A 256,209-nucleotide genomic window follows, 5' to 3' on the forward strand; every position below is an offset into this window, starting at 1 on the left:
AGAACCCTCCATGCAAGTAAAAATCTAGCACATCAGGAAGAATGATTCTGGCCAAGCTTGCTCTCTATTGTACTAGGTTTCTATGTGCAGGGCCTTTTTTCAACATAAAGGAACGTTTTAAAAAACGGATTTTTCTTGCTGCAGTCTGAAGTGGTAAAGTGCACTATGTGCCTAGGCTAAAGTTTCCAAGGTCAGACCCTATGAAAATAGATTTCCCTCTTCTGCATTCCTTTCGGTGAGCATCCAAAAACAAAAAACCCACACTAGGAATTACATCCTAGGGATGCTCTCCTTTCTAGAAAGGTTCATGAAGCAGTGTGTTGAGTGAAGAAAGAAAAACACTATGATTATTTTGTTTTATTTTTTAAGAAATAGCAAAGCCTTGGAGGCTGGAACAGGGCAGGCATCTCAACAAAAGCCATGGTGCCCCCCTCCCACGAACGTAGCTGCTTTTCATTTCAGGGTTGCTACTTGGGTTCAAGGCTTCCACATTTCTAAATTATGCACTAGGAAGATGTGGGCTTTTTCTTTGGGGTGATGTGAGAAATTTGAAAAAAGTACCTCAGTGATAAGGGCAAGTGCTCAATAATTTGTTGTTATCATTAAATAATGTGTGAGTATTTATTGGGGGGGGGGAAACCAACTAAATAAGTTCTCATTAGGTTTTCCATTCATACATACAGTGGGGAAAGAAAGGTCGTTTCTTTGTTCAGGTATCTCACTTTGGTTAGAGAGGGGAGAGAGGTCTGTGGCTCTTGAGATGATGTTGGATTTCAACTCCTATCATCCCCAACTTCAACTGGGCCTCTTCAGGAGATCCTGAGGTGGGTTTTATTTCCCCACAGATAAAAGAAAGGGAGGAGGGTTTCTCCGGAAAAAGAGCCTCCTACAAATGTGTAGAGTTCAGCTCCTGAGGCAGCATCAAAAAAAGACACACGTTCCCCTTCATAGTCCAGAGTTACCCGGATCCTCCTGGGCTCCTCACTCAGGGAGAGATGGGAAACAGGGGAGGTGCAGGCCAGGTACTCATCTCCCCTCTTCCCCACAGCCCAGATCCCTCCCTCAGGACAAAAGGCAAAGTTGTCCTTTCTCCTCACAGACTCCCTAGCGATCCCCACAACCCATTCTCCCTCACTTCCCACAGTGACTTCCCAGAAATGTCTGCCTGCTGTGAATCCCTCACGTCCCAGCACACAAGGCCCGTTGCTGAACCTCTCAGGATTGTTAGGCAGGCGTGGCTTTTTGCCTCCCCTTCTCACGCTTTTTTGATCCTCGGACAGGATGAGCCTGGCATGGGCTGTGTCTGGATCCAGAGTGACATTTGCTGTTGAGGGAAGATAAGGAAAAGAGAAGAGATGCAGAATAGCCGAGAGTCAGAGATGGACATCCTGATCTAATAAACCCCTCTCAAAGAAATGGGACCTCTTTGCATCACATGCAGGATTGAGACTCTCCCCCCTTCTTTCAGACTCTTATCAGAATAAATATACAGTGGCACCTCAGGTTAAGTACTTAATTCGTTTCAGAGGTCCGTTCTTAACCTGAAACTGTTCTTAACCTGAAGCACCACTTTAGCTAATGGGGCCTCCTGCTGCCGCAGCACCGCCAGAGCACAATTTCTGTTCTCATCCTGAAGTAAAGTTCTTAACCCGAGGTGCTATTTCTGGGTTAGCAGAGTCTGTAACCTGAAGCGTATGTAACCCAAGTTGGCTTTTAAATCAGGATTGGGCCCCTGCTGTCAATTCAGGCATCTTCCGAGAAGCAAAACCACCCAGTAAACCTTTATTCAGCTCTAAGTGAAGAAGAAGGAGAAAGGGATTGGAAGGAGCAGGGGAGGAAGGAATTTGCCCTCATCTGACACTCTCTGTGAGAAATGGTCATTTGGGGTTTCAGGGATGTGAGGAATGAGAGCACCCCAGTTGAGGTAAGGAGAGAACAACCACAAAATCTTTAATGCCCTCACTAAGGTTTACCTTTAAGGTTACTGTTGTGTATTGAGTCAAAGGATTTTATATCTGTATTATTATTGTCTGTATTTGCATTAGGGTAAAGTAACTGCCTTTTGGTTCCAGAGGGTACAGCTACTATTGGTTCATTTAAGCTGCTGTATTTGGATCCTCTGTCTTATTGGTTGCCTCCAAAAGGCAGGACTGTGATTGCCTGGTATTGTTCCCTCCAAAATGTATCCTTTCTAGCTAGTTCCCTGTCCCTATAAATGTAGCTCTCCCCTCCTCAAGTTTCAGTCTTGTTGCTTAAATAAAGAAGTGTCACTAGAGAACTGTCTCCAGCATGTTATGTCAAGAGAGCTGAAATCACAAACCCCACGTCACAACAGTTACCATTACAGTGGTACTTTGGTTCTCGAACTTAATCCATTCTGGGAGTCCATTCAACTCCCGAAACCTGCAGTCAAGCAGAAGCTGCATTGGATGTCCAGCTTCCAAAAAATGTTTGCAAACTGGAACACTTACTTCCGAGTTTGTAGTTTTCAGGAGCCAATTTGTTCAGCAGCTAAGCCGTTCAAAGAACCAAGGTACCACTGTACCTATTTCTGCTTCAGTTGGAGGTAGGACTAATTCTGGCTCAAGGGTCACATTTCAATCTGGGAAAGAAGCAAAATTAAGCAACCAAGAAGATTTTCTTGTCTTGTGAACTTCTGAACTTTCCTTCCATGTTTTTTTCTTACAAACATGATACCACTTCGTGCACATTTGCTATCTTGAAGCCTGCCAAAGTCTCCCTGGGTTTGACAGTTGTTGTTTTAAAGCTCAGATATTGTACTGAAAGCACACCTGCATTTGTATTTCCGCATGCCTTGAAACAAGCTGTGCCTAAACTGGATCTGCCAGTTTGTAGCTTATCTATTGAAACTTGGCTGTGGTGGGTGCCTATTGGCTAGTGCCAATATCATCACACACATATCCTCCTCCTCCTCCCACCCCCAGAGCAGTTTGGAAACTATTCTTCAATATTTGTATAAATAATAATAATAATTGGTAAACTATGAACATATATGTATAAAAGCAAATGCATGATTTTGCTCTCAGTACTTAGCATATTTGCATACAGGTGGAGCACCCAGCAAAATGTCATCCTGAATGAAACTGTGCACAGGGACAGAATGCAAAGTTGTGACTGCAAAGAGATTACAAAAAGGAGCTGAAGACATTTTATTGTGATGACTGTAATTTTAGATGCTGCTGCTCCCTGATTTTAGTTATGATGACTGCATTGAACCAAAAAAGAGACACTGAAGAGCTCCAGAAACTGAGTGAATGGGTGGTAAAATGGCAAATGCAATTCAACGAAAGTGATGCATGAAACCTTGGGCTCATAGTAGACAGATTGATGAAGATGTTGACCCAGTGTGCAGAAAAAAGCAATTTCCACGCTAGGTTTCAGATGGTTTTTTGTTTTACAATCAAGCAGTGTATAAACTTTATGAAGTGAAATGAAATGAAATAAATAAAACAAAATAAAATAAACCCATCCTCTGGTCATTCAATGTACATATGAAGAACTCAAATGCTGCTATAAGGCTATTAACCTATTGATGGTTCCAAAGTCTAAAGAAAAGATTATCTAACCCCCAAAGAAATACCAGTGCCCCTCCCTCCTGTGCATTTGGTCTCCACTGGAAATTTACCTTTGTGAAACTGTAGTTTGAATAACACAGCATCTGAAGAAGAAGAAATATATCAAGTTTAAACACTGCACTGCTATACCTCAATAAACTATTGATAGAAAAGCAACACATAATCTGTTGTATCCTTATTTCAAGTGGTAGAACAAAGGATTAACAATTTAAGAAGAAAACTGTAAAACTCAGCAATGTTAAACGAGACTTCAAAACAGCAGAATAAAAATATCCCACATTAAATCTGATTGTCTTTGAATGTTCTCCCTGAAATTGGGGTCCATAACAGAGGGTAGCCCAAGCAATAGCAATCCTGTAACAGGATGCAGGGGGGAGATGGAGGCAGCCTTAGTGGTAGGGGGAATTATTAAAGCCAGAATTGTTAAACACCATGAGAAACTAAGCTTGCTGAGGAAAGACTGGCAGAGCTCTCATTCCAAAGGAATTGTAAACAGATGCACAATAGAAGGGGGAAATCCTGCCTTAATATACAGCCTAGTGTGGGTTTTCTTTATTTGTGGTAGTCACAATTTCTTATACCCCATAATTTTTTTCTCAGGAAAATCCAATGATGGCTGGACCACCAAGAGCAGGCACCCCCAAACTTGGCCCTTCAGATGTTTTGGGACTACAACTCCCATCATCCCTAACTAGCAGGACCAGTGGTCAGGGATGATGGGAATTGTAGTCCCAGAACATCTGGAGGGCCGAGTTTGGGGATGCCTGACCACGAGTATGATGGTCCTACCCCTGTCTACAGCAAGAGCAAAATACAATACAGTAAGCGCCTGGCAAGCTCTATGTTGGTCTAATACAATGCTGAGCATAAACTCCTTGCAGCCATTCTTCAATACCTTTGAACTGCTTTATCACGTCCTGCAGATGGAGATTCACATCACAAAATCTGGAGGTCTTCCATTTTAGCTTTAGAGGGAAAGCCAGTAGATTCTGCAGTCTCTCTCTTCTCTCATACCTGATGAAGAAGAATGTTAAACTTTCAAAGCCATAATTCCTAGTAAAGGAAAAGAAAAAAGAGGAGGAAGAAAATGGTAAAAAGCCTAGAGGGACAGGAAGGTGCAGAGGAAGAGATTTCCCCTTACTACAGACTTCACAGCCAGACACTGGAGGGCCAGAATAGCTACCCCAGGCCTCCCCCCACGTACATCTATTCAACACCATCAGGTAATATTGTAATTCTCAGTTTCTCTGCCCCAACTTCACTTCATTGATTTCCACAAGAAAGCGGCACGAATTATCCTGAGTGCGATGACATTACAACACACATTTCCTTTCTCTAGGTGTCACCAGTGAAGGTGTGGAGAAGAAAAAGATGGCTGCTGTGACCTTTAATCTGAACTTGAGTGGTACATGGGGGTTTGCTGGAGTGTGACTGAACTGGTATATCTTGAGAGGAACAACTTAAACACTGGTTGCTCCAAAGAATGTAACTTTCTCCTGTTGTGTGGCAGTATAGAGTAGCCACTTTCTTAGCAAGACTTGAGCAAGGTTAAAATATTTGTTTCTTGAGGCTGTGGTATCATGGTTGGACAACTTAGATTACTTTTGCTCTAGCACCAGATGGTCTCAGAGGCTGAGGTAGTTCTTCCACAGATGTACAACAAAATCAAATTTTCCAGTAGGGAAGGAATTCCAAAGAGCTCTATGCAAGGGGTAACAAGGAGAAACTGAGGGGCATCCTCCAGGACCCTCGCCCACAGAGACCCTGGTGTGTCTCCAAGCCTTGTTCTATCTCTCGTACAAGAGTATTCAGTGAAAGAGTTTTAAGTATAGCAGGTGAAAAAGCCCTCATGAGAAACGGCTTCCTGCCCTCTCTGGCAAATGCTGCCATGCCGAGGCAGTGGTAGTCAAGGTCTGTCATGGAAGCAGAGCAGTTCATGGGCCCTCTCCATGCCTGGTGTGGTCAAGGGTATGCCTCTGAGGTGCCGTTCCCCGTGTCCTTGGCTGTGACACATTGCAGGTGGGGAGAAGGTGACGACGTGAGACAGGCAGGGAGCCAAGGCCAACCAGAATTAAGCCTTCCTACTGCTGAGGTGCTAGCTCAGGAAGATGGGAACCACTCACTCCAGCACCTGCTGCCTGAGGCCTTTGTTCCATTGCTCAAAACAAAATCCAACTTTGCCTTCCTTATGGCTTTTGAAGAGCAAGTCAGTGAATACAACATCCAACAGGAGCCTCCAGCAATGTGTGGTTGGGGGAGGGAGGATGCAGTGTTTTGGTCCTTATTCTTGGGTTGAGAAAAGGAGTGCTACAAGTTCGAAAGAGAGGCCCCTATGTGCGCCAGTGAAATGATACAGAGGGTGGAGTCCTACTGTCTCTTTGTTGGGCGCTGGAGGGCCATGTTTTTCGTCCTTCTAGACTTTCCCTAGCCTTACTGTTATGCCTACTGGTGTGGTTGCTTGAGAGCGAACAGGCAGGATCCCCACTGGCCTTTTCAAAGGCTTTATTATTGGTGCAAAAACATTTACAGTGCAGAATGTCTCAATTCCATGTCTTGCTCAGTCACTAGCAGAATCTGAGAGTGGGTGGTCCTTAAACATTCCCCAGCAGAGTAGTCTCTTGACCCCCATCCGACGCCTCCCCTCTCTGCGCGTAAACCTACTGCGCAGAGAGGATGTGGGTAAAGGGGGACCTGCCTCCCCCCCCCTGCTTTGCTCATGCACGGTGTCTTGGCTCCCTCTTGCATCCTCCGAGCCCTGCATCTCTTCCCCACAGAGGAACTGCTGCTTCCCACGATCTTTGGAGGCTCCCTGTAACCCAGCTGCCCTTCCACCTCTCGCCTCTGAGCTGATGGCAGTTCCCTGACACTTACAGAGTGATGCTAACGGAAATGAGCAGGATCCACTCACCTCTGCAAGGTGCTTCTCACATCCTAGAGGGGGAAAGAGAAAGGAATTCACTGCACACCACAGGCCACATTATGAAACCCCTTCAGCCCTGGGATGGATGGACTCTGTCCCTCTGGTGTCAGTCTGCCTATCACACAAAAATGTTCATGGTTGGGGAGGGGGGAGTGAGCCCCCTTGACCCTTACAATGTAACGGAGGTACAGAAGCCCTTTCATGCCCAAGCTGGTGGCTGACAGGGGTGGAAATCGTTGTTTGGTGGCTGATGAGGCAGGGCTCCGGGCTCACAGACTCCATCATGAGACATCCTCGATCTACAACTGCTTAACGCTGCAGATTCCCCTTAAATCAGATCAATCTGGACAATCGGATCAAAGTGAAGGGGCACCCTTGTTGGCAAAATGTCAGCAAAGCTGCAGGAGATTGATTGAACGTGGCGTGAAGGTCAAAAAGATGGATTAACTTTGTTGCATGCACTTGCAAAGTTGTTTGATTAAAGGGAAAGGACAGAGCTGTGTTATTGCAAAGGTTCCCCGGGGACCACTCTGTTCTCACCCCCAGACCTGTGGATAAGACTCTAGAATGGAGAATATGGGTTACAACTGGATATGAGAAAGCATCTGCGTGGAATAAGAATGTTACTTTTGTTAATTAAAGCTGTTGATGTACTTTGCAAAGGAAAATGAGCCTGAACCTGGCAACACGAAGGACAGAATGTGATGTGTATGATTCTGGCTGAATAGGGGGGCGGGGCGAGGAATGTATTACAAAATGTTAAAGCTTCATGGGTATAAGTTTCATTTTCCCCTCAGTACTTGGCATGCTCCGTTGGCGCTGCCCTGTGACAGGGTCTTTTTAGTGCTGGTTCCCTAGTTGTGGAAGGCCCTCCCTAGGGAGGTGCATCTGCCTTCATCAGCTGAGTCCCTTTACTACTTGTATAGATGCAAGAGGGACATAAAGGTTTGGAGAAAGCCTTTTCCCCAAGTTGAACCTTGTGCTGTTCATGCCGCCGTTTTACCTGCAGGAGTTCACTTGCTGCCTGCTGACTCTTGTCTTCCATCTCCTGGATAAGCTTTTTAAGAGAGGAGAGTTCCCTGGAGAGTCTGGCCAGCTGCTCATCTCTTCTCCCTTCAATCTCCTTCTCCACTTCTTCGATCTGATTCAGCAGGTGTACTTCTTGTTCTTCAAGAAACCGGTACAGTTTTCTGAACTTCTCCACTATCTTCTGCCTCTCGATTTCTGTTAATTTCTGAAAGAAGCAGGAAGGAAGAGAATAAGAGTCTCGAATATGGTCTCAGTCTTTACAACGTCAGGAGGAGAGTTATGAAAATTCCACTGGGAGGACACTTCCTTTTTTCAAAGACATGAAACCAGTGCTCAGGGCTTATCCACATTTCCTATTAAATTTGGGTTTTCTCTGGACATTTGCTTCAATTTAGCAGCAAGCGGCAGTTTTCACTGGGAAGGTGTGGGGAAAGGGGAAACCTGCTTGGACTCATGCTTTCTAGGCTCAGGACAAGTGGAAGTGTGGACAAGCCCTCAGTTGATAAGGAAGTCCTCTTCTTCAGGTTTTAAAGTAAACACAGTAGGGAGGCAGCAGGGTTGAACACACTAGCTCTGCCGTATCCCTTGCCATTTCTGTTGCCATCCACCTTGTGGAAGCAATGGGTTTTTTTTCTATCTATGGACGTTCCTGGTACAATTCTGAACTTGGCATAATTTGCTTTCTACGTTGTTCAGAGAGTTTCCATGGACATAAAACAGTCCTCACTTCACACTGGCTACTAAGCCTCTTGGGATTGCCAATCAGAAGTTCCGTGCAACAGGGTGAGCTCCCATTGCTCTGTCCCAGCTCCTGCCAACCTAGCAGTTCAAAAGCACACCAGTGCAAGTAGATAAATAGGTACCACTGTGGCAGGAAGTTAAATGACATTTTTGTATGCTCTGGTTTCTGTCACGGTGTCCCATTCCACCAGAAGCGGTTTACTCATGCTGGCCACATGACCCGGAAAACTGTCTGTGGGCAAACGCCGGCTCCCACGGCCTGAAAGTGAGATGAGTGCCCAAACCCCATAGTCGCCTTTGACTGGACTTAACTGTCCAGGGGTCCTTTACCTTTACCTTTCTTTCATGACTAGTAAATGACTAGAAACAGAGGAGAAGTGGGGCGGATCTAGCCTGTACATCCCCAGCACTGCTCTGTTTACTTTAAAGTCTTGAGTCGACTTGAGCTTCCTAAAGATTAAAGATAGTGCACATTTAGAAAGACATTTCTTTTAGAATCTGTAAGGCAAATCAGAAGGTTGCAACTAATTTATGTTCTGTGTATCTGAGCTGCCTCATGGGGAAGAGTTTCAGTTCAGCTTGGCTTCAAATGCAAAATTACCTCATTAGCAGTTTCTGGGGAAAAACATGCAGAGAGAAACTCAGCAATTTTTTGAAATTCACATTTCTTTGAATTTCGAAATGCAGTTCTTCAGCCAAGTAATAACTACAGAAATGCATATACTAAGGTAGGATATTACAAGTTGTTGACATGGAATTTGAATAGAACTTTCTATCTCCTGGGAAACTGCAGAAATGGAACACTATTTTGACTACAGAAGCTGACATACTAAAGAAGACAATAGACTTATCTATTGAAAAATGGAAGGGACTTGGCATTATGTTTCCTTCCTGAATAACAGAGCCTCTGCAGCTGAATTTGAAGCTTTTGGAATTAGAACATTTGTGCAGGAAAACAGGAAAAGAAAAAAAAAGGAAAGGAAAGAGATCAACAAGAACAACAAGAATAACAAGAATTGGATAAAGTTGGAAGAGGGAACATTTGGGACATCCAGATTTGAAAGGTTTAAAGAAATAAAATTGGAGTTTTTACTCCTAATGTATAAAAATCTGGATGGAAAAAATGGGCCTTTTTGAGACAGACTCCTTCCAAGATTGGACATTCGAAATTAAAGATGACTGGTAAAGGACTATGGCTTAAATAATTGTGGGAGCTCCAGGAAGACATCAGATGTTGATAAATTTTGGGAACGCAACCGGGAAAAGGGGGAGGGAAATTTGGAATCCAAAGGGTGTTAAACTACATTTTATTTCATTATATTTTAATTTGTAATGTATGTTAAAGGGGGGAACGCGTGGAAGGGAACAGGTCGATTTTAGGATATGGAAAATATTTTTAAATTGGGTCAATGACAATAAGTTCAAAATTTGGGATAAGAAATTGCTGAATTTATAAGTAAGAATTGGAATACAAGAGGGGGAGGGGAGGGGAAGTCCTGGAAAGATGTTATGGAAAACAAGATTTTAAATTTGGATGTTTTTTTTTTTTATTTTGTTGTAATTGGAAACTTTTAATAAATATTATTTTAAAAAAAAAAGAAATGCATATACTAAGGTAAAGTGTGCCTTAAAATGCATTTATTAAGGCATAGAAAAAGTAATAATATTAGGGGAAATTGCTTTGAAAAAAATGTGTATACTAGGCAAAATTGCATGCAACTACTACTACTATTATTTTCTTATACCCCACCCATCTGACTGAGTTGCCCCGGCCACTCTGTGTGGCTTCCAGCAAAAATATGGGGCAGGGGGGGGAGGAGACCACATCAAACATGAAAAGCTGCCTTCAGATGTCTACAAAAAGTTATATAATTATATAACTCTTTATAAAGCTATATATAGTTGTTTAAAACATGTTAGCAAAAATTGCACTAAGATGCTGATTGATTTTCATGAGGACTTTAAAAAAAATAATAACTACTCCTAGTGACACTTACAAGGAGATCTTGGCTTTCTTTTTCTGTGTCAGCTTGACAGGCCAGAATTGTTTCTCTCTCTTTCCTCAGAATCTCCAGATGGCTGCAGATCAGTCCCTAAAGAGGAAACGAAAGCTCAGATTGTGATTGCGACTGAGAGTAGCATCTGCAAAGGCTCTTGTTGTTGTTTAGTCATTTAGTCATGTCCGACTCTTCATGACCCCATGGACTAGAGCACGCCAGGCACGCCTGTCTTCCACTGCCTCCCGCAGTTTGGTCAAACTCATGCTGGTAGCTTCAAGAACACTGTCCAACCATCTCGTCCTCTGTTGTCCCCTTCTCTTTGTGCCCTCCATCTTTCCCAACATCAGGGTCTTTTCTAGGGAGTCTTCTCTTCTCACGAGGTGGCCAAAGTATTGGAGCCTCAGCTTCATGATCTGTCCTTCCTGTGAGCACTCAGGGCTGATTTCCTTAAGAATGGAGAGGTTTGATCTTCTTGCAGTCCATGGGACTCTCAAGAGTCTCCTCCAGCACCATAAAAGCACACTTTTTAATGAGAACTAAGAACTGTGTCTCCTCACCCTGATCTAACCCCTGATCCCCAGTTGCTGCTATGTTGTGGAGAAAAGGTTTTCATTTGAAGGGTCAGAAGTAAATACAGCAGTGACTCTCCAGTGTGGTAGAGTATTTGCTTTTGAATACTGGAAACCTCAGGAGGGGGCAGTGCTGTTGTGCTCCGGTTCCACCTAATGGCTTCCCAGAAGGGTTACCTAGCTGTCTGACCATGATAAGAGGATGCTGGTCTAGATGGGCCTTTGACTTGACCCAGCCTGGCTCTCCTTTTATTATGGTGCTTGATCTGGAAGGATATGAAACTTGAGGTTTTGGAGGTTTCATCCAGTATGTGTTAGCTTTTGGAAAGTCCTGGATTAAATGCCAATGGCCTCACTGCTAATCTTAAATGAGATTATTTACTAACACATCTGCATCCAGCATAGTTTTGTATTTTTAAGAAATTTGAGTGCTGTCTTCTCTCCGCGCCAGCTGGTGGCTGGTATCTGACTGTTTAGTAGCATATTTTTCTTTCTTTTTTTTTTAAAAACATTGTCACCTAGTGTAGGGATGATCGCGGAGTGGGGAGCATAGGCGCCGACTCCATGGGGCCTGAGGGGGCCCGAGCCCCCTCAAAAATTCATTTGGGGGGGCTCCGCCCCCCCCAATAATTTAAGAAAATTATTACCGTAAATTTCGCTCTATAACACGCAGATTTTTTCTCCTAAAAAGTAAGGGGAAATGTCTGTGCGTGTTATTGAGCGAATGTGTGGTCCCTGGAGCTGACTCGCCGGAGCGCAGGGGCAAAAATAGGCAAAAATCAGGCAAAAATAAGATCGGGTGGGCGGAGGGAAGGCGGAAGCTGCTGCTTTCCTGCATTCTGCCTCAGGGTCTTACTGCCCACCCGCTTCTGTTGCTGCGTTTGCTCAAACTCAACAAAGAGCAGGGAATCCCCTGCCCTCCTGGCAAGCAGAGGGTTAAGGAAAGGATCGAGTCCTTCCTTCTAATTCTTTCCTAGTCACACTGCGTGCAGGCTCCAGCCCACCACCTCCTCCTCTCCGTGCTCTAGGGACTCGCAGGTGGGAGAGAGAGGGGGGGCTAGCTTGGGGGGGACTTTTGCCTTCCTTTCCTCCCCCCCACCCCGTTAAACTCCTCCCCTGCATTCTTAGCCAGCTGCTTCTCCGCACACCCCTCTTGTGCTTCTTGTCCCTTCTGTGTTTTTCGTTCCCTCCCCATTTAAAACGTGGTGACAAAGCACGGATCCACATGGATCCACAGGATCTTTGCACTGGGTCACCCCAAATTCACCATCAGATAACATAGCATGTCCATGGCTACAGCCTGCACCAAAAAAATCACGCACCCACTGTGGCCTGGGGCCACAATGGTGCAAAAACGTGGTTACAAAGCACGGATCCACATGGATCCTCAGGATTTTTGCACTGGGTCACCCCAAATTCACCATCAGATCACATAGCATGTTCATGGCTACATCTTGCACCAAAAAAATCACGCACCCACTGTTGCCTAGGGTCACAGTGGTGCAAAAACTTGGTTACAAAGCACGGATCCACATGGATCCTCAGGATTTTTGCATTGGACTACTCCAAACTCACTGTCAGATATTAAAAATCTTTATAAAATAGAGAATTAAATACATACAGAATGTTAAATTTTCAGTCTCGAAATATTAGTACTAGTTTAGTACTGTATTTCTATATTACTATAGTACTGTATTAGTTATTTTCAAATACTTAAATATTTTTAGGGTGTAAGACCCAATTAAAGCCCGTTATTTACATACAGTATTACAGTATTTACATACAGTATTAGGCATACTGTATTAACTTTATTAACTGTATTAAAGCATTAACTTTGAGATATTATTTTTATTTAATGAACCCTCAGCCTTATTCAAAGTAAGCTTAAATTAGCTATTTCACTTATTAATCAAAGTGCTATTACTGTGCGACAGCAATATTTTATGTTTTATTCTTTTAATGATAGTTTAGGATTTATTTAAATATCATTTCAGTCTTTTCAGAGCTATATATTCACTGCTCTGTAATAGTCTATAAGCATAATTGTTACTGTAAATTAAATTAGCTTTTTACGAAAAAGCCAAAAAGTGTTTCAGGCTTGTCGAGTTTCCCGGAGTGTGGAGTTATAGAGAGTCGAGTTTTCGGGGTTCTAATGTTAATCATATGACTCTAAAATACTTTTAAAAAACTTTAAAACTCACTAATTTTCATCTAAAATTTAGAAAACTTCCCGGGGCAGGACCCCGGTATGGGCCCCCCCAATATTTTTTATAAGTCGGCGCCCCTGGTGGGGAGTGGGGTCCGGAGGGAGCACACTCCCTGCCCGCAGGCAGCCTCAGCCTGCCTACACCCGTGACCTTGGGGTGCGGAACACACACACCCCTCACAGACAAAGCCACGGCTGTCTGAACATCGTTGCCTCTGTTTAACCTTTTGTGGTCTCAGTAGTCTGCAGTGTCCTGTCTGTAACCTTTGTCTCTGAGACCTTTTGTCTCCTTTGTCATACACTGTGCAAGGGGAAAATGATGCGGTGGAAACAGGTCCCAAAATAACTTTGTACCACCCCACGATCTCGGGACCGGAAGATGTATAAAAGTCACAGCCCAAAATGTATCTGCCTGGTTTGCATATTTGTCTCAATAAAAGGAGGCTCCATAGGGCTGGCCAGCAGCTTGCATGCAGCTCACCTGTGCGCAGCTCACCTGCTTTATCAACTCCTGCCTCATGTCCATCACTTCAACCTAGCTCAGGATTAAGGTTTTTAATATTTTACAGCATTTTATATTTTATTGGTGGTGGGGTTCTCCTTAAAACTTACAGTTGTTCTGTGTGTTTCCAAGCTGTTTAACTGTACACAATAACATATCTAATTGCCACGGGAATTGCTTTCCAGCCACATTGCAATATTTCACAAAAAATTGAAAGGACTGCATTACTAAGGGTCAAGATAATTTCCTACCTTGTATTCCTGGGCAGCCTCTTCCTCAAGCACCACAGTGTGTGATTTGTGTTCTGGGGATCGTTCACAAGACACACAAACCAATTTTTCATCTTCTTTGCAGAACAGTTCAAGGTACTTCTTGTGTTTCACACACATATCCTTTCCCCCTTTATTTAACTTCAGGAGTTTAATTTTTTCTACTATACTTGCCAGCTGCCAATTGGGGCGGAAACTCCCTCTCTGCATTTGGGCTCTGCAGATGGGACACTCCAAATGCCCCATAGCCTGTTCTTCCCGTATCCTGCAATAATTGGTGACGCAGCCCTGACAATAGTTGTGTCCACAGTCCAAAGTCACTGGATCTGTGAGGTAGTCCTTGCAGATGGGGCACAAGGCGTCCTGGTCCATGTCCACAGATGGTGATGCTGAGGCCATAGTGGGTGAAGAGTTTGCGGCTTTGTTGATAGAAAGGGAAGCTGTAATATGACAAAGTAAAGAGAAGCAGCTTGAGCAGGGCAGAAACCTGCAAAAACCACTGGGCAATAAAGATTTCCAAATCTCTCTTGTGGGAGTGAGTGTGGCTCACTGTGGCTGAAATAAGAATATTGAGAGGTCCCTTCAAGGGGTTCACCTTCTTAAGGAAGACTGGACCTTCGGAGAGAGCGCACCTTTTAAGGCTCAAACCGGCCAGGAAATGAACAGAGACCAGACCAGGATATATGAAAGCAAAGCGGCTATAAGCCTGATCTTTATTAAAGCTGTTGCAACAGGGTGCTCCCCCACACGCAGGAGAGAGGAGGAGGACCCAGGACAAAGGTGTGCAAGCCCTTATATGGACTTTGAAATTGCCTACCCTGTAGCTCAAGACCACCCCCAGAAAGATCATACATACATCACAGAAGGGGTGTAGCCCAAGACCACCCCTCAATACATCATACGTACATCAGAGAAGGGGTGTAGCCCAAGACCACCCTTTGCTTGACACTAAAATGGCGCAAATATATGTCGGATTTGTTTGTTTTCTGAAAATGTCCCTATATGGTCTCAAGCAAAGTGCACGATGCTGGCACTCTAAACTCACTGTGAAAGCAGAGAGCAACTGAAAAACAAAGAACAGGAAACCAGTAAAGTCACATCTGTCCCCTGTCTTCCGTGAGACTTCCAACAGCCTGGGATCTCTGGAATACAAAACAAGTCTTGTGACTCCAAAGCACTGCACAGTGGCACAAACAGAAACTAACAATATAGGCACCAGTCAAGCCTCTCAGAAAACTGCCAGGGGGCTGGGAGCATCTGTGGAGGAAGTGATTTTCATCAAGACTGCTGGAGAAGGAAAGGAAACGGTTGGTCCCAGCGAACATTTTACCAACCCTGACCAGTATTTCCTAGCATGAGACATTTTTAGCATCCTGTCTAGCCTGGCCTTTTGCTTCAAACAGAGACTGGGGTCCAATTGTAAAACACTCACCCCTCAACTAGCCGTCTCTTGTGAACAGGGATCTGGGTTGATGAACAAGAGGTTCTGAAGTTTTTGCTTCCTCCTGGTCACTTCCTGTTCCCACGCACTTTATTTCTGAGGGGACACAGGTTATTTTATGTTACAGATGTAACCACAACTAGAGTTTACACTCTGCTCCTGGATGAGCTTGATTCCCGTCACTGTTGGGGCCATTCATTTTCAGAAAACTGTCTTCCTGAGTTTCTTCATGCAAGATGAAACTCTCGCTGTGAAGCTGGATTGTTCACACAGGTGCAAAGATCAGACAGCAAAGTCATGGACGTTCGCAGCACTTTATGTGAGTGCGAGTAAGAGAGAGTTTTGGTTTTGATCTGCTGAGAAGATGCAAGCGGATCTTCCGCTGTGGGGATCCACAGCAGTCTCTGTAAATAGCAACCATTAAGCAAAACGACAGGCAATAAAGCAATCTGCTTAGACAACTGTGTGTTGCTCATCGATCCAGACTCAGGTCCGATTGCCTCACTCTTAGCTGCAAACTGTATTTCACCTCTGCTCAAAATCTGGTCGGAAGTGTGCCAGGCAAATCTGTTTATGGCAGCCTTCACACCATAAACACCAACAGTCACCCTGCAGGATGGTGTGTCCTGCAAGTGTAACACCCATTTCCTCTCTGCCCTTTCAGCTGCATGTCTGACAGGGTGGGCGAGAATGCAAATACACCTCATGCTTCCCTTTTTCTCTTTTTCAAAGCACATCGTCAAATTTTACAAAGCCCAGCTTTGGTGAAAGCTTCTCTTTGTCAGTAAGAAGAAATGAGACAGAAAGTCTCTGTTAATAGATCTATATTAGGTGAGGTGACTGCCTTTGGTGGCAGGATCCACAGGGGCAGCAAATCTGGCCTCCAAGGAATGCATGATTGTGGTACATCCTTGGAGGTCGGATCTGGTACCTCCTCGGCAGCCCCCCATCCCAGGGCCTCCTCTGCAGCGGCCTCTCAGTGAACAGGAGAGGCTGGTGATCTCCTCCCAAACCAAGGCAGGAAATGAGGAGGGGCTTCCTGGGGTTTGGTCCTGGCTGGTGTGATTCAGAGCGGGCCCCTTCCCAACATGTTAAATTGGATGCAGCCATTTCCCACAATTTAATCTAGAAATGTACTGACCTTGGACTGCAGAGCAACGGCATCCACCATGAATTCATTGCAAATGAGAGGAAGTGATGCTTCCCCTTTTCTGGTTTTTTTTTGCAAAATAGTTTCAATTTTGGACGCTGTTTCTCTCCTCCCCCATTTCCTTTCCATTGCTCCGAAGGTTGCCTTTGGTGCTTGAGTTGCGCTGGCTCTCCTTGTGTCACTCACTATGAGATCCGAGGGAAAGCAACATGGATCTCTGCCTGGTCTATAAGAGAAAACCTGTGGGCTTCAGAGAGATGCCCTGCTGGCTACTGTGAGAGAGGTTCCTGGACTGTGGAAATGTAAAGAGAAAGAAGTTCCTTTTTATCATATGTGGTGGTCTTGTAGCAAGTAAGGTTAAAGCTTACTGGGAAATGATATATAATGAATTGAAAAAGATGATTAAAATAACTTTGGGGGGAAACCAGAAGCTTTTCTCTTGGGAATTATAGGGTAAAAACAACCTAAACAGTACATAAACTTATTAATGTATGCTACCACAGCAGCAAGAATGTTACTTGCCCCAAAATGGAAAGAAGTAATCCCAGCGAAAGAAGAATGGATACAAAAACTTATGGAATATGCAGAAATGGCAAAACTTACCAGGAGAATAAAAAAATAAAGGCAACAAGCTTTTTATAAAAGAATGGAAATGGTTTGTGGAGTATGTACAGATAAATTGTTGACAGATAAAAACATTGGCAGGTTGATTGTAATGGCCTGCAGTTTTATAAGAGTATATATTTAAAGTAGTTTGTTTTTGAAGGAGGAAATTAAGTGAATTTGGATATGCAGAAGATATTAAAAATAAAGTTATGGAGCTGCAGAAAGAGGGGGAAAGAAGTCAAATTGGGAAATGTTAATTAAAATGACTGTAAAATTAATGAAATGTATAAAGTTGAAAAGCATAAATAAAAAATAAAAAGAGAGAGAGATTCCTGGACTGGTTGGACTGACTGCTACACAGCTCTGCCCTCGGGGAAGTGGATTGCCTTGAAGCAGAGGCTGTTTCTCCACAATGACAAGAATTTAGTTTAAGTTACAGATAGGTAGCCTTGTTGGTCTGCCATAGTCAAAACAAAATAAAAAAATTCCTTCCAGTAGCACCTTAAAGACCAACTAAGTTAGTTCTTGGTATGAGTTCTTGGAAGGAAGAATTTAGTTTAGTTTAGTTATTTGTAAAAGCATTTATTATTTCAGGACAATGCACAACGATATGTTTAAATCTATGTGTCTATATAGTTCTAATGAAGGGGGGGAGGAGAGAGAGAGAAGCAATCACGGCAATGATGAAGCAATCAAGGCTATTTGAGAAAACATTAAGCAGCTGCAGAGGCGGGTCTGCTTCTTCTTTTTAAAAGAGTCCCATCAGCACCGAGATCCTGCAGGAAGGGAAACGCCCATTGGCTGAAAACGGAGAAAGTGGAAGTTTGCTTTGTTTTTGGCGCGAGGGAGCCATGGCTGCTGCTGGGGGTCCCGTGCAGAGTCTTTGCGATGAAGCCACTTGCTCCATCTGCCTGGACTATTTCAAGGATCCGGTGATGATCCCAGAATGCGGGCACAACTTCTGCCGGTCCTGCGTGATCCAGTGCTGGGGGGAATCGGAGGCAGAGGCTTTCTGCCCTCACTGCAGAGAAACGGTTCAGGAAAGGCGCCTCATGCCAAACTGGCCGTTGCAAAACGTGGTAGAAATAGCCAAGAAGCTCAGTCTTCAAGAGGGGAAGGAGGAAGGAGGAAAAGGAAAGGTTTGTGAGAAGCACCAGGAGCCCCTGAAACTCTTCTGCAAGGAGGACGGAGCCCCCATTTGTCTTGTGTGCGACAGATCCAAAGAGCACGTATGTCACGAGACGATTCCTCTGAAAGAGGCTTCCAAGGAGTACAAGGTAGGAAATCATTCTGGATTTTGGGTTTTTGGGATTCTTCTTGGCAGCTTTTCTGTAACTCTTAGGTTACACGGGATGGAGGGACTTCAATTTTGTGTCAAATTCAGATATACAAAACTCTTCCCCCTCCCCGCCACCAAATTGCAAAATTTGGCTTTCAATATGTGTTTTGCTGCTTTTATTTTTCTACATCACCTTCTCTCTGCTTAGTTGGAAAATACATCTTGCGCACTGCTCCTGTGCTTTGTTTTTGTTTATAAAAACATAGGTGGACATGATACACATCCCCCCAATAAATACTGATTTTATCCAAGTTTCTACACCATTCCTATAATAATATATCAATTTTTTTAAAAAAATCATTAACCATTGCTTATTTATTCTCAATAAAATGAATGAAATTGGAAAAAAATACTAGAATGTTCCAGAGCACTTTGTGATAAAGAGCTAATAGCAAGGCCACCAAGAAGTCAGCTTAACTGTGTGGCATAATGGTTAGTGTTGGACCAGAGTCTGGGACAGGCACAGGCAAATTTGGTCCTCCAGATGTTTTGGGACTACAACTCCCATGATCCCTAGCTAACAGGACCAGTGGTCAGGGATGATGGGAATTGTAGTCCCCAAACATGTGGAGGACCGAGTTTTCCTATGCCTGGCCTGGGAGGACAGGGTTCAAATCCCCACTCAGCCACTCAGTCTCTAGGTGACCTTGGGCCAGTCACCATCTCTTAGCCACAACAGGGTTGTTGTGCGGATAAAATGGGGAGGAAAAGAACTATGGATACCACCTTGAGATTCTTGGAAGATAATGGTGGTGTATCAGTGTGATAAATAAAATAAATAAACAATGAACACTTCTGCTTCTCTGATTCAAACCTGAGCTTTTGGGTTCGTTTCTTTTTAGGGACTGATGTGTAGACGCCTGGAGATTCTGAGGAAAGAGAGAGAAAGAATTCTGGCCTTTCAAGAAGATGTGAAAAAAGAATGTGAGGACCTCCTTGTAAGTGTCACTGTTGTTACTAGTGATGTAAAAATTGGGGTTTGGCTTTTGATCGGTCAGAGAATGGATGGAGGCAGGATCCAATGGAAAACAAGGCAGATATTTTATTTATTTTTTGCAAGAGAGTCCCCCTCCCCTCCTTCCAAGGACGGAGAGACCCTGAACAAAAGTGTGAAGGAACCTTTAAAGACTTTTAACGTTGCCCAACCCCCTTTGCCAAAGACCACCCCAAAATCATATATACATCATAGGAGGCAATCTACAGCAGAAATCCTGTCTGTCAGGATACCTGATAATGGTCGCAGTTTGCATTACCTGGGCAGACTGGCCATTATTTTGTGATGGTTAATACTTTAGCTCCTGAATCCAGGTCACGGACTCACCCTATTCATATACAAATATGCTCTTAAGACAAGATTTATAAGCGAAAAGACAATGGGAAGGCTTTCACCATTTGCCTCCCTTAGGGCAGAGGAATATTTGAGGTCATTGGGAGAGTCAAAATGGCTTCAGGATTGCTCTCCTGTACTATTTCAGACACATGGTTTATATAATTAGATATATATGCATTTATGAATATTCTATATTTGAGACATTAGAATTCTTATAACTTTTGTTTCGAACTTAATGCTTTTTTATTTTAGAATATACAGAATATAAAGTATGAAATATTACAATCAATTATAAGTTTCCATTTTTAACAGTACGTTCTATGTTACATCTATTTCATATCTACTTTCCTTGTTTCTACTATTGGGACTTCCCTCCCCTACAGCTCAACATCCTTTGTTCTTTTTTTATAACTTAACACTGTGTTATATATATTAGTTACTTTAACCCCATGAACAATCTTACGATGTTTATTCTTAACGTTACAAACTTAATCAATGCATATCAATAAATTTATTTTGGAACGATAAATTCATCGGTATTCATACTTCACCCTTATTCTTATAAATGTTACCTGGCTGGGGTTTGTTGTTGTTGTTGTTTAGTCGTTTAGTCATGTCCGACTCTTCGTGACCCCATGGACCAGAGCACGCCAGGCACTTCTGTCTTCCACTGCCTCCGGCAGTTTGGTCAAACTCATGCTGGTAGCTTCGAGAACACCATCCAACCATCTCGTCCTCTGTCGTCCCCTTCTCCTTGTGCCCTCCATCTTTCCCAACATCAGGGTCTTTTCATGGATCTTTTCATCCCTTCATGGTCTTTTCATCCCTTCATGGATCCCTGCCTTGCCATGGCGAAGGGGCTTGAATAACTCAGAGAAGCTATGAACTATGCTGAGCAGGGCACCCAAGATGAACAGGTCATAGTGGAGAGTTTTGACCAAACGTGATCCACCTGGAGGAGGAACCGGCAAGCCACTCCAGTACAGTGGTGCCCCGCAAGACAAATGCCTCGCAAGACGGAAAACCCGCTAGACGAAAGGGTTTTCCGTTTTGGAGGCGCTTCGCAAAACGAATTTCCCTATGGGCTTGCTTCGCAAGACGAAATGTCTTGCGAGTTCCTGCGGGTTTTTTTCCCTTTCCCCCCCTTTTCCTAAGCCCTAAGCCGCTTATCAGCTGATCCGCTAAAAGCCGCTAATAGCGCTAATCCGCTAAGCTGTCAATGGGCTTGCTTCGCAAGATGAAAAAACCGCTATACGAAGAGCCTCACGGAACGGATTAATTTCGTCCTGCGAGGCACCACTGTATCCCTGCCAAGAAAACTCCATGGACAAAGACAACTGGCTGGGGTAACCTGGCTAAATTTGGAGATGTGTGAATTTCAGAATATTACTGTATTTCACTGCATATTTTTTTCAGGAAGAGCTATTTGGCAAATTCACCAGGCTTGACATGAGCGTGAGCTCTCATTCACTGGCGCAGGAGAAGGTGGGCACTTTCCAGGCCTGTACTGGCATTTTCTGCCTCCCGAAGTTATCTCTCTACCATTTGTCCTGCTAGTTCTGAGCTGACAGCTGACTTAACCCTCTGACAGCTGACCTAACCCTCTGACCCTCTACAAAAATGGATACATTACTAATTTTTAGGAAACTCAAGCCATCTTGGAGCTTTAAAGTACAGTGGTACCTCGGGTTAAGTACTTAATTCGTTCAGGAGATCCGTTCTTAACCTGAAACTATTCTTAACCTGAAGCACCACTTTAGCTAATGAGGCCTCCTGCTGCTGCCATGCCATCGGAGCACAATTTCTGTTCTCATCCTGAAGCAAAGTTCTTAACCTGAAGCACTATTTCTGGGTTAGCAGAGTCTGTAACCTGAAGCATATGTAACCTGAGGTACCACTGTAAATGGGGAGTGCTGGGGATGAACATGCCACCTTTGACCTCCTCCTGTTCCTACTTGTTTAAGGTGCCAGTCTAAAGCACCATGTTTCCTTTAATGCCTGAAGGGAACTTCTTCACCAGCAGGAAGTTGATTTTGTGTCCATGAAAAGTCAGGAGTGCCCTCCCTGTGGAAGACATCTTTATCAACGACTTGGATGATGGACTCAAGGGCATCCTGATCAAATTTGCAGATGACACCAAACTGGGAGGGGTGGCTAACACCCCAGAGGACAGGACCACACTTCAAAACGACCTTGACAGCTTAGAGAACTGGGCCAAAACAAACAAGATGAATTTTAACAGGGAGAAATGTAAAGTATTGCACTTGGGCAAAAAAAATGAGAGGCACAAATACAAGATGGGTGACACCTGGCTTGAGAGCAGTACATGTGAAAAGGATCTAGGAGTCTTGGTTGACCACAAACTTGATATGAGCCAACAGTGTGACGCGGCAGCTAAAAAAGCCAATGCACTTCTGGGCTGCATCAATAGGAGTATAGCATCTAGATCAAGGGAAGTAATAGTGCCACTGTATTCTGCTCTGGTCAGACCTCACCTGGAGTACTGTGTCCAGTTCTGGGCACCACAGTTCAAGAAGGACACTGACAAACTGGAACGTGTCCAGAGGAGGGCAACCAAAATGGTCAAAGGCCTGGAAACGATGCCTTAGGAGGAACGGCTAAGGGAGCTGGGCATGTTTAGCCTGGAGAAGAGGAGGTTAAGGGGAGATATGATAGCCATGTTCAAATATATAAAAGGATGTCACATAGAGGAGGGAGAAAGGTTGTTTTCTGCTGCTCCGGAGAAGCGGACACGGAGCAATGGATCCAAACTACAAGAAAGAAGATTCCACCTAAACATTAGGAAGAACTTCCTGACAGTAAGAGCTGTTTGACAGTGGGATTTGCTGCCAAGGAGTGTGGTGGAGTCTTCTTCTTTGGAGGTCTTTAAGCAGAGGCTTGACAACCATATGTCAGGAGTGCTCTGATGGTGTTTCCTGCTTGGCAGGGGGTTGGACTCGATGGCCCTTGTGGTCTCTTCCAACTCTATGATTCTATGACTCACGTCATGTTTTCGTGAGTTCCCATATTCCGGACTCAGGGCTCCGCTTTTCTTCTCTCTTCCCGCACTTTGCAGAAATTAACAGAAACTGAGAGGCAGAAGACAGCGGAGAAGTTCAGACAACTGCATCAGTTTATCGAAGAACAAGAAAAATGTCTGCTGAACGAGATAGAAAAGGTGGAGAAGGAGATTGCAAGGAAAAGGGAAGAGCACCTGGCCAGACTCTCCAAGGAGCTGTCCTATGTGAAAAGGCTCATTCAGGAGATGCAGGAGAAGCGCCAGCAGCCAGAGAGCGAATTCCTGCAGGTAAGACAGTGGCAGGAAGAGCACAAGGCTCCCCGTCAGGAGAAAGATGGCTGCAGACCTTTGCTGCTTGTATAGATGGAGGTCAGGGGTCAGCAAACTTTTTCAGCAGGGGGCCGGTCCACTGTCCCTCAGACCTTGTGGGGGGCCAGACTATATTTTGAAAGAAAAAAATGAACGAATTCCTATGCCCCACAAATATCCCAGAGATACATTTTAAATAAAAGCACACATTCTACTCATGTGAAAACACGCTGATTCCCAGACCGTCCACGGGCCATATTTAGAAAGCGATTGGGCTGGATCCAGCCCCCGGGCCTTAGTTTGCCTACCCATGAAGTAGGCACATAAAGGGGCTCAATTGGTGGAGCCTCAAGCCAGGTCTCCTGTGCATCCAATAGACGTGGGATGGATCATTCCTCATTTGCACTTTATAAATCGATATGCAAACTGAATTACAAACATTCGTCAGCATTTGCAGTTTTCTGGACTTTCTAAGGCAGTTCTCCAGCCAAGTAAAGTGTACGATTTACCCAGCTGCTGAAAATTGGACGATTCAGCTATCCCTACCCAAAACTTTGGTGTGTGTGCTATGAGACTGACATCAAAGGGCTGGAGTCTTCCTTCATTCCAAGGTCTGAGGGGTCTTCCTAGTGTGGCCTGTGGTGTGTAGTGATTTCCCTTCTCTTTTCCTCTCTAGGATGTGAGGAGCACCTTGCAGAGGTAAGTGGATCCTGCTCATTTCTGTTAGCATGCCAGGAGGGATTAAAGATGAGAGTACGTAAGATCTGCCTCCTGTGGGAGAGACTGTAGACCTACAGCATTTCACAAGTAAAACCAGGGCCCTCTTTTTTGACCTTGTTGTGCCCCAATTCTCCCTCCAAGAATCAGGCTTAGAGTAGCACCTAATCCCCTGCTATCAAACAGGTCTGGGGGCTCTTCTCTGCCTCCTGCACATCCTACTCACTGACTCTGCAATAGTTTCAAACGTCTGAAAGAGAATTTCTATGGGGGACATATTTCAGGGCCATGGGAGCATTCCAGGGTTGTCCCACAGGGTTCCATCTTGTCCCCATTGCTTTTTAACTTCCACATGGAGCCACTGAGCACTTCCCTTAATAATAACAATAACGTTTTGATGGCAGGCCGAAAGGTTTTCATATTTCCAGGCTTTGAAATTACCTTTTCAATACTTTCATATATACCTTTACGACAGAGGTAGTTAGATATTGGAAAGCGTAATGCTGGTGGTCAACAAAAGTGTGTGTGTGCGTGTGTGTGTGTGTGTGTGTGTGTGTGCGCGCACACACACACACACACACAAAAGGCAAATATGGATTTTGCACTAAGCTATGGAACAAAGAGGGTGTTGGTTGCCTCAGGCAGCAGGGGCCAGAATAGGTGGCTACCATCTTCCTGAACAAACACCTCAGCAGTGGCAAGGCTTCTTCCTTCTTGAGTTAGGCTACCTCTCTGTCTGGCCTGGTCACCTTCTGGAGGCTTGGGGTTTGGCTGTTTTGGACCCCATAGCGAGGAAGAATCTCTCCTCTCTGTGTCTGCCTCTCCCTCTAGGCTCTCTACCATTCTCTTCCTCCTCTCAGCTTTTTTTCCTTTACCAGGAATTGTGGAGTTGGCCGGACTAATATTTTGTTTCCTTTCACCAGGTATGACAAAAGACAGAAATTGGAGAATCCGCCAACTTTCCCTCCAAAGCTGAAGAGAAAGACCTCCAGATTCTGTGATATAGACCAACTTCTGGATTCTGCCATGAAGAAATTCCAAGGTAATAAAATAATGACTACAATGATTTTATTCTGGGCATTATGTAAGTCAAAAAGTGAGCACACCAGGCTCATATTATATTGTACACACAGGTCCCGTTATCTGTCTGCTTGTTACATGAACACTCAGTTAGACAAACACACAGAATTATAGTCAAATCTCGCTGCACACACACCTGATGTCTGAACAGCTGAAGTTTGCCCACTTCTTTACTCGTTTGTGCTTTGGTGTCATTTTCGGGCAGAGACCATGGAGGGAGGGTGAGGGGAGAGAGATCAGGACAATCTGTCTCTTTTAGCTGGTTGGCTGCACCCGTTTTAGGAAGAAACCATGGCGGAGAAAAGATCACGGGTTAGATAGATGCTGCAGTATAAAGTGTTATTTGGTAAGAACACATATTTGAAATAAAAGAATGTAGTACTTATACTTCTTATCTTTTTTTCTTCCCTAGACTCCCTTTCATTCAGAGAACAGCTTCAGCAAGGTAATTTCCAATGAGGAACCCCAATTCACAGGAGGGGTGGGGTTCGGGTATTTCTTTGTGGTTAAACAGTCAGTTCTGCAGACTTTGGAAGCACATTCAATAGCTTAGTTCTGGGTCTATAGTGGCATTTAGTTTCTTTATATGTGCAATGAATGACCAGAGGATGGGTTTGAAGGTACAGGTGTGGGGTAGATTTTTGTGGGGGTGCTGGCATCCCTGCGAAGAACCTGCATGCCATTCTGGGACCAATGACTTAGGAGTTTGGTTCCTACCTATAAACTGTTTCATTGACTTTTCCCCTTACGAAATCCCGCTGGGTCAGCCTAACATCCAGTTTTCATTTACATGGAACCTTCCTTACGTTTTGTTTCCCATCTACACAATCTGGAGGTCCTTTTGGAGGTTCCCAGTCTTTCCTTGGGTTTCAATGTCCTGAAGGTCATTAAAAAGGGCATCAGCAAGCACCCAGTGTCTGTTGATTCGCCTCATATGGGGGAGGATGTTGGGATATGAGTGAGAACCAGCTGCGAACCAGCAACTCATTGTTTACATCATGTGAATCTTATGATGTGACTGAGTGTGAGACAGGATATTCAATGCTATTCTCAGGGCTGTGTACCAAGTGTAACTTGAGACCTTCCTGTTGTTGCTGCAAAGGAGGAGTGAGTGAGTTGTACGGAGGTTTCTGAGAGAGCAGACATGTTTTGTACTAGCTCGTCTACAGTGTACAGTCCGGGAATAAAGTAGAATGAGTCAGACTACTTTCAGACTGTCGTCTTTCTTCTGCTGAGATGCAAGGGGAAAGGGAGTGTGCATCTCTCGAGAGGGAGGTGTCGCTTATTATTGATCTCCCTGGGGCAGATCACCGGCAGCAGGCCCCAGTGCTTGGGAAGAGGAGTCAGCCTTTCCGAAGTGGGCCAATAGCCAACAGTGTCTTGCCCAGGCTGGTCCAGCAGTGGAACAAAGGCCTGAGCCGTCTCCTCCTCAGACATCCACCCACAGCTGCCGTGCATAGTGCTTCAACCATCACACAATCCTGCAATTCTTATTAGATCAGCCCCACATGGGAAGCTAAGGACACTTTTCCAGAAAGCCTCTACCAAAAATTTTGTTAACATTCTGTAAGAATTTTAGAAGTTTAATGAGGCAGGACTTCCTGTTGCACGAGACCCTTGGAATTAGATTTCAAATCTCTGCCAATTTTTCCTCTGCAAGTTTGCTCTGTCAGTATTTTTAACAATTCTGGTTTCAGTAGCTTTCCCCCACCTGTTTACTTGGGGCAGCTTTGAACCTGCCTCCAGCTCTCCTCTGGATCCTTTAAAAATACTGTTACCGCAGTGCCGCCCCTCCCATCCTCTGCTATGGATCCCCATTTCATTGATGGATTTGGAATGACTTTATTCTGTTGTTGTCTAGTATGGTTTACAATGTCTGATTTTTACCTGTTACTTTAATTTCATCTGACTACAACTTTCTTGTTCCCAGTAACTTGTTCTTTGATGTGAAATGAGGAAACAACATATGCTTTTTTATGAAGCGATTATTTGTAACTACAATTTTGTGAGATATAGCCCTTAAACTTTATATCTTTTTCTTCCTCAGATAATTGGTCATTCGGAAAGAAAGGTAAATTTCCATTGGAGGCCCACCTTCACGGGAGGGGTCTGGTGTTTCATTGGAGTTAAGGAGTCTGTTCTGCAGAGTTCGGAACCATCAATAGCTTTGGTCTTGCTGTTTGGGTTCCTCATATGTAAAACAGAGGGTGGTGGGCTTGAGAGTGCAGAACTGGGTGTTTGGAGAGTGCCTCCACTTACAAAGGAACTACCCACAAGTGAGACTAATGATGGAGGAATTCTGTTCCTGCCTAGAGATTGTCTGATGCCTCCAGGGATCCCACATTCATGGCAGGAAAGCAATGGCTCCCGCCACTTTCAGGCTCCCTTTACCTGAGATTCAGGGACAGTCTTGCGAGTAGCCATACTTTTTTGTTATACAGTGATACCTCTGGTTGCGAATGGGATCTGTTCCGGAGGCCCGTTCACAACATGAAAAGAGTTCAACCCGCAGCGACGCGTCAGCACATGCACGGGTTGTGATTCGCCGCTTCTGCGCATGCACATGACGTCAATTTGTGCATATGCGCGAGCGGCGAAACCCGGAAGTAACCCTTTCCAGCACTTCCGGGTCACCGCGGGACATAACCTGAAAGAATGTAACATGAAGCGGACGTAACATGAGATATGACTGTAACTTCCATTAACAATCTCCTCCAGATATCAGGACTCAAAAACCTTAGAATGGTTAATTCAGTTTTCTTTTAGAAAACAAATCACGGAGGGAGATATGCTGGCTACTAAATACAACCTTTACAGACTTCTGGTCTTACTTTGAGAGATACTCCCTCTGAACACAGAGGCTTCAGTTACAGTGGTACCTCGGGTTACAGATGCTTCAGGTTACAGACTCCGCTAACCCAGAAATAGTACCTCAGGTTAAGAACTTTGCTTCAGGATGAGAACAGAAATCGTGTGCTGGCGGCAGGAGGCCCCATTAGCTAAAGTGGTACCTCAGGTTAAGAACAGTTTCAGGTTAAGAACGGACCTCCAGAACGAATTAAGTTCTTAACCCTGAGGTACCACTGTAGTAATCTTGACACTCTTGGCCTGTAACTGGCTACATTTTTATTGTCTCCTGTTTTTCCCAGGCAATTAGCCTTATTCAGTAGATTAAATCCAAGAGAGAAACATTAAACAAAGACCCCATTCTAAAATTACATGAATATGTAGGCCTTATCTTAGCTTTGCAAATGCTGCCAATTAGCTGGTCATCAGAGTTTGTCAATTAGCTGGTCAGGGAGAAATCTGCAATCTGAAATAGGACAGCAAAGGGAGGAGGAGGAGGAGCCATTAATTATCTTTTAAAAAAATAAATATTCCTGTTGTGGAAGAGCACAATTGCAATAAGGAGAAACAATTGAGGGAGAGAACTCGTTTATGTTGCTGTAAAGTATAGACAGAGTGAAAATGAGTAACTTGGGTTTATTAATTTAAACATGTCTACTCTGTGTAGGACTAGCATCAGAAACGAGCTAAACAATTTCAGTGGCTGTTCTTTAGAAATACACGTGTGCAATTCAATAACATGATGGAGGCCTGAATATGGCCCCCAAGTGATGTTGTTTGAGGGTAATATCACCTGGACCACGCAAATGAAATGGGGTCAGAAGCAGCCACAAACACAGCATAAACTGTGGTGTGAAGAAGCCCTTTGTCTGCATGCAAAAGTGGGGCCCAGCAGCATAAGAAAATTTTAGGATCCCAAGCAGGCAAAAGCAAAAATGCATGAAAAGAGACATTCTTTCACCCTCTCTATCTGGCTCACAGAGTTAGGGATTTCCTAACTCAACCCTAACCCCCAGCTCAGCTGACACCCTCCATATGCCCAAATATACTGGAAATCACACTTTTCATGATTTTTAAAAGAATAATAATGATTAATAATTCATAATAATAATTTATATGCCTGTGTAATAAACAAAAATCTGTCCTTACTCCCTTATGGGGGACATAAGAGTCCTTTGTAGGTTCTCCATCAGTCAGAGAAAATAACAGAGGCCAACCAGAGAATATTGAGAAGCAAAGCAGCTAGTAAGCCTGATCTTTATTGAACTGTTGCAACAGGTTGCTCCCCTCACACGTAGGATAAAGGAGGGGGGGCCCAGAACCAAGGTGTGCCTGCCCTTATATAGATATTTTTAAATGCCTGCCCTACAGTCCAAGACCACCCCCAGAAACATCATACTTACATCACAGAAGGGGTGTAGCCCAAGACCACCACCCCAGATACATCATAACTACATCACAGAAAAGGTGGTCTACAACAGAAATCTGAGTGTGTTGTTTATCTCCTGTCTGGCAGGTTACCTATTGATGGCCACTTGATTGGATTACCTGGTGAGCCTGGCCAGTCTTTTGTAGTGATAAATACTTAGTTACTGAGCCAAGTCACAGGCTCACCCTATTCATACACAGACATACCCTTCAGACAGGATTTGTGAAGGAGAAGACCATGGGGAGGCTTTTCCATTTTCCTTCGACCTTGCAGAGAAATGTTTGAGGTCAATTTGGGAGGAACAAAATGATTTCAGGACTTTTTCTTTGGAATTTCAGACATGTGGTTTATATATCTATGTACATGCTTGGTTGCTACATTTATGAACATTTTATATAGACACACACATACATACAGTGGTACCTTGGGTTACATATGCTTCAGGTTACAGACTCCACTAACCCAGAAATAGTACCTCGGGTTAAGAACTTAGCTTCAGGACGGGAACAGAAATCGTGTGCTGGCGGCAGGAGGCCCCATTAGCTAAAGTGGTGCTTCAGGTTAAGAACAGTTTCAGGTTAAGTATGGACCTCCAGAACGAATTAAGTACTTAACTCAAGGTACCCCTGTATAACCTTTTTTTTCCCACCTGGAATGACTGGAGGGGCACAATATATTATATATATTTACATTGAATATGAAAACAACAGAAACCTGGTTCAGTGGGGCAAGTCTGGAAGGAGGGGAGGAGGGTCCCAATCCTGAATGCAATGCAAAGAACTCCCAATTATTTGAGAGGGGATCTAGTCTGGGCATTTGTTGGATCAGGATATTCATCTCCAACTCTCAGCTGACTCTGCATCTCTTCTCTTTCCCTCATCATCTCCCCAACAGCAAATGTCACTCTGGATCCAGACACAGCCGATACCAGCTACATGCTGTCTGAGGATCGGAAAAGTGTGAGAATGGGAGAAAAACCTCGTAACACATACGGCGGCTGCTATCTTCCAGTGTTAGGTTGTGAGGGATTCACAGCAGGCAGACATTTCTGGGAAGTCAATGTGGAAAATGGAGAAGGATGGGTTGTAGGGGTTGCTGTGAAGTCTGTGAGCAAGTATGGATTTCCCCTAAGTCCCGAGGGAGGGATCTGGGCTGTACAAAGGACAGGTGGTCAGCACAAGATCTGCATTTCCCCTACTCCCCTTCATCTGTCCCTGAATGGGAAGCTCAAGAGGATCTGGGTGACTCTGGACTATGAAGGCGGATGTGTGTCTTTTTATAATGCTGACTTGGGAACCAAACTCCACACATTCTCAGGAGCCTGGTTCTATGGAGAGACCCTCCTCCCTTTCTTTCGAGTGGATACAGTGTCTACCCACCTTGAAATCTGCTGAGGAGACTAAAGCTGCCTCACCAGAATGACACACACAGCACACATGTGTAATGGAATTTATATATCACCCTATGCTTGGGGATCTCAGGGTGGTTCTCACACACACACACACACACACACACACACACACACACACACACATATATATATATGCTTCTCAGGAGCCCTTTTGGCAGCTTTTGAGGGGTCCTTTGGGAGAATTCATTCCAGTCACAATCAGCATAAATAATAAAACAAACAAAAATAAGACCTTGTATTGTTTTTCTTCCCTTTCCCAGAATCGCCCCTGCAGCTTATTTTTTAAAGAGACAGCAACACTTTTAACTTTCCCAATAAATAACATATTCCTCAAAAGGGTTCAGCTTCCATCACCTTCAATCCTAGTTTCATTCTTCCACCTTCCCATACCCTTCTTTTTTTTTCTGCCACCACCCTACCCCCCTGCTGCGCCCTCACTGATCGCTCTCCCCAGCCACTTGCACACTCCCTCTCTTGTCCACTTGCTCACCAGCTGCCTCCCCACCCCCCATACTTTTGGCTGCCACCTCCTCTGTGGCCACCGCCTTTTCTTCCGCCACCAGCATGGCCTCAAGCAGAGCGGCCCCAGCCGCCTTGGGCAGAGCTGCTGCAGGCAGCACAGCCGCCTCCACTTCCGCCGTGGCCTTAGTCTCCGTTTCCTCCTGGAGGAAGGAGGAAGAGGAGTGGTAACTTGGAGGGGGGTTTCACTTCCTTTTTTTTTTATTCCGTGCTCTGGTGTGAGCCAATTCACTCATGCCACAGGGTGGGATGAAAAATGCATGGCCAGAGCAAAACTGGAGCCAGCACTGGACATCCAGGATTGGGATCTGAACCCAGGAAGTCTGTCAATCTGGAATAATGTCCTGCTTAAAATGAGACAGCTGTGTGGTATGCCTTCATGTCCCTACAAGACCTCCGATAGTTGTTCAGATATGCACATTGTATTTGCATTGGTGGATTACTAGAAATCAACCCCTTCGTGCATATCAAAAGAGGGCGCTCTTGGTTTAATAGACCTCAAGACAGGAAGAAGATACAAACTGTGTGAGAGAGGCACAAACTACAGATTCCCTGTGTAAGTGCAGCCTCACCATATCCATAAAAGGTAAAGGGACTCCTGACCATTAGGTCCAGTCGTGACCGATTCTGGGGTTGCGGCGCTCATCTCGCTTTACTGGCTGAGGGAGCCAGTGTACAGCTTCCGGGTCATGTGGCCAGCATGACTAAGCCGCTTCTGGCGAAGCAGAGCAGCGCACGGAAACGCCGTTTACCTTCCCGCCAGAGTGGTACCTATTTATCTACTTGCACTCTGACGTGCTTTCAAACTGCTAGGTTGGCAGGAGCAGGGACTGAGCAATGGGAGCTCACCCCGTTGCGGGGATTCGAACCACCGACCTTCTGATTGGCAAGTCCTAGGCTCTGACAGCGCCACCTGTGTCCCCACCATATCCATACTTAGTAATAAATTTCACTCAATTCATAAGGAGAACCTGCTTGATCAGCCCAGTGGCCCATCTTAGTCCAGCATCTGGACCAACCAGATGCCTGTGGGAAACCTGGGAGCAGAACACAGCACAAGAGCACTCCCCTCTCCTCCCCTCCCATGATTTCCAGTGACAGGTATTGGGAAGATTTACTGTCTCCAGATGTGTGGGGGCAGAGCATAGCCGTCATGGTGAGGAGCCCACAATAGCCCTCCATGAATTTTGTCTTACCTTCTTTTAGAGCCATCCAAGTTGGTGGCCATCACTGCCTCCTGGGGGAGCATGCTCCATAGTTTCACTCTATCTATCTATCTATCTATCTATCTATCTATCTATCATTTTTAATTGACTTGTAGAAGTCAGTTGGCCCATGACCTGTAAGACCGCCCTCTGTTCTTGATACACCACACTTTGACCAGTGTGAACTGCAGAGTCTTCCAGCAGAACATCCGAGTTTTCCTGCTTTCCAGTAGCATTTTCCAGAGTTCCTTGGTAAGGAAACAACTTTCCCACTCAGTTCAGTTCAAAGTATAAAGTGTTGATTGCCTCATGGTACAAGACAAACTTAAACACACTAGCTACATAAACTTTAAGAGATGTTAGTATACGATTAGCTCAACCCACTATAATACAGTTCTGGTTTTAGAGGTAAACCTTATATAGATACAAGTATACAGTGGTAGGGACATGGGTGGCGCTGTGGGTTAAACCACAGAGCCTAGGACTTGCTGATCAGAAGGTCGGTGGTTCGAATCCCCGCAACAAGGTGAGCTCCCGTTGCTCGGTCCCTGCTCCTGCCAACCTAGCAGTTCGAAAGCACGTCAAAGTGCAAGTAGATAAATAGGTACCTCTCTGGTGGGAAGGTAAATGGCGTTTCCGTGCGCTGCTCTGGTTCGCCAGAAGCGGCTTAGTCATGCTGGCCACATGACCTGGAAGCTGTACGCCGGCTCCCTCGGCCAAAAAAGCGAGATGAGCCCCGCAACCCCAGAGTCGGCCACGACTGGACCTAATGGTCAGGGGTCCCTTTACCCTTTACCTATACAGTGGCACTTCGGGTTACATACGCTTCAAGTTAGACTCCGCTAACCCAGAAATAGTACCTCGGGTTAAGAACTTTGCTTCAGGATTGGAACAGAAATCGTGCTCTGGCAGCGCGGCAGCAGCAGGAGGCCCCATTAGCTAAGGTGGTGCTTCAGGTTAAGAACAGTTTCAGGTTAAGAACGGATCTCTGGAACGAATTAAGTACTTAACCCAAGGTACCACTGTATATAGAGAGATGCGCTACCACTTTCCCATGCTTGCTCACCATGCTATCCTGAAGCACGTTTGTTTGGCACACTCTCACTGTGATCAGCTCCCGCCCAGAAACCTATGTTCCCACTGTGGAAGGATGTGTGAATCCAGAATTGGCCTCCAACAGTCATTTACAGACACACCGCTAAGACTGCGTACATGGAAGACAATCTTATTTGGCCATGAAGGATTGCCAATGATGATTGTGACTGAACCATGCAGCATGTAATTTTCAGCTCCTCCACTGATTCCTTGCACTGAGCAAAGCCTCTTCTCAGTGAATACCTCACACCTGCTGATACTTCGCAGTCCTGTGAATAATTCTGAAAGCAGCTTGGCCTCATACCTGTCTCTGCGCATACATGTATTGCTTAGAGAAAGGGACAGTGGATGAAGAAGAGTTTGGATTTGATATCCCGCTTTATCACCACCCGAAGGAGTCTCAAAGCGGCTAACATTCTCCTTTCCCTTCCTTCCCCACAACAAACACTCTGTGAGGTGAGTGGGGCTGAGAGACTTCAGAGAAGTGTGACTGGCCCAACGTCACCCAGCAGCTGCATGTGGAGGAGCGAGGAAGCGAACCCGGTTCCCCAGATTACTAGTCTACCACTCTTAACCACTGCACCACACTGGCTCCAGGCATTTACCGTATTTTTCGCTCTATTGGACGCAGTTTTTCCCCTCCAAAAATTGAGGGGAAATGTTTGTGCGTCCTATGGAGCGAATGCTCACACATTCCACTTTTCTCCTCCAGCACAATCTTGTAGTTTTCCATCGTGAAATTAATAACTTTATCAATAAAAAGTAGACCCTTCTCTCGATCTTAGTTGTCAGGTCTTTGCTTTAAATTCTCTACAACAGGGGGGAGACGGACTTCCTTTTTGCACCTCCCCCGCTCGTTCCGAATTTAAAAATTTTTTTCCTTTTAAATCCGATTTCCCAATTACTCACGGGTTATTCTTTTTAGTCCAAATTTTCAATGGAAGTAGTCAGCGCTCTCCGTCAAATGGCATGCGGCTTCGCTCGGCAGGGGAAGCGGAGGACTCATAGCACCACACCACCCCCCGTCCCCCGCTCCGTAGCCTTTAAAAAGGCTCCTTCGCGGGTCGGGGGGCGCAAACGGTGCCCGCCGAGTCACCATGTCCATGGGTTTCAGTGCCCATGGTTTTTGAGGGTCCCCGCGTCGCCGGCGCGGTGGGACCCAGCCCCTGCCGAGCAGGCTCCCTCCGGAGCTCGGAGGGAGTCCGCCATTTGGTGATGGCGCCAACCCGGAAGCCCACGGATGCCCAATAAACCACCCCCAAGTTCGTAAGGAAGAAGGGGGTGGGGGCACAGGATGGAAAGCCCCCAAGGGAGTTCGGATCTCCTGGACGCTGTCCCCGCGAGCGCACCAAGTTCCATTACTTAAGATGAAAAATTGGATTTAAGTTTTGGCCATGCTTCAAGTGAGGAGGGGGAAATTAATCTGCCAATTAAGCCAGCCACTGAGGGCCAAAAGAGACAGAGTGGAAGAAGGATAACATCTAAGTTGGTATGTTGGAACAGAACAGAAAAGGAGGGGGGGTAAAGTCTTTTTTACTATTGTACTCTGATTTATTATAATACTTGGCAACACCCCCCCCAGAAGAACCTTTTACATTATTTATTGCAAGCGAGATGGGAAAATATAAACTTTGTGGAAATAACAATATTATATAATTAAAGCTTCTGTTTTTTGAATTGCCTGGAAGAAGATAAAAGACCCTCCAAATGCTGATTTTAGAAAGAAGCAGGATCTCGTTAGCCGCTGGAGAAACTTCACAAAAATTCTTATAATGTTGAGATGTGATGCATTTTTTAATTGGGAATCCGCCATTATGGAATAAGACCAAGCTGCAGAGTTATAAATAGTCATAGGGGGAGGTGAGCTCTTAATATGTCATTATATCTGTATTTCAAGTCCGATTTGGTAAATCTCCCCTGCAAAGGCTAATGTTTGATGCAACCAGTCTGGGAAAATTAATGAGCAAACACCTAGATTTGATTTCATTGGAACTGAGAGAAGATGACGTTTGCCAGCAGCGAAATGACTTTTGGATTGATTTGGCATAAACACCAGTGTGTGAGGAGATACTGCAACAACAGCGGAGAGTCATATACATAAAATTCACACAGAAACACATCATTGCTTATTTCAACTTGCTTGTGGAAACATCTCAGAGGCCATGAAAGAAGGGAGGTTAACAACAGGAAGATTTAAAGGAACTATGGGAAAGACTATTCACGGCAGCAGAGATATGAGATGATCAGAGCCCCCCCCCCCCCAAACTTGAAGCATGGGAAGTCCCAACAATTTAGGCAGAATATTTGGACTATTTGATATGTATTTGTATAATTCGGAACATTCAATGTGATTTGATTGGATTGTTAAAATGGGAAACTTAATAAAAAAGATTTTTTAAAAAGATTATTGATTGATTAAAAGATTTTCATGTCTATACAAACATTATGTACTATCTCGTAACAGGGGGGGGGGGAATAAAAAAATTATAAAGAAAAAAAGAAATAAAGAAGTAACAAAGATAAGAAACAAAGAAATCAAATAAAAAAAGGATTTATCTGAAATTTTAAAAGACATTCCTGCATGATGTGGGCTGGAGTAGAGGAGGCTGCTGAGAGAAGGGGCAATTACCTATAACTGGAATTGGCCCCTAAGTGAGGGAAGTCCATTCAAGGAAAGGTTTCCATCTCTTCCTCACCCCACATCACACCCCATAATGTCCTCAAGGCAGAGGGGAGGCTGCTCTCTGGACTCCCTCAAGGGCAGGGCACTTTGCAGCAGCTGAGGATTCGGCCTGCCAAAGGAAAGCCTGCAAGACAGATGCGCCTCCCCATCCCTGGGGGGGGGGGGGGTTGGTTCTCTCTGTGGGGAGAAGAGGTGCTGAAGTCCACTAGCTTATGCTAGTGAGTCTCATGGCACTGCCTCTCTTCCACTACCAAGGGTTGCCATATGTCTGGGTTTTCCAGGACATGTCCTCTGTTGGGGGGCCAGCATGCCCCTCTGGGCAGATTTTTGCAGTTTACATGAAGTGTCCGGGTTTGGGTTTATTTTACTTTTAGTATTATTATTGGCCACACTAGGTCTGGTGGCATTTCCACTGGCCACCAGGCCTTGCCCGGGCTTCTGGCCTCCCACTGTCCAGAGACGCAGCATCTCGTGAGTAGGAAGCCAAGGACAGCAAAGGTAAGGGAGGGGAGGGAAGGAGGGGGCGAACAGGAAGGGGGTGAACGATAGAGATGGGGGATGGGGGAGGTGCCCCAAATGTGTCCCGGATTTTGCGCTTCGGAATATGGCAACCCTACCAGTATCCTACTTAGTGGAATCCAGCCCCAATAAAACATATACAGTAAAGCGAAACACACACACAGGAAAAGGAATTGTCTATATGATTCATTTGATTTTACAAGCTTTATGTACTGCTTGATTGATTATAACAAAAGTAATCCGTTTACATGCACCCACACCCCAAATATAAACATTAAAATACTAAAGAAAATATTTATGAAAACAGGAATTCAAAAGCATTCAAATGATAATTAAATCCAGCAGTAGCCTAATTTCAATTTCTACATGTCAGGATAGAATTACCTAAACAAAAACAATGTTAAGCAGCCACCCAAAAGAGGGCACTACCTGATATCAACAGGAAGGGAGGTCCAAATTTTAGATGTTCATTTCTTCCAAGTGCAGAAGTTCTATTTTTGGCACTCGTAATAGTGACGAGTTTCACGAATCAAAGCATTTTATAAAGCACTTTATTTCCCCAAACAATTATGATCTTTACACTTAAAAGTCCCAATGAGTGAAAAACACATGGAAGAGAATGAACTCAATGGCAAACTATAAATCATTCAAGACAAAATTAATTCACCCTCAGTTATGGGGGCTACTTTCAGGTGCAGTTCAGAGATCAAGGCCTTACCCACACTGCCTGTTATCCTGCTGGTTTCTCCTGGGGAAAACTGCTCTTTAGCTCTCAATCGGAGCAAATGGCAATGTGGGTTTTCTCCAGATTGACATTTGCTCCTATTTAAAAATAAAGAGCAGGTTTTCCTGAAACTATTCGGATGTGTGGATAGAAAGCAGAAAACCAACTAGACAAGCAGAAGTGTGGACGAGCCCAGGATTTGAACAAATTCATTAAAACTTATTCAAACTAGTTGATGCCAAGCGCTGGATAAAATGCAGCCCTCACCTGAAGGGCCCAACACCACCAGACCATTCCCTGGAATTGAGCAGCTGACAAAGATGACCAAGCAGGGAGCCCAGGGCAGCTCCAACTGCTACAAAGCTCTACCCTTGGATTTTTTTGAAGCAAAGACTGCACCACCACAATGCCAAGAATTTAGCTGAGTTCACGCAGCCTTCTCAGTGCAATGTACAGTGGTACCTCGGGTTAAGTACTTAATTCGTTCTGGAGGTCCGTACTTAACCTGAAACTGTTCTTAACCTGACGCACCACTTTGGCTAATGGGGCCTCCTGCTGCTGCCGCACCGCTGGAGAACGATTTCTGTTCTCATCCTGAAGCAAAGTTCTTAACCTGAAGCACTATTTCTGGGTTAGCGGAGTCTGTAACCTGAAGCGTATGTAACCGAGGTACCACTGTACAACAACAAACACACCATTAAAAAGCAATCCAAAGCAATGAAAGGACAACCAAGGCTTCTCAACAAAATGTTAAGCAACTGCAGAGGTCTGTCTGTCTTTTTAAAAAGAAGGCCCCAACAGCCTTGAGTTCATGAATCATTTACAGCAAGGGGAACAGCCAGTGACTGAAAACTGAGAAAGTAAAACTTAACTGGGACTTTGGAAGGTATGGCTGTTTCTGGTGGTCCCGTCCAGAGTCTGTGCGATGAAGCTACTTGCTCCATCTGCCTGGAATATTTCAAGGATCCAGTGACCATCCCAGAGTGTGGACACAACTTCTGCCGATCTTGCTTGGTCCAGTGCTGGGGGAAACTGGAAGGAGAGGCTTCCTGTCCACAGTGCAGAATAACTGTCCAGCGGAGGAACCTCATCTCCAACCGGCAACTGGCCAACGTGGTAGAAATAGCCAAGAAGCTCAGCCTTCCCCTTCAGGAACGGGAGGTCTGTGAGAAGCACCAGGAGACCCTGAAGCTCTTCTGCAAAGTCCACGCGACCCTCATCTGTGTGGTTTGTGACAGATCCAAGGAACATGAAAACCACAAGGTGATTCCTCTGGAAGAGGCTGCCGAAGAGTACAAGGTAGGAAATCACTGTGGATCTTGATGAGGGGGAAGAGCAGTGGATTCTTCCTGGGCCGTTTTCTGTAGCACTTAAGTCCAAACTGCATTAAATCAATTGCCCAAACATCAATTGTTTATTATGTAAAAGGCAGCAAAGAAGAAACCTGAGCAGTGTAGGGGTAGGTTCCAAAGGGAGCTGCATACCCTCCAACATTTCTATGACGAAAATAGGGTCATCCTATTCCATCATAATAATAATGATATTTATACCCCACCCAGCTTTCAATACATATAAAAACATAATAAAACATTTAACATAATCCCCCCACAATACAGGGCTGCTTTCAGATGCCTTCTAAAGTGGACTCCTCTCTCTAACTCTCTCTCTCCCTCTCTCCCTCCCTCCCACTTTTTCTTGGTCTTAATCAAACCTGGGATTTTGTTTCCTCTTTAGAGACTGTTCGGCAGCCGCCTGGAGACACTGAGGAGAGAGAGAGAGAAAATGCTAGCCTATCGAGCAGACCTGGAAAGGCAAAGTCAAGACCTCCTTGTAGGTGTCCCTGTTGTTACTAGGATGGGAACAAGCATTTGAATACACTAGTACCTCGAGTTAAGTACTTAATTCATTCTGGAGGTCCGTTCTTAACCTGAAACTGTTCTTAACCTGAAGCACCACTTTAGCTAATGGGGCCTCCCACTGCTGCTGCACTGCTAGAGCATGATTTCTGTTCTCATCCTGAAGCAAAGTTCTTAACCCGAGTTGCTATTTCTGAGTTAGTAGAGTCTGTAACCTGTAGCATCTGTAACCTGAAGCATATGTAACCCGAGGTACCACTGTAATCAAGTCAGGACTGAAGAAGCACGGGCAAATCTGTCCCATACCAGCTTCTCCCCGTTTTTCCACATCAGCGTGCAATTTTGAAAAAGTCCTTTCTGTGTTATTTGCATTCATAAACAATTTTAATGCCTACTTTACCTTCGAATGTGCATTTTTGTGCACATTACCTGAGTAACATTCAGAGGAGTGTTAATTTGAAATGAATGCTGTTTTTCCGTCTGCATATTTTTTTGGAGAGTGACTATCACCTTTGAATGCAAACTGGATTGAATTTCTTCCCCCTGAGGCAGCCCAGCTCTATTGAATATAAAGTACTTGGGATATCCTGAAGGACCATACAAGTGGTTAATGAAAGGTCTTTTGAAATGTGCACTCTGCTGTTAATCTTTAGCAAAGTCAGGCCATCCTGAAGCCTTAAAGTAAACAGGGGTGCTCTAGGGATGAGCAGGCTAGCTATGCCCTCTTCCTCTGTTTCTGTTGCCTTCCTATTTATGGAAGTGTTCAGTCTAAAGTGAGCAGCATTTAATGTCCGTGGAGGCTCCCTGAATATTTTAGAACTGTGATTATGCCAGGTCCAAATATGTGCAAGGAACCTCCATGGCTAGGGGGAAAAGCTCATTGCTTTAGGCAAACTGGAAGGCAGCAAGCAGGAATAGCCGTGTTCCTGAGTCAGGGCTCCATGTTTCTTACTTCTACCTGCTTCTTGCAGAAATTAACAAAAACTGAGAAGCAGGGGACAGAGGAGAAGTTTAGACAACTGCGCCAGTTTCTGGAAGAGAAAGAAAAACATCTGCTGCACGAGATAGAAGAGGTGGAGCTGGAGGTTGCAAGAAGAAGGGATGAGCAGCTGGCCAGACTCTCCAGGGAACTCTCCTCTCTTGAGAGGATCATTCAGGAGATGGAAGAGAAACGACAGAAGCCAGCAAGTGAACTCCTGCAGGTAAGATGGCAGGAGGAACAGCCCAAGGCTCCACTCCAGGAGAAGGGCTTCTTCCAAATCTTTTTGTGCCTCTATACAAGCAGTAAAAGAACTCAGCTTTTTCACAGGAGCTGCCAAGAAAACTGGTGTGGTTTATTATTCCCCTTAATGCAGACTGGAGATGCTTACTCAGTGTTAATAGAATGTGGTGTTCTGTGCTTAGCCAAAGATTTTCTCCTAATGCCTTCTATTTTTGCAGTGCTGCCTTCATGTCCTGTTGTGGGCTGATCTGGCTCCCTTAGAGCTAAGCAAAATTAAAATTAAGCAAAGGAGAAGTGAGCCTTAACATTGAGCACAATCACATTTTTTTAATCCAAATTGACACTCCCACCTTTCTGCATTCAGATTTTCAATTTCTGCCCTCCAGACAGACATTGAGGCCAACTTCAATCATGATAAATGTTATGAAAGTGTCATAAAAAAATGCAATAGCTATTAGAACTCGGCACAAATGTAAATGGTCTGTGGTGGTTGGGGTGTTTATGTAACCCTCTGAGAAACCTGCCATTGGGTTGAGAAATATCCCCCATCATTATATGGTCTCTACCAACCACCTCACAATTCCTTGACCTTTTCCTGAACATTTTTCTGTGAAAGAAACAATGAGGGGTTGTAATGACCGAATCCACCGACATTTGGTGGGGTAAGAAACTCAGCTGAACACAAAAATTTATTGCATCTTATACTGCAGGTGGGTTTTTTTGTTTCCAGAAGGAAAATGGTACGTGCTGGCTGGCTGAAATTTGGCGATGTTCTAAAAATGGATTTGGGGGGAAATGTTCTAGAAGGACTAAACTGTAGGCCTCCTGATGTCTAAATTGCACAATGAGAAGTGTGTTGGGAGGGATTTTTTTGCACACAAAATTAAATGCAGGTTGATAAGTTAAAACTGCCTCAGACCTGCTTTGTTTGCCGTTTATGATCAATATGCAAACTGAATCATAGCCATCCACCAGCAATTCTCTAGATTTTCTAGTGAAATTCTCAAGCCAAGTAATCGGAACTTGCATACGAAATTGGCTACAAAGGTGTATTTGGGGAGAAATTCGCACTAAAATGCTGATATGGAATTGTGGAGAACTGAACTTCAGATTGTAAAATTAAAAACTGACTGAAACCAATATTGGCTGATTTAGCCATTCTTGCTCAAATCTTTGATGTGTGCCAGGCAGACTGAGATTAGAGGACCAGGCTGCATCCATTCCAGGGTCTGAAGTGCCTTCAAAGTGTGGCCTTTTATAGGCAGTGATTGCTGTTATCTTTTCCCCTCTAGGATGTGAGAAGCACCTTGGAGAAGTAAGTGGATCCTGCTCATTTCCATTAGCATCTCTCTGAGGTCAGGAAGGGTCCAGGACCCCAACACATAAAACCTGGTACAGAAGGGGCTCCTGGGGGAGAGACTGTAGGACTCCACACCCTACAGCAGGGTCAGCAAACTTTTTCAGCAGGGGGCCAGTCCACAGTCTCTCAGACCTTGTGGGGGGCCAGACTATATTTTGGAAGGGGAAAAAAGAATGAATTCCTATGCCCCACAAATAACCCAGAGATGCATTTTAAATAAAAGGACATATTCTACTCATGTAAAAACATGCTGATTCCCGGACCGTCTGTGGGCCAGATTTAGAAGGCGATTGGGCTCGATCCGGCCCCCGGGCCTTAGTTTGCCTATCCATGCCCTACAGCTATTGTAGCAATCTAATTCTTCCTCCAAGGATCAAGGCCAGAGCACTGCCTCCTCCTTCCCCGTCACATAGGGCTGGAGGCTCTTCTCTGCCTCTTGCATGTTGCATTCACTGACTCTGCAATACATAGTGTCAAACATATAAAAGAAAGTGGCTCAAAGATGCTTGTGAATAGCTCAGTACCTACGAACGTGTTTCAATGTCCAGCTAGTTTTTCCTCAAACTATAGTGAGCAACAGAAAGACACCCACCTCTGTTAACTCTCTCTTAGGTATTTTTGGAGGGGAGGTTAGTGAATCTGGAATAAGTTGATTGTTTTTGTTCCTCAGAGGTGGGATTGTTGTGATTTTCCCTAAGGAGTTTCCGAGGTAAGAAGCAGCTTCGTTTGGGTAGAAAGCCTGATCCCTTGAGAGTTTTTACACTTGCTATGCTTCAAGCTCTTTCACTGAATACTGTTGAGGGGTGAGATCGCAGGACTACCTTTGAGACACACCAGGGTCTTAGGTGGGTGAGGGTCCTGGAGGATGCCCCTCAATTTCTTCTACATTGGCCCGCGCATAGAGCCCCTTGGAATTCCTCCTCCCAACCTCTCCCGGGTAAGATTGTAGATATCATGTTGAGCAGGTCATGAGTTACATGTTGGGAGATAACCGCTTAATGTGAAGGCTGTTTCTTTTATTGACCCTGCCTGGGAAATTAGGAAGACTCTATGCTAGGACTGGCCTTTCCAGACAAAGTGACTTCCTTTGGAGTGCCTACGTTGCTGCTTAGGTGGAATCTACACACACATAAAAACATTCTCAAAATGCTTTTTTAAAATAAAAAAAATATGAAAAAATACATTGAATTTTACATAAGGCTCACCATCACCATTGCCAAAGTGTCACATTGTATATTGCACTAAAACACACTTAAAACATTTTATTTGCAACTGCATAGTCACTCTGGAACTCTACAGCAGACTTGGCCCTCTAGCTGCTTTTGGACTACAACTCCCATCATCCCTAACTAACAGGACCAGTGGTCAGGGATGATGGGAATTGTAGTCCCAAAACAGCTGGAGGGCCAAATTTGGCCATCACTGCTCTACAGCAACCACTCTATTGACCACCCCACCCTTTCTCATGGAGCCCCTGTGGAGGTGACTTCTCATAAGGGAGGGGCGTGTGCTGGGTTATTGACTATATCTCTGCTGCAATATGTAACTTCAAGGTGTCATTCAGGTTCAGAATAGAGGTTATAAGGAACATTTTGCATTTGCCAACAGCGGCAAACATCTTTTTTCTGCTTCGCACCTTCTCTGGAGACATCTAGGGCAGGCATGTCCAACTCCAAGTAGGCTACTATCCAGTATCAAAAACTGGCAGTGATCTACTACACTCTCCCAATGTCATTTTTCAACTTAAACATATTATATTTGGCTGGGGAAACCCAGCAAGCTGGGCATGGTATAAATAATAAATTATTATGATGATGATGATAAAAAGAATAACAAATAATTACCCCCACATCAGCCCCCTCCAATTCCCCCTTTACCGGACAGTGAGCTCCGCAGCGGCTTACTTTCGAGTAAATGTAGCCAGGCTGGAGCTGGAAAGGAGAAGAAAGTTCAGCATCCACCCAGAACTAGGAGCGAGAGGGGAGGGGTGTCACCGTTTCTCTCTGCCTGCCATCCTTTCTGTGGTTCCCTCCGCAGAGCTGGGCCTGTGCTCCTCATTGTTGCCCCTGCGCCTCCCTGCCCTGGGGCTGTGGCTTGCAGGGGGCAGATGGGCGTCGGGCAAAGCCAACGGCCGCCAGCACCAGCCAGAGCACTTGCTGCGGTGGCAGTGATCAAGCCTGGCTAAGCGGAGCCTCGACTGCCACCTGCGGAGTCACTCCGGCTGCAGCTGAGCTTATGCTGAAGGCGCTTGGCGGCCATGGCAGAGGGCGGAAGGTGGAGGCAACGAGTCCGCGATTGACCAGTTGATTGCGATCGACATATTGGACATGTCTGATCTAGAGTAAGGTTACCAGATTTTTTTCAATGAATCTGGGGACACTTTTCAACATCAATGGGGACCGTCCCTGGGAAACGGGGAAACGGGGACGTCTGGTAACCTTAATCTAGAGAAAGGCAATATCTGCTGTGTTGTCATCACACTCAGATAGTTCCTGCCCTTGGCTCGTGAAAGGCAGCGAAGTGAGGTTGGTAGAGAAACTCTTGAGCATTACATTACATAATTCAGTTGCTTTGAATAGGCATCAGCGGGCAGACTCAGAGGCCTGGGGTTGCTGCTTTGGCCCTCAGATATCTGCCTGTGGAGCGTGTAGTGAGGAAGAATTGAGCCTCTCTGTGCCTGCCTGAGCCTATAGGTTCTTTTCAACTCTCTTTCTCATTTCCTTTCTTTTACTGTGCTAGGAATTGTGGTTTTGAATGGGCTAACATTATTTTTCTTCTCAACAGGTATGAGAAAAGAGAGAGATTGGAGACTCCATGTGCTTTCCCTCCACAGCTGAATGAGAGGCTCTCCAAACTCTGTGATATAAATAGTATGCTCGAGGATGTGATGAAGCAATTCAAAAGTAATGAGAAATGGCTGCGAGGATTTTATTCTGGGCATTTTATTAGTCCAAAACTGGGTATGCCAGTCTCTTAATGTATTGCATTGTCTTGTATTTTGTTTTTGCTGCAGACAGGGATGTTCCCATAATAACTTCCTTCTTGGTGGTCCAGCCATCATCTTATTTTCCTCAGAATGCCCTATATAATTTGTCACTCTGGTGCATGGGGACTTAGAGGAAAGAAATGGTGGCTGCCACAAAGAGAAAGAGCCTGAACCAGAGTGCAGAGCAAAGTCAAGATTTCCCCCCTCAATGTACATCTGGGCTGGCTCTTTTGGAGGTTCTCAAACTCTGAAGGGCAGTGTGAAAGGGCATTTTGAACCACCCTGTTCCCCTCTTTGCCTCCTCCTCAGGCTTGTCTCCCAGCAGTGAAGCAAAGCCCTGATCTGTGTCCTCAGACATCCACCCACAGCTGCCCTATCTAGGGCTGCCACAAACACAATCTCCTGAGGGTTCACAAATTAATTATGAAATCAAGTGCACATGAGCCCCAAAGGGCACAATTATGTTTCTTAATAGCATGGAAGATTTTTAAAAGGTTTGAGGGGAGGGATTCCTTTTGCACGAGAGCTCCGCCATTCCTTCCTCTACAAGCTGAGTTTCTCATAAGATTTCATGATTCTGGCTTAAACAAAATCCCTCATCACTTTACTTGGGCGAGTTATCAAGGCTGCCTCTATCTCCCCTGTGCATCCTTTTACAGGATTGCTGTTATGCTGCCTCCCCTCCAGTCCTCCACTAAAGACCCCAAATTCAGTGACAACATTCATAGACCAAAAATTTAAAAAATTGTCCAGTAGCACTTTAGAAACCAACTAAGTTTGTTCTGGGTATAAGTTTTGTGTGCATGCACACTTCTTCAGATACACGCACATGAAAGCTTATACCCAGAACAAACTTAGTTGGTCTCTAATGTGCTACTGGACAATTTTTTATTTATTTTATTTATTTCAACTGCGTCAGACCAACAGGGCTACCTACCTGAATCTACATTCATAGACCATCGGTTTTTTGCTGAATATTTTTATTCTGCTGCTTTTAAGTCTAGTTTATCAATGCTGAGTTTTAAAGTTCTAGTTATTTTCGTTGGTTCTTTCTATTATTTCCTTGTTTTAAAGTATTTGTTTTACTACTTAATATTTTACTTGATTTAAGGAAACTATAGCTACATTATGAAGTGTATTTTTTGTACAAATATTTATTGTAATGTTTTATGTTTTTATATATGTTGGAAGTCACCCGGAATGGGTGGGGCAACCCAGTCAGATGGGCAGGGTACAAATATAATTACTATTATTGTTGTTGTTGTTGTTGTTGGAGGTACAAAAGTATAACGCTTAAACTTCATATCTTTTTGCTTCCTCAGACTCTCTTTTATTCAGACAACAGCTTCAGAAAGGTAAATTTCTGACTGAGGCCCAAATTCATCTGAGGGATGGGGACTGGATGATGCTCTGCCCGCCTGGCAGGGGTGAAACTAGGCTTTCTGTCACCCAGGTCAAAGACCAAGTTGGTTACCCTGCCACACACATTTATGTACAAACACAGTAAATGGCCAACAGGCTGTGACCCTCACTGGTGCCCTCTGGGAGCTTCACCCGGGGCAAAAGTACTGGCTACACACACCCCAGCTATGGCTCTGCCTCCTGGCCTGGACATCTTGGTTGGCTGCTTAGCTCCGGAGTCCTATCTAGCCGAGGTGGGTGTAGGCCCCCAATCACTGACAGTGAATTAATTTTGTCTTGAATTGTAGCCTTATGAGGCTTTGCCCTCGGGTGGGAAATGTATTGCGTCCGGGAAAGGGAGATGGGAGTCAACAGACACTCAAGGAATAGTTTCGGAGAAAAAGCTTTATTTCTACCATCCATGAACTGGTAGAAGGAGCAAGTGTGATAGTTCACAAAAAGCATGCACGGGTTCACAGTCATGTGCACAGAGTATATATTCCCCTTCCAGTTCCCTCCCCTTTCTCCTCCCTCAGGAGTCCTGCCCATGAGTTCCTCTGAGCATGAACAGAAAGCTCCCCTGTCTTGGGACTCTTGGACTCTTGGCACCCTTCCCAGGAAAGGGGAGTGAGAGCCAAGGGGTCGAGGAGCCCTGGTGATTCAGCATGTCCAAGATGTTGCAACCGAATGAGATAAGATTCAGTTCTCAGGCCTGCTCTGACAGAGTCTATTCATTAGCTTTTTGAAGCCTTCTCGTGCTGATAAAAGTAACCGTTTTTCCTATGTACCAGCATCTTGTGAGAATCCACAGAAAAGCTGTAGCTGTGGAATTTTAGAAGACAAAAGGAATTTTGGACAGTTTTGAGGCCTGGTGTGATTATTGAGTGGGGGGGTGACTTCGGGCCTCGGTAGGGTCACCTGTCCTCACCTTCCTTCAGAATGATTTCTAGTTCATCTTCAAATTCATTCTCTGCCATGTGTTTTTCACTCTTTGAGTCTTTAACCGCATGGGCGTAGCCAGGAATTTTTTTGGGGGGGCGGGCAGGCTTTCAGTAGGGGGTTTGTCAGTATTGGCACTGTCTATAACAAATCCAGTTGCAGCAGACTTAACTTAAACTTACAATAACTTATAATAAGTCTAAACCGTAACACTATATACAGAACACCACACCAGAAGGAAGGAGATAGGAAGCGAAACCCAGGCTCCTTCTGGCCTGATTATTGATTATAAACAGCATGACCTTGACAGAAAGAGAGAACAGAACCAGTTTAACCAGCTTGTTTTCAAGCTGATTTGTTGAGCAACTGCAGGTTTAAAAAAGCACGTCAGCACTGAGTTTCTTCCTGAATCAGCTACAGGAAGGGAAACACCCAGTTACTGAAAACTGAGAAAGTGAAACTTAACTCCGTCTCTGGAGTGAGGAAGTCACTCTCTGCGATGAATCCACTTGCTCCATCTGCCTGGAGTATTCCAAGGATCCAGTGATCATCCCAGAGTGTGGGCACAACTTCTGCAATCCTGCTTGATCTAGGGTTGCCATATTTCAAAAAGTAAAATTCAACCTGACAACCACCAAGGTCTGAGTAACCACTGTTATATTCTTCAGTGGGGTCGTTCCATGACAGATCACCACAATTTTTCAAATTATTATTAGCTACTACATCTCAGATTTTGCTTAAAATTGCTGTACTGGATTATCTCAGGTCAGTGTCACTCATGTGAATAAATATTTCCTATGTCTTATAGTTTTCAAGTTGGGGGGGGGATGAAAATTAGAGAAACGTTATATACATGCATGAATCAAGTCACTTCTGGGGACTTTATGGGGTTTGGGGCCCTGAAGCTTAAGCTTCATTAGTTTATAGCAGATCCACTCCTGGGCAGAATAGGTTGATGGGTCTCTGCACTGACACTTTCCCCAACTCTAAGCATAATGAGGGCATCTAAGAGTGAATGCCTGTTCTCTGCATATCTGAACTGGGGGGCCCACCCACCCACTGAGAGCCCCAAATGGCCATATCATACAGAGATGCCTAAGGAGGGCAAGTCCCCTTCTCTCCTACTCCCCCCTCCCATTCACAAACACAGAAGAGCTGAGTAAAGGTTCACTAGGTGGTTTTTTTTCATTGTAAATACCGTATTTTTCACTCTATAGGACGCACCCGACCATAGGATGCACCTTGTTTTAGAGGGGGAGAACAAGAAAAAAAAAACTCCCCCTCTCTGCTCAGCGCCCCTTCAGCGAAGCGGCAGGAGAAACGAAACCCCTTCCATTTCTCCTCCCGCTTGGCTGAAGGGGCACTGCGCAGCTCTCCCTCTCTGCTGAAGCCAGGAGAGTCTTGCTCTCCCGGCTTCAGCAAAGGGAACCCGAAGCCTTTGGAGTGCAGCATGAGGTCCCCCTGCGCTCCAAAGGCTTCAGGGATAGCCACCTGAAGCCTTTGGGGCGCAGCGCGAGTTGCCGGAGCGCTCCCTCTGCGCTTCGGAGGCTTCGCATTGCTATCGCTGAAGCCAAGGAGCCTGCATTTGCTCCATAGCACGTACACACATTTCCCCTTAATTTTTGGAGGGGGAAAAGTGCATCCTATAGAGCATAAAATACGGTACATTGAATATAGAAAGAAGAAAACAACTGATTTAAAACCAACAAGGGCTGCCATCTGAAAACGGTAACAGCCTTTGAGTAATTTCTGTAGATAACCAATATTAAAAGGAAGATAGATAGAAATAATAGTACCTCAAAGAAAAAGAAAATCGATAAATACAGGCAACAAATTTATTATAATAAAATGGAAGGGACGGGAAGTAATTTATTTATGAAGAATATTATTTGAATCACATCTCTTTTCTTTTTTGTGTACAAGTAATGTTTGATGATCTAAAATGGACAACAACAATAATCAAAAACATTTTTTGGATATATATTTTTATGATGTAAAGTTATGATGTAAAGATATCATTATGAGCAATAAAAAAAAAGAGATTTAAAACCAACAAGGGAAGTATTTATTGTGGGGAAAGTATGGAAGAAAGAAAGAAGTATCCCAGTTCTGTATGCAATACAAAGAAATAACATTTCTTTGAGAGGGAATCTGGTTCCTGGGGTGTTTCTTGGATCAGGATGTCCATCTCTGACTCTCAGCTGATTCTGCCTCTCTTCTTTTTCCAACAGAAAATGTCATTCTGGATCCAGACACAGCCCATCCCAGGCTCATCCTGTCTGAGGATCGGAAAAGCGTGAGATGGGGAGACAAAAAGCAAGCCCTGCCTGACAATCCTGATTCAGCAACTGGCCTTGTGTGCTGGGACGTGAGGGATTCACAGCAGGCAGACATTTCTGGGAAGTTACTGTGGGAAGTGAGGGAGAATGGGCTGTAGGGGTTGCCAGGAAGTCTCTGAGGAGAAAGGATTACTTTCTCATGAGAATAATTAATACCTTCTGTGAGTTAAGTTATGAGGAAGGGATCTGGGCTGTGGGGAAATTGAGAGGTAAGTACAGGGCCTGCACCCCCCCTGTTTCCATTCTTCTGTCCCTGAGGGAGGAGCCCAGGAGGATCCGGGTGACTCTGGACTGTGAAGCAGGGGAGATGTCTTTTTCTGATGCTGACTCAGGAGCCGAACTCTACACGTTCTCAGGAGCCTCGTTCTCTGGAGAGACCTTCCTCCCTTTCTTTTATCTGAGGGGAGATAAAATCCACCTCAAGATCTCCTAAGGAGGCTAAATCTGTCTCACAGGAACAGCTGGGAGTTTCTCTCCAAATGAAAATAACAGATATAAAACCAAACATCTCAAGAGCTCTTTTGACAGCTTTGCACAGGCCTTTTGAGATGACTCACTCTAGTCACAATTAGCAGAAGCAAGAAAAAAACAGACAAAAAATGGGGCTGGTTTTTTAAATTTTGTTTTATTTGCTTTTTCCTTCCCTTTCCTGGAATTCCCTCTGCAGGTTATTTCTTAAAGAGACAATATCACTTTAACAGTCCCAGTAAATATTATGTTCGTGAATAGGAATGCACTGACTTCAGTGGGGCTTTCGGCTGTTTAGATGTGTTTAGGATTACAGCCAATGTGGTGTCCTTTGGATGAGGCTGGACTCCAAATCCCATCTGCCTTGTCCAGCATCTGGTCAGAGATGATGGGATTGTAGTCCAGCAACTTCTTTTTTAAAAAAATAATATTTATTCAAATTTTAAAGGTTACAAAGAGAAAAAAGAAAAAAAGAAAAATACAGAAAAAACAAACAATTAAAAAAAACACAAATCAAACCTTTACATAACTTTCTTTCCTTTACTTATTTCCTTGACCTCCTCACACCTCCCTTTTTTGTATTCTAGTTCAATTTGATATTTCAGCAAATCCTTTCCAGCTTTGTTTTTATCCTAATAATTTATCTTAATATACTGTAATTTTACATTCTCATCTTTCACCAATTAACAATCCATTTTTACTTAATCCTTTATATCATTTCTGCTAAAACCACATTACTTCATTCCAACATCCTTCTAACATTCCTTAATTTTACAATGTTTCTGTAGATAAACTTTCTTCCAATCTTCTTCCACCAACTCTTCACCTTGGTCTCGGATTCTGCCAGTCATTTCCACCAGTTCCATATAGTCCATCACCTTTGTTATGTACTGAGTTGAATAGGATCCAAACTGCAGCAGTCTGATTGGTCCTAGAACAATAGGATCCAAAAGGCAGCAGTCTGATTGGTCCTAGAACAATAGGATTCAGAATGCAGCAGTCTGATTGGTCCTAGAACAATGCAGCAGTATGATTGGTTGGCAGGGACCACCCAATCATGCTCCAGATTGAAGTGAATCCACAACCTGATTGGCTTACAATAGAATTCCAGAGTTAGCCAATCATGTGCAGCCCATTGTGTAAATAATGTATATAAAGCAGATACTTCGAGGGGACTTTCATTCATTCCTCCTCACCACTATGAGCTGAATAAAGAGCATGAAATCACTTTGCGACTCTGAGTATATTTCAACCTTCATCTGCCATTCTTCCCGGGTGGGTAGATCTTGTGTCTTCCAGTACTTTGCAATAAGTATTCTTGCTGCTGTTGTGGCATACATAAAGAAAGTTCTATCCTTCTTTAACACCAACTGGCCGACCATGCCCGGGAGAAAGGCCTCTGGTTTCTTCAGAAAGGTATATTTAAATACCTTTTTCATTTCATTAAAGATCATCTCCCAGAAAGCCTTAATCCTTGGGCACGTCCACCAAAGGTGAAAAAAAGTACCTTCAGTCTCTTTACATTTCCAACATTTATTATCGGGCAAATGATAAATTTTTGCAAGCTTGACATGTACCATGTCATGTACCACCTGTAAATTATTTTCATTATATTCTCTCTTAAGGCATTACATGCCATAAACCTAATACCTGTGGTCCATAACTGTTCCCAGTCAGCCATCATAATGTTATGTCCAACATCTTGTGCCCATTTTATCATGACAGATTTCACCATTTCATCCTGAGTATTCCATTTCAACAGCAAGTTATACATTCTTGACAAATTCTTAATTTTAGGATCTAACAGTTCTGTTTCCAATTTTGATTTATCCACCTGAAAGCCAATTTTCTTATCCGAATTGTAAGCCTTGTAGCCTTCCAGAGGGCATCACATTAGCTGGCTGCTTCAGACCTTTTGCGTGTGAGGTGATCGCAGTAACCACCAGAGTAGAGAAACTGTGCCTTGGCCTCTGGTCTTGTTTCCATCCCTCAGATGAAAATGCGCCTCTCCACCTGTGTGTGAGGAGAAGAGCATACACCTGGAAGACCTTCAGCTCCTGGAAGGGGGAGAGGGAGCAAAAAAGAAAGAAAACCCAGCTAGGAATCTGACCTCAGCACCAATTGTGGCACAGAATCCTGGCCACTAAACCATGGTTGAGAAAAGCCTGGTTGAACTCTCTAGTCCAGCGAAAGGATTCCCTGACAGGAAATAAATTGAGAAGACTGGTAAAAAATGTGAGAATGTTCAGGGATGCAGGAGAGGATATATTGTTTGATGATATCCTTCCTAACTTGCGTTAGCTAGTGCTATATCTTATCAGAGTAGCATTCCCCTTTAAACGCACAGTGGTTTGCTTGTTACAGGCTCGTCTGAGCCTCTCAAAATAAGATTCCTGGTAACATCCCTTGTCCCGCTTAAAAAGAATAGACACAACAGTCTTATTAAAATCAATATAAAAGTAGTTTACTCACAATCATTCAGTTCACAGTGTGAAAGAAAGAGCATTTTTGGCAAAACATTCATTTTTACCGCTGCTGTTTTTCCTAGTAGGGAGGGGTTCATTCTGTTCCATATTTCTAAATTTCTTTTATCTCAAGCCACACTTTTTCATAATTTATATATATTCATATTTTTTGCAGTTAGCCATATCCGTATTTTACTTTTTTATGGACTTTTATCTCAATACTTTGCTCCAGCTCTTTTTTTTCTTTCTTCAAATTTTTTACTCATAACTTAGTTTTGTTTCTATTTAATTTAGATCCTGCCACTTCCCCAAATTTTTGAATTTTTTCTATAACTCTAGGGAGATAATTTTTTGGATCTTCCACTGTAATTACTAAATCATCAGCATATGCTTTCAATTTAAACTCACTTTTCCCAGTTTTTATCCCAGTGATCTCTTTGTCTGCTCTTATGTTTCTAGCAAATACTTCCAGGACCAGAATGAACAACAGTGCGAAAATGGGCATCCTTGTCTAGTTCCTTTTTGTATCTTACAGTTGTCCGTTATCACCTGATTTACAATTAATTTAGCTTTTTGTTCTGAATATATTGCTTGTATTCCCTTTAAAAATTTGAATCCACAATAATTTCTTCAAGTACTTTTGTCATGAAATTCCAAGAAACATTGTCAAAGGCTTTTTCAGCGTCTATAAACATCATTGCTGCTTTCTTTTCATTTTTGACCTCCAGCTATTCTATCACATTCAAACTATATCTTATATTCTCTTTCGTCTACCTGGAAGAAATCCTGCCTGATCTTGATGTATATACTCATTTAATATATTTTTTATTCTATTAGCTAAGATGCTTGCAAATAATTTATAATCATTATTTAACAATGAGATAGGCCTATAATTTTTAATTTGCAGCAAATCTGACTCTTGTTTTGGAATTACTGTAATATAAGCCTCTTTCCATGTTTCTGGGATTTCACCTGCATTTAATTTCTCATTCATGACATCTTTCAATGGGTTTACCAATTGTTTAATTATTTTTTTTATAATACTTTGCCATTAATCCATCTGGACCTGGGGACTTGCCATTTTTTTGTCCACTTTATTGCCTCTAACACTTCTTGAGCTCTTATTTGTGTGTTTAAGATCACCATTTGTTCCTCTTTTATTTTTGGCAGATTACTACTTTTAATATATTCCTCTATTTTAAAAGCTTTTTCCTTCCCTTTCCTATACAATTCTGAGAAATATTTTATAAATGCTGCTCTTATTTCCTTCATCTTATCTGTGATCTTTCCATTTATATTACCGTATTTTTCGCTCTATAACACACACCTGACCATAACACGCACATAGTTTTTAGAGGAGGAAAATCCGTAGGCATGCCACCCGTAGGCATTCCCTCCATAACACGCACAGACATTTCCCCTTACTTCCTAGGAGGAAAAAAGTGAGTGTTATGGTGCAAAAAATACGGTAATTTTGTTTATGGAGTTTCTTTGTTCACTTTTCTTCAACTGCCATGCTAGCAGTTTTCCTGATTTGTTAAAAAATCTGGCTCTGCCTCTTGTGAACAGAACTTCCATGAGCTGCCATACTCACATCCTCAACAGGGAGGAGATGTCACTCTGCGCTCTTCTTAGTGTATGAAGAAGCAGATCAGTCTCATAATCTGAAGGTCCTGAGTTGGAGCCTCTGAGAAGGCAACTTCCTCCTCTCTCTTCCTTTTTGCCAAGGGGTGTGTTCAGCTGTGCTCTCCAAGAAGGGAAAAGGGAAGACTGTGGGCATCATGGGTGGTGACTTGGGAGTTTTGATTGCTGTTATCTATATTAAGCATTTGCAAGTAATAAGTAAATAAAGAGAAAAACATATTCCTTGACCAGGAATTGAATGCAGACTGCATCAATGAGAGAAACAAATTTTTAGAACCACAAGTAGATTTTAATCGGTGATATTTTTCTGTGTTAAACTAAGAAGAATGTTTAAATTAAAAAAGAATGACTCCTCTGTTCAGAAATAATGTGGGCTTCAGGGTGAAAATGTGGTGACCAAGTTTGCTCAGACATTAAATTGTTCGGCCTCTCGAACCATCAGTCTGTTTGTCATCTATTCAGCTCCAGCAACAAAACCTCAGCCCAAAGGAAGCTGAGGGGGGAAACCATTCAGCTCTCTGTGGCTCCGCTGGTTAGTGTGTCTGGTTGTTAACCAGAAGGATGGTGGTTTGAGTCCACCCAGGTACAGGTTTGGGTCCCCCGCCCTCATGATCACAAGGTGAAGGTGATGACTGGCTAATCCATTGCTTCTCGTGCATGTGGGTTTGAATCTCACCTTCATCAACACTTTACCCCAAATTGAATTATGGAAGCTGGGCATAAGAACTCAAGGAGAGCCTGCTGGATTAGGCCAATGGCCCATGAAGTTCTCACCGTGGCCAACCAGAGGCCTGTGGGAAGACGCCCACAAGCAGTAGAAATTTATTTGGCCCTAACATACTTCCCCCTGACTTGCTAGATTTCTATATGCAAGGACTGCTTTTATACAGTGGAGGTTTCAGTCAGTCACATATAAAAACGGGTGGGAAGGGGAGGGCATGAAGGAGAAAAAGGAAACACTTTTATTTAAAAACAAAAACAAAAAAAGGCAATCACATGGCTACTGGGTTCTTCAAGCGCTGGTCCAAAGGTGGCCAAAATGGCAACATCCATGCACAAAGTATCAGCAGGCATAGAGGAACCCCAGCAACTTTAAAAAACCTTCCAAAAACAGGCCAAAGAAGAACACACATTTCTAGTGGCCTTGAAAAGCTGATTCTCTGATGAGACGGGAAAAGTGTGTGTGTGAGAGAGAGAGAGAGATGAGCACCCTACAGACTGATGCGTTTCATTACAAATCTAACTTGTAGTAGAATTATCTTTTTAGCGTTCACAGTGTTTTGCGTAAATTTTCCCAACAGTCCTTGACAACACTGCTGTAGGCAGGCGAAAGTGATCAATTCCCAAGTGCAGATACGGGATAACTATGAAGAAGGAGCAGCTGACCCACTCCGTTATGAAACTGAGGCGGTAGGACTCTTGTTAAATGAACTACCAGGAAGAGGTGGTTATGAACCTGCCCTTCTCTTAAACCATTTCCTACCTTTTGAGCCTCTCTGCAGAGCAAATTCCAACACCAGGGCTAAAATATACACATACAACATATCATTTTAAGAACCCCCAAGAGCTGCAAACACAGAGTATTTTAAGTAATCCCCCCCAAATGCCTTTTCTTTTTAAAACTAATGACAGATGTATTAAAGCTTGAGTGCTACTGAGTAATGTTACTACTTCTAACTGTTCCTAGCTGATTTCACTGTCCTGTATTTCTCCAGCCACAATAACTAGGGTTTCATCTTTTTAAGAGCAGGGTTTGTGGTGCATAAGAACACAAGACAAGCCTGGTAGATCAATAGCTATGTGCTGAGGACGATCAATAGTAGTGGGCAATCCATCTTTCAGGGAAGCATGTTTGCCCCTATTGATCTTTGCACTGAGAGAGCCCTTAGTAAGGTTTTGAGGAACTACCAGGGCTCTCCCAAGCCAAAAAACTAAATCAGGTACTTCCACCTGAGGCTGAAAAATATCAAGTCCTCACTTCCTGCATGCAAGTTAAGCTTTCAGACGTCCTTTTCTCTCTTGCATGGGTTTTCTCATGTGATGTGAGGCTGCCCTTCTGACTGAATCTCCTCCCACAATCCAGACACTGGTACGGCTTCTCCCCTGTGTGGATCCGCATGTGCGTCATGAGGTTCCCCTTCTGACGGAAGCGTTTCCCACAGTGCAGACACGGATATGGATTCTCATCTGTATGGATCCTCTCATGTATGACAAGGTTGGACTTCTGAGAGAAGCTTTTCCCGCAGTGCGGACACTTGTATGGGTCCTCTTCTGTGTGGATTCTTTCGTGTGCGATGAGGTCACATTTTCGACTGAAGTTTCTCCCGCAGTCGGAGCACTTAAAGGGTCTCTCTCCTGTGTGGGTCTTCCCGTGGATAATAAGATTGCACCTCTGAGAGAAACTTTTCCCACAGTCTGAGCACTTGAATGGTTTCTCACCTGTATGGATTCTCATGTGTTTCCTAAAAACTGAGCCACGAGTGAAAACCTTCTCACAGTGTGGGCACCTGTGTACATTTTCCCCTGTGTGGATTCTCTCATGTGCTGTAAGGCTCGAGCTGTGATAGAAGGTCTGGCCACAGTCTGTGCATGCATACGGCTTTTCTCTTGTGTGGATTTTTTCATGTGCCCTAAGATTTGAACTGTGGGTGAAGCTTCTCCCACAGTTGGAGCACTCATATGGTTTCTCTCCAGTGTGGGTTCTTTCATGTACAAGAAGGTTGGTGCTCCGGCTGAAGGTTTTCCCACATTCTGAACACTTATATTTATCCTCTCCTGTATGCATTATTTGGTGTTTATGATTTCAGCTCTGTTGGTAGCTGCCTTTGACATCAGCACATGGTTTTAGGGCACCATAATCATGATCTTTCACTTTCTTCACATCCAAACAATCCTCTGGGAGCAGCTTCACTCAAATCTTTCCCAGATCTACTTGCTCCTGAAGCTTATTCTGTCATATTCTCACGTACCCATCTATAACCTGCCCAGGACGAAAGGGAGAATCATAATATGAGTCACATTCTGTTCTGGGTGCTTATTTCTTACAAATAAATATTACCCCACATGTCAGGCTGAAGTCTTTTAAAATGGCTCGCCACAGTATGAGAACAGCCAAAAGGCAGTAGTGACACAGAAGATGAAAGGCTAGGATCTAAAAAACCTAAACATCTTGGGCAAAGAAAAAGACTTGTCTGGCTGCAGAAAGACAAGCAGCTCAGCACCAGGTGAGCAACAAGACAATGCCCTAAGGCTGGGGTAAGGAACCTCAGGCTCAGGAACAAAAGTGACCCTTCAAACCTCTCTGTTTGGCCCTCAGGGCCACTAAGTCACGACCCCTCGCAGAGGCCTTTCCTTCCTTGAGTGCTTTTGCCTGACTTGAATTGTTATAAAGCCTTTCGTTGCATGAAAGGAAGAGAGAGATGTTTCTGTACTGATGGATGCATTTTTTCTCCTTTCCTCTTTTGCAGCATTTGAAAACAGCACTTTTGCCTAGAGGCACAAAGAGCACAACTACAATGGTACCTCGCAAGATGAATGCCTCGCAAGACGAAAAACGCGCAAGACGAAAGAGTTTTCCATTTTTTGAGTCGTTCCGCAAGACGAATTTTCCTATGGGCTTGCTTCGCAAGACGAAACGTCTTGCGAGTTTGTTTCCTTTTTCTTAAAGCCACTAAGCCGTTAATAGCCGCTAAGCCGCTAATAGCCACTAAGCCGCTAATAGCCATGCTTCGCAAGACGAAAAAACTGCAAGACGAAGAGACTCGCGGAACGGATTAATTTCATCTTGCGAGGCACCACTGTATTCTGAGATCTGGAACCTCTCTTCAGGGCTATTTGCATGATATTCATATCATGTGGGCCAGAGGGAAGACTGCTTCATTTTGTTCTAAGACAGTAATGTGAACACAGCACAAGTCAGATTTGGGTGAAGATATATAGCATCCCAGCTTTTTTAAAATAAAGTTTCAAAGTCTTTAAGGGATTTCAGGATTTGGAACTCTAAGGGTTTTGAGTACTTCTTGAGAATCCTTTAGTTTTCAACGTGTTTTTTCCACGTTGCTTAATGCTATGCTGCATTTGTATGCTTAAGGTTAGGGCTGCCTTTGAACCTCTTTATCGTAGGCTGCCAGAGAACTCCCTGGGAACGGCATATAAATGGTGCCATAAATAAATATTAAAATTGTCACCTGGGATTCTGCTCTAGGACACCTGCCCTAGGAAATGAGGCGGATGGTGACTGGACAGAGGGATGTCTCAATGGCAGCATCCCCTACAGCAGAGATGGGGCACTTTTTTTAGCCTGAGGGCTACAACAACAACCAAAAAGAGCCCTGCTATTTCAGGCCAGTGTCCCATCGAGTTCAGCATTCTGTTCTCTGTGTGGCCAACCAGGAAGCAGCTGGTACCACAAGCTGTTAGGAAGCTGGGATAGTAAATAATGATATGAGTAATAACTATATTGCATACTGCTGGATTGCACCCAGAACCTCTAAAGAGTTTGCAAATAATGGTGATGATAACTGTCAACAACAACAAAAACAGATTAAAAAAATTCAAGCTGTTTATTAAAATATATGTAGTTAAAGGCCGACTAAAGCATTCTAGGCATCTTGGATAGGCTTGCATGAGAAGAATGCTTTGCCCAAAAATGTATTACTATTTTACAGTCAAAATGATAAAGGCACTCCTTCCCAAAACACACACACACACGGATTTACCAGGGTGAAATGCCAGATAATCGACGAAACCAGAGTATCTGAACACACAACGGATCTTTTTTCCCTTCTTGCACAACCAGCTCTTGGGGTGCTGCTGTCCATTCTCTGGAACTTACTAGGCTCCCCTTTTAAATCCCTTCCTTTCCCTCCACGCTCACCTCTCTTTGCAGCCTTTTGCAATGCAAACCCTGCTAACTGCAGCTGGGAGTGGGGTGGGGAGATCTGTTAAAAGGCTCCAACGCGAACCCCCTTTTCTGCAAAGGTCGTAGAACAAGCCAACCCCGCCACCCACCTCCAGGGGGCGTGATGGGAAAAGGTCTGGTAAGGAAGTGGCTTTCCTATTCAATCGTCATCTTTCTTCCTCCTCCATTCTCTCTCTCAAAATCTCTCTGGCCTTTCTAGGAACAGGAGCTAAACTCGGTGGATTTAACCATTTGAGTAATGAATAACCTTGCAGACACTCTTCTCTGGTCGATAATCCGACCGGTTTCCTGGCGCTTTTCTTATTGCAATGAAGTCTGATGCCGAGCAATTTGGTTGTGCAAGATAAATTGTGACTGGGGAACCTGAATGTGTTGATGTGCTTATATGTATACACACACACATAAAAGAGCCTGCATAGTAAAGTGCTTAAAAGTTGGACTAGGGCTTGGGAGCCCAGGGTTCAAGTTCCGCACTCTGCCACTTACAGAGTGAGATTGGAATAGTCAGTTTGAGCCTAATATATCTCACAGGGTTGTTGTGAAGATAAAATGGAGAGGTGGGGGGGGGGGGCATGCATGCCAGCTTGAGCTCCTTAGGGCAGCTCAAGGTGGGGTAGAAATGTAAAAATAAACTTTTCCAGCTCTGCAATATCCTTCCGTGAACCGAGATGATCAGAGCTGTACATATACGGTATTCCAAATGCAGTCTCAGCATAGTGTTATAGGAATTCTAAGGTCATATATATAGAATAAGTGTTCATAAATGTACAGGGCAAATACACATGCATAAGTATGGTGTCTGAAACAGTACAGGAGAGCAATTCTGAAGCCATTTTGACTCTCCCAAATTGACCTCAAATATTTGTCTTTGGACTGTAGGGGCTTACACCTCCCTGTAAATACAGTCTGGCAAGTATCTGTTAAGCTGAGCACACTATCAATATGCATAAGAGATTCAGGAACTAAGTATTTACTATCTCAAAGGAATGGCCGGGCTACGGAGAAAAGGCAATCTGATAAGGCATTATCAGGTAGAAGCAACACACTCAAATTTCTGCTGGGGACCACCTCTTTCTGTGATGTATGTATGATGTTTTGTGGGGTGGTCTTGAGCTACAGGGTAGGCAATTTCAAATGTCTATATAACAGCTTGCACACCAATGTTCTGGGTTCCTCTCCTCCCCTGCATGGGAGAGTGGGGGACCCTGTTGCAACAGTTTAATAAAGATCATGCTTACTAGCTGCTTTGCTTCTCAATATTCTCTGGTTGGTCTGTTATTTTCTCCTACTGATAGAGAACCTACATAAGGATTCTATACGGGCTCTTAGATACCCCATAAGGGAAAGGAAGCAGTATTTTTCTTACCACAATAGATTTGTAGAACAGCATGATGATATCAGCAGTTTTATTTTCAATTCCTTTCTTAACAATTTCCAGGGTGGAATTTGCCTTTATCACAGCTGTGGCACACACTGGGTAGATAGATGGCTTCATCAAAGCTATCCACCACAACCTCAAGGTTTTGTCCCTGGCTATTTACTGGCATTGCTAACTTAGTTAGTGTTGGGGTTTGTTTGGCCCAAAGTACAAAGACCTTGCTTTTAAAATATGAAAAATAAAATGATCAGTTTGTATAATACAAATTGGGACAGCAACTCACAGGGATGAGCTTCCACTAAAAATAAATACATATAAAATTTTATCTACGACAGCAATTAAAAGGCTGAGTGCTCTGTCTGTACATTGATATTTGCTGACGGGGTTGGAGTTCTTGTGCACAATTTCTTCAGGGGCAAATAAATAAAAGGCAACCATACAATGTGAAAAATTGTCAAAAGAGATACAATTCCAGCTATGGTCTGGTTCATCTAAAGGGGGTAAATCTGCCTCTGGCAAGTACCACTTCAGATAGCAGGGGGAGGATTCATGTTCCTGAATGCATAAAAACAACAACCTTGCATATAGAAAACTAGTGTGCTTGGGCTAAAATGATTCTCATTGGCACACTAGCTTTCTAGATGCAGGGTGTTTGCATATTTTTAATAGTGAAGTATTTGAACATATTGAGCTCCTTACTACCGTCAGAAATGGTACAGCTCAAGACACCAGTTTACTGCTGAAATAAGAACTACGAGGTTTTATTTGGGAGAATCAGGGGGGTAAATCCGGCTCAACAAAGTTTTTGTGTTCTCCACAACTGCCAGATCTCAGACCTCACCCATCACATATTGATATCTGAAAGACTCCTTTGTCTTAACAACACAAATGTGTAGCTCCAGAGAGACACCGCATTAGCACATTTAACGCTCAGCCGTGGTTTGCTTTAACCATGGTTTGTCTGTCCATTTGTTCCACCGCAGTCAGAGCTTCTCCGTGGTTCTCCCTCCCAAGTGGATTCTCCGATGCACACGAAGGCCTGAGCTGTGCCCAAAGTTCTTCCCGCAATCGGAGCAGCTGTACGACTTCTCTCCTTTGTGGCTTATCTCGTGGGCCAGAAGGCAGGACTTCTGGATAAAGCTCCTCCCGCAGTCCGAACACTTATAGGGCCTCTCCCCTGTGTGGATTCTCTCATGGGTCAGGAGGCCTGACCTGGTCGTGAACCTTTTCCCGCAGGTGGAGCACATGTACGGCTTCTCCCCGGTGTGAGTCCTCACGTGAGCCCGGAGCGTGGAACCCTTGCCAAAGCTCCTCCCACAGTCCAAACACTTGTGGGGCCTTTCTCCCGTGTGGGTCCGCTCGTGGGCTTTCAGGTTGCAGCGGTGCTTGAAGCTCCTTCCGCAATGGCAGTGGTGGAGCCTCTGGTGACCGTTGCCCTCTTCCCACCCCAAGTCGCCTCCTTTACTGGGAAGAGCTCCAGCCATGTTCCTCTCTGGCCTGATCCCCTGCTGACCCGCAGGCCTCACTCCCTCTTTGCCATGACGCAAAACCCTGCATCTTCTCAACTCTCTTAGCTCCAGTTGTTCTGAGCTTTCCTGCTGAAGGCGATGTCCCGCGGTTTCAAGTGCTCCTGGATGTGTATATATAAAAAAAGAACCTTGATGTGAAATCCTTCCTCTGGCTAAGAGTTCCCAACAGCAGCAAATCTCTGTCCTGTTCCTCAAATTTAAACATGGAATTGTAGAACTGGAAGGAACCCCACGGGTCATCTAGTCCAACCCCCTGCAATGCAGGAATCTCAACTAAAGCAAAAAAGTTCTCCACTCCAAAGAAGGAAGAATCTGTATCTTCACTAGTTTGTATCTAATTCTAGTCCTATCCGGAGGTAGCCATCAAGACAAGAAGACATCGTGTTGCATCTAATACTAGTCCCACCGAGAGGAGACCCATTAAATTTGCATGCTGTTTTTCCACAGAAATGTGCCCAAAGGGTCTCACAAGATAAGAAAAGCAACAACACAGCAAGAAAAAGAATCACAGTGACCTTTGTGTGCTGCCTCCTCAGGAGGTCTGGAGGGTTGGCAACATGAGAATGGGCCTTTTCAGTGGTGGCTCCCCACTTGTGGAATGCTCTCCCCCAGGAGGCTTGCCTGGCACCATCATTACATAGCTTTAGGCACCAGGCAAAACCACGTCTTTTTTGCCAGGCCTTTGGTTCTTAATTATCTGTGGCCAACTTGAGCGGGTGGAATGTTTTAATCCTGTCTTTTGAAAACAGGGTTGTCTTTTAGATTGTCTTTGTTTTGTTTTTTTCTTTTATGCTCATTTCAATGTATGTGTTTGCCTTTTTATATATTGTAATTCACTTTGAGTTACCTAGGTTAACAAAGCAACCAATAAATTTAAATAATAATTAAAAAATAGCAGCCATGGATGTATACCAAGATTGCAATCACCTGTTCCACCTGCATCCTGAGGAGGAGCATGAATTACTCTGGAATGAGAAAGATTACATTTTTGCGTTGCAAATGGATCAGTGTGAACCCAGCCATTGATTTACATCTGCTAAGCCACTTTATATCAAGTGAGACGACTATTATTATTATTATTATTATTAATTAAATTTATATACTGCCCTATACCCACAGGTCTCACGGTGGTTCACAAGGTAAAATTACAATATAAAAACACAAAATAGTCTACCTTAGCCCTGTATATTCCTGTGGCCGTGCAGTTAAGGATGGGTTTCAGGGACAGGAAAAAACTCCAGATCCTTTTAACTGGATCTGCCAGGGATGGCAGTGGGGACTTCCTTCAATTCAGCCCCCAATCTGCTCAGACACCCATGGAGTTCTCCTGCCCAGCGAATGCAGCTTACAGCCTGACACGGACCCGTTTTCTCACCTGTGTGGATTCTCTCGTGTGCTGCGAGACTTGCCCTATGACAGAAGCTCCTCCCACAGTAGGTGCACTTATGCGTCTTCTCTCCCTGGGGGCTTCTCTCGCTTGCCACAAGGGTTGAGCTTTCACCAAATGTTTCCACTTGGTACTGCAACTGCCGTGGTTTCTCAACCAGGTGGATTATGCGAATGTCTGAGCTCCACCTGGAGTCTCCTCTGAGGTCACTCTGGGCCTTTTCTCCCTTGCCATGCAGGGTGTTTTTCTGGGCTATGGCCACTTGCCTCAGAGAGCCCGCTTCCGAACAAGAAAGGGTTTCGGCAAAACTTTTTGTCGCATCCTTTCCCTGCTCCTTTTCCGACTTTCGCAGAATCTGAAGACCTGCGGCCTCGTCGTGATACTGGAATATGTCGCCTCTTCCCAAGAAGCTCTTTTCTGGTGCCACCTGCACAGAACATCCATGATGAGGCTCCTTCATCTTGTCTTCGTGCATTTGACCATTAACTACAAGAATAAGCAGAATGTGGTGCCTGTCACATTTAAAATTAAAGCAAAACTGGGTCCCCCCATTTTTCTATCCCTCCCCCAGGCCTTCTCATCTCTAGCGAGCAGATGAAGTCCCATGGCACAGGTGGAAGCCCTTGCGCCAACAGGGTGACTTCCTTAGATACAACAACCCAATCAATTTTCCATCATTCTGATGCAACCTGAGTTTTACTCCTTGTGTCCTTACCTCCTTTTCTCGCCTGTTCAGTGGCCTGGCAAACCTGCCTCTGCCAGGCATCCAAGGGCAAGACCTGGCTGGCCTCAGAGGAATCCACAGCCGTTATGATCCCCTCAGGTCGAGATATCTGAAGCTGCAATTAAAGAAAAATCAAGGCATTAGTGCTCCAAGAGAGGCAAATATTTGGTTTCTCCTCAAAAAATCCACTCAATACGGGGTTCCCTTGCACTTGGTCGAGAAACTACAGGTAATGCAGAATGTTGTTAGGAGACGCCCTATTCCCTTCACAGAATTAATCCATTCCCAGAGGGTTTAATTACCAGTCCCTCTTCCCAGGGAACTCTTGGAAATAGCTCTGTGAGGGGAATAGGGTCTCCTAACAACTTTCAGCATCCTTAACAAACTACACTTCCCGTGATTCTTGGGGGGGGGGGGAGCCATGGCTGTTTAAAGTGGTATATAAAGTGCAGGAGAGTCCTTTCTACAGCTGCTCCCAGTCACTTGTCAGCAGTCCTGAGCCTGACTTGGTATATTCCTGTATTCCTAAAACAAAAAATTCCTTCCAGTAGCACCTTAAAGACCAACTAAGTTAGTTCTAGGTATGAGCTTTCGTGTGCATGCACACTTCTTCAGATACACTGTCCTGTATTCCTGTTTTCATAGAGGAACTTTATCCCGGCTGACTCCACCATAACCCCAGAAAGCTAGCTGCAAAAATCTGATCTAAAATGCTAGTGGCAACAGTATCTCTTCAGTTCCAATGCCATTTATCTAACCATCCGAGCTGTAACTGGATTGGCACCAATCAAGTAATGCAAAAATCGGGGCAGCCACTCTCTTCTGAATCCACCTTCTAGGATCCCCAGAATGACCAGCATTGAACACCCCTCACCTCTCCTTCCTGTTTCACCGTGTTCTGCTGCTGCAACAGGAAATTCTCTGCCAGAACCACTGCCTGGGCGCAGGTTTCAGGCCTGCCTTCCCTGACCCAGCTCTGCATTTCCTGGGGCAGGACGGTCAGGAACTGCTCCAGGATCAGCAGCTCCAAGATCTCCTCCTTGGTGTGTCTCTCCGCTCTCAGCCACTGGCGGCAAAGTTCCCTCAGCCGGCCGTAAACGCCTCTGGGCCCCTCCACTTCCTGGTAGCAGAACTGCCTGAAGTGCTGGCGCTGCTTCTCCCTCAAGGTGGACTCCCCTTGCAAGATGGCCGCCTTCACCTTCCCGTAGTCTCCCCTGTCCTGGGCACTGAGGCTGTTGAAGGCCTGCTGGGCCTCTCCGCTGAGGGCCGGCAAGAGCAGGGTCACCCACTTGTCCAGAGGCCACCGACAGGCTGAGGCTACTTGCTCAAAGGAGGCCAGGAAGGCCTTAGCATCCTCCCATGGGGAGGGCCCCTCTGATACCTGATGATTCCCCCATCCTGAGTGAGGGGCCTGCAACGTCTGAAGGAACTCCTGCCACTGGGCTTCCCAGCGTTCCTGAAGCTCCTCTTCTGGTTCACGTTTCACCTGCTGTGGATAGACCGTAGCTTGTGATTCTCCAATCCCCTTGATGCATACAAGCTGTGGGGCTTTTGTTTCCCCCAGATCTGTCCACAATTTGACGTTGGGGGTGTTTTGCTCTCCCTTCTGCAATCCTGGGGCCTTTGCTGTCCTTTCATCCACAGACATGTTCACCTCTACTCTCAAGGTCTCCATTGAACTGTTCAAATGTAAGGAGGAGTTCCCAGCCTCTGGTTGGCTTTCTTTAAATCACTCCTCACAGTCAGTCCATGAATCTCTTGCTATATTACAGTCTTCTAGGAAACTATAAGTTGCAGGGTGTTGTGGTCTCTCCGATGAAGTGCTGCAGGCTTCACCTGAAAGGGAACAATATTTATGTAAATATTTAGTTGGGAACCACAGGCAAAGCAACTGATATTCCTGCCCTCACAAAGTGTCTGGACCTTCCTGATAAACTAGCTCTCTGGGTGCAAGGAGCTTAGAACAGACTAAACACTACTGTCCTAAGAAACAGCTTCTTTCTTATAATGTTATTTACCCATCATTTTCAAATGCAATATTACTGTTGCAAGGTGCGTCGAGCTCAACACTATTGTTGGAAAAGTGTGTTCCACAAATCTGAAATAAAAGAGAGAGAGCCAGTGTGGTGTAGTGGTTAAGAGCGGTGGACTCATAATCTGGTGAACCGGGTTTGAATCCCCACTCCTCCACATGCAGCTGCTGGGTGACCTTCGGCCAGTCACACTTCTCTGAAGTCTCTCAGCCTCACTCACCTCTCAGAGTGTTTGTTGTGGGGGAGGAAGGGAAAGGAGAGTGTTAGCTGCTTTGAAACTCCTTCGGGTAGTGATAAAGCGGGATATCAAATCCAAACTCTAAAACTGAGATTGACAGAATTTCAAAATGATTCTTATCCATTATTTCAGGAATCCCTACAACTGTCTGGAAAGACAGGCCAATATAAACAACCCCAGAATTGATGGAGAAGGATGAAGGATGGGCAAATAAATCAATGGAACTGTGGCACACTTTCCATTTTATGTTATGGTATGAGCAACTTGCAGAGGTTAAATATAAATTTGAGGTATGGCTCTGTTTCAGAGGAAATAAACTCTAACATGGATTATTTATTTTTAAACAATGCAAAATAAACACATCACTGGTAACGGTATTAACTGCAGATAACACAATTCAATTCCCTGACAGAGTTACAACTCTCAGAGTTTCCCAAGAAGAGGGGCTGTTTATACTAATATGGAACTGTAGCTCTGTGAGAGGAATAGGGGGCAACTCTCAGCACCCTTTAGAAACTACAGTTCCCAGGATTCTTTGGCAGAAAAAAATGATAGTTTAAAGTGATATAATCCTATTCTAAAATGTATGATGTGAATGGAGACACAGAGAAGGAAGGGTTCCTCCTCTCATCTAGACTAACTCCCTGATTAGTGAAAGACATAAAATGCAACTACAGCACAGTTTCCCCAACAGGCGGTTGCTATTAAATACCTCCCATTAAGGGGAACACACCACCTCTCAAGGAAGAAACAGGCATTCCCTCAAATAATAGATTTCTCTTTCAGTGCAAAACTTCACTCTAATGTCTCTAAGGTTGGCGGCAAGCAGAGGAGACCAATCAGGAAAGCTGAAGAAAAGATGGCAACTCAGGCTTGCCAACTCACCAGTGGGAGAAAAAACAACCACCTGCTCCTGTGTAGTTTAACATTGCGAGTGGTGTGGTACAGTTGAGGCTGAAGCTGCTGTTCCTTGGCACAGCGACAGAATCTGTGCAACGCCTGGCAACCTTATGCTAGCTTCCAGAAAGATGCTGGTTTGAGCCCATCCAGGGACAACTGTGCATAGAATTACTGTATTGAGGGAGTTGGACTATATGACCCTCGGGATCCCTTCCAGCCCAAGAATTCTGTGATTCTATGATTTAGTGTGTACACTTGTGACATCTTTCCACTTCTGCACTAGCATGCACTTTGCAGCAGGGATTTGGGGGCGGGGAACCTCTGGGGCCCTCCAAATGCTTATTAGGACTCCAACTCCCATCAGCCCCAGCCAGCACAACCAATAGTCAGGAATGATGGGAGTTGCAGTCCAACAAACATCTGGAGGACCACAGGTTCCCCACATCGCTCTTTAGCAGGCTGTTTGGAATTGGTTTGATTTGGGAAGCTTTTAATGTTTAACAGAGCACTGTATTTTAATACTTTGTTGGAAACTGCCCAGAGTAGCTGGGGAAACACAGCCAGATGGGCAGGGTATAAATAATAAATAATAATAATTATTATTATTATTATTATTATTATTATTAGGAGAGAGGTTGAATCTTGTTGCTGCTGCCCTATTGTTCTCCCAGGATCTGGGATTGCAGCAGTAGTTTCATTGTTTTTCCAGCAATTTTGCATTCTCCATCCAACTGCAGCTTCCTCCTGCCCCCTCCCCTTTTAAGGTGCCCCCCCCCCCATTTTCACTCACCTCTCCCTCGCAGCCTTGGCACTGCTGCACACTTCTCTCCTGGCTTGGCAGCCTGTTCTCTGCAAGAAAGAAGATATTCAAAAGCCAGTTTCCCTCCAGAGGGGAGAAAGAGGGGAGGGGGCAGGAAGTGAATGCCCTTTGTTTACCACAAAGAGATAGGTGCTTGAAAGGAAACAAGCCTTAAAAAAAACAAAACCCAAAGCAAGAGCCTTCATTTCCGGTTCTCCTTGGACTTCTTTATCTGAGGAAAAGTGCAGGGCATCCTTGGCTGCAGTTCTTGTTCTTTTTTCAAAATAAATCAGGCTGGAAGGGTGAAAAAGTCTCTTTCGGAACAGGCTAAAGAAACATCCTCATTGCACAGCACAGTGGCATTCGCACCCACGCCATGTGGTCACAGCCACCAACTTGGACAGCTCCAAAAGGGATGATAGAAACACGGAGTTGGAAGGGGTTCCCCTGGGGTCATCTAGTCCAACCCCCCCACAATGCAGGGATCTCCACTAAAGCATATAGAATCACAGAGCGCTGAGACAACTTCAAAAGTTTCAGCTTTTAAATGCATTGCTGAAAATTTTTCTTCTCCGCCAGGCCTGTGCAGGCAAATAAGAATGCATCTTTCCACAATGATTACAGTGGTACCTCGATTTACAGACGCTTCAGGTTACATACGCTTCAGGTTACAGACTCTGCTAACCCAGAAATATTACCTCGGGTTAAGAACTTTGCTTCAGGATGAGAACAGAAATCATGCTCCAGCAGCATGAGGCACCATTAGCTAAAGTGGTACCTCAGGTTAAGAACAGTTTCAGGTTAAGAACAGACCTCCAGAACGAATTAAGCACTTAACCCGAGGTACCACTGTAATTGATTATTGCTTTCATTTTTTCATGGTTTTCACTGTATGGTTTTGTGCGTCTTTGTTGCAAACCACCTCATTATGTTTTTGAAATATGAAATAGCGATATCAGAGAGCCAGTGTTCGCGTAGTGGTTAGAGCGTCAAACTAGGACCTTCGGAGACCTGGGTTCAAATCCCCACTGAACCATGAAGCTGACTGAGAGACCTTTGGCCAGCCACAGCCTTCTCTCAGCCGATCGTACCTCACAGGGTTGTTGTGGGGATAAAATGAGGAGGGGGAGAACCGTGTGGTGCCCCCTCTCCTTGAGCTCCTTGGAGAAAAAGGTGGGATATCATCAATGCAGTAAATATAAAAAAATAAAATCCATTGGGGAGAATGGTCTCGGTCTGCCAGTCCTCATCTGCCTGCCTTCTTAATTCATAACCAGTCCAGGGGTTGGTCCTGCCGTTCAGTGTCAGTGTCGCACTTGTGCAACTTACCAGAGGGCCAGGGACAAAGCTAGAACTAGTTGCCTCAGCCTGTCAGTGGCTTTGGCTGCTGTTTTGGCTCCCTGCCTTCTTCCCCAGGGAGCACCAGCCACTATTGCAATGGCTACTAGCTTGGGAGGGCTCTGTTCTGCCTCTGAATATCAGTTGCTGGAAATCACAAGGAGGGAGAGTTTGGTTGTTGGGCTCACATTCAGGCTTCCCAGTGCAACATCTATCTCTTTTTTTTAAAAAAAAATATTTATTAAAGTTTTAAATATTACAAAAGGAAAAAGAGATAATTCCAAGTTAAACAAAAACTTAACAACACATCACAATAAAGAAAAAGGAGAATAGAAAAAAAAAATTATAAAAACCAGAAAAACAGAGAAATAGAAACAATTAAAAAACACAACGGACCTTCCCATAACTTATCTTTCATTTACTTGTTTCCTTGACCTCCTCGCGCCTCCCTTTTTTTGTATTCTAGTTCGGTTAGCTATTTCAGCAAATCCTTTCCAACTTTCCCAATTTTTATCCTATAATTTATCTTAATATAATGTAACTTTACCTTTCCTCCTTTCATCCATTAACAATCTATTTTTACTTAATCCTTTATAATATTTCCGCTAAAGCCATATAACTTCATTCCAGCCTCCTTCTAACATTCCTTAATCCCAGTGCAACATCTATCTGGCCACTGTAAGAACAGGGTGCTGGACTATGGTGGCCTATGTCCTGCTGATTTTTCTTATGCACATACCAAATTATTTTACCCCCCTGATTCCTGTTGAGCGTGGGGAGAACGAGCAGAAAAGGTCAAATCTGACAGAGCATTTCCCTACAGGAGTTTCTTGCATAACTCATCGCTCCAAATATGCCAGAAATAAGAGAAGTTTGGAGGGTAGAATGAGCCTTGCCAAGTCTGTGTTGTACTTTTTTCTTTCCTCTGCATGAGGCTGTGCTCATTTGAAACTGTCTGCTCTATTAGTCCTTTATAGAAAAGAACACCTTAATTCCTAGGTAATTTCCTCCTGCTTTTCTACCAACTGCAACTGTGAGTCAGAAATGTTGCTGGAGAACCATAAAAACTGCAGCCCTTTGGGGTTTTCAGTGCATCAGATTTCTCAGGTTTCCAGGCCTTGCTAGGAATCCGAGTGGAATTCTGTAGATTTAACCCTTCAGCTGCTTTCTGGGTGGAGGGGCTGGGCTGAATGTATCTTGTTTTTTGGAAGCCTCCCCCATCCCTATCGGTTGTTTCAAAAAGCACATGTTGCAGCTGCATCTTAGCTATGTGAACTTGGAACAACTGGTTTGTTTTTTGTTTTGTGAATTGCTGCTGTGAATGGCCTAACAACCTGTGCACTTTTCTGTATTTCATTTCCTTTGGATCTCTGCCTACTCACACACAAACTCATGAAACTGTGTTTGTGTGTGTGTGTTTTCTCAGTTGAATATGAATATGTGTGTGTGTGTTGATAAGAATTTAGCCAGGCAACAGGCACATTTCGCACCTGGCTATTTGCCTGACATCTGCATCATCTAGAGATCATTGGATCTTCGCTGTTTTCACACACTAATACCACATCCTGTAGAATTCTATCAGATACCGTATTTTTCACTCTATAAGACGCACCAGACCACAAGACGCACCTAGTTTTTGGAGGAGGAAAACAAGAAAAAAAATATTCTGAATCTCAGAAGCCAGAACAGCAAGAGGGATCGCTGCGCAGTGATCCCTCTTACTCTTCTGGCTTCTGGGATAGCTGCACAGCCTGCATTCACTCCATAAGATGCACACACATTTCCCCTTACTTTTTAGGAGGGAAAAAGTGAGTCTTATAGAGCAAAAAATACGGTATATTCTATCTGAACAATAAGAATGATTTTCATTTTTTCTCCCTGTGCAGCCTGCACAGGAGGAGTAAACAATATTATAGTTAATTGTTGTAGCTTGTCTTCATTTACCCCACCCCACTGCCCTGCCCACAGTTGTGAAGAATATTCTCATGTTATGAATGGTCCGTGTCACTGTTAAGAAAAAGAGGTAGGAATAGGCCAATATATATGTGGACTGTCCCTGGATCAAGTGACTTTTCTTCTTTAAATTCTCAATGTTCTTAACCTAGCTCAAGGTTGTCATCTGAACTAGTCAGATGTCTATCTGAGAATCAACCAGTGTTGGTCCATCATTTGAAAAAATGGCAACCAGACATTCTGTTCTGGCGACTGTAACCTTGGTTTAAGGAGCCTTTTGGCACCTAGCTTATATTTCTGCGTTTCTGACAATGGTTGTCATATATATGGCATATATGCTCCCTTTTGCCCCGCTGTGGGAATCGCTTGCAGAAGACTGCAGTGCCTGGAGACAGGCAGTCAAGTTGTGTATCCATAGTAGTGATCAGAGAACTGATCGCTGGGAGGAGTGCAAAGAAACACTATGGGTGCATCTGCAACAGCACAACTGGATGTCTTCATCTTCCCCAGCTGCAACAAAACATGTCTCTCCCATATCATCTCTAGAGCCACAACAGGAGCTGCAACCTTCCAACAGCTTGACCTCACCCTCAAAGGAGCACTCCATCGTCTCCCAAGATGGATGGATGCCTCTACTGAGCCTTCAGTGTGGCAGGCCTTGCCCTGTGGAATTCCTTGCTAAGTAGAGGTTCAGCAGGAATCATTTTGTCTTCTTTTAGACATCTCCTAGAAGCAGTGTTATTGAGACAAAGAATTGCAATTTTCACCAACCACTATTTATTGATGTTTTTATAGCTCTTATTGTAATTTCATATGATTTACAAATAATTTTAGGAATGTGTGGTGTGCGGGTGTAAACCCAAAACACTATCCAATGGTCTTTTGATGAAGGGTAGTATAGAAATTTCAAAAATAAACAAACTGACACAGGTTTGCCCGGTAAGAACTAGCCCTGAGGGACACTTTGTTTGCCTCTGTCAGGTTGTCCTTAAAAATCAGAGGCAACAAGAGCGCTTCAGTAAATTTTCTAGAAAAGAAAATTCAGCTTGAGAATGGGCCATATTTATTTTTTAAAGTTTTAAACACAAGGAAATAACACACATCATTTCCATATACAGCATACGGAATGCACCATTGTTGCCAGAAATTCAGGACTGGGTAAGGGTTCAATGGGTTAAGAACATAAGAAGAGCCTTTGCTAGCTCAATATAGCCCAACATTCTACAGTGGTACCTCGGGTTAAGTACTTAATTCGTTCCGGAGGTCCGTACTTAACCTGTTCTTAACCTGAAGCACCACTTTAGCTAATGGGGCTTCTTGCTGCCGCCGCACCGCTGGAACCCGATTTCTGTTCTTATCCTGAAGCAAAGTTCTTAACCTGAAGCACTATTTCTGGCTTAGTGGAGTGTGTAACCTGAAGCATATGTAACCTGAAGCATATGTAACCTGAGATACCACTGTATTTCCCACAGTGGCCAATCAGGCGCCTCTCACTCTTGTTCCCTTGGCAACAGATATTCACTGACATGTACTGCCTCAGATTCTATAGAGGTACCAAATAGCCATCATGACTGGTTAAGCCACTGACAGGCTTATCCTCCATGAATTCAACCCACCTTTTAAAGCAGTCCAAGTTGGTAGAGAACTTAACCCTTTTGCCACTCCTGAATCTTCCAACATTCAGCTTCTTTGGATGACTACGAGTTCTCATATTATGAGAGAGGGAGATAACTTCTCTCTATCCACAATGTGCATAATTTTATATACCTCTATTGCGCTCCTACCAGGGCCATTTTTTCTAAACAAAAAAGACCCAAACATCATAACCTATCCTCCACGCCCTTGATCACTTTGATTTCGCTTTCCTGAACCTTTTCAATCATAGATTTGTATAACAACATTGGCAGTTTTATTTTCAATTTCTTTCCTAATAATTCCTAGCATAGAATTTACCTTTTTTTCACTCTAGGTTGGCATTTTCGTTGAACTTTCCACCACGACCTCAAGGTCCCATTCCTTGCCAGTCACAGACAGCTCAGATTCCATCAGTGTATATTGATCCCAGTTTGGATCAATAATTTTCAAGCTCTTCACAGTCCCTTTCTGTTTTTAATCACCCTAAACAATTTGGTTTTATAAGCGAAATTTGCCACCTCAGTGCTCACCATAGCTGTCAACTTATTCCCTTATTCCCTTATTCAGAATAGGATTCCTCGCAAGAAAAGAGAAAAGTTGACAGCTATGGTGCTCACCCCTAAATCCTAATAGGTTATGAAAAAATACTGGTTGGTAGTGGCTGGCATTCATTGGGACTGGTGGGGCAGGAAGCAGGGAGCCCAACACTAGGTGGCACCAGAGACAATGACTGGCCCAGCCAATTAATTCTAGCTTTGCTTTGTCCTCCTCCTTGCTGAGTTCAATATTCACAACAATGAAACTAAGGAGGAGGGAGCTGACAGCCAGGGCTATCCACTGGGCCGGCTGTAATAAGGAAGGTGGGTTGGTGACAGCTGGTTGAGGGCAAACTGAGACTAGTGGGCCCCATTTGCCTTAACTGGCCAGCCTCCATGGGTACCGTTCCCAATTCAGGTCTAGTCTGTGACTGGGTGGATGTAAGTGTTCTATGGCTCCTACCACTTGCACAGGCTCCTAGTGGAAGGGATCTTCGCCCCCCGCCCCAAGCCAAGACAGGCAGAAGGAAGTTCATTGCACACAATTCCCTATTAAGACGATAATAAATGTTAGTTACAGTCAACACTTCTTCCCAGTCCTACCAAAAGTATCGTACGTTGTCCTATTACTAGCATGCAAGCCTCTCACTGAACTTTAGTCACTTTCTTTAATATAAAAGTTCCTCTCTTTATGTGTAAACATTCAGCAAATTCTGTAGTCTGACTAAAGCAGACCCACTCTGTGTGGGTTTAAGGGCTCCAAATCTTTGGGGATTCACATTGAGTTTTATGAAGATCAGATGCTCATCTTCAGGCTTCCTCAGCATCAGCTGTCCATTGGGAGCTTCTTCCAAAGTCAGAGCACTGATGCAACTTATCTCATAGCCGAGCTCCAAATACTTGTGGCAGGAAGGCTCTCCAGGCCACCTCTGACTATTGGCTGGGGCAGAGGGAAGTCTGTAGTCTAGCACCATCTAAATGGCCACAGATTTCCCAACCCTGCCTTACTGGCCAGGCCTCCACAGCCTGGTGCCCTCTATAAGTTCTTGGATCACAACTCCCATCATCCCCAACTCTTGCCCATGGTTGCTGGGGCTGAATGGAGTTTAATCTACAGAGTGCTGGGTTGGGAAGGCTGACCTAACCCTTTAACAAAGCCTTAACATAGTAGTGAGGAACCTGTGGTCCTTTGGATGTTGCAGGACTCCAACTCCCACCACACCCAGTTGGCATGGATGATGGGATTTGTAGTTCAGCAGTATCTGCAGGGCCACAGGTTCCCCACCCCTGTCAACACAAATGACTTCCCTGCGTTCTGGATTCTCTCTAGTGTCAGAAGGATGGTGCTCCATCCGCACTCTTTTCCAATAGCCCCTACGGCTGTTCTCTGATATTTGGCTCTTCTCTTCTCACATGCCCTATGTCACTGAAGCCCTCCCCACAATCAGCACTCATATGCAATTTGTCTCCGGGATTCGTTTCCTGACACGAACTTCCACTTGCGCCACCAGCGAAACCCTTCTGACAAGCCGGGCGCTTGTAAGGGAGGACCCCGGTGTGAACTCGTTCGTGTGTTATAAGGCCTGACTTCTGACAGAAGCTCTTCCCACAGCACCCACACCGATATGGTTTCACTCCCGTGTGGATTCGCTCATGGGTAATGAGGTTTGAGCCGTCGGTGAAACTTTTTTGGCACACGGCACACTGATATGGTTTCACTCCAGTGTGAATCCTTTCATGGACCCTCAGGTCCGCAGAGGTCCGGAAGTTCTTCCCACACTCGGAGCACTTATATGGCTTCTGTCCCAGGTGGATCTTTTCGTGCGTCGTCAACGTGCCCTTCTGACGGAAATTCTTCCCGCAGATCGAGCATTTGAAAGGTTTCTCTCCGATGTGGATTTTCTCGTGTGTCGTGAGGGTGCCTTTCTGGCGGAAACTTTTCCCACAGTGCGTACACCTGTACGGTTTCTCTCCAGTGTGAATCCTCTCGTGGGCAACGAGGTTTGAGCCACTTGTAAAACTCTTCTGGCACATGGAACACCGGAAGGGCACCTCCCCAGTGTGGATTCCCTCGTGGGCCTTGAGCTGTGCAGATTTACGGAAACTCATCCCACATTCGGCACATTTATATGGCTTCTCTCCAGTGTGGATTCTCTCATGGACCCTGAAATTCGAGCTCCAACGGAAACTTTTTCCACAATGACAGCGGTGGATTTTGGGGTGGGCTCCAGTTTCCTCCTGATCTATGTTACCTTCATGGACAGGAACGGCTTCCTCTGAGCACTTCTCAGGTTTGGTTCTCCACTTGCTCTCCAGTCCCTCCTGACTCCCAAGGCTTTTTCCCTCTTTGCAATAACGGAAGATGTCATCTCCTTGCAGTGATGCATCTGCTGGTTCCTCAGAATCACCCTGCTGAAGATTATCAAGTTGGTTCTCATATACCTGCCCGTCACCTACAGGAATAAGCAGAGTCACATGTCTTGTATAAGTAATTGTTTATTGCATTTTAATAATGACTCCCTGACTGTGGAATGCTCTCTCCAGAAAGGCTCACCTGGCAACATCATTATTTGTCTTTAGGCACCAGAAAAACCATTCATCTTTACCCAGGGATCTGGCCTTTAAATAATCTGTGGCCTGTTAAACCAGGGAGAGGGGGGCCTACTATTATGTTTCTTTTAGTATTATGCTGTCTGTTGTTATGCTTTTTATTGAGTTTTAATAATGCTTTTATTATTGATGTTCTGTAAAATGTGTTCTTAATGTTGTACATCGCCCTAGGGTCTTTTGATAATGGGGAGTATATAAATTGAAGTAATAATCACAACAACAGGTTACAGGGGAATAAATGGAATAAAAATTGATTTAAAAATTGTAAGTTGTCACAATTGCCAGTAAAGAAGTATGTGATTTACTGAGTCAATAACACAACATACTAAGAAGGGAAGGATGTATGGACTATTATTACAAAGGGTTCTACAGTGGACGCTCGAGTTGTGAACGTGATCCATGCAGGAGGCACGTTCGCAACCCGCAGTGTTTGCATAGTGCCGCGTCTGCGCACGCATGCGTCGCACGCACGCATGCGTCGCAATTCGGCACTTCTGCGCATGCGCAAAGCGCGATTTAGCACTTTTGCGCATGTGCGAGCGCCAAAACCCAGAAGTAACCCGTTCCGGTACTTCCGGGTTTGGCACGGTGCGTAACCTGAAAACGCACAACCTGAAGCGTCTGTAACCCGAGGTATGACTGTATAATCTAAACTGAAGCCATTTTTATTTCAGAAAAGAAGACCTTAATATGAACAAAATCCAAACACTTGCATAGCTAGCTTGTGTTACGTAGCGATGCTGGGAACTGAACCGGAGAACTTCTGATGTAAAGCAGAAATTCTGCCACTGAGTCATGGCCCAGATTAACAAAGGCATCAAATTCTGGTCACTCATTTAAAAGCTCCCCTTTTATGCTCATCAGGCAGCTCTAGAATGCTGGAGACAGGGACTCTGCTACAGAAATAGGAATGAGTCTTCACCCCCAGCGTTTTAACATTCAGCAATTAGATTGCAATGAGTCCTTACCAAACAAGCTTGCCTCTTTATCTTGCTCCTGCTTGAGCTCCTTGAAAGGCTGCCTTTCCCAGGCCTCTGGTGGTGGAGCCAAGCCTGCCTCGGAGGGATTCACAGCCAGTCCCACACTCAAGGGCCACAGTCCCTGAAAGAGCAGTGAGAAAAACCATTCAGGACAGGAGAAGATGCTCCCAGATCTGCTAGTACTTCCCATCTTCTCAGCTCTAGATTTCTGGACCCCAGGCACGAGACATGGAGACACCTGCAGGGCCACAGCCAGGTGGGCTGGCCTGGGATGCATTCCTCTCCTAGGTGGGATACTGTGGCACAAAGCAGAAGAAGCTAGTGCTGCTCTTATCTCGTCACAATAATCTATCTCCTGCCCTCTCTTGCTAAGCCATTAAAATCAGAGAGGATGGGTGTCTTTTCTGGGACAGTGACACACTAAGACAACAGGGGACCACAGAATTGTTGGTCAAAAAGGACAAATGTTAAAGCATCAGCTCTCTCCTGAATCCACATTCCAGGACCACCAGAATGACCAGCATTGAACACCCCTCACCTCTCCTTCCTGTTTCACCGTGTTCTGCTGTAGCAGGAAATTCTCTGCCAGAACCACCGCCTGGGCACAGGTCTCTGGGCCCTTTTCCCTCACCCAGCTCTGCATTTCCTGGGGCAGGACGGTCAGGAACTGCTCCAGGATCAGCAGCTCCAAGATCTCCTCCTTGGTGTGTCTCTCCGCTCTCAGCCACTGGCGGCAAAGTTCCCTCAGCCGGCCGTAAACGCCTCTGGGCCCCTCCACTTCCTGGTAGCAGAACTGCCTGAAGTGCTGGCGCTGCTTCTCCCTCAAGGTGGACTCCCCTTGCAAGATGGCCGCCTTCACCTTCCCGTAGTCTCCCCTGTCCTGGGCACTGAGGCTGTTGAAGGCCTGCTGGGCCTCTCCGCTGAGGGCCGGCAAGAGCAGGGTCACCCACTTGTCCAGAGGCCACCGACAGGCTGAGGCTACTTGCTCAAAGGAGGCCAGGAAGGCCTTAGCATCCTCCCATGGGGAGGGCCCCTCTGATACCTGATGATTCCCCCATCCTGAGTGAGGGGCCTGCAACGTCTTAAGGAACTCCTGCCACTGGGCTTCCCAGCGTTCCTGAAGCTCCTCTTCTGGTTCACGTTTCACCTGCCGTGGATAGACCGTAGCTTGTGATTCTCCAATCCCCTTGATGCATACAAGCTGTGGGGCTTTTGTTCCCCCCAGATCTGTCCACAATTTGATGGTAGGAGTGTTTTGCTCTCCCTTCTGCAATCCTGGGGCCTTTGCTGCCCCTTCATCCACAGACATGTTCACCTCCACTCTCAAGGTCTCCATTGAACTGTTCAAATGTCACGAAGATCATCCAGCCTCTGAAGAGCTTTCTTCATCTAAAGTCACTCCTCAAGGTCCATGAATCTCTCTGTAAATGAGTCCTCCAAGAAAGCATAGAAGACCAATGGTGTTGCAGACTGGTATTTCTGCTAAAAGGAATTTTGAGGGAGGTGGGAGGAAGAGAGAAATAGATGCACAAGAGAATATCCTTTTTGCAAGTTGCCTTGCAGTCACCCTTCTGAGAACAGCGACTAATTGTTAATTATCATAATGTTCAGAAATGAGCTTTCCACCTCACTCAGAACAATCAATTTTAATGCAGCCACAGTCCAGACATTCCTGGTCTCTAGAATTGCAAATTCCAGGGAATTGCCGGCAGCGAGTCTTTTCGTGTGGTGATGGATAGGCTCAGAATTCTTTTTCACACTTGGCTCCAGTGAGTGGGTCTTGGGGAATCTAGTGGGGGGAAACAAAGTAGGTCACATAAGCCTCAAGCTAATCCACCTCTGCTCTATAGCAACCTCCCAAAGTATATAACTGTGTCACCTCTCAACTTTTCCGCAATCACTCCTATGGGTATGTTTGCTTTATTATTTGTTTTAAGATTTGGAAGAGAGGATAAACTGGGAAGTGCAGGGCAGCTCAGTGGTATATGCAGAAGGTCCCAGGTTCCGTCCCCAGGTACTGCTGGGAGATGTCTCTTGTCCGAAACCCTGGAGAGCTGCTGCCAGTCAGTGTGGACAATACTGTGATAGAAGGGGTAATTTTCTGACTCTGTAAAAGGCAGAGCCCTGTGTTCTTCAGCTCGGTGGTGTGGGGCTCAGCTTACATGCATAAGGTCCCAAGTACAACCTCTGACATCCCCAGGTAGGGCTGCCTGAGGGCCTGGAGAGCTGCTGCCAGTCAGTGTGGACAACAAAAGGTAGATGGACCAATGTTTCTAAGAAGCAGGCTGTAGCTCAACGGTAGAGCATCTGCTTTTCATGCAATCCCAGGTTCAGTCCCGGGAGTCTCCAGACAGGGTAGGGAAAGCTGCTGTCTGAACCTCTGGAGACCCGCTGGAGAGTAGACAATATTGGGTTTCCTCAGCCCTGCTTCGGTCCACCCGGCCCCTCCTGCAGTTTTATTCCCTCCCTGATCTTGCTGCCACTGCCTCGCTCCTTCTTACCAACAATTTCCCCCTTTAAATTCACCTTTCCCTGCAGACTTGACAGCTGCACTTATCCTCCTGGCAGAAGAAATCTGCTCCTTGCAGCTCTCCTGTGTCTTCCTCCAAGCTTTAAAAAGAGAGGTAATTCAAAAGGCAGTTTGCCACCAGAGGTGAAGCGGGGGGGGGGGTGTCAAGTGGGGGGTTAGTGATGTGGGTGTTTGGGCAGGAAGTGAATTTTCAGATACTGTAATCTATTCACTGCAAAAAAAATGCATTGGGGAAAAGCCAAGAGTTCCACCCAACCTTCATTTCAGGTTCCCAAGCAGAGCCCTCAATTTGAAGGTGGCTAAAAAGGGTTGAATTTCTGCCTGTCATTCGCCGTCGGGTCAACGCGTTATCCCCACACATCCCAGTATGTTTTGCACTCAATTTCCTTATTGTAAAAATATCTGCCGGGGGGTGAGTAGGATTGTTGCTGAACAGCGCCAAATCCAAATTTAATTGTGCACCCTGAATTTGCAGGTGTGTAATTGAATTTCCCCTTCCACACACTGCAAAATATTCGCAGTCTGGAAACAGCTTCGGGTGAAGAAGCAGTGAGTGCTCAAGGGGCATCTGCAGTGATTTTGGAGGGTGGAGGCAGTACTGAAAAGGGGAAGCCGGCCAATTTCTCATCCCACAAAATGAGAACAGTGCCCGTACATTTTGCCTCGTATCTCAGGTTCCACAATTGCTAGAAACTTGATTTTATTTTGCGTGTGTTTAGGGAGCGAGATGATTTCAAAGCCAAAGTGCCACAGAGACACGCTCTCCGCACGGGTTCCCATGCATTCGGAATTGCCATTTGAACAACATGAAAACTGTAGCCCTTGGTGTTTTAAACTACATTCCCGTGACTCTGTATCGTGGTCTCTCCAGGAATCGGAAAGGAACTCGGTGGTTTTAACCTTTACGTACGCGTGTCTGTGTGTATCCCTAAAATGGAAGGGTGGTGGGATCTCAACTCAATAAAATAAGCCAATACTTTGAGTTGGGGGCTCTTCCACCATCTTCAATCCCTCCTGGGGTTGATGTGATTCCTCTCCCACTTTCTGGGATATCCTTCTTCACAGCCCATAGGGACTCTTTGCAGAAGGCGCCCCCTAGTGGAACCTAGGCGAATGACAGCCCAATACACGCACGCACGCGCACCGGCACCTGCCGTGGAGACGCGCTTTCCCCTTGAATCGTGGGCACCGTCTAGTCGGAGGGGGAGCTCTGTCGCTTTAACCCTTTAGGCTCTCGATAGCTTTTAGCTAGACATTGGCAACGGGGGAGAAGAAGGGGAAGCACGCCCAGAGAGAGAAGCGGGAGGGAGGCTCCCGGGAAGGGGGGGGGGGGAGCGAAGAGGACGAGCTTCGCTGCAGCCTCGCGATCTTCTGATTTTAAACAAATGCTTGGATTGCACCCCGCTTTATTTTTATTCTTTTTTTTTCCTTGAAGGAAAATCAGTTTGCAACGTTGGTTTCCACGATCTGCTGCGAGGGCTGACGTCGCGCTGCAGCCGAAACCTCCGGCCTTTCCCTTGCTGCGTTTCCGCCTTGGAAGTTTGACTTTGCGAATTGCAAAATGCCAAAAATTCCAGAATTCGGCATGGATTGACTTCGCCGCGGCATTTTACGACCCTTTTCTTCTTCTTCCGAGTTCTCTCTCTCTTTTTTTAGTCGTCTTTTTAAATCTACTCGTAGGCCGCTTTCAGCCATTCCGGCAGGGTGCAAAACAACCCGCTTCTTCTTCTTATATCAACATTTCTGCAGGCTTTTCTGCCCGCGATGCTTGCTTTGAAGTGCTTTGGGCCATTTTGAGCCGTTTTGGAGAAGCTTGTGCAAGTCGTCGCAAAAAACTGGAAGGGGAATCATTGAATTGCAATTTTGGAAGGGACCCCCTAGGGTCATCCAGTCCAACCCCTGACAATGCAGGCATCTTTTGCCCACTGTGGGGCTTGAACCCGCAACCCTGAGATCAAGCGCTTCCTGCTCTACTGACCGAGCTACCCAGCGCAGCTGCCCTCGATTCTGTCATCACCATCCAAATAAACGATTGCGCGAATTCTCGTGAGAATGGAGAACCTGGAGGCCATCGTGCTGGTGATCCTGGCCACGCACAACCTGGTGCGCCTGCACTTGCAGCGGGGCGGCGTGGCTGCCCGCGCCCGGCGGACGATGCGCCGCGTGATGGCCAACCACGTCTCGCTGCTGCACCAGCTGCTGCCCGACGCGTGTCCGGACAGCGAGGCGCGCCTGGTGGCCGAGGAGCTCCACGCCGGGCCGCACCGCTTCTGGTCGCGCCAGGTCAGCCAGGACTGGTGGGAGCGCGTGGTGCTGGAGACGTGGCAGCCCAGCCAGTGGCTGCAGGGCTTCCGCATGACCAAGGACACCTTCCTGGCGCTGTGCGAGGAGCTGCGGCCGGAGCTGCAGCGCCAGACCACCACCATGCGGGCGCCGCTGAGCGTGGAGAAGCGCGTGGGCATCGCCCTCTGGAAGCTGGCCACCACCGAGTGCTACCGCTCCGTGGCCGCGCACTTCGGCGTGGGGCGCTCCACCGTCGGGGAGGTCTTCATCGAGGTGTGCCTGGCCATCGAGAAGCTGCTCTTCAGGAAGGTGGTGGCCCTCGAGGACCCCAAAGAGGTGATGGTAGTTTTATCTTCATTTATGTACTTGAATTTCCCCCTCCCTTTGTTACTACTACTACTACTACTACTACTACTACTACTTTGTTTGTTTATTGTGTGTGTGTGTGTGTGTGTGTGTGTGTGTGTGTGTGAATTATTAAATTTTCTGTTTTACAATTTAAAATACTCATGTTACACCCTTAAGATACTCAATGACTTCCTTTCTTCTCTTTCCATGGTTCACTTTAGATATCATAAACCCCTGCATGTTTTACAAAAACTATACCATTCAGTATTCCATTATTGCACCTATCAAAACTTATTTACTGTTGAATATATCTTAATGCTGCCAGCCTTTTTAGCTGCACACAATTATTTCCCATCTATTCAATAAACGCTTTCCAGTCTTCTTTAAACATAGGTTCTTCTTGTTCTATTTGTTTATTTATTGTTGTGTTGACATTTCTCTCTCTCTCTTTCTACTATTCCTTTTCTTTTCTGTTTTATAAAGATTTTTATTAGTTTTACATAAAGTTATACACAACAACGATAACCATTCCAAAACAAAAAGATTTGAAGGTTCTTTCGAATCTTCCAACCTCCTTCCCTCCTTCCTTGGGTTCCATTCTAAAGATTTTTTTTCTTTTTCTTTTTTCCCTGCATCTTTTACCATTATCTATCTATTATATAATCACAGTAACCAAAGTTCATTTCACTTTACAACTGTCATTGTATTCCTGCCAATGATTTCAACTGTCTACAGTTGTCTTTCAAGTATATGGTCCGCACTCTTCTCTGGTCGGTACTTCTTTCTTTCCATCTCTGGGCTAGAAGCATTCTTGCTGCCGTCGTTGCATACATAAATAGTCTTTTATTTTATTTTGGTAGTTCCTCACCTACCATACATAATTCTTCCATCTTTTTGTTTTGAAAGGTCATGGCAGGATTTGAGGAAATGGGGTTTCCCAGCTGTGTGGGGGTCATGGACAGGACCCACATCCCCATCATCTGCACTGTCCGAAAGGGGACCAACATCAGCCAAAAGGGGTTCTTCCCTATGTCAATGCAAGGCACGGTGGACCACAAGGGCCGTTTCATTGACATCGAACTCAGCTGGTGCGGTAAAGATAAGGACGCCTCCTTCTTCCGAAACCTAGCCCTGTGTGAGGCGATGGACCAAGGGTCGTTTGTACCTGGGACTCATTCAATGACCATTGGCAACGTGGAGATCCCCCCGCTCATCTTGGGCGACGCATCCTATCCCTTGAAGAAGTGGCTCATGAAGCCCTTCACTGGTAACCTCAGCCCCCGCCAAGAACATTTCAACTCCCGCCTAAGTGACTGCAAGAAGGTGGCCGAAGAGGCCTTTGGGCGGCTGAAGGGACGGTGGAGGTGCCTGGCCACCCGCTTGGAGGTGGCCGAAGAGAACATTATCCCCGTGGTGGTGGGGTCCGTCGTGCTCCACAATATTTGCGAGAATCGGGGACATGCTTTGGTGGACGGGCCTTGGGCCCAAGATGGCGTGTGGGACCAGGCCCCTGAGGGACACCTGAGGCTCCCAACGTCCCCAGAGGATGCACGGGATGGGAGCCTGGTGAGGGAAGCTCTGGCAAGCTACTTCATGAGCAATTCCTAACTCCTCATGGAGCCCTTGGATGAAAGAAAAACACAAAAGTTTCGAAATGCACACTTCAGTTCAGTTCAAAGCAATCTTTGCTCCGAGAAGCTGGGGATCTACCACAGACAGCTCCAGTAAACCATCTTCCGAAACCTTGTTGTGAGGTGACTTTTGCCCCTACACCGTGTGATGTTTCTGATCATGTCCTGAGGTAAAATTACCTCATAACACAGCCTATATATATGGTGAAGTGGAACTCCATGTCTGTGGTCACCACAACAAACAGTTTTGCGAATTCACTTTATGTGTCTCAGTTGGCAAAGCTATGAATTTTATGCAAGTCACTACTCTTGCCCTGTTTCTGTTTTTATTGCAGTCATTTTTATGGTCGTTCCCTGCTGTGAAACTTTGGGGAATGGCAGTTTGTAAGTATTTTTAAAAAATAAACAGTAAGAACATTTTTTTAAGGATTCCCAGCTCCATTATCTGCCAGTGTGTAATGAAGCAGTGGGGAGAAGGCTCTTTGTACGGGAGAAGTAGCAGTTAAAAAGCAGGGGTGCTTAATCCCTTTCCCTACCACCACCACCACTTTTCTAAGGGACCATTTCCTGTTTCCCCCCACTTTACCAGCAAGCCCACCTAGCAACACCCTGGGTGAGGTGGTGTTTGAGCAGGTGTGGGGAACCCTTTGCCCTCCAGATGTTGCTGAACTACAGTTGCCATTGTCCTTGGCCCCTGGCCGCACTTGCCGGGGCTGATGGGAGTTGTAGTTCAACAACACCTGGAAGGCCAAAGGTTCCCCACACCTGATTGGACAGTGTTGTGGAGGGAAAGAGGCAGATGGGGTTGGCAGCCCTGCTTTTGCTGCTGAACATGTAGTTCCTGAATTTGGAGATGGGGCAGAAAGGAGGTTGCTAAATCTGAGAACTGGATTTGCTCAGATGTTCCTCATACCTAGGTTATGTTACCAAGGGAGAACACACCCTGAGGTAATAGAATGTGTACATACCACTCCCCCACAAAAGGTACATACTTAAAATATACATAGAAGCCTGAAGCAATCTTAACAACATTACAAAATTTCATCATAAAACACACACAAACACAAATATATTGCAACCACATTTATTTATTTTTGTGTTCACATTAACAGCATGATTCTCTGCAGGTTTACTCAGAAGTCCCAGTGTTCCCTACATGGGATCGCAACCTAAGTTTCTCCTAAGGATTTTCCCCAGGAGTGAATACAAGATGTGGAGCAGCTCACTTCCATTTCTTGCCCTCCCAGCTGGAGCCAGGGCTCTGATTCCTTGGTCAGCTCCAGAGAAAAGGTGGGAAATTTATTAGCGTGCTGTAATGCTAACCACTTTGAATAGATGGTTATCTGAGGGCAAAGCAGGAGGGAAAGCTGTGCAGAAGGAAAGGAAACCAAAGCTTTGGGCAAAGAGCTGTGTCGACCAGTCAAAAATCATGCCGTGATGGTGGTGTAGCTCCCCTGTAATAAAACATCAGAAACACTTTACCCCCCTCATTTTCTTGCTGTCTCTCCTATAAAGCATATGATTTTTTGTGTTTTTATTTTCTTTTATTTACTTCCATATCTCAGGCTACGGACTCGTGGAAATAATAGCAAGCTGGTTACCTGAAAATGCAAAATCTGTAGAAAATACAGAAAAATCTTAAGGTTGCTTCCACACCGTATATTTAAAGCACATTTTACAAACATGGTTCTCCCCCCTCCCTCCAGAAAATCCTAGTAGCTGTAGATTACTCATCACAGAGCTACAATTCCCAGCACCCTTAGCAAACTACAGACCCCAGGATTCTTCAGGGCACTGAAACCTCAGGGGCATCAGGTCCTGCCATGTGAGGAACAGAGAAGCTGCTGTGTTGCCTTCTAGCTGTGGTTGGTCTGCATTTCCCATCAGCCTCAGCCAGCCCAATGGACATGGATGTTGGGAAGTGAAGTCCTGCAACCTTGAGGGCACCAGGTCCCCAGCCTTCAAGTCAGGGTGTTTGTGTCTCAGCAAGAGACACAGCTTGCCTGTATTGCATTGCGGTGGATGCAACTTGAACCCAGTGCGGTGTAATAGTTAGAGCCCTAACATGGAGTCCTCACACACACCTGGTTCCTACCAAAGCCTCCTGCCCCTCTGCGCTTTTGTATTTTGATTTAAAAAATAATCAGTAATACACAGGGTTGGCAGGGGGAGGTTGCTTGGTTTGGGAGGGAGTTGCCTGTTATTTCAGGGGGTGTATAGTACCTGTTGTTTTTTTTCTTCACAAACAATACAACACTGATTAACACCCTGGAAACTTTTGAAAATGTACAAAAATGTGCCAGGTAATTGCTGGAGATACGGAGATAATTCAGGAACTTTCTACCACATGTAGTGGTTATGTAAGAAAATACAGGTATTCTGGGGGGAGTATTCACTCAGAACTGCAAAAAATGCTAAAGATCTCTTTTAACAAAAAAAACAGGCCTATCTCCTGGGAGTTACAGATTTGGCTATTCCACAAAAAATGAAGGGTATATTTTTATACGCCACAGCAGCAGCAAGAGTTCTTATCGCAGCAATTAGACTATCAGAAAATTAGACTATCAGAAAAAATAAAGAATAAATCAAAACAGGAATTTGTCTCAAAATGGGAGGTTTTCAAATAAGACTTTGGAAGAAGAGTTTTCTCAAAGCGGCTCACATTCTCCTTTCCCTTCCTCCCCCACAACAAACACTCTGTGAGGTGAGTGGGGCTGAGAGACTTCAAAGAAGTGTGACTGGCCCAAGGTCACCCAGCAGCTGCATGTGGAGGAGCGGAGACGTGAACCCGGTTCCCCAGATTACGAGACTACCGCTATTAACCACTACACCACACTGGCTCTCCAAAGAATATAGTAGTTTAAACTCTGTTGCAGCATTCGAGGAACTTCAGTAATAGCTGCAAGTTAGATATAAGAGTTAAGATATATTAAGAAAAAGTTAAATGATGATAAAAGCGTGTATTGGCAATAACTAATATGAAATTGAAATAAGGAATAGACGGGAGGTCGTGCCTGTTGTTTTTTTAATGTGTTTTATTTATGTCAAGTGTGCTGGTGTTCTGCCTGTTGTATTATTTGTTTACAGCATTTATTTTGGCAACACAAAGGCTCTTCAAGAGCAGCTTGCAAAAATCAGTACTTGCCATCTGAAAAGTCACGGCACACGAGGAAGAAGAACTGGGAGGGAGAAGGGAGGAAACAAGCTCAAAGTGGGTTTGGCTGTATTGCCTTTGCACCTGCATTGCAGAGGGGAGATCCTTGCAAAGACCAGGTGCCAGTCTTGAAGAAGGCCTGTTTCCACGTTGCCGCAAGATGGAATTCCACAGGTCGCCACACATCTATAGGGGCCACCTCCAAATACGGTAGCTTACTTGACTAATGAGTTCTGTTTGGGGCTGCCCCTTAGTCTTCTTCAAAAGCGGCAGTTAGGTGGCAAAGGGGGATGTTCTGGCAGGCACATACAATGCCTGATCTGAAATAACTGCACGGGCTGCCAGTTTGTGACTAAGCCAGGTTAAATGTTATGTTATTTGTGTATATGGAGCCCTAAACAACTTGGGACCAAGTGGAGATGGTCTGCAGCTCAGTAGCTTTGCATGCAGAATATCCCAGGTTCAGCCCCCACACCTCCAGCAAGGACTGAGGGAGATCCCAAAACTTGAGGAGCTGCTGCCAGTCAGTGTAGACAATACTAAGTTAGATGGACCAATGGACAGACTTGGAATAATATAGCAGATTCCTATGTATGTGAGAAACCTGCCTGCATGAATCTGGCAAGCAGAAAGTGGATAGGGAAAAGTTTTCCTCCCTCCCTCCTAATACTAGAACTTGAAGGTTATCCAGGGAAGAAAATACTTCAAGCAGCACCTGTGGAACTCCCTGCCACAGGAGGCCATGACAACCACCAACTGGGATGGCTTGAAAAGAGGATTAGACAAATTCACAGAGGGCAAGACTGGCTATTAGTCATGATGGCTATGCACAGTCCGAGGCAGTAAATGTTTCTGAATATCAGTTACTAAGAACCATAGGAGAGGAGAAGGCTCTTGTGCTGCGATCCTGCTTTGGGGGGGGGGGGGGTTCCACAGAGATCTGGATCATGAGTGTAGCCAAGCCTTTTGTTAGGGGGCATAACCTCAGTTTGCTATGTATTTTCATTGATTTTTATTGATTTAGGGGGGCAGCTGCCCCTCCCTGCCATCCCTGGGCTACGCCAATGTTCTGGATAAGACCTTCTGAGAACAGGATGCTGGCCTAGATGGACCGTTGGCCTGATCCAGCAGGCTCCCCTGATGTCCTCCTCCTTTTAATCTGTCCACTTTTATATATAAGAGGCAAGTTGCCTTTTCCAAAAACCAATAACAAAATGAAATACAAGGAAAGGGTTAAATGAACCGAGTTCTCCTTGGCAGAGAGGCGCATGAATTTGAGAAGGGCAGATGTGAAGAAGGCAGCCGCTTTGTGCCCCTTCTCCTCCTTGCTTGGGAGACTGGCTTTTGGGGTGCACACGCGCACACCCCGCTTTATGAAGATCTGGGAAGCCCCCAAGACATCAGCAGCAGCAGCAGCAGCTGTGATGCAAAGACCCCCAGGAGAGGGTGAGTTTCAGGCAAGGCCCGGATCCAGAGGAAGAGCAGGAGAACCAGAAATAGCTGGAGAGAGGGAAGCAGCAGTGTTGCAAGCAGGGAAACCGAGAGTCTGCGCTGGGGTTGACAACTTACAGCCTCTCGCCTGTGCCTTTTTGACCGCAGCCTTTGAGTGGTAGACCTGAGCTGCTGATAGCACTGTGCTATGGCTTGCATCACTTGCATCCCTGCTTAGGAATCATTTTTGGATTCTGTTCCATTGAATCTATGTCCAGCGTCTGAAGCAATGGGTCTCTGAATACCACTTTATGGGGAATCAGAAGTGGGGACAGCATTGTTGTGCTCGGATCCTGCTTGTAGGTTTTGCCTTGGGGGATCCAGTTCACCACTGCAAGAGATGCTGGACCAGAGGACCAGACCCAAGAGGGCTTTTCTGATGTTCCTAAAAAACTGCAAATACAGTCGTACCTCTGGTTACTTCCGGGTTTTGGTGGCCATGCATGCGCAGAAGTGCTAAATCGCACTTTGCACATGCACAGAAGTGCATGCACAGAGGTGCAGATGCGGGTTGCATACACTGCGGGTTGCGAACGTGCATCCCGCACGGATCATGTTCGCAACCCGAGTGTCCACTGTACTAATAACTGGTGTCATTTTTAAAGCAAATCAGTCCTGCAAATCTCGAGCAGCTGCTCAGAAGGATAGTGTGTTTATCAATCTTATAACAGCAAGGGGTGTATATTGTCCATTTGGTGATGGTCCCTAAAGACTGAACAGTAAAAGCAACTGATCTTCTTTTGGTCTCACATTTCTCTGCCTATTTGTATTCAAATGACCATTTGGAAGAAAGAAGCCAGTGTGTTTCCTGGTTATTTGGAAAAGCAGAATATTCCTGTGGGTTATTTGGAATAAACCAATGATTTTATACCCCCAAACAGTTTTGCCCTTGTAGCTAGCTATATATAAGAAATGTTTATTTGAACTATTTATAAGCCAGGGATGATGGGAGTTGTAGTCCAGCAGCATCTGAAGGCCACAGATTTCTCAGATCTAGGGGTGGGGTGGGGAATCAGTTCTGTTCACATTTAAATGGGAACCTACTTAATTAGCGAAAGAAAGAACTGAAAAACATCCCCACCCCACCCCCAAAAAATCACATTTATCCTAAGTTTTCAGTGCTGTTCTCCAGCCAGATAATGTGTACAAAATTGCATGTACTGGGGTAAACTGTGCAGAGTAATGCATATTTTTTGTGATTGCTTTGCAAAAATGTTGGGGAAATTGCGGTGGTGGGGATATGCATAGAAAGAGGAATTTGCAGAAATTGAAGAACAAATCATGTGGAGAAATGAATTTAAAATTGGGGAAATTAGAATCTCAAATCGAGATAGACCTGGTTTGCGTTCGTTTTTTAATAAATTGCACAGTTACTGACATTGCGCTGGATGTTTTCCAGTTTCGTGTGCAAAGCAAGGAAGCATGCCTGGAGTAAAAACAGAAAAGGAGGATCCAGCAGAGTTCGGACCAGGGGAGTCCCTGCAGAAGGACATTCACATCATCCAGGTGGAGCCCAATGGAGAGCTTTCTGGGGAAGCAGCTGCACACAGAATTAAGCAGGAGCCAGATGGAGGGCTGCAACAGTGCTGGGAAGCTCTGCGGGGTAGGTTCCCAAAGGATGTGGCTGCCGCTTGGCCAGGATGGGAAAATCCTCCGCCACCACGGCCTCACTTGGGGAAGATCCCAAAGGATTTTAAATATTCCGTAAAGGGATTTGCAGACACCAAATGGTGGACTCATGAAGAGTGGAGGGTCCAAACGTTGCCGGGTGTTAATGGAGAATCCCATGAGGATCTTTCTGGGCACCTAGCAGAGGGGGGCATTCCTCCTGGCTTGGAGGCCCAGCGCTTGCGTTTCCGGCGGTTCTCCTATTGGGAGGCTGAGGGGCCCCAAGAGGCCCTTGGACATCTCCGGGAACTTTGCTGTCAGTGGCTGGAGCCGGAGAGACACACCAAGGAGCAGATCCTGGAGATGGTGGTCCTGGAGCAGTTCCTGATGATCCTCCCGGAGGAAATGCGGAGCTGGGTCAAGGAACGCGGGCCAGAGACCGGCAAGCAGGCGGCGGCTCTTGCAGAGGATTTCCTCCTGAGGCTGAAGTGGTCTGAGAACCACAAAGAGCAGGTGAGAAAACTGTTTCATCCTGAGGGTCACAACTTTCTCAAAAATTAGCCCTTAACAAAAAAGTGATACAATCTGCATTTGTGTGTGTGTGTGTGTGTGTGTGTGTGTGTAAAAATCAGTCTTTTAGTGTGGTGGCACCTACACATTGGAACTATGGCTATCCAGCAGACACCTTCGTTTTATAATTTTCTGCACCTGCTAGAAACATTTTTGTTTAGACAAGCCTTCCCAGTTATCTAGGGAAGCGTATGTGTTTCAAGTTTACTGCTGGTTTTTCATTTTTTGAACTTTTTAATTGTTTTTACTAATAATTTTATTGTTCCTTTTTGTTTTTGGTAAACTGCTTTGAGGTTTTTTTGCTTAAAGAGAGAGACAAAATCAAGCAGCATATGAAATAAGTAAATAAAAAAAAAATGAAAATATATTATTCACTGGCCTTCATTTCAGACACCATGTGGGCAGCATCTGTCAGAGACTGTCACGTTGAAGCTTTCCATGGAGGCTGTAGAAGAAGGCGATGGAGAGACCATTGTCCCAGGCAAGTATTTACTGAGCATCTGATGTGCTTGCGGTGTAGCAGGGGCTCCACATTCCTCCTATGTGAAACTCAGAGAGCACCTAAAGCCCACACTCCCGATTTGGAAACTGACATAAGGTATGAGGTCAAGATTCCCGCCTCCCCCTTTAAAAAATTTGTTTTCCTCGGTTGTACCTGAATGAGGCAGTAGAAAGGCTATACAGTACTGTACCACTTCAGAGTTGTTGATGAGGAATCCTGTTTTTAAACACTTTTCTTCCTAACAAAGTCTTAAAACAACTACACTGCTTGCCAGTTATTTTCCAGGCCCACTTCAAGGTGTCAGCTTGGGCATTTAAAGCCCTAAATCAGGCTTCCTCAACTTCGGCCCTCTAGATGTTTTTGACCTACAACTCCCATGATCCCTAGCTAGCAGGACCAGTGGTCAGGGATGATGGGAATTGTATTCTCAAAACATCTGAAGGGCCGAGGTTGAGGAAGCCTGCCCTAAATGTTTTGGGATCCAAATATTTGCAAGAAGGCTTTCTTCCATATTTACCTCCCTATATGTATTATAGTTAGGGCTTTTTTTCAGTTGGAACTCAGTTCTGACACCTCTTCAGTTGGGTGCCATTGCCATTATAAGAGAACAAGGAAACAGTAATGATGAGTTCTGGCACCTCTTTTTCTAGAAAAATAGCACTGATCATAGTGAATACCACTCATATTTGTCTGCACAATTTTTGTCCCTGGCCCTGAATGAATATCCAGATTATAGGAACTTCCACTCCCTTTTCCATTTTAGATGGAATTATCTGACACCACACCCCTGATAAAATGTATAGGATTGTTTGTGATTTTTGTTGACATCTATGTTCTTGTTTGCCTGTTGTCTTTGTCCATGGAGTTTTCTTGGCAGGGATACTGGAGTGGCTTGCCGGGTCCTGCTCAAGGTGGATCACGTTTGGTCAAAACTCTCCACTACGACCTGTCCATCTTGGGTGGCCCTGCACAGCATAGCTCATAGCTTCTCTGAGTTATTCAAGCCCCTTTGCCACGGCAAGGCAGTGATCCATGAAGGGTTTTTTTCTACCAAACTCTGGGAGGCAGTGGAAGACAGGAGTGCCTGGTGTGCTCTGGTCCATGGGGTCACAAAGAGTTGGACACGACTAAATGACTAAACAACAACAACATATTCTTATTTAAATGAGTGGTCAGCTTGTCCTCTTAATTATGATGGATAGATCAGTTCATACTCCACTTTGTGTCCTTCATGTGACCGATTTAACAGGTGTCTTGTTTTCTTCCAGCTGTTGACTGGCAAGTGAAGGTGAAAGAGGAGCCCAAGGATGAAGAGACTCTTCTGCCAGAAGGACCCAAGAAAGGAGATGTCCCCACAGGATCATGGGAAAACACCAAAGAGAAAAGTCCTCTGGATCCTGAAATGGAACTGATGCCCAGAGTTTTGCAGGTTCAAGAAAATCACATAGAAAACCATCCATGGAAGACAGCAGAGCTATCCTTTCTCCATGAGGGTGCTCACACAGGCTCACACAAGAGGGCCTTCCAGGACGGACTGCTCCGGCGTAAAAGAAAGAAGGCGGGTGTGGATGGCGGGAAGAACTTGTTCCCGAGCTCTGATCTCCTCAAGAAGCAGAGACTGCCAACGGCAGAAAAGGCATACAAATCCTCGGAATGGGGCAAGAGCCTCAAGTTGAGGCTGCACCTCAATATGCCTGAGAGGAAACGCATGGGAGGGAAACCCTCCATCTGGTCGGACTTTGGGAAAAGGTTCCCTCAGCCTTACGATGCTCCTCAGCCCCGGGAAATCCAGACAAGAGCGAACCAACACGTATGTTCGGAGTGCGGGAGGACCTTCAGTAGGCAATCGCACCTCCTCATACACCAGCGCATGCACACAGGAGAGAAACCGTATACGTGTTCGGAGTGTGGGAAGAGCTTCAGCTACAGCTCGGTCCTTACAGAACACGAGAGAATCCACACAGGGGAGAAGCCCTACGAGTGCTCGGACTGTGGGCAGACCTTCAGCCGCAGGTCGTACCTCATTCAGCACGAGAGAACCCACACGGGGGTGAAGCCCTACGAATGCTCCGAGTGCCAGAAATGTTTTACGCGGCGCAGCGGTCTTCTTCGACATCAGAAGCTGCACGTGGAAAGGAAGCCAAGCTGAAGCCGTGTCTTTTTAAGAATCTTTCATTTCCTTTAACTATGCATTAAAGATAATATTGTTGAGTGTTCTAGATGGCCACAGGAGAATTGGATGAATAAATATTAACTGTAGGTTGTACAGGGTTGTTGTTTTTCTTGTTGGGGGAAAAGATGTCTTCTGTAAGAAGGTAAGAATCATCTTGCTAGATCAGACCAAGATTTTGTTTATTTATTTCCAGTGCTTCCCACACAAAGTGCAGAGCAACTACAGTCCGTTTCAGGGGCCTAATCCGGCCCGCCTGTCAGTTGAATCCGGCCCCTGTGGCAGTTTATTTCCTGGAGTAAACTTTGGTTGGCCCTTTGGTCGGCACTCACAGCCCTTCACTTCATCAAATCCGGCCCTCTTTGAAAAATGTTTGGACACCACTGCCCTAAATAGATACTTTTTGTAGAACACGACTAGCAGAGTATTCCAGCAATTCAACAGAGGAAGAAAACAATTGAATATGTGCACATGTAAGATAAAGAGACAAAAGATATAAAGAAAAATATTGAAAGAAACTTGTGCAAAAGAGGCAATACAACAATATTCCAAGATCAGACATTAGCAGATCAAAAACTCATATACAATGGTACCTCAGGTTAAGTACGTAATTCGTACCAGAGGTCCCTACTTAACCTGAAACTGTTTTTAACCCAAAGAACCACTTTAGCTAATGGGGCCTCCTGCTGCTGCCACGCCGTCGGAGCCCCATTTCTGTTCTCATCCTGAAGCAAAGTTCTTAACCTGAAGCACTATTTCTGGGTTAGCGGAGTCTGTAACCTGAAGCGTATGTAACCTGAAGCGTATGTAACCTGAGGTACCACTGTACTGTAATCAAAAACATTTCATCCTCACAACAGTCCTGTGAGGAATGTTAGACAGCGACTGGCCGAGGGTCACCCAGTCAATTTCATGACTTGAGTGGGAATTTGAATCCTGATCATCCTGGTCCTAGCCCACACACTCACCACTATTCCACACCATCTTTGAAAGTAGATATTTCCCCCAAACACAGCCTATTCCCAGGCCTTCCCTCACAATTTTCTGAAAAAAATATATTGTACATTGAGCCAGCCCTTCCCTTGGGGATGATACTGATCAGTTGCCCATAGAAGAAAACGGATAAATTCAGGATTTTAGCAGAAGTGTGCAATGGGTAAAAACACATGAAAGGTGTGGACAGGACAAGAGTTCGTGCTCCTAATTCTTAATTTTGTGTAACATTTTAATGCTATCATTGTTGAATTTTTAATTTTTAAAAGCACAGCTGGTCTGCATGATAGCCACTGGAGCCCACGGCCAACTGGGCATGGCTAAGGCTGTGTAATTCATGCATTCTCAACCAAGTATGTGGCATGTCGCCCCTTTGAGAGAGGCACTGATGATCCAGGAGGCCATTTCTTGGTGAGATAACACAGGGGATGTGTGATCCATCAACCTCTGTGGTATGACTCATTAGCCTGTTTTTCACCCAACAAGATCTGTTCTTCAAAACCTGAACTCTACGTCCATACAAAGGTGGTATCTAACACCAGAACGAATTAAGTTCTTAACCTGAGGTACCACTCAGCAATCAGGATCTCGAACTCATCACCCACGACACTCAGAGTCTTCCCTTTTCTTAGAGAGCGCAGCTGAACACACCCCTTGGCAAAAGGAGAAAACAGGAAGTCGCCTTCTCAGAGCCTTAAACTCGGGACCTTCAGATTATGAAACTGACCGGCTGCTTCATGTGCTAAGAAGGGGGCAGATAGTGGCATCTCCTCCCCCATTGGGGATAGTGGGTAGGGCAGCTCATGACAGGTCTGGTCACAAGAGGCAGAGCCAGGTGGTTATAGGAGGAGGAGACAATGTTGTTTTTCTCTCACTCCGTCCACCTTCCTTGCAAAGATGCACAACTCACAATTCATTGATATTGACACATAGTGACAATGCATCACACCTGGTGAAAACCTTCAGAAATCCAACCTTCAGGAACAGTTAATACCGGTAGCCCAATCCAAAGCAAGTTTAATAAGGAATGTTAATGCAGGAACCGGAAACAATTAATGTCTCTTGAAGAACTAAATTGTAGAGGGAATTCTGGGGAAGGGGAGGAAAAGGCAAGGAAAACCTGTATCTTGTCTGTTTTGTTATTTCTGCTGATTGTGAATGGAATGAATCTTCTCAAAGAGCTACTGAAAAACTGTCCAAATGGCTCTTGGTGGGGCTTGTTTTTCTCTCAGTCACTCTGGTCTGGAGAGAAACTCCTGCTGGGCCAGAGAAGCAGATTTAGTCTCCTCAGGAGATCCTGAGGTGGATTTGATTTCCCTTCAGACAAAAGAAAGGGAGGAGGGTCTCTCCAGAGAATGAGGCTCCTGAGAACGTGTAGAGTTCGGCTCCTGAGTCAGCATCAGAAAAAGACACACGTCCCCCTTCATAGTCCAGAGTCACCCGGATCCTCCTGGGTTCCTCACTCAGGGGCAGAGGAGAGGAATCAGGCGAGGGGAAGCCCCAGTACTTTCTTCTCCATTTCTCCACAGCCCAGATCCCTTCCTCTGGGCTTAAGGGGAAGAAGCTCTTTCTCCTCACAGATTTCCTGGCAACCCCCATAGCCCACCATTCCCCACTTTCCACGTTGACTTCCCAGAAATGTCTGCCTGCTGTGAATCCCTCACATCCCAAAATACAAATTCGGTCGCTGAATCTCTCAGGATTGTTGGGCAGGTCTTGATGTTTGTCTCCCCTTCTCACACTCTTCCGATCCTTGGACAGGATGAGTTCAGGATGGGCTGTGTCTGGATCCAGAGTGACATTTGCTGTTGGGGAGAAGATGAGGGAAAGAGAAGATTAGGCAGAGTCAGCTGAGAGTCAGAAATGGACATCCTGATCCAAAAAACACCCAGAAGAACCAGATTCTCTCTAAAATAAAGGGGATTTCTTTGCATGATTAGTACCCTCCTCTCCTTCTTCCAGACTTCCTCCACAGTAAGTATCTACCTTGTTATTTTTTAAATAAGTTATTTTCTTCTTTTTATGGTGTTTTGTTGATTGTGTTTTGTTTTGTCCCTCTCAAAGAGTTTTCTACATGTTTTTATTTTACTTTTAGCATCTAATATATAGATATTATTGTCACCACCTCACCATCTCCAGATTTCTCTTTCCTTTTTTATCTCTTTTCCTTTTCTGATTTGTCTGTTTCTTGCTCCCTCTCTCCTTCTTAACTCTTAAATCTACATACATACGCCTCCCCACCCACTTCCATTAGCAACTCCCCCTCCCTTACCCCACACTACAGCTAAAACTACCACTGCAATTTATTATCATTGTTATCACTTTCCTTTCTCCCTCTCTCTCTCCCTCCCTCTCCTTTTTATTTTTACTCTTAATTTCCCTTCCTCCCTCCCTTCTCCTATTTCCCTTTCTTCCTCTTCTTTTCCATCTTTTGCCTCTATATTGTTTTGTTTGGTTCTGTCTCTGAGCACACCCTTGCCAGTCTTAAATTTTTAACTTTCCTACAAATCCCTAACTCCTCCCTCCACCCCTAACTGGACCCCAATACCCCTTTTGTGTGTATGAGTGTGCAGACATGTACACACGGGCGCACTCACGAATAACCCCCCCTCAAACACACACCCTCCCTCTGGCCCCACCCCATCAATCTCTCGTACATCTGCCTGCTAACCCCTTTATGTTAACTGTCTGTCTGTTGATCTACTCGCCTGTCTGCTTGTCTGTCACCCGCTCCGGCAACGGGAACCCCAGAGAAGTCCTTAAAACATAGCCCAGACAGGACACAAATGACCACCTAATCCAGACGCTCAGTAAAAGCCACCAGTCAACAACGCCTGTTCAGCAAAACAGCTCAGCAACACCCAGGAACCACCACCGCCACAACTCCTAACCACAACACGCCCTTCTCCAAGAGGACACCAAGCAGATCCCAAACCAAAATAATCAGGGAGACTGGGATGACACCAACCAGGGAGATGGTGAACAGCACTGAGAACACAACACGCCCCCCCCCCAATATGACAACAACCCAGCAACAAAACGAGAACTGAAGGAAATGAAAACGAGACTAACAGAACTACTGAAAGTGTTCAATGACCTGACCTCCATGTTAGCATTTCAATCCTCCATTGCTGGATGTGTGATTGTTACATCACATGTCTGTGTTTACTTTCTAGGCTTGGAAAGTCTGAGAACAGAAGTCAGTCTTATCTCTTCTGCTGTACTGTACTTTTGTACTGTTTCTCTCTCTCTCTCTCCCTGTCTTCGAGGAGAAGTGAGAAGATGCCATAGTTGCTTTGTCCTGTATATATTGCTCAATAAATCACTGAGACTGTCCTCTGGTAAATGCAACTTTCTCTGGACTCAGGACAGCAGCACACTCTGGACTCAGAACTGATACGATGCTCCACTCTGGGCTTCGGTACCAATGTCACAGCTCCACTCTAGGCCCATAACCATTGTTGGAACACACCTGGGGGGCACACGCAGCCCCTGGAATGAGACAGACCTCTCCAGGTATCTTCCTGATGAAGCGCAGCCTGGGACGTTCACAAATCAGTCTCAGTGCACACCAGTGGCACATATCTAAAGACATGTGCACACTCTATCAGCAGAGTATAGCAGAAATGATCGTGGAGCATGAGTGTAGCATTCTAACCCCCTAGACATAATCAAAAAACAGTGGGAGGACGACATAGGCTATGAGATTAACCCCACTCAGTGGACCAGAATGTGGTCTAAACCCCCCTTTAAATCCATATAATCGAAAAGGAAAGAACTCACTCTAAAACTCACCTACAGGTGGTACCTAACACCAAGGAAATTAGCGCTAATACACCCAGGAACTTCACCAAAATGCTGGAGAGGGTGCACCTCCACAGGCACATAGTTACACATGTGGTGGGAATTCCCCCAATCCAACTATTCTGGACAACAGCCATAAAAGAAATATGCAAAATAAATATGCATGTATTCGAAATAACCCCAGAACTATCCTTACTAAACATCTTCCAATACAATAATGTCCACTCACATCACAAAGAACTCATAACCCATCTTCTCTCAGCAGCCAGAAACATCATAACCAGACACTGGAGAGACCTGTCAGGAGTAAGCATGGACCAGTGGTACCAAATAGTATGGGAAACAGCCTTACTAGAAAAATGAACCAATAAACTGAAACTGACACGGGGACAAATAGAAGAAGACGCCTTCACCCCGGTATGGCTCCCCTTTATCGCATACACAGCCCAACAGGACAACGACAAGAATCCACCAACAGCATACAAATCAATATGGCTAACCTGACCCAAAACAGCCACCCACCCCACTCACACATGAAAAGGTTAACCACAGCCAATCACAAACGAACAACTTACACCCTAGGCCAACCCCAACTTCTCTCACCACTAAAGGAACACAAGCGAATAGCAAAGAGAACCCGCACAAGCAACGCTGACACAAAACCCCCACATAAACATTAAGTAAAATAGAAACATCGGTACCCGACCCCACCCCCACTCACCATTCCCCCTTCCACTTCTTTCCCCGTTTTCTTCCTAATGTAACACTAATGTCTCAACAAATGAAACTGAAAATGTAACTTGAAAAAAAATAAAAAATCAATGAAAGTTTGGTTGTGGTAGGGGCCTATTGGTTAGTGCCAACACCATCTCCTACATACCTCCTCCCAATCCCCTGAGAAGTTTTTTTATATATGTATAAAAAGTAATACATAATTTCACCCTAATGTGTAAGAACCATGGAATCATAGAATTGTAGAGTGGTAAGGGACCCTGAGGGTCATCTAGTCCAACCCCCTGCAATGCATAAATCTCAACTAAAGCATCCATGACAAAAGTTGGATTGGTATCTATCATAGATGCTTTAGTTGAGATTCCTGCCTTGCAGGAGGTTGGCCTAGATGATTCCCTTCCAACTCTAATAACTCAATTATATATCCGTCCACATCCCTCCTGCGAATTTGGGCTCAGTCAAAAATTTACCTTCTTGAAGCAGTTGTCTGAATAAAAGAGAGTCTGAGGAAGCAAAAAGATATGAAGCTTAATTACTACTCATTTTCAATTCTGATTCTGTCTTCTGTGGCTTTAGCTACCCCTCCCAGTTTGGTGTCATCTGCAAATTTGATGAGCACCCCCTCAATTCCTCATTCAAGTCATTTATAAAGACGATGAACAACAACAGGCCCACAACAGAACCCTGCAGCACCCCACTTATTTTCCAGGATGACAAGGAAGCATTAGTGAGCACTCTTTGGGTTCGGTCAGTCAACCAGCTACAAATCCACCTAACAGTTACCTCATTCACCCCACATTTTACCAGCTTCCTTGTAAGAATATCATGGGGGATTTGGGGGGGCAGAACTGACATGATTGGTTAGTTAGTTAAATATTCCTATTGTTTTAGAATGGGGGGGGGGCTTGGCTATGCCCATGTTCCAGGCTATTAAGAAACGTGTCCTTTGGGGCTCACGTGTGGTTGATTTCATGGCTAGCTTGGGAACTCTCAGGAGATTGTGTTTGTGGCAGCCCTAGAAAGGGCAGCTGTGGATGGACGTCTGAGGAGACAGATCAGGCCTTTGATCCACTGCTGGGAGACAAGCCTGAGGAGGAGGCACAGAGAGGAGCAGGGTATTTCAAAATGCCCTTTTACACTGTCCTTCAGAGTTTGAGAGCCTCCAAAAGGGCCAGTCCAGAGTAGGGAGATGGGTAACAAATGAAAAAGTAAGTTCAGCATAATTGTGAACAGATACACATTAGGGAGAAAATCCTGGCTTTGCTATGCACTTTGGTTCATGCTTTCTCTCTTTGCGGCAGCCACCATTCTCTTCCTGACCCCCCATGCACCAGAGTGGCAATATTTATGGGGCATTCTGGGGGAAATGAAATGATGGCTGCGGCACCAAGAAGGAAGGCACTGTGAGGATACCCCTTTCTGCAGCAGGAACAAAATACAATACATTAATGCAAAACATTAAGAGACTGGAATGCCCAGTTTTGGACTAATATAATGCCCAGGATAAAATCCTTGCAGTAATTTCCATTACTTTTGAATTGCTTCATCGCATTCCCAATTATACGATTTATGTCACAGAATCTGGAGGCCTTCCCCTTCAGCTGTGGAGGGAAAGCCCATGGAGTCTCTAAATGCTCTCTTTTCTCATACCTGGTGAAAAGAAAAACAATGTTAGCCCATTCAAACCCATAATTCCTAGTACATGAAGACAAAGGAACTGAGAGGAGGAAGAGAGTGGCAAAAAGCCTTGAGGAACAGGCAGGCACAGAGGGGCTCGATTCCTCTTCGCTACAGACTCCACAGCCAGACATCTGAGAGCCAAAGCAGTAACCCCAAGCCTCTGAGTCTCCCCACTGATGTCTATTCAAAGGAGAAACACCATTATGTAATATCGTCATGTTCAGAGTTTCTCTGCTACAATTTCACTTAATCGCCTTTCCTGACAAGAGCAGGAACTATCTGAGGGTGCTGACAGCACAGCTGACATTTCCTTACTCTAGAATTTCCAGAGAAGGTGCAGAAAAGATAAGAATGGTTGCTGATATCAGCAAATGTGAAACGTTCCTTATAATCTCTATTCTGAGTGACACCTTGATGCACTCCCCAAGCTCCTGCCGACTTGTGAGAACTTCTACGCGCCCCCCCTCACAAGGACTCCATGGGAATGGGGTGTTCAAGGACCTGGGCGGGGGGTCAACAGTGGATGCTGTAGAGAAGCAAATCTTGAGGGAAGCAACTTAGGCACTTGTTCCTCCCAAAGAAGTCACTTTCTCTTGTTGTGCGAGTACAACAGCTTTGTCACAGTGACACTTGAGTAAGCTAAAAAAATATTTGTTTCTTGAACTTGGGAGTGTCCTGCTTTTAGTAAGTAAGATAAGCTCTGCTCTAGAAGGAGGTGCTCTCAGAGGATGAAGCAGACTACCTTTGTCTGGGAGGGTCTGTCCTGGCACAGAGTCTGGACTTTTCTCAACCTTACAGACTGTTGCCAAAAGAAATGAGTAGAGTTCACTTACCTCTGCAAGGTGCTTCTCACATCCTAGAGGGAAAAGAGAACAGAAATCATTGCACACCACAGGCCACTGTAGGAAGACCCCTTAGACCCTGAAATGGATGCGCTCTGGCCCTCTGATGATAGTCTGTCTGCCACATGACAAAGATTTGAGCAGGAATACCTGAAGCATTCAATTTTGGTTTGAGTCAGCTTTTGATTTTCCAATTGTCAGTTCTCTACATTTCCACATCAGTTTGCAATTTTTAAAATAGAAATTCATCAGGATTTTATTGTGAATTTATCCCAAAATACATTTTTGTATGCAATTTTGTATGTAAGTACAGATTACTTAGTTGGAGAACTGCAGAGGAAAATCCAGATGTGCATATGTCAGTGGCCAGCTGTAATTCAGTTTGCATATTGATCATAAAGGCAAATGAGGCAGTTTCATCTTTAAATGTAGTTTCAGAGGAATCCTTCCAACCCTAGTTTTCAGGTTTAACTTCTCAGCCTGCATCCAGTTTTGTGTGAAAAAAACTCCCTCTCAGTGCACTTTTCATCATGCAATTCAGACATCAGGAGGCCTACAGGAGAGTCCTTCTCTAGGACATTGTCCCAAATAGTGATCTATAGGACGGCCCCAGATTTCAGCCTGTTACCACTTACCATTTCCCTTCTGGAAACAAAAAAACACCTACAGTATAAAATGCCTCCAAAAAGCAAAAGAAATCGGTGTTCAGGCAAGTTTCCTACCCCAGCAATGTTAGCGGATCAGGGAAGTAAAACACCTCATTGCTTCTTTCACATAGAAATGGTCACGGAAAGGTCAAGGAAGTATCAGGTGGTTGGTAGAAACCATATAATGTTGTTGGGAGACATTTCACTAACCAAGGACAGGTTTCTTACTGGGCTTAGAAGAACACCCACTAACCCTGGCATAGGCAACCTTCAGCCCTCCAGATGTTTTGGAATACAATTCCCATCATCCCTGACCATTGGTCCTGTTAGCTAGGGATCATGGGAGTAGTAGGCCAAAACATCTGGAGGACCGAAGGTGGCCTATTCCTGCACTAACCAGTAACAATTGTTCTGAGTTGTAATAAAGCTCTTGCATTATTGGATGACAGAGCACCATTTTGGACAAATCTCCAAGGCTGCTGAAGGTGATCAGCCCAGAAGCTGAGGGGTGGAATGGAAGAGACATTTGGAGGGCAGCAGTGGAAAGGACAGTCTGAATGCAGAGGTGTTGGGGATGTCAGTTTGGAGCAAAAAAGGTGACTGTGCTCAGTACTAGAGATCACTTTTCCTTTCTTTCACTTTTCCTTAGCTGTAAGGTGGAGCTAAAAGTGTCTGGGAAGCCCACCACAGGGCACCAAGTGTTCTTTTAACACTGAATAAGCATCCACAAACTGCATTAAGGGGAATAAACCATCTCAGTTCTATTTGTTGCTCCTGTACATGAGACCTGGCTAGAGGTGCCATTAACCTTTTGAACCTTGAATTGATGGAGAAGGCACATAAAGGCTTGGAGTCAACACTGTCTTCGAGAACAACCTTGTGCTGTTCCTGCCACCGTCTTACCTGCAAGAGTTCACTCACTGTCTGCTGACTCTTCTCCTCCATCTCCTGAATGATCCTCTCAAGAGAGGAGAGTTTCCTGGAGAGTCTGGCCAGCTGCTCATCCCTTCTTCTTGCAATCTCCTTCTCTACCTCTTCCATTTCATGCAGCAGACATTTTTCTTGTTCTTCCAGAAATTGGTGCAGTTGTCTGAACTTCTCCACTGTCCTCTGCTTCTCAGATTCTGTTAAATTCTGCAAGAGGAAGGAAGAAAGAAGGAAAGCAGAGCCTTGAGTCAGGAACACACTTCCTCTTCCCTCTCCACTGCCAGGCCTGCTGATTTGCAATTTGGCTAAAGCAAGGAGCCTTTTTTTTTTTTGCCATGGAGGTTCCGTGCACATTTTTGAACCTGGCATAATCAAAATTCTAAAATATTCAGAGAGCCTCCATGGGCATTAAAAACTCATCATCAGTGTTCAGGATGGCTTGAGTTTCCTAAGGGTTAACAAGAGTGCACATTTAGAAAGACCCTTAATTAACAATATTTATGGTAAATCTGTTCAGGGAAGTTTTTAACATGTGATATTTTATTGTATTTTTGCTTTCTATGGAAGCCGCCCAGAGTGGCTGGGGAGGCCCAGCCAGATGGGCGGGGTATAAATAATAAATTTATTATTATTATTATTATTATTATTATTATTATTATTATTAATCAGGATGTCCCTACTAATTCATATTCAAAAGAGCTGGGCTGCCTCAGGTCAAAGAAATTCAATTCAGTTTGCATTGAAAGGTGAAATTACTTCATAACTACTTTCAGAAAAAAATATGCAGACCAAAACACAACAATCCTTTGAAATACACAGTTCTATGAACTTTCCAGGGTTAGCATAGTCAGGTGATGTGTGCAAAAACACGCACCATCTAGGGTAAAGTATGCATAAAATATGTTTATGAGTGCAAATAACGGTGAAAAATGAATGGAAAAGGTACAGAAGAGTGTTTTGCAAAAATACGCATATTGGTGAAAATAATATTAAAAATCTTGATAGAAGGGGAAATTTGTACTAAAATGCTGGTGAATTTTCAGAAGTACTTTTTAAAAATTAAAATCACATGCTGATATAAAAGAAAGAGAAATGGAAAGAAGGTGATAGATTTCCCCATTCTTCCTCAGTCCTGACTTGATTCTTCAAATATTTTCTCCCTCCCTAGTAACAACTGTGACACTTACAATGAGATTGTGGCTCTTCTTTTCCAGGTCTGCTTGAGATGCCAGAATGGTTTCTCGTTCTTTCCTCAGAATCTGCAGGCGGCTGCAGATCTCTCCCTAAAGAGGAAATAAAATCCCAGGTTTGATTGAGATTGATGAAGAGAAAGAGCTGATCCAAAACACCCACCCACCCCACTCACACACGAAAACAAAGTTCAACACAGCCAACCACAAACGAACAACCACCCCCTGGGCCAACCCCAACCTCTCTCACCACCAAAGGAACACAAGTGAACAGCAAAGAACCTGCACAAGCGACGCTGACACCAAACCCCACATATAGTAAGTAAAATAGTAAAATAGAAACATCGCCACCCGACCTCACCCCGACTCATCTTTCCCCCCTCCCTCCCCCTTTTCTTCCCAATGTCTCAACAAATGAAACTGACTTGTAAAAATGTTACATGGGGGGAAAATATACAAGAGAGAGACATTGCACACACTTTTGTAAATCCAGTAGCATGATGCCAGCCCTATTGATGGTCTTATCATGTGAATTCCACGTAGGAAACCACTCCTCTTCAATGAATAATTGTGACTTACGGGTGAATGAGCTTATATCTGCTCCAATTCTGGCATTAAAGTCCCCCATTATAAGGATCTCTAACTTTGGAAATTCAGCCACAGATTTATCGAGGATAAATCTTAAATCCTCCCAAAGCTGATTTGAATGAGAATGGGAGGAGGTAGATGGATTGTACAAGTTTATACATATGAAGTCCCCAACCGGGCTGTTAGTGATGTGTAAAGTTTGAATGGAATTACTCTCTAACCAGGAGAGAGGAGAGATATTAAGTTGAAGCTCAAGAAAATCTTTAATAATAAAAAGAGGGGGGGGGGGTTTAACTTCCAGTGCCCTGATATTAGTGGTCTGGTACTATTTAATTTGCTTTCTTTTTTTCAATTTCATTTGTTCATTTTATTTGAGATTAGTTGAAACTTGTGGGAAAAAGTATTTTGTATATCTCAATTTGGCACAAAGGAAATTACCAAACAACACCAAAATATTCCTGATCTTTCTCGCTCTCAGAAATTCATAATTTAAGAGTGATTATATATATATAAACTTAATCCATTCTGGAAGTCTGTTCCAAAACCAAAGTGTTCCAAAACCAAGGTGCACTTTCCACAGAAAGTAATGCAAAATGGATTAATCCATTCAAGACGAACCCTAAAACAGCAATTTAACATGATTTTACTATCTAACGAGGCCATTGATCCATAAAATGAAAGTAACAATCAGTGTACTATACTGTACTATAAAATAAATAAGACAGTATTGCAGATGATAAAAATTAAAATTCTTACCTGCACTGACGATAGTCATTGTTTGGATGGGGGGCTTTTATTCATTTCCGCAGTCACACAATCAATCAATCAATCAATCAATCAATCAGTATCTGAACTGGGTTCAACAGAGCCACAAAAACAAATTACAGTGGTACCTCAGGTTACAGACGCTTCACGTTACAGACTCCACTAACCCAGAAATAGAACCTCGGGTTAAGAACTTTGCTTCAGGATGAGAACAGAAATCGTGCAGCGGCGGCACAGCGGCAGCAGGAGGCCCCATTAGCTAAAGTGGTGCCTCAGGTTAAGAACAGTTTCAGGTTAAGAACAGACCTCCAGAACGAATTAAGTTCTTAACCCGAGGTACCACTGTAACTGAAAAAGCCTCAAAAACGCAAAATAAATAACAAAAACAAAAGCACCAAATACAGTGGTACCTTGGTTTTCGAACTTAATCTGTTCCATAATAATAATAATAATAATAATAATAATAATAATAATAATAATTTATTATTTATACCCCGCCCATCTGGCTGGTTTTCCCCAGCCACTCTGGGTGGCTTCCAAAAAAAATATTAAAATACTATAATACATCAAACATTAAAAGCTTCCCTAACCAGAGTTGCCGTTTGATTTCTGAAATGTTTGAAAACCAAGGCGTGGTTACCAGAACACTACTGGTTTTTGGGAACCAATGTGTTTGAGAACCAAGGTACCACACTGTGTGTGTGTGTGTGTAATTTTCACATAATCTATTTTAAAAAATCACAAATTACCATATTTATTTTTCTTCGGCTTCCCATATCACTCAATAAAACGTCGTATCTCAAATCTCATTACTGCCCATTTGTTTCTAACAATGCATAAAATATGAACATAAAAATAACAAGTCCTTGTTTTTATGTTGCTCATAGTATATATCTCTATCTCATATTGTAATGGAATTAAAATATTTACTTAAGTAATCTGAAAAAGGTTTCCACTCTTCTATGAGAGATTTTTCATTGCAGTGGCCAGAGTCCACCTATTCATGTGCCAAAATTAACTCTTCAATGTTTTCCATTTCTGGAGAAAAGACGTTCTTGCTGCAGTCAGAATCCACCTAAAAAACTCCTCAATAGGAATATTGCTCTCTGGTCTTCCCACAAGTTCAAAGAGGCAAGCTGTGGGGAGGCTTGGATGGGACCTTTATTTTTTCTATTTATTCAAAAATAGTAAAAGTAATAAAATAAGAGCCCAGAGGAAAGGAGACCCAATTCTGAGTTCTCATGGAGAAGTTTGCTTCCCCTGTACATTTTGCAGGTGCTACTTTCATTCAGGAAGTCATTTGCAATTTCAGATGGGGGAGATCGCCAGGGCTTCAACCCTGCCTAAGACCCCACTGCACTCCTTCCCACAGCAGCAACCAAAACAAGTGTACTGCCTCCTACGTAGCTGCTGCTCCATTGCTGAATAAGACATTGCCAGCTGCCATTTAAGGGGTCAGATCCTGGCTGCCAGTAAGTCCCTCCAGCTGACTTTTATGTTTATATTTTATGTGTTGTTAGTCACAAAGAGGCAGTAAAGAGTATTGAGTCACAAGGTCTTATCAGGCGACACGGGAAGTCAAAGAAAAACAAAGATGGCAATTTGTGCTGTTTTTAAGATGGACTGTGTGAAAACTTAATAGATAATTTTTTTAAAAAAAACTCCAAACAATTGACCTCTATCCACTCTCTCATCCCACCAACTCCCTTTACATAATAAGCAACCAGCATTTAGATTGCTGTTCAGGCAATTAATGTCATGTGTAGTTCAGACTTAAGAGTTATGGGAAATGGCCCAAGAAAAATCCACAGCTCCCCTTCATGAAGATCCACTTTTATTTCCTACCTTGTACTCTTCGGCAGCCTCCTCCAGAGGAATCACCTTGTGATTTTCATGTTCCTTGGATCTGTCACATACCACACAGATAGGGGTTTCGTGGACTTTGCAGAAGAGCTTCAGGGTTTCCTGGTGCTTCTCACAGACCTTCCCTTTCCCAAGGTGAAGACACAGCTTCTTGGCTATTTCTACCACGTTGGCCAGGTGATGGTTGGAGATGAGGCTCCTCCTCTGGACTCTTTCTCTGCACTGAGGGCAGGAAGCCTCTGCCTCCGATTCCCCCCAGCACTGGATCAGGCAGGATCGGCAGAAGTTGTGCCCACACTCTGGGATGGTCACTGGATCCTTGAAATACTCCAGGCAGATGGAGCAAGTAGCTTCATCACAAAGATCCTTTACGGGTCTCTCAGCAGCAGCCATGGCTCCCTCGTGTCAATGAAACAGTTAAATTTTCATCAACTTTGTGGTTGTCAGGAATTTTACTTTTTGAAATATGGCAACCCTAGATCAAGCAGGATTGCAGAGGTTGTGCCCACACTCTGGGATGATCACTGGATCCTCGAGAGAGATGGAGCAAGTGGCTTCAGCACAAATACTTCACCACAAAGAGTGGCTGCCTCGTGCCACAGTCCTAGTTGACTGGTTTTGCTTTTCTTCTGGCTGCTGGAAAAAAGGCATGTTTCTGCCCTGTTTCGATCCAGGGGCCTTTTGTTTGTTAGGCAACATGATAACTGCTACGCTACAGAAACCCAAGGGCAAAGGCTCCCCATGCCAGCTTGCCCATATCCCTTGCCAGGTATCAGAGTCCAGGGGGAAGAGGCAGCCATAGATTCCACACACACCCAAAAAAGCTCAAAGGTCTCAGTGCCCTATGATAGCTCAGCTGGTAGAACAGAGAACCGGAATCTACCATTCAAGGCAACCTTAGGTCAACTCTAGAGAGCTCCTGCTTTGCCAAGGCTTCTGGTGGCAAAAGTTCTGCACAGCAAGGGGAGCATTCTTTTGGGCAGTGCCCATCAAAGGGAATGTACAGACTTTGCAAAGGGAACATGGCATTTTACCTTTGCCAAAGCCTGGGATTGAACCAGCGACCTTTAGATCTTCAGTCTAACGTTCTCCCAGCTGAGCTACTTTGGCTGCCCAGGGCAGAAGCAAGCAGCATTCTAGTCCCCCCCCCCCAAAAAAAAAAAAAACAAGACACCAGTGCATGAGAAAGAACCCATTTATTCTGGTTTTCGATGAGGGACCTTTGAATCTTTAGTCTCCCAAGTGAGCAGCTTTGCCTACACACAAACTAGGATTCCCTGACACAAGATTCAGAAGGGTCCATAGTTCCACACAGCAAGGGGAGTTTTATTTTGGGGGCAGGCTATACAGTATTGGCAGTCTTCTATGGACTGTCTGTATTGATTTATACATTTTAAGTGAGGATTAATGGAATACTTTTATTGTTGTTGTCAGCTGATAATGTTTCTCTTCTTCTCCCCCATTTGCAAAGACAATAGATTTTAAAAAGAAAAATTGAAACGTCCTGCAGTTGCTTTGGCAAGATGTGTTCCCCTTTTCAATCTACACTGGGCCCACCCCCTCCCTCTCCAGAAACTGAACGGCTGAGGACTGGAGGACAAAGGACAGAGCAGAAGGTTGCTGCTTCAAGTCTCTTGCTGGAGAACAGGAGGCTGGGCCATCACAATTTTTTGGGCAAAAATTTTGGACAGAGGCCTCTTTTGTTTCACATGACATCTAATGAAGCACAATAAGTGTCTGAAGGGTATCTCTGCCCGGGTCTCTGTGGTGCAATGGGTTGGTGCGTCTGGCTGTTAACCAGAAGGATGGTGGTTTGAGCCCACCCAGGGACAGTTGTGTGCACTCTGCCCATGAGGAGGTGGCCGAGTGGTGGAATGTTAATTTGTGGTTCTCTTTGTGCACATGACTTTCCACCGTCCTCGGCTCTTTCTCCTGCTGACTGGAGGCTCTGTAAACTTTTGGCTGGCTGTGCTGTCCTTTCCTCTCAAAAAGGGGAAAAGGCAGAGGAAGGAATGTACCCGCTTGGACTTGATCATAAGATTGGGAGCTTGGGGCACTGTTATACAGTGGTTCCGCTCCTTCCTCCTGGGCCGTGTCCAGAAAGTGGTAGGGGGGATGAGTGTTCAGACCCCTGGGCTCTCATGTGTGGGGTGCCTCAGGGTCCGTCCTCTCCCCCATGCTTTTTAATATCTATATGAAGCCGCTGGGAGAGATCATCAGGGGGTTTGGACTGGGTGTGCATCAGTATGCAGATGACACCCAGCTCTACCTCTCCTTTAAATCAGAACCAGTGAAGGCGGTGAAGCTCCTGTCTGAGTGCCTGGAGGCGGTTGGAGGATGGATGGCGGCTAATGGATTGAGGTTGAATCCTGACAAGACGGAAGTACTGTTTTGGGGGGACAGGGGGTGGGCAGGGGTGGGGGACTCCCTGGTCCTGAATGGGGTAACTGTGCCCCTGAAGGACCAGGTGCGCAGCCTGGGAGTCATTTTGGACTCACAGCTGTCCATGGAAGCGCAGGTCAATTCTGTGTCCAGGGCGGCTGTCTACCAGCTCCACCTGGTACGCAGGCTGAGACCCTATCTGCCCATGGACTGTCTTGCCAGAGTGGTGCATGCTCTAGTTATCGCCCGCTTGGACTACTGCAATGTGCTCTACATGGGGCTACCTTTGAAGGTGACCCGGAAACTGCAATTAATCCAGAATGCGGCAGCTAGACTGGTGACTGACAGTGGCCACCAGGACCACATAACACTGGTCCTGAGAGATCTGCATTGGCTCCCAGTACGTTTCTGAGCACAATTCAGTGTTGGTGCTGACCTTTAAAGCCCTAAGTGGCCTCGGTCCTATATACCTGAAGGAGCGTCTCCACCCCCATTGTTCAATCCAGACACTGAGATCCAGCGCCGAGGGCCTTCTGGCGGTTCCCTCATTGTGAGGTGAGGTTACAGGGAACCAGACAGAGGGCCTTTTTGGTAGTGGCACCCGCCCTGTGGAACGCTCTCCCTTCAGATGTGAAGGAAATAAGTAGCTATCTTATCTTTAAAAGACATTTGAAGGCAGCCCTGTTTAGGGAAGTTTTTAATATTTAATGCTGTATTGTTTTTAACATTTGATTGGAATCCGCTCAGAGTGGCTGGGAAAACTCAGCCAGATGGGCGGGGTATAAATAATAATAATAATAATAATAATAATAATAATAATAATAATAATTGCTACACCATGGATGGGTGCAGCTAATTGGAGCCTTTTCCTTTCAGAGAAGAGATCCTGGCCCAGAGCAAGTGAGTTGTGGAGCAGTCTTCTAGCTTTAGGACTCTTGCAAAGGAAAAATATGTATTTGCACATTTACAAGTTCTATCTGATGCAACAGCAAATGGGAGCAGCTGCCTAGTACAGGTTCGATCCATCAACCTCTGGGTTATGGTGTGACTCATTAGCCTGATTTTCACTCAGCAAGATCTGTTCTTCAAAACCTGAACTCTACGTCCATACAGAGATGGTATCTAACACCAGCGAGATTAAATCAAATAAACAAGAAATATTCAGTGTTACGTTGGAGGGGATGCCAGGAAACTGAGACATATGTTCACATGGGGGGGGGGGGAGAATACATACAATTTTTTGGCCAAAGGTGTTTAAGGAGATAACAGAAATCACAGGACTGAAGCTGATTGAAAGTCCAGAGGTAGCATTGTTATCAATTTATGACAGGGTGGAAGGCATGCAGGCTATGAAGTGGAAAGCTGCATGAGTTATTATAGCTAAGAAGTGGAAGGGGCAAGGTGAATATCAGATGGAAAAATGATACAGTGGTACCTCAGCTTATATATGCTTCAGGTTACAGACTCCGCTAACCCAGAAATAATACCTCGGGTTAAGAACTTTGATTCAACATGAGAACAGAAATCGTGCTCCGGCGGTGTGGCGGCAGCAAGCTACCAAGCAGGCGGAAAGCAGGATGCTGCCTCAAGCCTTCCCTTCGCTCTCCCAGACAGAGGCTGTTGCTTCAAAGTGAAGGGTGGGGTGTGGGGAATTGTCTTGCCTCTTTTGCTCCATTCTGCATGTTTGTGAGCTACAACTGGACTGCCTTCCCTCCCTCCCTCCTCTCTGTGTTATTGTCTGCCTCTCCATTTTTTCCTCCTTACCCATAAACTCTTCCCAGTTCTCCCTTTGTCTTTTCACACATTTGGTTCCCCAACCTTATAGTACATCATTATGTGCTGCTGCTTCATTTTTCTTCCTTTGCACCCACCCCCACTAGCAAAAAATAAAAGGCGAGAAATGTTTTATGTTTGTTTTGGGGGTGTTTATGTTGGTTCCCCCAAAACAGCTTTCCTGTTTCCTTAATTTTTTTTTAATGAAACTTACTTTTCCCCCCAAGAGGCTACCTCTGCTTGCTTGCCTCCCTCCCCTCCCCTTTGATAAAAGGGAGAAACTGATGGGATGGGGCTTGGGGGGTACCTTCTGTGTCACAATAGGTGCAAATGGAGCAGGGAAGCCTTATGTTCTTTTAAGTTGTGGCTGCTATTGTTGAGGTACCTCCATTGCAGGAGATTGGCCTAGATGCCCCTCAGAAGTCCTTTCCAAATCTGTGATTCTGTGATCATCCCACAGTCATATTCTCAAACTCCGCTAATGCCTGCACAGGAGACACCCACAGGTGGGCAGCAGGAGGAAGGGGTTTCTGCTAATGCTTACTCCTGAGTAAGCCTGTAGGGGATCGCAGTGCAAGGAGGGAGAGGGAGGGAGTGGAAGCATGGCTAGCGCTCCAAGAAAGCAGACCGGGACCCAGAGGAAGGCCACGCAACAGAGACCACAGAAGAGAAGATATTACTTCCCAATTTTTTAAAATAACTTTATACACACACACACACACACACACACACACACACACACACACACAAATTTATTTATTTATTTAAAGTGTTCCCAGATTCATTGAAAAACTCTGGTAACCTTAGTATAAAGAGGTGTGTGATATAGCTATTAATGATAAATTAATCATGAATGCTATCAAGATAAGACAGGGAATATGGAGGAGGAATGATTTTGAGGAGATATGGAAGGTATTAGTTGAATTTGTACTGTTAAAAGGGGAAGGAGTCAAACCATCACAAGAGTTGTTGAAATTTTGAGAGGTTAGATAGTTCCGATGGAGTGGTCTCGGAGGTGGGTGCACATTTGCATTTATACTTTAACTTGTGAAATATACTTGGAGCCGAGTGTGAATTTCATGCTCTTTATTCAGCTCATAGTAGCAATGAATGAAACAGTTAAATTTCCCCAAAACGTTTCCCCAAAACGTCTAGCCAAATATACATTATTTACACAATGGGCCCCGCCTGATTGGCTAATTCCGGGCTGCTCCTGCAGGCCAATCAGGTTGCTGATTCACTTCATCCAGGAGCCTGATTGGCTGCTCCTGCAGGCCAATCAGGTCGCTGATTCACTTCCACCTGGAGCTGGATTGGGTGGCTCCTGAGGACCAATCAGACTGCTGCATTCTGGGTGCTATTGTTCTAGGATTCAGCTCAGTACAGTACATAACAACTTGTATAATGAATATTTTGTTTAAAATAAAAGACTGAAGCTCACAATTCCCAGGACACTGCGGCACAATGGAACCACATGTCTGGCTGGGAACAGGAAGAATCATGGTTTGAGTCCACCAAGGGACCCCTGTGTGCACCCCTATCAAGAGGGCCAAGCAGCCATGGTGTTTGACTGCTAATCCATTGTGCTCTGAAGATGTGGGTTCAAATACTTTCGACTCGAGAGGCTGAACAATTTAATGTCTGTGCAAACTTGGTCACCACATTTTCACACATATTAATACACATTAAGACACATATTAATCCAAACCACACCCTTCTCGGGTGTGTTCAGAGGCAGCCCTACATATAATGCATTGCAGTAATCCTTAGTATTTTAATGTTTATATTTATTTTTTTGGGTAAACTGCTTGGAGGTTATGTTAAGCAGTATATAAATCTTGTTAAATCAAATAAACATATAAAAAATTCCCCTTCCCCTGTATGTGATTTGGTTTCTGAGTTTTATTAGAGCAGGATTCTACAAAATTAGGTGCTGAGGAAGAGGCAGTGCCATGAGTCCCACTAGCATAACAGGACTTCAGCTCCACCTCAGGGACACTGGGATGTTCATCTGTTGCGTAGGCCAAATCCTCAGCTGCTGTGAGTGCCCTGACTTTTCAGGGATGCCAGAAATAAGCCTCCCCTCTGCCTATTCCCCGAAGGGCGTTTGCCATTCTCACAAGCAGTGCAGAGGCATCACGCAAAGTCCCAAATCTGATGACCCAAGGTCAGCTTCTCCTTTTCTCCTTATTAAGGTAAAGGTAAAGGGACCCCTGACCATTAGGTCCAGTCGTGGCCGACTCTGGGGTTGCGGCACTCATCTCGCTTTATTGGCCGTGGGAGCTGGCGTACAGCTTCCGGGTCATGTGGCCAGCATGACTAAGCCACTTCTGGCGAACCAGAGCAGCGCACCGAAACGCCATTTACCTTCCCGCCGGAGCAGTACCTATTTATCTGCTTGCACTTTGACATGCTTTAGAACTGCTAGGTTGGCAGGATTTCTCCTTATTACCCACCATTTAAAACACGGGTACCAGGGCAGTTTACAACAATATAAAGTAAAAACTTTAAAACAGTTAAAACGGATTACAACCACAGCATGTAGACCCTGAGGAGTCAAATGCCAGGGTACAGAGGGGTCACGAATTCCACTCATATTGATCCAGAGCAGATTCCAACTTATAGTTAACAGAGTAGAAACTTAAACATGTTGCAGGATTCCCCCAAAATAGACCAGAGGCAATTAATATTTCATCCAGCAGAGCTTTACGGCTACTGAAGGCAAATGAGCATAATGGTCACAAATCCAATACATTCAGCATTGGCACCATAGCTGTCAACTTTTCCCTTTTCTTGTGAGGAAACCTATTTGGAATAAGGGAATTTCCCTTCAAAAAAGGGAAACATTGACAGCTATGATTGGCACTGTCCATAAGAAATCCAGTTGCAGCAGACTTAACTTCAATTTACAATAACTTATAATAAGGCTAAAAGCACACCAGAAGGAAAGAGAGAGAGGAAGTGAAACCCAGGCTCTTTCTGGTGTTATTATTTATTATAGGCAGCATGACCTTGACATGAGAGAACAGAACCAGTTTAACCAGCTTCTCTGAAGAAATAACCCCAACACCATAAACCTTCTACTTGTTTCTAGGCAGAAAAGAATATTACATGTCATAGAACTTCCAGCTAGCATCAGTTTCTTTCATACAGAGAAGCTTCCAGAACCCTCTTGAATTAATTAGAATAGGAAAGATCTCTACACATCAGATCAATACTTTCTGTATCAAGAAATGCAAACTGACAAGAGGTGCATCCTCAGCACCTCTGTTTACACAAAGGGAAAGTCAAGGGGGTCAAAACCCTCCAGAATCCTTGTGGGGTTTTGGGTTTGATTTTTTTGCAAAATCACATTAATAGCTCAGCTGCACTCTGTACCACAGATGGGGAAAGTGCCACCGAGTCATAGAGGATGCCAGCGTGGTTGATGAGCAGAATTATGAAAGCTCTGAGAACCAGGGAGATTTCTTTTATACAATGGAAGCCTTGACCAACTATGGGGAACAAAAAGGGGAGCAAAACTTGGCAAAGCAAAGCAAACAGGCAATAAGGGATGCACAGCAAGAACCTGGGAGAAAATCACCACAGCTGCAAAATGCCCCAGCTTGTGAGGTGATCTGGGGATTGACTGACCCTTTCTTCCTGCAAGGCCGCTCCTCTGGGTGGGTAAACTCCCCCATCTGCTGCACCAGTGGCAAAACCCTGCAGTAGAAAAGGGAAACTTTCTTGATTCTGGGGAATCTTTTTCTGCCCCACCCCCAGGTCAACATTGACAGATGGTTGGGACAGCCCACCTGCCAATCACATGATGTTGGGGGTGGAAAGGGGAGGAGTGAGGAAGCTTGTAAAGACCCTCCTTGATCCCCCTTTCTATCTGTAGTGTCAGAGATGGGGAGATGAGGTGCAAAAGGCTCCGTGGGTCTCCCCTCGCTTCTCCTTTTTACCTGTGACTTTGCAGGTGGGATGGAGAAGAGCGGAGAGGGTTTAAGGAACAGAGCAGGGTGGGTAGGCAAGGCTCCCCACAAACAGACTTCGGGTCAGATGAGGAGCCTGGCAAGTTCCCCACACCTGAGCCTGCAGCCAGTGTGGGGAAGGCCACTGATGGCAGGATTCGAAACATAAAAGCTTTCCAATCGAACCAGGAAAGATATTCCACCAAAGGCCTTTTAAAGTAGCAAGTGGTTTTTTTAAACCAGTCTTCTCAATCCATTTCCTGTCAGGGAATCCTTTTGCTGTGTCATCGGGGCAGGCCCTGGCCAGAGAGCCAAGTTGCTGCTCTGTGGAGAGAAGTAAAGATTATTTAATCACTGGCTCAGTTTATTGTAAATATACACGTGAGCAGCAGAAGACAATACAGGCGGGGACCTGAGGGAGCTATTTATGTAGAACAGGGCGATTAGGCCAACTTTTCTGAGCTGGTTCTCCTATTTGGAATTTGGAGAAAGTATTGTGGGCACCAGTTGCAATATGGTTGCTGCGGCAACAGGGCACAACACAAAATGGCTGCCCCATCTAAAAGAGCAGAAAAAGAGACAGAACCACAAAATGGTGGCAAGGTGACCAGCCCCACTCACACCAGCAAGTGATGTAGAAGCGTTATGGCCAGCCCAATACATTTCAGCCCAATACATTTGTTGACAGAACCACAAAATGGTGCCTCCGTTGCCAGAAAAGTAGGCAGGGAGGTGAGTGAAGTTCTGTATATCAGAAACAAGCGGGGAATAAAGATCTACATCAGGAACAAAGTGGGAATCTTTACCCAACAGCTGAAGAGGGAATCAAAGGCTGTCACTGGGGGTGGGGTGTTACTGTCAATCGTGCTGGGAAGGTGCAGAGCCCAGGAGACCCCATAGGACAGCCCCTGCAATTTCCTCCCTAGGGTGAGGGGAGACCAGCAGCACCAAGAAGTGGGCTGAAGCCATCACTGCCACTGTGGTGGCAGCAGCAGCAGCAGCAGCAGCAGCAGCAGCAGGCAGGGGTGTTTTGAGGCAGGGGCAGAGGGGCAGTCCACCCCTGGTGCCATTCCAAAGGAGGCGTGACAAAATGCTGACCCCCGATTGGCGGCACCTCCCAGGGCGTGCACCGCTCGCCACGCACCCCCCGAGACGCTCACCACACTCCCTGGGATGCATGCCATGCCCCCCGGGAGTGGTGTGCCACACCCCCTTGGACGCGCACCGCTCCGGGTACCGGAGCAGGTTGCTTCACCTCTGGCAGCAGGCAATGCATTCCTTGGAGGATGGATTTGGTTTGAGTCCAGGCTGGCAGATGCCTTCCTCTGCCTTTTACCTCCCAAGTAGCAAAGACAGCATAGCTAGCCAAAAGTCGATGCTTCAGATCCTCCATCCAGTGGGGGAAGTGTTGATGAAGGCGGGATTCAAATTCACATGTGCAAGGAACCATGGATTAGCCGCTCATCGCCTTCACCATGCAAACCCCTGACCTGGGTAGGCTCAGACCACCTTATTTCTGGTTAAGAACCAGACATGCTAACTGATTGTGCCGCAGAGAGCTGAGTGGTTCTCCACCACCATCATCAGCCTCCTTTGACCTGAAGTTTATCTGCCGGAGCTGAATAGATGAAAAGCACCAGGCCACTTTCCTGCCATCCAGCAGAGTGGCGCAGCAGGAGCGTACTGGGCCCATAACCTAGAGGTCGATGGATTGAAACCATCCTCTGCTAGGTGCCAATGGCATTTTGCTTTTCCGTTAGACCAGGGGTAGGCAACCTAAAGCCCGTGGGCCAAATGCGGCCCAATCGCCTTCTCAATCTGGCCCACGGATGGCCTGGGAATCAGCGTGTTTTTATATAAGTAGAATGTGTTTGTTTAAAATGCATCTCTGGGTTATTTGTGATGCCTGCCTGGTGTTTTTACATGAGTAGAATGTGTGCTTTTATTTAAAAATGCATTTCTGGGTTATTTGTGGGGCATAGGAATTCGTTCATCCCCCCACCCGAAATATAGTCCAGCCCACCACATGGTCTGAGGGACAGTGAACCAGCCCACAGCTGAAAAAGGTTGCTGATCCCAGCATTAGACAGCACACAAAAGAAAACAGTGAGAGGCATTTGCTTCCTGCTACTGGCTGGAATGCTTTGTGTTAAACAGTTCCAGATTCTGCAGTCCTCTGTTCTCTTCCAGCAACAGACTTAGAGCTAACTACCTTCTCTCCAGACAGTGATGGTTCTGTGGAAGGCGGCCAGCAGAGAAGTCTTTTCCTTCAAGAGGCCAAGTCCTCAGTCTCTGCCATGCCTCACTGGAGCAACTCCATGCAGTATATTTGCGACAGAATGAAAAGACCCCCCATTTAGTGTGCCAATGGTACAGAGGCATTTTGTGAGGTTGCCAATCTTGTAGAACCTGTCTTCAAGTTCTGCACTTTATTCTGACTCTTACCTTTTCCAGGGGTCAAGGCAGCAGAACTAAGTAAAAGTTTCCATCCTAAAATCCTGCATCCCATGGGGGAAAAGGGCCGACGAGGGTGGGATTCGAACCCACGTGTGCAGAGCACAATGGATTAGCAGTCCATCGCCTTCACCACTCGGCCACCTCGTCTATGAATCCTGCCCACAGCCGTCCCTGGGTGGGCTCGAACCACCATCCTTCTGGTTAACAGCCAGATGCGCTAACCCATTGCGCCACAGAGACCTGGGCAGCTTTCCTCCTTTCATCTGAGGTTTTGTGGATGAAGGTGTTCATAAGACAGGTGAGCAGAGCTGGGAAATGACACTGAGCCATCTGAAATAGCCTCCCACCACCAGCAGGTGCTTTTAACTTGTCAGTGAGAAATGATGAGCCAGTACTGCTTCAGAACATCCATCTCTTCCCTATTTTCCAGGGGTGTCCCTGATTTAGAGAATGTCCTGGTTTTCCTTAGGATGTTCCTATTTTCACTGGAGAAATGTTGGAGGGTATGGAGTTATCCAACCCCCGAACCATCTAAAGGCAATCCTGTATAGAGAAGTTAAAAAGTTTTATGTTTTATTATGTTTTATTATGTTGGAAGCTGCCCAGACTGGCTGGGGCAACTCAATCACATCTGTGGGGTTCAAATAGTAAAATAGTCCTCTGCCGTCCCCTTCTCCTTGTGCCCTCCATCTTTCCCAACATCAGGGTCTTTTCCAGGGAGTCTTCTCTTCTCATGAGCTGGCCAAAGTATTGGAGCCTCAGCTTCAGGATCTGTCCTTCCAGTGGGCACTCAGGGCTGATTTCCTTCAGAATGGATCGGTTTGATCTTCTTGCAGTCCATGGGACTCTCAAGAGTCTCCTCCAGCACCATATTTCAAAAGCATCAATTCTTTGGTGATCAGCCTTCTTTATGGTCCAGCTCTCACTTCCATACATCACTACTGGGAAAACCATGGCTTTAACTATACAGACCTTTGTTGGCAAGGTGATGTCTCTGCTTTTTAAGATGCTGTCTAGGTTTGTCACTGCTTTTCTCCCAAGAAGCAGGTGTCTTTTAATTTTGTGGCTGCTGTCACCATCTGCAGTGATCATGGAGCCCAAGAAAGTAAAATCTCTCACTGCCTCCATTTCTTCCCCTTCTATTTGCCAGGAGGTGATGGGACCAGTGGCCATGATCTTGGTTTTTTTGATGTTGCGCTTCAGACCATATTTTGCGTTCTCCTCTTTCACCCTAATTAAAAGGTTATTTAATTCCTCCTCGCTTTCTGCCATCAAGGTTGTGTCATCTGCCTATCTGAGGTTGTTGATATTTCTTCCGCAATCTTAATTCCGGCTTGGGATTCATCCAGCCCAGCCTTTTGCATGATGAATTCTGCATATAAGTTAAATAAGGAGGGAGACAATATATAGCCTTGTCGTACTCCTTTCCCAATTTTGAACCAATCAGTTGTTCTATATCCAGTTCTAACTGTGGCTTCTTGTCTCACATCGAGATTTCTCAGGAGACAGATGAGGTGATCAGGCACTCCCATTTCTTTAAGAACTTGCCATAGTTTGCTGTGGTCAACACAGTCAAATGCTTTTGCGTAGCCAATGAAGCAGAAGCAGATGTTTTTCTCCAACTCTCTAGCTTTCTCCATAATCCAGCGCATGTTTGCAATTTTGTCTCTGGTTCCTTTGCCTGCACCCAAACTTGGATTCCCCGGTACAAGGTTTCAAAATGATTCAGAATGCTGATAAACAGGTAAGGTGATTTGTGGAAAGTGAGCATGGGTTGGGGATTTTAGTTAGTGCTATTTCTCTGTTTTTAATAACTGAAAAAGTATTTAAACAAACAAACAAACAAACAAACAAAAAAAGGGGCTTCCGGCTGCTGCGATCTCAGTGCAAGCAGGGTTCTCACCGGGAGGGAGAACTCGAGCTATTTTGAAGGATTGGGGGCAACTCTAGGGCGCGGAGACCCCCCAAAACTCTCTTGAAGGGTGTTCAGAGAGTCTAGTCCCCGGCACGGCCAGAGAAAGACCAAAACCGGCTGCCAGGTAACCTCGGAAGAGGCGAAGAGCGTGGGCGGAGAGGTCTAGCGGTCGAGGGGGAGCCATTACTCACCTTCAGATAGCGAAGCCCTGAGCTTGCAGGGAGAGCAGTACGCTCTCAGAACAAAGAACTCCGACACTTGCAACTTTGTAATTAAGATAAAAAGAACAAGGAAGCCTCGGAGGGAGTAAAGAGAAACAAACGGAGTTCAGCTGATAGCCGAAATCAATTTAGACGCGGAAAGACGCCAGTGCGGGGAAAAGAGAAAGGGAGTCGCCTCAGCGGTTACGCTGTTTCCCTTTCTGTATTCCTCCCTCCAAACAAGCCGAATAGAAGGAAAAGTACGCTGGAGAGGAAGAGGGAAGAAAGGGGGCCAGAGACAAAGCATTAGGACTTGGCGTTTTTGGTGAACTGGAGGTTGTGAAGAGGAGAACGGGTGTTTCTCTATCTTAGCGTCAGAATTTAGGAGAATGAAGCCGGAAGAGAAACCCCCGCCGCCATTTGAGACTTTTTGTGCGTGAGTTTGTGAAAAGCAGAAAGAGGACAGTGATAATATCTATATTGGAGCTAATACGCATATTGTTCTCCATCTCTTTTCCCTTGGTTGGAGACTAGGGTTTTTGAACTTCTGGGAGCTCCTGGGAACACTTTGGGAACACGTTGAGAACTGGCGTCAGTGTATATTGGTTTGACGGCCTCTTGTGTTAAAATGAGGTTGGTGTGATCTGAGACTGGCCTCCGCTCCCCCTGCCCTTTTCTCCCCTCCTTTTTCTATTCACCACCCCCTATTTTAAGACCCCCCCCCCCGTATATCTACTATGGAACATGGACTAGCCTGATTGGAGGCGGGACAAACCCCTGACATTGGAGCATTCCGCCTTGAAGGAAGAGGACTGTACAGTAAGAACTTTATATCGATTTTATATATACGGACTTCGATACTGACTTTTGGGAAAATACATATATAAAGAATTGGGAATTCTGAACAGTAACACTAAAGAAAGAAAGAGGGTATTACAAAAACGGACAAAGCGGGCGGTATAAAGGAAATCATCTGAAACAAACTCAGGGGGCGAAAAATTATCGGGGACAAGGGAGATACATCGAAAGAGCTATGAAATTGAGGGCCACCATCTGAGTGACAGACTTGTTCATCTGACGGACCTCCTTTTGCTTGTTCTTTTCTCCTTTTTATCCTTATTTCTATTTTTAATTCTTGTATAGCTGTGGCCTGTTGGCTTTGCTAATAAAGTTTTGATTGATTGATCGGGGACAAGGGGAGATAAAAGTGTATAAGTATTTAAGATGTCACATACAGGGGAAAAAGGAACGAATGGCGGGACCCCTGGGGATAGGAGGGGCTCTAAGCAAGAAGTAGACTTTAAGTCGGATATCTTGAAGATGTTTACAGAGATCAAACAAAGCCAAGCCAACTTAGAATATAAATTAGAGCAAGTGGATAACAGGATCGGGAAAATGGATAAAAAAATGGATGAGACTGTTAACGAACTTAAGGGCCAAATAAAAGAAATATTTAGGAGAACGCAGCTTACAGAGGAAGGGTTAAAGAAGACAAGGATAGAATTAAAGGATATTAAGAGGGATAAAGAAAGGATTAAAACTGAAATGATTGACTTAAATAAGGCTCAGGAAGAGATGAAGGACATTATTGCGATGAATGAACTGAGGCAGAGGGAGGTTAATCTGAAATTTAGAGCTGTGCCAGAGACCCAAAATGAAAATATTAAAGAGAGATTGACAATGGAGTTAGCAGAATGGATGGGTTTACCAGCGGAGGAAATGGCCAATAATATACAAAATGCATTCAGAATGCGCGTTAACACAACAAGAGGAAGGAAACTTATAGGTGATTGTCTGATTACATTCAAGGATAAAGAAATGAGAAATAGGATCCTTCAAAGGAATAGAGAAAAGAGGTTGAATATAGATGGGAATTATATAATTATTTTTAAAGATGTCCCGATCAGACTACTCAAACGAAGAGATCACTATAAATCCTTGGCGCAGGTACTGAGAAGAAATAAGATCGAATTTAGATGGGAATTCCCGGAAGGGATATCATTTGTATATAGAGGTAAGAGGCACAAGTTGTCAAGTCAAGAAGAAACCGGGAAGTTCCTGAGGAAGTACAAGGAACTTAAAGTGGAGGTAAATGGAACGGGGGCTGGAGGAGATGAGGGGGCCCCATCAGGAGAGTCAGGAGAAGGGGATGAGGAGGAGGAAGGAGGAAGTAGATCGGGCGAAGAGGCAGAGGAGGAAGCGGAGGACTCAGGGAATCCTTAAAGGAAAAGAGAATTTGAATAAAACTCAGGCGAAAACTTAACTTCCGAAGTGAAGGTTAAGCATCATGGGATTAAAAATTTGGAACTGGAATATTAATGGGATGAACGATAAAAATAAGAGGAATAAAATTGAGCAATATCTGAAAAAGAAAAATTTGGACATTATCTGTCTACAGGAAACGCACGTTGCTAGAAGGCATAGGAAAGTGTTAATTAACAAAAGGTTGGGAAAGGAATTTGAATCCTCAGACAAGGTAAAGAAAAGAGGTGTGGTACTGTATGTTAAAAATAATATAGAAGCTAAAACAATATTCAAGGATGAAGAGGGGAGGATGATAGGGGTCAGCATTAACTGGCAAGGTGAAAAGCTGATGTTAGTGGGGCTATACGCCCCAAATGGTAGTAAAACGGAATTCTTTAAAAGATTGGAAGAGAAGTTGACGGAATTTGTGGACCAAAAAATAATTTTAATGGGGGATATGAACGGGGTTGTTTCACTAGAAATGGATAGACAAAGAAAAGGAACAAACAAAGAAGGAAAGTTACCAAAAACCTTCTTCTCCATGGTAGAAAATTGTAATCTGGTGGACATCTGGCATCTCAGACACCCGCTTGACAAACAATTCACCTTTCATTCTGAGCCTAACCAATCGCTGTCACGCATAGACCAGATATGGATCTCAAAGGAACTGTGTCCAAGAGTTAAATTAATAGAAATAAGACCAAAAGTAATTTCAGATCATAGCCCAACAGAGCTGGAACTGGAAAGCCTAGAGACAAGAACCTTCAGATGGAGATTAAAAGACCACCTTTTAGATGATCAGAAAGTTGTGGAAAAGGCACAGAAAAAATTGATAGACTATTTTAAAGATAATGGTGATAAAGGAACAAAGGATAGCGTTGTCTGGGATGCGAGTAAGGCTGTAATAAGAGGGTTTTTTATCCAACAGAATGCAATCAAAAATAGGAATAGAGAGAAAAACAAAGAGGAAATTCTAAAACAGATAATGGTTAACGAACAAAAACTATCACAAAAACCAAATTGTCAAAAAGCGAAGGAAAGAATTAAAATTCTACAAGCCCAGTTTGCTATAATAATAAATAGAGAGGTGGAGTGGAACATTAAAAAACTAAGGCAAAAAAATTTTGAATTTGCGAATAAATCAGGCAAATGGCTTGCCTGGCAAATCAAAAAAAGGAAGGAGCAAGGTGTAATTAATAAAATAACAGTGGAGGGAGTAGAAAGAACCGACCCCAAAGGAATTAAGAGCGAATTCCTCAGCTATTACAGGAATTTGTATAAAGATCAAGAGAAAGTTGGTTTAAGGAGGATAGAGAGATTCTTGAAGGATAAAAGGGTGCAAAAAATCTCAATAGAGGAAAAGCAACGTTTGAATACACCAATTGGAAATGAGGAAATAGAGGAGGCAATTAAAGATTTAAAGAGGGGTAAGGCACCAGGCCCTGACGGATTCACAGCCGGCTACTACAAGGAAATGAAATCTATTTTGGTGGGACCTCTAAAAACGATTATGAACAATATCTTAAAGAAAGGAGAAACCCCAGAGACCTGGAAAGAGGCATATATTACGTTTATCCCCAAACAGGATGCAGATCCAACCCAGGTTAAAAATTACAGACCAATTTCACTCCTAAACACAGATTATAAGATATTTGCAGGAATTCTGGCAAGAAGGCTGAAGATTTTGCTATCAGAAATTATTCACAGGGACCAGGCGGGATTCCTGCCAGGTCCGCAGATGAGAGACAACACAAGAAATATAATTAATATGCTAGAATACCTGTCTGTTAGGATTGACAAACAAGCTATAATGGTGTTTGTAGATGCCGAGAAGGCATTCGATAACGTGATATGGAACTTTATGTTGAAGAACTTAGAACACATGGATGTGGGTAACGATTTCTTTAATGGGGTAAAAGCAATATACACAGAACAGAAGGCCAAATTGATCATAAACAATATGGTGACGGAGGAGATAAGGATACAGAAGGGAACAAGACAAGGATGTCCGCTTTCTCCGTTACTATTTATAACTGTGTTAGAAGTCCTTATGAACTCAATAAGACAAAACGATAATATAAAAGGAGTATCAGTAGGACAGAATGTTTATAAGACCAAAGCCTTCGCCGACGACTTAGTAATAATGACAGAAAAACCAGCAACGGCAATAGGGGAAATATTAAAGGAAATAGAACAATTTGGAGAAGTGGCAGGCTTTAAATTAAACAAGACAAAAACGAAAATGATAGGAAAAAACGTGGACCCAAAGATAATTGAAACAATCCAACAACAATCGCAGATAGAGATGGTCAAAAAAGTCAAATATCTCGGCATCTGGTTAACACCTAAAAACATAGACTTATTTAAAAATAATTATGAGTCGATGTGGAAGGAAATAAAGAAAGATTTAGAGAAATGGGGAGGGCTAAAATTGTCACTCTGGGGAAGGATTAATGTAATCAAGATGAATGTCTTATCAAGGTTGATGTTTCTATTCCAGACCATCCCTATAATCAAAGGGAGTCGAATCTTTAAGGAATGGCAAAGGATAGTCTCAAGATTCATATGGCAGGGCAAAAAACCCAGAATTCAGTTTAAATTACTGACAGACGTAAAGGAAAGAGGGGGCTTTGCCCTGCCGGATCTGAAACTGTACTATGAGGCATCATGCCTATGTTGGATAAAAGAATGGGTAAAATTGGTGAATACGGAGCTGCTCGACTTAGAGGGCTTCGATAATAGATTCGGCTGGCACGCGTACTTATGGAAGAACAAAAGGAAAGAACACAAGGGGTTTGCGAATCACATTTTTAGAGGGCCGCTAATCGAAGTTTGGGAAAGATATCAAAATCTGTTAGAGCCGAAAACACCACATTGGCTTTCACCTCTCGAAGTAATGAGTACAAAAACCATTAATATGAGAAGCAATTGGGCAACTTATGATCAGCTACTAACTAAGGTTGAAGGGAAATGGAAGTTAAAACCGTATGAGCAAACAAAGGAACATGTTTACGATTGGTTACATCACCATCAGGTGAATCAGATGTTTAGTAGAGATATCAAAGAAAGAGGCTATGCAGATAAAGACTCAAAATTCCAGACAGAAATAATAAACAATAAAGTGAAAATTATATCTAAGATATATAGGATGTTGTTGGACTGGAATTTAGGCGATGAGGAAGTCAAATCGGTGATGATCCATTGGTCAAGGGATATAGGTCATAGTATACAGTTTGAGGATTGGGAGAAACTTTGGAAGGAGGGGGTAAACTTTACGGCGTGTACTTCGATAAGGGAAAACGTCATGAAGATGTTTTATAGGTGGTACTTGACACCCATGAAATTATCAAAAATGTATAAGGTGGATAATAAGTGCTGGAGATGTAAAGACATAGAGGGCTCCTTCTACCATATGTGGTGGGAGTGCAGAAGGGTGAAACAATTTTGGGAGAAAGTACACACTGAATTGAAGAAGATATTAAAGTACACGTTCATAAAGAAACCAGAAATCTTTCTTCTAGGGATATTAGGACAAGAGATAAAAAAGGAAGATCGCAGATTGGTATACTATGCGGTTACGGCAGCAAGGGTAGTATTAGCCCAGAAGTGGAAACTACGGGAAACCCCAACGGTGGAGGAGTGGAGATCTAAGTTGTCAGATTACGCAGAGTTGGATAGATTAACAGGAAAAGTTAGATACATAAGAGACCAAGTGTTCACCAAAGATTGGGAAAAGTATGTAGATTATCTGGAATGTATTAGTGAAGGGCAAATAACGCTAAAGGGATTTAGAGACGCACTGTGAAAGACTAAGAGTTATTGTGCAAAGCAAACAGGAATTAGGAATCGGTATAATGACAATATAAGTAATGAAACGTGTAATTTTATTTATTGCTTCGAATGATTTACGGACAGGCTGAAGGAAGCCCCGTAAGAGACAACTATGTTATGGATGATATGGAAATGATAATTGCTGTTTATTATTTTTAATTTTTCTTTTCTGTGTATTTTCTTTGTATTTGTGTGTTACCTTGTGTTCTTTTTGGAAATAACTAATAAAAAAGAATGAAGAAAAAAAACAAACAAAAAAAGGATCCTCCCACTGGGACTCAAACCCAGTTTGGGGTGATGATGAAGGTGTCAAATCCTAACCACTAAACCACCAGGTAGTACGACAGGATCTGTCTGCAGACAGGTTTCTGTCTTAGCACATCACTCAGTGTGACCCAATGTGCATTGCAGGGGGTTGGACTAGATGACCCTTGGGGTACCTTCCAACTCTACAATTCTATGATTCTGTGTCCTATTGAAAAGGAGCCTAGGTCAGGCTAGTGCTCCTTCTTCCTGGCAAAAGGATTCCCTGACCGGGAATTGAACCCGGGCCGTGGCGGTGAAAGCGCCAAATCCTGACCACTAGACCATCAGGGACAGCTGAAACTAGCACTGCCTCCCTGACTTTTCATTCCTTCACTCAATGGGCTTTGTTTGTTTGTTTGTTTGTTTGTTTGTTTGTTTGTTTGTTTGTTTTAAAGACAGTTTTGCTCTGTCCAAGCACATGGGCTTATCTGAGACACCAACACACATCCTCTCCCACCCAAAGCATCACTCCTGTCCTTGAATTCACAAGATAAAACACTTGGAGCTCTTGCTCAGAAACACAGCCATCAACTTTTCCCTTTTCTTGCAAGGAATCCTATTCGGAATAAGGGAATTTCCCTTAAACAAAGGGAAACGTTGACAGCTATGCTCAGAAAACAGAGGGGGCACACACCCTTTGCAAAAACAAAGAGATCTGCAAGCTGCCTTCTCTGAGGCTCGAACTCAGGACCTTCAGATTATGAGACTGACGCGCTGCCTACTGCGCTAAGAAGGCTGCACAGAAATATGCCAGAGCACATTTTCAACAGAAACCCATGTCAAGTGTGGCCACAAGACAAAATATCTGCAAGAGCATTACCCCCATAAGGGGAGAGGAAACACTTTCGCTTGCAGCATATGGGGACTTTGCAACACACAGAAGAGGCTGGTCAGAGAGGTGGCATGCTAGATTATAAAATTATGCATGGCATGGAGAAAGTGGAGGGAGAAGAGTTCTCTCATAACCCCAGAACTCGTGAGCATGCAGTGAAGCTGAAATTTGAAAGATTCAGGGCAAGAAAGAAAAGTATTTTTTCACGCACCACATTTAAAACAATGGAACTCATTCCCGCAGGAAGCAGTGATGGCCACTGAACTGGATAGCTTTAAAGAAGGATTAGACAAATTCAGGGTGGACTGTTCAAGGCTGGTAGACCATTGTGAGAAGAGGATGCTAGACTAGGTGGGTCATGGGCCTGATCCAGGAAGGTTCTCCTTATGTTTTTATGCTCCCTGTTTGGAAATCTATCCCCTGCCAGTGTGGTGAGACTTGCCAAATCACTAGACCAGCCAGGTCTGGACCAGGGTGTTGCTATTCCACTTCTTGATGGGCCTGTTACCTAAATTCAAGGGCTCATCTAGGCTTCCATTGGTGCCCAGCGAGACAGCTTGTTGTTGTTTAGTTGTTTAGTCGTGTCCGACTCTTCGTGACCCCATGGACCAGAGCACGCCTCCTCACTTTCTGCCATCAATGTGTCATCTGCATATCTGAAGTTGTTGATATTTCTTCCGGCAATCTTAATTCCAGTTAGGGATTCATCCAGCCCAGCCTTTCGCACGATGACAGCACACATTAATGGCAACTAACTGTTCTGTGTCCAGCAAACAACGCAGTACTTCTTTGGAAAGAAAATTACCTCCTCACTAGCTGTGCGAGTAGTGATGGGGTATCATATGAAGTCGCCAGTCCTGTGACCTGGATTTGTGCATGTCTTCCTCTCTTTTTCGCCCCTTGGAGAGGTGGGGGCAGCACAGCCATGCAAAGATTTTGATGCCAGGGCACCTGGCCACTGAGGAAAAGGTCCAGCCACCTCCTCTTGCAACTTGGGAGTCTTGTTTCTGGGAGAAACTAGAATGGTTCTTGCTTTTGCCCTGGGCAGCCAAAGTAGCTCAGCTGGGAGAGCGTTAGACTGAAGATCTAAAGGTCCCTGGTTCAACCCCGGGCTTTGGCAAAGCTTTACGGGCTGCATTCCTTTTGCATAGCCCATTCACTCCCTTTGATGGGAATTACACCAAAGAACGCTCCCCTTGCTATGTGGAAAACTTCAGAAAAAGGGAGCTCTCCTTTGAGCCTGGGACGGTGGGATGCTGATCTGTTGTGCTTTGCTCACATGGGCCATTCTATACAAGGTCTCAAAGTAGCTGTCTTATTACAAAAGAACTTCAGAAATAGACTGGAAAGAGAAGTTGCTGAATTGCAACTTATTACCAAACTTAAAACCATAGAGAAACCTGGTCTGAGTAGAGACATTGGATTTTTATCTCGTTATACATGATAAAACTGTTTTTAGCCATCTCATCCCTTGCTTTTTCCTGTAAGACCAATTGCAGTTGTTAACAGTCGTCAACAGGTTTACCACACCGATCAGCCAATCACCCATTCCCACCACCCTTCTGAGTAATACCCCTCCCCACCCTCTCACTATATATAAGGGTCTGGTGACTTCTGTTTCAGTGTATCTGAAGAAGTATGCATGCACACAAAAGCTCATACCAATAACAAACTTAGTTGGTCTCTAAGGTGCTACTGATCGCCGAAGAATTGATGCTTTTGAATTATGGTGGTGGAGGAGACTCTTGAGAGTCCCATGGACTGCAAGAAGATCAAACCTCTCCATTCTTAAGGAAATCAGCCCTGAGTGCTCACTGGAAGGACAGATCCTGAAGCTGAGGCTCCAATACTTTGGCCACCTCATGAGAAGAGAAGACTCCCTGGAAAAGACCCTGATGCTGGAAAAGATGGAGGGCCCAAGGAGAAGGGGACGACAGAGGATGAGATGGTTGGATGGTGTTCTTGAAGCTACCAGCATGAGTTTGATCAAACTGCGGGAGGCAGTGGAAGACAGGAGTGCCTGGTGTGCTCTGGTCCATGGGGTCACGAAGAGTCGGACACGACTAAGCGACTAAACAACAACAACAACAACAAAGGTGATACCATCTCACCACCCGTTTCATCCAGAGTCTTCCCTTTCCCATTCTCAGAAAACACAGCTGAATACAGTGGTACCTTGGTTCTCAAACGTCATCTGTTTCGGAAGTCCATTCCAAAACCAAAGCATTCCAAAACGAAGGGGCGCTTTCCCATAGAAAGTAATGCAAAATGGATTAATCCTTTCCAGACTTTTAAAAAAACCCAAAACAGCAATTTAACATGAATTTTACTATCTAACGAGACCACTGACCCATAAAATGAAAGCAATAAATAATGTACTGCAGTCACACAATCAATCAGTAGCTGAACTGGGTTCCACACAGTCACAAAAACAAAACAACCCCCCCCCAAAAAAAATTCAAAATAAATAGCAAAAACAGACAGACCTCAGTGTAACACTCAAAATGGAAGTGTGGCACTCAAAACGGAAGCATAATATTCAAAACAGAGCATGTTCAGCTTCTGAAAAAAGTTTGCAAACCAGAACATTTACTTCCAGGTTTGCAGTGTTTGAGTTCAAAGTTGTTACCAAGGTGTTTGAGAACCAAGGTACCACTGTACACTCTTGACAAAAGTGAGAGAGCTGCAAGTTGCCTTCTCTGTGGCTCAAGGAGGGGGCAGACATTGGGGTCTCCTTCCCATTGTGGATAGGGGGCAGTGGGTAGGGCAGCTCATGACAGGTCTGGTCAGAGGAGGAACAGCAAACACATTTTGGTTTTGGCTCTGCCCTCCTTCCTTGCAAAGATACACACCACACTATGGTCACTGATCTTTGCACTGTGGCAAGACATTCTCCTTGGGAGAACACAGAAAATGCAGTCTTCAGGAACAATTCATTCATCTCAGAAAGCCCAATGCAATGCAAGTTTACTTGGAGGTAAGCCCTGGAGATTTAACCATTGCCATAGAATCATACAGTTGGAAGACACCACAAGGGCCATCGAGTCCAACCCCCTGCCAAGTGGTGAAGGAGACTCCACCACACTCCTTGGCAGCAAATTCCACTGTCGAACAGCTCTTACTGTCAGGAAGTTCTTCCTAATGTTTAGGTGGAATCTTTTTTCTTGTAGTTTGGAACCATTGCTCCGTGTCCGCTTCTCTGGAGCAGCAGAAAACAACCTTTCTCCCTCCTCTATGTGACATCCTTTTATATATTTGAACATGGCTATCATATCACCCCTTAACCTCCTCTTCTCCAGGCTAAACATGCCCAGCTCCCTTAGCCGTTCCTCATAAGGCATCGTTTCCAGGCCTTTGACCATTTTGGTTGCCCTCCTCTGGACACATTCCAGTTTGTCAGTGTCCTTCTTGAACTGTGGTGCCCAGAACTGGACACAGTACTCCAGGTGAGGTCTGACCACAGCAGAATATAGTGGCACTATTACTTCCCTTGATCTAGGTGCTATACTCCTATTGATGCAGCCCAGAATTGCATTGGCTTTTTTAGCTGCTTTCTTGTGGAGCATGGTGCTGGCATCCCCTCTTGCCTCTTCTGAGCCTCGTTTTACAGATGGTCGGGTTGCACTTGTTCCCCCCGAGAAGCTGAATTATGTCAGCTGGGAGAACATTAGACTGAAGATCTCAAGGTCCCTGGTTCAGTCCTGGGCTTGGGCAAGACCTGCGTGTCAAGATCCTTTTGCCAAGTTGCCTCTCTTTGGCTGGCGATGCCAAAAAGGACATTTCCCTTGCTGCAAAGACCCCTAGACCCATGAAGTCCCAGCAAAAAAAGGAACCCACTATAAGCTGGCATTGGATGCTTTGAACTGCACCTGACAGATTTCCACTATCCCAGTGGAATTATCGAAGGGCACTATGTTTCTGGCACTGACCCTCTGAGCTTCAGGAGCAGAAAATAGTTGCGAGAATTAAAATGATAGGTACTAGCAGCCCGGGAGAAAAAATAAACCCACCTGATGCTGAAAAGACCCTATTTGGTGGATCATAATGTATTTGGGAAAGCAATGACAAACCTAGACAGCATCTTAAAAAGTAGAGACATCACCTTGCCAACAAAGGTCCGTATAGTAAAAGCTATGGTTTTCCCAGTAGTGATGTATGGAAGTGAGAGCTGGACCATAAAGAAGGCAGATCGCCGAAGAATTGATGCTTTTGAATTATGGTGGTGGAGGAGACTCTTGAGAGTCCCATGGACTGCAAGAAGATCAAACCGATCCATTCTTAGGGAAATCAGCCCCGAGTGCTCACTGGAAGGACAGATCGTGAAGCTGAGGCTCCAATACTTTGGCCACCTCATGAGAAGAGAAGACTCCCTGGAAAAGACCCTGATGTTGGGGAAGATGGAGGGCACAAGGAGAAGGGGACGACAGAGGATGAGATGGTTGGATAGTGTCTTCGAAGCTACAAACATGAGTCTGACCAAACTGCGGGAGGCAGTGGAAGACAGGAGTGCCTGGCGTGCTCTGGTCCAGGGGGTCACGAAGAGTCGGACACGACTAAACGACAACAAATGTATTTGGGGTGGGGCTGAGGAACACAAAGTCCCATGAGAAATATATAGGGCAGTCACAGCCTTCCAGAAACTGCTGGACTGCAGCTCTCATCAACCCTGACCCCTGGCCATGCTGGATGGGGCAGATGGGAGTTGGAGTCCGGCATCATCCAGAGGACGCCATGTTTACTACCCCAACAGACAGAGCCCGACATGTCAAATAAGGAATGTTAATGCAGCAACCCTAAACACATTTAACTGGGCAAAAGCCCCACTGAATTAAACAAGTAAGTATCAAGATAGAAAAGCTGTATTTGCGGGGGGGGGGGGGGGGTTGAAGTTTGTGCCCTATTCAAGTTATTTGTGTTTTCTTCCTGTCTGAATTCTCCAAAGCAAGGAGCTTTCCTGCCTGACGTGGGTGAAGGGGTTGATTTCTAGAAATCTATTAATTCAGTAATGTGCAAATAACTGAATTAGCTGAATTGAATAGCTGCGGAAGGTGTTGTGAGGAGAGGAAAGTGGAGAAATGAAACCAGGATTGAAGGTGATGGAGGCTGAACCTTTTTGAGGAAAAGTTTATTTATTCAGAATGGTCTAGTGTTACTGTTTCCTTAAGAACTCACCTGCAGAATAAATTCTGGAAAGGGAAAAGAAAAACACAACAAACAACAACAACAATTTATTGACTATTTTGTTATTTCTGCTTATTTCGACTGGAATGAATCCTCAAGTGCCCTTGAGAGGCAAATACTGTTGTTGTTTTAATCTGAGTCATTCTGGTCCAGAGAGAAACTCTTGCTGGGCCTGTGAGGCGGATTCCATCTCCTCAGGAGATCCTGAAGTGGGTTTTATCTCCTGACAGGTGAAAGAAAGGAAGGATGGTATCTCCAAAGAATAAGGCTCCTGAGAACGTGTAGAGTTCGGTTCCTGAGTCAGCATCAGAAAAAGACACCTCCTCCCCTTCATAGTCCAGAGTCACTCGGATCCTCTTGGGCTCCCAAAACAGGGACAGAGGAAGGTAATCAGGGGGGTCAAACGCCATGTACTCACCTCCCGACTTCCCCACAGCCCAGATCCCTCCCTCAGAACTTAAGGCAAAGTCACCCTTCCTCTCTGCAGACTTCCTAGTGACCCCCACAGTCCAATAGACCCACTTTCCCTCACTTTCCACAGTGACTTCCCAGAAATGGCAGCCTGCTGTGAATCCCTCATGTCCCAACACAGAAGTACGGTTGTTGAATCTCTCTGGATTATCGGGCAGGTCTTGCTCTTTGTCTCCATATCTCACGCTTTTCCGATCCTCAGACAGGATGAGCCTGGGATGGGCTGTGTCTGGATCCAGAGTGACATTTGCTGTTGTGGGGGGAGGATGAGGGAAAGAGAAGAGAGGCAGAATCAGCTGAGAGTCAGAGACAGATATCCTGATCCGAAAAACACCCCAGGAACCAGATTCCCTCTAAAAAAATGGGAGTTCTTTGCCTCACATCTAAGATTAGGAGTCTTCCAGAATAAATACATTCCTTTTGGATTTTGAATCAGTTTTGTTTCTCTTTTTATAGTCAGTGCATTTATATTGTTCCCCTCTTTTCAATCCATCTATCTTCCAAGAAGCAAAATCACCCAGGAAACATTATCCTATGCCAGGCTTCCACAGCCTCAGCCTTCCATGTTTTTTGGCCTACAACTCCCATGATCCCTAGCTAGCAGGACCAGTGGCCAGGGAAGATGGGAATTGTAGTCTGAAAACATCTGGAGGGCCGAGGTTGAGGAAGCCTGTCCTATGCCCTTTTAAAACGTTTTTTTTTTTTTTTTGAGGGGGGGCTATTGGGTTGTTTTTATTATTATTATGTATTTTGTGGTTTTATATGTTTATTTTATTCTGTGAACCGCCCTGAGGCCCTTGGGTGTAGGGCAGTATATACATTCAATAAATAATAAGAATAAGAATATTCAGCTTTTCTATGTTAGTGAAGGGGATAGTGGCCAGTAGACGGAAATTGCCCTCCTTTGACACTCTCTGGGTGAATTAGCCATTTGGAGCTCCCATGGGGTGTTGAATGAGGGCACCCCAGTTCAGATCTGCAGAGAACAGCTATCGACCCCTTAATAACCTCATTTATAGCTGGGAAGAATGTCAGTGCAAAATGATCAGCCAATTTTAGCTCAGCTGGAGGTAAGACTAATGCTGCTTCAAGGGTAACATTTCAATGAGGAAAACAAAGTTGGGCAACCTAGCAGATACCCTTGCATTGCGAAACTTTTCGTAGAAACATTGTACCACTAACATGCAATTTTGTTTTCCTGGTGCATGCTAAAAGCTCTTTAAATAATGTATTGTCTTTTGCAGTTTTCATTGTAAAGCTGATTCATTGTCCTGAAAACACACCTGCATTTGTATATTTAAATCAGGACATTGGGGAAAAGTTGGCTACGGTGGGATACCTATTGAACTAGAGCTAATACCATCGTGTGCATGCCTCCCACTCACAATCCCCATGGCTGGAATATTTTTTTCTTTAAAAAAACATGAGGCAAAAAAACGAAAGAGAGCACTGTGCCTCCACAATGAAGCATCTCTTCCCAAAGTTGCTCTGGAAGCAGAAGGATGCTTAGGGTGGGCTGTTTCTTTCTGGCCCCTTCCCACTAAGACCAACTCCTCCTCCCTGACCTGACCTTGCTGAGCCATTTCAGACCACAGATTTCTCCCTCCCAAATCAGCCATTAGCATCTGTCTTCTTGGAACTGCTTTTTAAACTTCCAGAAGATGAAGCCCCACTTGGTCCCTTAGCAAGGCCAGGGGTACGGACAGTGCTGGGTCTGGCCAGCAAAACAGATCTCCCTGTGGGCTAAATTTGCTAGGTGGGGGCTATTGACAAGGCTGCCTCCGATTCTCAGGTGATGGGAGCCAGAAACTGGCGAGAGCCACTGCCTTCCTGTCCTGCTTAGGGGCTTCCTGGTGGCATCGGTTTGGCTCCTGCTGGAAAGAGGATTTTGGATGAAATGGACTCTTGGTCTGACACAGCTGCGAAGTGCTTTGGTCACATAAAGCAAACAAACTATCTCTAGGCAGGAAGAGAACTTAGTTTTGTACATCTGGGCAGTTTCTTTGGAGGGGAAGCCCTCTCCCCACCCTGTCTGCACCTTCAATCCCAGCCTCTCTGCCTTTGCTGTACATAGGGAAAACCCAAACAGCAGGGCCAGAGTCAAGCTATGGGTGGTTCTTAACTCTGCAGCACAGACCCCATGAGAGACCAGCCCCGACCCCTTCTGTGAATTTAGGCCTCCATGTAAAACTTACCTCTCTGAAGATTTCTGAGTAATGGATCATCTGAGGAAGCAAAAAGATATAATGTTTAATCTGGTTACGAAAATATTACATCATAACCTAGCATCTGTTGTTTCCTTATTTCAAACAGAAGATTAAATCAAATAACTGCAAACAAGAAAAAGTATGACTAAGAAATTAAAGACACTAACATGATGAACTAGATGACCCTTGGAAACCTTTAAAACTCTACTATTCTATGCGAAAACCAGAAATGGTACTCCATACTAGAAAATCGCAAAATAAAATCAGTTTGAATTCATGAATGAAATAGAGATCTATACTGGATGACTGGAAGGCCAGAAGTACCATTTCCATCTTTTAAAAAGATCCCCCCCCAAAAGCCAAAGTAAGGTTAAGATCTGCCCCAAGTATAAACAGCTACTGAAGCCAGAATTTTCAAGCATGATGACAAACCAAATTCCAGAGGAAGAATTGGCAGAGCTTTAAAATGTAATTCCAGGGGTTTCATGCAATGGGAAGTCCTCCTTCATAGAATGGGGTCAATCTCATAAGAAGTGTGAGTCCTTTAAGACTCTTGAAAGGTACTGTAAGTCTTTGAAGTCCCACCCCCACAATCAAGTGATATATAAATTTTATGAAATAGATAAAAATAAAAGTAAAAAATCAGTTAGAAAACCAGTGAAATGACAGGCAGGAATAGAACTCTTCCATTATAGTCCCAGACTGAGGTGCAGATTCTTCACAGGGACAAGCTCTGCCCCCAATCCAAGCCTTCAAGCTCATTCATGAGACATAAAAAGAACCCAAACACCACTAGAGGACTGTTACCCAGAGTTACGCCATTGATGGGGGTTCCAAAGTCTGCAGAACAGACGGTTCAACAGCCATAAAATATCAGTTCCCATCCCTCCTGTGAAACTGTTCTCCCCATGATATTTACCTTCCTGAAGCTGTTCTTTGAGTAACAGAGCATCTGAGGAAGCAAAAAGATATAAAGTGTAAGGGCAACACTCTTCCACCTGAAATAAATCTCCATACAAAAGTAACGCTTCATAACGCAGCATCTTCAAATTCAAGAAAAAGATTAAGAAGTAGAAAAAATAATTATAAACAAGAAAATCATAGGAAGAATCTATGAAAACCACGAAAGCTTTAAAACTCCATAATCGTAAAGCAAGCTTACAAATATCAGAATAAAAATATTCAGCATAAATCCTGATATTCTCTGAGTTTTGTCACTAAAATTGGTGTCTAGTAGAGGGCTGGAGAGGAGACAGCACAATAAGAATCCCGTAAAAGGAGGCAGGGGGGAGATGGAGGCAGCCTTAACATCTTCCCCAAGTAAAGTGGTGGGGGGAATCATTAAAACTAAAATTCTGAAACATAAGGAGAAGCGGAAGCTGATGAGGAAGGATTGGCAGAGATCTCAGGCAAAAGGAAGTCCTTCCTCACAAACCTTCTACAAATCTTTAAGGTTCTTAACAAGCATAATTGTGCCCATTGGGGCTCATGTGCTCTTGCTTCCACTCTCAATGGGGGAACTCTCAGGAGATCTTGAAGGCTGAAGCTCTAGATATGGCAGCTGCAGGGGGACGTCTGAGGAGGAGACGGCTCAGGCCTTGGCTCCACGGCTGACAAACAAGCCTGAGCAGGAGGCAGAGGGGGAACTGGGGGCTTCTTAATGCTCTTTGACTCCATTCAGAGCAGGAGAACCTCCAAAAGGACAACCCCAGATTGTGTAGTAAGGTAAAGGTACCCCTGCCCGTACGGGCCAGTCTTGACAGACTCTGGGGTTGGTGCGCCCATCTCACTCAAGAGGCCGGGGGCCAGCGCTGTCCGGAGACACTTCCGGGTCACGTGGCCAGCGTGACAAAGCTGCTCTGGCGAGCCAGCGCAGCACACGGAAACGCCGTTTAGCTTCCCGCCAGTAAGCGGTCCCTATTTATCTACTTGCACCCGGGGGTGCTTTCGAACTGCTAGGTTGGCAGGCGCTGGGACCGAGCAGCGGGAGCGCACCCCGCTGCGGGGATTCGAACCGCCGACCTTTCGATCGGCAAGCCCTAGGCGCTGAGGCTTTTACCCACAGCGCCACAAAAGGAAAAGGAGGTTCCGTATAATTGTAAACAGATGCACATGGGAGGAAAAAATCATGACTTTGCTATTTTTCAGGCTTTCCTTACAGGATCCAGAGTGACAATATACATGAGGGAAAGGAAATGATGGCTGGAGCACCAAGAAGGAAACTATCCTGGTGGTACCCCGTCTGCAGCAGGAATGAAATTCAATGCAACAAGAGCCTGGCATGTTCAGTTCTGAAATAATATAACGGCCAGTATAAAATCCTTGCAGGCAGTTTTCATTACCTTCAAATTGTTCCATGACATCTTCCACAAGGATATTTATATCACAAAATTCCGAGATCCTCTTCTTTAGCTCTGGAAAGAAAGCCAGTGGATTCTCTTGACTCTCCCTTTTCCCATACCTGGTGAAAAGAAAAACACTGTTAGCCTGTTCAAGTCCACAATTCCTAGTACATGAAAAAAAATGGAATCGAAGAAGAGAATTGAAGAAAGCTTAGAGTGACAGGAAGGCACAGAGGGGAAAGATTATTCCTCACTATAAACTCCACAGCCAGACATCACAGGGCCAGAACAGCAACCCCAGGCCTCTGAGTCTCCCCGCTGATGTCTATTCAAAGAACAATGAATGAATATAACGTGCAGGAGGCAGAGAAGAGCCTCCAGACCTGCGTGAGGTGATGGGGGGGGGGGAGAAGGCAGAGCTCTGGCCCTGATTCTTGCAATGAGAATTGGTGTGCTACAAGTTCAGAAGAGGGGGCCCTGCTTTTACCTGTGAGATGCTGCATGCAGTGAGTCCTACAGTCTCCCCCCTGCAGCCCCTGGAGGTCCATGTCTGAGGTTCTTGCATCCCGGCCTCATGGAGTGATGCTAATGGAAATGAGCCAGATCCACTTACCTCTCCAAGGTCCTTCTCACATCCTAGAGGGGAAAAGAGAAAGGAACTCACTGAACACCACAGGCCACACTAGGAAAACCCCCTCAGACCCTGGAGTGGAGGAACAGCCTGGCCCTCAGATGTCAGTCTGCCTGGCACATGACAACATTTTGAGTAGGGATCAGCCAATTTTGCTTTCTCTCAGTTTTCATTTTTCCAATGTTAAGTTCTTAAGTTACCCAGTCTTAAGTCCTTGAGGACAGAAATGGGTTTGTTTTTTTTCCTCCCGGGGGTGAGATAAACAGACATGACGACAAGGCCTTAGTTGAGTCAAGACAACAAACCAGCGTGAAGGCGCTGCAAGATTTGTTACTTCATATGAGTACAGTGGTACCTCGGGTTAAGAACTTAATTCGTTCCAGAGGTCCATTCTTAATCTAAAACTGTTCTTAACCTGAGGTACCACTTTAGCTAATGGGGCCTCCCGCTGCTGGAGCACGATTTCTGTTCTCATCCTGAAGCAAAGTTCTTAACCCGAGGTAATATTTCTGCGTTAGCGGAGTCTGTAACCTGAAGCGTCTGTAACCCAAGGTACCACTGTAGTAGCGCATCTCTGCTCACAAAGGCATCTCACATGAGTCTCTAAAACAATGGCGGTTGTCGCTCGTCTGCCTCTGGGTGAGGGTGAGGCGAAAGGTAAGGACAATCTCAATGCCTAAAACCTGAGGTGTCAAATAAAGAAACTGCACTTAATACTAAAGCTCACTTCTCGTTTGCTCAATTTTATTTTTCCCTTTGATCCAAGGCAGCCAAAGCAGCCTCTGGGAACCCCAACACAGGCCATGAAGGCAGCATGGCCATGATAGACGGCATTAGGAGACCATTATTTTCTGCAAAGAGCAGAAAACCGCATCCAGTTCCATCCACCACAGAAGAATCTCTAGTCTGCTTTCAGGTGAGAAAATCATCCCAGCTCTCCTGACTAGAGCCTCCATATACTGAACCCCATACTACCTGTATAGATGAATGAGGCACATAAAAGTTTGCCAGCACCCTTTTCCAGGAGCGAAGCCTTGTGCTGCTCCTGCCACCATCTTACCTGCAGGAGTTCATTCGCTGGCTTCTGGCGCTTCTCCTCCAACTCCTGGATGCTCCTTTCAAGAGAGGAGAGTTCGCTGGAGAATCTGGCCAGCTGCTCATCCCTTTCCCTTGCAATCTGCTCCTCTACGTCTTCTATCTCATTCAGCAGGTGTTTTTCTTGTTCCTCCAGGAACTGGCGCAGTTGCCTGAGCTTCTCCACTGTTTTCTGCCTCTCCGTTTCTGTCAATTTCTGCAAGAAGAAGGAAGAAATAGGAAAAGAGCAGGCCGGAGTCTGGAATGTGTATTTATTTTTTTAATAATATTTATTAAAGTTTCAACAATTACAAAAAGAAAAAGTAAACATACCACATTAAACAAAAACAAAACAACACACCACAATATAAAAAAGAAGAAAACCAGAAAAATAAAACCCATTAGACAAAAACAGAAACACAAAAAAGAAAATGCATCAGATATCCTCATTACTATTCTTTCATTAGCTTATTTCCTTGACCTCCTCACACCTCCCTTTTTTGTATTCTAGGTCGAATATCTATTTCAGCAAATCCTTTCCCTCTTTTAAAAATTTTTGTCCTGTAGATTGTCTTAATATAATGTAACTTTACTTTTCCTCCTTTCACCAATTAACAGTCAGTTGTTCCCAAATCCTTTATATCATTCCTGCTAAAATCATATAATATTATTCTGCCAGTCATTTCCACCAGTTCCATATAGTCCATCACCTTCATCTGCCATTCTTCCCGGGTGGGTAAATCTTGTGTTGGAAATGTGTATTTACAACATCAGAAGGAGAGACAAGAGAATTCCACAGGGAGGCTACGTTGATTTTTCATAGACATAAAACCAACACCTAGCAGCTAAAGAAGGCCTCTTCTTCAGACATTAAAGTAAAAATTGGAGGGTGGCGGGAGGTTGAAGGGATGAACACATTCTCTCTACCCTCTCCACTGCCATTTCTATTGCCTTCCATTTTGTTTATGGCCACAGCATAAAGCTGTCATGATGTGGAAAAATGAGAAACAGGGAGAGGCTGAAATGGGCAGATTTCCCATCCCTCCTCAGTCCTGACTTGATTCTTCAAGTAGTTGCTCCCTCCCTAATAAACACAGTGAGACTTACAAGGAGGGCTTGGCTTTCCTTTTCCAGGTCCACTTGATAGGCCAGAATTTTCTCTCTCTCTTTCCTCAGGATCTGCAGGCGGCCGCTGATCAGTCCCTAAAGAGGAAAGAAAAAACTCAGGCTAGACAGGGAGAGATGGAGCAATAAATTGACTATTACCCTGACAGTATGCGGTGGTCCTACTCTTAATAGTTTCTCTCCCTCTTCTTTTTCATTAATACTTTTAATTGAGCAGATTTAATACACAACAATTAATGCTTGTATTTTTTATGTTTTAATTAAATGATTATAGACAAGCTGCAAAAGTTTGGAGAAAAATTATAAAAGATTTATTGAGGTGGGGACATTTTTAGCAGGCTTTGCCAATCTCGCTACCCTCCAGAAGTTTTGTTTAGTGAACTTTTTAATGTTTGAAGTTTTAATGTGCTTTTAAGATTCTGTTGGGGAACCCGGCCAGATGGGTGGGGTATAAATAATAATTAATTATTGTTGTTGTTACTGTTATTTATATTAGCGTAAAATAAAAAATACAAATGAACAAAAATATTCAAAGTCACAAAACATAGTCTATTGTTTGTGTGGAAAATATAACCACTATGTAGAAAAATGAAAGCTGCCAGGGCTGGCCCAATACATTTCATTGCCTGAGGATAACCATTAAAAATGGTCCCCTCACCATGTCTCACTCACACAAAAAGCAAGTACTGTATTTGCCTAGCTGGGATTTAGAGAGGCCCTTTTTGAGCCCTTTGATGCCTGGGAGGTTTTGGCAGACAGAGATGCTGAGTGCCACCCACAAACGTGACTAACTTCCCTGGGTGTCTGAGCGAGGGGAAATGCTTTGTCCCCCTCCCCACAAAAAAACAATAATGGGGGAGGATGGGTGACCAGACATCAAAAGTGTTCCACCTTGGTGCAAACCTGTCACCTTCTGCCAGCTCCCCGCCCCCAGGCCCCTAGTGGAGATGCAGCCCTGGGAGTTGGAAAGGACCCAAGAAGCACAGGTAAGATTTATAGATTTACCGCAGCATGCAATTTATGGCTACTATGCAATGCACCCATCCTCGGAGACAAGTCTTATTAGCATCATCGTTGGTATCATTTTATTATCCCAAAGGGGTAGCAGTGTTGCACTAGTTTTAATGTTTAATAGGTTATTGTATTTTATTGTTCTGTTGGAAGCCGCCCAGAGTGACTGGGGAAACCCAGCTAGATGGGCGGGGTATAAATAATAAATTATTATTATTATTATTAGGCAGAAAACAACAATGAGAAAGTCCCAGGACTTCACAAGTTTACTATAGGTGCTGCAATGTGTGTTGATAAAATTTTCCAACCCTTAAAAGGAAGGGAATCAATTTATGTGTTTAAGGGTACTATGCCTTCCTTACTCAGGAGCAAGCTCCACTGCACAACCAGCATGCAAATTGCATCCAGACAATTCCTATCATGCCTTGTTCAGACGCGTGAGCCACAGAAAACCACATAGAAGTATCCACAGCTATTCCCTCCCCCGCTCAAGATCCCGAGTGGTTTCCTACCTTGCACTCCTCGTAAGCCTCCTCCAGAGGAATCACTTTGTGATTTTCATGTTCCTTGGATTTGCCACACACCACACAGATGGGGGCTTCGTCCTCCTTGCAGAAGAGCTTCAGAGGCTTCCGGTGCTCCTTGCAGACTTTCCCTTTCCCTCCTTCCTCCTTTCCCTCTTGGAGGCTGAGCTTCTTGATTAATTCCACAAAGTTTACCAGCTGCCGGTTGGGGATGAGATTATTTTGCTGGACTCTTTCTCTGCACTGAGGGCAGGAAACCTCTACCTCCGATTCCCCCCAGCACTGAGCCAAGCAAGACCGGCAGAAGTTGTGCCCACACTCTGGGATGGTCACTGGATCCTTGAAGTAATCCCGGCAGATGGAGCAAGTGGCTTCATCACGGAGATCCTGGACGGGACTCCCTGCTGCAGCAGCAGCCATGCCTCCCTCGCGCCAATGTAAGAGTTAAATGCCACTTCCTGGGTTTTTCTGCAAATGACTCCGGAGTTTATTGCCCACGTGATTTATTCTTGCTCGTTTCCTCCTCGCTTTGCATTTCTTATGCAGTATATGCATGGCGGTACAGCAGCCTCCGCTTCAAGAAAACCCACCTTCCGGAGGGCAGGGCTTTGTAGCAGCCCGAGATCCCTCCCCCACCTCCTGGATTGGACATCTTGATCCCCTGCTCAGCTCTGGGATCTGGTGGGGGTAGGCAGAGATTTTGCAAGGGAGGGGGTGCCCTTTCTCCCCTGCTTGGAATCAACTAGTTTGGGTGAACAAAGTTCCTTGAAATATTTCCAACAGCGTCTGTGAACTGCACCAGAAAGTACCTCCCATCAACGCTGGTGGAACTAGAGGGGAATTAAATTTGTTTTGGGTAAAATGCTTAGAGATTTTATTACCATCAGTCAAGCAGTACACAAATATTGATAAATAAAATAAGTAAATCAAGGACAGCCTGGACATATCAGTTGGCTAGACTGTGGTGCTGATTACGCCAAGGTTGCAGGTTCGATTCCCCTATGTGGGACAGCTGTGTGCTCCTGCACTGCAGGGTGGTTGGACATAGATCAGTGGTGTCCAAACTTTTTTCAAAGAGGGCCAGATTTGATGAAGTTAAATGAATAGTATCAAGAAGGTCATGAGCCTTACTTCAAAAATGCAGAAGAGCTGAAGCTCAGGGTAACAGTCTCTGCTTGGCATGGAAAAGCTTCCAGGTTCAATCCCTTGCATCTCTCATTTCAGACTGGGAAAGGTGCCGGTCTGAAATCCAGGAGAGCCACAGCCACTCAGTGTAGACATTGCAGAGCAAGATCACACACACACACACACACACACACACACACACACACACAGACACGTGCCAGTGCATGACATCTCCAAGATTGATTTTCTGTTCCCACAGTTCAGGGAGGCTGAAGCTGAGAGATGTTGTGTTGTGTTTGAGAGGCCTGCTCCTCCCTGATTTGTTTTCCTGCTGCCTCAAGAAACCAGTTATTGTTGTTAATTCAAGAAAGTTCTCTGTCGAGGCTTCCTCTCCCAGGAGGGGACAAACAATCTGCCCACCCCCTGCTCTGGTGCCCATGACGGAGGCAGGCGGGCAGAGGCACATTATCTCCACAGATAATTCTCATAGCACTAGAACTCGTAGCCCCCAAACAAAGCTGAATGTTGGGACATCCAGGACAGATAAAAGCATTTCATTGCGTAGCGCATACAGTAATTGAGCTATGGAACTTGCTGCCACTGGAGGCAGAGATGGCAACCAGCTTAAAATCATGAAATTGCAGAGCTGGAATGGACCACAAGGGTCACCTAGTCCAGATCTCTGCAATGCCCAACATGCTGCTCAAGCCAGTGACCCTTAGATTAAGACGACTGTGCTGCACCCACCGAGCTGGGGAGAAGACAAGGGGACAAATTCACTGAGCACTAGGCTGTTAATGGCTCTTAAGCACAATGGCTATGCTCTGCCTCCCCAGTCCAGAGGCAGCAGGCTTCTAAATCTCAGTGGCTGGAGGCTGCGGGGGGGGGGGGGCAAGGCTGCTTTTGCTCTCTGGTCCTCCTTGCAGGTTTTCCACAAGTGTCTGGGTGGCCCCTCTTGGGCACTGGACCAAGTGGGCCACTTTTGTGTCCTTCCACAGGGTGAGTGGAGGCTCACAGGGAAACTTATGATCACACACAAACGTAGCCAACATCATATAGGAGATGGAGCATGGGGAGGTGGCCCTCAGGCAGGTGGGGAAAGCTGTATTTCAGGAAAAGGAGAGCAGGCTGCAGTGGTCAGTAGTCGGCGGTGCCAATAGTGGAGCCAGAGTGAGTCCTGCCTGATCTTTGAGAGGGGTCAAGTCCATAGGCATTTGTTGTTCTAGCTATTAGTATCCCAGGAGAAAAATCAGATGCACTTGGTGCTGAAAAGACACTCCTTGGGGGAGCACTGTGTATTTGGGGTGGGACTGAGGAACACAGGGAAGGTGCCCTGTGAAATGTATAGGGCAGCACAGCCCATGGGGCCCCTTCTGGAAGCTGCTGGACTGCAATTCCCATCCTCTCTGACCCCTGGCCATGCTGGATGGGTCAAAGGGGAGTTGGAGTCCAGCATTATCCAGAGGACACCCCATTTGATGTCCCCAATAGACAGAATCCAGCCTGTAAATAAGGAACGTTAATGCATCCACTCAAAACACATTTAACTGGGCAGAAGCCCCACTCAATGCAATAAGGTTTATTTCTTACAAAGTGTGGAGATGGCAAGGCTGTATTTGCAGAAGCCATTGGAAGCTGACACCCTGTTCAGTTTCATTTTCATTTTCTTCCCATCTGAGGTCTCCAGAGCAAGGAGCTATCCTGCCTGACGTGGGTGAAGGGGTTCATTTTTTTCATCATCTATTAATCCAATGATGCATGCATTTTCACAGCTGCATATGGTCTTGTGGGGAGAGGAAGGTTTCCTAGAATTGCGGAGTTGCGAGGGGTCCTGAGGGTCATCTAGTCTCACCCCCCTGCAGTGCACGAAACATTTCCCCCATGTGGGGCTCAGACCCACAACCCTGGGATCAAGAGTCTTGTGCTCTGCCAAATCAGGCATCTCAAAAGGAAAACAAGAGTGAAGGTGAGGGAGCCCATTTGAGGAAAATAGTGTTTATTGGGACTGTAAATGTGTGTCTATCTCTTGAAGAAACTGCAGATGGAATTGTGGAAAAAGGAAGGAAAATGCAAAGCAACAACCGCCCCCTTTCCCCCCTGTTATTTCTGCTGATTTTGACTGGAAAAACTGCCGAAAGTGCCCTTGGCAGGTAAATGTTTTTATATCAGTCATTTTGGTCTGGAGGGAAACTCCTGCTTGGCCTGAGAGGCAGATTTAGTCTCCTCAGGAGATACTGAGGTATGTTTGGTATCCCCACAGAAAAAAGATAGGGAGGAGGGTCTCCCCAGAGAATGAGGCTCCTGAGAACGTGTAGAGTTCAGCTCCTGAGTCAGCGTCAGAAAAAGACACACGTCCCCCTTCATAGTCCAGAGTCACTCGGATCCTCCTGGGCTCCTCCCTCAGGGACAGAGGAGAGTAATCAGGGGAGGTGAAGGCCCAGTACTCGCTTTCCCAATTCTCCAAAGCCCAGATCCCTCCCCCAGGACTGAAGGAGAATAGGCCCTTTCTCCTCACAGACTTTCTAGTCACCCCCAAAGCCCACTCTTCCTCACTTCCCACATTGACTTCCCAGAAATGTCTGCCTGCTGTGAATCCCTCATGTCCCAACACACAAGGCCAGCTGCTGAATCTCTCAGGACTGTTGGGCAGGTCTTGCTCTTTCTCTCCCCATCCTACGCTTTTCTGATCCTCGGACAGGATGAGGCTGGGATGGGCTGTGTCTGGATCCAGAGTGACATTTGCTGTTGAGGAGAAATGAGGGAAAGAGAAGATTAGACAGAGTCAGCTGAGAGACAGAAACGGACATCCTGATGATAATACAGTAATAATAAAAAATCAACACCAGAAAACTATATTCCCTTTCAGGTCTATGGGATTTCTTTCCATTGCATGGATGACTAAGACTCCTCCTTGCAGACTCTCATCAGAATATCTTCCTTGTTGGTTTTTAAATCAGTCTTCTCCACTTTCTTATATGCAATGTGTATTGTGCCTGCCCTCCTCTCAACCCAGACATTTTCTAAGAGAAAAAACCAACTAGTAAACCTTTTACTCATCTCGTCTGTGCTAGTGAAGGGGAAAGAGAGGAGAATTGGAGGAGGCGGGAGAGGAGAGAAGCTGCTTTCCTCTGACCATCTCTGTGGGAATTGGCCTTTGGGTTGGGATGGGAGATGAGGGCTCCTCCATCATCATCATCATCATCATCATCATCATAAATTACATTTGCATACTGCCTGTCACACATAGGTCACAGGGTAGTTCACAGCATAAAAATACAACATAAAACCACATATAGGCCTCCCCTCACTTTCGCGGGGGTCACGTTCTGGGCCCTCGTGCCCCCCACAAGTGAAAATTGTGTTAAGTGGGGAGCCTGTTTATTCCTGCTCTCCATCTCTCTCACCCACTTGGTCTCTCCTTGCCTTCCTCCCCACCATCTTGGAAGTTTAGGGCTTGTCGCCAGGGAAGAGGAAGCAGGTGGCAGGGCAATTTTACAAAGGACTGCTTATTCAATGCTCCTCTTTTGGATTTAATTAATACCATAAGACTAGTTCCCTGGGGGAAGGGGGGAATAACTCAAAAGGTTACCTTTTGAAGAAGTGTGCATGCACACGAAAGCTTACACCAAGAACAAACTTAGTTGGTCTCTAACGTGCTACTGGACAATTTATTTTTATTTTTATTTTGACTGCGTCAGACCAACATGGCTACCTACTTGAATCAAAAGGTTTCCAGTTAGGGGCTAAGACAGTCATGATAGGCAAGTGTAGAGTTGTCGTATTTAGAAGAGCAAAAAAGAGGACACATTTGCCAACTTCTACTCTTAACCATAGATCGCTATGACGACTCTCATTTTAAATACCCCTACTCTATGTAGGCTATAGAAGCTGTGATATATTGCTAGTAGCAATGTTCTTAACTTTCAACAACAAAGGAATAATAATAATACATATTGCTCCCTTGCTTGCCACCTGAAAGTATTTGGGCTCATGTTCACACCTTGGTGAACATAAGTGTGCACAGAACAGTTTATTAAACTGTTTAACATCTGCATATGGACTCTCCTTAAGGACAGGGGGATGTTAACTCTTGCCCTCCCAGACTCCTTCCTCAAGATCTTGTAGCTGAGCCAGCGTCCTTTTAGTTCAGCCACAAGTGAAGGGATTTACACAGTATGTTGCTAGCTTAAGATGCTGCTCTGTTTCAATTCTCTGCTGCAAACTAGCTTAGCTGGGTGCCTTAGATCTGAGTCTAATGCATGAGAAAAAATTTCATGGGTTACTGTAAACCAAAAAAACCAAACAAAATAACTTTTTTCCGAATTTTAAACATTTTGCCAAATTTTACAGATCTGCCAGGGGATAATTTTTTATCATGAAAATGGAGGACCTGTCTGAGAAAAAGAGGACATGTGGCAACCAGGCTTGAAAATGGTCACATGGAAAAGCAACCCAACTCTCTCTAGGCAGAAATAAAACTCTTCCCTCCTCAGTCTGACTCTTCTGGGCAGTTTCTCTCCTCCCCCCTTCGGCACCTTCAAGTCCACCCTCTCTGTCACTGTGGTACAAACAGCAGGTCTAGAGTCAAGCTGTGGATGGTTCTCAACCGTACAGAAGAGACTTTTTATCCCCCATGAAACACTAGTCCCCACCCCTCCTGTGAATTGGGGTCTGCATGTGAAATTTACCTCTCTGAAGATTTCTGAATGACTGGACATCTGAGGAAGCAAAAAGAGAGGCTTAATGGGCTACACCACAATAGCTCCCCCAAAAAATCTTTTTACAAAACATCACCACAACATAGCATCTGTTGCTTCCTTATTTCCAACAGAAGATTAAATCATAGAACAAATAATTGCAAAGACAACAACTGTAGGCCTAAGGAATTAAAACAACTAGCATGTTTAGCTTTAATTCCTGCATTGCAGGGAATTGGACTAAATGATCCTTGGGATCCTTTCAAGCTCTACTATTCCATGATTTCATGGAAAAATCAGAAATAGTAAACTATACTAGAAAATGGCAGAATACAATCATTCAAAATCTACAAATAAAATGAGGATCTGTATTGGAGGGCTGGAGGAAGGTTAACAACTGCCCCCAAGTAAACTGGTGGGGCAAAGCTGCTGAAACTGGCATTTCCAAGCATGGTGACAAACCAATTGCAGAGGAAGAATCGGCAGAGCTTTGCCATGTAATTCCAAGGGTCTCGTGCAATGGGAAGTCTTCCATCCTGGAATGGAGCTGATCTCATAAGAACTGTGGGAACTCTTAGGAGATTGGGATGGCTGAAGCACGAGAAATGGCTGGTGAGGTTGAAACTCTGACCAAGAGGCGGCTCAGGCCTGGCTCTGCTGCTGGGAGACCAGCCTGGCAGGAGGTGGAGAAGGGACTGGGTGCTTGCAGGTGCCCTTCTTAACACACTTCATGAGGTGGAAATCCAAGCAAAACTTGAGAAGCTCCAAATAACCTCTCCAGATTGTGTGGAGAGAAAACAAAAGGCAAGAGAGGTTCCATGTGAATCAGGACATTGATAGAATTCCCAGTGTGAAATCCTGGCAGCCATTATTCATTACCTTTCCATTGTTTCATTGCATCTTCCACAAAGTGATTTACATCACAGGATTCCAAGATCCTGTTCCTTAGTTCTGGAGGGAAAGCCAGTGGTTCTCCTTCTCTTTTCTCTCTTTTCTCATACCTGGTGAAAAGAAAAACATTATCAGCCCATTCAAACCCACAATTTCGGGTAAAGAAAAAGAAAGGAATTGAGAGGAGGAAGCTGGCTGGAGGAAGCCTAGAGGGACAGGCAGGCAGTGAGTGGGGAGATTCTTCCACACTACGGACTCCTCAGATGATTGAAATTACCACAAAGTCCATGAATAGAAAGTGCAAGAGAAATAAAAGAGCCCCCATCCCTGTGTGAAGTGATGTGGGGAGGGAGGGAGGAGGCAGCTGTCCTTGAACCTTGGAGGGAGAATTGGGGGGCTACAAGTTCAGAAGAGGGGGTTCTACTTTTACCTGTGAGGTGCTGCAGGGAGTGAGTCCTCCAGTCTCCCCCCTGCAGCCCCTGGAGGGCCATGTCTGAGGTTCTTGCATCCCAGCCTCATGGAGTGATACTAATGAAAATGAGCCAGATCCACTTACCTCTCCAAGGTGCTTCTCATATCCTAGAGGGGAAAAGAGAAGGGAATTCACTGCACACCACAGGCCACACTAGGAAGACCCCCTCAGACCCTGGAGTGGAGGAACACTCTGGCCCTCAGATGTCAGTCTGCCTGGCATATGGCAAGCTTTTGGGTAAGGATGGCAGAATCAGCCAGTTTTTGTTTCTCTCAGTTTTTATTGTTCCAATCTGAAATTATGAATTTTGCCGATATCAAGTTCTCCACATTTCTACATCAGTTTGCAATTAATTTTTTTGAATCCTTTCGAAAATCCACCAGCATTTTAGGGAAATTTCACATTTGTGGGTTCAAGAGAAGATTATACCCCATCTCTTGTCTTAGATTATAATTTATTAATTTAATCCAGTTTGCATTGTGCAATTCAGACATAAGTAAGCCTAAAGGATAATCCAACTAGGACATTGTCCCAAATTGTCTTCCATAGAATTCTCCAAATTTCAAATTCTATTTTCCATCTGGAAATTTTAAAAAGCACCTGCAGCATAAAATGCCTCCAAAGGGGTAATAAAACAGCTCAGTGTTTCTTTGGGCTCACCCACACTTCTGCTTTTCCTGTGCCCAGAAAACACGAGTCCAAGTGGTTTTGCCTTTGCCCTGCCGCTTTCCCTCAGGAAACACCTGCTCCTTAGTGTTAACATCAAAGCAAACGTCAATCCAGAGAAAACCTGGCTGAGGTTTGCTCTAATTCAGCAGTAAAAAGAGGGTTTTCCTGGAGGAAAGGGGTGGGACAATCAGCAGTCTGGATGAGTCCCTCTGTCTTGCTCTTTGGTCACTGTGACTGAGCACCATTTTGGGCCAATCTGTATCCATGGGGAAGGGGATCAACTCAGAAGTCGTGGAGGAAACGGGAAGAGAAGCTTGGTCCAGAGACTGGCTCATGTCGGAAGGAGCCCTGAACGCATCCTAGACGAAGCCCAGCACAGGGCATGAAAGCAGGATTGCCAAACTGGAAGGCATTCAGAGACAGATCATCAACAAAGAGCAGAAAAGCACCTCCCTTTCAATCAAGAACACAGACAAATCTCTAATCTGCATTCAGGTGAGTTAAGCATCCCAGGTCTCTCAGGTCTTCCTGTCCATTACAAACCTGACTAGAGGCTCCATCAACTCAGCCCCTGCACTCCTTGTATACATGAAAGGGGCACATGAAGGATTGGAGGCAGCCTTCTCCTGGAGCCTTGGGCTGTTCCTGCCACCATCTTACCTGCAGGAGTTCACTCGCTGGCTGCTGACTCTTCTCCTCCATCTCCTGGATGATCCTCTCAAGAGAGGAGAGTTTCCTGGAGAGTCTGGCCAGCTGCTCATCCCTTCTCCCTGCAATCTCCTTCTCCACCTCTTCTACGTGAGTGAGCAGATGTTTTTCTTGTTCTTCCAGAAACTGGTGCAGTTGTCTGAACTTCTCCACAGTCTTCAGCCTCTCCGTTTCTGTTAATTTCTGCAAGAAAAGAGGAGGTCTGAGTGTGGAAGATGGTCAGTTTTCAAAACACCAGGAAGAGAATTATGAGAATTCCACAGGGAGGACACTTCTGATTTTTCGGAGACATGAAACCTCTAGTGGCTAAAGAAGTAAACATTTATTTTGAGGGGAAGCCCTCTCCATTGCTATTTCTATTGACTTCTGTTTTGCAGAGGGCTACAGCCTAAAGGAAGGAGCATTTTTTCTAGCCACGGAAGTAGGGTAAAGTATGTATTAAAATATTTATACAAGGAGGTAGCTACCCTAACATCTGATTCCTTTTCAGAATAATAAATAAATAAGCAGTCAAAATGGAAAAATGAGAAATGCAGAGAAGCTGAAATGGGCAAATTTCCCCATCCCTCCTCAGTCCTGACTTGATTTTTCAAATGCTTGTTCCCTGTCTAGTAACAATAGAGACACTTACAAGGAGTTCTTTGCTTTCCTTGTCCAGGGCTGTTTGATAGGCCAGAATTTCCTCTCTCTCTTTCCTCAGAATTTCCAGGCGGCTACAGATCTCTCCCTAAAGAGAAAATGAAAAACTCAGGTTTGATTGAGACAAACAGAGAGTTGATGAATGTTATACAGTTGTATCTCAGGTTAAGTACTTAATTCGTTCCGGAGGTCCGTTCTTAACCTTAAGCACCACTTTAACAAATGGGGCGCCGCAGGAGCCCGATTTCTGTTCTTATCCTGAAGCAAAGTTCTTAAACTGAAGCACTATTTCTGCGTTAGCAGAGTGTGTAACCTGATGTGTATGTAACCTGAAGCGTATGTAACCAGAGGTACCACGGTACTAGCTTCTTGCACCCAGTGGCCTTGCAAGGTAGTATACTGAAGGATATAAAAGTCCATAGGTTTTCAACCTTTCTGGACCAACTACCTTCTTTTCTGCAGCACCCCTGTGGGGCTCAGGGACCCAGTTAGGTCACCCCTTGTTTGCAGAGCTAACATTATTTGCATTGCATGGCACAGCAGCATTTTTGCACCACTGTAGTAGAACAAGTGATTTTTTTAAAAAAGGATTAAAAGGCATTATATACATTGTTGTTGTTGTTTAGTCGTTTAGTGGTGTCCGTCCGACTCTTTGTGACCCCATGGACCAGAGCATGCCAGGCACCCCTGTCTTCCACTGCCTCCCGCAGTTTGGTCAGGCTCATGTTTGTAGCTTCGAGAACACTGTCCAACCATCTTGTCCTCTGTCGCCCCCTTCTCCTTGTGCCCTCCATCTTTCCCAACATCAGGGTCTTTTCCAGGGAGTCTTCTCTTCTCATGAGGTGGCCAAAATATTGGAGCCCCCCCCCCCTCTCTCTATATATATATCAGCACAGGTCCAATTCGAGCTGTCATGAAAATGTCATCGTTCCCCCTAGTCTTTGCAGATGCTACTCTGGACCACTGAGTCCTTTGCCATTTGGGGTGGGAGGAGATCCTCAGGCCACCCACCACTGAAACATCATTGTACAGCCCCCACAGCACTCCCCAGAATAAGCATGCTCCCCACCAGTAGGTATTTCCAGCCCCCCACTCCTAAATCTGCTTCCAACAGATACTTTGGGGGGGGGAATCCTGCACTGTCTGGTCAATTCCTGGCCACCAGTCCCCGTCCCCCCAGCTGATCCCTTGCTGCTCTCTGCTTTGCAGGGCATTGAGGAGGCATCCTGATAGCTAAAGGAGACATGTACTTAGTTGTGTAGGTGCAATTTACATTTGTAGTGTTCTTAATACAGTATGTACAAAGCAACCTTGCTGGGGGATGTGGATGAGGCGTTAACCTTTTCTTTCCCCACCATGGTCCCAGTTCAAATATTTGAAGCTGCTGTGATTATTTCAAGGAAATATCCCAGCCATCCCAGGAGCCCTCAGGCTTCCCCTGAGCTGCTTTTTACACAACAAACAATTAATGCCATGCCTAATTGGGATCTGCGAATTAAAAAGAAGAATCCACAGCTATTTCTCCCTCTCAAGATCCAGGGATCTCCTACCTTATATTCCTCCAAAACTTCCTTCAGAGGAATCACATTGTGATTTTCATGTATCCTGGATCTGTCACACACCACACAGATGGGGGCTTCATGGACTTTGCAGAAGAGCTTGAGGGGTTCCTGATGCTCCTCGCAGACTCCTCCTTTTCTTTCTTCTTCTTTCCTTCCTTGAACGCTGAGATTCTTGATTAATTGCAAGAAGTTTGCCAGTTGCCGGTTGGGGATGAGATTATTTTGCTGGACTGTTTTTCTGCACTGAGGGCAGGAAACCTCTCCCTCCGATTCCCCCCAGCACTGAGCCAAGCAAGACCGGCAGAAGTTGTGCCCACATTCTGGGATGATCACTGGATCCTTAAAATATTCCAGGCAGATGGAGCAAATGGCTACATCAGAAAGATTCTGGGCCAGATTCTGCTGCCCAGCAGCAGCCATGGCTCCCTCCCGTCAAAGACCCGAGTTAAGTTTCACTTTCTCTGTTTTCAGCCGCCGCCCCCCGGGAGCTTCCTTTCCTGGAAATGACTGAGAAACTCAGTGACCACGTGAACTTTTTTTTCTTTTTTAAATGTCCCCAGGTCTTTGCAGCTGCTGAATGTTTTCTCAAGGAGCAGCGAATGCTTCTGGATTGCTTCACCTGCTTTTGATCACATACACAAACACGCACATACCTAGTAAGTTGTAGTATTCACACTATAACATTTTCATTGGTAGGCTTCCTTGTCATTTTTGAATTGGATAAATTTTGCTGCTGCCCTAAATGGACGGGAGTTCTGATTTAGTAAGCGGGACTTGATTCCATGATGAAAACTCCTAAAAGTCTGGTTGCTAATTTTAACTTAATCCGTTCTTAGCAAGCTGGCAAAGATCTTCAGATTGAAACACGCTTTCAGCATTGCCAACCTGGTGCCCTCTCTTTGCTGAAGGCTACAACTCCCATCATCTCCAGGTAGGGTTGGGAAGGCCCCCTGACTGAAGACCCTGCAGAGCTGCTGCCAGTCAGTGGAGGCAGTACTGACCTCAATGGAGCAATGGGCTGGCCTGGCAGAAGGCACCATCTGAATGGTGGCCCCCCAGTTATGGAGCTCCTTCTCTAGATATGAATGCCTGTTAATGGCTATGATATGAATGGCTATTATTATCAATCCATATTACTACACAGTGTGAAGTCTCCCTATATTCCTAATAAAGTGTGGTCCCTTGCAATGGCTGAAAAACCTGGAGGGCTTTAACAGAGGATTAGATAAAATTCATGGAGACTTTGGATGGTTATAAAGTGGTACCTTGATTTTCGAATAGCTTAGTTCCCAAACAACTTAGAACTCGAACACTGCAAACCTGGAAGTAGGTGTTCCGGTTTTCGAACTTTGCCTCAGAAGCCAAATGTGCTCCTGAGTTTCCATTTCACCCTTGTGCAGCTAATTTAAGTCACAAAAACCCTTCCCATCGTAATTAAGGCTTTTTTCCTTCTGTTTTGACCCTTGCGCAGCTAATTTAAGTCGTCTCCCGCCCCCCATTGTAATCAAAGTCTTCCGTTTCTGATTGCAGTGTTTTGAGGTGATATTTGGTGCTTTTGCTATTTTTTTGCATTTTTCTTTGTGTTGCTTCATTTTTGTGACTGTGGCTTGTTTTTCGCTTTATGATTGATTGATTGATTGATTGATTGTGTGACTGCAGAAATGGATAAAAGCCCCCCATGCAAACAATGACTATCATTTGTGCAGGTAAGGAAAACAATAATTTTAATTTTTATCATCTACAATACTGTGAGGTTTCGAAAAGTAATGCAAAAGTGTCTTTTTAATTTTCTTTATAATGCTATATTTTCTTATTAATTAATGCTTGCAAAATGTTTCTGAAATAGCTGTGTATTAAGAATATTGTAGTACCTGCCTTATATCATGTAAAGGAATGTAAACTGCTTGTAATCCAGTTAAATGCTGCCTGTGAATTTACTGCTCTGCCTGTCTGCTAAGAGATTAATGGCCCTGGCTAAGGTCTTGCATAGCGGACGTGGGTGGCGCTGTGGGTTAAACTACACAGCCTAGGACTTGCCAATCAGAAGGTCAGCAGTTCAAATCCCTGTGACAGGGTGAGCTCCCTTGCTCTGTCCCTGCTCCTGCCAACCTAGCAGTTCGAAAGCACGTCAAAGTGCAAGTAGATAGATAGGTACCGCTCCGGCAGGAAGGTAATTGGCGTTTCTGTGCGCTCCTCTGGTTCACCAGAAGCTGCTTGGTCATGCTGGCCACATGACCTGGAAGCTGTATGCCAGCTCTCTCAGCCAATAAAGCGAGATGAGCGCCGCAACCCCAAAGTCAGCCACGACTGGACTTAATAGTCAGGGGTCCCTTTACCTTTACCTAACCATATTCCCCAGCAGGTAAATGCATAACTTTTCAGCTGGTCCTTGTTGACTTTGGGCGGCAGAGACGGGGGAGACAACCAGATGCCTAGAAACTTGGGCTTGGGGAGAGTTGGATTCAAGTCCCTTTCTAGCTTTAGGAATTCAGAATCCCCTGGACCCGTTGCTGTTCCTGATACCAGTCAGCCTCACAGAGCTGTTTTGGGGATAAAAAGCAGTGTGAGGGGGGAATAAATGATTTAACCAGCACTAGGTCCCCATGTTGCTAGCACCTGCTCACAACACCTTGCCATAATTTCAGCTGCTGAAATGGAACATGCAGGATGAAACGGTTAAATCAGCTATGATTAAGTGGGCGCAAGATATTGGACATAACATTATGTTTGCTGACTGGGAAAGGTTGTGGACCACCGGTATGAAATTCACGGCGTGTAACGCCTTGAGAGAAAATATTATGAAAATGATTTATAGGTGGTACATGACTCCAGTCAAGCTTGCAAAAATTTACCACTCATCAGATAATAAATGTTGGAAGTGTAAAGAAAATGAAGGCACATTCTTTCACCTCTGGTGGACGTGCCCAAGGATTAAGGCTTTCTGGGAAATGATATATAACGAAATGAAAAAGATATTTAAATATACCTTCTTGAAGAAACCAGAGGCCTTTCTCCTGGGTATGGTTAGCCATGTGGTGTTAAAGAAGGACAGAACTTTGTTTTTGTATGCCACAACAGCAGCAAGGATCCTTATTGCAAAGTATTGGAAGACACCAGATCTACCCACTTTGGAAGAATGGCAGGTGAAAATGACAGACTACATGGGACTCGCAGAGATGACGGGCAGAATCCGTGACCAGGAGAAAGAGACAGTGGAAGAAGATTGGAAGAAATTCAAAGACTATCTTAATAAATACTATAAGATTAATGAATGCTAGATTGACATGGGTTTAAAAACAATGTGGTTTTCAAAGATGTTGATTAAGAAAAGGAATGGAATTAGTAAAAAAAATTTTGGGAAATAAGGGAATGGATTTGCTGATTGGATAATGAAATTAGAATACAAAACGGGGAGGTATGAGGAAGTCGGGGAAATTAGTTTGAGAAAATAAGGTTCGAAATTATATTTGTTGTCTTTTGTTTGTGCTTGTTTTTATTGTTGTTGTTTGTATTTGTATGTTTTTATTGGAAATTTTAATAAATATTATTTTAAAAAATAATAATTTCAGCTGCGTTTCTGACAGTCATAGCAGCTTGTTTCTCTGCTCCACCCATCACTATGGTTTGAAAACTTGCTGGTTGCAGCAATGCTTGATTTAGTGTGAATGTGCTTCTCAAACCACTTTCTTTGAACATAAGCATGTGTTTGCGGTGCAATAAGAATGCAGTTTCACAAATCAATGAAAAAGAAGCTAAAAGTGACATAAAAGGAAAGGGGAATGGGGAGGGAGGAGGAAAGGAACAAGCTCAGGTACTAGTTCTTAAAGTTATAACGACCAGTTGGGGTAGAAACAGTGATGGAGTGACTGTTACTAGGTGACAGTAGCGGTAGCAATGGAATAACCCTTATTGGTTTCTCTCTCTCTCTCTGCTCTGCAACCTCATGCAATATTGGCATTTGCTCAGTTCTATGTATGTCTATTTCCAGCATGGCCTACTTTAAAAAGGGTTCAGTCCAAGCCCTGATGTTTCATCCATTGTGTCATTTAAAGTCACACTGTGTTGTGCGCCTTCAAACATCATTCTTGAACATGCTTATTGCTCCCATTGTTTTTCTGCATTTTGACTGCCAGGTTTTGCACAGGTGTCTGGGTGGCCCCTCTTGGGCGCTGGACCAAATGGGACACTTTTGTGTCCTCCCTTCCACAGGGTGAGTGGAGGCTCACAGGGAAACGTACGATGACACACAAATGAGGCCAACATCATATAGGAGATGGTGGAAGGGGAGGTGGCGTTCAGCCAGGTGGTGGGAAGGTGTCTTTATTCCATCATGTGCCACCACCCCATGGAAAACGCAGGGAAAGGAGAGCAGGCTGCAGCAGTCAGTAGTCAGTGGCCCTGATAGTGGAGCCAGTGAGTCCTGCCTGATCTTTGAGAGGGGTCAAGTCCATAGGCATTTGTTGTTCTAGCTATTAGTATCCCAGGAGAAAAATCAGATGCACTTGGTGCTGAAAAGACACTCCTTGGGGGAGCATTGTGTATTTGGGGTGGGACTGAGGAACACAGGGAAGGTGCCCTGTGAAATGTATAGGGCAGCACAGCCCATGGGGCCCCTTCCGGAAGCTGCTGGACTGCAATTCCCATCCTCTCTGACCCCTGGCCATGCTGGATGGGTCAGAGGGGAGTTGGAGTCCAGCATTATCCAGAGGACACCCCATTTGATGCATCCACTCAAAACACATTTAACTAAGCAGAAGCCCCACTCAATGCAAGGTTTACTTCTGACAACGTGTGGAGATGGCGAGGCTGTATTTGCAGAGGCCATTTGAAGATGATGCCCTGTTCAATTTCTTTTTCTTTCTCTTCCCGTCTGAGGTCTCCAGAGCAAGGAGCTATCCTGCCTGATGTGGGTGAAGGGGTTCATTTTTTTCATCATCTATTAATCCAATGATGCATGCATTTTCACAGCTGCATAAGGTCTTGTGGGGAGAGGAAGGTTTCCTAGAATTGCGAAGTTGCGAGGGGTCCTGAGGGTCATCTAGTCTCACCCCCTGCAGTGCAGGAAACCTTTGCCCAACGTGGGGCTCAGACCCACAACCCTGAGATTAACAGTCTCGTCCTCTGCCAAATCAGACATCTCAAATGGAAAACAAGATTGAAGGTGAGAAAATTTATTAGGACTCCTAAAAGTGTGACTGTCTCTCTAAGAAGTAAGCTGCAGAGGGAATTCTGGGAAAAGGAAGGAAAATGCAAAGCAAGAGCAACCCATTTTTCTTTTGTTATTTCTGCTGATTTTGACTGGAATGAATGCTCTCAAAGGGCCCTTGGAAAACTGCCCAACGTGCTCTTGGCGGGTAAATGGTTTTTATGTCAGTCACTCTGGTCTGGAGAGAAACTCCTGCTGGGCCTGAGAGGCAGATTTAGTCCCCTCAGGAGATCCTGAGGTGGGTTTTATAATTTCCCCACAGATGAAAGAAAGGGAGGAGGGTCTCTCCAGAGAACGGGGCTCATGAGAACGTGTAGAGTTTGGCTCCTGAGTCAGCGTCAGAAAAAGACACACGTCCCCCTTCATAGTCCAGAGTCACCCGGATCCTCCTGGGCTCCTCACTCAGGGACAGAAGAGAAGGAAAATGGGATGTCCAGGCCCAGTACTTCTCTCTCAACTTCTCCACAGCCCAGATCCCTTCCTCAGGACTTAAGTCAAAGACGCTCTTTCTCCTCACAGACTTCCTGGCAACCCCCAAAACCCACAATTCCCCACTTTCCACATTGACCTCCCAGAAATGACTGCCTGTTGTGAATCCCTCACGTCCCAACACACAAAGCCAGTCACTGAATCTCTCAGGATTATCAGGCAGGGCTTGAGGTTTGTCTCCATATCTCACGATTTTCCGATCCTCCGACAGGATGAGTTTGGGATGGGCTGTGTCTGGATCCAGAGTGACATTTGCTGTTGGAGAGAAGATGAGGGAAAGAGAAGATTAGGCACAGTCAGCTGAGAGACAGAAATGGACATCATGATAATAATAATAACCCCCCCCCCCGAAAACCCCAGATTCCTTTTCAGATCAAGGGGATTTCTTTGCATCGCATGCTAGATAGAGACGACTCCTTGCAGATTCTCATCAGAATAAATATCTTCCTTGATGGTTTTTAAATCAGTTCCCGTCACTTTCTTATATTCGATGTGTATTGTGCCTGCCCTCCTCTCATCCCAGGCATTTTCTAAGAGGAAAAACCACCCAGTAAACCTTTTACTCAGCTCTTCTGTGTTATCTAAGGGGAAAGAGCGGAGAATTGGAGGAGGCAGGAAAGGAGAGAAGCTGCTTTCCTCTGACCATCTCTGTGGGAATTGGCCTTTGGGGAACTCTGCGTTGGGGTGCGGGATGAGGACCCCCCTGTTCTAATAATAATAATAATAAAAATGATTATATTTGCATACTGCCCTTCATCCATAGGTCTCAGGGTGGTTCACAGCATAAAAATACAACATAAAACCACATATAGGCCTCCCCTCACTTTCGCGGGGGTCACATTCTGGGCCCTCGTGCCCACAAGTGAAAATTGTGTTAAATGGGGAGCCTGTTTATTCCTGGTCTCCATCTCTCTCACCCACTTGGTCTCTCCTTCCCTTCCTCCCCACCATCTTGGAAGTTTAGGCCTTGCCGCCAGGGAAGAGAAGGCAGGTGGCAGGGCAATTTTACAAAGGACTGCTTATTCCATGCTTCTCTCTTGGATTTAATATATACCATAAGACTAGTTCCCTGGGGGAAAGGGGGAATAACTCAAAAAGTTACCAGTCAGGGGCTTAGACAGTCATGATAGGCAAGTGTAGAGTTGCCATATTTTGAAGAGCAAAAAAGAGGACACATTTGCCAACTTCTACTCTTAACCATGGATCGCTAAGACGACATTCATTTTAAATACCCCTACTCTATGTAGGCTTTCAAAGCTGTGATATACTGCTAGTAGCAATGTTCTTAACTTTCAACAACAACAACACCAATAATAATACATATTGCTCCCTCGCTTGCCACATGAAAGTATTTGGGCTCATGTTCACATCTTTGTGAACACAAGTGTGCACAGAACAATTTATTAAACTGTTAAACATGTACATATGGACTCTCCTTAAGGGCAGGGGGGTGTTAACTCTTGCCCTCCCAGACTCCTTCCTCAAGATCTTGTAGCTGAGCCAACGTCCTTTTAGTTCAGCCACAAGAGAGGGGTTTTATACAGGATGTGGCTAGCTTAAGATGCTGCTCTGTTGCGATTCTTTGCTCTAGGCTAGCTTAGCTGGGTGCCTTAGATCTGAGTCTAATGCATGAGAAAAAATTTAATGGGTTACTGTAAACCAAACCAAACAACCTGAAACATTTTGCCAAATATAAAAATTTTAAAAATCCACCCAGGGGAGAATTTTAATCATGAAAGTAGAGGACCTGTCTGAGAAAAAGAGGACATGTGGCAACCAGGCCTGAAAAAGGTCACATGGAAAAGCAACCCAACTCTCTCTAGGCAGGAATGAAACTCTTCCCTCTTTTATCTGATCCTTCTGGGCAGTTTCTCTCCCCTCCTCCTTCTGCACCTTCAAGGCCACCCTCTCTGCCTTTGTGGTACAAACAGCAGGGCTAGAATCAAGCTGTACAGAAGAGACTCTTGTGAATTGGGGGTCTCCATGTGAAATTTACCTCTCTGAAGATTTCTGAATGACTGAACATCTGAGGAAGCAAAAAGACAGGCTTAACAGGCTACAATGCAGTAGCTAAATAAATTAAATCTTTTTTACAAAACATCAACATAACATAGCATCTGTTGTTTCCTTATTTCAAGCAAAAGATTAAATCTTAGAACAAATAATTGCAAAGACGACAACTGTAGGTCTAAGTAGTGGTGTTAAATATTCTCCAAAAGATTATTCTTGAGAATGTAATATCACTAAGCCTAAGGAATTAAAACAATTAATGTGTTTAGTTGTAATTCCTGCATTGCAGGGGGTTGGACTAGATGATCCTTGGGATCCTTTCAAACTCTGCTATTCCATGATTTCATGGGAAAATCAGAAATGGTAAACCATACTAGTAAATGGTGGAATACAATCATTCAAAATCCACAAATGAAATGGGGATCTGAACTGGATGGATGAAGAAAGGTTTAACATCTGCCCCAAATAAACTGGTGGGGCAAAGCTGTTGAAACTGGAATTTCCAAGCATGTTGACAAACCAAATTGCACAGGGAAAATCGGAAGAGCTTTGCACTGTACTTCCAAGGGTCTCGTGCAATGAGAAGTCCTCCCTCCTGGAATAGGGCTGATCTCTTAAGAACTGTGGGAACCCTGAGGAGATTGGCATGGCTGAAGCACGAGAAATGGCTGGTGAGGTTGAAACTCTGAGGAAGAGGCGGCTCAGGCCTTGGCTCTGCTGCTGGGAGACCAGCCTGGCAGGAGGTGGGGGAGGGACTGGGTGCTTGCGGGTGCCCCTTTTTAACACACTTCATGAGGGAGAAATCAAGCAAATTTTGAGAAGCCCCAAAATAACCTCTCCAGATTGTGTGGAGGGAAAACAAAATGCAAAGGGGATTCCTTATACTTGAAAACTCAACAAGATGGACACTGGACTGACCCTTCAGAAATCTCCTTAAGGGCTTTTGTAAGATATTGTAAGGCTCTGAGGCTTTTCCCCACAATCAAGCAGTATATAAATTTTATGAAAGAAAGCAAAATCTATAAAATTAAAGGGGAAACCAAGATAATAGTCTATTGGCGGAAAATTAACTCAGACTGGTGTGCAGGTTGTTTGCAGGGACAAACTCTGCCCCCAGTCCAAGCCTTCAAACTCCCTCCCAGTTCATTCTTGGGACCGACAAAGAACCCAAACACCACTAGAGGATCATTTCCCAGAGTGACGCCATTGATGGGGGTCCCAAAGTCTGCAGAACAGATGGTTCAACACCCATGAAATATCAGTCCCCATCCCTCCTGTCAAATTGTTCCTCCCCTGTAAATTTACCTTTCTGAATCTGTTCACTGAATAGCAGAGCATCTGAGGAAGCAAAAAGATATAAAGTGTAAGGGCAACACTCTTCCACCAGAAATAAATCTCCATACAAAAGTAACACTTCATAACGTGGCATCCTTAAATTCAAGTACAATTATTAAATATTAATTAAATTGTACAAAAAATAATTAAAAACAAGAAAATCATAGGAAGAATCTACGAAAATAACTAAAGCTTTAAAACTCAGCAATCATAAAGCAAGCTTACAAATAAGAGAATAAAAATATTCAGCATGAATCCTGCTGGTCTCTGAACTTTGTCCCTGAAATTGGGCTCTATATTGGAGGACTGGAGGAGAGGCAGAGCAATAGAAATCCCGTAAAAGGATGCAGAGGGGAGATGGAGGCAGCCTTAACATTTTCCCCAAGTAAAGTGGGGGGGGGGCAAAATTGTGAAACACATGTAGAAGCAAAGGTTGCTGTAGAAGGACTGGCAGAGCTCTCGTGCAAAAGGAAACCCTTCCTCACAAACCTTCTACAAATCTTTAAGGTTCTTCACAAGCATAATTGTTCCCTTTGGGGCTCATGTGCTCTTGCTTCCACTCTCAATGGGGGAACTCTCAGGAGATCTTGAAAGCCGAAGCCCTAGATCTGGCAGCTGCAGGGGGACGTCTGAGGAGGAGACGGCTCAGGCCTTGGCTCCACGGCTGAGAAAGAAGCCTGAGCAGGAGGCAGAGGGGGAACTGGGGGCTTCTTAATGCCCTTTGACTCCATTCAGAGCAGGAGAACCTCCAAAAGGACAACCCCAGATTGTGTAGACATGGAACCAAAAGGAAAAGGAGGTTCCCTATAATTGCAAACAGATGCACAGTGGATGAAACAATCCTGACTTTGCTCTACACTCTGGTTCAGGCTTTCTTTACAGGATCCAGCGTCACAATATACATGGGCCATTCTGGAGAACAGGAAATGAAGGCTGGAGCCCCAAGAAGGAAGGGATCCTGGGGTTGCTCAATTCCATGCAATAAGAGCCTGGTATGTTCAGTTCTGAAGAAGTAGCAGAATTCCCAGTGTGAAATCCTGGCAGCCATTTCTCATTACCTTCCCATTGTTTCACTGTATCCTCCACAAGGTGATTTAGTTCACAGGATTCCCAGATCCTGTTCCTCAGATCTGGAGGGAAAGCCAGTGGCTTCTCTGGACTCTCTCTTTCCTCATACCTGGTGAAAAGAAAATCAGTGAATGGCCCCATTGTGGCCCCATCTCCCTAATTATTGCAGGGGATCTCAATAACATGAACAAAGTTGAAGTTCATTTCCCAACAGGTTCCAGGATTCAGCTTCATCTCTTGACACCCACCTCCAAGCCCTGGTCAGTGGCTTCAAAAGGATGCTAAACAGCACAAGGGACAAGATGTATCCCCAAGCGACACCATCAGAGGGCTCCCATGGCTTCAAACAGTGCTGCCCCCTAACAACTTTATGGGAAGGTCTCAGGACTTAAGAACCAAACCCCTGAGGTGGAATGCCTGCCACCCCTCCCTCCCTCCCTCCCTCCCTGAGCTTCTCCAGAGGATGTGAGGGATGTCCAAAGCTGCCAAGAGTTGGGTGGCAGCTACTTGGACAAGATGCTACTGGGACAGTGAAATCTGTTGGTACATCCTAAGCTCTTCCCAAGCATCTTTGGGACTTTCTCTTCTAGATGTTTGAAATTACCAAAAAGTCCATGGACAGAAAGTGCAAGAGAAAGAAAAGATGTGCGGAGGGAGGGAGGAGGCAGCTGACCTTGAACCTTGGAGGGAGAATTGGGGGGCTACAAGTTCAGAAGAGGGGGCTCTACTTTTACCTGTGTGGTGCTGCAGGGAGTGAGTCCTCCAGTCTCCCCCCTGCAGCCCCTGGAGGGCCATGTCTGAGGTTCTGGCATCTCAGCTTCAAAGAGTGATGCTAATGGTAATGAGCCAGATCCACTTACCTCTGCAAGGTCCTTCTCACATCCTAGAGGGGAAAGGAGAAGGGAATTCACTGCACACCACAGGCCACACTAGGAAGACCCCCTCAGACCCTGCCCCTCAGATGTCAGTCTGCCTGGCACATGCCAAGGTTTTGGGGAGGGATGGTGGAATCAGCCAGTTTGGGTTTCTCACAGCTTTTATTTTTCCAATCTGAAATTATTAATTGTTCCGATTTCAAGTTCTCCACATATCCATAATTTAATAACTTTAATCCAGTTTGCATAGTACTGTTCAGACATACATAAGCCTACAGGATAATCCTGCCAGGGCACTGTCCCAGTCCCCACATTTCAAATTCTATTTTCCATCTGGAAGTAAAAAAAAGCACCTGCAGCATAAAATGCCTCCAAAGGGGAAATAACTCCGTGTTTCTTTGGGCTCGCCCACACTTCTGCTTTTCCTGTGCCCAGAAAACACGAGTCTAAGTGGTTTTGTCTTTGCCCTGCCTCTTTCCCTCAGGAAAAACCTGCTCCTTAGTGCAACATCAAAGCAAATGTCAGTCTGGAGAAAACCTGGCTGAGGTTTGCTCTAATTCAGCAATAAACAGCGGGTTTTCCTGGAGGAAAGGGGTGGGACAAGCAGCAGTCTGGATGAGTCCCTCTGTCTTGCTCTTTGGTCACTGTGATTGAGCACCATTTTGGGCCAATCTGTATCCATGGGGAAGGGGATCAAACCAGATGTTGTGGAGGGAACAGGAAGAGAAGCTTGGTCCAGAGACTGGCTCATGTCGGAAGGAGGCCTGAACGCATCCCAGACGTAGACCCCCACAGCTGAAAGGCATTCGGAGACAAAGCATCAGCAAAGAGCGGAAGATCAGCTCCCGTTCCATCAAGAACACAGAAGAATCTTTAGTCTGCATTCAGGTTAGTTAAGCATCCCAGGTCTCTTGGGTCTTCCTGTCCATTACAAACCTGACTAGAGGCTCCATCAACTCAGCCCCTGCACTCCTTGTGTACATGAAAGGGACAGCCTTTTCCTGGAGCCTTGGGCTGTTCCTGCCACCATCTTACCTGCAGGAGTTCACTCGCTGGCTGCTGACTCTTCTCCTCCATCTCCTGGATGATCCTCTCAAGAGAGGAGAGTTTCCTGAAGAGTCTGGCCAGCTGCTCATCCCTTCTCCCTGCAATCTCCTTCTCCACCTCTTCCACATCATTCAGCAGACGTTTTTCTTGTTTTTCCAGAAACTGGCGCAGTTGTCTGAACTTCTCCACAATCTTCAGCCTCTCCAATTCTGTTAATTTCTGCAAGAAAAGAGGAGGTCTGAGTGTGGAAGATGGTCAGTTTTCAAAACATCAGGAAGAGAATTATGAGAATTCCATAGGGAGGACACTTCTGATTCTTCAGATACATGAAACCAACCTCCAGTGGCTAAAGAAGTAAACATCTATTTTGAGGGGAGGCCCTCTCCATTGCTATTTCTGTTGACTTCTGTTTTGCAGAGGGCTACATCCTAAAGCAAGAAGCATTTTTTCTAGCCATGGATGTTCCCTGCATGTTTTTGGGTATGGCATAACCAGAGTTCATAGTTGTTCAGAGAACATCCAGGGACATAAAACACCCCTCAGTTTATGCTGGTGCCATTTAGGTGTAGAAAGGCAACAGAAACAGAGGGGGAAAGACAATTTTTAAAGTAATATTTATAGTAAATCGGGATTTGAATTGAACTGCTTGCACCCTATCAGCTCACAAGTCCTCAGGCTCCTCCTTGACTGCTATTCACATAATAAATGAAAATGGGAAATAAACTAAATCTATCTGCATTAACTCAATATGCCAGCAAGTTTAGAAAACTCAGCAGTGGCCAGAGGATTGGAGAAGATCAGTCTACATCCCAATCCCAAAGAAGGGCAGTGCCAAAGAATGCTCCAACTACCGCACAATTGCATTCATTTCACATGCTAGCAAGGTTATGCTTAAAATTCTACAAGGCAGGCTTAAGCAGTATGTGGACCGAGAACTCCCAGAAGTGCAAGCTGGATTTCAAAGGGGCAGAGGAACCAGAGACTAAATTGCAAACATGCTGGATTATGGAGAAAGCTAGAGAGTTGCACAAAAACATCTACTTCTGCTTCATTGACTACGCAAAAGCCTTTGACTGTGTCAACCACAGCAAACTATGGCAAGTTCTTAAAGAAATGGGAGTGCCTGATCACCTCATCTGTCTCCTGAGAAATCTCTATGTGGGACAAGAAGCTACAGTTAGAACTGGATATGGAACAAATGATTGGTTCAAAATTGGGAAAGGAGTACGACAAGGCTGTATATTGTCTCTCTGTTTATTTAACTTATATGCAGAATTCATCATGCGAAAGGCTGGGCTGGATGAATCCCTAGCCAGAATTAAGATTGCCGGAATAAATATCAACAACCTAAGATATGCAGATGACACAACTTTGATGGCAGAAAGTGAGGAGGAATTAAAGAACCTCTTAATGAGGGTGAAAGAGGAGAGCGTAAAATATGGTCTGAAGCTCAATGTCAAAAAAACTAACATCACGACCACTGGTCCGATCACCTCCTGGCAAATAGAAGGGGAAGAAATGGAGGCTGTGAGAGATAACTGCAGATGGTGACAGCAGTCACAAAATTAATAGACGTCTACTTCTTGGGAGGAAAGCAATGACAAACCTAGACAGCATCTTAAAAAGCAGAGACACCACCTTGCCAACAAAGGTCCGTATAGTTAAAGCTATGGTTTTCCCAGTTGTGATGTATGGAAGTGAGAGCTGAACCATAAAGAAGGCTGAAGAATTGATGCTTTGGAATTATGGTGCTGGAGGAGACTCTTGAGAATCCCATGAACAGCAAGAAGATCAAACATGTCCATTCTTAAGGAAATCAGCCCTGAGTGCTCACTGGAAGGACAGATCGTGAAGCTGAGGCTCCAGTACTTTGGCCACCTCATGAGAAGAGAAGACTCCCTGGAAAAGACCCTGAGGTTGGGAAAGATTGAGGGCACAAAGAGAAGGGAACGACAGAGAACAAGATGGTTGGACAGTGTTCTCGAAGCTACCAGCATGAGTTTGACCAAACTGCAGGAGGCAGTGGAAGACAGGAGTGCCTGGCATGCTCTGGTCCATGGGGTCACAAAGAGTCAGACATGACTAAACAACTAAACAAGCTGCATTAAAAAGTGAACTTGAATTTTTCAAGGTAGACCCAGCCAAGTAAGGTTCACACAAAAATGTACTTATTAGGGTAAAGTATGTATTAAAATAATTATACAAGGAGGTAGCTAGAAGAAGAAGAAGAAGAGTTTGGATTTGATATCCCACCTTTCACTCCCTTTAAGGAGTCTCAAAGCGGATAACATTCTCCTTTCCCTTCCTCCCCCACAACAAGCACTCTGTGAGGTGAGTGGGGCTGAGAGACTTCAGAGAAGTGTGACTGGCCCAAGGTCACCCAGTTCCCCAGATTACAAGACTACCGCTCTCAACCACTACACCACACTGGCTACCCTAACATCTGATTCGTTTTCAGAATAATAAATGAATAAGCAGACAAAATGGAAAAATGAGAAATGCAGAGAAGCTGAAATGGGCAAATTTCCCCATCCCTCCTCAGTCCTGACTTGATTTTTCAAATGCTTGTTCCCTGTCTAGTAACATTAAGGGACACGGGTGGCGCTGTGGGTAAAACCTCAGCGCCTAGGACTTGCCAATCGCATGGCCGGCGGTTCGAATCCCCGCGGCGGGGTGCGCTCCCATCGTTCGGTCCCAGCGCCTGTCAACCTAGCAGTTCGAAAGCACTCCAAAGTGCAAGTAGATAAATAGGGACCGCTTACCAGCGGGAAGGTAAAGGGCGTTTCCGTGTGCTGCGCTGGCTCGCCAGATGCAGCTTGTCACGTTGGCCACGTGACCCGGAAGTGTCTCCGGACAGCGCTGGCTCCCGGCCTATAGAGTGAGATGAGCGCACAACCATAGAGTCTGGCAAGACTGGCCCGTACAGGCAGGGGTACCTTTACCTTTTTAGTAACATTAAAGAAACTTACCAGGAGGTCTTTGCTTTCCTTGTGCAGGGCTGTTTGATAGGCCAGAATTTCTTCTCTCTCTTTCCTCAGAATTTCCAGGCGGCTACAGATCTCTCCCTAAAGAGAAAATGAAAAACTCAGGTTTGATTGAGACAGACAGAGAGTTGATGAATGTTATACAGAACTGGCTTCTTGCGCCCAGTGACCTTGCGAAGTACAGTGGTACCTCGGGTTACATACGCCTCAGGTTACTTACGCTTCAGGTTACAGACTCTGCTAACCCAGAAATAGTGCTTCAGGTTAAGAACTTTGCTTCAGGATGAGAACAGAAATCGTGCTCCGGCGGCAGCAGGAGGCCCCATTAGCTAAAGTGGTGCTTCAGGTTAAGAACAGTTTCAGGTTAAGAACGGACCTCCAGAACGCAGGTCCAATTCGGGTTGCCATGAAAAAGTCATCTTTTCCCCTTGTCTCTGCAGATGCTACTCTGAACCATTGAGTCCTTTGCCACTTGGGGTGGGAGGAGATCCTCAGCCCCCCTCCCCGCTGAAACCTCATTGCACAGGCCCCACAGCACTCCCCAGCATTAGGTGCTTCCACCCCCACTCCTAAATCTGCTTCCAACAGATACTTGGGGAGGGGATCCTGCACCATTTAGTCAATTCCTGGCCACCATTCCCCGTCCCCCCAGCTGATCCCTTGCTGCTCTCTGCTTTGCAGGGCATTGAGGAGGCATCCTGTCAGCGAAAGGAGACATGTACAGCACTTAATTGTGTATATGCAATTTACATTTGTAGTGTTCTTAATAAGTACAAAGCAACCTTGCTGGGGGATGTGGATGAGGTTAACCCTTTCTCTCCCCACCATGGTCCCAGTTCAAATCTTTGAAGCTGCTGTGATTATTTCAAGGAAAGATCCCTTTGTCCCCCTGGCAGAGAGAAAGACTTCAACTCCCTCCTCCCAGCCATCCCAGGAGCCCTCAGGCTTCCCCTGGGCTGCTTTTTACATAACAAACAATTAATGCCATGCTTAATTGGGATCTGAGAATTAAAAAGAAGAATCCACAGCTATTTCTCCCTCTCAAGATCCAGGGATCTCCTACCTTGTATTCCTCCAAAGCCTCCTTCAGAGGAATCGCCTTGTGGTTTTCATGTATCCTGGATCTGTCACACACCACGCAGATGGGGGCTTCATGGACTTTGCAGAAGAGCTTGAGGGGCTCCTGGTGATCCTCGCAGACTCCTCCTTTTCTTTCTTCTTCTTCTTTCCTTCCTAGAATGCTGAGATTCTTGATTAATTGCAAGAAGTTTGCCAGTTGCCGGTTGGGGATGAGATTATTTTGCTGGACTGCTCTTCTGCACTGAGGGCAGGAAGCCTCTCCTTCCGATTCCCCCCAGCACTGGACCAAACAGGACCGGCAGAAGTTGTGCCCACATTCTGGGATGATCACTGGATCCTTAAAATATTCCAGGCAGATGGAGCAAGTGGCTACATCAGAAAGATTCTGGGCCAGATTCTGCTGCCCAGCAGCAGTCATGGCTCCCTCCCGCCAAAAACCCGAGTTAAGTTTCACTTTCTCTGTTTTCAGCCGCCGCCCCCCGGGAGCTTCCTTTCCTGGAAATGACTGAGAAACTCAGTGACCACGTGAACTTTTTTTCTTTTTTAAATGTCCCCAGGTCTTTGCAGCTGCTGAATGTTTTCTCAAGGAGCAGCGAATGCTTCTGGATTGCTTCACCTGCTTTTGATCACATACACAAACACGCACATACCTAGTAAGTTGTAGTATTCACACTATAACATTTTCATTGGTAGGCTTCCTTGTCATTTTTGAATTGGATAAATTTTGCTGCTGCCCTAAATGGACGGGAGTTCTGATTTAGTAAGCGGGACTTGATTCCGTGATGAAAACTCCTAAAAGTCTGGTTGCTAATTTTAACTTAATCCGTTCTTAGCAAGCTGGCAAAGATCTTCAGATTGAAACAGACGCTTTCAGCATTGCCAACCTGGTGCCCTCTCTTTGCTGAAGGCTACAACTCCCATCATCTCCAGGTAGGGTTGGGAAGGCCCCCTGACTGAAGACCCTGCAGAGCTGCTGCCAGTCAGTGGAGGCAGTACTGACCTCAATGGAGCAATGGGCTGGCCTGGCAGAAGGCACCATCTGAATGGTGGCCCCCCAGTTATGGAGCTCCTTCTCTAGATATGAATGCCTGTTAATGGCTATGATATGAATGGCTATTATTATCAATCCATATTACTACACAGTGTGAAGTCTCCCTATATTCCTAATAAAGTGTGGTCCCTTGCAATGGCTGAAAAACCTGGAGGGCTTTAACAGAGGATTAGATAAAATTCATGGAGACTTTGGATGGTTATAAAGTGGTACCTTGATTTTCGAATAGCTTAGTTCCCAAACAACTCGGAACTCGATCACTGCAAACCTGGAAGTAGGTGTTCCGGTTTTCGAACTTTGCCTCAGAAGCCAAATGTGCTCCTGAGCTTCCATTTCACCCTTGTGCAGCTAATTTAAGTCACAAAAACCCTTCCCATCATAATTAAGGCTTTTTTCCTCCTGTTTTGACCCTTGCGCAGCTAATTTAAGTTGTCCCCCCCCCCATCGTAATTAAAACCTTCCGTTTCTGATTGCAGTGTTCTGAGGTGATATTTGGTGCTTTTGCTTTTGCTTCTTTTTTTTTTGCATTTTTGTTTGTGTTGCTTTTCATTTTTGTGACTGTGGTTTGTTTTTCATTTAATGATTGATTGATTGTGACTGCGGAAATAGATAAAAAAAAACGCATCCAAACAATGATTATCATTAGCGCAGGTAAGGAAAACAATAATTTTTATTTTTATCATCTACGATACTGTGAGGTTTCGAAACTATTCAGAAACTGACACAGGAATCTACTTTGACATGGCAAACTGCGGAGAAGGCTAGGGAGAAAGTTATTGCCGTTGAACCTAAAGTAACACAATTGGAGAGAGAGAGAGTCCTAGCCTTACAGATGCAATTTGATGACCATAAGTTGATGCCTGCTATGATTGAATTTAAAGAAAATCAGATTTCGAGGATCAGAGCCCTACCTGAACTGGAGAAGGAAAGTTTGATAGATTTTCTTTCACAGGAATTTGATGACTTTTGGGACCGGGACTTGGGTCAAGAAGAGATTAAAACTGTGAGGGCTCTCGGACTTGGAAGAGGAGGGAAAAAAGAGAAGAACAAAATAAGAGATGGTTGGAACAATCAGAGGAACTTAGAAGAACAACAGTCAAGAGTGGAAATTCTGAAAGATGTCCTGAAATACCTTTCGGATCTTAGATTCAACTACGGAGATTTGGTTGCCCTGTTGAGAAGGAATAAAATCATCTTTAGGTGGGAGTTTCCCCGAGATCTACTCTTTAGCCTCAAAGGAAGGAAAATGAAAATAAGATCAGCGGAAGACAAAGTAAAGTTCATGTATAAATATGAAGAAGACTCGCAGAAGGGACTTGGAAAAGAGTTAAGAGCATCGGACAAAAGATCACCAGGTTGATGGACTATAGGGAATTGGCGGATATGACTGGCAGAATCCGGGACCAGGGAGAAGAGTCAGTGGAAGAAGATTGGAAAAAGTTTAAAGACTATTTATAAAAATATTGTAAAATTAATGAGTTTTAGAAAAATGTTGGAAAGGAGCTATATGGCTTTAGTAGAAATGTTACAAGGAATTAAGTACAAATAGAATATTAGAGTATTAAAGGGAAAATAAAGTTAAAATATGTTAAGACAATTATATATTAAAGGGAAAAATAAGGTTAGAATATGTTAAGATAAATAACAGGACAGAAAACAGAGGAAGATGGAAACGAATTGCTGAAATAGTTAATTAAAGTGGAATACACAAAGGGAGGTGCGAGGAGGTCGATGAAACAAGTAAATGAAAGTTAAGATACTGAACTTATTAGATGTTTTTAAAATTGTGTTTGTTTGGTTTTGTTAATTTAATGTTTGGGGGTTGGTGTTGTGTGGTGTTTTTGTATTGTATTGTTTTGCTTTGTTTAATCCTTTGTCTTTCTTTTGCAGTTTTTAAAATGTTAATAAATATTATTTTAAAAAAAATAAAAAAAGGAAAAACACATATATACAAATAAAGATGTACTCGACGGCTGAAAGACTATATAATGTCTGACATGATCGAGAATCGTAGAGCCAGAGACGGAGAATTTTAAAGCGTTAAAATCCAGTTATTACAAGCAGTTTACAGTCATACCTCGAGTTGAATGTGCTTCGGGTTGAGCTCGTTCGAGCTGTGCTCCGTGGCAACCCAGAAATAACAGAGCGCATTACTTCCAGGTTTCGCCGCTCACGCATGCACAGATGCTCAAAATGACATCACATGCATGCGCGGAAGCAGTGAAACATGACCTGCGCACGCGCAGACACACTGTCGTTTCTTGCGTTCCATTCGGGATGTGAACGGGACTCCGAAACGGATCCCGTTCGCATCCCGGGGTACCACTGTACATTCCTTTACATGATATAAGGCAGGTACTACAATATTCTTAATACACAGCTATTTCAGAAACATTTCACAAGCATTTCCTGCTGCAGTTTTCTGCAGATGCAAGAGAGGCGGTGAAGAAGGTCTTCTTCGCTGTCGCTATCGCCACTTGGTAGGCTTGACACTGAGCTCTAACCCATGTCCGGTCAGCTTCAGAATGAGTTATCTGCCACCGGCGCTCTAGCCGTCTCAGCAATTGTTTCATTGCTCTCAGACCTGTGGAAAACCACGGGGCTGTCCGGGCTCCATGCAATCGGAGAGGGCGCTACGGAGCCAAACAGTCAATAGCCCTGGTTAACTCCGCATTCCAGCAGGCCACCAGGGAATCGGCTAAAAGGCCATCAGCATGGGATAAAGCATCCCCTACCACTCTCTGGAAACCATTTGGATCCATTAAGTGGTGGAGGCGGACCATCCAAATCAGTCCCATCTCCCTGCAGAGGGGAAGGGTCGCGGAGAAGTCCAGTTGCACCAGGAAGTGATCTGACCATGGCACTTCTTTAGTTTCGCTTTTACTTCGTGTCAGATCACCAACATCCATTGAGGTGAACACCAGGTCAAAGGCATGTCCGCTGTTATGAGTTGGGCCAGACTTATTCAGGGACAGCCTCATGGAGACCATGCTTTCCCGAGCGGCCCCTTGTAAGGTTGTGTCGGCATGGATGTTAAAATCCCCCAAGGACAACCAAACTAGGTGTCTCCAGGAGAACATCCACCATGACCTGAAGCAGCTCGGGCAGGGAATCCTTGGTGCAGCGGGGAGATCGGTACACCAAAAGGAATCCTGTACTGCCCCTATTGCCCAACTTCCAGAACATGCATTCAGAGAACTGGGTCTTCCCAATAGGACGCCTGGTCCAAACTAATGACTTCCTAAAAATCACTGCAACCCTCCTACCCCACAAGGCGTGGTTTGCTGTGTGTAAGAGAAACCTGGTGGACAAGCAGCGGCAAGGACAGGCCCACCTGCTTCATCCAACCAAGTCTCTGTCACACATGCCCGGTCAAGTCCTCCATCCATGATCAAGTCATGGTCTTATGAATCATTGACTTGGCATTGTATAGCAGCACCTTCAGGTCATGTGGGTATCCCTTGCTGATTCCAGTATTTGTCCAATCAGGACCAGACCCGGAAGCAGAGATAGTCCTCAAACAACGACTAAACCTGCCTCCTCAGTAATGACATGATCTGGTCTTAGAGTAACTCCTCCTCCTACCCGTGATCACTGTGATTGGTTGTCCCAGTGCACCCCATCCCCACCCACGTGGAACCTGCCCCAGCCACTTTGTTGGCTGGGACCCACTCCCAGGCAGCCCTGATCCCTCCCCTTAAGAACAAAATAAAACTTAAAAGTAAAAGAAAAAACGCAATAGAACAATACAAACCAAAAACAGTAAAAATTACAAACATACCAAATTAAACAAATTCACAAACCCGACTAAACATCCATCCCACTCCCACACCAAAAAAATATATAAAAAAATTAAAGGGAAAAAAGAAAATTTAATAACATTTTAAAAACAACTCTGCACTGTTCTGAGTCCTCCTGGGCAGCAACAGCAGCGGCAACTGTCCTTAAGAGGCCTGTCAGGCCCTGCCCTGGCCAGGTGGTGAGTGGCAGGAACGGGGCCCTTAGGCAGTCAAGCAGGGGAGTCCTCTCAATTGGATTTACAATTCTGGGAGAGGGGAGGCTGCCCACTGCAGAGCAGGCGGGCTGGCGAGGCCCCCTAGATTTAGAGGCCCTAGGTTTCAGCCTACTTAGCCTATACATAAATCCGGCCGTGTGCACATGGGAGAGGAACTGTGCGAATGGTCTGAGGGCGAGAAGCCCTTTCCCCAGGGAGAGATCTGGGTGAGCCATCAGAGCGGCTCATGGAAGAGAAACCATACGAGTGTCCCGAGTGTGAGAAGAGGTTCAGTTGCATCAGAGGCTCCACAGTGAGCAGAAAGTGCACAAGTGCTCCCACCGTGGGAAAAGCTTTTCCTAGAGAGATACGTTACTGAGTCCCCAGAGGGACCCATACATGGGGGAAGCCATGCAAATGCCCCAATTGGGGAAGAATCTTCAACCATCCACGCAACTTAAGAAAACACCAGAAAATGAGGCCTTTGTGATTTGAGCAGAGAGAAGACAAAGAAAAGAATGCAAACTGCTTGGTCCACAGGGTGAGAGAAGCAGGGATTTGAAAACAACAGGGCACCATAAAGTTAGGTGAAAAGATTATGAGAATGAGTGAATTTTATGAGAAAAATAAATTTTGAATAAAGATCATGTCAAAATTAGGTATTTAAGACCTAGATAAAAATATTCAAAGTTAGGGACAAAATATTGGAAATGTGTACAATAAGAATGGAAACAAGGTGATAAGTTGCTGACTAAAGTTTTATAAATTTGGAACGTAGGAGCGAGAGACGTGAGGAAGTCCAAAAATGAAGAAAAGATGGTTATTACAAGATGTTAAATTTTATGTTTGTTTCTTTTCTGTTTGTTCTCTGTTTATTCTGTTTTTTCTTTCTATTGTATTAACAAAATTCTTAATAAAAAAATTAAAAAAGAAAAAAGAAAACACCAGAAAATGAGGCCTTTGTGATTTGAGCAGAGAGAAGACAAAGAAAAGAATGCAAACTGCTTGGTCCACAGGGTGAGAGAAGCAGCTCCCAGTTGCTTATCATTTTAAGAAATTAAACTCGGAGTGCCTAATTCAGATGACTTGGAGGATAAAGCTCCCCACTTATTCTTAGTATGAATCAGCCCTTTACCCCAAAGTTCCAGTACAGGTTACAACCATTAAAGACAATAATTAGTTCCAGTACAGGTTACAACCATTAAAGACAATAATTAAAAGCAATTTAAAACAACTTAGGTGGGTCCTAACCATATTCCCCAGCAGGTAAATGCATCACTTGTCAACCGGCCCTCGTTGACTTTGGGCGGCAGAGAGGGGGAGACAACCAGATGCCTAGAAACTTGGGCTTGGGGAGAGTTGGGTTCAAGTCCCTTTCTAGCTTTAGGAATTCAGAATCCCCTGGACCAGTTGCTGTTCCTGATACCAGTCAGCCTCACAGAGCTGTTTTGGGGATAAAAAGCAGTGTGAGGGGGGAATAAATGATTTAACCAGCACTAGGTCCCCATGTTGCTAGCACCTGCTCACAACACCTTGCCATAATTTCAGCTGCATTTCCAACAGTCATAGCAGTTTGTTTCTCTGCTCCACCCCGCATCACTATGGTTTGAAAACTTGCTGGTTGCAGCAATGCTTGATTTAGCGTGAATGTGCTTCTCAAACCACTTTCTTTGAACACAGGCATCTGTTTAGGAGGAAATAAGAATGCAGTTTCACAGATCAATGAAAAACAAGCTAAAAGTGACATAAAAGGAAAGGGGAATACGTAGGGAGGAGGAAAGGAACAAGCTCAGGTACTATAATGACCAGTTGGGTAGAAATAGTGCAGGGAGCTTGATGGAGTGTCTGTCACTAGGTGACAGTTGCAGAAGAGCCCAAGGCAGCTCTAAGCCGCAGTGATAGAATAACCCTTATTGGTTTCTCTCTCTCTCTCTCTGCTCTGCAACCTCATGCAATATTGGCATTTGCTCAGCTCTATGTATGCCTATTTCCAGCATGGCCTACTTTAAAAAGGGTTCAACCTAAGCCCTGATGTTTCACCCATTGTGTCATTTAAAGTCACATTGTGTTGTGCGCCTTCAAATATAATTCTAGAACGTGCATATTTCTCCCAATGTTTTTCAGCATTCTGACTGCCAATGAAAGAGAAATGTGTTAGGGACACAGGCAACAAAATTTTGGGGGAGGGCACTGTAATATCCTAGGCAAAATAGCCACTCAAGTCAGCTTCTACCTGGGGTTCCCAACGTGGCCCCATGGTGCCTGCCCAGGCCTTTGCCCCCCCCCCCATTTGTAATTTGTTGTTTTTCTAACGGAGGATGGTGTTGAAGGGGTTGCAAAGTGGTGTGCAGACATCTAGGGACACCTTGACCTTTCCCCAGAATGTCTCTGGGTCCCACATGGGGCCTATAGAGAAAGAAGAAGGGGCAGACAAGTTGGAAGCCACCAGCATCCTGCTTGGGTCCACAGCCCTTTGCTAGCCTGGTGCTGCATACCTTTCCTGCTGCTCTCAGCGTGGTGTTGCCTGTCGGCAGTGGGGGTAGGCAGCGGGCCTGATCCCCAGCTGAGGGTGTCTGGGGCAAGGGTTACGTGCTACCACCAAGGAGCAGGGGAAGGTGCTGGAGGTGACCCAGGGCCAGTGATGAAACCAAGCCTAAGGTGGAGAGGATCATGGCTTATCTTCCCCAACCCCCCTTTTTATTATTCAAATTGGCGCCCATGCTTGTAAAGATCGGTTGCTGGAGGCTGCAGGGGGGCAAGGCTGCTTTTGCTCTCTGGTCCTCCTTGCAGGTTTCCTACAGGTGTCTGGGTGGCCCCTCTTGGGTGCTGAACTAAATGGGCCACTTTGGTGTCCTTCCACAGGGTGAGTGGAGGCTCACAGGGAAACGTATGGTGACACACAAAAATCGCCAGCATGATATAAGGGAGGGAACAAGGGGAGGTGGCCCTCAGGCAGGTGGGGGGCAGGTGTCTTTATTCCGACATGTACCATCACCCAGTGGGAAAAGCAGGAAAAGGAGTGCAGCTGCACCGGTCAGTAGTCAGCGGCCCTGATAGTGGAGCCAGAGAAAGTCCTACCAGATCTTTGAGAGAGGTCAATTCCATAGGCAAAAAGCAAAACAACTACTCATTTTTGTTTGGTTTGCTATTTCTGCAGATTGTGATTATAATGAATGTCCCCTGAAAAGCTGCCCAATGTGCTCTTAGTGGGTAAATGTTTTTTATATCAGTCACTCTGGTCTGGAGAGAAACTCCTGCTGGGCCTGAGAGGCAGGTTTAGTCTCCTCAGGAGATACTGAGGTGGGTTTCAATACCATCCAGATGAAAGAAAGGGAGGAGGGTCTCTCCAGAGAACGAGGCTCCTGAGAACGTGTAGAGTTCGGTTCTTGAGTCAGCATCAGAAAAAGACACACGTCCCCCTTCATAGTCCAGAGTCACCCGGATCCTCCTGGGATCCTCACTCAGGGACAGAGGAAAGTAACCAGGGGAGGTGCAGGCCCAGTACTCATCTTCCCACTTCTCCACAGCCCAGATCCCTCCCTCAGGACTTAAGTAGAAGCAGCCCTTTCTCCCCATAGACTTCCTTGCTACCCCTATAGCCAACCCTTCCCTACTTCCCACAGTGACTTCCCAGAAATGTCTGCCTGCTGTGAATCCCTCACGTCCCAACACACAATGCCAGTCACTGAATCTCTCAGGATTGTCAGGCAGGGCTTGAGGTTTGTCTCCCAATCTCACGCTTTTCCGATCCTTGGACAGGATGAGGCTGGGATGGGCTGTGTCTGGATCCAGAGTGACATTTTCTGTTGGGAAGAAGATGAGGGAAAGAGAAGAGAGGCAGAATCAGCCAAGAGACAGAAATGGACATCCTGATAAAAAAAACAAAAACCCAAAAAACCATATTCCCTTTCAGGTCTATGGGATTTCTTTCCATCGCATGCAAGACTGAGATTCCTCCTTACAGACTCTCTTCAGAATAAATATCTTTGTTGTTGGTTTCTAAATCAGTTTACTCCACTTTTTTATATTTGATGTGTTTTGTGCCTGCTCTCTTGTCATTCCAGGCATTTTCTAAGAGGAAAAAACACCCAGTAAACCTTTTACTGATCTCTTTTGTGTTAGTGAAGGAGAAAGAGAGGAAAACTGGAGGAGGCAGGAGAGGAGAGAAGCTGCCCTCCTCTGACAATCTCTGTGGGAATTAACCTTTGGGGACCTCTGCATTGGGGTGGGGGATGCGGACCCCCCTGTAGTAATAATAATAATAATAATAATAATAATTTATTACATTTGTATACTGCCCTTCATCCATACATCTTAGGGTTGTTCACAGCATAATGCAACATAAAACTACATATAGGCCTCTCCTCAATTTTGCGGGGGTTACATTCTGGTCCCTCGTGCCCACAAGTTAAAATATTGTTAAATGGGGATCCTGTTTATTCCTGCTCTCCAACAACTTGGTCTCGCCTTGTTTTGCTCCTTAACATCTTGGAAGTTTAGGCCTTGCCGCCAAGGAAGAGGAAGCAGGTGGCGCAGCAATTTTACAAAGGAGTGCTTATTCAATGCTTCTCTTTTGGATTTAATATATATCATAAGCAAGGGTCAGCAAACTTTTTCAGCAACATTCTACTCATGTAAAAACACAATGATTCCTGAACTGTCCGCAGGCTGGATTTAGAAGGCAATTGGGCCTGATCCGGTCCCCAGGCCTTAGTTTGCCTACCCATGATCCAGATAACCCAGATGATAATCCAGATGACCCAGATAATCCAGATGACCCAGACTAGTTCCCTGGGGGAAGGGGGGAATAACTCAAAAGGTAACCAGTTAGGGGCTGAGATAGTCATGATAGGCAAGTGTAGAGTTGCTGTATTTTGAAGAGCAAAAAAGAGGACACATTGGCCAACTTCTGCTTTTAACCATGGCTATGACAACTCTCATTTTAAATACCCCTACTCTATGTAAGTTACAGAAGCTGCTATATATTACTAGTAGCAGTGCTCTTAATTTTCAACAACAAAAGAATGTAATAATAGATATTGTTCCCTCGCTTGCCACATTAAAGTATTTGGGCTCGTGCTCACATCTTTGTGAACATAAGTGTACATAGAACAAGTTATTAAACTGTTAAACATGTACATATGGACTCTCCTTAAGGGCAGGGGGATGTTAACTCTTCCCTTCCCGGACTCCTCCTTCAAGATCTTGCAGATGAGCTAGCATCCTTTTAGTTCAGCCACAACAGAAGAGACTGATACAGTATGTGGCTAGCTTAAGATGCTGTTCTGTTGTGATTCTCTGCTGCAAACTAGCTTAGCTGGGTGCCTTAGATCCGAGTCTATTGCACTAGAAAAAATTCATGGGTTACTGTACACCAAAAAAACCAAACAAAAAAACTTGAGACATTTTGCCAAATCCTCCCAGGGGAGAATTTTTTATCATTAAAATGGAGGACCTGTCTAAGAAAAAGAGGACATGTGGCAACCAGGCCTGAAAAAGGTCACATGGAAAAGCAACCCAACTCTCTCTAGGCAGGGATGAAACTCTTCCCTCTTTTATCTGATCCTTCTGGGCAGTTTCTCTTCCCCCCTTCTCCACCTTCAAGTCCTCCCTCTCTGCCTTTGTGGCACAAACAGCAGTGGTGAGAGTCAGGCTGTAAAGAACAGACTCTTTACCCCCCATGAAACACTAGTCCCCCCCCCTCCTGTGAATTGTGGTCTCCATGTGAAATTTACCTCTCTGAAGATTTCTGAATGTCTGAACACCTGAGGAAGCAAAAAGACAGGCTTAACAGGCCACAATGCAGTAGCTCAAAGAAAATCTTTTTACAAAACATCACCATAACATAGAATCTCTTGTTTCCTTATTTCAAGAAAAAGATTAAATCACAGAACAAATAATTGCAAAAATGACAGCTGTAGGCCTAAGGAATTAAAACAGCTACCATGTTTAGCTGTAATTCCTGCATTGCAGGGGGTTGGACTAGATCAACCTTGGGACCATTTCAAACTCTACTATTCCATGATTCCATGAGGAAATCAGAAATGGTAAACCATACTAGAAAATGGCAGAATACAATCATGCAAAATCCACGAATGAAATGCGGATCTGAACTGGAGGGCGGTTAACATCTGCCCCAAGTAAACTGGTGGGGGAAAGCTGTTGAAACTGGAATTTCCAAGCATGTTGACAAACCAGATTGCAGAGGAAGAATCGGCAGAGCTTTGCCATGTAATTCCAAGGGTCTCGTGCAATGGGAAGTCCTCCCTCATGTAATGGGGCTGATCTCATAAGAACTGTGGGAACACCGAGGAGATTGGGATGGCTGAAGCATGAGAAATGGCTGGTGAGGTTGAAACTCTGAGGAAGAGGCGGCTCAGGTGGAGGAGGGACTGGGTGCTTGTGGGTATCAGTCGCTGTGATGTTTGGGCTGGAGAAAGATATTGAATCTCCTGAACAACTGACCAGGAGGGAGAGAACATGCCAGTCAGGCATGTGTCTCTGCCAGACTCCTACTCATATGTAGGACCTCCGGACAACTTCATGAGGGGGAAATCCAAGCAAATATTGAGAAGCTCCAAAAGAACCTCTCCAGATTGTGTGGAGGGAAAACAAAATGCAAGGGAGATTGCTTATACATGAGAACTTGACAAGATGGACATAGGACTGATCCTGCAGGATTCTCCTTAAGGGCTTTGGTAAGATATTGTAAGGCTTTGAGGCTTATTCCTACAATCAAGCAGTATATAAATTTATTAAATAAAGCAAAATAGAACTCAGGAATAGAACTCAGACTGGTCTTCACAGGGACAAGCTCTGCCCCCAGTCCAAGCCCCCAAACCCTCCCAGTTCATTCATGGGACATAGAAAGAACCCAAAAACTACTAGAGGACTGTTATCCAGAGTTATGCCATTGATGGGGGTCCCAAAGTCTGCAGAACAGACGGTTCAACACCCATGAAATATCAGTCCCCATCCCTCCTGTGAAATTGTTCCTCCCCTGGAAATTTACCTTTCTGAATCTGTTCACTGAATAGCAGAGCATCTGAGGAAGCAAAAAGATATAAAGTGTAAAGGCATCACTCTTCCACCAGAAATAAATCTCCATACAAAAGTAACACTTCATAATGTGTTATCCTTAAATTCAAGTACAATTATTAAATATTAATTAAATCGTACAAAAAAAATAAAAACAAGAAAATCATAGGAAGAATCTATGAAAATAACTGAAGCTTTAAATAGCAGAATGAAAACATTCAGCATGAATCCTGATTGTCTCTGAACTTTGTCCCTGAAATTGGGCTCTACACTGGAGGGCTGGAGGGGAGGCAGAGCAAGAGGAATCCCGTAAAAGGATGCAGAGGGGAGATGGAGGCAGCCTTAACATCTTCCCCAAGTAAAGTGGTGGGGGGAATCATTAAAGCCAAAATTGTGAAACGTAAGGAGAAGCGAAGTTTGATGAGGAAGGATTCGCAGAGCTCTCAGGCAAAAGGAAGTCCTTCCTCACAAACCTTCTACAAATCTTTAAGGTTCTTAACAAGCATAATTGTGCCTTTGGGGCTCATGTGCTCTTGCTTCCATCCTCAATGTGGGAACTCTCAGGAGATCTTGAAGGCTGAAGCCCTAGATCTGGCAGCTGCAGGGGGACGTCTGAGGAGGAGACGGCTCAGGCCTTGGCTCCACGGCTGAGAAAGAAGCCTGAGCAGGAGGCAAAGGGAGAACTGGGGGCTTCTTAATGCTCTTTGACTATTCAGAGATGGAGAACCTCCAAAACAGGCATCGGCAACCTCGGCCCTCCAGATGTTTGGGGACTACAACTCCCATGATCCCTATCTAACAGGACCAGTGGTCAAGGATGGTGAGAATTGTAGTTCCAAAACATCTGGAGGGTCGAGGTTGCCTATGCCTGCTCAAAAAGGACAACCCCAGATTGTGTAGACAGGGAACCAAAAGGAAAAGGAGGTTCCCTATAATTGCAAACAGATGCACAGTGGATGAAACAATCCTGACTTTGCTCTACACTCTGGTTCAGGCTTTCTTTACAGGATCCAGCGTCACAATATACATGGGCCATTCTGGAGAACAGGAAATGAAGGCTGGAGCCCCAAGAAGGAAGGGATCCTGGGGTTACTCAATTCCATGCAGGAAGAGCCTGGCATGTTCAGTTCTGTAGAAGTAACAGAATTCCCAGTGTGAAATCCTGGCAGCCATTTTTCATTACCTTCCCATTGTTTCACTGTATCCTCCACAAGGTGATTTAGATCACAGGATTCCAAGATCCTGTTCCTCAGCTCTGGAGGGAAAGCCAGTGGCTTCTCTAGACTCTCTCTTTCCTCATACCTGGTGAAAAGAAAAGCAATGAATGGCCCCATTGTGGCACTGTCTCCCTAATTATTGCAGGAGATTTCAGTAAAATGAACAAAGTGGAAGTTTATTTCCCAACAGGTAATTTTCAGGATTCAGCTTCAACTCGTAACTCACATCCAGTACATTACCCACCTCCACGCAGTGGTCTAGCATTTCAACTTCCTGCCCTGACTAAGATGGAAAAGCGGGATAAAGCTGGGTGTCAACCACAGATGGGTTAGACCTCAGTCCAAAACCCCTGAGGACAGCTGTCAGTGGCTTCATAAGGTTGCTAAACATCACAAGGGACAAGATGTAACCCCAAGTGACCCCACCGGAGGACTCCCATGTCTTCCAATGATGCTGCCCCCTAACAACTTTCTGGTAAGGTCCCAGGAAGGAAGAACCAAACCCCTGAGGTGGAATACCTGCAATCCCTCCCAACCCTGAGCCTCTCCAGAGGATGTGAGGGATGTCCAAAGCTGCCCAGCAGTCAAGGAGAACAACCTCAACCTTCCCTCCATCCCCTCTCTCACCCAGGAAGGACACAACCTCATGCCCCATGGGACTCTGCCTCCAGAGGCATCAAACAACTAGACTTTCACCCCCCACTCAAGACCACCTTCAGCCTCTCATGCTGGAAACGCTCCCAAGAAAAAGAACCCACCCATTCTAGACCAACAGACCTTCCCTCCCTAAGTGCCTCAAAGGGGCTGAGTTACCAGAGTTGGGGGGCTTCTAGTTGGACATGGAAATCTAAAGAAGAAGAAGAAGAAGAAGAAGAAGAAGAAGAAGAAGAAGAAGAAGAAGAAGAGGAGGAGTTTGGATTTGATATCCCGCTTTATCACTACCCTAAGGAGTCTCAAAGCGGCTAACATTCTCCTTTCCCTTCCTCCCCCACAACAAACACTCTGTGAGGTGAGTGGGGCTGAGAGACTTCAGAGAAGTGTGACTAGCCCATGGTCACCCAGCAGCTGCATGTGGAGGAGCGGAGACACAAACCCGGTTCCCCAGATTATGAGTCTACTGCTCTTAACTACTACACCACACTGGCTCTCTATTGGTATGTCATAAGCTCTTCACAAGCATCTTTGTCACTTTCTCTTCTAGATGCTTGAAATTACCACCAGTGGCAAAGGAAAGAGGACTGGCACCCGGGGCGGGGTATTGGGGGCGGGGCAACGCACCTGCTGACGCATGTGCCGTACATACTGTGCAGGCACATGTGCTGCTACATACCACACATGTGCACACTGCTACGTATCTTGCAGGCACACGCGCTATACGTATGTATGGTGGCGGGAATCTCTGCTCATAGCTCGAGCGACGCTGCACATGCATGTACATAGTGGTACCACTCGAGCGCTGTACGGACGGTGGCAGAGGGTGCAGCCGCGAGTGGAGGATCCTCCCCACACGACAGCACAATGGCGGCAGCTCGTGCTGCTGCACCCAGGGGCAGCAGGGTGAGCCCCCCACAGGGTGCCTTCTTATCACCCCTCCTCAGAGATGGCATCTGGGGCAGACCGCCCCTTCCTCCGCCACTGGTTACCACAAAGCCCATGAATTACAAGGTTTTACAACGTACCGGTGGGACAGGACACAGGATTCTGGCAAGAAACAAGGTGTGTGTGTGTGTGTGTGTGTGTGTGTGTGTGTATTTTTGTAAATCAAAACTGGTGTACGGACTCTGTCAAGTTGGATACCTACTGTTCTCCGGATGTGGAATTTCTGACAATTAAATGCAGACCTTTCTATCTTCCCCGGGAATTTACAACAGTGGTGTTAACAGCGGTGTACATAGCACCAACTGCAAATGCATGCAGGGCCATGAGCAGTATGCATGAAAACATCAATGCTAAATTGAGCAGATACCCGGAGGCTGTGCACATTATTACGGGGGACCTCAATCATACAGATGTGAGGGCAGTACTCCCAAAATCCCATCAGCACATTGAGTGTACAACAAGGGGAGAAAATACTCTTGACAAGGTGTATACGAACATTAGATGGGCATATGAGGTCAAGACCTTGGCGCACCTCGGTGGTTCAGATCATGTGTCCCTGCTTCTGACACCAGTATACACACCCCTCAGGAAACAAGGCCAGATACAAACACGGGTGGTTACGGTGTGGCCTGAGGGAGCCTCTCAGCAACTGCAGGACTGTTTCCAGGAGACCGACTGGAATATCTTCGACCATGAAGATCTAGAAACTTATACATCAACGGTCCTGGATTATATTACATTCTGCACAGCAAATGTCACCAGGGAAAAGTATGTTAAGTTGTATCCGAATAGGAAGCCCTGGATGACAGGAGAGGTTAGGAGATTATTGAAGGCCATAAATTCTGTTTTTAGAACTGGGGACTGGGTATTGTATGGCATAGAAAGAGCAAACTTGAAGAGGGGAATCAGGAAAGCAAAAGCGGAGTACAGAGGAAAAATTGAGGACCATCTGAGAAATCATGATACTAGACAAAAGTGGCAGGGAGTTCAACATCTGACTGGTTATAAATCAAGGAATTCATCAGTGGTAGAGAGTACTGCTTCCTTGGTGGGAGAGTTGAATACCTTCTTTGCCCGATTTGAGGTGACACCAACAGTGACTCCAACAGGGATGCCAGAGCTATTGGCGTCACTACCTACAGGAAATGCTGCCAGGGTGGAAGAGGGAGAAGTGAGGCAAATATTAAAGGAGGTAAACACGAGGAAAGCTATGGGCCCGGATGGGGTGGCTGGCAGGGTGCTAAGAGATTGTTCGGACCAACTGGCAGGAATCTTTACGAAGATTTTTAACCAGTCTCTGGCCCAAGCCACTGTTCCACCCTGTCTGAAATCTGCTACCACTATACCCCTGCCAAAAACATCAAAGATAGACAGTTTGAATGGTTTTCGCCCTGTGGCGCTGACACCCATTATAATGAAATGTTTCGAAAAACTGGTGAGGAAGCGCATCTTATCTTGTCTGCCAGTGGGACTTGACCCTTACCAGTTTGTGTACAAGGCAAAGAGATCCACAGAGGATGCTGTGGCAATGGCTTTACATGCTGTCCTGACTCATTTGGAGAAGCAAGGGAACTACGCGAGATTGTTATTTGTAGACTTTAGTTATGCATTTAATACTATTCTTCTGCATAGATTGGTGCCCAAATTATTAGACCTGGGACTTCCACCATGTTTGTGCAGGTGGATATTAGACTTTCTATCAAACCATTCCCAAAGGGTCAGGTTGGGTTCCCACGTCTCTGCGGATCTCATCACGAATACAGGGACGCCGCAGGGGTGCGTGTTGAGCCCGCTTTTATACATGCTCTATACAGCTGACTGTGCCCCCAAATACCCCAGTAATAAGATCATTAAGTTCGCAGATGATACAACGGTGGTTGGTTTAATTACGCCTGCAGAGGGGGAGATGGCCTATAGGAAGGAAGTTGAGCAGTTGGGGGAGTGGTGCAGGAAAAACAACTTACTGCTTAACTTAAAGAAAACAAAAGAGATCATTGTGGACTTTAGGAAATGTAAATTGAATATTCAGCCACTTATTATTGAGGGTAAGTGCGTGGAACAGGTCTCAGTGTTTCGATTTCTGGGAATGGAGTTGAGAGACGACCTAACCTGGGGAGAGAACAGCAAAGACCTGGTGAAGAGAACACAGCAGAGGTTATATTTTCTGAGAATCCTCCGGAAAAACAATCTCTCAAAGGACCTGTTGATGGCATTCTACCATTGTACTGTGGAGAGCGTACTAACTTAGGGTCTGTACGTGTGGTTTGGGAATTGCATGGCCAGGGGAAAAACAATGCTGTCCAGGGTTGTAAAGACTGCAGAGAGAATTATTGGGTGCACTCTTCCCACTTTAGATCAAATCTATGCTGCCAGGTGCCATAAGAAAGCAGCAGAGATAGCACATGATAGTACGCACCCCGGAAATGATTTCTTTCAGCTTCTGCCTTCTGGAAGAAGGTATAGGGTTATAAAGGCCAGGACTTGCCACCTGAAAAACAGTTTCTACACTAATGCAATTCTGGTTCTAAATGCAGCATAAGGGGTCTCTGTAGTATAGTGTATTTTAAAATGGGGTTTTAGAGTTTTTTAGGGGTTTTTGAATGTTTTATGTAGTTTTGTGGTAGTTTTATGTAGTTTTATGTAGTTTTTCAATTTCATTGTTCCGCAAGGGACAATGACAATAAAGATATTGTATCGTATTGTATCGTATCGTATCGAACAGAAATTGCAAGAGAAACAGCCCCCATCTCTGTGTGAAGTGATGTGGGGAGGGAGGAGGCAGTGCTCTGGCCTTGATCCTTGGAGGGAGAATTGTGGTGCTACAAGTTCAAAATAGGGGGCCCTGCTTTTACCTGTGAGGTGCTGCAGGGAGTGAGTCCTACAGTCTCCCCCCTGCAGCCCCTGGAGGGCCATGTCTGAGGTTCTTGCATCCCGGCCTCATGGAGTGATACTAATGGAAATGAGCCAGATCCACTTACCTCTCCAAGGTGCTTCTCACATCCTAGAGGGGAAAAGAGAAGGGAATTTACTGCACACCACAGGCCACACTAGGAAGACCCCCTCAGAGTGGAGGAACAGACTGGCCCTCTGATATTTGTCTGCCTGGCACATGCCAAGGTTGTGGGAATGGATGGTGGAATCAGCCAGTTTGGGTTTCTCACAGCTTTTATTTTTCCAATCTGAAATTATTGATTTTTCTGATATCAAGTTCTCCACATTTCACATCAGTTTGCAATTATTTTTTGAAATCCTTATTAAAATCCACCAGCATTTTAGGGAAAGATTCCACCCCATCTCGTCTTAGATTATAATTTATTAACTTTAATCCAGTTTACATTGTGCAATTCTGACATAAGTATGCCTACAGGAGAATCCTACCAGGGCACTGTCCCAAATTGACTTCCATAGAAAAGATGCCTGCTCCTTGGGAGAAAGGCGATGGCAAACCTAGACAGCATCTTAAAAAGCAGAGACAATACCTTGCCAACAAAGGTCCGTATAGTTAAAGGTATGGTTTTCCCAGTAGTGATGTATGGAAGTGAGAGCTGGACCATAAAGAAGGCTGATCGCCGAAGAATTGATGCTTTTGAATCATGGTGCTGGAGGAGACTCTTGAGAGTCCCATGGACTGCAAGAAGATAACCTCTCCATTCTGAAGGAAATCAGCCCTGAGTGCTCACTGGAAGGACAGATCTTGAAGCTGAGGCTCCAATTCTTTGGCCACCTCATGAGAAGAGAAGACTCCCTGGAAAAGACCCTGATGTTGGGAAAGATGGAGGGCCCAAGGAGAAGGGGATGACAGAGGACGAGATGGTTGGACAGTGTTCGCGAAGCTACCAGCATGAGTTTGACCAAACTGTGGGAGGCAGTGGAAGACAGGAGTGCCTGGCGTGCTCTGGTCCATGGGGTCACGAAGAGTCGGACACCACTAAACGACTAAACAACAACAACAGAAGTCCCCAATTTCAAATTCCGTTTTCTATCTGGAAATTTTAAAAAGCACCTGCAGCATAAAATGCCTCCCAAGGGGTAATAAAACAATTTCGTCTAAGTGGGTTTGCCTTTGCCTTGTCACTTTCCCTCAAGAAAAACCTGCTTCTTAGTGCAACATCAGAGCAAACGTCAGTCTGGAGAAAACCTGGCTGATGCTTGCTCTAATTCAGCAGTAAACAGTGGGTTTTCCTGGAGGAAAGGGGTAGGACAAGCAGCAGTCTGAATGAGTCCCTCTGTCTTGCTCTTTGGTCACTGTGACTGAGCACCATTTTGGACTGATCTGGATCCATGGGGAAGGGGATCAACCCAGAATCATGGAGGGAATGGGAAGAAAAGCTTGGTCAAGGAGGCCGGAATGCATCCCCAGTGAATCCCCTCACAGGGCAGGAAGGCAGCATTGCCAAGCTGGAAGGCATTCAGAGACCGATCATCAGCAAAGAGCAGAAGATCAGCTCCCATTCCATCAAGAACACAGACGAATCTCTAGTCTGCATTCAGGTGAGTTAAGCATCCCAGGTCTCTTGGGTCTTCCTGTCCATTCCAAACCTGACTAGAGGCTCCATCAACTCAGCCCCTGCACTCCTTGCATACATGAAAGGGGCAGCCTTTTCCTGGAGCCTTGGGCTGTTCCTGCCACCATCTTACCTGCAGGAGTTCACTCGCTGGCTGCTGACTCTTCTCCTCCATCTCCTGGATGATCCTCTCAAGAAAGGAGAATTTCCTGAACAGTCTGGCCAGCTGCTCATCCCTTCTCCCTGCAATCTCCTTCTCCACCTCTTCCACGTGAATCAGCAGACGTTTCTCTTGTTCTTCCAGGAACTGGTGCAGTTCTCTGAACTTTTCCATAGTCTTCAGCCTCTCCGTTTCTGTTAATTTCTGCAAGAAAAGAGGAGGTCTGTGTGTGGAAGGTGATCAGCCTTCAAAACATCAGGAAGAGAATTGTGAGAATTCCATAGGGAGGACACTTCTGATTTTTCAGAGACATGAAACCTCCAGTGGCTAAAGAAGTAAACATTTATTTTGAGGGGAGGCCCTCTCCATTGCTGTTTCTGTTGACTTCTATTTGCAGAGGGCTACAGCCTAAAGGAAGGGGTTTTTTTCTAGCCACGGATGTTCCCTGCATGTTTTTGGCCATGACAGAACCAGAGTTCATAATTGTTCAGAGAACATCCAAGGACATAAAAATAATTTTTTGATAATATTTATTGTAAATCAGGATTTGAATTGAACTGCTTCCACCCTCTCAGCTCACAAGTCCTCAGGCTTCTCCTTGACTGCTTTTCACATAATAAACAACAATGGGAAATAAATTAAATGTAGCTGCATTCAAAGGTGAACTTAGCGAGTTTCAACTGCTGGGGGGGGGGGGAGGCTGAAACAGAGCAATCCTTTGAAATTCATATCTCTGAATTTTTCAAGGTTGACCCAGCTAGGTAATGTTCACAAAAAGTATATTTATGAGGGTAAAGTACATATCAAAATATTTATACAAGGATGTAGCTACCCTAACATCTGATTCATTTTCAGATTAATAAATTAATAAACAACCTGATATGGAAAAATGAGAAATGGGGAGAAGCTGAAATGGGCAGATTTCCCCATCCCTCCTCAGTCCTGACTCCATTCTTCAGCTGCTTGTTCCCTGTCTAGGAATAAGAGTGGCACTTACAAGGAGGTCTTTGCTTTCCTTGACCAGTTGTGCTTTATAGGTCAGAATTTCCTCTCTCTCTTTCCTCAGTATCTTCAGGCAGCGACAGATCTCTCCCTAAAGAGAAACGGAAAAGCTCAGGTTTGATTGAGACACACAGAGAGGAGATTAATATTATACTGGCTTTTTGTGCCCAGTGGCCTTGCAAAGTAGCTTACTGGAGGAAATAAAGATCTAGAGGTTTTCAACCTTTCGGGGTCTACAGCTTCCTTGACAAACTACATTATTTCTGCAGCACCCCAGTTAGGTCAACCCTTGCTTGCAGAGCTTGCAGCCTCTCACCCTTTCTTGAACACCCTCCCTTGTGGAGTGCTCTCTCAGCCTCCTCTCCTCTCCCCTCTCCTTGAGAGTCCTAGCCGGACTTCTCATCTTGAGGTCCCAGGGAGAAGTAGGAAGAGGAGAAGGAATGGCTAAGGCAGGATCAAACCTGGGATGTATCAGTCTAGCATCAAAGAGATAGTGAGGTCAGCCTAAGAGGCTAGAGAGACAGGGATAGAGCAGCGCTTCTCAAAACTTCACCCATCCCAATCCCCTCTTCTGCAAGCCTAGGGCTTTTTCACCCTTCCTCTTGACCCCACTGCTCTGCCACTTAATTGGGTCAGATGGCAATTCTGGTTTTCTGCTATTTGTCAGTTATTTTTTCTGCAGTAGCCAGAGCCCACGTGTGCTTGGACCACCAGGGGAGATTTAAGTGCTGCAGCTTCTTCCATTTCTGGGCCAAAGAATTTCTTGCTGCGCCAGAATCCACCTAAGTAGCTCCTTCGGTCAGAAGATTGCAGTCTGGTCATCCCACCAGTTCAAAGGGGCAGCTTCATTTCATCATTATTACTAATGTGTGGCATTATTAGCATTGTATGGAACAGGAGCATTTTTGCACCACTGTAGTAGAACAAGTGATTTTTTAAAACGGGATTAAAAGGCATTTTAAAAAGTTAATTCTGAAGCAGAATGATTCATTTGGGATGGGAGGAGATCCTCAGCCCCCCCCAGCTGAAACCTCATTGCACAGGCCCCACAGCACCCCCAATATAAGCGTGCCCCTCACCAGTAGGTGCTTCCACACACACCCTCCGAAATCTGCGTCCAACAGATATTTTTTGGGGGGGGGAATCCTGCACCATCTGCCCAATTCCTGGCCACCAGCCCCCCTCCCCCCAGCTGATCCCTTGCTGCTCTCTGCTTTACAGGGCATTGAGGAGGCATCCTGATAGCTAAAGGAGACATGTACTTAGTTGTGTAGGTGCAATTTACACTTGTAGTGTTCTTAATATGTACAAAGCAACCTTGCTGGGGGATGTGGATGAGGTTAACCCTTTCTCTCTCTACAACGGTCCCAGTTCAAATCTTTGAAGTAGCTGTGAGTATTTCAAGGGAACATCACTTTGTCACCCTAGCAGAGAGAAAGACTTCAACTCCCTCCTCCCAGCCATCTCAGGAGCCCTCAGGCTTCTCCTTGGCTGCTTCTAAAGTAATAAACAATGACCAATTAATCCATGACAACTTTGGATCTGAGAATTAAAAAGAAAACCTCCCAAGAAGAATCCACAATCAAAATGAATATTTTACCTAAGATGTTGTACCTTTTTCAACTGTTACCAATAATTGAAAGAATATCATGCTTTGGAGACTGGAGGAAGGATTTGTTAAGATTCATTTGTCAGGGCAAGAAACCCCGTATAAAATACAAATTATGAATGGATAAGAAAGAAATAGGGATCTTGCCCTGCCAAATCTAAGATTATATTATGAGGTGGAATGCCTAATGTGGATAAAAGATTGGATAACATTGGAGAGAACAGACATCTTGGATTTAGAGAGCCACTGTAACAGATTTGGATGCCTATCTCAATTATAATAAAGCTAAAGTGGGATGCGGGTGGCGCTGTGGGTAAAACCTCGGCGCCTAGGACTTGCTGATCGCATTGTCGGCGGTTTGAATCCCCGCGGCGGGGTGAGCTCCCGTCGTTCGGTCCCAGCTCCTGCCCACCTAGCAGTTCGAAAGCACGTCAAAGTGCAAGTAGATAAATAGGTACCGCTTTATAGCGGGAAGGTAAATGGCTTTTCCGTGTGCTGCTCTGGTGCCGGTTTGCCAGAGCAGCTTTGTCACGCTGGCAACGTGACCCGGAAGTGTCTGCGGACAGCGCTGGCTCCTGGCCTCTAGAGTGAGATGAGCGCACAACCCTCGAGTCTGTCAAGACTGGTCCGTACGGGCAGGGGTACCTTTACCTTTACACAGTGGGTTCACTAGTCACATCCTTAGAAATGCTTTATTTAAAGTTTGGACCAGATACCAGCCATTATTGGAGCCACAAACTCCTTGGTGGATATCCCCGTTGGAAGCACATGCTGTTAAAAAATTGAACATGGAAAGACACTGGCCCTCGTATAGACAGCTGGTAACAGAAGATCAAGGCCAATTAAAATGAAAACCGTTTGGGCAGCTAAGGCAACATGCATCTAACTGGCTCCAATATCATCAGCTGAATAGTGTCTTCAAATCAGATATCAAAAGAGGTTTTGGTAAAGAGGACTCAAAATAACAAGAAACTTCTATTTTAAAATGTATGATTTCCTATTGGAGTGGGACCTGAAGGATGACCTTGTAAAGGAGGTGTAGATAAAATCGGCCCAAGACATCGGCAGGACTATCTGGTTAGAACAGTGGGAGAAACTATGGCAAGTAGACATTAACTTTACAGCTTGCTACTCTATTAAAGAAAATTTTATAAAAATGTTCTTTAGGTGGTACATGACACATAGCTGTCAACTTTTCCCTTTTTTTAAGGGAAATTCCCTTATTCCAAATAGGATTCCTCGCAAGAAAAGGGAAAAGTTGACAGCTATGAAATGACATGACACCAGCCAAACTCGCAAAAATTTATAAAGTCTAACCTATGTTGGAAATGCGGAAAAGTTGAAGAAACACCGATCCATGTTTGGTGGAGATGTGAAAAGATTAAAACCTTCTTTTAACATGATGAGTTAAAAAAAAATGCTCAGGACCTCCATAGAAAAAAACCCCGGAGGCATATCTATTGGGCACAATAGGGAGCGAGATCCCACAGAATAAAAAAAGAATTTTTTTATATGCTACAGCAGCAGCTAGAATAGTACTAGGCAGCAAATGGAAAAGTGAGGCAATAACCTCTAAAGACAAATGGATTTATAAGTTAAGTGAATACACAGAGTTAGCAAAACTAACAGCAGCCATAGGATCCCAAACAAATCAAAATTTACAATTAGAATGGAATTGCTTTGAAGTATACCTGGAAAAATACTGTTCTAAAAAGAATATGTTAATATGCATAGATTTAATATGTAGTGAGAATATGAATATATGCCTAGCAAGTATAGATTAAGTAAGTAAGTAAGTAAGTAAGTAAGTAAGTAAGTAAGTACCGTATTTGTCGCCCTATAGGACACACTTTTTCCCCTCCAAAAATGAAGGGGAAATGAGTGTGCGTCCTACCCCTCTCGCTCTCCAGGCTTCGCGGACCTCTCCGCAAGCAGCGGGAGCCGGCGCTAGGCTCCCACGGCTTGCAGAGAGCTGCCTGTTTGGGGGTTGGGGTCGGGGGAAGCTCGGGCTTCCCCCGCGCCAGCCCCGCACCTTTATTCCCCCCCTCTAAAAACTAGGTGCGCCTCATGGGACGGTGCGTCCTATAGGGCGAAAAATACGGTAAGTAAGTAGATAAAGTAAAGACGAAAATGTAAGAGATGAAGAGATGAAATGTAAGAGATGAAGATTCTTAAAAATGCAATGAAATAATCAAATAAAAATTTAAGGAAATCGAGCCATGGTGGAGGGAGGTCATGGGGTGGGTAAGGTGTCGTATTTGAGTTTGTAGGGATTATATGTATTATATGTATATTTGTGTTATTTGTTTCTATGTGTATTTGTGTTATTTGTATGTATTTTTTCAATAAGAATAAAAAGGGGAGGGAGAGGAAAAAAGAAAACCTCCTAAGAAGAATCCACAGCTATTTCTCCCCCTCAGGATCCAGGGATCTCCTACCTTGTACTCCTGGAAAGCCTCGTTCAGAGGAATCACGTCGTGGTGTTTGTGCTCCTTTGATCTGTCACACACCACACAGATGGGGGGCTTCATCCTCCTTGCAAAAGAGCTTCAGGGGCTCCTGGGGCTCCTCACAGACTCCTCCTTTTCTTTCTTCTTTCCCTCCTTGAACGCTGAGATTCTTGGCTATTTCTACCATATTAGCCAGTTGCCGGTTGCGGATGAGGCTCCTTCTCTGAACTCTTTCTCTGCATTGAGGGCAGGAAGCCTTTGCCTCCGATTTCCCCCAGCAGTGGATCAGGCAGGATCGGCAGAAGTTGTGCCCACATTCTGGGATGATCACTGGATCCTTAAAATATTCCAGGCAGATGGAGCAAGTGGCTTCATCACAAAGATTCTGGACGGGACACCCTGCAGCAGCCATGGCTCCCTCGCACCGAAGATTCGAGTTAAGTTTCACTTTCTCAGTTTTCAGCCACCGGGAGTTTCCTTACTGGAAACGATTCAGAAACTCAGTGACCACGTGATTTTGTTTGTTTGTTTTTTTAAATTTTCCCAGGTCTTTGCAGTTGTTTTCTCAACTGCGATGCTTATTGATTGTTTCCCATGCTTTTGATTACACAAACACACACGTAACTAGTAAGTTGTGGTATTCATACTATATCATTTTTATTCCTACGCTTCCTTGTCATTTTTTAATTGGAAAAAATCTGCGGCTGCCCTAAATGGGCGGGAGTTCTGATTTAGCAAGTGGGACTTGATTCTGTGATGAAAACTCTGGTTGCTTATTATTATTATTCTTATTATTATACAATTTCAACATAACAAATTATCCGTCCAAATAATCAATTACAGTGGTACCTCGGGTTAAGAACTTAATTCGTTCTGGAGGGCCGTTCTTAACCTGAAACTGTTCTTAACCTTTAGCTAATGGGGCCTCCTGCTGTCGCCACGCAATTTCTGTTCTCATCCTGAAGCAAAGTTCTTAACCCGAGGTACTATTTCTGGGTTAGCGGAGTCTGTAACCTAAAGTGTCTGTAACCTGAAGTGTATGTAACCCGAAGTACCACTGTATGCTTCAGGTTACAGACTCCGCTAAGATGAGAGAGAGAGAGAGAGAGAGAGAGAGAGAGAGAGAGAGAGAGAGAGAGAGAGAAACGTGGCAAGCTCTGTGGGGAGAATCTATCGGGTGGAGGTTGAAAAAGGAAGGAAGAGCTTGCAGGAAAAGCCTGGCAGTCTCTCCCCCACCCGTCCTATCGATCCCTCACCTTAATGGGGCAACAGCAAGGATCACCCACCTTTTTTACTCTCCGGACCGTAAAGAGCCCCATCCCGTCTTGAATGTTAGATGACTCCAAGGCAAACCTGTCCCTGCACCTACATGCCCAGAATTTTGTAGTATTGTGAGGGAGGGGTTTTTACTAGTGTAGCCTCTAAAACGGGGGAAAGGGATGCAGACGCCGGCGCATGCAGCGAACTGCTTAGCTTCATGCCCTCCCTTCCCCTTTCGGCTCAGAATCCTGCTCCCTCCAGGATCGTTCTATCATTTCCTTTGAGGAAATGGAGAAAGAAAGAAAGAAAGAAAGAAAGAAAGAAAGAAAGAAAGAAAGAAAGAAAGAGAGAGAGAGAGAGAGAGAGAGAGAGAGAAAGAAAGAAAGAAAGAAAGAAAGAAAGAAAGAAAGAAAGAAAGAAAGAAAGAAAGAAAGAAAGAAAGAAAGAAAAGCAAGGTGCCACACAGGCGTCCGACCCCCGCCGCCTGCAGCCTCCTTCCCTGTCAACTGGTGGGGAAAGGAGCGAGCTGCAAGCGGAGCCGCTTTGCGGTTTGACAGTGAGTCAGGGAGGGAGAGGAGCAGCTTTGCCGAGGCTGCTGTTTCCGACTCGAGGCACTGCCTTGCCGGAGAGTCAGCCAAGGAGGGAGGGGGCGGGGGAGCAGCTTTGCAGGGAGGGAAGGAGCTCCTCTGGGGCTGCGGGTTGGCTTGGGAGTCGCGGGGGGGCAGGGAGAGCGCGCCAAATGTCACCCCCACTTCAGAATGGAGCCCGGGGCAGCACGCTCCCCCTGCCCCTCCCTTCCTCCGCCACTGAATGAGAGTACCCCTAAACTTTTTTTTGGGGGGGGGGGGGGAAACACTGCTTAAGTACAAATCCCACCATCCCTGGTAAGTACTTCTCCAGGGAAGGCCCCCTGCCTAAAGGCCCTGCAGAGCTGCTGCCAGTCCGTGGAGGCAATACTGACCTCAATGGATGTGAGGAATGATATACAATATGTTGCCTCTTCATTGTATGGAATTCAGAGGTTTTCATTTGGGCACCTATAGCTTATACATTTTATAGATTGCACCTATAAGCTTAAATAGAAATCATAAAAGCTCCATTTTGCTTGTCTCACAAAAAGCAAGTTCTGCTGTGTACGAAGCTAGCAGTTAGGAGTTAATCATAAACTAAAAAAGATTAGCAGAAAGCAGAGCACAGGTGCAAAGATTCACAAGAACACAGGGTGTGGTGTGGTTGGCATAAGCACAAAAGTTCCACGTCAACACCTGTTGCTAAACTAAAGGTGGAACATGGCAATGGAACATCTCATGGTCAAAAGGGGCAATCTTCTGATGTGTCGTGGAAATTACCTTATTTGTATTATGATTGAGGGAACTGGAGATGCTGTTGCCAGATGGGGTTTTCCACATCTTCTCTGTGAGGGAGGGGGAAGAGGAATTTTTGAGACTTTAAAAGATGTGCATAATCTCTCGATCCTTGTGGTTGCTGGCTCTTCATGCTGCAGCCACCCATTTGCAATTGTATTAATAAAACCTTCCTATTTTACCAAGTTTGTCCAAGGTCATTTTTACTAAGGACTCTCAGGACACAAAAAGTCTTAGGGGCCATTTTTATTATCACTAACAATGGACCAGTGGGCTGTAGGCACAAACAGCCAGGCTGATAAGGGCACAAACCATCAGACGAACAATGGCTCATGGGCCAAAGGTCATTCCTGCAGTGCAGTGGTACCTCTGATTATGTACTTAATTCATTCCAGAGGTCCGTTCTTAACCTGAAACTGTTCTTAACCTGAAACACCACTTTAGCTAATGGGGCCTCCCGCTGCTGCCGTGCTGCCGGAGCAGGATTTCTGTTCTCATCCTGAAGCAAAGTTCTTTTTTTAAAAAAATATGAACTGGCCAATCACATCAAATTAAATCACATCGCATAAATTCCAAATTACAAAGCCAAATTCTTACATTTTGTTGGGGGAACCCATACTTCAAGATCCAAAGGGGGATTCAGATCATCTTCTTATTACTGTGTTAATGTCCAAATCAGTCCCAATCAGTCCAGACAAAGTTCATAATTCTATCCAGTCTTATCTTGGTGTTTCCACATCATATCTTGTTCATATATTTTCTCTTTTTCCTTTACGATCTCTTCTGTTAGTCTCATTAAGACGATAAGCAAATATAATAATCCTGTGTGGATTTCCCGTTCCTCCAAACTAAGTCCAGATGGTTTCCATATATCTCCTTCATAGATAACATCGCTCTTTCCATCATAAATTAGGCATTTGTCGCTCTTAAGTCCCACCGAGAAGTTGATTTCTCTCTTTCTCCTCCCAGACCCAAGAACTCCAAGAATGCCTCCCAAAATGGCGACGGCATTTTTAACTGCGTCATTCCAAAACTCTTAGGTTTCCAGCTTCGTCTTGAAACATTGCTTCGGTTCGAAAGTTTATCTCCACACAGTCTTAAATCACAGCTTAAGTCCTTAATTTCTGAGTCATTAGGGGAGGGGATTCTTGTTTAATCACATAAAAAAGGAAGCGCAGGTTTTTTCCCCCTCCCCCCTCAGTCATTTGTCGTACCGTATCTTGACGTATCTTCTCATATTTTATTCTTGTCTTGTTATCAGAGATCTCTTCTGTCAACAGCCTTTACTCCCCCTTTTTCCTTGAAGTATGTGCAATTTATCTTGTCCAAATTGTTTCTTTTGAAGATCCTTGCAACTAGCAGCGCGAATCAGGGACGGCGTCCAGGAGTGCCAGAATCCCACAGGAGGGCTTTGTGCCTAGTGCCCCCACCCCCACAAATTCAGGGGTGGTATAGGGCACAGCAGGCAAGGGCCGTTCCCCCCCCCCACAATCCTGGGGGGGGGGGGTTTAAGGAGGCTAATTACCCCCATCATAGCCTCCAAATTACCTCGTGTGGGTCGGAGAGATGTTATTGTCAGCCATCTTCCGATGCGCCACCTAGTGGCCCCCCCTGAAGCAAGGTTCTTAACTCGAGGTACTATTCCTGGATTAGCGGAGTCTGAAGCGTCTATAACCTGAAGCATATGTAACCTGAGGTACCACTATATTAGTTAAGAAGTTAACAAGTCAGTAGCTGCACTAGGCTGAGGGTCACACAGGGCAGTAGTAGTTAGAAATAAACAAGTTTAGATAGGCTTTGTCAGCAGAATTAACGGACAGCATGCTAGAGCGCAGGAGCAACACTATGGCAAAATGCATCCAATTTGCTTCTGCCAACAACAGCTTGTATTTTTCTAATGAAAGGGTTTTGGGGAACATCAATGGCTGAAATTGTATGTGTAAAATCTATAAAGGATCCCTGAGGGGAATGCTCCTGAGTCCAGCTTTTGGGAGTGATCCCGCTGGAACCATTTCATTTCACTGTGCAGTGAAATACAGGGTGAGTCTTTTAAAAGAGGCCCCGTGGAACATGTGTACTCTGTATCCACGGGGCCTCTTTTAAAGGACTCACCCTGTAAAAGGCTTGGACTCTCTCCTCACCCAAATCTCATGTATATGTTTACTGGTGGTACGCGAGGCTAGCAGGCAAATCCAGCAACATAGGCAGTACTGACCTTGATGGACCAATGGTCTGGCCTGGCAGAAGACCGCTTCCTATGGGATGAGATCTTCTGCATGCAATTCAGTGAGATTTATCTCTGAGAAACTGCAGTTGGAAGGAGTTCCAAGGTTCATCTAGTCCCACTCCTGCAATGCAGGAATCTTTTGCCAAACGTAGGACTCGAACCCATGTTTTTAGAATGTTGGCATAGAACTTCAGATTGAAAGAGACGCTTTCAGCTTTGCCAACCTGGTGCCCTCTGTTTGCTTCAGACTACAACTCCCATCATCCCTGGCCAGGACATCTCCAGGAATAGTTAGCAAGGCTCCCTGCCTGAAGAAGCTGCAGAGCTGCTGCCTGTCAGTGGAGGCAATACTGACCTTGGTGGACCAATGGGCTGGCCTGGCAGAAGGCCACTTCCTATGGGATGAGATTTATCTCTGAGAAACTGCAGTTGGAAGGATCAATAATGGTCATCTAGTCCCGCCCCCCGCAATGTTGGAATCTTTTGCCCAATGTGGGACTTGAACCCAAGACCCTGAGATTAAGAGTCTCATGCTCTACCAACCAGCCATCCCAAAATTATACCAGGATTGAAGGTGAAGGACACTGAGCCCATATGAGGAGCAGGTTATTTATTGGGGCTGTTTAATTGGGGCTCTTTAGGGAAGCTTTTAATGTTTAATAGACTATTGTATTTTAATAATCTGTTGGAAGCCGCCCAGAGTGGCTGGCGAAACCCAGCCAGATGGGTGGGGTATAAATGTATGATGATGATGATGATGATGATGATGATGATGATGATGTTACTGTCTCTTGAAGTAAGCTGCAGAGGGACTTTTGGGGAAAGGGAAGGAAAAAGCAAAACAACAGCAGGTCATTTTTGCTTTGTTTGTTATTTCTGCTGGTTGTGACTGAAATGAATCTTCTCAAAGGTCCCCTGAAAAGTTGCCAAAAGGGCTCTTGAGGGGGAAATGTATTTTAATCTCAGTCACTCTGGTCTGGAGAAAATCTTCTGCTGAGCCCATGAGGCAGATTCATTCTCCTCAGGAGATCCTGAGGTGGGTTTCAATGCCATCCAGACGAAAGAAAGGGAGGAGGGTCTCTCCAGAGAACAAGGCTCATGAGAATGTGTAGAGTTCGGCTCCTGAGTCAGCGTCAGAAAAATACACCCGTCTCCCTTCATAGTCCAGAGTCACCCGGATCCTCCTGGGCTTCTCACTCAGGGACTGAAGAGAGGAATCTGGGGAGCTGAAGGCCCAGTACTTGCCTATCCACTTTCCCACAGCCCAGATCCCTCCCTTAGGGCTTAAGTAGAAGAAGCCCTTTATCCCCACAGAATTCTTAAGTTCCAGACATTTTCTAAGAGGAAAAACCACCCAGTAATCCTTTTTTCTTCAGCTCTTCTGCATTAGAGGAGGAATGGAGGAGAAAAACTGCCCTCCTCTGACACTCTCTGTGGGAATTGGCCATTTGGGGCTTCTGAGTGGGTGGCAGATGAGGGCCCCCCAATTATTATTACAATCAATTTGTATGCCACCCTTCTTCCATAGATCTCAGGGCAGTTCACAGAATAAAATTACAACATAAAAACAGATATAGGCGTCCCCTCACTTTCGTGGAGTTTATGTTCCAGGCCCTCGTGCACACAAGTGAACATTGCCTAAGTGTGCAGCCTGTTTATTCCTTTTTAATACAAAATAAAAAAAAATTATGCTTTTCAGGTTTTTACCTGTCACTAATTTTACAATGATTTTAACATTTCAAAACTTGACTTCCTTCCCCCTTTCTGCAGTTCCTTAAATTTATTTTTAATATCTTCCACATATCCTAATTAAGTTAATTTGCTCATTTATTCATTATAAACTGCAGGTTATTTCACAAACCCTGCCAATGTTCTTAACTGTTTACAATTTATCTGTAAATACTCAATAAACCATTTTATTTAAACCATCTGAAGGCAGCCCTGTTTAGGGAAGTTTTTAATATTTAATGCTGTATTGTTTTTAACACTCAATTGGAAGGGGTCTACCGTATTTTTCGCTCTATAGGACACACTTTTTCCCCTCCAAAAATGAAGAGGAAATGTGTGTGCATCCTATGGAGCGAATGCAGGCTTCAGGAAGCTATCTGTAAGCCTTTGGAGTGCGGAAGGAGTTCCCGCCGGGCTCCCAAGGCTTGCGGATAGCAGCCTCTAAACTTGACCTGGTTTGGAGGCTGGCGGTGGGGAGAAGCGCTGCTTTCCCCACCGCCAGCCCCACAAGCTCGGGGGACAGTGGGGAGTCGGAGCGCCGCCTTCCCGCTGTTCCCCGACCTGATCTTTGGGGCTGGCGGTGGGGGAAAGCAGCGCTCCACCTCGCCAGCCCCAAAGAGCAGGTCGAAAGGAACCCAAAGCCTCCAGAGCCCAGTGGGAACTCCTGCTGGGCTCCGGAGGCTTCTGCTGAACGCACCTTGAACACACAGAATGCACCTTGTTTTAGAGGGGGAGAACAAGACACCCCCCCCCCGTTCTCCCCCTCCTATGGTCCGGTGCGTCCTATGGTCCGGTGCGTCCAATAGAGTGAAAAATATGATAAGTAATAAATTATTATTATTATTATTATTATTTCCATTCGTTGATAAAAAGTTTGCTATCTTGATTTCTTATTCTTCCTGTAAGCTTTGCCTTTCTGCATATTCCATAAGTTTTTTTATCCATTCTTCCTTTGCTGGGACTTCTGCTTCTTTCCATTTTGTTTTTTTTTTTAAATAATTTTTATTAAGATTTTCCAAATTAAAACAAATTAAATCCAATTTATACATTTCTTCCAATAACCAGGACTTCCCCCTCCCCCCCCTCTTGTGTTCCAAATCTTCTAAATAAACAATTAAATTCAACAAGTTCTTACCCCCAAATTACACTCATCGTCAATAACCCAGTTTTTTCAAATTCCCATCCCCTAAGATCTATCTTCCCTTCCACGAGTTCCCCCCTTTCAGATATAGTGCAAATGAAAAGAAAATACAAAAAGAAAGAAAAAATAATTTTACAGCCTTTGGATTCCAAATTTCCCTCCCCTCTTTCCCTGTTGCGTTCCTTATATCCCTCCAATTCTAATATCTTCCTGGTGTTCCCACATTTCACTACACCCATATCTCTCTGATTCTTTACCAGTCATTTTTAATCACAAGTGTCCAATCTTAGAAGGAGTCTATCTCAAGAAGGGGCTCATTTCTTCTATCCAGATTTTTGTATCCAGGAGTAAAAACTCCAATTTTATTTCTATAAGCTTGTCAAATCTGGATATCCCAAATGTCCCCACTTCCAGTTCTGTCCAGTTCTTGTTGTTTCCTTATTCTTGTCGGTCACTCTCCTTTGTTTCCCTGTTCTCCCGCAGAAAGGTTCTTTTTCCAAAAGCTTCTAATTCCTCTGCAGAGGCTTGTTATTCAGGAGCAAAACATTACGTCATGTCCCTTTCATTTTCCAACAGATAAATCCATTGTTTCTTGTAGTATGTAGACCTCTGTAGACAAAATAATGTTCCATTTCTGCAGTTTCCCAGGAGATTGAAAGTTCTGTTCAACTGTTCAAGTTTCCTAGCAAAAACACATGCAATATCCCTCAGCTCCTCTAGATGGATTACAGTAACTGAGTTCCCTTCCAGATCACATCCACCAGTCCAAATAGCTTGTTAATCCTTATTTGAAACAATTTGTATCCAATTTATATCCAAATGTAACTGGCAAAGTCCTCAAAACACCGTCTCTATTTTGTTCTTCCGTTTTGACAGCTCTTTGACAGCTGTCAAAACCTCCATTACTCTTCTCCAGGTATTCTCGCAGATCGCTCCAGGGATTCCGGGGGGGGGGGGGTTGCTTTTTAATACAAATTCTCCTTTTCTCCTCCAGCTCAAACTTATAATTTTCCCTCGCGAAGTTGTTAGTTCATCAAGATAGGGTTACACTCGATCTTAGGTGTCAAGTCCTTTGTTTTGTCTTTTCTACAATAAAGGGGGGGCTGACTTCCTTTTTCCACCTCCCCCGTTCGCATCAAATTTTAAAAATTTATCCCTCTTTTTAGTCCATAGTCCAATTACTCACGGGTTTTTCTTTTGGCTCCAAATTTTCAATAGAAGAAGCTAGCGCTCTCCACCGAATGGCATGCGGCTTCGCTCGGCAGGGGAAGCGGCGGACTCAAAGCACCCCCCCCCCAGGCGCCCGTTCCTTAGCCTTTAAAAAGGCTCTTTTGCGGGCCGGGGAGGGGCGCAAAGGTGCCAGCCGAGTCACCATGTCCATGGGGCTCCGTGCCCATGGCTTTTGAGGGTCCCCGCGTCGCCGGCGCGGTAGAACCCAACCCCTGCCGAGCCGGCTCCCTCCGGAACACGGAGGGAGCCCGCCATTCGGCGATGGCGCCAACCCAGAAGTCCTGCTTCTTTCCATTTTGGGGCAAGTAACATTCTTGCCGCTGTAGTCATATACATAATTAAGTTTCTATACAGTTTAGGTAGTTCTGTCCCTATAATTCCCAAAAGGAAAGCTTCTGGTGTTTTTTTTACAAAAGTTATTTTAAAAATCCTTTTCAATTCATTATATATCATTTCCTCTCACTCGCTGTCATGGTGAGTGGGCTTGCACGTTCCTATGACCCCTGAGAGCTAAGCCGTCGGGAATCTCGTACTCCCAGCAGGGTCATCCAAGGCAGTAAGGTCAAAGGGAAGGAGCTAGACAAAGAATGATCCAAGAAGTCCTCAACGGCAGAACAGGTGGATAACAAGTGGTATGTTACAACAGCTGTGAAGGAGGATGAAGGCTGCAGCAGACAGGATCTACTGGTCCGTTGTGACTACTCATGCCATTGGAACAAAGCCCTGTTGCGAAGACTGTGCGTTGGTCAGTGTGCACTGATCTACACACATAAAACAAATTAACGCACAGGCGTCTTCCAAAACCCAAACCCTAAAAGTCCCATGGCGATCAGCAAATGGTAACAGGGGCAGGATTGTGAAATCTGGAAGCCCCTAGTCACATGGGTGGTGGATACAGATTCAGTTGTTCTGACTCAAGGAACAAGGCAGTTGAGCAGCTCGGCAGCTGGATCCATGACTGATCAGCCCTTTTTAGGATCCACTCTGCTCACCCCTAAAAGGGGGAGGGGCTAGAAAAGGTCTGCCTCCCTTTTTCCCTGACTGGATTACCACACCCAGTGGGGTCATCACCTAGCGGTCATAAAAGACAATTGAACTTTGGAACATGGAATATATGGACTTTGTCAGATAACACAGACAGCGAGCGTCCTGAACACAGAACTGCCATCATTGCAAGAGAGCTGTGACGTTTTAACATCGATATTGCAGCGCTTCAAGCATAGGCGCCGACTCCATGGGGCCTGAGGGGGCCCGAGCCCCCTCAAAAATTCGTTTGGGGGGGCTCTGCCCCCCCAATAATTTAAGAAAATTATTAGTTATATTATGCTTTGTAAAATCACAAAATTATGTTGGTATTTTTTATTTTCCTTGTTTGACGATAGTTACCTTTTAAAATACATTCAGTAATGAGTTAAAACAAAGCCACTCCCGATCTAGAGAAGCGGGGATTCCCCCTAGCTCATTAATATTCACCGCCCACGGCGGCAGCCAATCGGCTGCCGCAAAGGGCAGGCCCTCACAGGTTCACTTAAGGTCGGGGTAGCCCGGGGCTCGCCCCTTTCGTTCCCCCAGCAGCAGCGGTTTGGAGGTCTTGGGCCCCCCCAATATTTTTTATAAGTCGGCGCCCCTGGCTTCAAGAGACTTGAAGAGCAGACGATGGACAACTGAAGGAAGAAAAAGGAGGCTACACTTTCTTCTGGAAAGGTCTATCTAAACAAGAACATTGAATACACGGGGTAGGCTTTACTATCAAAAATGACCTTGTGAAGCTCCTGTCAGAAGTCCCTACCAGCATTAATGAGCGATTCTCAACCCTTCAAATAAAGCTCACCAAAACCCAACAGGCTACTATTATAAGCACTTATGCACCCACACTGGATGCTGATGAAGACATTAAAGAAAAATTTTACTCTCGGCTGGATATCGTCCTATCAGAGATGCCTAAGGAAGACAAATTATCCTCCTGGTTGATTTTAATGCAAGAGTTGGGCAAGATTTCGATCTGTGGCCTGGGACTATTGGGAAAGAAGGAGTTGGCAACAGCAATCAGAACAGAATCCTACTTTTGATGATATGTGCAGCGCACAACCTTGTTATTACCAAAACACTCTTTTGACAGAAAAATAAATTTAAAACTTCATGGAGGCATCCTCGGTCAAACCACTGGCACCTCTTAGACTATATTATTGTCTGTGCTAAAGATCAACATGATGTGCTCCTTTCCAGAACTATGACGAGCGCCGACGACTGCTGGACAGATCACCAACTAATACGCTCCATGATGGCTATCAATCAAGATTATACCCCAATGCAGGCTTCAAGGAAGGAAACCAAGGCGCAAAATGAACACTCAAGCCCTTCAAGTTCCCATTAAGCGGGATTGCTTCCAAACAACTCTTAAGGACCATCTGCTTTCAGAATTCCCTGATAACATCAAGGAACACTGGACCAAGCTAAAAACATCCATTATTACAGCCTGTGAACAAACTATTGGATACCAAACCAAGAAACACCAGGACTGGTTTGATGAGAATGGCAGTGAGATTGAACGCATGATTGACAAGAAAAGGAAGGCCTTTCCAATCTGGCAAAAAGATAGAAACTGTGCCACTAAGGAAAAAACTTATGCCAATGCTAAGGCTGAGGTTCAAAGAAGAACCAGAAAACTAATCAACAATTGGTGGATTAAAAAAAGCTCAAGAGATCCCCACCCCCATCTCAGAACAATTTGTATGCATTCCCATACACATACCCTGTTTCCCCGAAAATATGACAGTGTCTTATATTAATTTTTGCTCCCAATGATGCGCTAGGTCTTATTTTCAGGGGATGTCTTATTTTTCCATGGAGAAGAATACGGTACACATTTTTTGTTGAATAACAAAAAAAAGGTCATTTATTACCTGTATACGGTACGGTAGTACGGTAGTTGTCATCACAAACCAGCATAACCAGACAAACTGTGAAACCTACGGTATCAAGAATTTCTTGTTACTACCATTATTTCCATGGTACATTTACTGATACTGATATTTACCGGTATGAACAGAAAGTAAGATTTATTCAATGACAGTCATGTCATCATCTTCTGGAACATCATCATAGCAATCCAAACCCTGAATTTCCTGGTGAATTTCTTGTGACTCCATTTCTTTCAGAATCAGTGGACCAAATTTCTCATGTTGAGCAATAGCACTGTCCTTAAATGAGTACTTCTTGTCAAAGTAGCCTGCTCATAGTGCATTTGCAATGCAACTGTCAGTGATTTTCTCCCATGAATTTTTCACCCAAGTCACAACCTCTTGCAGTTTAGGTTTCACAAAGTTTCCACGCTGATTTCTCTCCATTCTATTTTTAATGTAGTCATTAATTTCCATGCGCAAATTGTCCTTGAATGGCTTGTTTATTGCAATATCAAGAGTCTGGAGATAGGCCGTCATTCCTGCGGGAATGATTATTTGATCTATTTTTCTTTCGTGAAGAAATTTATTCATGTCTTTAGCTCGGTGAGTGCTGGCTGCATCCCAGACTAGCAGACCTCTTTGGCTCCCTCGCATAATCAGCAGCAGCATTAAATCAACCCACTTCCTTAGAACTGCTTGTGTGGACCAGGCTTTTTCAGTTTCAAGAATAAAAATGCCCGAAACACGTTCAATCTTTTCCTTCTTGCCCTTAGAAATGATTAAAGGTGGGATTTTAGTGCCATCCAGACGAGTTGCCAAAATACAGGTAACACGTGCACTTTCGTAAGCAGTGGAGAGAATGTACACTGAGGAGGCACCCCGCTGTTCAATTGTTGTTTGAGAGGATTGGCCCATAAACACTGCAGTTTCATCCATAGCAATCATGTTGGAAAGATTGTAGTTAGAGAAGTCAGCATCATCAATAAAGGACTTGAATGCAAGTGCTCACTTAATAACTTGAGCATTTTCCAGCCTAAACAGTGCTGTGGATCTTCTTAAAGACAGTTCATTTCGCTGAAGGAAATTATCCAGCCAGTGTTGTGATGCTTTGAAGTCTTTGGTGGCTATGTCAAACTGTGGTGCCATTGCAAGGGCAAATTCTTGAATCTGAGCCCTATTTCGGACCTGCAAATTTTGGCTCCTTCATGTCTTTCTCTCTTATTACTCAAATCTAGACATTAGAGAGCAAATGACAACCCTTCCAGGAAGTTGATTTCTGGCCAAAAATAAAAACCCCCAAAATTGCAGTCACTCAAACTCTTGAAATCTTGCTGGCACTCCAACTGCAGATAACTCAGTCTTGATGAAATTTGACAGGCAACAACAGAGCTGTAATTTTCTAGAGAACCACAGCAGCCCAAGAGAAGTTTCCACCTGAATGAAAGAGATACAATGGAAGTGTAAAATACCACGAGGGAAGAAAAAAAGAGGAGAGATCAGCCTGCTGTTGTAGAAGCCGGGAAGGATAAATTTATTTAAAAGTGGCATATATTGGGATGGTGATGAAACAGAGGAAAGGAAGGGAGGAGTGAACACATGCAGCAAGACTATCATCCTTATCATCTTTATTTCTGCAGTATTCAGAAAGCACCAGATAAGCATCTCATTTAAACAGGGCCCTCAAAAGCAGAGACATCACCTTGCCAACAAAGGTCCGTATAGTTAAAGCCATGGTTTTCGCAGTAGTGATGTATGGAAGTGAAAGCTGGACTATAAAGAAGGCTGATCGATGAAGAATTGATGCTTTTGAATTATGGTGCTGGAGGAGACTCTTGAGAGTCCCATGGACTGCAAGAAGATCAAACGTATCCACTCTGAAGGAAATCAGCCCTGAGTGCTCGCTGGAAGGACAGATCCTGAAAGCTGAGGCTCCAGTACTTTGGCCACCTCATGAGAAGAGAAGACTCCCTGGAAAAGACCCTGATGTTGGGAAAGATGGAGGGCACAAGGAGAAGGGGACGACAGAGGACGAGATGGTTGGACAGTGTTCGTGAAGCTATCAGCATGAGTTTGACCAAACTGCGGGAGGCAGTGGAAGACAGGAGTGCCTGGCATGCTCTGGTCCATGGGATCACGAAGAGTCAGGCACGACTAAACAACTAAACAACAACAACAGGTGCTGAGATTAGCAGAGAAGGCCCTCCTGGTACTTCCTCCACCTTCACCCTGGCAGGAGGAGCTGACTCAGGAATGGGCATTTTTTGTAGCTGCCCCAAAGTTGTGGACCTTAGGATGAAGTGGGCAGGTCACAGAATCATAGAATTGTAGGGTCATCTATAAATATGGATACAAAAACTGGTGGAATATGCAGAATTGGGGGGGGGGAGAAGAAATCAAGATAACAAACTTTTTATAAAAGAATGGAAATCGAATATTTACAAACAAACAAACAAACAAACAAACAAACAAACAAACAAACAAACAAACTGTAAACAGATAAGGAAATGGGCAGGATTATTGTAATAACCTGCAGTTTCATAGGAGTATATATAGGTAAAAGGTAAAGCACCTTTACCTTTTACCTATATTTAAAGTAGATGGATAAAGGAATGAGTTAAATTAATTTAGAACATGCAGGAAATGTAAGAAATAAATTTAAGGAACCGCAGGAGGAGGAGGAAGGGAGTTCTGAAATGTCAGAATGATTGTTAGGGACTGTTTAGGGAAGCTTTTAATGTTTAACAGAGAATTGTATTTTAATATTTTGTTGGAAGTGGAACGGGCTCCCTCAGGAGGCTGGATGGCCTTGCTTTCGTTGAGATTCCAGAATTGCGTGGGGTTAGACTAGACGACCCTTGGATCCCCCTCCAACTAGACGTTTCCCATAGAGCCATATCTGAAGCGGCAAGGAGGCTGCTGAAACTCTCTCGGCTGCTCGGTTCCCTCCGAATGGCTGCAAAAAAAGGCTCCGTCCGGGAGGTTGGCGGGCGAGGGGACCCCGATCCCTGCGGAGGACGATGCTGCAGCCGCGGATCCCAGCCTTGCCTCCTCTCCGTCCCTCTTAAGGCGCGCTCCTCTTCCTCTCCCTCGCGTGCTTCGGGGCGGAGCTGGCGTGGGAGAGTTGCACGCATCCCGGCGTTCAGAAGGGGGCGATCGTGTGAATCCTCCGGGTTTTGCCTCTTGCCACTCCGCCATTAAACCACCGAGCAAGAGGAGGAGGAGGAGGCGGCTGCAGCCTTAAAGCGAGAGATCGGGGCCGTTGCAGGGACCGCCTGCAGCCTCCGACGCCCCGCTTCCAGCCGGGGACGGCACCAGGGAACTGTAGTTCGCGGGCGCCGAAACGGAGCGAGTGCGGAGCAGCGCCGGTAGGAACCGGGATCGCCATCGATCGCGGTAGGAACCGGGATCGTTCCGGCTTGGTCGCTGTGGCAGCTTCTCTCGAAGCCCTGCAGCCCTGCGAGAGGGAAGTCCCGTCGGGAGCCGGAGGAGCCGCCTGCATTAGCGCCTGCCTGCAGCCCAATACTGTCTTGCACAGGCTGGCAGCGGCAGCGGCTCGCCAGGGTTTCAGGCGGGGGGACGGACGGTCCCAGCCTCACCTGGGTCGTACCTGCATGCAAAATGTTGTTTATTTATATCCTACTGACATAGGAAGCTTATACCAAGCCAGACCAGTGGTTCATGCAGCCCAAGACTGTCTGCACTGGCTGGCAGCCCCAGCCTCACCTGGAGATGCCAGGCTTCAAACCCTGGGGCTTTAAGCATACGAAACATTGTTTATTCATATCCTACTTACTTTATATGGGAGGACAGGGTTCATGTACCCACGTGGCTGCAAAACTTTCGCTGGGTGGCCTCGTGCCAGTCACTGCCTCTCCGCCTAACCCACCTCGCAAGGCTGTTGTGGGGACTGAATGAGGAAGTGGAGAGCCATGTCAGCCAGCTTAAGCTTCTTGGAAATAAAAGTAGGCTCTAAATGTGAGGTCCGGAGGGTGGCAACATGAGAACAGGGCCTTTTCGGCGGTGGCTCCCCAATTGTGGAATGCTCTCCTCAGGGAGGCTGGCCTGGCACCTGCCTTGTATATCTTTAGGTGCCAGGCAAAAACATTCTTTTTCAACCAGGCCTTTGGCTGATTAATACTCTACAGCCTTTTAAATGTGTTTGTGCGTGTGTTATGGTTTTGTTGTTTCTGTTTTAAGTATTTATTTGTGATTTAACCTCGTGTTTTTATCTTGTGTACCACCCTGAGATTGTTTAATGAAAGGCAGTATATAAACTCAATAAATTCAATAAAGATAATAATAAAATCAAGGAAATTAATGAATTAATGAAATACTTAAAGATGCTGAACTTGGGAGATCATTGGCCTCTCTCTTTTTTAATTCACATAGAGACGTGCACACGTTGGGTCCTTTTTCTGGGGTTTTAAGAGTATGTTCTTTGGTCATCAGTTCTCCCTGCATCTACTCTCTCCCTCCCCACTTTTTATTTTTATTTTATTGACTTAAGAAAACCATACAGACAGCAAAACAAAGAAGTGTAAATTAACATTGCCTTCTACCAATAACAACAAATCTTAACTTGCCATTCTGTCATTTGTGGTACTTTTTCTGTTTTCCAATATTTTGCCATAAGTATTTTTGCAGCTGCGGTTATACACAAAAATATATTCCTTTTGTCCTTGGGGATGTCGTTTGTTAATAAACTAAGTCCATTGTTTCTCACTCAGGAAGACTATCGCCTAACCACTGAGCATCACTGCCAGGGAATGGTCAGGGGCAGGTGGTGATTATGACGGTTGAACCCCATCAACCACAATCCAGTCCTTTAAAGGACTAGAAGATCAACCAAGAAGATAGCTGTTCCTTCTTTTGTGTTTCTGGCCAGACTTTCAGGGACTGAGAGCAAATATAGTTTCCTGTCAATCAACCGGCTTCTAGATTGGCCCAGTGAAGCGATGAAGAAGCAAAAATCTACAGGTCCAGAACTGGAACTCAGACCAGACCCAGCAGGAAAAGCAAGCAGGGTGCTCCTGCCTGGAATTACGATCGAGCGACCAGGAAATGGAGCGTCTGAAGACGGCAAAGGGGGACCTGGCAAGGGGAGGCAAGAGCGATGGGAAGCCCAGTGGCAGCAGTTCCTGAAGACCCTGCAGCCCCTTCACCCAGAAGGGGGAAGCCCCCCAGAGACACCCAAGTCTGCCCCCTGGGAAGACGCCAAGGCATTCTTGGCCTCCTTTGAGCAAGTGGCCAAAGCCTGCCACTGGCCCAGGAGAGAGTGGGCGGCTCGGCTCCTGCCTGCGCTGAGTGGGGAAGCAGACGAGGCCTTCCGGAGCCTGGAAGCCGGAGACAGAGAGGATTATGGGAAGGTGAAGGCGGCCATCTTGCGAGGGGTCGCCCTGAGGATGGAGGCCGAGCGCCAACACTTCCGGCAGTTCTGCTGCCAGCAGGTGGAGGACCCCCAGAGGATCCACCTGCAGCTGCAGGATCTCTGCCACCGGTGGCTGAAGCCGGAGAGACGCAGCAAGGAGCAGATCCTGGAGCTGCTGGTCATGGAGCAGTTCCTGGCCAGCCTCCCGCCAGAGCTGCAGAGCTGGATCCGAGCAGGAGGACCGGAGTCGTGTTCGCAGGCGGTGGCCCTGGCAGAGGAGTTCCTGATGGCCAGCCAGCAGGTGGGCAAAACAGACAAATGGCAGGTAAGGTTTTTCATCCCTGGAGTCCCTCTCAAGCAACAGGTGGTGGCCTGGATTATTGGTGTCATCTGCAGTTGTTCAGTTAGCAATGGGTGGGATTTTTAGCAGGGAGCTGCGGTGAATTTTCTTCAATTAACCACACTAAGGTTGTTGCGCTAATCAATAGCCTTTTTTGGTTATTAGCACTGAGGGAATTAAGAATTCCAAAGCATCAGGTTAACTTTTAGAAGTTACCAAGTTATGTATCTCAGCAAAAGGCATGCATCTCTAGATCATATGCAGCCGTAAAAATGGAAGCTTTTGGTTTTCCAGGCAACACTTTTTACCAGACACAGGAAAGTGACCTTTCTGGCCTCAGTGGGGTCATACAGGCCTCGCCAACAAATTCCTTCTATCTTTTCTTCATTTCGTTTCACTTTTAATTTGTATACCGTCTTTCAAAATACCCAAGGCGGTTTACAAGCTGAAGAAACAAAGAATATACCCCTTATAAGCATCTAATCCAATACAAAAATGTGATAATAAAACAAAACTTTAAAATAAGCAACTTATATCAAATCAAGTAATATTCAACAATCCATTAGAACAGTATAGAATAGGGACTTCCGGTTAGCGCCATCGTCTAATGGCGGGTTTCCCTCGGAGCTCCTGAGGGGAATCGGCTCCGCGGGTTCGGGTCCCGTAGCTACGGCGAAGCAGGGACCCAAAAAAGTCACAGGCACGAAGCCTGTGAACCGGAGACTCGGTGGGCTCCGTTTGCGCCCCCCCGAAGTTGCGAAAAAGCCTTTTTAAAGGCTTTGGAACGGCAGCGGGTGTGTGGCGCGGAGCTGAGAGTCGCTTGTACCCAGCCGGCGGAGTGAAGCCGCGTCGCCATTGACGGAGAGCGCTGACTTCTTCCTCTGAATTGGAACAAAAGAATCTACTATCCGTGAGTAGGATAAAATCTAAGGACCAATTGGGACTTTAAAATATTTGAATTTGGATGCCGAAACGGAAAAGGTCTAAAGGGAAGTCTACCTTTCCGCTCTGCAGCAAGATCAAAGCAAAGAGCTACTAAGCTTTAACTTTAAAGTTTTCTTTGAAAAATAAACCATCGATCAAAGACTGGGACCCTTCCCCCCTGAAGGCAGGAGTGGGGGGAAGAGATTGTACTTTGAATTGCTTTAAATTCCCTGCCGGTATAGAAGGGGAAAGTTTTTACCGCTGCGCTCAGACCCTGGAGCGGACTGCCGGAGAGGGAAGCTGGCTGTGAACTGTTACAGCGCTAAAGTTACAAAGTTGTGTTAAACTGTATTCTAAAAGATACACTCTTGCTAGAACTGTTGGGACTTTGTTTCAATCTGGCAAAGACCAATATTGTGGCCTTCTGAGAGTTTCTGTGAGATTTTGAAGACTTTGAAAACGGTTTTGAATGCTTTGGGAATATATTTACAGGAAAAGTGTCTCCATTTAAAATTCTAAAGGGAAGATTTGCTACATTCGCCCTCTGGAGGAGTTCGGCTTAACTACAGCTATAGAGTGGAATTTAGCCTGCTGCTGGGAAAAGGGAGATATGACTGTGAGAGTGACCTTGACTGTAAGATACGGTTATGGCAAGTGATCAAGACAAAGGAGAGCCTCAGGAAAAAGCTTTAAGGTCTGGTAAACAATACGGAATTGAGTCTTTTATGAAAAGGAGACCTTCTACATCTGGAGCCCCTGGGGCAGCTGCCACTCCGCAAGAAAAGACAAAAGTTATGTCTGAGGAGGCACTTTCGAAACTACTGGGAAAAATAAATGACTCTTTAGACCAGCTAAAAAAGCAAGGCGCAGAATTAAAAAAACAAGGAGCTGAAACAAGTAAACAAGTTGCTGAATCCAGTAAACAAGTTGCTGAAACAAATAAAACAGTAGCAGAGATCTCAGGAAAAATAGACATTAACACTAAAAGTATAATTGAACTTGGAAATAAAGTGAACTCCAACACAGAATATATTGGAAAGTTACTTGAGGAAACATCCACCATTCGGAAGATAGCAGAGGAAGCTAAAGAGATTGCAACCGCAACTGACGAAAGACTGCCACCGGTCGTTAAGAAGTTGGAGGACCATGATCTGGCGCTCTCGATGATTGAGATGCAGAGGAAGGAGAGGAATTTAAGGATCAGAGCAATACCCGAGAGTGAAGGAGACAACCTGGTGGATTATCTGACAAAAGAGTTTTCGGAGTTTTGGCAAAAGGACTTAGAGAAGGAAGAATTTAAGATTGAGAGTGCATTTAGACTTGGAATACGGCAAAGAAGGAACAAACCAAGAGATTGTTTGATAACGTTAAGATCAAAAGAAGAGAGGGATAAAATTTTGGATTTGCACTATCAGAGAACTCTGCAAATTGAGGATTCCTTCGTGGAAATTTTCAAGGATATTCCGAAGCAAATCTTGGATGCTGGAAGTCAGTTCCGGAGTCTGGTGGTCCTGCTGAAAAGGAACAGTATACCATTCAGATGGGAATTTCCTCAAGGCTTATCTTTTAAATATAAAGGAAAGAAAAGGAAAATAAAGACAGTGGAAGACAAAGACAAGTTCTTGCACCAACACGAAGAAGATCTCCGTAAGGGGGCGGAATCGGGACAAGACTATCCTGGAGGGGGAACTTTGGACAAAGACAACCTACTACATAGACTAAAACCACCGACAGAAGAAGAAGAACTACTAGGAGCGACAGGAGGAGAAGATAAATAGATTGACCATGGCCCTGCAACTTCTAAGCTGGAATTGTAACGGTCTAAACATACCCCGAAAGAGAAAAAACGTTTTTCACATATTAAAAAAAGAACAATTGGACTTGATTTGTTTACAAGAAACTCACGTGACGAGGTTACACAGGAAATTACTTATCAATAAAAGATTGGGACAAGAATTTATCTCATCAGATAAAGTTAAAAAAAGAGGAGTGGTAATATATGCAAAGGAAAAACTACAACCGAAATTAAAATTTAAAGATGACCAAGGAAGATATTTGGCAATCGAAATTCAAGTTCAAGGAGAGAAATTTCTGATCGTAGGAATTTATGCACCAAACGAGGGGAAAGTTGAATTTTTTAAGAAGTTGCATGAGACACTGATGGACTATATGGACACAAACTTAATATTGATGGGAGATATGAACGGAGTAGTATCGACTAACATGGACAAATCTCAAAGACAGGTAATCACAAAAGATGGAAGACTGCCAAAAATCTTTTTTGAAATGACTGACAATATGGATTTAGTGGACATTTGGAGAACAACACACCCACTTGAAAGAGAGGGAACTTTCTACTCTGAAGCTAAAATGACATGGACTAGAATTGACCAAATATGGATTACTAGAGGAATGGCACCTAGGATAAAAAAAGTTGAAATCTGCCCAAAGACTTGCTCCGACCACAACGCAGTAAAGATGGTGATGAAACTAACAACAACTGGTACCTTTAGATGGAGGATGAATGACACCTTATTTAGAGATGAACGAGTTTGCAAAAAGGCTCAGAAGACTTTAAAGGATTATTTTGAAATTAACATGAGGACCAATATAGAAAAAAGAATTATCTGGGACGCAAGCAAAGCGGTGATGAGAGGATTCTTGATACAACAGAATGCAATTAAAAAGAAAAGCCAGAACGAAAAAAGAGAGAAAATTTTGGAAAAAATAAAAGAAGGGGAAAAGAAATTGAGATCAAAGCCAAAATCACAGGACATTCTGAAAGAAATTAAATTATATCAGACACAATATATGGAGCTGATGAACCAAGAAATAGAATGGAAAATTAAGCAAATGAGACAGAAGACGTTTGAATCGGCTGATAAATGTGGTAAATTGCTGGCTTGGCAGATAAAGAAGAGACAAAAATTAAATATTGTTACAAAGTTAGAAGTGGAGGGAAAGATTATTTATAAACCAACAGAAATCAGGGATTGCTTCCAGAAATATTTTAGACAACTGTATAAACAAGGTCCTCAAAGCGATACGGATATAGAACAGTTTTTGGAGAAAAATGGACTGAAAAAGATCTCTCAGGAAAGTAAAAGGATTTTGAACCAGAAAATAACAGAGCAAGAAATAGAAGGTGCCATCCAAAATATGGCACTGGGCAAATCTCCAGGACCGGACGGATTGACTTCTAAATATTATAAGATCTTGAAAGAATGGCTAATACAACCCTTGAAAGAAGTTTGTAACGAAATTTTGGAGGGAAAGAAGGCACCAGATACGTGGAAAGAGGCTTTTATCACTCTTATACCAAAGACTGAGACAGAAAAGACTCAACTCAAAAACTACCGCCCAATCTCCTTATTAAATGTGGATTACAAAATTTTTGCTGATATTTTAGCGAAAAGACTGAAAGTAGTTTTGATGGAGGAGATACATAGGGACCAAGCAGGCTTTCTTCCGAGAAGACATTTGTCAGATAATGTAAGAAATATAGTTGATATATTAGAAAAATTGGAAGTGAATACTAACACTAAAGCTGTTTTGATATTTGTGGACGCTGAGAAAGCCTTTGATAATATTTCATGGAGTTTTATGACAAAAAACCTTCGGGGGATGGGGGTAGGCCAAGAGTTTGAAAATGGTATAAGTGCGATATACTCTGAACAAAAAGCAAAACTAATTGTGAATAATGTGGTTACAGAAGAAATTCCTATTGAAAAAGGGACACGTCAGGGATGCCCAATCTCTCCATTACTTTTTATATCGGTCCTGGAGGTCCTGTTGAACATGATCAGAAAGGACCAGCTGGTTAAAGGAATACAGGTCGGAGCCAAACAATATAAACTGAGAGCCTTTGCAGATGATTTAGTACTTACATTGCAAGAGCCGGAATCTAGTACCAAAAGAGTATTAGAACTAATTCAAGAGTTTGGTCAAGTAGCAGGATTTAAATTAAATAAGTTTAAAACGAAGGTTTTGGAGAAAAATTTAACAACATTGGAGAAAGTAAAGTTTCAGAGTGAGACAGGTTTAACGGTGGTTAAGAAAGTGAAATATTTAGGGATAAATATGTCATCTAAAAATCTGAATTTATTTAAAGATAATTATGAGAAAACCTGGGCGGAAGTAAAAAAAGACTTAGAAATTTGGTCAAATATGAAGCTTTCCTTGTTGGGTCGAATTTCAGTTATAAAAATGAATGTATTGCCTAGAATGTTGTTTTTGTTCCAAACATTGCAAATAGTGGATAAGATGGATTGTTTTAAGAAATGGCAGAAAGATATTTCTAAGTTTGTCTGGCAGGGCAAGAAGCCTAGAATAAAATTTAAGATATTAACTGATTCGAAAGAAAGGGGCGGATTTGCCCTGCCAGACCTTAAATTGTATTATGAATCAGCAGCTTTTTGCTGGTTGAAAGAATGGCTACTTCTAGAAAATTCTGATGTTTTGGATTTAGAAGGTTATGACAATCTTTTTGGATGGCATGCATACCTGTGGTACGACAAGGTAAAAGTTCATAAAGGTTTTAAAAACCATATTGTCAGAAAAGCATTATTTAATGTCTGGATTAGATATAAAGATTTGTTGGAAAGTAAAACTCCAAGGTGGTTGTCGCCAATGGAGGCAAAAGCTATTAAAAAACTAAACATGGAGGTTAACTGGCCGAGATATTGGGAAATTTTGGAACAAGAAGGAGACAGACTGAAATTGCAAAGTTTTGAGAAGTTAAAAGGGAAAGTGAGAGATTGGCTGCATTATTATCAGATAATGGAAGTTTTTAAACTAGACAGGAAAGTTGGCTTCCAGGTGGAAAAATCAAAACTAGAAACTGAATTGCTAGAACCTAGTACTAAGAACTTGTCAAAAATGTATAACTTGTTGTTGAAATGGAATACACAAGATGAAATGGTTAAATCTGCAATGATTAAATGGGCGCAGGATATTGGTCATGACATAATGTTTGCTGACTGGGAAAAGTTATGGACCACCGGGATGAAATTTACGGCATGTAGTGCCTTGAGAGAAAATATTATGAAAATGATTTATAGGTGGTACATAACCCCAGTCAAGCTTGCAAAAATTTATCATTCGCCCGAGAACAAATGTTGGAAGTGTAAAGAAAGGGAGGGAACATTCTTCCACCTTTGGTGGACGTGCCCAAGGATTAAGGCTTTCTGGGAACTGATCTATAATGAACTGAAAAAAGTACTTAGGTACACTTTCCCTAAGAAACCAGAGGCCTTTCTCCTGGGCATAGTCGGCCAATTGGTTCTAAAGAAGGATAGAACCTTTTTTATGTATGCCACAACAGCAGCAAGAATTCTTATAGCAAAGTACTGGAAGACACCAGATTTACCCACCGTGGAAGAGTGGCAGATGAAAGTGATGGACTACATGGGCTTGGCAGAGATGACGAGCAGAATTCGAGACCAGGGAGGAGCAACGGCGGAAGAAGATTGGAAAAAATTTAAAGACTATTTAAAGAAATATTCTAAAATCAGTGAATGCTAGATTGATGTTGAATGAGAAAAATAGGGGTTAATAGCGATAATGGTTAAGTGGAAGAATTTGAACAATTTGTATAATCAATTTTAAAAAAAGGGAGGGATTTGCTAATTAACTATTTCGACATGAGAATGCAGAAAGGGGAGGTACGAGGAAGTCGGGAGAGTAAGGACCATGAAATTAAGAGCCTGAAACTATACGTGTTGTATGTTTTCTTTATTGTCTTGTCTTTTTTGTTATGGATGGAAAACTAAATAAAAATCATTTTGAAAAAAAAAAATAGAACAGTATAGAATAGTATAAAATATCAGCATATAAAAATTAAACAGAAATCTACTCTTAACAGTGGCTGGGGAAACCCAGCCAGATGGGCAGGGTATAAATAATAAATTATTATTAATAATAATATTAGCAAGTATAACAAATATTTTCTAAACTATCATCAATAAAAACTACTTCGGCAAGTCACAGTGCATAAAATAATACAATACAAATTGAAAAGCAGAGACTGGAGGGTGGGGCAAGGCAGGTGGAAGAAGGCCTCATAATTCAAAAGGCCTCTTGGCTTATTTTCACAAATTCCCTCCATCCCCAATAGCTTTTTGGTGCATTATTTTTCTGCACATACATCTTAGATGTATACATACAAAGCTGAGAACATTCTTAGCTTGATACGATCCGTTGAACATTATCGGGGCATCTCTGAATGCTTTTTGTAAGATGCTTGTATGGTTCTTCAGTTGGCAAGAAGTTTCATACATGCAGCCATATGAAATGTTCACAACTGCTCCATTACCATTATAAAACATTCCTGTTAAACACCAAAAGGCATTGTGTTTAAATAGTCAGTTGACATTTTTATTTTTGTTGACATTTTATGACTGGTATTATTACTACTGGCACAGGGGATGGTTGAAATGAATGTCAAACTAAATGAAAAGGTGGATTAATTTCTTACAAATTGTAATATGTTTTTTCAGTAGAATAGAATAACTTTCATCGCGTTATTCCTTAAACCGTAGCAGCACAGAATTGTAGTATCATAGAATTGTAGAGTTGGAAGGGACCCTGAGGCCTCGGTCCAGTATACCTGCAGCCTGGACACTGAGATCCAGCACCGAGGGCCTTCTGGCAGTTCCCTTTCTGCGAGAAGCCATGTTACAGGGAACCAAGCAGAGGGCCTTCTCGGTAGTGGCGCCCGCCCTGTGGAACACCCTCCCACCAGATGTCACTCAGGTGAAATCATAAAACACCAATTACTGCTAAGAAACCTTGAATTGGCAGCCCCCAGGACAAATTTTGCTCTTGGGTGATGCTTGCCCGATTCCTATAGGCATCTGGTTGGCCACTGTGGGAACAGAATGCTGGACTAGACAGGACTTTGGTCTGATCCCACAGGACTTTTGATAGGTAAGCTTTATTTGGCCTGAATTGTTCCTTGAATTAATACCCGAAGGGGAAGGGGGTTTAGGAGTGCAGAGCCCTTATCATTCCTGTGCCTCTGTTCTGAGAGGGGTTTTCTGTGCCTCTTTCAGGGGCCGCTGCAAGAGGTGTGTTTGGCTTCTCTGCATGCAGTTGAGGAGCCCTCAGATGCCGCCGAGGGACAGGTCTGCTACGAAGGGAAGCAGGAGAGCGATGGGGAGATCAGGCTGCTGGGTAAGAAGTCACCGAATTAGTGTTTCATGTCGTTCTCGTTTCATGGATTATGAGAAGGATGAAATTTGGGCAGCCTTAGTCTTGTAAAAGGAAGGAACTATGGTGTGTTCATCTTTTGTTTTGGGGAATCAGAATGGCTGCCCAGGTCTTCTAAGTCAAGCTTTTATTTCATAGAAATGAATAAATCCCTCCCACATGTGAGGGGTTTAGAAACCTGATTCTTTCCTCTCTTCCCCCCCCCCCTTTCAATTTCTTGCTGAATACTTGCAATCGGAAATTTTTAACGTTTGATGTTTTATTATGTTTTTTATGTGTTGGAAGCCACCCAGGGGTGGCTGGGGCAACCCAGCCAGATGGGCCAGGTATAAAAAATAAAGTTGTTGTTGTTGTTATTATTATTATTATTATTATCATTATCATTGTCATCATCATCATCCCAGTCTGTGCCTGTGTTTGATTTGAAATCCACTTTTATATATGTAAGGGTTTTTAATTGTTTTTGGATATGCAATTGTTCATAGGCAGCAATCTTTTTAACTTTATAAATACGTGTGCATGAGAGAGCGATAGCCCAAGCACAATATATCTCTATATACAGTGGTGCCTCGCAAGACGAAATTAATTCGTTCTGCGAGTCTCTTCGTCTTGCGAAGCACCCCTATTAGCGGCTTAGTGGATTAGCGCTATTAGCGGCTTAGCGGCTATTAAAGGCTTAGCGGCTAAGCGGCTATTAGCGGCTTAGAAAAAGGGGGGGAAAGGGGAAAAACTCGCAAGACTGGTAAGACGTTTTCGTCTTGCGAAGCAAGCCCATAGGGAAATTCGTCTTGCGAAGCGCCTCGAAAAACGGAAAACCCTTTCGTCTAGCGGGTTTTTCGTCTTGCGAGGCATTCGTCTTGCGGGGCACCACTGTATATCTATATATAGTGCAGTATTGTGAAATGGCTTCAAGATCCTTCATAGGGAGCCATTCATAAATAATAATACTAAATCTGGCTTATTATTATTATTAATCTCTTAACAGCAGAAATCTTGCTCCAGGAAAAAGCTGAGCAAAAGCAAGACGCTGTCTGTGCAATTTTTTAGCAGCTATACCAAAAGGGGAATTGGTGACTTGGGTCTCTTTCCCTGTCACTGCATGAAAACCTGCCCCTTCTCTCCTTTATGCAACGCTTAACAGAACAGGAAACTTACTCTGCTGTAACCAGACACCCTAAAGGTGATGGGATTAACTTGCTCCCCATTTCTAAATTTCCCCTCACCCTTTGCAGGTGGCGGAATCAAGTGCTCAGGTCACTCTAGTTCCTTGTCTCCTGCGGAAGGACAGAGGATGGCTGACTCAGGTCTGAATGAGGTACGAGAAATCTGGGTGGGTCAGCTTTTCTGTGTGGTGTGTTAAGACTATAGAGGAGCCAGGCTAACAGTGGATGCTGCAATGATTCCTCTTTCCTGGTTTTCTAATACCTGTCCTGGTAAACTGCTGGTTCTCTCCCCCCCCCCCCCCATTTAGAGGGAAGGAGCCTTTATTTAACAGACTTTGGGTACTGACAAATCATTTTTTAAAAACCTGTAAACGGTTCACATAAAATGTAAAATGTACATTAAAGTCTTGGGTGAAGGTCAAGAGTTAAAAACAAGTTGGCCAAAAAGCGAAATCATTTTTCTAGTGCACATGCACACTGGAGTTATTTGAGTTCCTAGTCCTCATTGTTTATACAGTCCGTTTGACTCCCGGAACAGTTTGGAAACCAAGGTGCGGCTTCTGGTTGGCTGCAGGAGCGTCCTGCAGCCAATTGGGAGCCACACCAGACGTTCGGGTTTCGATCATTCAGGAGCCGAAACTTTCTCAGTTGGTTAGAGCATGGTGCTGATAACACCAAGGTTGCAGGTTTGATCCCCATATGGGACAGCTGTATATTCCTGCATTGCAGGGGGTTGGACTAGATGATCCTCAGGGTCCCTTCCAACTCTATGTTCCTATGATCCTATGAAAGGCATTTGGCCTCCGAGCTTGCACTGTAGTAGATTGGCCTGTAAGGCTGCAACCCTGCCCGCTTTTACCTGCATGTTGGGCAGTGGGGCTTGAATAGCACTGTAAAGAGTGCAAGAAAAGTGGTTTCCCCCCTCCCTTATGCTTTACAAGTGGATCAAAGACGGTGGAATCCAACTAAGTTAACTGCGTGCAGGGATCAGTTTTCATGAACGCAATGAGATGTCCTCCCCCTGCATGCCCCCTCTAATTTCCTCCAGGTCTCTGGAGCCGATTTGGAGGAGAAGGAGGGGGAGTTTCGTTGTGCTCATGGAAGTTATTCCATGTGCAATGAATGGCTCTAAATGCTATTTATTGTGCAACGAGACCTGACTGGGGAAATCTATGGTGGTTCCTTTCACGTTTTTCCAGGGGTTGATGAGCCTCAAGGAGGCAGGTGTCTCCTTGCACCTCGTGGAGCCGACTCTGATCCAGCCAGGCCAACAGACAATGTTCTGGCAAGTCCTGCAGGAGGAAGATGGGAGCACCGAATCCTTGGGTAAGGCTCTGTCATTCTCGGGCCCCAGAAGCTGCTGTGGATGCCGGCCGGCATAACCGATTGCCCTCTTTGGAATCTATAGGAGGGGGGCGGAATAATTGAATAAATAGATTGAGTATTTGACTCCTTTGAATAAATATTGCATACATAACGGACAGATGGAGTTCCTTTAATCCATTTCTTTCCATTTTCTCTCTCTTAACTATTATCTCCCTGGATAGTTTTTTATTATTCTTATATAATTACTCTCTCTCGTTGTACTTTGGTAAAAACTGTACACACATGAAGGGGAATGACAGTTTGAGGACCCTGTGTGAGAGATGGGCAAGGGGAGATATCACCAGCTTTGAGAATAAGAGATATGACAGCTGAGAGGGCACACCTTTCTCTTTTAAGCTATATTGATGAGGGAGGATCTTGTAGTTTCTGTTTCTTTTCCTTCTTTCTTTAGTTTCTTTCTTTTCTAGATTAGTTGGCTCCTTTTACAATGGTACCTTGGGTTATATACACTTCAGATTACAGACTCTGCTAACCCAGAAATAGTACTTCTGGTTAAGAACTTTGCTTCAGGATGCGAACAGAAATCGTGCTCCAGCGGTGCGGCTACAGGAGGCCCCATTAGCTAAAATGGTGCTTCAGGTTAAGAACGGACCTCCGGAACGAATTAAGTACTTAATCCGAGGTACCACTGTATTGTATAGTCGTACCTTGGAAGTCGAACGGAATCCGTTCTGGAAGTCCGTTTGACTTCTAAAACGTTCGGAAACCAAAACGTGGCTTTGTTCAGCTTAAAATGGATAGAATTGATAGCACATAGCAAAAGTTGAAGCTTTTGTCTGATGCATGGCTTTCCGAAAAAGAGCATTTCCCCACTATTATTATTTGATTAAAAGCATATAACACATATTCTTCTGTAATATAAAGTTGGTGTGAGCTTTTTATATATACAGTGGTACCTTGATTCCTGAACTTAATCCGTTCCAGGAGTCAGTTCGACTCCCAAAACCGTTCGAAAACCAAGGCACAGCTTCTGATTGGCTGCAGGAGCTTTGAAAAGCATGTTTATTGGGTTTTGAACTGAGCTAGACATCATTCTCTCTCTGTTTCTCTTTTCCACTCAAGAGGGATTTTTGGCACCCAAACCTGATTTCTCCTCCCACCCCAAAAAGGAGGATGAGATGTTCCACCAGTTCTCGGTGCAATGTGAACGACCCTCGGACCAAGCTATGGGTAAGGGGTTGGCAGTGTTTGCCCGTGGAGAAGGACACTGGGGTTGCCATGCAGAGCTGAAGGCCACTCTTTTTTCTTTCTTTTTTCCCCTCTACCCAAGGTACACAGGTGCATCAGCATTCCTGATGACTAGTGGATGAACCAAAAAAATTATGCAGAACAGAACTGACTCCTTGTGCATTCTCTATTTTCCTGAAAGTCCAGAAAACCTCTGGAAATATCAATGAGCTCCTTTCCACTTAAGATTTAAATCTAGTTTAACTATGATGCATTGTGTCCAAAGAAGCCTAAAAGGTCTTGCACTTTTGCAACAGAACCTTCCTTTTCTCTGTCCTCTCGCACCCCCCCCCCCAAAAAAATGCCTTACATGGTAAAGGGAATGCCTAGAAACTATTTAGTGAGCCCTTCTACAGGCACTGTCTCTGTGGTATTTTTTGTACCTTTTTCTTCCGACAAACCTTTTAAGCTGAAATCATTCCCAGTCTTACTTCTGTGTTGGAATTGCTTTAAATATGTTTTTAGGTGCTTCCATTGCTTTATCATTTGTAGGTTTGGGAAACAGAGCAGGGTCATTCCACGCCAAATCACCTGGTGCTAAGTGCTCTCACGTCTCAGATTTTGTTCAAAATTTTTGGCACTTAATACCACTTTTGTAGCTTATTTTGAAAGAGACAAAAATTAGCTTTATTTTGATACCAAAATAAGCCAAATATGTTGAAAAATAAGCAGAACAGGTTTTTTCCTAAACTGATGCAGAAATTCTATTAGCCTAAATCACGCGAAAATTGTAATTAAAAAAAAAAATAATCTCCTGAGACCAATTTTGGACCAAAAAATCTGAAAAAATTAATCTGAGGTGTCTCATACGTATGTACACACACAAAAATTGAACAAAATCTGAGACATGAAAGCACGGTCAAATTGATTTGCTGTGGAATGACCCGGCAGGATATAAATTTTGAGGGTGATATGAGGCAGAAGCAATGAGGTGGCAGGAATCTGGGAAAAAGTCCCAAATGTACTCTTTTTGTCTCTGTAGGTGATGGGAAGCGGAGTGAGCTCAAGGTGGAGAATTCGCAGTATGGAGGAAATGAGCCCGAGCCACAACCAGATATGGGCCAAGGGAATGGACCAATGGCAGCTGAGCTGTGCGAGAAAAGATGTGAGTCCGACAGGGAGCAGGGGAAGAAGGCTCTAGAAACTGAGACTGAATCCAACAAGTTCTCAGAAGGTCTTGTAGGTAGAGGAAATTGCTCTGTACAGTGGTACCTCGCAAGACGAATGCCTCGTAAGATAAAAAACTCGCAAGACGAAATAGTTTTTCGTTTTTTGAGTTGCTTCGCAAGACGAACAGTGGTGCCTCGCAAGACGAAATTAATCCGTTCCGTGAGGCTCTTCGTATAGCGTTTTTTTCGTCTTGCGAAGCAAGCCCATTGACAGCTTAGCGGATTAGCGCTACAGCTGTCAAGCGGCTTCCAGCGATCAGCTGTTAAGCGGCTTATCAGCGGAACAGCTGATAAGCGGCTTAGCGGCTTAAGAAAAGGGCGAAAAAAGCGAAAAAACCCCGCGGGGGGATGCAAGATTTTTTTCGTCTTGCGAAGCAACCCCATAGGGGAATTCGTTTTGCGAAGCGCCTCCAAAATGGAAAACCCTTTCGTCTAGCGGGTTTTTCGTCTTGCGAGGCGTTCGTCTTGCGGGGCACCACTGAATTTCCCTATGGGCTTGCTTCGCAAGATGAAAACGTCTTGCAAGTTTGTTTCCTTTTTCTTAAAACCATTAATACCCAGGGTGCAACTTGACTTCGAGGAGCAACTCATAGCACGTGGTGTGGTAGCCTTCTTTGAGGTTTTTGAAGACTTTGGTGATTTTTGAAGCTTTTCCAAAACTTCTTTTGCAGCCATTTGGTAAGTTAAACTTTTAAAACTTTTTGGGGGGTTTTTGGATTTTGGGTTGGGGTGTTTGGAATTCAAGGACTTGGTGTTGGGGAGGGGTTTGCAAGAATCTGGAAGCTTGTGTGTGTTTTTTCTGCATTTTAATGATTTTTTATGACCATTGGGGCACTCTGCTGTTGTTAAAAAAAAAGATTTCTGGGTTTGGATTTCTGTGTGGTGGGTGGCTGGGGGAATAGTTGAGAAGGGGTTTGCAAGAATCTGGAAGCTTGTGTGTTTTCTAGGAGGTTTGGTGCTTTTGAATTTTTTGGATGTGAAGCACTGATTTTATTTTTTTTGGGTTTGCGAAGGTAGGAGCTGTACTGCCATGGGACCCAAGAAGACTGCTGCTGCAGAGGCCGGCGAGAGGAAGAAGGAGAAGATGACGCTGGAAATGAAGAAGGAGATCATCCGGAAGCATGACGGTGAAATGCGTGTGACAGACCTCGCCAGGGAGTACGGGAGGAATCCATCGACCATTGGGACCATCCTGAAGATGAGGGAGAAGATCCTTGCGACTGATGCAGCCAAGGGAGTCACCAGGATCGTGAAGAACCGCCCAGCTGTTCTGGAGGAGGTAGAGAAGTTGCTGCTCATCTGGCTAGAAGAGAAGCAGCGTGCAGGGGACACAGTGACTGAGGCCGTCATTTGTGAGAAGGCCAAGGCCTTGCACGCAGACCTCGTCCGGGAACAGCCAGGAACCTCAGGTGAGCCAGAAGTTTTCAAGGCAAGCAGAGGCTGGTTTCACCGGTTCAAGACGAGATCTGGAATCCACAGCGTGGTCAGGCATGGAGAGGCTGCCAGTTCTGATGTTCCTGCGGCTGAAGACTTTGCAGCAGAGTTCCTGGACGTTGTGACGACGGAGGGCTACGTTCCACAGCAGGACATTGTTTCCTTGGGGAGGACCATGGGCCTGGAGGTCACAGAGGAGGACGTCAGCGAGCTGGTGGAGGAGCACGACCACGAGCTGACCACCCAGGAGCTGGTCGAACTGCAGACAGAGGCTGCACAGGAGCAGGCCTCGCTGGAAGAGGAGGAAGCAACTGAGGAACGGCTGTCCTCCAAAGAACTGAGGGACATTTGCCAGAAGTGGAAAGATGTGCAGGCTTTTGCATAGCGGCACCACCCTGACAAGGACCTGACACGTGACCTTGCGAACACTTTTGATACGAGGGTGCTGAAAAGACGGATGAAGCAGCAGACCATGGCCAGGTTCTTCAGCAAGAAGCAAAGAGTGGAAGAGGTACCTTCTTTGAGTTGTCCCCCAGAGTCTTAGAAAATGTATGTACAGTACTGTACACTTTGGTGATTTTTAAATGCTTTTCTGTCATGTTTAGAAACTTAAATTATTGTTCCTTCAATTTTTGAAATGCTCTTTACAGTATGTGTGACTTTAAAGAGCACTTAATAAACTCTTTTTGTACCAAATTTGGCTTTGTTTGGACTTTTTTTGACCATAGGAACGCATTAATTGTTTTTCAATGCATTCCTATGGGAATCCGTGCTTCGCAAGATGAAAAATTTGCAAGACGAAAAAACTCGCAGAACGAACTAATTTCGTCTTGCGAGGCACCACTGTAGATACAAGGGAGGGGACGCTCTCGTTCTCAAAGTATGGTAGACTGACCCGCTCTAAATCAAGACATGTTGCGAAACGTGCTGGAGAGGACCGTTCCGAACGTCCCGCGATGGTGGATCGCTCCCTGCAGAATCCAGACCGTCAGCAAAGGCACGCGGGGGGCAAATTATACCAACGGCTGCCCCGAGTGCGGGAGGAAGTTCTCTCGGGGGTCGCATCTGAAGCACCACCTGCCAACTCATACCGGAGAGAAGCTTCACAAATGCCTCGAGTGCGGGAGCTGTTTTCCTCAGGGGATAAACCTGACGAGACATCGGAGAATCCACACCGGAGAGAGACCGCACAGGTGCCCCCGTTGCAAAAGTAGCTTCGCTCGGAAGGATCAGTTGCTCCGGCATCAGAGGACTCTCAAATGTCAGAGTGCTTGACAGTGCGCCCTGAGTGCGGGGAGTCCCAAGGGGCACTGACCCGCTAGCAGAGAACCCATGAAGGGCACCAGCGGAGCTAATTCTAGCCAGAGTTATGGGTGAACGTGTTTCTAGTGGGCCTGCAGAAACTGCAAAGGAAGAGCTGTCTGGATCAGGCCAGTGGCCCATCTAGTCCAGTATCCTGTTATCACAGTGGCCAACCAGATACTCTAGTGGGAAACCTGAAGGCAGGATTTGAGAACAAGAGTCATCTCCCCTCCCGTGGTTTCCAGCAACTGTGGAGGCAAAGCTCAGCCATTGTGGCAGGCAGCCGTTCAAAGCTTAATCCACTATGAATTTGTCTGAACATAGTTTAAAGCCGTCCAAGTTGGTGGCCATCACTGCCTCTTGTGGGAGGGAGTTCCGTAGTTTAACTGTGTGAAGAACAACTTCCTTAAATCCGTCCCGAATCTCCACGCATTCAGCTTCCTCGGGTGTTCTGTTGTTCTGAGAGACGGAGGAAAACTTTCCTGCGTCCCCTTTCTCCGTGCCGTTTTATAGACTTCTTACTCACCTTTTAAGTTTCTCTGAACAGGTTTTATGCAAACATTTCCTCTCTGGTCTTCACACCAGGTCATGTAGCCAAAATACAGTAGTACCTCAGGTTAAGAAATTAATTCATTCTGGAGGTCCGTCTTAACCTGAAACTGTTCTTAACCTGAGGTACCACTTTAGCTAATGGGGCCTCCCGCTGCCGCAGTGCCACCGGAGCACGATTTCTGTTTTCATCCTGAAGCAAAGTTCTTAACCCGAGGTACTATTTCTGGATTAGCAGAGTCTGTAACCTGAAGTGTCTGTAACCTGAGGTACCACGGTACCTGCTTCAGGTGTGTCGATGGTGCCCAAAAATGGCATGAGGAGGCAGTACCCATGAAAGGGGGGTGGCAGTTGAATTTGATGGAATGTGCAGAATTAGCAAGTTGAACTGTTAAAATCAAAGAACACAGTGGAACAGTTTTCAAGGAGGAATGGAAAACATTTGCAGATTATTTTTTAAATGTTGTAAGTATGCCAGCACACTAGCAGGTGTAAAGTAAGTTCAGTAGTAAAAGTTATTTTGAGAATAAAGCTGAGAGAAGAAGATATAGATGATTAGTTGCAATGTGCAGCATCGAAAGATAATAATGAGAAAGACATGGAGGGGTCAGAGGGAAGTCGACAGAGGGAAGTGAATGTATGCTGGAAAATGTTTGATTAATTGTATTTTATTTGTGAAAATTTATAAATATATATATTTTTTAAAATTAAATGTGTGGTGTGTACACTGGGGCAGTCCTCATTGAGCTGTTCCCCTTTCCCCTTTTACGTTTCTTCTAAAGATTTGTCTTGTGCTTCTTCAGATCTCAGGGCTCCCATAAGGCTGCTGACAGGGATAGCTCAGTTGGTAGAGCGTGAGACCTTAATCTCGGTCCAGTATACCTGAAGGAGCATCTCCACCCCCATCGTTCTGCCCGGACACTGAGGTCCAGTGCCAAGGGCCTTCTGGTGGTTCCCTCGCTGCAAGAAGCCAAGTTACAGGGAACCAGGCAGAGGGCCTTCTCGGTAGTGGCGCCCGCCCTGTGGAACTCCCTCCCACCAGATGTCAAAGAGAAAAACAACTACCGGACTTTTAGAAGACATCTGAAGGCAGCCCTGTTTAGGGAAGCGTTTAATGTTTGACGGACTATTGTATTTTAATATTTTGTTGGAAGCCGCCCAGAGTGGCTAGGGAAGCCCAGCCAGATGGGCAGGGTATAAAAAATAAATTATTATTATTATTATTATTATTATTATTATTATTATTATTATCTGAGGGTTGTGGGTTCGAGCGCTATGTTGCACTATGTTCTGCCACCACTGCCTGAGGCTGCATTCCTCCCAATGCCTGCTGCTGCTGCTGCAAATTGCAAGTTGGGAGAGTCCTGTGCTGTTAGGCTCAGATCCTGCTTGTGGACTTCGCAATGGGGCATCTGGCTGGCCACTGTGAGAACAGGGTGCTGGACTGGATGGGCCACTGGCCGGATCTAGCAGGTTATTCTTACATTCTAGATACAAGGGGTTGCGGGAGAAAAGATGTTTAACGGGGCCTGTTATGCCGTACAATGGAAGGAAGACCAGCAAAATTCCTCTCTCTTGTCTCTTCAGGTGACAGCAAGAGAAACTGGATCAAGATGGGGTGCTCTCAGTATGGAGGAAATGAACTGGAGGAATCACCTAGGTCTCTTCCACAGATAGACCCAAGAAATGTGTCAGTGGCAGCCAAGGTCCACGAGGAAAGATCTGAGTTCAACAGTGGACTGGAGAAGAAGCCATTGACCGCTCAGAATGAATCCGGTAGCCTCTCAGAAGGTCTTGAGGAGTCTTGGAGTGAAAAACACACAGTGTGCACCAGGGAGGAAAGCCCTTTGCTCGCCAAGTGTGATAAAAGCTCCTGGCACAAACCAGGACTTGTTATGAAACAAGCTGGGGAAGATTCATCTGACTGTCATATGCCGGTGGGAATCGGCGGGCAGCATCTAGGCGATCAGAGAAGGCAACGTACCAGCGAAATATTTTACAAGTGTCCCAGATGCGGGAAAATCTTCCATGAGAGAACTAAGTTCCTTAAACATCAGCAGTTCCACACAGCGAGGAAACCTTGCGTTTGTCAGGAGTGTGGGAGAAAATTCTTTTGGCGATCGGATTTGACAAGGCACCGGAAGACTCATACGGGAGAGAAACCTCACAATTGCCTCGTGTGTGGGAAAAGCTTTGTACGGAAGGAACATCTGAGGAGACATTTGAGAATCCACATGGGAGGGAAACATCACGAATGACTTCAGTGTGGGAGAATAGTTTCCCGGAAACCTGAGCTGATCAGACATCGGAGAACTCACAAGCAGAGAAGCATAGCAGGTCCCAAGAGGGGGAGAACTTTGGGTCCAGACTCTCAGAGCTCCTCCGTCAAAGAATCCATAGACTATCTTTCATGGGAGGTTTTTAAGCAGAGGTTGGATGGATGCTTTAGTTGAGATTCCCGCATTGCCCTTAGAGGACCCTCGGAGTCTCTTCCAACTTTGTGATTCTATCATTCCGTGACACGAACAAGAATTGATGATCTCTGAGAGCATAGGCAGACTTTTTGTGAGAAACAGAAAAAAATAAACCTTTGGCCTTATCATAGATTTTCTCCAAGGGGTCAGAGGGAATTCGAGATATGGGACTGAGTTGTACAGAGTGAGGCCATTGGTTGTCTGGTCCACTACTGTGTACCAGACCACCAGCAGTTAACCCCAAGTTTCGGATGGAGAGCTAAAGGAGATCCCAAACTGTGTGACTCGTGGGCTGCCAAGAATCTGCTAGCTTCATTCAGGTGGTCTGCAGCATGTCTGCAGTCAGTGTTAATATTTTCAGCTGTATTTTTATTCAGTCTTTTATTTCTTATGTTGTATCTTAACAATGTTCCCGTTTGAATTCTGTGGAATGTGAATTGCCCTGTGCGATGAAATAAAATGTGTAAATGATAAAAGGAGCAATAGAAGCACAACTAAAGACCTTATACTGCAGGCATGTCCAAAGTCTGTTTCAGGGGCTGCCGGTTGATTTAATCCGGCCCCCCTGGCAGTATATGTGCTGGGATAAAAAGCTCAACAACTTCAATCCTAAAAAAAGCTCAGCAACTTTGGTTGGCCCTCACATCTGACAAGTCTGGCCTGTTTCAAGTGGTCCGTGGGGTGAGGGGTGGAGAGTTTTGGGAACCACTGAATTAGAGTATGCAACAGGAAGGGAGAGCAGCAAGAAGGGTTCTCTTGACAAGTGGTGACCAGAACATAGACAAAAACCCTCTCTTCTTTCTCTTTAGGTGATGGGAAAAGACATTGGATCAAGATGGAGAAATCTCAGCTAGGAGAAACTTTGCTGGCAGAAGCACATAGGACGTTAGCAGAAACGTCCCGATGGGATTTCCCTGGGGCATCTGAAATTTATGAGGACCGATGGGAATCCAAAGAGCATCAGGAGAAGCAGCTGCTGATGGAGAAAAAGAATGAATACACAGAGGTCATGCAAATTCTCCCACCTGCTGTTAACACCATGCAGACACAGGGGGGAAAGCTCTTCTCCAAGCAGGTCAGAAAATCCTGCTACAAATCGGGACTTCTTATGATCCCTAATAGAGAGAACGCCTATAAAAGTCCTACACTGGAAGAAAACGTCCAGCTGAAATGTTTCTTGGATAACCGTCCAGGAATCTCTGCAGGTGAGAGGCAACATGAGGTCTCTGAGGGCAGGAAAAGCGTCCGCCGTGGGGACGGTTTGACCGGGTATCAGAACAGTCGCACGCAAGCAGATCCCTACGAATGTCCCGAGGATCGGAAAAGCTTCGGGAACAGAAAGGCGTTAAAGCGGGATCAAGGGATTCAGACAGAGGGGAGGCGATACCAATGTACGCAGTGCGGGAAGTTCTTCAGACACAGGCAGACGCTGACTAAGCACCAGAAAATCCACACGGGAGAGAAACTGCATGAGTGCCCCGCGTGTGGGAAAGGGTTCACCTCTCGGGAGCCGTTACTGAGACATCAGAGGATCCACACGGGAGAGAAGCCGTACGAATGCCCTCAGTGTGGAAAGTGCTTCAGGCAGAGGGTGCACTTGATGTGCCACCAGAAAACCCACACGGGAGAGAAGCCGTTCAAATGCCCCGAGTGCGGGAGGAACTTCTCTCGGAGGGATAAGCTGATCAGGCACCAGAGAATCCACCGAGGGCAAAGGCCTTATTCGCACCTGGAGGGCGGGAAGAGTTTCGATCAGAGAGCAGCGCTGGCGAAACACCAGGGCCTCCAAGAAGGGTGCTGAGAGACTCTTCCGCTCTGTAGACGGCAACACATTTTCCACAGTCAGGAGGGAAGCAGGGGCTCGAGCCCCCGTCCCTGAAAGCAGGTTTTAAGCAGGTTGCATTGCCACAGAGAAATAAATAAGGCGGTACCTCAGTTTTTGAACGTAATCCGTTCCGGAAGACTGTTTGAGTTCCGAAACTTTTGAAAACCTAAAACTCAATACGGAAGCTGCGTGGCATGTTTGACTTCTGAGGTGTGTTCAAAAACCGAAGCATTTATTTCCAGGTTTACGGCGTTTGAAAACTGAAATGTTTCTCAACGGAGACATTCAAAAACCGAGGTACCTCTGTAAATAAAAGGAGAGGCCAAGCCTCCAGGTGGAAATATCCTCTGCGACCTGTGCAGTACAAGAAAGCACATGCATCGCGTGGTGTTTTGTGAGCAGGCCTGTTTCTTCAGAATCACTGTTTGCAAAGCTCTGAAGGAGTACAATAATAAAAGGAATTCCGGCTGGGTGTCTACTGTCTCCTTTAATGGTGGCTGAGTCTCTTGCTTGCCTCAGTGCTATGAACATTAAGGATTAAAACTCATGTGGGAAGCCATGACGGCTTAAAGTGGCATAAGAAACCAGGCAGAGGGCCTTCTCAGTAGTGGCGCCTGCCCTGTGGAACGCCCTCCCATCAGATGTCAAGGAAATAAACAACTATCTGACTTTTAGAAGACATTTGAAGGCAGTGCTGTTTAGGAAAGTTTTTAATGTTTGATGTTTTATCGTGTTTTAAATATTCTGTTGGGAGCCGCCCAGAGCGGCTGGGGAAACCCAGCCAGTTCGGCGGGTATAAATTATTATTATTAGAGTGCTTTACATGTATGCTGCAGACGGGGCCTTCGTCTCTGGTTGTTACTCGCTTGCATTAAATGATTATAATAGTTATAACAATGCAGAAGAGTGACAATGAGAGACAGAGGTTCCATCTGCCACATACATTTAAGCTGTATCATGTCACTTCAGTCACAGCTTCACCCAAAGGATTACGGGAACTGTAGTCTGGGTGCTGAGAGTTTTTAGGAGGCCCCTATTTCCCACATAGTGCTACAGTTCCCAGACTGGTTTAAGAATCCCTTGTCCCAAGGAACTCTTGTGAATCATAGCTTCACGAGGGCAATAGGGGTATCTTAGCAACTCTCAGCATCCTTAACGAACTATAGCTCCCAGGTTCCTTTGGAGGAAGCCATGACTGCTTAAAGTGGTATAATACTGCTTTAAGTACTCAGTGCTTACGGGGCCTAGCTAAAAGAAGTCATACATGTGAAAATAATTTAATATAATTGAAGTGAAAGTTATGCACCTGCCCTAAATAAAAAGACCTTAGGAGATGCTGGCTGTGGGCGGGGCCAGAGGTAAAACTGGGTGGAGCAATTAATGTAAATTTTGTACAGTGGCCTTTCTAGCCTCAAACCTCCAGATAAGACACAGCAGAGACTGGTGTCTTTAGGATAGATGGTTTATTTACACATATAGACAACCTGAGCCCATGATGGAAGGGCTCACAGCATTAACTCTCTCAAGAAAGTATTGCTTCCCCCATAGCGTCTCCGTGCGCTGCTCTGGTTCGCCAGAAACGGCTTATTCATGCTGGCCACATGACCTGGAAGCTGTACGCCGGCTCCCTCGGCCAATAAAGCGAGATGAGTGCTGCAACCCCAGAGGCGGTCACAACTGCACCTAATGGTCAGGGGTCCCTTTACCTTTACCTTACCGCCCTATACCCACAAGTCTCAGGACATTTACAACATAAAATTACAAAACAAAAACAACCCAATTAACACCTGCCCCCCATTTTAAAAGGGCATTGGATGTCAATCAGCCAAAGGATGGTTAAAGAAGAATGTTTTTACCTAGCGTCTAAAGGTGTATAATGAAGGTGGCAGCTGAACCTCCCTGGGGAGAACATTCCACAAATGGGGAGCCATCGCAGAAAAGACCCATTCTTGTATTGCCACCCTCCAGAGCTTACATGAAGGAGGGCCTCAGATGATGATTGCAGGCCCCAGGTAGGTTCATATGGAAAAGGGCAGTCCTTGAGGTATTGTGGTCCTGAGCCGTTTAAGGCCTAAATGTGTTAGGAGGAGCCAAAAAGAGTATAGTGAAGGCCCCTGCATGGTTTCTGCCGCTCTAAAAGATTGATTTCTTACAAATGCCGAACAAGTATTACGTGGAACCTGTAACACTGCCAGTTCCTTTACGTCTCCCCGTTAGCCTTTTGTTCACCCCAAGCTTTCCTTTTTCAAAAAATGTATTGATTTTCATGAGGAAATGGCGACACAGAAACGCAACTTCCCAGCCAGCCGCCAGCCCACAAAACCACAAGCATCTTTGAGTGTATCAGACAGTTCATAGAGCAAAAGCAAGACCAATTGAGTCTCCAGTTGAAGAGCCCCTTCCAAACATTCAGAAGGAAGTTCTTGCTAAAATCAATCCTTCACAGCCAGCAGTCTTCACATTTGCAAATGTCTCAAGCCCTGCTAATACATAAGCATCTTTGGTAGGAATGGGACCCATCCTTAGTCAATTGATTCAGTACCTGTCTATTCAGCATTTCAATAAGATGCTCTGGCAAGCCCAAGAAAACAATTAGCTTGCATTGTTAAAATCTGAGTGATAGGCTTGTCTACAGAAACCTGAGTTCTGAACTTTGCTTGATTTACATTTCTGCATTTCTGTGAAGTTTGCATTATGATATTGGGTCTGAGGGGGCGTGTTGAAGCACATAGCCTCAGACTTTGCGAAGTTGTAGGCCCAACATGTTGCTGTGTTTATGGGGTCTGGTGTTGTGACCATTAGGTCCTGTTCTCTTTTTATTACTTTCTGAGGTTTGGTTGAGAGTTGTTGTTTCTGTTGATAAAATTCTATTGGTAATATTTTTTTTGTACCTTTATGTTTGACATATTTTTGTGGAAATTATGACTTTTTCTGTTACGTTTGTAATTACGTACGCTTTTTTCCATATTGCAAGCTGCCTTGAGCATAGTTTTAATGATGAAAAGGCGGCATACAAATAAAATTATGAATGAGTGAATGAATCCCCACCTAAGCTGGGGAGGGGGGGACGTTCTATCATAGTAGGGATCCCCAAGGGGCATCTAGTCCACACATACCAATATTTTCAGTGCTTAGGTCCTCTAAAGGTTAATGTGTCTTTACTCCTGGACTGCCAGATCCTGCTCAGGTTCACTCACTACAACCCTGGATTCAACAATACTTGCCTCCTAGTCCAAGGTGGTACAGTGGCCAGACCTGGGAGACCCGGGTTCAAATCCCAACGCAACCATGAAGCTCATTGGGTGGCATTGGGCCAACTACTCGTGTGTCTAACCTGCCTCACAGGGTTGTTGTTGGGGATTAAACGAAGCCGGGGTAAGAGACCCAAGAGCGCCACCTTGAGCTCCTGAAAAAGCTGGGAAATTATTATTTTTGTTGTCGTTGTTTATTAAATCCCTAACGACGCCCTTCACCCGAGGAGAACAGGGCGCTGTATCTGAAGAAGTGTGCATGCACACGAAAGCTCATGGTCTTTAAGGTGCTACTGGAAGGAATTTTTTTTGTTTTGACTATGGCAGACCAACACGGCTACCTATCTGTAAAGGGCGCTTTACAGTATAAATTGCAGCAATGCAACGAATAAGCAAATGTGCATACTTAGATGCAGGGAATAAGCAAATATGCATAGGGACATCCGTCTGTTTTTTCGTTTTTTAAAGAAATTTTTCTCCTGTAGCCACCCAGTCCTTCAACAGGGGGCGGTCGGAGGAGCGTCTTTCTCCCTCTGCAGCTCCGCCATTAAAAAACCGAGGAGGAGGAAGAAGAGGCGAAGGGAGCATTTTAGGTAGGGGTGGCGGTGGAGGAAAAGGGGCTGGCAGCGGGGAAGGAAGATTTTGGGGTCTGGGGAAGCGTCATAGGCGCAACAGCAGCAGCAAAGCGGATCGATTGGAGAAGTGAGTTGCAACAGACGCGCGCGCTCTGTCTCACATGCGCACGCACACACACAAACACGTGTCTTCTTGCCGCTTCCGGGATTGTGCAAAGGTGCGCGTGCGAAGCCCCGCGGTTAATCGCAGAAGCCCCACGTGCCACGTAGCCGCCGGCTGCCCCCCTTTAAGTCGCCCCGCCTCGGTTCTCCGCGTATGTAGTATGGGAAGCAATAATAACAAATAGGTCGCAGGATTTCTTTGCTGCAGTCCCGCCCCACCTCTTCTCTCCCAGAAGCTCAAGGTGGCGCGCACGTCCCCCCCCCCACCTCCTCGTTTGGCCCCCACAACAACAACCCCAAGAGGTAGGTCATTATTAGTATTATTAGTATGCCTCCCTCCACCCGAGGACCACAGGGCGGTTTACCATATAAAAACACAGATTAGGTTGAGCGCAGGCAGTGATTGGTGAGCTTCCTGGCCGAGTGGAGGGATTTGAACACAGGTCCCCCATGTTGTTGCCAGTTACTCTCAGCCTGCCCTTGACCCGAGATTATGGGAGAAGCCTATAATTTAAAGCTGCTGCTGTTCAAATTAGCCACCCCCCCATAAGCAATGGTGGGATATTAACGACAGATTTTTATTATCGTGTTCCTGCAAACTGCTCTCTGCTGCTGCTCCTCTCAAAATGCACTCAATGCACTCTAGGTGGGTCTACCTTTGAAGGTGACCCGGAAACTACAACTAATCCAGAATGCGACAGCTAGACTGGTGACTGGGAGTGGCGGCTGGGACCATATAACACTGGTCCTGAAAGGCCTACATTGGTTCGCAGTACATTTCTAAACACAATTTGAAGTGTTGGTGCTGACCTAAATGGCTTTGGCCCTGCATACCTGAAGGAGCATCTCTACCCCTATTGTTCAGCCTGGACACTGAGGTCCTCCTCTGAGGGTCTTCTGGTGGTTCCCTCACTACGAGAATTGAAGTTATAGGGAACCGGACAAAGGGTCTTCTCGGTAGTGGCGCCCTCCCTGTGGAATGCCCTTCCATCAGATGTTAAAGAAATAAATAACTACAGTCGTACCTTGGATCTCAAATGCCTTGTGGCTCGAATGTTTTGGCTTCCGAATGCTGCAAACCCGGAAGTGAGCGTTCCAGTTTGTGAACATTTTTTGGAACCCAAATGTCCAACTCGGCTTCTGACTGAGTGCAGGAAGATCCTGCAGCCAATCGGAAGCTGCACCTTGGTTGTCGAACATTTTCAGAAGTCGAATGGACTTCCGGCACGGATTCCGTTCAACAACCAAGGTACCACTGTATCTGACTATTAGAAGACATCTGAAGGCAGCCCTGTATTGGGACGTTTTTAATGTTTGATGTTTTATGTTCTGATATTTGCTGTGAGCTGCCCAGGGTGGCCTAGGGAAACCCAACCAGATGTGGGAATATTATTGCTGCATTACATAGCAGGGTTGTTCCTCAGCCGCCTCAAATTGCAATATGTCGATGAAATCCCCCAAATACATTAAAAGCCTGCTTAAGCTGCTAGTCTTCATTTTGGTTTGAAAAGCGGGCATAACCTTCCTCATAGATCTAGTGTGTTAGCCACACTGGCTGTTAATGCTCCCATTAAGGAAGAACTTAAGAAGAGCTTGCAGGATCAGGCCAGCAACCTATGCAATCCAGCATCCTGTTCTCACAGTAGCCAACCACTTCCCTTAAGGCAATGTTTCCCAAAATTGGGTCTCCAGCTGTTTTTGGACCACAGTTCCCATCATCCCTGACCATTGGTCTATGATTCTCTATTGATATGGGGGTTGATAGTCCACTTTTACTAGAGAATGTGCCCCGTGCTCAAAACTCCCATAGTTCTAGGTGCATTATACAACACGGAATTTCATTAGCGTGAGCAGTTTCTGAGCTCTGGGCGCAGTACTGCGCCTAAGATTTCATATTAAAACTGCAGAGTGGAAGGAAAGGAGAATATTACGGTGGGGACGACGACAGGGGAAGGACTGGACAATGTGAAAAATGAACAAAATATTTTGCTGCAGTTCATTCATTTTCAGCTTTGTATTCTTGTTATTAAAAAAAATGCCTTGTTGTGCCCATAACCTATTTTTAAGCTGCCATTTAGCTCCTAGCTTTCATATCTCAGTTTCTAACACTGAATGTGCCCTACCACTCTGATTGCTAACCACTTTTTTGCTTTTGTTTTCCTTGACTCCATTGTGTGTGTGTTTGTGTGTTTCTTTAGCTCAGGTAGAAACGCCCCTTTCAACTCAGGAAGACCCCAGGGTCTTCAGACTACTGGGGTCCTCGGCCAATTGCAGCTCTTTTGCCACCAAGCAAATTTCATCAGACCTGAACCTTTTTCTCTGAGATCTCCTTGGACTAACCATCTCTCTGTTTCCATCAATATCAAGAACTGGTAAGGATCTTCCTTCCCCCCGGAACCAACCAGCCAAAATCGCTAGCTTTTTAGTTCAAGAGTTGGCATGAAGATGATAGAGCAAAAATATGCAGGCACTGAACCTAAAGGGGGGTCAGAAGGAGCAACAAAGCCTATCAGAGCAGTTTATTCTGAATATACGACCAAGCAGTCAGGATATGGAGCGTCTCAAGACGGTAAAGGGGGAACTGGCAAGGGGAGGCAAGAGCGATGGGAAGCCCAGTGGCAGCAGTTCCTGAAGACCCTGCAGCCCCTTCACCCAGAAGGGGGAAGCCCCCCAGAGACACCTGAGTCTGCCCCCTGGGAAGACGCCAAGGCCTTCCTGGCCTCCTTTGAGCAAGTAGCCAAAGCCTGCCACTGGCCCAGGAGAGAGTGGGCGGCTCGGCTCCTGCCTGCACTGAGCGGGGAAGCAGACGAGGCCTTCCGGAGCCTGGAAGCCCAAGACAGAGAGGATTATGGGAAGGTGAAGGCGGCCATCTTGCGAGGGGTCGCCCTGAGGATGGAGGCCGAGCGCCAACGCTTCCGTCAGTTCTGCTGCCAGCAGGTGGAGGACCCCCGAAGGATCCACCTGCAGCTGCAGGATCTCTGCCACCGGTGGCTGAAGCCACAGAGACGCAGCAAGGAGCAGATCCTGGAGCTGCTGGTCCTGGAGCAGTTCCTGGCCAGCCTCCCGCCAGAGCTGCAGAGCTGGATCCGAGCAGGAGGACCAGAGTCGTGTTCGCAGGCGGTGGCCCTGGCAGAGGAGTTCCTGATGGCCAGGCAGCAAGACTTGGCCGAGGCTGCAGAGTGGCAGGTGGGAGAATAATGCATTTAACTGGACACAGAATGTGTCTTAGGCATGTGCAAAGTGTTTACATGTATCCCCTCTGAAAAAGTGCATTAACTTTTCACAACTTCAGCCAGGAAATTTGGGGAACATTCCTGTGGGGTTTTGCCAAGACAGTCAGAGAAATAAAAAGAACAGTAATAATAATAATAATAATAATAATAATAATATCCTTTATTAGGCATAGCAAACCACGCATTATCAAACAGAGACCGTTTACAATTTGTATAAAATGAGAGCTCAACATAACAAGGTTTTCCTAGTCAGATCTTTAACTCCAGAGAAAATCAATTTGCATAAATAATACAATACAACACTACCACATCACCGATCAGTTAAGAACCACTAAATCTCTTTATAATGGCCCAGTGTTTCTACATGGACAGCACTCAAAAATTCAGCCACTATTAAAGTAATTTGATCATTCCTGTCCGAGAGCAGGTCCTGAACCCTTGGTACAGTTCCTGAACCGTTGTTTTGTAATTTAAAAAAGTGTTGGTTTGGGCTGTAAATCCAAGTAAACCCCACAGAGTTCACTCTGTTCCGAGTATGACCACCCTCACTGATTCAGGAACCGTTGCAGGATGCGTGCGTGGATTCCATGGATGCAGAGGAGGTGCCATTGGACGTTGCTCAAGGACGGATCTCCAAAGACAGAGATGGGGAGATCAGTTTGCTAGGTAAGGATTCACCAGAGCGACTAACATCACAGTCCTAACCGTGTCTGCTCAGAAGTAAGTCAGTGGTTACTCCAAGGAAGAGATGGGGACCTGTCTAGTGATGAGATTTTGGCAGGTGAGATTTGTCACACGGGGTGATGAAACACTGCACCCGTTGAATTTCCCTATTCTACACAACAGCGCAAGGTCACTTCAGAGGTGCCAAAACTAGCACCTCGCCAAAATAATTTGTTGTATGCTCAGGCGAAGCAACCACAAAGTACCAAATAACTGCATATTCAAGTCTGGCCCAGGTTTTCTAGATTTTCTAGTCAATTTTCCTTTGATTGTGACTTGATCTAGTACTAGAATTTGGAGGACACATCCTCTGTAGGATGCTCTAGTTAGGCATGATGTGAACTGTTGGCATCCAGTTATAGAGTTGTATAGTTGGAAGGGACCCAGGGGTCATCTAGTCCAACCCCGTGCAATGCAGGAATCTCAACTAAAACATCCATGACGGGTGGCCATCCAACCTCTGCCTAAAAACCTCCAAGGGAAGGGGTGGCCAGGTTTCACTTCTGAAATTGTCCTTTCCATCCTTTGCAGGTGACGACATCAAAAACTCAAGTAATTCCGGTTTGTTGCTTCCTCCTGAAGGACGGGAGATCGCTGAAGTTGTCCTGAGTGAGGTGAGCTTTGGAGACCACAGCAATGCTTCCCGGGGCCGGGGTCTCAGTGTGCAAGTAGAGGAGGTAAAAGTCTCGCTTTTACCCCAGTTTGCTGCTTTTCCTCTTGTTCTGCCTCAGGGTATTTCCGCCCTAGTAGAGCTAATTTTAGAGCCCAGTTAAAGAACCAGCAGCAACTGAGGAAACTGTCCACAAACAAATAGTAACCTGGCTGTTGTTAGTTGTTTATAGCATGCTGGTTTCATTTTAAGAAGCAAAGAATAAACTCCCAGTTTTTGACACTACCTTGCCTTGTCCACCTCCAGATGGTGTTTGTTCTCCATAGGTGACTATGGCTATTTATGTTCCCAGTATGCATTCATCATCCCTTTCTGTGTTCTAAGTCACAGTGCAGAGTGTAGCTTTTCCTCAGTGTTTAATTTTGTATTTTTACAACTGGATTGATCGAGATGCGGGTGGCGCTGTGGGTTAAACCACAGAGCCTAGGACTTAACGATCAGAAGGTCAGTGGTTTGAATCCCCGCGATGGGGTGAGCTCCCGTTGCTTGGTCCCTGCTCCTGCCAACCTAGCAGTTCGAAAGCACATCAAAGTGCAAGTAGATAAATAGGTACCACTCTGGCAGGAAGGTAAACGGTGTTTCCGTGTGCTGCTCTGGTTCGCCAGAAGCGGCTTAGTCATGCTGACCACATGACCCGGAAGCTGTACGCCGGCTCCCTCGGCCAATAAAGCGAGATGAGCGCCACAACCCCAGAGTCGGCCACGACTGGACCTAATGGTCAGGGGTCCCTTTACCTTTACCTTTACAACTGGATTGAGAGCTGAAACTCTTATTTAACGGGTCTGGGGTTTGTTTGTTTGTTTCTGGGGGGAAAGAACATTAGCATCATTTGTGCATTTGCATTGTTTCTTATGCAACAGCATCTGATGGCGGTGTTGGGGCGTTTTATGTTTCCAGGGACTGCCAAATTCCAAGGAGACAGGCGTGCCTGTGCACATGTTTGAAAGAACTCCAACACAGCCAGGCCAACAGACTATGTTCTGGCAAGTCCTGCCAGAGGACAATGGAAATGTCCTGTCTTTTGGTAAGGGTCGCTCAAGTCCAGTAAACAACTTGCTGTTTTTGGAATTCGAAAGAGGAAGAAAGAGCCTTTTCCCCAATTCTGTGTACTGCAGTACAAGTCATAAATACAAAAACATTAGGAATAACAGTTACAGATAGGTAGCCGTGTTGGCCTGCCATAGTCAAAACAAAAAAAATTCCTTCCAGTAGCATTTTTCACCTTTTCACCCCTTGCTTCTTCCTGTAAGACCTATTGCAGTCGTTAAGAGTCGTGAACAGGCTCATCACAGCTATCTGCCCATCACCCATTCCCACCACCCTTCTGAGTAATACCCCTCCCCACCTTCTCACTATATAGAAGGGTCTGGAAACTTCTGTTTCAGTGTATCTGAAGAAGTGTGCATGCACACGAAAGCTCATACCAAGAACTGACTTAGTTGGTCTTTAAGGTGCTACTGGAAGGATTTTTTTTTGTTTTGATTAGGAATAACAGTAAGAGCTGTTTGACAGTGGAACAGTCTCTCTTGGGAGGTGGTGGACTCTTCTTCCTTGGAGCTTTTTTTAGCAGAGGCTGGATGATGATGATGGTGATGATGATGATGATGATGATGATGATTTATTTTTACCCCGCCCATCTGGCTGGGTTTCTCCAGCCACTCTGGGTGGCTTCTAACAAAGATTAAAAATACATTAAAATGTCACACATTAAAAACTTCCCTGAACAGGGCTGCCTTCAGATGTCTTCTAAATGTCAGGTAGTTGTTTATCTCTTTGACATCTGATGGGAGGGTGTTCCACAGAGCGGGCGCCACTACCGGGAAGACCCTCTGCCTGGTTCCCTGTAGCTTTGCTTCTCACAATGAGGGAACCGCCAGAAGGCCCTCAGAGCTGGACCTCAGCGTCCGGGCAGAACGTTGGGGGTGGAAACGCTCCTTCAGGTATACTCTTTAAAGGGCAACACCAACACTTTGAATTGTGTTCAGAAACGTACTGGGAGCCAATGTAGGTCTTTCCTTGAATGACTGAGAAATGCTTTTTCTGAGGGTGTTGAAAACTCTTGGGAAACCAGAGGCCTTGGTTTGCTTCAGATAGCACAATTCCCGGGACTTGAGTGTGAGATGTCCCTTTTGCCCCTTCAAAACAGGAGCCATCGTGTGAGACATGCCCAATAGCATTCAGTGCCCCAAATTCCTTCTGTGCAGGATTAGCTGAAGCAGTTTCTGTACAAATAGAACAAAATAGCCATATTTATTCCCTTTATTTAGAGAGGCCACAAACCAACCTGGGTTAAGCCTGGGATGTAAGGAAAGGGGTTGATATCTGGCTGGAGGTAGGGGGAGAGAGAGAGAGAGAGAGAGAGAGATAAAGCTTGAGCTTAGCAGATATATTTTGATGATGCGGAAGGGTGAACGGTGAGGAGAGGAAGGAGGTTGCAGGCTTCTAGAAAAGACCAGAGCATGGACAAAACCCCTTTCTCTGTCTCTTCAGGTGAACAAAAGAGATGCTGGATCAAGAGCGAAACATCTCAGCGGGGAGAGACTTTGCCAGAGGACATACACAGGGCATGCACAGAAGTACCTCAGTGGGATTTTCCTCTGACGTCTGAAACTCGCGAGCAGCCATGTGAGGGGAAAGGGCGACAGAAGAAGCCAGTGGGGAGAGAGGGAGAACGCCGCGAGCACACAGAAGTTATTCCAGGTGTTGTTATCCTGACCTCCTCAGGGCCCATAGAGGGGGAGAAGCTTCCAATTTCTGGGTACGGGAGGAAACACAACAACAAGTCAGGGCTTGTTGTGAGTCACCCTGGGGAGGACTGCAGCGAACGTCCTCTGTGGGGCAAAGAAAGCCAGACAAAGCGTTGCTTCTGTAAACCTCAGGGGATGCTTACAGGAGGGAAACAACATGCACCTGCCGAGTGTGGAAGAAACTCTTTGGTTGGCCACCAGAATATTTGCACAGAAGAGGAACCCAAGGAAAGTCTTGAGGGTGGTCAAAGTTTCAGATGCAGGCTGCAGAATCATCAGGATGTTCCTTCAGGAAGGAAGAAGCATGAATGTTCCACATGTAGGAAAAGCTTCACTTCCAGAGCAGGTTTAACAAGGCACCAGAGGATTCATACTGGAGAGAAACCCTACAGATGCCTTGAGTGCGGGAAAAGCTTCAGCCGGGGAGAAAACCTGTGCAGACACCGGAGGGTCCACACTAGAGAGAAACCGTACAAATGTTCTCACTGCAGGAAATGTTTCGGTCAGAGGGGGGACTTGAAGATTCATCAGAGAATCCATACCGGAGAGAAACCGTACAAATGTCCCGAGTGCGATAAGAGCTTCAGGCGGCGTCAGCACCTGATGGGCCATCAGAGGACCCATAGCAGAGAATAACTGTTTCAAGTTCATCAGAGCACTCACAAGAGACTTTACAAATGCCAACAAGGGCAGGAAAAGCCAGAAAAGATTGGTTAAGCACCAGAGCACCTTTAATATTGTCTACCATCAGATCCTATCACCACAGATTCCACTTTCTCAATACTCTCGATAGCAAGTGGGTGGCCACTATCAACTATTTTTGCCCACAGCTCCTCAGCGGCATATCTCCTAGTGAAGGAAGTTCCAGAGACCATTTTTTATCTTGTCAATAGTGGCTGCAGTATGGGATGCGGGTGGCGCTGTGGGTTAAACCACAGAGCCTAGGGCTTGCCGATCAGAAGGTTGGCTATTTGAATCCCCGCAGCGGGGTGAGCTCCCGTTGCTCGGTCCCTGCTCCTGCCATCCTAGCAGTTGGAAAGCACGTCAAAGTGCAAGTAGATAAATAGGTACCACTCTGGCGGGAAGGTAAACGGCATTTCCGTGAGCTGCTCTGGTTCACCAGAAGTGGCTTTGTCATGCTGGCCACATGACCGGAAGCTGTACACTGGCTCCCTCAGCCAATAAAGCGAGATGAGCGCCGCAACCCCAGAGTCGGCCACGACTGGACCTAATAGTCAGGGGTCCCTTTACCTTTAGTGGCTGCAGTCTTAAAAACTGCATACTGGGCATAGTTAGTGGAATATCTCATGTGTCAAACTGCTTGGGATTAAACCATTCTCCTTGCCATTGCTTTTCCTCAAGGAGCATTGGGAACTGGAGTTTGGGGTGGGTCTTTGGGCAGCCCAGAGATCTGTACTGACCTCTTGATGTACAATTCCCAGAGTCTGATTCTGAGTTGTCCCCTTCTGACTTCAACAGGGAAGCCATAATATGGAGACATGGGTGATAGTATGAAAGGGGGGCAGGTGATCAGGGTCTTCAGTGCCCCAAATATATCTTCTTTGTGATTAGTTGAAACTGGTTTTGTATTTTTAAAAGGCCAAAATAGCCATATTTGAGAGAGTTACTACTCTGTTAGACGGAACACTTGGGAGTGGGGGTTAGTCCAAGTGTGGGGGATCTTTGACCCTCCAGATGTTGCTGAACATAGCCTGGGATGTTGGGAGTTGGAGTTCAGCAACATCTGGAGGGTCAAATGTTCCCCACAGCTGATTTAGCCAGTGAAACTGCTGTTCCTGGCCCCTATGGACATAACCATTTATTCACAAAGTACTTTAGCTACTAGGAAGAAGTAGACAGGTTTAGACTGCAATCCTTAAAAAGTCTGCTACCTGGCATTGTGGACTTAATTAAAATTACAGGCTTTTGATACCAGCCTTTAGAACAAACTATAATACATTGTTGCTTTCCTCATTTACCCCTAATGTACCCCAGGAATTGCTTTTTCTGAGGGTGCTGAAACCTACTGAGGAACCAGAGGTATCATGTTTCCTTCAGAAAGCAAAACTCCTGGAATTTATGTTTTTGCCCCTTCATAAAGCCATGATGGGGACACGGATGGCGCTGTGGGTTAAACCACAGAGCCTAGGGCCTGCCGATCAGAAGGTAACGGTTCGAATCCCTGTGATTTGAAAGCACGTCAAGTGCAAGTAGATAAATAGGTACCACTCTAGCGGGAAGGTAAATGGCATTTTTGTGCGCTGCTCTGCTTCGCCAGAAGCGGCTTAGTCATGCTGGCCACATGACCCAGAAGCTGTCTGCAGACAAATGCTGGCTCCCTCAGCCTATAGAGCGAGATGAGTGTGCAACCCCAGAGTCGTCCGCAACTGGACCTAACATTCAGGGGTACCTTTACCTTTAAAGCCATGATGAGAGATAATGGCTGACAGAATGGATCTCTGCCACCGGTGGCTGAAGCCACAGAGACGCAGCAAGGAGCAGATCCTGGAGCTGCTGGTCCTGGAGCAGTTCCTGGCCAGCCTCCCGCCAGAGCTGCAGAGCTGGATCCGAGCAGGAGGACCAGAGTCGTGTTCGCAGGCGGTGGCCCTGGCAGAGGAGTTCCTGATGGCCAGGCAGCAAGACTTGGCCGAGGCTGCAGAGTGGCAGGTGGGAGAATAATGCATTTAACTGGACACAGAATGTGTCTTAGGCATGTGCAAAGTGTTTACATGTATCCCCTCTGAAAAAGTGCATTAACTTTTCACAACTTCAGCCAGGAAATTTGGGGAACATTCCTGTGGGGTTTTGCCAAGACAGTCAGAGAAATAAAAAGAACAGTAATAATAATAATAATAATAATAATAATAATATCCTTTATTAGGCATAGCAAACCACGCATTATCAAACAGAGACCGTTTACAATTTGTATAAAATGAGAGCTCAACATAACAAGGTTTTCCTAGTCAGATCTTTAACTCCAGAGAAAATCAATTTGCATAAATAATACAATACAACACTACCACATCACCGATCAGTTAAGAACCACTAAATCTCTTTATAATGGCCCAGTGTTTCTACATGGACAGCACTCAAAAATTCAGCCACTATTAAAGTAATTTGATCATTCCTGTCCGAGAGCAGGTCCTGAACCCTTGGTACAGTTCCTGAACCGTTGTTTTGTAATTTAAAAAAGTGTTGGTTTGGGCTGTAAATCCAAGTAAACCCCACAGAGTTCACTCTGTTCCGAGTATGACCACCCTCACTGATTCAGGAACCGTTGCAGGATGCGTGCGTGGATTCCATGGATGCAGAGGAGGTGCCATTGGACGTTGCTCAAGGACGGATCTCCAAAGACAGAGATGGGGAGATCAGTTTGCTAGGTAAGGATTCACCAGAGCGACTAACATCACAGTCCTAACCGTGTCTGCTCAGAAGTAAGTCAGTGGTTACTCCAAGGAAGAGATGGGGACCTGTCTAGTGATGAGATTTTGGCAGGTGAGATTTGTCACACGGGGTGATGAAACACTGCACCCGTTGAATTTCCCTATTCTACACAACAGCGCAAGGTCACTTCAGAGGTGCCAAAACTAGCACCTCGCCAAAATAATTTGTTGTATGCTCAGGCGAAGCAACCACAAAGTACCAAATAACTGCATATTCAAGTCTGGCCCAGGTTTTCTAGATTTTCTAGTCAATTTTCCTTTGATTGTGACTTGATCTAGTACTAGAATTTGGAGGACACATCCTCTGTAGGATGCTCTAGTTAGGCATGATGTGAACTGTTGGCATCCAGTTATAGAGTTGTATAGTTGGAAGGGACCCAGGGGTCATCTAGTCCAACCCCGTGCAATGCAGGAATCTCAACTAAAACATCCATGACGGGTGGCCATCCAACCTCTGCCTAAAAACCTCCAAGGGAAGGGGTGGCCAGGTTTCACTTCTGAAATTGTCCTTTCCATCCTTTGCAGGTGACGACATCAAAAACTCAAGTAATTCCGGTTTGTTGCTTCCTCCTGAAGGACGGGAGATCGCTGAAGTTGTCCTGAGTGAGGTGAGCTTTGGAGACCACAGCAATGCTTCCCGGGGCCGGGGTCTCAGTGTGCAAGTAGAGGAGGTAAAAGTCTCGCTTTTACCCCAGTTTGCTGCTTTTCCTCTTGTTCTGCCTCAGGGTATTTCCGCCCTAGTAGAGCTAATTTTAGAGCCCAGTTAAAGAACCAGCAGCAACTGAGGAAACTGTCCACAAACAAATAGTAACCTGGCTGTTGTTAGTTGTTTATAGCATGCTGGTTTCATTTTAAGAAGCAAAGAATAAACTCCCAGTTTTTGACACTACCTTGCCTTGTCCACCTCCAGATGGTGTTTGTTCTCCATAGGTGACTATGGCTATTTATGTTCCCAGTATGCATTCATCATCCCTTTCTGTGTTCTAAGTCACAGTGCAGAGTGTAGCTTTTCCTCAGTGTTTAATTTTGTATTTTTACAACTGGATTGATCGAGATGCGGGTGGCGCTGTGGGTTAAACCACAGAGCCTAGGACTTAACGATCAGAAGGTCAGTGGTTTGAATCCCCGCGATGGGGTGAGCTCCCGTTGCTTGGTCCCTGCTCCTGCCAACCTAGCAGTTCGAAAGCACATCAAAGTGCAAGTAGATAAATAGGTACCACTCTGGCAGGAAGGTAAACGGTGTTTCCGTGTGCTGCTCTGGTTCGCCAGAAGCGGCTTAGTCATGCTGACCACATGACCCGGAAGCTGTACACCGGCTCCCTCGGCCAATAAAGCGAGATGAGCGCCACAACCCCAGAGTCGGCCACGACTGGACCTAATGGTCAGGGGTCCCTTTACCTTTACCTTTACAACTGGATTGAGAGCTGAAACTCTTATTTAACGGGTCTGGGGTTTGTTTGTTTGTTTCTGGGGGGAAAGAACATTAGCATCATTTGTGCATTTGCATTGTTTCTTATGCAACAGCATCTGATGGCGGTGTTGGGGCGTTTTATGTTTCCAGGGACTGCCAAATTCCAAGGAGACAGGCGTGCCTGTGCACATGTTTGAAAGAACTCCAACACAGCCAGGCCAACAGACTATGTTCTGGCAAGTCCTGCCAGAGGACAATGGAAATGTCCTGTCTTTTGGTAAGGGTCGCTCAAGTCCAGTAAACAACTTGCTGTTTTTGGAATTCGAAAGAGGAAGAAAGAGCCTTTTCCCCAATTCTGTGTACTGCAGTACAAGTCATAAATACAAAAACATTAGGAATAACAGTTACAGATAGGTAGCCGTGTTGGCCTGCCATAGTCAAAACAAAAAAAATTCCTTCCAGTAGCATTTTTCACCTTTTCACCCCTTGCTTCTTCCTGTAAGACCTATTGCAGTCGTTAAGAGTCGTGAACAGGCTCATCACAGCTATCTGCCCATCACCCATTCCCACCACCCTTCTGAGTAATACCCCTCCCCACCTTCTCACTATATAGAAGGGTCTGGAAACTTCTGTTTCAGTGTATCTGAAGAAGTGTGCATGCACACGAAAGCTCATACCAAGAACTGACTTAGTTGGTCTTTAAGGTGCTACTGGAAGGATTTTTTTTTGTTTTGATTAGGAATAACAGTAAGAGCTGTTTGACAGTGGAACAGTCTCTCTTGGGAGGTGGTGGACTCTTCTTCCTTGGAGCTTTTTTTAGCAGAGGCTGGATGATGATGATGGTGATGATGATGATGATGATGATGATGATTTATTTTTACCCCGCCCATCTGGCTGGGTTTCTCCAGCCACTCTGGGTGGCTTCTAACAAAGATTAAAAATACATTAAAATGTCACACATTAAAAACTTCCCTGAACAGGGCTGCCTTCAGATGTCTTCTAAATGTCAGGTAGTTGTTTATCTCTTTGACATCTGATGGGAGGGTGTTCCACAGAGCGGGCGCCACTACCGGGAAGACCCTCTGCCTGGTTCCCTGTAGCTTTGCTTCTCACAATGAGGGAACCGCCAGAAGGCCCTCAGAGCTGGACCTCAGCGTCCGGGCAGAACGTTGGGGGTGGAAACGCTCCTTCAGGTATACTCTTTAAAGGGCAACACCAACACTTTGAATTGTGTTCAGAAACGTACTGGGAGCCAATGTAGGTCTTTCCTTGAATGACTGAGAAATGCTTTTTCTGAGGGTGTTGAAAACTCTTGGGAAACCAGAGGCCTTGGTTTGCTTCAGATAGCACAATTCCCGGGACTTGAGTGTGAGATGTCCCTTTTGCCCCTTCAAAACAGGAGCCATCGTGTGAGACATGCCCAATAGCATTCAGTGCCCCAAATTCCTTCTGTGCAGGATTAGCTGAAGCAGTTTCTGTACAAATAGAACAAAATAGCCATATTTATTCCCTTTATTTAGAGAGGCCACAAACCAACCTGGGTTAAGCCTGGGATGTAAGGAAAGGGGTTGATATCTGGCTGGAGGTAGGGGGAGAGAGAGAGAGAGAGAGAGAGAGATAAAGCTTGAGCTTAGCAGATATATTTTGATGATGCGGAAGGGTGAACGGTGAGGAGAGGAAGGAGGTTGCAGGCTTCTAGAAAAGACCAGAGCATGGACAAAACCCCTTTCTCTGTCTCTTCAGGTGAACAAAAGAGATGCTGGATCAAGAGCGAAACATCTCAGCGGGGAGAGACTTTGCCAGAGGACATACACAGGGCATGCACAGAAGTACCTCAGTGGGATTTTCCTCTGACGTCTGAAACTCGCGAGCAGCCATGTGAGGGGAAAGGGCGACAGAAGAAGCCAGTGGGGAGAGAGGGAGAACGCCGCGAGCACACAGAAGTTATTCCAGGTGTTGTTATCCTGACCTCCTCAGGGCCCATAGAGGGGGAGAAGCTTCCAATTTCTGGGTACGGGAGGAAACACAACAACAAGTCAGGGCTTGTTGTGAGTCACCCTGGGGAGGACTGCAGCGAACGTCCTCTGTGGGGCAAAGAAAGCCAGACAAAGCGTTGCTTCTGTAAACCTCAGGGGATGCTTACAGGAGGGAAACAACATGCACCTGCCGAGTGTGGAAGAAACTCTTTGGTTGGCCACCAGAATATTTGCACAGAAGAGGAACCCAAGGAAAGTCTTGAGGGTGGTCAAAGTTTCAGATGCAGGCTGCAGAATCATCAGGATGTTCCTTCAGGAAGGAAGAAGCATGAATGTTCCACATGTAGGAAAAGCTTCACTTCCAGAGCAGGTTTAACAAGGCACCAGAGGATTCATACTGGAGAGAAACCCTACAGATGCCTTGAGTGCGGGAAAAGCTTCAGCCGGGGAGAAAACCTGTGCAGACACCGGAGGGTCCACACTAGAGAGAAACCGTACAAATGTTCTCACTGCAGGAAATGTTTCGGTCAGAGGGGGGACTTGAAGATTCATCAGAGAATCCATACCGGAGAGAAACCGTACAAATGTCCCGAGTGCGATAAGAGCTTCAGGCGGCGTCAGCACCTGATGGGCCATCAGAGGACCCATAGCAGAGAATAACTGTTTCAAGTTCATCAGAGCACTCACAAGAGACTTTACAAATGCCAACAAGGGCAGGAAAAGCCAGAAAAGATTGGTTAAGCACCAGAGCACCTTTAATATTGTCTACCATCAGATCCTATCACCACAGATTCCACTTTCTCAATACTCTCGATAGCAAGTGGGTGGCCACTATCAACTATTTTTGCCCACAGCTCCTCAGCGGCATATCTCCTAGTGAAGGAAGTTCCAGAGACCATTTTTTATCTTGTCAATAGTGGCTGCAGTATGGGATGCGGGTGGCGCTGTGGGTTAAACCACAGAGCCTAGGGCTTGCCGATCAGAAGGTTGGCTATTTGAATCCCCGCAGCGGGGTGAGCTCCCGTTGCTCGGTCCCTGCTCCTGCCATCCTAGCAGTTGGAAAGCACGTCAAAGTGCAAGTAGATAAATAGGTACCACTCTGGCGGGAAGGTAAACGGCATTTCCGTGAGCTGCTCTGGTTCACCAGAAGTGGCTTTGTCATGCTGGCCACATGACCGGAAGCTGTACACTGGCTCCCTCAGCCAATAAAGCGAGATGAGCGCCGCAACCCCAGAGTCGGCCACGACTGGACCTAATAGTCAGGGGTCCCTTTACCTTTAGTGGCTGCAGTCTTAAAAACTGCATACTGGGCATAGTTAGTGGAATATCTCATGTGTCAAACTGCTTGGGATTAAACCATTCTCCTTGCCATTGCTTTTCCTCAAGGAGCATTGGGAACTGGAGTTTGGGGTGGGTCTTTGGGCAGCCCAGAGATCTGTACTGACCTCTTGATGTACAATTCCCAGAGTCTGATTCTGAGTTGTCCCCTTCTGACTTCAACAGGGAAGCCATAATATGGAGACATGGGTGATAGTATGAAAGGGGGGCAGGTGATCAGGGTCTTCAGTGCCCCAAATATATCTTCTTTGTGATTAGTTGAAACTGGTTTTGTATTTTTAAAAGGCCAAAATAGCCATATTTGAGAGAGTTACTACTCTGTTAGACGGAACACTTGGGAGTGGGGGTTAGTCCAAGTGTGGGGGATCTTTGACCCTCCAGATGTTGCTGAACATAGCCTGGGATGTTGGGAGTTGGAGTTCAGCAACATCTGGAGGGTCAAATGTTCCCCACAGCTGATTTAGCCAGTGAAACTGCTGTTCCTGGCCCCTATGGACATAACCATTTATTCACAAAGTACTTTAGCTACTAGGAAGAAGTAGACAGGTTTAGACTGCAATCCTTAAAAAGTCTGCTACCTGGCATTGTGGACTTAATTAAAATTACAGGCTTTTGATACCAGCCTTTAGAACAAACTATAATACATTGTTGCTTTCCTCATTTACCCCTAATGTACCCCAGGAATTGCTTTTTCTGAGGGTGCTGAAACCTACTGAGGAACCAGAGGTATCATGTTTCCTTCAGAAAGCAAAACTCCTGGAATTTATGTTTTTGCCCCTTCATAAAGCCATGATGGGGACACGGATGGCGCTGTGGGTTAAACCACAGAGCCTAGGGCCTGCCGATCAGAAGGTAACGGTTCGAATCCCTGTGATTTGAAAGCACGTCAAGTGCAAGTAGATAAATAGGTACCACTCTAGCGGGAAGGTAAATGGCATTTTTGTGCGCTGCTCTGCTTCGCCAGAAGCGGCTTAGTCATGCTGGCCACATGACCCAGAAGCTGTCTGCAGACAAATGCTGGCTCCCTCAGCCTATAGAGCGAGATGAGTGTGCAACCCCAGAGTCGTCCGCAACTGGACCTAACATTCAGGGGTACCTTTACCTTTAAAGCCATGATGAGAGATAATGGCTGACAGAATGGAAGGGGATGGTCTCATTTACAGTGTGGAAGATGACTTTCCTCTGCAACAAGTTGAAACTGATTTAGTGCAAGCAGACTCGAATAGGTGCACTTGGCTTTAACATCTTAATTTAGATATGTCACAAAAGGCACCTCTCCCAGAAGCAGAACTGAGTGAAGAGGAGAACCTCACTTGTGGAGAGAGTGGTGATACGTGGCTAGAAATTGAGAGAAAATGCTGAGTGTAGCAGAGAAGATTCAGAATTGCCTAGAGAGAGAGATCTGGCAGGACAGAGAAAGCCAGGAGGGAGGAGGTTGCAAGAGTCTAGAAAAGAGGTGACCAGGTCCTGGACAAAATTCCTCTCTCTTTCTCTTCAGGTGAACAAGACAGGTGCTGGATGAAGATGGAGAAATCCCAGTTGGGAGAGAATTTGCCGAAGGAAATGCACAGGGAGTTGGCGGGAGAATTCCGTCGGGATATTTCGGCTGTGACACCTGGAATTCCTGAGGAGAAAAATAATTCCAAAGGGCAACGGGAGAAGCAGCCGGTGAAGAGAGACACACAGTGCCTCTCAGGAGTAATTGCAGTCTCTGTTAGCGAAACCTCAGCAGTGGCCACAGACAGTGGAAAGCCCTGCAGGAGAAAATATAAGTCAGAAAACCCTTTTGAGTGCCCCACATCAGCGAGAGACAGCCAGTCGGTATGTTGCCTTGAGAAACTACAAGGAATACTTGGGGGGCAGAAACAAAATGCCTTGCCTGCATGTGGGGAAAATTTATGTGGGAGAGAGGAATTCGTTGGACACCAGGACAGCCACACAGAAGAGAGCTCCCACGAATGCCCCAAAGATGAGAAACGCTTCAGACATAGACATCGGAACAATAATTCAGGAAGGAAACCCCACGAGTGTTCTGTGTGCGGGAAAAACTTCACCTTCAGAGCAGAGTTAGCAAGACATCATAGAATCCATACGGGAGAGAAACCATACGGATGTTCTCAGTGTGGGCGAAGCTTCCGGCAGAGAACGCACTTAGTTAGGCACCAGAGCATCCATACTGGGGAACTGTTCCAATGCCCCGAATGTGGGAAGGGCTTTTCCCAGAGAGATACGTTGAAAAGACACCAGAGAACTCACAGGACGCTCCTGAGGCCTGCGTCCTCTGAGGGTGGGGAGAGTTCAAATCGGGGCAGCATGTTCGCTGTGCAGGCCCCTGCCATACCTGTACCAGTGGCCATATTCCCATTGGGAGTAGCCAGCATTAGGCCTCAAAATGGGATTGAGCTCAAAAAGCTCTCTGAAAGCCCATAGTAAAGAACAACCATGTCCACTTTCAGTTAGACTCCAAGTCTCAAATGTGTTAGTCACAAGGCACCAGTTACTCATAAACGTATAATAATATCAACAATTTTGTTATTTATACCCCGCCCATCAATATACATAATGCATGCTGAAACTAAAAGCTTACCCGCAAAAATGCAGTGGTGAGGAAGCATGCATAAGCAGAATACTGTAGTTGTGGCTATAATCGCAGAATTTGGGCTGCAGTCCTCGCCCCACTTTATCCTGGACATAAACCCCATTGAATTCAGCAAGACTGAATGGTTAGGAACACACTGTTCTAGTCCTTATGGAATACCCTCTCCATTGAGGCATTTCATACCGACTTCATTTTATTTTTCTGTGCCTACTTAAAACACACCGATTTTCACATTGGCTTGTTGCACATCAGAGAATCCAGAGGGAAAGAAAATGCTTAGCAGGACTGAGAACATGTAATATCCCACTGCAGGAGTACCTGCAGCTGCTGTTGAAAGCAGAACATCCAGCAGCAGTCAGGCGATAAGAGCTCTGCCAACACTATAGGCCCCACAGCATGGGTCAAGGATCCTCCCTCCGTCACCAGTTTTCATCAGCCCACGGTCATGGCTTCACTTTAACCAGCTTACGCACATCGTCTTAAAGCCAGACATTGTGTCACAGGTGAACAGAAAGCTTATGGCCTTGGAAGGTTTGCCATTGAATGCTTAATTCTGCTCACTTGTGGAGTGTTTCCAGAGGCATAGCTGGGGGGGGGTGCACACTGGCCGCCACACTGCAGGGGCAGCACTTAACTGCGGGACCCGCAGTGCGCCTGAGCCCCGCAACTCTCCTGGGAGTGACATAGTGGCTTGGGCACCTGCAGGCTCCGCGCTGCCCAAAATGGCAGTGGGGGACTTGTGTCCGCCGCCCCCCCCCAGCTGCCCTACAGGTGATGGGGAGACTTAGCCTTCTCTCTCCCCTCTCCTTGGGAGTCCTCCGGGCAGCTGCTCAGCCCCAAGGAGAGGTGCCTCCTCACGTTGCCCCACAGGGGCCTGGGAAGCAGAGACATGAGAGGGCATCCGAGGAGGGAGGGAAGGAAAGAGGGACAGAGGCCAGTGTTGCCCATGGCACCCCTGATCATCAAGGCACCCCAGGGTGCCACGGCACGCTGGTTGAAAACCACTGGTTTAGGGATTGTGTGCTCAGATGAACAGCAGGGGAACATTGTGGTCCAAAAACTCTTGGATCCATTATCCTCCTGTGCATATTTGACACCCATTCATCCTATAGATGCCTCAAGAAGATCTTACGAGAAGGCCACCTCAAAGGCATGGAGTTGTTTACTGTGTTAAAACCATTTTGACTTGTTCTGGTTTGCACTTTTGTGACCTTTATTTCTCCTTTGACAAGCCTCCTATTTTCTCGGAGGGAAACACTCCCAAGTTACATTTTGTTGCATTCGTTAAGGTTTTGAAAATGAATAAAAATTAATTAATTAATAATCTCTGAGTACTGTAGCACTGTCGTTTTGTAAAGGCTCACTGTGAGATTACAGAAAAATAAGACTCCAGTTCTGAAATGGAGGCAGGGGCATATTGTCTTACATTTTGTGGAGGCTGGACCAGTTGAATGTGGGGGACTTGTTTGTTCCCAAGCGTGCATCAGTTCACTTCACGGCATGCATGTGGCTGCCACAGAACTGGGGGGGGGGCAGCCCCTTCTTTTAATTTTTTTGAGGTGGCCCTCACGGCCCTGCATAGATTGTGCCCCTGTTCCTTTTTCCTTTCTAGAGAGGAGTGCTGGGGTGGCCATGACAGGAAGTGTCTCTTGCATAAAATGGCGGAGTGTTTAAAAAGCCAACAGCTATATCTTTAAAAAGATATACTTTTTTTTTAATCGATGAGAAGTCTTGACATTCCAAAACATAAGGGAGAGTTGTCCTTCTGGGCTTTCTGATTAAGTTGAACTGGGCACAAATATAAGCAGGAGACACCTGGCTTACTAGCAGTACATGTGAAAAGAATCTAGGGGTCTTTGTAGACCACAAGCTTAACATGAGTCAACTGTGACGCAGCAGCGAAAAAACCTAATGCTATTCTGAGCTGCATCAACAGAGATACAGTGTTCAGATCAGAAGTCATTGTCCCACTCTGTTCTGGAGTACTATGTCCAGTTCTGGGTACCACAGTTTAAGAAGGATGTTGGCAAGCTGGAACGTGTGCAGAGGAGGGAAACCCAAGATGATCAAGGGTCTGGAAACAATGCCTTATGAGGAGCGGTTGAGGGAGCTGGGCATGTTTAGCCTGGAGAAGAGGAGGTTAAGGGGTGATATGATAGCCATGTTCAAATATATAAAAGGATGTCATATGGAGGAGGGAGAAAGGTTGTTTTCTGCTGCTCCGGAGAAGCGGACACGGAGCAATGGATCCAAACTACAAGAAAGAAGATTCCACCTAAACATTAGGAAGAACTTCCTGACAGTAAGAGCTGTTCGACAGTGGAATTTGCTGCCAAGGAGTGTGGTGGAGTCTCCTTCTTTGGAGGTCTTTAAGCAGAGGCTTGACAACCATATGTCAGGAGTGCTCTGATGGTGTTTCCTGCTTGGCAGGGGGTTGGACTCGATGGCCCTTGTGGTCTCTTCCAACTCTATGAATCTATGATTCAAACTCGATGGCCCTTGTGGTCTCTTCCAACTCTATGATTCTATGATTCAAACATCTGAAGGGCTGTTGCTTGGAAGATGGAACAAGCTTGTTTCTCCAACCCTGGAGGTTGGCATCCAAACCAGGGGCTTCAAGTTGCAAGAAAGGTGATTCCAACTAAACATCAGGAAGAACTTTCTGACAGTAAGAGCTGTTGAACAGTGGAGCAGTCTCCCCCG

The 256,209-nt window shown here is 45.1% G+C and overlaps 13 protein-coding genes and 3 long non-coding RNA genes across 26 annotated transcripts; 8 read left to right on the top strand and 8 right to left on the bottom strand.

Moving 5' to 3' along the window:
• Positions 1-629: 629 nt before the first annotated feature.
• LOC310837698 (tripartite motif-containing protein 10-like) lies at positions 630-16,467 on the bottom strand. 2 transcript variants are annotated; one of them, XM_083724692.1, is made up of 9 exons: positions 16,415-16,467; positions 14,878-14,974; positions 13,815-14,272; positions 10,284-10,379; positions 7,520-7,750; positions 6,505-6,527; positions 4,492-4,610; positions 3,647-3,679; positions 630-1,324 (listed from the first exon to the last, which is right to left on the bottom strand). In XM_083724692.1, the coding sequence occupies exons 3-9, from the start codon at positions 14,229-14,231 to the stop codon at positions 810-812; spliced, it is 1,434 nt and encodes a 477-aa protein (XP_083580818.1). In that variant the 5' UTR covers positions 14,232-14,272; positions 14,878-14,974; positions 16,415-16,467; the 3' UTR covers positions 630-809. The 2 variants fall into 2 exon arrangements, with proteins under 2 accessions (XP_083580818.1, XP_083580819.1); XM_083724693.1 differs by lacking the exon at positions 10,284-10,379.
• A 1,180-nt stretch (positions 16,468-17,647) lies between these two features.
• Positions 17,648-50,232, top strand: LOC310835838 (uncharacterized protein). The gene is given in 18 exon segments (XM_083720821.1): positions 17,648-18,306; positions 19,211-19,306; positions 22,775-23,005; positions 23,703-23,725; positions 24,667-24,785; positions 25,236-25,268; positions 26,871-26,930; positions 29,994-30,056; positions 31,004-31,196; positions 32,125-32,185; positions 38,126-38,554; positions 38,990-39,085; positions 40,083-40,313; positions 41,626-41,648; positions 44,478-44,653; positions 46,002-46,034; positions 49,251-49,355; positions 49,358-50,232. Coding segments are annotated over 18 exon segments (2,832 nt in total). The 5' UTR covers positions 17,648-17,880; the 3' UTR covers positions 49,792-50,232.
• Positions 50,233-54,202: 3,970 nt separating this feature from the next.
• On the bottom strand, positions 54,203-59,718 carry LOC310838252. Its single transcript, XR_014560853.1, has 2 exons — positions 58,812-59,718; positions 54,203-56,915 (listed from the first exon to the last, which is right to left on the bottom strand). It is a non-coding gene; the product is annotated as an uncharacterized lncRNA (long non-coding RNA).
• An 815-nt stretch (positions 59,719-60,533) lies between these two features.
• LOC310837386 (uncharacterized protein) lies at positions 60,534-68,655 on the bottom strand. 2 transcript variants are annotated; one of them, XM_083723922.1, is made up of 5 exons: positions 67,832-68,655; positions 64,749-65,684; positions 63,866-63,989; positions 63,139-63,636; positions 60,534-61,864 (listed from the first exon to the last, which is right to left on the bottom strand). In XM_083723922.1, exons 2-5 carry the CDS (start codon positions 65,547-65,549, stop codon positions 61,218-61,220), a joined length of 2,070 nt encoding a protein of 689 aa, XP_083580048.1. In that variant the 5' UTR covers positions 65,550-65,684; positions 67,832-68,655; the 3' UTR covers positions 60,534-61,217. The 2 variants fall into 2 exon arrangements, with proteins under 2 accessions (XP_083580048.1, XP_083580047.1); XM_083723921.1 differs by having other exon boundaries at positions 64,749-65,710; positions 67,836-68,654.
• A 5,185-nt stretch (positions 68,656-73,840) lies between these two features.
• On the bottom strand, positions 73,841-79,627 carry LOC310837419 (uncharacterized protein). The gene is made up of 4 exons (XM_083723997.1): positions 79,423-79,627; positions 77,435-78,685; positions 76,885-77,017; positions 73,841-75,759 (listed from the first exon to the last, which is right to left on the bottom strand). Exons 2-4 carry the CDS (start codon positions 78,230-78,232, stop codon positions 74,681-74,683), a joined length of 2,010 nt encoding a protein of 669 aa, XP_083580123.1. The 5' UTR covers positions 78,233-78,685; positions 79,423-79,627; the 3' UTR covers positions 73,841-74,680.
• A 713-nt stretch (positions 79,628-80,340) lies between these two features.
• On the top strand, positions 80,341-84,117 carry LOC310837775 (uncharacterized protein). The gene is made up of 2 exons (XM_083724864.1): positions 80,341-82,045; positions 82,964-84,117. Exons 1-2 carry the CDS (start codon positions 81,479-81,481, stop codon positions 83,663-83,665), a joined length of 1,269 nt encoding a protein of 422 aa, XP_083580990.1. The 5' UTR covers positions 80,341-81,478; the 3' UTR covers positions 83,666-84,117.
• A 3,297-nt stretch (positions 84,118-87,414) lies between these two features.
• LOC310837479 (uncharacterized protein) lies at positions 87,415-93,279 on the top strand. The gene is made up of 4 exons (XM_083724122.1): positions 87,415-88,288; positions 89,733-90,454; positions 90,902-90,992; positions 92,282-93,279. The coding sequence occupies exons 1-4, from the start codon at positions 88,111-88,113 to the stop codon at positions 93,160-93,162; spliced, it is 1,872 nt and encodes a 623-aa protein (XP_083580248.1). The 5' UTR covers positions 87,415-88,110; the 3' UTR covers positions 93,163-93,279.
• A 1,471-nt stretch (positions 93,280-94,750) lies between these two features.
• On the bottom strand, positions 94,751-107,901 carry LOC310837703 (zinc finger protein RFP-like). The gene is made up of 7 exons (XM_083724707.1): positions 107,197-107,901; positions 103,996-104,091; positions 102,785-103,015; positions 101,226-101,248; positions 100,244-100,362; positions 99,183-99,215; positions 94,751-95,981 (listed from the first exon to the last, which is right to left on the bottom strand). Exons 1-7 carry the CDS (start codon positions 107,605-107,607, stop codon positions 95,464-95,466), a joined length of 1,431 nt encoding a protein of 476 aa, XP_083580833.1. The 5' UTR covers positions 107,608-107,901; the 3' UTR covers positions 94,751-95,463.
• Positions 107,902-132,320: 24,419 nt separating this feature from the next.
• On the bottom strand, positions 132,321-193,636 carry LOC310837550 (zinc finger protein RFP-like). Its single transcript, XM_083724296.1, is given in 10 exon segments — positions 132,321-133,009; positions 134,955-134,984; positions 135,886-135,918; positions 137,309-137,427; positions 148,943-148,965; positions 150,188-150,418; positions 164,455-164,685; positions 167,436-167,531; positions 193,144-193,227; positions 193,229-193,636. Coding segments are annotated over 10 exon segments (1,713 nt in total). The 5' UTR covers positions 193,568-193,636; the 3' UTR covers positions 132,321-132,482.
• Positions 137,753-142,270, bottom strand: LOC310837953 (zinc finger protein RFP-like). Its single transcript, XM_083725213.1, has 4 exons — positions 141,662-142,270; positions 140,121-140,216; positions 139,000-139,230; positions 137,753-137,944 (listed from the first exon to the last, which is right to left on the bottom strand). The coding sequence occupies exons 1-4, from the start codon at positions 142,091-142,093 to the stop codon at positions 137,918-137,920; spliced, it is 786 nt and encodes a 261-aa protein (XP_083581339.1). The 5' UTR covers positions 142,094-142,270; the 3' UTR covers positions 137,753-137,917.
• Positions 156,002-175,600, top strand: LOC310838195. The gene is made up of 2 exons (XR_014560785.1): positions 156,002-156,312; positions 175,431-175,600. It is a non-coding gene; the product is annotated as an uncharacterized lncRNA (long non-coding RNA).
• On the bottom strand, positions 157,592-163,401 carry LOC310838000 (butyrophilin subfamily 1 member A1-like). Its single transcript, XM_083725321.1, has 4 exons — positions 162,535-163,401; positions 161,447-161,479; positions 160,128-160,157; positions 157,592-158,386 (listed from the first exon to the last, which is right to left on the bottom strand). Exons 1-4 carry the CDS (start codon positions 162,683-162,685, stop codon positions 157,944-157,946), a joined length of 657 nt encoding a protein of 218 aa, XP_083581447.1. The 5' UTR covers positions 162,686-163,401; the 3' UTR covers positions 157,592-157,943.
• A 14,503-nt stretch (positions 193,637-208,139) lies between the features above and the next one.
• On the top strand, positions 208,140-231,854 carry LOC310837305 (uncharacterized protein). Of its 9 annotated transcripts, none has more exons than XM_083723662.1 (8): positions 208,140-208,401; positions 209,736-210,701; positions 218,693-218,813; positions 220,082-220,164; positions 221,212-221,338; positions 222,461-222,568; positions 223,608-223,808; positions 230,363-231,854. In XM_083723662.1, exons 2-8 carry the CDS (start codon positions 209,964-209,966, stop codon positions 231,352-231,354), a joined length of 2,370 nt encoding a protein of 789 aa, XP_083579788.1. In that variant the 5' UTR covers positions 208,140-208,401; positions 209,736-209,963; the 3' UTR covers positions 231,355-231,854. The 9 variants fall into 9 exon arrangements, with proteins under 9 accessions (XP_083579788.1, XP_083579793.1, XP_083579790.1 ...); XM_083723667.1 differs by having other exon boundaries at positions 223,608-223,730; XM_083723664.1 differs by having other exon boundaries at positions 218,708-218,813.
• On the top strand, positions 224,266-225,772 carry LOC310839509 (putative CENPB DNA-binding domain-containing protein 1; the record flags this gene model as incomplete). The annotated part of the gene is made up of 3 exons (XM_083728147.1): positions 224,266-224,676; positions 224,745-225,434; positions 225,765-225,772. Exons 2-3 carry the CDS (start codon positions 224,825-224,827, stop codon positions 225,770-225,772), a joined length of 618 nt encoding a protein of 205 aa, XP_083584273.1. The 5' UTR covers positions 224,266-224,676; positions 224,745-224,824.
• A 5,473-nt stretch (positions 231,855-237,327) lies between the features above and the next one.
• Positions 237,328-252,503, top strand: LOC310835847 (uncharacterized protein). The gene is made up of 11 exons (XM_083720832.1): positions 237,328-238,552; positions 239,157-239,265; positions 239,854-239,999; positions 240,890-241,016; positions 242,483-243,371; positions 245,190-245,406; positions 246,011-246,119; positions 246,708-246,853; positions 247,744-247,870; positions 249,337-250,389; positions 252,406-252,503. The coding sequence occupies exons 1-10, from the start codon at positions 237,806-237,808 to the stop codon at positions 250,227-250,229; spliced, it is 3,510 nt and encodes a 1,169-aa protein (XP_083576958.1). The 5' UTR covers positions 237,328-237,805; the 3' UTR covers positions 250,230-250,389; positions 252,406-252,503.
• On the top strand, positions 243,859-244,622 carry LOC310838303. Its single transcript, XR_014560908.1, has 2 exons — positions 243,859-244,411; positions 244,509-244,622. It is a non-coding gene; the product is annotated as an uncharacterized lncRNA (long non-coding RNA).
• Positions 252,504-256,209: the final 3,706 nt, after the last annotated feature.

This window comes from Podarcis gaigeae, assembly GCF_964106915.1.
Source record: "Podarcis gaigeae genome assembly, chromosome: 2".
Lineage (NCBI taxonomy): Eukaryota > Metazoa > Chordata > Lepidosauria > Squamata > Lacertidae > Podarcis > Podarcis gaigeae.

Excerpts from the sequence above, each read along its gene's own strand:
- LOC310837698 (XM_083724692.1), bottom strand. The coding sequence starts at position 14,231 with ATGGCCTCAGCATCACCATCTGTGGACATGGACCAGGACGCCTTGTGC. Across the intron at positions 7,751-10,283 it reads AAGAAAGCCAAGATCTCCTT|AAATTAACAGAAATCGAGAG; the intron begins GTAAGTGTCACT and ends TGCTTCTTTCAG. Across the intron at positions 4,611-6,504 it reads GTGAGAAGCACCTTGCAGAG|GTATGAGAGAAGAGAGAGAC; the intron begins GTGAGTGGATCC and ends CTTCTTCATCAG.
- LOC310837386 (XM_083723922.1), bottom strand. The coding sequence starts at position 65,549 with ATGGAGACCTTGAGAGTAGAGGTGAACATGTCTGTGGATGAAAGGACA. Across the intron at positions 63,990-64,748 it reads CGGTGAAACAGGAAGGAGAG|CTTCAGATATCTCGACCTGA; the intron begins GTGAGGGGTGTT and ends CTTTAATTGCAG. Across the intron at positions 63,637-63,865 it reads TGAACAGGCGAGAAAAGGAG|TTAATGGTCAAATGCACGAA; the intron begins GTAAGGACACAA and ends TTATTCTTGTAG.
- LOC310837419 (XM_083723997.1), bottom strand. The coding sequence starts at position 78,232 with ATGGAGACCTTGAGAGTGGAGGTGAACATGTCTGTGGATGAAGGGGCA. Across the intron at positions 77,018-77,434 it reads CGGTGAAACAGGAAGGAGAG|GGACTGTGGCCCTTGAGTGT; the intron begins GTGAGGGGTGTT and ends CTGCTCTTTCAG. Across the intron at positions 75,760-76,884 it reads TAAAGAGGCAAGCTTGTTTG|GTGACGGGCAGGTATATGAG; the intron begins GTAAGGACTCAT and ends TTATTCCTGTAG.
- LOC310837775 (XM_083724864.1), top strand. The coding sequence starts at position 81,479 with ATGGAGAACCTGGAGGCCATCGTGCTGGTGATCCTGGCCACGCACAAC. Across the intron at positions 82,046-82,963 it reads CCCTCGAGGACCCCAAAGAG|GTCATGGCAGGATTTGAGGA; the intron begins GTGATGGTAGTT and ends TTGTTTTGAAAG.
- LOC310837479 (XM_083724122.1), top strand. The coding sequence starts at position 88,111 with ATGAATTTGAGAAGGGCAGATGTGAAGAAGGCAGCCGCTTTGTGCCCC. Across the intron at positions 88,289-89,732 it reads GCAAAGACCCCCAGGAGAGG|TTTCGTGTGCAAAGCAAGGA; the intron begins GTGAGTTTCAGG and ends GATGTTTTCCAG. Across the intron at positions 90,993-92,281 it reads TGGAGAGACCATTGTCCCAG|CTGTTGACTGGCAAGTGAAG; the intron begins GCAAGTATTTAC and ends GTTTTCTTCCAG.
- LOC310837703 (XM_083724707.1), bottom strand. The coding sequence starts at position 107,607 with ATGGCTGCTGCTGAGAGACCCGTAAAGGATCTTTGTGATGAAGCTACT. Across the intron at positions 100,363-101,225 it reads GTGAGAAGCACCTTGCAGAG|GTATGAGAAAAGAGAGCATT; the intron begins GTAAGTGAACTC and ends TCTTTTCACCAG. Across the intron at positions 95,982-99,182 it reads CAGACAACTGCTTCAAGAAG|CAAATGTCACTCTGGATCCA; the intron begins GTAAATTTTTGA and ends TCTCCCCAACAG.
- LOC310837953 (XM_083725213.1), bottom strand. The coding sequence starts at position 142,093 with ATGGCTGCTGCTGCAGCAGGGAGTCCCGTCCAGGATCTCCGTGATGAA. Across the intron at positions 140,217-141,661 it reads AGGCTTACGAGGAGTGCAAG|GGACTGATCAGCGGCCGCCT; the intron begins GTAGGAAACCAC and ends TTTCCTCTTTAG. Across the intron at positions 139,231-140,120 it reads AGGAAAGCCAAGCCCTCCTT|AAATTGACAGAAACGGAGAG; the intron begins GTAAGTCTCACT and ends TTCTTCTTGCAG.
- LOC310838000 (XM_083725321.1), bottom strand. The coding sequence starts at position 162,685 with ATGGGGCCATTCACTGATTTTCTTTTCACCAGGTATGAGGAAAGAGAG. Across the intron at positions 161,480-162,534 it reads TACAGTGAAACAATGGGAAG|ATGCTCTGCTATTCAGTGAA; the intron begins GTAATGAGAAAT and ends TTGCTTCCTCAG. Across the intron at positions 158,387-160,127 it reads ATTCAGAAATCTTCAGAGAG|CAAATGTCACTCTGGATCCA; the intron begins GTAAATTTCACA and ends TCTCTCCAACAG.
- LOC310837305 (XM_083723662.1), top strand. The coding sequence starts at position 209,964 with ATGAAGAAGCAAAAATCTACAGGTCCAGAACTGGAACTCAGACCAGAC. Across the intron at positions 210,702-218,692 it reads GCAAAACAGACAAATGGCAG|GGGCCGCTGCAAGAGGTGTG; the intron begins GTAAGGTTTTTC and ends TGCCTCTTTCAG. Across the intron at positions 221,339-222,460 it reads TGGGAGCACCGAATCCTTGG|AGGGATTTTTGGCACCCAAA; the intron begins GTAAGGCTCTGT and ends TTTCCACTCAAG.
- LOC310835847 (XM_083720832.1), top strand. The coding sequence starts at position 237,806 with ATGAAGATGATAGAGCAAAAATATGCAGGCACTGAACCTAAAGGGGGG. Across the intron at positions 240,000-240,889 it reads TCAGTGTGCAAGTAGAGGAG|GGACTGCCAAATTCCAAGGA; the intron begins GTAAAAGTCTCG and ends TTATGTTTCCAG. Across the intron at positions 246,854-247,743 it reads TCAGTGTGCAAGTAGAGGAG|GGACTGCCAAATTCCAAGGA; the intron begins GTAAAAGTCTCG and ends TTATGTTTCCAG.